This window comes from Pagrus pagrus (genome assembly GCF_965226575.1).
Source record: "Pagrus pagrus genome assembly, chromosome: 8".
Classification (NCBI taxonomy): Eukaryota; Metazoa; Chordata; class Actinopteri; order Spariformes; family Sparidae; genus Pagrus; species Pagrus pagrus.
In genome coordinates, this window is record NC_140192.1 from 8,339,106 (window position 1) to 8,620,896 (window position 281,791).

The following is a 281,791-nucleotide window of genomic DNA, read 5'->3' on the forward strand; positions in this document are numbered from 1 at the left end:
ACACACACACACACACACACACACACACACACACACACACACACACACACACACACACACACACACACACATACACACAGCTTCCATATGACTCCCAGGCCATAAGGAACGAATGGTCGCCCAGCACGGAGAGAAATGTTACCAGCGACAGATCAAAGGCAGAACACCTCTGCACAGATCCATGGAGTGGCATATCAAAATAAAACATCTAGCTTGCAATTTGCCAGGGTTGGAAAAGATCTGGTCCTCATTTTAAGGCACACACACACGCACACACACACAAAAAAAAAACAGCTACTGCACGCACAACAGACAAAAGCAGGACGCACACTCAAAACATACAAATGCACACACAGAGCTGCCTCAAAGAAACCACGTGTTTCAGCTCCCCTCATTGAAAGCGGACACAGCAGAGGAGCACGGAGGGAGGGAAGGAAGGGGGAGACAGAGAGAGAGAGAGAAAGAGTGAGAGTGGTAGTGCAAGCAGGAGTCTGTGAGGGGGGGGGCGGGCGAGAGAGGCGGATTCCAGAGGATCTGGATTGAATTTAACAGCGGGATACGCAACAACTGTATGTCTTCAAGCTGTCACAGGAAGCCCAGGCAGCTCTGCTGGCGGCCCCCACGCCTCACGGCAAATACACTTCCCTCACAGGCACAGGAAGTGACGTCACAGGGCCGCACACCAGGCCTGCCTCTGCTTCCTGCGGGTTAGTGGAAGGGATGGGAAGAGTAGCGTGCCGCTGCAGAGGAGCTCAGTGGGAAGAGAAGCGGTCCAAAAAACAAACAGCTAGGAGTAGATTGAGGGGGAAAAGCGACATGCACGACTTGAACACAGACTAGCACAATATAAATAAGCACAAAAACACAGCGGAGCTACATGTCAACATTAATTATCTTCGAGGAAAATGATCTCAGTGCTGAAAAGCGTGTGGCTTGTTTTGTGTTTGCAGAAATGCTGGCCAAGAATTTTGTTTTTATATTTCTCCAGCGCCTTATCTTCTGTCTTCGCTGCTTCCTGCCAAAGAATGCAGCCATGCATCCATGTATGTTGTTTTCTGGAGGTGATACTACACTAACAAAAGTCTGCAATGCCCTACTGAAGCCGAGCAACTTTCCACAGCTCCACAAACACAATCTTCCCCCTCATTTCCTCCTGCTTATCCTTCACTCTTTCTCATTATCAGCTGATTGGCATCCTTCTGCTGACATAGAGAAGACATGAGCGGAACTTCCAGTAAGTTCTTTTCTGGACCTCCTTCTGAGACCTTATCGGCTCACTTGCTTCACTTGTGTCATTGCTGAATGTCAAACACTCCTCCAGTTCCACAGTGGAGACAGGCCTCACTTTAACAGCTGAACTGGAGTTTGTCAGATGATTAAGATTACAGCGACTGGCTTTTATTTTCCTTCTTTTGACTTCGGCTTAGGCACAATGTCAACAGCTCCAGTGCAGGCAGAACCTTTTGGAAACACAATGTCATGCACTTCTTGTAGCTCTGTTAAAACTTGTGATGAAACCTGGGTGCTTTTCCAAACAAAAAGTCATGCGTGCACAGACTTCCAAGCCACAATGAGCAAATTACAGGAGCAATACCCATTTTTTCTGCATGTAATGTAAACAGTTTGTTGTAATATGTTACATAATACACTACTTTTACATGATGCTGTGGATTCTTTCTTCAGACAACCCACTGCATTTTTACTTCCACTTGAGGTTGTGTTTTTACTTTTGTTTGTCCATTTGTTACCAGGATTACGCAGACATTAATGAATGGATTTAGACGAAACTTGGATGGAGGATGCGTCTCAGCCCAAAATAGACCACATTAACTTTTGGTGTGGATCTGGATAAAGGGTCGGATCCTAGAATTTTTCAACATTTTCATTAATTCCTCAGGGATTAATGTATGTAGTGTATGGCTCTTGATGAAAAACAAAACAAAAAACAGGTAAATTTAGGTGGCTGGTATCTATGAGGGGACTGGTGGGCCTTGGCGGAGGTATGTGATCTACTGCCATTCAAGTTTATGAAAGCAACTGTCACCTTACTTTAAGAGGGCCCTGATGTTTCAGTGCAGTCAATGTGCATTTGACACACTAGCGAACCTTTAACTCATTCAGCTGCATTGTGGGGCCAACTAGCTCAATTCATCATTTGTCAAATTATGCAACAAATATGTTGTAAACTGTTTCATAAATGTACTTCTTAGTGATTCCAGTTCATTTTGAGTATGCTAATCGTTATTTACCGCAGCGCTGCAGAATACAGGCTAATTATTTATAGTCCCACTGGGACGTGCAGGAGTTTTCTTTAAGCCTTCCAAGTATTCATACTACGAACTGTGTCTGGAATCACTGACAAAGTATCAAACTGACAGGCTTGATGCTCAGACATCTCACTGTCGAGGCTCCGCATGCATGCACATCTCACACACAGAACTACCAAGTGGGACAAATGGTTTAAATGAAGAGTTAATAGGTTTTTCAGAGGCAGGCTGCAGCCCCAGCGAGAGCTTTAAATTCCTGGGCTCGGTAAAGTCATCACAGACAGAAGATGAAGACAGGCGCAGAGAGGGGGGAAAGAAGACGGATTGAGAGACGACAGTTTTTAAGCCTTGTGTGGCTCTTCAAGCGATCACACACACACACACACACACAACAAAACATAAATACATGCACACACAATGGGAATAAACAGATTTGGCACTGGGTGTCAGGAGGACACTGAGGTCATGTCCTCTGGGATTCCTTCTGGGAATTTTTTAAATTTTCTAATCTATGGGTATTTTACAGGCAACCATATCAAAAGACATTATATTAATATAAAAAAAAAGGTTTGACTTTTTTCCCATCATAATATCATTCCCCGCCCGAATAATCAATTGAATACCAACTGGATTATCTGAAAATGTATTCTTTTTCATTTGAATCGTGGGAATAATAACTGCCATGGGCTGAAATCCTGGTGGTTACCTGGTTAAAGTTGATGGGCTTGTCCCTGCGTCCTGTCTGCACCAAAAGCTTGTAGGCCAGGACGCCACCGTCAGAGCCGTTCCTGTAGCTGTTAAGGGTGATGCGGCCGGCCTCCCAGTCCTTGTCGAACGCCTGCTGGAGACCTGCAGGGAAGCACAACAACACAGATTGGTTAGATGTGGATGTTAGAAAAGGTTACGTACACCGTTATATTCGTTCTTCCTCTGCATCACCCTTACACAAGAGAACACACAGCGCAGAGCAACCCAGCATAACATAACACTGCAACCTAACCCTAACCCTGTAATAAGCCTGATTGATTTAATATGATAACTCAGTTTTATCCTCAACCACCAAACAAGACTTCAAAAGCCTAAAAATCTGCTGCTTTTGATTCAAAGCGATCATTAGGGAATATATCAGCAACATGTGTCTCCTTCTCTATACCCCTCCACTTCTAATCCATATGTGCATGACTCCCCTCCTCTCGGCTCTCCCCCAAGGCCCACGCTGTGGTCCGTCTGTGGGAGATGTTGTTTTGGGTCTCGTTCCTTGGCCTGTCTGGCTCCAATTTGTCCCACCATTGCAGAGAGCAATATCAGACACAGTTCTCTCTCTCTCTCACCCACACACTCTCTGTGTGGCTCCCAGCCGGCTCACACACAGACTCACACAATGTGTTTTATCGTTAGGGGCAAGTCAGCGTGTGCGCCTCCCTCGCTGAAAACGGACCCATTCTTGGATTGGGTTGACGTGTGGAAGATAATATTCCTCTTCAGTGGCGCTTTAAGATTCTTAGGGGCTGTCAGCAAACATCTCAAAGTGAACCCCGCTATCATACGGAACTCATTTAACGATATTTAACTTTTTCAAATAAAAAGATTTTCATTAAAAAAGGCAGAAACTAGCCGAACTACATCCGCAATTATCTCCACTGCCAAAGCATCTAACGTACTGTACACTGCCAAGCATAAAAAAAACATGGCCTCACACTCCGTCCTCCTCTATCAACCCCCGCTTATGGAAGACACAAGTGATTTTAATCAGGCTACTGTCAGCGTACATTTTGCAATCCCACCTACTTCTGAACTCCTGCCCGACATCTTGTTTCCTGCAGATTCATGTCAAAACACGGACGATAAATATGATCTCCAAACTGTTTCATGACAAAGTAAATTATTCCCATCTTGAGTAGGGATGTTAAATAAGGTATTAATAACACAATCATCTATGACATCAGTATTGGATGAACTGAAGTGATCTTACACTGAATCTCAATTATATTATTATCGTCAATAATCGACACAGGGAGCTTTTCCCTGACGCATCAAACTTATTTCTACCTTGCAGCCAGTCCCTCAAGTAGTGTAGCCACATGCGGGGCAGCTGTCCGTTGTCCTCCTTCAGCACGTAGCGGATGGTGTGAAACCTCTGGTGAAGCTGGTGCAGCAGAGGCTGGTTCTGGGCGTAATCAGCCCGCTGGGTCACCACATACATGTTGTAGAAGGAGAAGAACTTGAACTGGGCGCCGATGAAGTCGTACTCGCTGGTCTCTCTGGGAACGATGTCCGTCAGCTCCAGGCCATCCCTCACCTGGGTGGTCCCGTATAAGCTGACACCCAGCAGGCAGAGGAACAGCCCGATCACAACCATCTGGAAACAGAAGATGAAGCTTCATCAATCAAATCATTGTAACAGAGTGACGGCAGGACGGCTTCAGCTTGCAATAATTACTACTTAAAACGTTGCTGCATATTCTGACTTCAAACGACATGTTCTTATTCAGATTCTGATGCCATAACGGTTATAAGTCTAAGCAGATTGATCACCGATATTTATAACCGATATACATTTGCCAGAGAAAATTAAAAAATCCAAAATACATTTATTCAAACACTGTACTTCTGAGGTATTTCCATTTCTCTCTATTCCACTATAATTTGGAGGCAAATATTGTACTTTTGTAATCAATCAGGTAGTGATGCGGGCAGGACACTGAGTGACAGCACAGAGTGGTGACTACAGACGACTACAGACCACTGCATCGGAGCCAAAGTAACGAAGTAATGAATTTATTTAATCAGAAATCAGATTAAAACAAAATCTGATAATCTGAAAAAAGTAGAATAGTAGATCCAACAATCAGCCACACCAGTAGGTTAATCATTTTTCCGAATGAGTGAAGATCAAAAAAATGGATACATTTTTTCTCAGAAAACTCGGCAGAACAAAGAAAGACACTGCAAGGAGCACAAGCAGTCAGATGTTCATGCCGGTTTTAAACAAACGCCAAGATTAGCCAAATTTAATCAGAAGACATGAACAAGGTAAAACTGTTATCAAAGGTCCTGGTTCTGCTTTAGCCTCCGTGAACACAGTGTTGCTTGCCCCGTTAGACTTTCGCTGACGCAATGTTGCCATCGTGGCCAGAAATAAGAAAATAAAATGTAGATGGTAATAAAGATTTTTCCTTTAAGTCATGAGGCAATAAGGGGAAAAACATCTGACAGTGTAATGATGATGATTTTCTAATAAAGTCAAGTGCAGGCCACCCACAAGACTGAGATCAAACTGTCTGTGTGTGTGCATACTTGTATGTGACTCAGATAGGACATGACCGCAATCCCACCCGAGATTTCCTACTATTCGCTCTGGTGACTAATCCTCCCATTCAAATTATCACCACGGTGAGTCAGCACAAGCGCTCTGACCTCACAGAGAAGCTTTCCCCCTCTATTTCTCTGACTCTCTTTTCCACAGACACCCACACAGAGAAACTTCACTCACCTTGGTGGTGGGCTTCAGGAGGAATGGAGCATAGTGCCTCTCAGCAAAAGAGGCCAGGGTCCAGCGGGAGCAGGGAGGCTCGAGGCAGCGCAGGCCCAGCGAGCCTTCTCCGAACTGGGACAGCAGGTCCCGGGTGGAGCTGTTGTTCTCTGGGCTCTGGACGGTCGACGAGGCCGCATCACCCTGAGGCACTGAGCTGGCACTTGAGGTCGGGGCAGGTGCAGAAGGAGGTGCAGGATGGTGATGGGAGAACGTGGCAGAACCTCGAGATCCCCCATTATTTCTGCCCCCGTTGTTGCTGTTGTTGACATTGCCGTGATTGCTGCTGCTGCTTCTGCTGCCGCCGGCGTTGCTGCTGTAATAGTCGTTGTTGGGGTTGCTCCTCGTCGGAGCCGGGTTGATGGGCTGCACAGAGATTTGGGATCTGGGCTCGGCGGTGGTGTAGAAGGCCTGAGTGCGGGGGTCGTACTCTGTCCTGAGCTGCACCGTGGACTGCATGGTGATTTGGGTCTGCTGGGCAAAGCCGTGGCTGCTGTAGGAGGGAGGGGGGCTGCTGTAGCTCGGGGGAGGCGTGCGATATGAGGGCGGAGGGGTGTGATAGGATGGGGGAGGGCTGTAGCGACTCCCGTCTGCCCCATCAAGGTACGCATGAGGCTCGATTTGGATCACACGATTGGCACATGGGCTGAAGAGATAAACAGTGGGAAAATGTCAGATTGTGGACCATGGAAATCATCAGATTTTCTAAAACATCGGTTGCAGAAATCAAAACTTTCAAGGTTGTAGTATTCTAGAAAAGCCTCTGCAGAAATGCGTCTACATTTTTAAGATTAAACGCATTTAATCTGTTAAAAAACAGCCCTGTTATTGTGAATCTTCTTCATCTTTGCCAGCAGCATAAAAAATATAAAGCCGAGACACGATGAGGGAATTTAATAGTGTGTGTGCACATCTGTACGATCGCCATGCCAGCAAACATGCCCGAACTGGCAGGCAGACAGGCAGAGTTTAATAAAGACTGTGACAGATAAACAGACAGTCAAACAACCGAGCAGCCAGACAAAAACAGAGAGCTTAAACAGTAATTAGGTTTTGACTTAGGGGGATTGAGGTGGAGATATCTCAAGAGATAACCGTGTATTTACAGTTATTCATTGCCAGATCAGAGATCAGAGGAACACATAAAAAGGAAGAATTAATGATCAGCAGAGAAATGAGCTTCATCAAAAATGACAGAACGTGTCTGTAGGTGGGGGCACACCTGTAGAAGCAGCAGAAAATGTCGAAACGTCTGTCTTCTCGTCGGTAGAGGTCCATGCTGAGGATGGCGGGGAAGATGAGCAGCACCATGGCGAAGTTGAACACTACCACCACTGCGGCCTGGAAGGAAACACAGAATACATTATGCTACCTATGGAACAAAGTGGTTGGGCTGTCAAGTATGCAGCTGAAAACCTAAAGCAACCGGGGGGCAACCGGGCGAGTATAAAGAATTAAAATCCAATGAAAACAATGGACATTTTTTCCATTTCTCTGTTAATATTCCTGCACTTCCATTCGTGCACAAGTCCAAAATAGCAAAATGATTGTGAAGATGTTGAACGGCGTCAAAGAATTACTGTCTCTTAACACAAACACAAGGAAGTCTTAAATATACTCTTAAAATAACACGATCTGAATAAGCTGGCGTCGAGGAAAAATTGCCTTTCAACACATTTTAAATTTCTTTCAAGGCAAAAACACTGAGTGTGCAGGGAAAAAGCAAGGCGTGTGTGTGTATGTGCGTGCGTGCGTGCGTGCGTGTGTGTGTGTAATAGAAGCCAGTACAGTGTTGTGGTTAAGTATTTGAAGTTGGTGCACTGGAGCAGAGGGTGGGGGTTCGGGTTAGGTTGGGGCCCTGCCCAGAGTACAATCTGGATCTTGCGTAGTTGCCAGACCACTACACAAATGCAGACACACACACACACACACACACACAAACACACACACACACACACTCACAATCTTGTGTGTTTGCCAGACCACCCAAGGAGCCGGAGGCCCGCGGGGCCTGAGGTGATGAGCAGGCGCTGTGGCTGTACAGACAACACACACCCCTTACACACTCACACATACACACACGTATCTACTGCCAGCTTAAAAAACTGTGCAGCCTCCTACTTAAACCACACCTTAACACCAAACAGACACACACACACACACACACACACACACACACACACACACACACACACACATCCTCGCCCTCCCTCATTCCTCAGCTCACTACTCAGTCAACAAGAGAGAGAAATAATGTGAGAGAAAGAGAGAAGAAAGCTCTGTAAGGAGACGAGAACAATTAATTCTCAATTGGCCCACTAACGTCCAGACAGATACAGTATGACTGCACTCACACACAGACACACACGCATAGCGACCGCTAGCTGACCCCAGAGTGAGAAGATTTATCATCACATCTGTCCTCCGCGCATGAATGTGTGTGTTCCTGTGTGTGTTTTTCGTGTTGTTATCTGGGCACGGTTCCCATTTTTTTTTTTTTTGTCAATACTGATGGAAGGAAGAGAAAAGGGAGACATAAGAGAGAGAGAGAGAGAGAGTGAGAGAGAGAGAGAGAGAGAGAGAGAAGGAGATGAGTCCACGGAGGAGCCGACCGCAGGAAGTTGTTAATAGTGATAAAGAGACACGCACGCACGCACTAACACACATCTCTGCATGCATGAGTACCAGTGATTGTGGTCGGGACGTGTGTGTTCCATCATAAAAGATAGGTATCAGCACGATCGTCTGCCTCGCTGCGAGTCTGCCCTCCACCAGTCACAAAAAACCACAAGTGTAAAGTATGCATGCTATGTGCATGTGTGTGTGTGTGCATGTGTGTGTATTAAGCGGGGCTGCATGGATTAGACCCATGGGGTAAATGGATCATGTTTGACAGACTCGCTGTACTAAAGCCATCTATCCACACATGCTAATATCGTACTCACTGTGGCGACATCTTGCCTCACTATGTGTGTGTAGGTGTGTGAGAAAGAGAGTAAAGAAGAGGGAGGGTGAGCGAGAGAGATCACCATTTTGCTCAACTACAGTAGTGTACAGAGTACTTACTGTACAAACATCACTTATGTAACCACAAAAACTTGCTTAAATGTGTTAATAAACTTCCCTGTTGAAATTTGGTAATGAATGTTCGTGTTGTGTTTATTTCAAAAAGACTACGTTAGCATCCCAGCTGCTGGTAGCTGGTAGCTTTTCCCCCAGAATGTAATTAGAAAATCAGAAGAGAAAGCCTCTGAAATAAGACTACACAATTAACTTCAGGTCATCATATGTCATAAGCAAGATTGTGCTTCATACATCTCTGTAGTTTTGGTCAAGGGCACCTCAGAAGTGGTAATTTGGAAGGGGTAAATAGTCTTTGAACTTCCCCCGAAGTAACAAATGACGAGACTGCGTTACACCACATGATGCACATAGAGAGCTGAAACCAAAACATTTCTAACAAAGATACATTTAGTGAGAAGCTCAAAGCATTTGATGTGATAGTTTCAGCACCACGACTACGGACAGTGCATCCAATATACTGACAGCAGCCTTTTTTATTTATATCAAGCATAAAAAAATCACTACTAGTTTGCTGATGTCTCGGTAGCTGACTAGCTACCGAGCTAACGTTGCTGACTGTGAAGCTGTGAAGGAATTGCAAGCGTTTACATGTATTTACTGTTTTATTTGTTTAATGTTTGTGTTTTCTATGCTTCACTGTAAAGACCATTGAGTTTGTAATGTATGACATGTATTAAACGAATACCACTGACTTGACTGTTTTCAGTTCTTACATTTATGTTCCATTTTCTTGCTTAATGCTTCTAACACAGGAGCCACCGGAGGTTTTTATCTGATACTGTCTTCTCTTTACAGTCTGAATCACTGAGGCTGAGCTCGAGCGTTTCCATGAATTAACAATTCAGTGGTTATTGGAAGCATTTTGTCAGACTGACAGACGTCTCGTTCTGTCCCAGTTTTCACTGTTCTGGTGACGTCTATAATTACTGACAGATGTTAGAGAAGTCAGCGCTCCCCCCCCCCCCCCCCCCCCACCTTTACACACACGCAGATTGAGACACGCACACACGAAAAAACAGCTCGACCATTGCTTTTCAAACCTCCCACACAGATACTACAACTCTCCGCACTCACACACACATACGAGCATGGGGATATGCACACACGCGCGCGCACACACACACACACACACACACACACACACACACACACACACATACACGCAGAGGGATTCAGTTACATGGACCTCAGCCACAATCTGGACAGACACCGGGCCCACCACTAAACAGCCTCAAAGAGGGAGGGAGAGGGCTGGATGGATTTAACAAAACACACACTCCTCTCTCTCTCTCTCTCTCTCTCTCTCTCTCTCCCTCCCTCACACACACACACACACACACAAACACGCAGACTTTCAGTTTGATGAATGAAATCAATAAAACAACGGTCTGGAGAAATCTGGAGCCAATGAGGACTGGAACAGGACTATTAGTGAGAGAGAGCGAGGCCGCACACGACTGAACTCTCTCTCACACACAAACACACACACACACAAACACACGCACACACTACCGGGCATACCTGTAGGGAAAAGGCTCTGAGCGCCGGGATGGGGATGAGGGCGGCCATGAAGAATGCTGTGACGTTGCTGATGGAGGTGAGAGCCACGCTGGCCCCGGTCCTCTTCAGACACTCGCCCGTACGGTCCTGACAGAGACAGAGAGGCAGATAAAAGCAAACGCACTGAAACTCAACTCTTTTGATCCGACTGTAGCCGAGAGGCAAACGTGTAATACTTGAGATGATGTACAATTATCATAACACTGATGTGATTGACAGTGATTGCAGCGTTTTTGAAGCCCTGAAGTGCTCTTATCCACCTGGGCCTGTCTACTTCTGTTTGAAGAAAGAAGAAAGGCAGTGAACAGTGAAGGAACCAAACGACGCGCTGCCGCAAAAAACAAATACACTTTTCACATCGCCACCGACTGATTGATTCAATATTTAAATTTGCGCAAACAGAGCGGCGGTAAGCCTGCAAACACCCCCTGGAAGTTTCGTCGGCAACCGTGTGAAGATTTGAGGACGTGCAGGACCACACAGGGAGTGTGTTTGCAGGCGTGTCCATCTGTGAGTGTGTGTGTGTATCAGACAGGAGAGATCAGGTTCAGCTCTGTTTAGTTTTCATCTCAGCCACACAAAGGAAGCTGGGGGATGAGGGAGGCATAGAGACAAAGGCTTGAAGGGGAGGGAAGCAGGGGAAAACAAACACAAGCAAATACATGCCTGTGTTTTCCCCACTCTGGAGGTGAAAAGTTATCCTGCGCCACAGAAACGCACACACGCACACATATAGCCACATGAGGTTGCAGAAACATACACTTTATTTTTCCTTGTTGCTGTGTTTAATCCTATACGTGCCTCGATCTGTTTGCAGGGACATTTTTCTTGATATTGTGACAATGTACACGTCGGGCGGATGAGAATATACAAATGAATGTACTAAACTACATTATACACATATGACAAGTACTTCAAAACAACTCATAAAGCATATATTTAGTCCAAAGACGTAATATTTATTCAAGCGTGTGAAGCAGAAGGAAAGGTTTCTGAGGTTTGGTTGTTCTGTCAAATGAAACACTATATAATCAACAACTGACTCAAAATCTACAACAAAATCTTTGCGTTTTCAAAGGAGCATATTTAATATGGAGCATTGCTTAGATATGCGGGCCGAGTGTGTGGCACATGGCTTGTTTGATGCTACATCACAGGCAGAGACAGGCTTTCACACATTCCTCCGTGGAGGAGATAAGGCAGTGGAGGGGGTAGGCACAGGGGGAGCAGAGTGAGAACGGGTGAGTGTGGGATGTTGGCCTCACCTCGAACGGGATCCTCTTGTTCTGACCGGTCTCACTGAAGGCATGAGCGAGGAGGAAGACATCGTCCACTCCGACGCCCAGAGCCAAGAAGGGTAGCACCTGTTTCACACAGACAGACTTAATGAGCATCGGCCAGGGAAACTGTTTCAGTGGTGTTTAGTAGGGTATGGTAAATGTTGTATGTACTTCCCTCATAGTTTAGCTTTTGGCTCTGGGAAATTTTGACAATCGTTTTTCACATTTTAAATTTTATAGATGATCAAAAAATCATTAATATAAAGGCAGATTAATCAATATGAAAAATAATTGCGCTGAATGAAATGTGTTTGTAGCATTACAATCAAAATCTTGTAAGACTCATCACCCTTTTGCCAATTTCAGACTCTTTTATTGACATAACCTCTCTTATGATTATAAGTGCAAAACAAGATTTAATTGAAAGAAATGTTATTCTGCCCAACACACTGTCCAAATAAATGGGTCACTGGCTGATGTTTAGTGTCTTATTAGTTTGAATTAGTAGATCGCGACCTTAACTAACTGACAGACAAGGGCAGCTGTCGAGTGTGTGTGTTACCTGTGTGGTTGCCGCATTGAAGGAGATGCCCAGGAGAGAGCAGAGGCCCAGGCCAGCTGCCACAGACAATGTCACCAGCAGGACACCCGCCAGCCCTACAGCCCCCTGAGACTTGGCGCAGTCCCACCGCAGCATGGTCAGACACGCATAGGCCAGCTGGGTACAAAACAGCACACAAGTAATCCGTCTATTAATCAACCTGTCGTGTTCGGAAGTCATTAAACCTCCGCTTTTGACTGATAACTATATCTGATTTAGGCTTAAAGCTGTTCACAAAATGCACTTCATAAATATAAAGTAAAAAGTTTTTTAAAAGTTTCAACTTTGTGTGTTTTTTTTTCTTTTTCTCTGACTCCGTTCTCACCATCAGCAGGTATCCACTGGCCACACGGATGACACTGACGTCAGAGAAAGACTTGAGGATATCTTCCAGAGTGGTGGTAGTGAAAGACAAGACCTTCTGAGATGAATTTGCTGCAACACTCTGCAGCACCGCCTAAAGAGAGACATACAGGGAGAGGAAGAGGGGGGCGATCAGGCAGGTGACGGGCATGGAGGTCACGAACATCGGTTATTTTTTAAAAATCTGTTGACTTCAGTCTCTCTTTCAAACTCAGCACTGACTGAACGATGTTCGAGCGCTGCCTGACGGAGACGGATGGATAATTGTTAACAAGCCAGCAGCCATTACATCAACACACATCCTAACATCGAGCCTGACCAGCGAATATTAGCGTGTAACTCTGGGTGTTGTGTTTACATCACAGCTGCAGGGTTAACTGACGCATGTGTAAATGCTGATTATACACATTCATATTGAAAACAAAAGCCACATGTTAGTGGGTGTTGGTGGGGTTTTGTCTAATGTGAAAGGAGTATTTCTGACCCTTGCAAACCACCTGATTTCTAGCAGAATATGCAATTGAGCCTCCTTGTTATCACGTCTTCTCTTTACATGATCCTTCCTCATTAGTTGTACCTAGTCTGTTTTCTAGCCCATTTGATAAATAACATTTATTTAACATAACAGTGCATCTCGCCCAGCGAAAACCGATCACAGCCCTGAGTAACGAGCTCTGCCTCTGCAGCGGGAGGTATTTGGGAGAATCTGCAGATAGTACCATGACCCATCCTCTCCCTCTCTCACTATCTCGGGGCAGACAGATGGCTTCAACATTGAACTGCAGTTACAGCTCAGTTGGGAGCAATGCTGGCTGACACACATTAGGAAACACGCACTAGATCACACACACACTCGCACCCACGTGTGAACTCGCACATGTGTCCGGCACATACCGACATGCATGCACATACTCTTCTCGCAGACACGCCTAATCGTGCAGAACACACACGCGCACATGCACGCGCACACATGCACAAACACACACGCAGTTAACACTATTTGGCATCTTTTATGTTTTCCATTGATAAAAACACTGCATTTGGATGGAGAAAAAAAACATCACACCTCTTTTCTATCAGTGATCCCCGGGCCTCAAGATGAATGGTGCACACACACGCACTTGTATACACACACACACACACACACACACACACACACACACACACACACACACACACACACAAATACACACATATACACACACACACACACACACAAGGTCACACCATGTCGAACAGAGGTTGGGGCCCCCAAAACAAAGACCAGATGATGTCACACATGAGCCACCAATGGGGCCACAGCTGGGAAAGCGATTGTGTGTGAACTTTTGAGTGTGTGTTTGTGTGAGTGTTTGTACATGAGCTAAAGAAAGAGAGAGAGGGAGAGAGAGAGCAAGAGAGAAAAGGAGAGAGAGAGAGAGATATCCAGCACTCCCTTAATGTATTCCAGACATGCTCACCCCGTTTCTCGATTGCTCCTCTCTGCTGAGCAGTGAGAGGAGAGCTTTAGCCCTTTACCACACACCAACAGTGGTTCTAGTATCTATCAGGGGCCCCGGCTTTTGGATGGGGCCTTTCCATGTTCACCTGTCTCCGGCCGGTGATTTACAATGTGGTTGCAGAGGATTTAGAGTAGATTTCTTTTCGCTTTTCTCTTTCCTCGCCCTCTTTTCTGGATCTCTCTCTCTCTCTCTCTCTCTCTCTCCCTGTGTCTCTCTTTCTCGTTTCTCGAGTGTTTTGGCCCTCACCTCAGCGTATCTCCTCTGCCAGGCTTCCAGTATAGCTGCAGCCTTTTCTTCATTCCAGTTGATCTGAGAAACCTCGTGGTAGGCCCGAAAGTGCTCGAACATCTGCTTGGGAGTCATCAGCTGGAACATGGTCTGTAAGGCCTGGGCACTGGAAAGGAGGGAAGGGGGGAGTGTGGCAGGGTGAGAGGGAGGGAAAAGGGGAGGAAAGGATGAAAGAGGGAGAAGAAGGATGAAAGGAGTGATGTGTCATGTTTACACAAGGAGATCAACAAGGCGATGAGCTAGTTTTCTCTAAAATGAGCAGATGACATCGAGGAATCTTATATTTTAAAATGTGTAAGACAAACTATGAGTGTTTTTCTTTCATTGCCACCACCGACGAGCATTAAACGCTTTGGTTATTAGAACTACATCAGGAGAAGCAGAAAAGTTGGAATAATCTCTTAAACTCATCAGCCCAAAATTCCCCTAATTTCTAAACCAGAACAGAGAGGCTGCTAATTTAACCACTAAACAGAGAGTGAAAAGAAATACATCCAAACCGCAGCGCCTGGAGCGTATTGGATGACAGACATCATAAACAACGGTGTGTTCGGCACACCTGCTGCATCGGAATAATATTGTTCCATCTGATCTGAGTATCGAGCCAAGAACACAGATGCCCACAGCCATGAGACTTGCCTCATTCATCACACGACACAAACATCCACTTGTTCAGCCGCCTACAGTTTTGATACCGGGGTTACAAATAACCATTGTTTTCACTTCAATTCATCTGTTGATTATTTCCTGATTAACTGATGAATCGTTTAGTCTATACAATGAAAGAAAATAATGAAAAATGTCCATAATAATCTCCCAGAGCAACATGTTTTTAAAAATGCTTAGAAAAAACATATTCACAGAGCTATCACACATTAAGAGCAGCGGACTCACACCATTAATCTAGGATCAAAGTAGCCCGTGGTAATGGACAGGGTTGCTACTGGCCAGATTCAGGGGTAACTCCTTTCACTTTTACAGCAGTTGGGAAACAACACAGGGATAGAGTCTTAGCTTTTATTAAAGCTGACGCATTTATTAACTAACACACTGTGACCATTGCTGTACATCACTGGTTACCATTTTTTTCCTCTGCCCTGCCCATGACCACACACCTGCTACAAACAGCACGCCCGTGTGATTGTTTAATGAAACAAGGAAACAACTTTTGCTGGAGAAAAGGCGACAGGCAGAAAGACAGAAGACAGCTGAGAAAAGACTCAGACCAATCAGTGATCTGCATTGTTTTAACTCCAGGTTTTAGTATCAGATCTGTGTGCTTGCAGGGCTCCAGGGTGCGACTATTCTGGTCGCACAAGCCCCAAAAATCGCCAACTTTTCTCATCTCATCCTTCTCTCTGTCCTTCAGGTTGGTACCTCTCAGGTGCCTTACTGCATCACTGCTAATATTCCTTGCAATCACAAAATATGGCAACGGAAGGCATCCAAAGAAATATGCAGAGCTGGAAAACGTTGTTTTTCATTTGTATTTGCTCCTTACGGACGGCTGCGGTGCTTTCTCTTGTTCTTATTCCAAACCAAACAAAAAAGTTAGATGGCGCAAAAAATTATATTTCAGAAAATGTATAGACTGTTTGTCTCTATGGTTTGATAGTGGAAGGAAGGAAGTACCTGATCCCATAAAATAACGGACATCTGCTCCCAATCTATAAAATTCCTGATCATGTTCTGACAGATTTTGTGTGCTGAAGAATGCAAAGACAGTCCTGGTGCAAACATGATGAAGGCGGTAAAGAAATACAACCGATCAGTCATTAAGAAATAACTTTGGAGTAGTTCGCAGCTTAAGAAACACTAGTCGACTCAGCCTGTGTGATTTCGGATCGTCAAATTTTACGAAGCGAAGGACCAGACATTAGCTAGCCGTTCTCTTTATGAATGTGATGCCTGTAATGCGGTGATAATGACGGTAATGGTGGCAGTTAGCAAACAAGATGTAGAAACTGAGTGCCAGCAGTAACAGCCCGATGGATAGAGCAACCAAACCGCATACACACACGTACACACACACAAACAGGCAGGCAGGCACGCACAGACACCCTAATGACCCAACTTTGCCAGGAAAAAACACGACCGCAAAACAAACAACGCACCCCACTGTACTCTGTGACCCGTATGTGTGTGAATGCGTGTGTGTGGGGTTTGCCTTTGTATGTATCACATGCATGCGCGTGCACCATCCAAACTGTAATTTCACATTAAAATAAGTGGCCCGTGAGCAAAGTGTTGGATAATTTGTGCAGCTTCTCATTGCTTAATAAAAATGTTCATGTTTTAAATTCCTGTGTATATTTCATGTTTTATATTTACATAGAGATATATAATATTTTTATGTGTCTCATATAGTAATTGACTGAATGCTGTGTGTTCTATTATGGAAGGGAAACAGCTTATTCACACATAAAACAGTGTATTATATATCCATAGGTATACAACATAATCTATAAGCTTTGTCCTGGTATTTGAGCTGGAATTAAGTCCATGTACCCCAAATCACTGTATATTTTGACAAACTAGCCAAGCAATAGATCACTCTGTGCACGTGTGTGTGTGTGTGTGTGTGTGTGTGTGTATGAGTAGGTAGTGTCCAAGCAGAGCAGCCAGAGCTGAGCAGGAACAGCTGGAGCTCTAAGATTTCACTGGAATCTGCTAATGACTGCAAGATTTACAGCACACAGCGTGCACGCACGCATGCATGCGCCGCTTTGGAGAGCATAAAAGAACAAAAAACACACACTCTTTCCAGAATAAGCCCTGCAGTGATCACAGCAGTGTTTATGAGGGTGTGTATGTGTAAGTGTGGGTATGTTACCTGAGCAGGGGTCCGCTGCCGTTCTTGGTGGTCCCTCCTACGATCAGTTCCTCCTGCCAGTGCATGTACTTCCTGGACAGACCATGGCAGCCGCCACTCAGGGCCCGCGCCACGTCAAATGGCTGGTGCAATAAAAGCAACAGGCGAGAAAATAACTGTCAGCAGCTCGCCTCAAACTAAAGGCTTGATGTTTTACCAAAACGTATTAATGTTGCATGCGTACACAGATTTTCACACCCAAAAACTCGAGCCTCTACCTTAGTTGAGTTCTTGTTGGGCGCAGTGAGGGGACAGTCGGGGTCAGCGGGGTTCAGGCACGGTCTGTCCATGTAGCCGTGTCCGACGTCTGCCTTCTCCAACATGTCCTCAAAGCTTTCCACGGGGAAGTTTGCCTTTCGTAAGTCCTCGAGGAACTCCTTCGGGTCAAAGTTGGTCCACTGGAGAGGGGCTTTACCTCTGTGAAGTTAAAATTAAACAAGGGGTACTGTTAAACTGTGACTTTAATCATGCTTTGAGGTGCTGTGTTTTTGTTTATGGGCACTTTTCAAGTGTATTTTAAGTAAAAGTCTATTTATACTTTTATCACATATAAAAGCCATCCTTCTTATTGGTAATAACAGGATTATTGGTAATAACAGGATTGTAAAAAAGGCGATATCTCTGGCTCTGGCGAATCGATTTGATCATGTGTTTATAAACTGTCCATAATGAGTCCAACAGTGTTACAGGGGTGCAATATTAGACTAGTGGACTGCTTTCCAAACCAGATGCTGTCATTACCCACAATGCAACACTGAATGAAAATTTATCAGATTACATGCAGCTTCCTCTGGAGCCACAAAGGCTTTATACTACTTTTCACTAAAGACTAAAGACACTACATGCAAAAACGTTTACATCAAATCTGATGATGCGTTTCCATTCACAGGCGAGCTCAGTTTCTTGGCTGATAAGATTCCAAAAAACGTTGTTCTGGTTTAACTGCCTCAACGTATTTCAGGTGTTATTTAATTTTTGAAGCCTTGTCCTCAAGACGCCTGTTTTATCAGACACTCCAGTTGTTAACAGAACTGCAAAGTGTTGAAAGATAAGTTACACATGTCAGAAGTTTGGGTGTGATTGCCTCCCAAATCTTTACCTCACCAAACGGTCACATTTTTGAGAGCACAAAATGATCTCTTCTTTCTTGCTAGGTGACAGAACACAATAAATGGAGACCAATTCCCATCATGCAACGGCACAGTTCTGAATTCCTGCTCCGAACCGGTCCTTGTCTCTCTTTGCCTCACACATTCCAGTCTCTCTTTCTCTGAATCTCTCTCTCTCTCTCTGTCATTCAGACTACATTGTATGTGCTTAACCAGGCTTGGGTTATTATTCCCAGCCTCCCAACCAGAACATAGTAAAAACCTTATTTACCATCTGAGACCAACGGGCAACACACACACGCACGCACACGCGCACACACACACATTCACATACTCTGATGACACAGGCTCAAGCTGATGCACTTTCACACGTCGACGAAACACATGTATGCACTGATGGCAATGGCACACACTATGTGCATGCACACACACTTGCAGAGGTAAAGGTCTGCTGAGTATTACTGTAGCAGCAGGCCATTAGCAACAGAAGGGCCAGACAATGGTGTGAGGCCCAGGGCTGGAGAGAAACTATCGCCAGCGATACGCATGCCAGCAACCACTACAATAGAGCCTTCAGAGGGGACGAGTTCAGGACACACACACACACACACACTCACTAACACGCACACACACACACTCTTGTTCCTCTGTGGTGTGTCTTTGGATGGGTTGAGCGTGTTCGGGCAGCCTCTACGAAAGGGGCAAAAACAAGATCCAGAGATCCAGAGATCCAGATCTCCTCCTTTTCCTCAACATCTCTCTCTTGAGAACAATCTGAAAATCCTGTTAACATATACACTAATTCCATAACATCACTTTAATCAAGAAGGAAAGCCCTGTGTGTGCCCAATTAGGATTTTTTTAAACTGCATTTGATCATATGTTCGAGAGAGAACAGTCAAACTGATGATATGGTGTTTTGGCGTGTTGCAATTGTGCTGACACGTCATAAAAAACAGATTGTGTCCAGTAGAAAGGAGTTTCGTATGCTTACGGGAGATAGACCATTCCAGACTGGAGCTTGGCTCCCTCCCAGAAACAGTCCAAAGGGGTGATGATGAGGCAGGGATGTAGCTCTTCTATGATCTAATTGGACAAACAACATGACCACACACAGCAGGGTTGACACACATTGACAACAGCAAGTATATACAGAAAAAAAGGAAACTGATTTGTTTGGTAAGGCTTCAATGTGATCCAGAGAGTGAAAACCATTAGCATCTTACCTGATTCATAACATGAGTTTCTGTGACTAGTTCTCCTGATTTGTAGCATAAGTCTTCTAATTTCCATTGTCTGAAAAGGAGAACAAAAGAGTTTCTGTTCAGTTGACTGACTGATTACATGTGACAATATACCTTTCATCGTTATGAGGTGCTGCTTGCAAAAACAAAGCTGAATACATGATATACAGGTATGCTAGAGTTTCAAGTTACAAGGACTCACGTAGCCTTTATCATCACATCTAAGTTGTTACCACAGATGCGATAAACTGCAAAAAAAATTCCTTTATACCCACAGCAATCAATGTATATTGTCAATTTGTTTACTTTATCAACTATGATTGTATGTTTTGTCAATCTCTGGTCTTCTCTGCCCCACATCTGGTGTGATATGCCAGGAGGCAACAAACAAACAAACGATTGTGTACATGAGTTAGATGAAACACAAGATTATATTGAGGATCATATTCAAATTTATTCCTTACCTTTACACTTTAAACAGTTAAAATGAAGCATTTTCCTAACTTTCAGGACTTAGTACAAACCCTGAATCAGACATATAGGGCAATGCAATACAACAATGCCAGAAACAACTAACTCAAAACTTACAAGAGTTGACTCTGTGGAAAAATTGACACAAGATTCACATATTTACTGCAGGGCTTCTGTTGTTTGTTTGTTTGTAGTTCAACTGCCCTGTGACACAATGTTGTTTTAGAGGAACAAATTGACTCTAATTGTCCAGAAGTGGAAAATATGATGCTTAAATACAGACAGGCAAGGCCGGGACACATTTAGACATGAACTATTTAGTTACCTGTTATAAAGGTAAACATGAACTCTGCTGGCTCGGATAGCTGACTCCAGGTGCTGCAGGAGAGCCTCCACCGTTAGAACATTGGCTCCCTCCTCCCGCGGCGTCTGGATCATCAGCTGAGGGTTAAACATGGCCTCCTCGCCTATCTTCTGTCGCGTGTACTTCAGTTCCTGGTTCACACGCCCACCAACTGCGGAAAGAAGAGCGAACATGTTGCATAACCACACCCTCTGTCCATATATCCAAACACACTGCATTTGTATTAGATCAATTTGATTATTTAGGGCTCATTGTTGTCACTTTTAACATGTTTTCACCCCAAAACATGCAGTTTTTTTCAGGTGTAACCAGATTTTAACTTAAGTTTCATGACCACATACATACAAAAGTTGTGTTTCTGCTGCAAGAAGCCACTAACTGACACATTTTGTAGTGAATAAATTCCTCATTCAACAGTTAGGAAAAACTTTACTGACAGATGAGAGAAAAATGGAGAGAAAATGCCCCAAAGTACATCTAAGGATCAAAGTAGAACCAACTACATGGCTGGCCTTGAATATGTGCTTTAAAAACTAAACTTACTTTAGTAAATACATGTAAAACTTTCAATATAAAGAATATATCACAGGTACAAATATCTTTCCAATACAGAAGGTGAGACAGCCTGAACACAGCTGCACCACTCAAACACACAAGCAGCACCATGCGCTGAAACATCTGTGGCTCAAGAAGTGATCCTCTGTGCAAAGCAAACCCAGAGTCATCCCAGCCTGGCCACCACACTATCAGACTTGTATCTTGAACAAAAGCACTTTGCTAACAGTGAGCTTGTACCACTACAACGCCAAACACCCGACCTCCTTTGAATCCACAGCAGTAACGTCACCTCAACAAATCCACCTCTCGCTAAAACAAGCTCAACGTTTCTACTCAAATTTGCTAACAAGTCAGCAGCGCCAGACCACATTGACTGCATATGTGCGCGACAGTATGTGTGTGTGTGTTTGATAAAGAGAGGGAGGCTCTCTTCCAGGCTTTGCTCCCAGTATCGTGGTGGGACTAAGCCCTGTGCGTGCGCTCTGAGCTTCTCAGCTAGCCCGAGCTACAAAAGCAGCCTTTCAGGCCCTTTAGCTGCCCTGCTCCACCCCAGTACAGCCAAGGCAAGTCTGGCAAAGTCTCTCTCACAAACACACACGAACAAATGCAGGCAATTGCAGTCATGCAAGCATGGACAAAGTCTCAAATTTTCAGTTCAAACACAAGATGAAACGAATGAATAACAACAATTAAAAGCCCAATAAAAGTTGTGTGTGTGTGCGCCTGCAAGTGCATCCCTCAGTTCAGTGTATCTTTGTCTGATTTACAAGCAGAGCCCTTCAATCATCGGTGACTGAAAGCTCAGTGAAAGCCTGTGCAATTTATAGTCATCGTCTTTCCCTTGCTCACACACCATTCACACACACAACATGGAAAATGCCCAGTGAGAGAGCAGACTGTGTGAAAAATCTGTAACATTTTATTATGCCTTAATCCAATTTAACAATTCCGCTCGATTCGTGCAACAGCAGGCATAGATTGAATATTTTCAGCCCATTGTAATGGCATTAAAGTTGAACATAAGCATGCCTGTTCTGCTGAGCTGGACCACCCAGTCAGACCAATGGAACAGGGAGGGAGGGGGCCATGTCTTGGGGCATTAGGAAAACACACTTGATTTCTTTTTTTCTGGACCCAAACAGCATTCCCATCTGATCCTGTCTGAAGGCATGTTTATAATACTCATCATTAATAGCAGGCCCCGGCTAACCGGAGCGACATGCTTTCCACTGCTAGGCCAGCTACACGGCTACGTTACACCAGCCCTGCCTGCAAAAGAGCACGCATGGAACTGATTTAGAGCCTACACACACTGACAGTGCACTAACAAGTCAACTTGTCTGGTACACTCAACGCTCAGAGGCAAAGCTAGCCCCGGGGCTTGGCTAAAGCGCCAAGAGGAAAAATGGGAACATGAGCGTGGGGCAATGGACGCATCGATTCACAGTTTCAACGTGTGCGAGGAGATGAGGGAAGATTGATTGAAAAAAAGACCGGAGGGACGAGCGTAGAAAGGGCTCACTGTCTGTTTTGAACACATTCCACGTTGTGGACTGCCACCCAAAGACCTTGAGTTTACAGCGAGCAGCGAGGAATGGGACAAGTCGAAGGAATGTACTCTCTCTCTACAGGAAACAGCACATCACGGCCTCGGGCTTAGAGAATTCCACACTTCACGAGGTTACAGCGTTTTGGGGTCAACACTCGCGCAGCCTCGGGGTGAAATTAACACCCCAGCTGGACCAAGAAAATGTGTGCGATTGTGTGTGAGCGCACTGGTGTACGTGCGAGCATGTGCGTGTGAGTGTGTGTGTACACACAGCTGTGTTTCTTCAATGACACATATTCCCATATTCCTTCCCCTAAGAAAACTGGTTGACCCCGGCATGTGTTGATATCTTGAAGGTGTCCCGCTCCAGGCTCAGCTGCTGTGACCTAAAAGAAAGTGTCACTGACTTTTAAATGCTTCCCATACCAGCTCCGTTTTGTCACTCACTTTCTCTCTCCTCCTCACTCGACCCCTCACTTTCTTCCATTTCAACAAATTTATAGTGATTTTTAATTATCTTTTAGTTATTTATATACACGATGCCCACCTGATGTCACCACAGCCCAAATAAGGCCTCAAAACGGCTGAATTGCTCTGACCCACAGACAAAAATGCCAAAATATTAAACTTACAGTATGCTGACCCACAGGAAGTATGATGTTGGTATAAGTCTGCCACTAGCCGTCTATTTCAGGCGCTATCTGCGTGTTACCATTCAAAGTGCCTGTCCCTTCATGACACAACAACCTCCGATCTATCAACGTACACGCTGAAAATGCACGGTTATTCAAAAGCACCATCGCTGCATCCTGGGTGTAGCGCCGTGGTTTTCCCCCTATGGCAATAAGAAATGCGTTCCTTTCTCCAGCACTGGCAAAACAAAGTGTGGAGAGTGTGGTCTGGCTATATGAGGGTAAACTTACAGTGACATTAAACTGATAAAAACAAAAAAATTCCCAACATGTGCAACTTGTGATGGGCATTTATCAGTCTGACATTTCACAGAGCGCACGATTGATAAATGAATCAAGAAATTAATCTTCAGGTTAATCAGTGCAGCCATGAATCAATCATGTCAGCACTGCCCTCTACCAGCCATCTCTTCACTCACACACCTGTGAGGAGTGGGGTCGCGTGTACGACCACCTGTGTATGTGTGTTATATCTGTATATATTCGTAAGCATCTACTGGTACACACACTATAAAACTAAGCACTTCTCAAAAACAGACCTACACAGAACTGAAGAAGGAGAAGAGAAGAAGACTATATGTGTCACTGTATTGGAGCGCTCAGTGCGGGTATTCAGTGTGTTGCATAACATTAACCCCTGGTCCCCCCTATTCTCAAAGTAGGGGAACGGGGGGCGGTGGGGACGAAAGGAGAGAAAGTAGGTTTCTAAGGAACTGACATCACCCCCTCCCTCCTTTCAGTCCAGAACTCCCCCTCCTCTTTATACTCTCATTTTCTCTCTCTTTGCTCTATTCAGCTCTACGCTGTGATTGGCCAGATCATGATGGCAATCAGCCCGGCCCCTCTGTCAAAGCCAGCCCACCCCCCCTTTCCCCTCGCCAACTTTCTCCCTTTTCCATGCAACACACACAACAGCATGGCCCCACCCCCTGCACATCTCTCACGCCTGACAACGGAAGCATCCCGCACTTTCAAGGAAAACACACACCGCCGGCGGCAAACGACTCCTACAACTCTCCAGTGTGATGTTGGTATTAAAAACACACACATGCACACTTTGCTCACACTGTACTGTACAGAAACAACATAGTAGTGCATCTCTACTTGAACACATTCACATATATAATTGATCAATCATAAAAAAAATAATGCTTCCGTCCTTCCAGTCAAAAGCCCCCTGTCACTTTCACCACCATTAAAAGAGATCTGATACTGTGCAGGACCTCATGCATGCATATGTGAATATACTGTATGTACGTGCATGTGGCTAAACACATCTTTGTGTGTGTGCTTGTGTGTGTGCAGAGAGAGGATTAGCTGGATTAAGCCCCCTCTCAGCAGGGACCCCCTGTGGTGAGGAGGAAGCCCCCCAAAACCAGGTCATCTCTCTACCACCAAGTCTACAGCAACCTCCCATACCCTGAGGCCTCTATGCTGCCAGAGAGATGAGGAGGATGAGGCACAACAGCGACATGAGGATACAGTCTGGAAGAGCATTCAGAAACTACAAAAAGCCACTTCAAGGAAGCGACTCAAGCCGTTACATAAAAACAGAGATGCACCAATGCACTTTATTTCAGTTCCGATCAAATTTTGATATTCCGATACCTCACTAGAAGACCGAACATGGAGGGTGACACCTGTTGCATGAGATGTCCCGTGTAACAAAAAGGCTAATGTGAAAATAATCAATGCATATTTTCATGTGACTGTTTTCAGATAAGACAAATGTTGAGAGAGAAGAGAGCGATCATTTCAGTGTACAAAACAACCTGAAACTACAGGCTTCTTATGGAAAATCGGACACAGCTGCTCCTGCAAAGGCTGATTTTAAAGTTACTTATGAGCTTTAGCAATGAAAGTCAAGATGCATTTCCTTTGTTATAAATAAGGGCTGACTGATTAGGGGTCTGGCCGATTACCAACCTTTTTCCGATTATCGGAGTCAGTGTTTTTTGTGCCAGATTTAAATAGAAAACAAAAAGAAAATAAGACTTTCATTGTTACTGCAAATGTGTATTTGTATGTAACCAAATATGAGTTATCACCTTAATTACTAATAATCAGTATCAGCCCTGATAAAACCGTTGTTCAATCGGTCAAATCTTGGTCCTCATAAGTGGTCAGTTTTCCTCAACCTCACTTAAGCAAATACAGTATATTCATATAGCAAATCAGATATCCAGGTGACTTTGGAAGTTAAAGAGGAATGCACAGAAGATAAACTAATGATGCATTTGCGTTATTACAAATCCAAGTGGCATCCTTTTCTCAAACGCCTCTCATTCGGCCTTATTTGTTCCCTGCTACTGCTCACTCTGTTCCGGTAAAGTTTCCCACACTAAAGTCCCCTCCTCGTGTCACCACCACCTCCTTCCTGGTCATCTCCTACTCAGCTGCTGTTGCCAATCACCTGACAAGAGCTTTGATCACTTAGAAGAACCCACCTGTTGCCTTCCTGCACCATTCATCTGCTTCTACCTTCTACCATCTGCTGTCACTTTCTGTCTGTCCCTAACTCCATCTTGGATTTTCCTGCCAAATAAACTCTTGTCACTTCATAATACTGCTGCTACATCTTGACTGTCCCACTCGAGATCTGGAAAAATGTCAACAATTGATGAGATGCATCTGTCAGTTCGAATTATGAACAGTTAACAATTGATCAAAAAACAAAATGTAATGTACCACAGCTTTTGAAAGAAACATCAGCTTGAATTGTTTACAGAATTTGTCTTATGACTTGGACGTCTTTCATGTTTTCTGGTATCAGGATAATATCCCTTTTATCGTCTGCTGGATTGCATTAGTTGAAGAGCAAAAGCGTGACTTTAGCATTTTTAAAATTTGATTGCCCAAGTCCAACTTTAGCATTTTCCACTTTCACTAATGAATCAGGGCTCCAGACAAACTTTTCACATAGACATCACTGGTGCGCCTAACTTTTTCATTTGGGTGCACCAGCACATAATTTAGTTGCACCCAATAATACATTTTAATTTCTGGATGCATGTGTGACCAAAATAGTCACATCCCAGAGCTATGTGAATGCAGTTTTGTTGAAATCTATGAAGAAAGGTGACAGATTTGAATGAATCTCAATGCATTTGCTGTCTATAAGCTTCTTACATTAGTTATACTATTGCATTTTCTTGCTTATCCTCTCTACTTACACATTTTATCATCTGGACCATCAATAGGGACATGTTAACAGAGCTCAAGAGTCAATTTAATCTATTGTTTTTGTTGGAAGCTTTTATCTGTTTATGTTTTCTTTATTTGGGATATTCTAATATTTGTTTAACATTCAAATTCCCATGTGGGAATATTCTTAAGAATTAAAAGTCCATTTCTCTTTGAAAGGGTCAATATTATCATTCATCACAATTATTTTTTGATAAAATATCGTCCAACAAAAGCAGTTACTGTGAAGGGCCTAGTACTCCCTCATCAACATGAGTCCACTATTTTTAACTGAGTTTATAGGCAGTCTTGCATTCACGCTCTCTCTGTTGTAGCAGCAGTGGCAAGAGTACTCGAAGTACGCATTTCATTGGTTGTGGTAGCGCCATACACAGCAGTATGCAAAGCAGTAATAGTAGTTTTGAATGTGGGCTCTGCAATGCAGGTGTGCACACAGCCACAAATATGTGATGAAAGGCCTCACTGAGAGCTGAGACCCTGTCTGACCCACGGCGAGCCCCCCTCGCTCTCCCCCTTGCTCTCTCTCTCTTTCCCTCTCCCCTTTTCAGCTTTCAAAGAGGAGGGCTGGGGGCTGCCACACAGAGGAAGGGTACACCAAGCAAGGTAGAGAGTGTGTGACTCCCTGAGAGAATAGGGAAGAAGTGAGAGGGTGACAGAAAGGAGAGGGAAAGATAAGAAACAGAGAGCGGAGGTGCTCTGACGTGCAGCTGGAGCAGAGTGTCTCCTCATGCAGTGAGACGCCCCCGAGATCCCCGACCCCTGACACAAATGTGACACCCCAGCTGCCAACCCCTGCCCCCCCCTCCTCTCCGAACCCCCACCCATACCACCAACCCTCACCCCCCAGCTCCAGCATTACCATATGTATGGCTCCCCTCGCCCCTGATTATGCTAATCACCTGTCCGGCCCCTGCAGCCCCTAAAATGGGTGTATTTAGCAGTCGGCTGGCTCCCAATGCAGCTTCCCCTGGGCCCGAGGTGTACATTCACACACTCCTCAATGGGCAGATTCTTCCACGTTGCTGCCTTCATTCAGGTCCCACTTTCCCCTCCCAACCCCCCACCTCCACCCCCCAAAAAAAAAAAATCCTATTCAATGCCAATGGATTCTCAGAGCAGTGGAAAGAGTAGTAGGGGCAGAAAATGCTGACAGAAAGTCTGTTGGTAGCATGTGCATGCATGTGTGCAGTGGTTGTGGTTCAATTAAAAATACTCAAGGAAAGGACGTATTAATGGTGCATGAGACCGAGAGAGATGTGTGAGATTTGATGCTGCTGCCACTGTGACGTAAAAACATACGAAACATTCAAAAATTCTTAGAAAAAAACAAAAACCCTGCATCAGCTCATCAATTAGCTACAGTTCCGTCGGAAAGAAAAAAATCTCATCCTATCTCTCCTGTCGGTGCCTGTCCAATGTAAGCCAGGTGAGCCATCTCCCCCTGCTGCATTTTACTGCCCTGTGATTGGCCCACAGCCCAGCCATAACAGACCGTGACATGAGCTTGAACAGCCAATCTCAACCAGCCATCTCTCTGTCATTTCCTGGAAAGATGGCCCGTGATTCCAGGTATCCCAAAATCACACATTCCGAAGTGTGGAATAGAAGACAGAGAGAGAGTGAGTGAATGGAGGAAAGATGAAAAAAAAAAAAATGTTTTCCAGTTCATTCTTGCTTTTAATTTCCTATGGCTACCTTTGCACTTATAATTTTATGGTCACTGGGACTAGGTATCATTTGAAATTGATGGTGCCGGCATCAAGACAGTACACTGATACCTTAGTTTGAGGATTATGACAATAGCCTACATTTTTCGGTGCATCAGTTGCTTGTACAATCTGATTAACGCAATTCAAATATTCTCAGCAATTAAAAGTGGAAACAGTCTTGAGCCGTCTCAAGTCCCGGTGGTAAGGGGAAACACATATCAACGAGGGAACAACCTCTGAAACAACACCAGCGCTCTCCATCAAATGAATGCCCGTCCGTTCACTCTTGTTCTACCTCAGTTTCTATCACTCTCCCTCTTTGCCTTCTTTGCCTCCTCCATTAGCAGGGTTCTTCATCTTTTGCAGCGTAAAGTTTCCACGGTTCTTCCAGTTGTTCGACCGTTGCCTGGGGACAGCAACTGGGCAAAACAATGCCTCTTCCTGTTTTGGTTGTGTAAAGGCAGAACTCAAATTTCAGGTAGAAAGTTAGAGTTCTACCAACTCCTTGGGGAATCATCTGGTTGTTTAGACACTAAATGCTCCACTTTGTTAATCAGCTAGTCGCTAACTTTGTCTGCTGGCTGTTGTCGGGGAGGCAGTGAACGGCTGGTTTTATCCAAGCTCGTTCGCCTAAGGAGCAGCATGGCGTGCGTGGCTGAAAACTGCACTGATGAGAGCGGTGACAGCAAACTAAAACAGCAAAATTGCGGGTCAGAAAACCAAAACAATGAGCTGAAAGATGCTGCAGCGGGGTAATTATTCTCTGTGGGTTTGTCACTTTCTAGCTACCACTTTCATAGTACACAATTTGAGCCATTACCAAAATAAAATCATTAATAAAAGCAGCTTTAAATTAAAAATACTGACAAGCAAACAAGCCTTAGAATCTGAGACAGTGCTACTGACAAGCTAGAAAAATGTATCAGGAAACTGGGTTCACCCTCCAAAATCTGGACTGGAAAAGGCGATATTTTAGGCGGTACGCCTGATGACGACCCAGTGGGGTTGAAACAATGCTTTTTTCCATCCAATAAAGTTTGAATCCAGTGTGCAGATGCTCATCTCTTTTTCTACACAGAGTTTGCTGTCCTGCACGTGGCCTAAACTCAAAAATGTTTCGACATCCAACAGAAAAGAACAGCGAGACAATGACAGAAAGGAGCGACACCCGTCGGGGCCCGCTGCACATCACAACACAACAACCTGTTGTGTCAGAAACAAGCGTTCCTGTTACCTCAGTCAGACTCGCAGGGCGGTCTGAGACTAGTCCTCTCTGACGCATACTGACTCAATCTGGGGGCTCCGAACACTCTCAATCATCCGAGAGAGGAAATGTTTTATATCTCTCTATCTTTATGCCTTGCGTGTGCATGTGTGGTACTTGTGTAATTGCCGTTGCTGCCAGATTTCTATGACGTTGCGCTGCAGGAATTGCAATGAACTATACCTCTACGTACATTACCCATGTGTGCCAGAGGGGCTGAAAAATTCCAACGACACACACAATTTGAGATGTTTATAGTATGTTTGCATGAAAAATTCTCGGCGCTGCAGTCTGAAAAGCATCACTCCACACCACAATCTCTCTCCTGGTGTACGGTAGGCACCGCAGCCAAAACACAAACACACTACAGCTACTATGCTCCTGCTTCTTTCCTCGCTCCGTTAACCCCCCCAACACACACACACACACACACACACACACACACACACACACGCACACACTCTCCCCTCTGCTGTTTTGTACTTTCTCCACCCCTCTGGCAGTCAGTGCTGTGAGGGAGGGAAGAGAGGAAAGGGGAAGAGGGGAGGGAGGGATAGGAGGGGAGGGAAGGGAAGGAGGGAGGCCAGACCACCCTGCTCTCATGGCAGGGCTGAGTGTTTACATTGCCGTGGCTCACTCTGTAATACATCTGGCATTCTGAGGCCACTCTCTCCAGCCAGGGACGGGGGAGTGGTGGAGGAGGAGGTAGGGGTGGGGTGGGGGGCTCGGGTAAAGAGAGAGACCTTTCTGGCAGAGAGGAAAAGAGAGGGATAGAAGAGAGGGAGAGAGAGAGAGAGAAGGAGGTAGAAGGGGGAGGGTAATTCTCTCCACAGTCTCCTGTGGTCGGTCATTCGCAGGGCTCTGGTTTTTGAATAAGAGCGCCTGAAAGAATGCAAAATGTAAACAGAGAGCTTGGAGGCATCTCAGGATGTCGTTTGTGAATGGGAGCGCGCGCGCACACACATGCAGACACACACGGCACGGTTAACGAGCAAATTTTTAAAAGTTATTTCGCGTTTGCTTTCGCCAAGTAGGGCTAATATACACAAAACTGCCTTCAAGTGAGGGAGCGCTGCTTGAGAAAACAGCGCTGTAAGTCTGTGTACAGTACCAGAGGCGCAATGTTTCCCCACACTAAATCCCTCACCAGCTAGCCTGCACTTTTCATCAACTCGTAAAGTTTAACACAACACGCTGGAATGTTATTCCTTCTATAGAGGTTTAATCCTGTTTGTAGTGAACTGATAAACACAAACTTAATTGAGTCCAGTTTGGAAGATCTATGAAAAAAAAAAAGGTGTGCACATGTGTGTGTGTGTGTGTGTGTGTATGTGCATGCTCACAATTTGAAATAGATGGAGAGAGAAAGACAGATGACTCTATGCAGCGTATTCTGTGCAAACAAGGAAAAACTATTGGGTGTGGGCGCGTTTGTGTATGTGATTGCTTGCGGCTGCTGAATGAAAGCGGCGGGAGATAGAGCGTGAGTGAGAGAAGGAGAGAGTAAAAGGAGGAAAACAGATGAAAAGGAGAAGATGAAGAAGAGAAAATAGCAAATCAAAATAGCCTGCCATGCCAGCCCTGGTCAACCACCTCCTCATTCATAGAACCAAAAACTCCCAAAAAGCCTCTCTGCATATGTGAATGTGTGTGTGCATGTATCAGTGCTCTCATACACATCAAAAAGCTGGATAATTCAATCATGCAAACCACAATCCTCTCAGTGGAGACGCCACATTCGGGGCACTCCTCCTCCTTCCTCCTCCTCCTCCTCGTCTTAGTCCACAAGAAAGGATGTCAAGGCTTCTTCCGCATGCACTTTATACATTATACCGCTCCCTTCTCCACTGCCATTACCAGCAAAACAACAAAACAACCACCAACTCTGTCAACTCAGCTCTTAATCACACTAGATACAAAACAGACACACAGGGGAGGGAGGGGCTGGATTCTGAAACCTTAAATCAGGCTCGGGATTCTAACAAACATAGATTGGCACCATTTGAACTGTTACAATGTTGATATCAGGAATACGCTGTCAATTTTCAGACAATAAATCTTGAACATGCAGGGATTTCATTAGACATTTATTAACTCATAAAAGCAGGAATAATGTCCTACACTAATGAAGAACTTGGATTTTTTTATTAAGAGTTATTATGACACAGTGATTCAGAGATTAGAGCACAAATGATATCAGATTCACTGCCCTCTGCTGGAGGACAGATGTCAAAAGGTTAAACACAAAATCATACACAGGAGAACAATGTGCACACTCCTACCAACATCTGGCTCATGAGATGCACTCATACAGGCATACACAGATGCACACACGTGAACATATCCAGGACACAAACAATGCCTGGTGACAGCTGCGACTTCTGCTGCATTTCTTCCACTCCTCCATCCTTCAGCCACCCCCACCTCCCTCTGCTGTGAGTCTTCACTCTGCACCCAGGCCACAGGGTGAGTATCAGGTGAGGTTTTAAATAGCGGGGGCCTCTACGAGATGACCTCAGGGTCCCAGGGGTCTACCCCCGTGGCCCCTGGCCTCTACACTTATGTCCCCCAAGAAAGTGCTCCAGGACCTGGGGCCTCCCCTCAGTCTGTGGCCTTGAGACTACAACCCACAGCCCTGTGCTGCGGTCCAGGCCATAAACTTATTCCAACTTGAATCACTCACATGTTTCTCCATGAAAACACATGAACTTCCTCTGAATCCTGAACCCCATCTGCTCTATGCTAAAGCTATAGGCGGCACCAGATTACACTACAGCTCCAGCTCATCTGCTTAACCCCCAGTTTCAACTTCAACCTTCAGCCCGGAGCTTGAGCTTTCCAGAACTTCTCCTGCCTGTACCCTCCCTCGCCCATCAACGCAGCCCCTCAACCGCCGCCACATCTCCAGCCCCTCTCTCAGCACAGAAACAGAGCGAAGGAGTGAGGGGCCGTCCTACAGGAAGGCCAATGTTTACGCGATACTGTTTTAATTAGAGGCAGCCGGCGCTGCTATTTTCTTTACAATTTGGCCTATGTTTGCCTTAACCCAGAATGCCAAGGGATGGCTCCGTTTTCCATTTGTGGCCAAGAGGACCTTTGAAGGGGTCTTATTCTTCTCTTCTATGTCTCCGCTCCCTGAATGTGGCTTATGGATAATCAGCGCAAGATCATCTGGAATCATCTGCTATTTGAAACTGAGGATGTATGTGGAGTTGAACGCGGGTATCGAGGGAAGCACAAAGAGGGCAGCAAGCCACGTTTGTGTGGAGATAGGAGAGCACAATACTACAACTTCCTGTTTGAGCTAATAATTTCCTGTCAGTGTCACAGTGGACATACACACGGCGGTTATCTACAGTGTGGATGAGATCTGCAGTAAGAACGAGGCAGGATAAAGAAAAACTATGGCTATCATTCCTGAAATGTTGAGCAAAACACAAAACCCCCCCGCCAATGCATCCTCAGAGGTTGCCACAATCGCCTCTTTGAGCAGGCACGCTGTCTCGCTCCCAATTGGTCTCTGTCGCTTTGTCTAATAAACAGAACTTCCTGTGTCTGAGTGTTTATAAACAGAGCTGAGTGAGCACTGTGTGAGAGGAGACGATCCCTGCGAAAGCTGCGGCACGTGACGGCACGCAGAATAAACACACGAGCCGGCTCCGGTGCGCGGCTAATGGTGGTCCAGAGAGCCAGAGAGCAGGTGACGACAGACACAACATGAGATCACGGATGCAAAAAAAAAAAAAAAACGCGCTTGAATCGGGAGGGATCTAACGCGAGCTGGGTGTGCGGTGTGTGGATGTGCATGCGAGTGCGTCAACAGGCCACACAGCTTCCAGGCGGGGTCGTCCACGGGTCGCCTGCGGAGGGCAGTTCCAAATGAAACATAAACAGCCGCTCTGTCCTCTCCTCCTCTCTCCTCTTTTTCCTCTCAGACGATGGGCCAGTCCCCCAGCACGGCCCAGCACAGCGTTCCACGGTCCAGGCAGAACTAATCTATCCCTCAGCTGTGCAGTCTAATCTAAACAAACAGATCTCTCCCTATCAACATCTGGAACCCCTCATGTACCGGGACCTAGGAAACCACCGCAGCCCAGGCTCTTTGTCAGTGTAGGTCTGTGTGCATGAGCCCACAGTGTAGACGTCTACTAGAGGTCACTGGTCTTGGTTCAACTGCGTGTCAGGTTCAACATAAAGCTATGCCAAAACACTGATGCTCAAAAAACAAAGGCGATATAACACTTTAAGCATCAGTTGTGTGCAGATGAGTTTGATTCAACTCAAGTAGAGACAGTCTTCTGTTTTAAACTTTAAGTGCACAAGGCATCTAAGAATAATGACAAAAACAATCACAAGGTGCCCAGCCTGAACCGACATGATGCTTTGTCTGCCAAACACACATGGAAAGGCAACTTTCTCTCACAAACTGGAGAAGCATCCGCAGAAACTCAAATAACTGCGACAGCATGATTCTCTGCTGCACGCTCGAAAGCTCCAAATAACAGGTTTGCCAAAATATGACTAAATTCACTGTTTCCAGAGGAGCTCTCCGAAGGGCACTGTGACATGGAAGAGTAAATAAAGAGAAAAGTTAATCACAAGTCACCAGAGCGCAAGGTTACATCCTTCAAATTCTTATTCTGTCTCGCCGTTAACGTTCAGTTTCATAAGGTGCCCCCTCTCTGTAGCACACATGACCGTGGTCTGACATGTGAAAAGGGGTGTAAAAACAGTGTGTTCCTCTGACTCCAATCAGGAGCCCTGTGCTAAAGAGGCTCCCCTTCGCCCTAAACCGTTGCCAACTGCGCCTGCGCCACAGATTAGACCAACACGCTGTCTGTCAGACCCCTGCAGCAGCACGCAAGGAGAGAACAGCCAACCCGGTGAGGAGGTGGGGGTGTTTGATCTGCACAGGACCCCGTTCTGCTTTCAAGTTTGATCTCATGAGCTACGCGTTTTTGTTTTTTCCTTTTCATTCGAGGGAGAGCGGGAGACGGAGAGGTAGCCACACAAATGTGACGACAACAACCAGGCACAAACTCATCAGGTTTCTTTATTCATGGCCAAAAAAAAATACTACTCAATAACTCAGCACCAAAATCTGCTCCTCCATTCATGACTCCTACAGCCAACTCTAGCCCCAAGTGCAGGAATGCGGATCAAAGGGAAGGAAAAAAGCACAGCCCCTTCCCCTAACCCCCCGAAAGCACCACCCATACGCACGGTTCCCCTTTTGCCTTCAAATTTTTCGGACTTCATAAGTCGTTTCTGACAAAAACAACAAGTGAGCAGCCTCCCCGCTCCGCGAAACACCAGTTCCTGTCCTCGCTCCGCTTTTTCCCTGCAGCCGGAGACAAATCTTTTTGGAAAGTTGAGAGCTGTCCAAAACGGGACCACACACAGTCTCCAAGCATTCAACTGCTGGGGGCAGGCAGACACACACTCACACACACTCACTCACACACTCTCTCACAAAATGGCGGCTTTGACAAAAATTTCCTCTCCCCCAAAAGCTGCTTATGAACTTAATTACCACCTTGCTTCTGAGTGCAGTTACAGTCACCTCCTGCACATCTCGTGCGTGCATGCAATATAGTTTGGAGAAGTTGCATGGATGTAATAAACGGAATGAATTTAATTGTTTACAAGGTTCATTTGGCCTCTTGCCAGGGTACAAACAATAAACAATCCCCCTGGCTTGTTTAGCAGCACCCACCAACCCTCTCTTTTTCCAGTGCATGCCCTTCCAAAGCATGCAATATCAAACTTTAAATAAAGAATAACACAAACAAGAAATACAGTCAGTAATAAATGAGCTTGTCTTACCTTCCACCCACAGTTTCTCCACGTCCGTCTCCAAATTAGCTGCCCGTAAGCCCACAGCGAAAGCTCCGAAAATCATGAGGCCCACAACCAAAAACTTTCCGCAGTTCTTTTGTATGTAACAGCCCAGCCTAAATAAAAGTCTCTGGAACTTCGCTCTCAGCCATAGAGGTGCTTTCCTCCCAGTCGCCTTCCCCTATGATGAGACAAGAGTCCTGATGTTACTGTCTGTTGCAACACAAAACATGTAAAGCACTTACCTGGACAGGTAAATCTGTAGGGGTTCAAAGAGAAGAAAGTTACACAGGCAGAGGCATACCACTGGTGGTCCCAGTGTGTTCATGTCAAAGACTCTCAATCTCTGCGGGGAAGCTGCGATCAAAATAACAAAAACACATCCACGGTCTCGCTGCGCCAACCTGCGATGAATGAAACACACACACATCTGCCGAGGACCGCCTAGAAACCACCGAGGACTGCCCGGAGTGAGAGCCACAGGTTCTGTCATATCAGTAACATGTATAAACTGTAACCTTAGCAGGATACATGCAGGAGGAAGATATCTCCATCCCCTGCAGGGCACCCCACACACAGCCTGATGCACGTCTGTCATTTCACTGCCACGGCCAGAAGTTACGGAGACGTTAAAGACCAGGCAGACTGACTGACACTCGGTGCTGAAACGCTCCAAAATGGGTCTGCAGCTGAACCTCCAGAGTAGATGGAAGCAAATGCAAGGGAGGGCAGCTGTCAAGGCAGAATTATATAGTGGGTGGCCCTGTGATAATAAGCCTCCCTTGTGCCTCAAACATAGATGTCCACATGCAAAAATATAGCCTACGGGGTCTAAAGATCCTGCAAGATACCTTAATAAAAGTCCACATATACTTAGGGAGTAGTGTAATCTGTCACTGAAGCTGACTACATTAAGCCCCCCACGCACACCCCATACATCAAACCGTGATGTTAAATCCCCTGAAAAGGTGCATGTGGTAAAACCCACAAATACCACCAGCGGCACCACCACCACACACCACTCCACTCCCCGTCCGGCAGCAGCCCGTGTGTTCCGGCCTCAATGGGGGAGCGGAGGAGCCATCACGGGGGGACTCACAATATTTGTGAGCGGAAAAGGGGCAGCCACATGGGTTATTTTCCTCTTCTCCTCATCCCTTTAGCAGATCGGATCCTGTCACACAAACCTTTTAACTTTTACGCAGAAGCTGGATGTTATGAAACAGTGAGCGGTGGTGTGCTCGCCTGTGACCGAGAGCTGCATGTTCTGCCCTGCCTCGCACCGTTAAGAGTGTCGGGATGTTGGCGTTGGGGAACAATCGAGCGGCTGTGTTTGCAAATACAACCCCGATCCACGTCCTTAAAACAAAACAAAACCCAAAACAGAAGCCGGTCGCGCCGGAGGAGTGTGAATGGTGCACGAAGTGAAACAAAACAACTCTCGGCTCACTACAACCTTGCCTTACCCCTGCGTCCCCCTTGCCCAGCCCGTCCCGTTACCTAGCAGCGACTGGACATAGTTTGGCCACTTTCTGTCGGTGAACACAATGAAACCAAGACTTTAAAAAGCTCTTTTCCAGGCAAAGATGAGAAATAAGCACCTCGGTTATTTGCTCCAAAGCGAAGCCCGCATCGCAGTAGCTCGGCCGCTGCAAATACTCCAAATCCAGCGGTGTGCTGCGGGTATAGTCCCCCCTGTTCCTCCGCGTTATCCTCGGCCGATCGGGGTCTCTGTTTTCCTGCTCGGAGGGCGCATTAGCAGCCGAGGCCATGTTGCGGGGACTGCGAGATGGTTACCGTTTCCCACTTTATAGTATTTCCCCGAAAGCGTGTAGCGATATCCCAAGGCAACAAAGTTTCACTCTCGGAGATCTCACACCCGTGAAGTAGGACTTCATACTCCTGTTGGAGACGGCGAGTCAAAGTCTGCGCCTTCCATCCCAACATTTCGTGATCCGGAGGTCTCCACCGCTTTCACCGCATTCACCGTGTCTCTTAAAAAAAGTGTGTTTCTCTCAAAAAGCGACGTGCGCAAAGCGATTCCCATACACAAGTCGTCGGGTAAGAAACCTCGATGGTCGTAGCATTCTGGTGAGATCTATGTGGTCTTCCCCTGGGCCGCGCGTCACGGCCAACTCTGAGATTCAATAGAAGAGGAGAAAAAGACCTCTCTCCATTTGGAGGCAGAGAAGGAGGAGGGGTGAAAATAGAAAAAAAAAAAAAAAAGACTCGAGATCCCGCCTCTGGGGCTGTCAGATTGCAGGACTTTCTTGCATCTGATTGGTTCCAGAAGGGCAAAAATTACTCAGCAAACACGACTATTATTAGCTGCTTAGCAACAGCTCACTAAAGTAGAGAGACCACCCAGGCAGAGAGACCTCATGTGTGCATCTCCAACTTCAGGGGAGGCTCGCTCAGAGCCAAACCCGCTCGGTGCGTTTGGTGTTTTGGGTTTCCGCACCGAGTCCCGTCGCTGGACAGAAACGTTTGCCCGAGAGGAGCTGAAGTCTGAGGCGAGGTACACGGTCTGTGCGTCGGAAGGGGCCGAGGAATGTCAGAACTGCAGTTTTTAACTTTGATTTTTTTTTTCCTACCACCACCATCATGGTGGTAGTTGAGCCTCAAATTACAGCGGTTCAAGGGGAGGTCCTACAGTGCGGTGGTGTTACAATGTCATACTCACTGTAGTGTATAGGCTGCTCTTCATACCGGGCTATTGACAAATAATGAGTGGTGTTATTTAATTTAGATTTAGAGGCAAACGACAGGCTAAATGATGAATATTAATGGATTTCGATAAATAAAGTTATGGATTTAGAGGAGGAATTAAAACTCAGAATTTGAATATTTACAATATTAATGAGGTAATAACACAAACTCAGAAATATGTATTTTCCCGCAACTGAATAAACAAAATATTCTCAGAGGGAAAAAAGGTCCCCAGAACGCTGTTTGAAGATAGAAAGGTGGCAGGGTCCGCCACATATAAACAAAGAAGAATTGATGAAATTTGAAATTGTGTTTGTTTGTTTATTCAGTCATGAAAACAAAGAGTTTTTTTTATTTACTTTGTTTAGGCATAACAAAAAAGTCCGTCAATGAAGATCTTTGTCTTCTGATTAAATCTTCTTCCCAAAAAAGTACAGAATGCACCTTTAACGGGATCAAGCTTCTTTCATTAATAGCTCAACTTGCAATTGTGTTATTTCACCTCCAACCACAGCTGCATATAACACATATGATGCAAAATAATCACCTTTTAACAAAATACATTTTCACAAACAACTAGTGTATTAAAAATGTGTGATTTACGCGCAATTACGCATGGAAACGCTTACTTTTCCTCTTTATTGGCTTCATAGTTAACTGATAGAGTCTCTTATTATGCGGTGTTACACTATCACAATTGTAGATCTAGTTGAAAATAAAGAACCTCACAGTATATTCCTCAGAGACCAGCTGCAGAGACAGATGCCCAAGATGCAATCTCCGCGCATTTACGCATGTGTCGTTGAAAGCTCTGAATCCTGACACTCAGCTACACAGACCTCTGATATCCAGCAATATCTTTACCATTAATCATCTATATGGGATTATTACATTGTCACAACATGTCTCCTCACTCACCCTTCATCAAGTACGCTAATGCATATAGATACATTTTATGACTGTTTTGCATGACGATTTTGTTGCCTTCGCCAGATTTTGCAACAAAATAAGCGCACAGCCAGGAATTTAAATGTTTGCCAGGTTAAAGAAATAGACATAAACGTATTCATATATGTTCAAAACAACATTTTCTTCCCTAAATGTACTTTTCATCTTTAAAATAAAAATGACAAAGACAAATTGATCTAAAGACAAATCGAACTCGGACCAGAACTTAAAGTTTTCCCCAAAAGAGGCTAATTTCACCTCATTTAACTCCAGTAAACAAAGTCTAGCGAATGTGGAGAATAAAGCAGTTACAACCAAACAAAAGTAGCTGAGTGGTAATTAGCCCGTGCCGCCACTTGATGGACCACAGTCTCTTCATCTCTCAGCAGCCCAGACTTCACACCTGAGCCATCCGAGCCCGGCAGCCAGCGGCTCGTCTGGCTGCCAGCCGCGCACTTACCATCTTCAGTCCAGGTGGGGAGAGCCTTTCCGAACAAATCCGTGATATCCGCCCCCCGCAGAGTCCGCAACGTGTCAGTTATGATGAAGATAAAAAGAACTGTTTTATTGTTGCGAGGAGAAAAAAAGGCGCATCGTAATCCGTCTTGGTCGCGGGCATCCTGCTCTGTGTCGGGAAAAAAAAAGGTTCACTCACAATTACATGGCTGCTCCCTCTTGGGCCACGTGGGTGGTCCCGTTCGCTCCATAGGCAGGACGCTCTGACTCTGTCACGTGATTAGCCTTAAAATTGTAAACAGTACCAACCCATGCACAGCAGCATCCCGTGTCTGGGTCAGAGAGTGACACAGAGAGAGAGGGAGAGAGAGAGAGAGAGAGAGAGAGAGAGAGAGATTTACACACTGTAAAAAAAAAACACGTTTGTTGTAAAACACACACCTGTACATGCACACAGGTGCACAAACGTAGTGCTTGTGTACAGATAAGTGCATGCTGACATTTAGATACACACTGAGACCAGAGGTGGAAGAAGTACTCAGATCTTGTACCTGAGTAAAAGTAGCAATAGACTTCCACAGCGTAGAAATACTTTGTTACGAGTAAAACTCATGCATTTCAAGTTTTACTTAAGTAAAAGTACAAAAGTATTTGCATGAAATATACTTAAGGTGTCAAAAGTACAAGTAAGAGTAACGTATACATATATTTACATGTATGTAGGTACTGTATACCATGGGTCGCCCTTTAAACTGCCTGGAGGATGCAGCATGTAATCTGAAAAGTACGGTAATTAGTAACTAAAGCTATCAAATAGATGTAGTGGAGTAAAAAGTACGATATTTGCCTCCAAAATGTAGTGGAGTGGGAGTAGAAAGTAGCAGAAAATGGAAATACTTAAGTAAAGTACATGTACCTCAAAAGTAAGTGAGTAGACTTACTTAGTTACTTCCGTCACTGAGTGAAATGAGTTCATTTCTAGAGTATATAAGCACATTTGTATGCTTTTCAAGGCGTGCACACATGACTCAGACATACTAAATGTGTATTAATACTATATGGAGGTATGTTCACACAAATGTACGCTACAAATATCATGACATCAGACTCATGCACACTCAATCACATCCACAGATGAAATACTCACTGTAAGTTTTTGAAAACTGACAGTGACATTGACATAAATATAGAGACATATTTTGCTTCTCCCTGAATGCTATTTTTAAGCTTTTGGTTCTCTGTATCTTTATATTGGTCAGCAGCCTAAACAAATTGAACTCGATTGACCCCACCCTGCCTAAAAGATGTTTTTCTTTCAGAAATGCTCAGATGACATGTTATCCAAACAAAGTTATCCATTCAGTCCCATCAACATTTTGATTTTTCTTTGGAATCACTTCTGCGGCACTCACATCATTACACCAGCCATCAGATATCTATGGTTTGGTGTTTGAGTGGGAAAAGGCAGCCAAGGTGGAGCAAGGGTGGGCTGTGATGCCCCATAATGCCCCTGAATAGAAGCAGGCCTGTCTCAGAGGAACATGGGGTTTATAACTGGAGCACCATATCTGTGCGGGACATGTTCATGTTGTAGTCATGATGGTTACGCTGTAGGACTCCATCAAAGTGCCGTAGGTCATTGTGGAAAACTGTCCTCCCCTTTGAGTACTGTAGTGTAGAGGCTGTAAAGATATGCCAGTAAAAATGCTCTGGGAGATTATATTGCAAGCATCTGTGTGAACTAATGAAATACGTATGCACATAAGATGCCAAAACACCCTTGACCAAACATGAGCATATTTCCTTTTTTTTCTCATGTACCATCATGTGCTAATATGGATCAGATGGACTAATTGTTCACTTTAGGAATTATACCAAGTATGGAGGGATTCAATCGAAATCAGCTTCTTTTAATTTATCATCACAGGCAGAAGTTTAGATTTCAGATTTTTGTGAGCACAGAGGGCAAGGAGTTTATTCAGGCCGAGTAAAAGCAGCAAGATTCGGCAACACAATAGCTGATTAAAGGTATTTAAATTCATGGTAGGTCAGCAACAAGTCATAGTCATTTTAGCAGGTTATGTATTGATCCGTTGTGTCATCCTGTTGAAACCTCGTACTGTACAGAGCCGAAATAATTACTTAATAATTCAATCAATAATAATTGATTTTTACACAAATCATTCTCAAGTTCAAACCTCTCAGTTTTGATGATTTGCTGGTTTTCTTTGTCTGATATGATAGTAAACTGAATATCTTTGGGTTTTTGCATTGTCGGTCACACAAAGCAAGCAGTTATATCACCTTGGAAAGTAAGAAAGAAAACAGCGTCTGCTGGTAATGTCTTCACGTTACACCCATTGTAGTGGGAAGTACAACAGAAGCGGTTCTGAGCACTTTAAAATGAAGGCTGAGTTTGATGATGGGCGCGGTCCAAGAAAGGGGAGCAGAAACAGAGGAGTGTCCCCCAGCACACTTTACACTGGGACACATTATGGGAATTACGCCAGGTCTTTATCTGTCTGTGTCAGTGGACAGATTTTTGTCAATGCAATAGCCTTACAACAATGCCAGATGCAGTCAAGAAACTTTACAAGTGAGTAGTTGAGATCCAAGTGAAGGTCGCGTTTAAAGATAGATGTGGTCCGACCCATTAGTACAGACTACTCATGTAATAATGAAGTAATGACTACACGGGTCGGAATGTCGATGGCGGCTGGCGTGTTCCCATTGCATGATGGTCTCTAGTTTGATGTTTTAGTGACCAAATGATTATTGAGAAAAGAATCGACAGATTAATTCATAATGAAACTAGAATGACAGAGAGTAGAGTGCATACCTCCACCAAGGTTAAGCAATCCCTTTTAATTCAGACAAGCCTAATCCAATATCAAACTCGATAGGCCTGTATTACTACATTTTAAACCACCCATAACTGCTTAACCAGGATTTCAGTTCACCAGATCTAGGATCTGCATCAAATTGTCTTCACTCAATGATACTAGCCACCTAAATACCCCGATTCTTTGGGCTGCTACCAAGATTATATATATATATCCTTATTTGCAGACTTTCAGAGGTATAATTTCTCACCTTGCTGCAGTGATGTACTGGTGTATACTGGTAGAGTACTGTATCTCCTGTGACATACTTTTAACCACACAGTGTCAGAGGTAAGTCAGAAAAACATTGTTTTTTAGTGTAGTTTTAAGTCTTTAGTGACTCTCAGGGTAAAGGTTAGGTTAATAGTGGTTGCATATTATGTTATATCAGCTGCTAGACTCAGACTCCTGGTGATTACTGTTTGCCTTTCTTTTATCGTTGAACCATTCTTTTATCTATAGTCAGTTTCCTGATCTGCATGGATTCTCTAATGAGGACAAGAGATGAACTATTCATTCATACACGAAACAACTTTTCAGGCCCCTAGAAGGGCCCTTCACACCCCTCAAGGCTGGTGTCTGGCTAGCAGCCATGGGAAAAACCTTGTTTAGTGCATGTGCTTATTTATGATTTGCAGGTGGATTACAGTTCAAAGCAGAAGTGTGCCAACATATTATCCTTAAGTCAAAGTCTCTTTCTAGGTTCAGGTTCATTGCAGGACTTGGTGTAGAGACATGATTAGATATTTCTAATCAGTTTTATAGCCGTTAACTTAAGATATTTCCAATTTCTCATCTTGATGGAGAAGTGGTGCAGGGTGATCAGCCAGTAACTCACATTTAAAGTGAAGTTTTCAGTGAAGTGCATTGAAAAAAAAGGGGGAAAACAGCAGAAAGAGAGGGCGAGAGAATGCAAACAAAGCACACCTCTTTATTAAAAACAAATGTACTCAAGATCCCAATTAAGTAAGAATGTCCTCTCTCTCGCTCTCTCTCTCCATCTCTCTTAATCTTTCTGTCTCTCCTTCATCCCAAAGACAAAACAAAAAAGAAAAAGTGTATGGATGCCTTGGAGCGAAGGGTTCTTGGTGCATAAAAGATCATGTGATATGTTCCATTCATTGATGTATGCCCATAGAGCACATGTGGCTTTAGCTGCACAGCACTGATGGTAAGACACATGCATTGCACAACCTTTATTTTTTTCCACTTTTGTGACTGTTCTCTAGGTTGACTTGGTTGGTCAAATTATTAACCAAACTGTCCTTTCTAAACATCCATTCACTGACAAAGACCACACCATCACATAGCGTTAATGTTTTATTTAAATGGATAGAGCATTTGAGAGAGACAGGATAAGGATGAGGGTCGAGTTCGGTGGATGATAGGAGTGGAGTACGATGGATGATCGGGGTCGAGTTCGGTGGATGATAGGGGTCGAGTTTGGTGGATGATAGGGGACGAGTTCGGTGGATGATAGGGGTCGAGTTCGGTGGATGATAGGGGTCGAGTTCGGGGGATGATAGGGGTCAAGTTTGGTGGATGATGGGGTGGAGTACGATGGATGATCGGGGTGGAGTTCGGTGGATGATAGGGGTCGAGTTCGGTGGATGATAGGGGACGAGTTTGGTGGATGATCGGGGTCGAGTTTGGTGAACGATAGGGGTCAAGTTCGGTGGATGATAGGGGTGGAGTACGATGGATGATCGGGGTGGAGTTCGGTGGATGATAGGGGTCAAGTTTGGTGGATGATAGGGGTCGAGTTCGGTGGATGATAGGGGACAAGTTCGGTGGATGATAGGGGTTGAGTACGATGGATGATCGGGGTCGAGTTTGGTGGATGATCGGGGTTGAGTTTGGTGGATGATCGGGGTTGAGTTCAGTGGATGATAGGGGTCGCGTCTGGCAGATGATAGGGGTCGAGTTTGGTGGATGATTGGGGTCGAGTTCGGTGGATGAAAAAGGTTTGAAAGTCAGGGTGATGGCACGTCTTTATTAACATGTGTCTTCATCATCATCCCCTTGTGGTACGTATAATAAAGAAGCTTGAATTGTCTCGATGGTGGGAAGAAACCGGGAGCACCAGGCGGGACCCATACGAGCACTGGAATGCTGGATATTTGCAGAAAGGACCTGGCATTGATTCCAACTACTGAACTGGCATGTAACCCTGTGAGAGGACAGATAAGAGGAGAAGAACAGGTCAGGGGTAAGGGTTGTGAGAACTTGAGACAAATGGGGTTAGACTCATCTATATGGGTCTACACAGGTGGTTAAATTAGTGAGAGTGGCATGGTCTTAACTTGCAGCGTTTAAGTTCATCTCTGACCTACCTTACTTCATAAAATCATGTGTTTTTTTTAGACTTTTCACATATTCAGAAATTCTGATTTTTCCACCTCTACGAGACAATCATTGCCGTCAAACTTGAAAACTTTATTTCTCTGCTGCTGTCAGCTGTAATTTCAGAGTCAGATCAATGCAATCACTACACTTCATTACACTTCACCAATTCCCCCAATCATTAGCAAGTTCATCACATCCACATCACATCCATCCAGATCCCCACCTTGGCTGCACTTCCCTCTTTTGCTGTCACCAGTGGACTCCATTGCGGGGATATTCCTGCCTAAAGCGTGTAAGGATAATGTCATGATGAGTTCATACTTCCAAAGACTTCTTACCTCCTCAGTTTCTCCTGTTTAGATTAGTTTCTCCTGACTGAAATCTAGTTGTTCTCACAGATTGCTTTCGTTGCAATCAGGGATAACAACTAAGATTTTTGTGTTTAAATGAAATGAAATGATCTGGAGAATCATGTGAAGCTGCTGACTTGTTTATAACTTGACTATCTAACCGCTTGTGTTTCTTGCCCTAAAGGACTATGACATAGCAATTTTGCTGTGTTCCCAGATGTCAGCAATTACGATTTTATCGTTAGTAAAAAAAAAACGAATTGACAATAGATGAAAATAAGAGCCAAGTTGCATTAAACTGGAATTTTAAGGGAGGTGTGTGTTTCTATCATCAAGGCTTCACATTTATCTACTCGAAACATCTCCCTCTCAGCGCACCTCATCGGTAAGCCACATACAGGTACCATTTCAAATATTTCTGCCAAGTCATAAAACTATCCCCCTCTCCTCCATCTTGACCCAGCTGCTGGCTCCCCCTGGTCCATCATGGCTGCCTGTGAAGCAGTAGGGGCCGAGTGCACGGCGAGAGCCTGCTGGGATGTTTATGTTCCAGCTCAAGGTTGTCTTCAATCATACACAGAGCTGTTTGACAGCTTGCAGCACCGCCTGGCCTCTGTTTACCTCTCCCAATTTCCGACCGGCTTATGCACAATGCGCAATCAGAGCAGCTCCGAGAGAATCCAAGAGGTTCCACCATTCTCCGTTGAGCAGCAACGCAGAGAAAAGAACCAAAGGCAACATAACGTGAGACAGAAAATGCTTATGTTTGACTGTTTTAATCAGAATAGGTAAACTCTCCACGGAAAGAAAGCAGCCCCAGTTCATTTAAAATACATGTTTTAAATGATTCAAGTTGATTTTGTGTTTCTTTTGGCTCTTCAGATAGTGAACATTGCTCACTTGAGTACATAACTCCATGCAATCATCCTGATATGGCAGGAAAAGAACTTATTGAATGCGAGTACACAATATTCCACCCACTATTACAACAGAAGAAGAAAGAGCAAGAAAACAGAAAGAAGTTGATTAGTCAGGCAGGGGCGTAATCAGAGGGTGCTACCCAAGGTGCCACCCCATTATCCTAAACTTTGAATGGCCTATCTGCCTGATCAGAGGCAGGACCTTAGTTCAAACCAACTGACTTTATAAATGAGTCAAATTAAATTCTTCGTAAAGTAGCTACTTTTGAAGGTACAATGTCCTTTGGAGGACGCTTTACATTAAAGGATATGTTCACCCAAAAATGAAAGTTCAGTCATTATCTATACAGCCTAATGCTGTCGGATGAAGTTTTATAGTCTACACAACATTTCTGGAGCTTCACAGCAAAACAACATTGCAGCATTCTCCTAAGCAACCGAAGTGGATGGGTACTTGTTTTAAAATGTAACAAAAACACATAAAAAAGGATCCTAAATTGACAATTGCTTTACAAGCCATAATTGTCACTGTAGCTGCTCAGCTAAAAGCATTTGTGCGCACCCTGTCTGAAGTGGTTGAAACAAATATGGCCTCAGTTCGATGGTATAAATAATGTCTTATTAAATCTATTTTGGGATCGGCTGAATTTCTATTTTTGGATGAGCTTTTCATTTAAGGTGCCACTCTGCTGTGTTGTGATTGGTAGGTTCTGTTAAAATTAGATTTTAAACACAGGTAGAAGTGCTAAGCGGAGACCGAAATGAGTAAGTCAGTGTCCCACTTGGGCCACCCCAGTCGAAAATGTCTGGAAACACCACTGCTTTGAGTCGGTATATGTGTGTTTCATTCTATATTTTGTTTCCCAAAAAAAAAAATACAAAAAAATAAGTGTAAATGAGAAGGAAATTGTGCGACTGTGAAGGTAGACTTCAGATGATTTAATATGATTGCTGATTTTGGTTTGAGGACATTTAAGCACATTTAAGTCTTATTCTGGACTCCGTCCACCTCGCTGTTTGGCCAACATTTACTTTGAGATCTGGGATAGACAATGTTGGAGCTGGCTGATATTTAGACAAGGCAGTGGTCTGTTCTGCAGAACTGGCCTGAGAAGCTGTAATTTTTGGAAGTGAGTTCAGCCTCCAATGTTAACAGGAAACGTGCACTGCTCTGAATGTATACACATGGCCTCAACAAATAAGCAGTTTAATACAATATCAACGCTGTGGCTGCACAGAAAGTTGGGGGGAAAAAGAAAGAAGGAGAGCGAGACAACCTGAAATAGGCAGAGAGCGCAGTCGAACAGATGGAGCTGGCCCCTCAAACAAATTCATTTTTATAAATTGTGTAAAGAAAGAAAGGAAATTTTGACTCACAGACACACACACACTCACAAACAAATATATTTGGTTTAAATTCTAACATCTGCGCACATTCGCTTCGGTTGAAGAGTTGCTTGCCTCCATTTGAACTGAGGTGGGTCTCTGTGGGAGGCCGACTGGAAAAAGTGACACACTTAAAGGTAAGAGCCCCATAAGCTGTCCAGACCTCCTGTTCAGTTCAGTCTTAACAACAGCAGGCACAGTTACCTTCCTCAATGGAATTCAAGCTCATAAACAAGCAGCGTCAGCCTTCATTAAGAGAAATGATTCCAACAGCACAGAGAGTGGAGGCATTTATCTCTAGTGTTCCTTAATGCATCCACTAAATATCTCCCTCATAATATTAATGTTCCAAATAATATTGATTATTTACTGTCAAGTGATGCGTGTAAGTGACTGCTTCTTTGACATGTTTACAGTTTTGGAGTAAGAGTTGTATTAAGCAGAGGTGTGCTTAAAGGTGCATTTTATAAGAATTGGCCACCTGAGTTGAATTCGTACCTCCTACAAATAGGGACAGCATATCAGTAACTGCTGTGCAGCTAGCTGGACTACAAGGGGAGAATTGGTGTTTACACCGCTAGCACAGGAGATTAGCTGGTTAGCATGCTATCTTCTGTAGATATCTCTGCAACACAATATCAAGACGTCTTTGACATAAAGTCAAAATTGTTTTTTCTTTACATTCTGTTAAGTTAATTTCTGATTGTTTTAAGTAAAAATTCTTACAAACTGCACATTTGATAGCATAATAAACCTGTATTGTTGTGTTGGTTTAATAGTTTGAAGAATATGAGGCACACTTTGAAATTGAAATTCCACGCAACAACAATGTGTCGTCAAAACGTAAAACCTACTTTGGCTGTTTATGCGTGGTTACTAAAATGTCTACACATGCACCCATTTACCTGTTATCAGGTAGATTCAACGGAAACACAGGCTTTAACACAATTAACTTATAGTATAACACAATTAGTATGTGTGTTGATATTATGCAGCTGGTCGTGTATTAATTAAAATACTGAGTTGGAATATCTCTGTGTCACGTGGTCATATTTGGATATTGTGAGATAAACACATGATGAACCAACAACTCATACTTTTGATATGCTTATTATAGTATAATTCATATCAGTTAAATGTAAACATCAAAATATCATCTAGTGTTGTATCTATATGCCATATTCCACCGTATACTGTTTGCTTCAATGACAAAGAGTGATGATATGCCCTAGATTTGGTCGTATTCTTCAGTCCACATATTTCAATACATGGTATGAGGCGTATTTATGCAACATTGAATGTGTCTGGATACAATATACTACTATATGAGGCAAATCTTGTCTCAGTGTTTGACCTGGCATGATACTTACAACAATGTAAAAAAAGATATTTCCAGGTTCTTGGGGTTTTGCCTCAGTGGAAATTAGATAAAAATGAGTCATGTCTAAACAATAATAATGGATTTAAAGTGACTATTGTTTTCATTTAACCATTCTCATGTTAGACGAAACAAAGTAGGACCAAACTGTTATGAAATTGGATTTTATAAAAAAAGGCCAATATCTCTTATTTGACAGTGTTTATGTTCGACAGAGACAAAGGCCGAGGAAGGGGTGACAGGAAAAAAAGCAGTTTTTCACTCTGAGAGAAGGCGATGCACAGTGGACTGCATTAGACAGCATGTGATTGAGTGCTCCTCTGACAAAAACACTCTCTCATTACAGAGATTGGGATGTTCGGCAAACTTTTAATTACGATGCTATTTGCATCAGTTGGAATTTAGGCATCCTGACAGAATGATAATATTGCTGCTGGAAAAGCACTTTTGTGCAGCCACAGTGGATTCTGGATTGTTTTGACCATTTTGAGAAAGACTCATGGGGACACATCAGCCTTGAAATGTTGAAACTGGATCATTATTCGTAAGTTGTTTCTCCCTGGTTGACATGCAGATGCAACAGGGAAACGTCAATTTTCTTCTCCGAATCATGTTTGTGCCTAATTATGACAAGTGTGGCGCATGTTCATAATGGCCTAATTATGTTTATGGAGTAGAAAAAAACAAAGGGAAACGATAGAGGATTACGAAAAAACAGGTTTCATTCGTGTCAGTGTCACTTCTTGAGATGTGGTGCAGGCCTGAATGTGTAGACAGCACCTGCAGCCAGACCGCTGCACCTCCATGAACTCTCTTCTGGCTCATCAGTGCACAGTCACAGTCATCATCTGCTTGTTTTCCCCACAGTACCATGAGGTCATAGCTTAAGTGGCCAATTAGCCCAAACACAGTTGGGTTTGGGGCATCTCCAGAGATAGCAAGATCAGGATGAGGAAGGGAATTTATGGTTTCTTCACAGGACATCTGTGAAAGGAGGATTATGAAACCTGCCTATTCCTGTCATCTTACCATCACACCTGGATTTCTGTGTGCGCAACATTCATGTCTGTGGGCGTCGCGTTTTGTTTTGGTTAAATGGCTGGTGGGCTTACTGTGAGGTCTGACACGAGCGGGGGCGTCATAATTACCCACGCCAGCGTCTTTCGGCTAAAATCCCTGTTTCTTAATTACCGCCTGCTAACAATCTTCTTGCAAAATTTATGCGTACTGGTCAAGATGTGGGCACTCCTATCACTCTCACTCTCTCGCAGCCCGGCCAAAGTTGTTAGTGGTGAATACTCGACCATAATCTCTGCTGAGAACTTCACACAACTATGCACGAGGCCACAGGATGATGTGCGATAGCGTTTCTCCATTCTTCTGCAAGATAAAGAAGGTGTGCATGATTGTGTAAATAGTTGATGGGATTAAAGGAGGGCTGGAAGAGAGAAAGTCAGTATAAGGAGAAAGCGAGAGACAGACTTGACTTGACTTCCAAATGGAGTGGTTGGATGTAAACACAGCTGGATGTGATAGAAGAGCGTTTTTTGGCCGCATTTTAATTATTGCTTTGACTTTCCATAGACTGCCAAGGACTGTTGTGTATACACAGAATGGGCCGTTGACAGCTTATCTCGATCCAGAGCAAATGCATCTGCTCGAGTCAAAAACAGCATTGTTTGGGATTTTTGTGGTGAAGTCAAGTGTGATTCCTTTGCTGCTCTGTGGGTGTCTGCCGCAACCATCTGAGAGGAGACCGGGTTGAAGGTTAGAGCTGAAAGTATTAAATAGTTTATTGAATTAAAAAAGTGATCTGTTTTGGAGCTGATGTAACGCAGTCATCCTAACATAATGTTTGCTGGTTCTCATCTGGTGGCATACGATAAACACACATTCATCCGTCCTCTCACCACCATGCTGGTGTGTAGCAAAGAAATGTCAAACAATCTGAAACAAAGTCAACATGTGCTTGTATACAGATCGCCTCCTTTCAATAAAATTTCCTTGCTATGGGGAGAATGGCACAATGAAGGCTCTTCTTGGTTTTATCAGAAGTGACACGATGACAGAAAGCGCAGACACAAAACATTTCAGAAACAAAGTTTAGGAACTTTTGTTGCCTCATCCAAGTTACAGATGTTCCAGCATTCGTCTCTGTCCTCACATCATAACATTTTAATGGGAAACTCAGCACAATGTGGAACCGCCCTGATCCTCACATACACTGTGCAGCTGTACGTGTAAACAGGCGTTAAGGAGACAAGAACCCAGCAATATTCTGTAGGACAGTTGGTTAAATTCACCCGAGACAAATGGTTTCCCTTAAGTGTCTGAACATAAAATATGATCGTTACTGGTGAGCTGAACTCGTCTGCAATCATGAAGTCATTTGGACGAAGCAGAAATCTGCTGATGTGCTGGTTCAGCCAAACAAGAAAAAGATGGGGATGCTGCATGGCCGTTAACAGGGGCTGGACTGAGCCGTAAACTAAACAGAAATATGTGTGTGCATAATAGGTTTCTGCTAGCACCCACATACTGTACATTCACAAAATGGGTCATATCTCGTCACATTACACGTTTATTACCTGACTTTCATGTCGGAAGGTGGAGGGGACAGTGGAGGAGTTACAGGCGTTACAGGCGACAAGGCTGCCATGCCAGTGATGGCGGATCAAGTCTGCGTTTCAGCATTTGTAGGTATTTTTAAGGAGACCTCGGGACAATTTCCAGCCATGTTTGTGGCAAAACTATATTTTTGACAATAAGTCGGGCCATCTGCAGCCTGAAAACAGGTATATCAAAGGAGCTCTGTGGGACTTCTGTGCGGCTGGTCGTTAGTTTATGTAAGCGGGCTTCATTTCTAAAGTAACGTTAGCAATCTGTTTGCAGAGTGGAGAGAGGCACTGAGACGAGGCACTAGATAGATTCACCGCAAGGTCGATTTACCTGCCATGGAACTTTTGATCACTTCACAGAATCGTTATGAACAGATGGAGTTTGGAAATTTCCATTTTTGTCCATTCACTGAAAGAACATCTTGTCCATGTTGGCTTAAAGCTGAAGTTCAAGGTTCATTCTTGACCTTGGAAAAAGCAGTTGTGTGAACAAACTCACCACAGGTCCATTTAGTAACAGTTCTGGAGCTTTCAATCATATGCAATCTTCACGTAATATGGTTGTAATCAATAATCTCAGATTTCTAGATTAAATTAGTTATAATAAATCATAATAAAATCGTTTAATAATGTGGACGATGACCAATTAGTGAAAAGAGTCAATGCTGGGAATCCTTTTCAGGAAGTAAAAAACCCTCCGTAGTCACACTGAAACAATTTATGGTTGACTTGCAAATATTTGTGTGGTTTTATTGTTGAATTAAAGGATAATCAAAGCAAAATCGAACAATGTCTTCTTGAGTCAATGCTCCTTAAACTTCCACAGTTTAAGGGTCAATCGGTGAGATACTATAATTTGCAAGTTGCACCCAGTTGTTACCATTGGCACTGTCACTCTCTGGCTTCACTTCAGACGGAGCGAATACTGGTGATGCCTTCTTTCAACGCTCTTTTTCTATTGTTTTGCATTACCATAATAAAAAACCGTGAAGCTGTTCAATAAACCTGGTAGAAGTAATACAAGATGTTATGTTGATAATAAAGACATGTCCAAAGCTCAACAAGTCTTCACTAGCAGTCCATTGCACAAAGTTACACAACTCTCCGCAGGCACACACACATGCATTCTACAGAGAGGAGGGAAAGGGGCACATCCGCTCTGAAGTGTTCTTCCAGTAACTATCGTGACATCTGAATGAAGCGAGTGGCCCCACTCCATCATTGTTTTGAGTGGTCATTCCACAAGAGGAAACCCAAAAAAGCCTCATCTCACACACACACACACACACACACACACAAAATGCATACACCCACAACAGAGCCGGATGATCAAAAGTGTCTCCACCTGCCCATGAGGACATATACACACACACACACACACACACACACACAACAAACAAAACATATTTTAACACACACACACGGACAGTCGCACATGCCTGACATACCACAGAATCGCTCACACAAATACATGAGTCACTCAAACTGTCCACCGCTGACAACTGATCAGAGACTGCCCTCACACACATTTCAAACACACACACCCTGACTCCCCCATGACTCTGTCGACATTTGACCTTGGGTGAAGGGGGTTGTTGTCTGATGGTGTGGGTTCATTCTCAGTGTGTGAAGTCATTTCCTGCCCAGAGTGACTGTGAGGGGTGCAGGGGGGCTATATTGGTTGACCTCAAATGGGGGCACAGTGGGGGGCCCGATGATATGGGACCAAACCCAGCAGGGTAACACAACCTTGTGTCACAAATACTGCAGAATTTGTCATTTATTCTACTCTTATTCTTACAATGTGAACACATAGGGACAACAATATATAGAAAATAGATTAGTATGACCTGATATTTTAATTATATAATGATATTTATTGGTAGATGACAATATTCTGGATAGTATTCAAGTCTTTCTCTGTCCTCTTGGAAAAAGATGACATTATGGGAAATATCCCCATACTTTTAACTGTCACTCAGATATTTCTGCCATATTTTTTCTCCTGAGTAAACAAGCGATATGAGCAGACTCACATAACCTTCACCACTGCTGCGCCGATGCCATAAACCGTAGCCCCGAGCGACATTTTCTAACAAACACGTCCTTTTATATGACAGAACCGAAATGCTCTTTGTTTGCAGTTTATGTCAGAATGAGAGTCTGTGTATATAGATCCGAGAGAGAGAGGGGGAAGTAAGGCCAGAAAATGAGGAATCTGTTCTGAGCTGCATTTGTAAACAAGACAAACATAATCAGCATCTCAAGAGCCACATCTGGCTCTGGTCGAGCCAAGCCTGGACTCTGATTGAGGGGCCCGGCAGGCTCCATTGTTTCCTCCGAGTTGTTTTGTAGCATGTCACAGGAGAAAAACAAAATGGATGACATGCAAAACATTGGCAGGGTGTAGAACAAATGCTTTAAATACGAAAAACGTGATCGTGCGTCAAAAAGCCATGTTTATACGTATGTTTATTAACATATATCACAGCCCATATGTAATGTGGAATAAAGTGCCTGTGGCCGTTGGCAAAGAGGTGAGTGTAGTTTCAAATATTTGTACCAGGTTTATGCTTCCCCTTGTGATTTAACCTGTAGCAGTTGTACCGATTTTGAAAGCAACAGAGGAGAATAGATTATATTATACATCTTACATTGCATCATATTTGCTCTTATCAATCATATCTGTTGGTTCAATTTGCAGAAAAAGATCAATGTGATGGTTTTTCATTGGCAGTGTAGTTATTTAAAAGAAAGACCAGGATGAGGAAAGGAAGAAGAATTAAGGTAAATATATTTTCATTTTCATTTCAGAGTAAATATTTAAAAAATACCATTTTGTAAAACATTTTTATTATGTTTATTATGCAGCGAGACGAATCACATGGACCTGTAATGCGAGAAATGTTTGTGCCGGTGCAACTTATTATTTTTCTAGGTTTAAACATGTCCAAAATTGACTTAATACACATGAAAAGTCTCTCAAAAGTTATTAATGGCACACACTTTTTGAGCAGATAAGAGAATATTGATCATATTTTGTGAGTTTTTTAATTAATTTCCTGGTTTACATCCTCAGTCAGAAAGACAAGGGTCGCTATCAAGGTGTTGGCAAAACACTGAGCAAATATGAATGACCCCACAATTATCTTTCATGGAGTCTTGCAGCTTGAATTTTTAATGCATGTTAATAAAATGTTTGAATGTGTTTGTAACAGACAAAACATTTTGAGAGGGTGAAAGGAAGTCGGGTGGTATCAGTCACCTGGTGGTGAAAGTTTCATGCATGTGTGGAGAAAAAGCAAACTCTGTAGTGATGTGTTTACTGTTACTCACAAAGAGACCGCAGCAACTTCTGGGGTTTTATTGTCTTCTGTTATTTTCAGAGGTATGGTGGCACAAAAAACCCGCCGCAACGCCTTTTTAAAGAGAAATGAAACAGAACAGAACTGCTGTTTAAACTTCTCACAATAAAAACCCAGCGAATGTCAGATAGGGTTTCTGGCTTGTATTTAGTGGACAGCGTGAAGTCACAGCGTATACACAGAGCTCAGTTATAGCTCTCCAGAACTGTGTGTAAAAACTATTGTGCTGCAGGGAGAGAGCCCCAGATGTGCCCCAGGGGAACCCTCCTTTTCTTCTTTTATAGGAAAGGCCTTAATTCATGGAGACACACCGAGCCATCACTATATTTAACAGAGTATCATAAACATTCCTGCATGATGGATGTAAATGGTGAATGTGTCTGGTTGGATGGATGGTGGGTAAACACAGGTGATGACCTCGCCACACACACACACACACACACACACACACACACACACACACATTCACATACACAGGTCTTTCATGGAGGCACACCTGTATGAATCACAAGCATAGGTGGGAATGCACCTTGGGCTACCCTGTAAAACAGCGCTCTCCTTCTCTGTGTTATGATAATTTGTTCAAAACACAACCATGGCGGTGTTTAGCACAGTTTGAGTCTGATATTCTGTTTTGTCCTTAAGTATGTGATGTATTTATATATATATATATATATTTTTTCACAACCACTTAAGTCAAGTCCAAGATCTTTCGAGGAACAATCAGTCCAAGACGAGGGAGCAAGGAATTAAGAAGAATAACAGCCAGCTTGAACAAGGAGTTAACCACTACCCATTCAATATTATTAAATATGTTGATAAGTGTCTGAAAACATTGTGGAAATGATTCCCATGGAGACAGACCTTTTTGTTAAATAATGAGATCCTTTTTGTTACCAGAAACACAAGTCTGGTTTAATTAAGTGTTGTTCTGAAATCTCATGAGGTGAGCAATTACAGTTGTTGCCTCATCTAGTTTGTCAAAATCAGTTAAATATTCAGCCTTTAGGAATAAGTTCTTGCTGGCAGTTTCTCAAAGTAAATTATAAACTCCTCTTTTCCAACTATGACTCACGTTACCACCGATGTCTTCTTGCAATCTTGGATTTCAGAACGAGACTTTACCTTGAACGAGACTTGTGTTTTTGGCAACAAATCAGATCTTCATATCTAACAAAATAGATTTATCTCTGTAGGAATCATTTCCATAATGTTGTCAGACACTTAGAATAACAGCTTTAACCTGTGAGAGTAAAAAACAAGCACTTTTAACGGATGTCATTTTGATGGTTTGAGTTGCCCCAATGGACGTTGCAGCTATCGCAGCGGTATTGCTTGCCCAAACATGTAAATAAAGGGTTCAGATTTAAAAATGCCAGAATTTCCCTTTAAATTACACCACATCTCTCACATAAGACAGTTGAATTACATCTAAAAATATCTTAGAACATTTAAAAAAATATTAGTATACCACACACTGCTCTGCTTTATAAGACATGTTAGCCTCAGTGGTTCTGAACATATTTCCAAAAGCCATTCCTCTATTTTGTTTTTTCATGAAAGCCACAGGCTATATGAGCTTAGTGGTTGTGGCAATATACAATAAAAAGTCTCCTCCTCCTATAGTACAACACCACCACTAACTACGTCCTGAGAGAAGATGGAATCCAAACCTCTCTGACACTGTTAAAAAGAGAACACTATAGTATTCAACACTGTGTTATTGCACTGGATTGCATTAGTTTTTACAGGTGTAGCTCATAAACTGGTAAATGTTAGCACTGAAGTGTGAACCTAATCTGATTCTGTTTTTTTTTCTAATGTTTTAGAGCTAGAGCACCGGAGCAGATAAGTCAGTGACCCGTCACCGGCCTGAACATCTCCATGGGTTACTGCAGTAAAGATGAGGCCCTGAAGGAAGACCACATGCCTGTGTGTGTGTGTATGACTGTAGGTATGTTTGAAACAAGTGTGTGTGTATGTGAGTGTGTATGTGCGTGTCACAGAATAACATCAGTGGAACTTTTACTAGAGAGACGCCCATTCAGCACTCAGCGTCAATGCAAATCAGATCCTTTAGTCAAGTAAAAGCACTGATACCACACCATGAAAATACTCTGAAAGTATGTAAGTGTTACTGGCAACATTTAGGTCAAGTATCAAAAGTAAAAGTACTTATTATGCAGAAACATGGTCCCTGACAACGTTTGACTATAATGATGTTTTTGGATTCAAATTACTACTACAGTGCATTTCACTTCTGTAGTTATAGTAAAGTTTATTTATCTAAAGAAGTAGATTAATTTTCTCAACACAGAGAGGAACACTTCATCCTTCAGATTACCACCAACATTTCAAATCAACACATTTGGAGATCTCTAGATTTGAATCTGAACAGTAACTAGTACTACATCTCAGAGGCAAATACACTGTAGAAGTACAAAGTTGCATAGAATGGAAAGTATGGAAATATATAAGTGAAGTACATTGACCTCAAATTTGTACTTCAGTAAATGTACTTAAGATTCCACCACTGTTGTCTGTATGTTTGCATGAATAGAAGGAGGACAGGGAGGCTGGACGTCTGCTTCTGGATTGAGAATTAAATGGAGCATGTGTGGTATAAGAGGGCTTTGTCTGAGGGGAAAATGAAAGGGCATTGGCCCAGACCATTGGTACAAAGATATGCATAGTATATATGCTTATGTGTGTGCAGCCTTACTTGGGTCTGGTGTATTTAGCTTGGGTGTATGTATGCGTGTCTCTGTCTTTGCAGATATGTGTGTCACAAAAGCAAAGTGACTAATGAAGCTGATTATTTCTAGCTGTCAGGCAGGACATCCTGCTTGCAGCGAGGGCCATGTGGGGCTGCGGCTGATGACCTCAACACATGCTGTAATTCTGAGAACAAATCCTGACTTGATAAACACTTCCTACATACATCACTGTTTGGCTGCACACGAGGATTCTGCATGGATGTCAGATTAATGTGTTTCAATCCACCCACTGCAAAAAAAGATGTTTAACCGCTCGACTCTATTTCAAGTGTTGCAAGCGCTACGATCTGATCCCGAAGCTAACCCATGAGAAATATAATAATTTGTTCACCGGGTTAACTACACCAGATGAACTCTGTAAAGCTGTAAACCAGATGCCAAATAACAAATCACAGAGCTCTGACGGTTCCCATCCTCGATTCTACAAACCATTTTGGCTCATACTGTATCATTTCAATCGTTTTACAGAGTGACATCAGAAATAATAAAATAAAATCCCAAATCACTTCAACATGGGTACAGACATTATATCAAGTCTACTGAACTCCATAAGAACCCCAACACAACGTTTTGTTGCAAATGAACATCACTGTTACTAGATTATAAAAAGGCATGCCTAATATCTTAAAATATTTCAAATGACATGTAACGTTTATGCATTAAAATGTCTAAAAAGGACCTGAAGCCAATTCAAGGAGATGATGCATTTCATGTTATCGCCTCTCGCAATAACTTCCAGGTAAACGTGAGGTAATACATCAGAAAGTGAGGAAATAAGGTGGCAAACGTAACGTGAGTTAAACTTTAAAACGTGACCTCATCCATAAACATGTATGAGTCATGTCAGATTGATTTTCATAGATGATGGTGGTTGTTTAACAACAAAGACAGCAACTCCCATGACCCCATTGACTGAAGACATGTCAAACTATGTCTTTAGTTTTCATTGTTTTGATTGAGGGACCCCCTAGTGGCAGAAATGACATACTGTGCGTTTAAATCATCCGAAAGCAGAGAAACTTATCGTACACTCAACATATTTGTGCTTGTATATTTTTCCAAAGAAGGTTCAAAAGGAGACTTAATCAAATGTAATCCCATATCTATACCCCTGATGTTTGTGTCTGGTTATGTGTGAGTGTGGGTGTGTATTGTGTATACATGCTGACATCTGTTCCCCTCCAGGTCAAAGGTGGAAAAACCTCTGGTTCAACCCTAACAAGATGACGGATGGAGTCCAATCAGAGTCTTTATTTGAAGAAGGGTATGTGGGTCTGGGGGCACAGAGCAGTGGGCTCATATGTAACTCTGCCTGGTCAGCACCAGACCTTCAAGTCTTCGCAGTCCCCTAGACTCAAGATGCAGGCTACATTTTCAGGGGCACATAATGTCTCTGGAAATGGTTTCAGGGTTTGAGGCCTCACTTGATTTTAATTGAGCACAAGTATGTGCGTGTGTTTGATGTATGTGCATGTGGGCACTTGGCCTGCGTTTGAGCCAGTTCATTCACATGTGCTAAGTGTACGTATTTCTTTAAAGCTCAAACAACTTTGTTTTGATATTTTGTGTATGCATGTGCAATGTTTCTCAACACCTACGCCAAGCACACACAGCAGCATATACGCAGTTGCACAAGTATTTTGAGGATCCGGCGACAATATGTGTCAGACAGAAAAAGGCTTCATTCTCGCTGGGTGATGGCCCGATGAAAAGCACTCTGTTGGGCGGGCTTGGTTGGTATATTTGCAAATAACACAGTAATCTCCCCAAGGCGAGCCAAACATGCCAGTGTTTGCTTGCTTATTCCACATAAAAGAACTGCTCAGTCACTCAGTCTCATACACAAGCGAAGGCAAACATTCCCTTTATTGTGCAGACTTCTCTCTTTCTCCTCATTTTATTTTCCCCCTTCCTCTCTGAGCCCAGGAAGGGCGCACTCATACACTCACCCCGGAACAAGCCTGGAGGTCTATAGACCACACACAGAGCAGTGCGAGGATCTCTCCCTGACACTTTTTTCTCCTGCCTCTCCTCTCTCATTTTCACTTTTTTTTTTTTTTAATATGGTGACTTCTTCTCTATCATTCCCTCTTCTTCATTGTTTTCTCTTTTTCCACATCTCACCTCCTCTCAGCCTGACCGAGGCCGAGGAGACGGGTTGTGTGCCCACTGTTGCATGTCTCTATCTCGACTCTAGCATCGTGTCCTGACTCTCTGTTTGTTTGAATGTGCTGATGTGAACTAAAGAGAGGACGGTCACTTAGTATGATATTTATGCCTGTTAGACCACCCAGCCAGCCAGGCCAAGACATGGAGAGTTTAAGCTTTATTTTTCAACGCCTCCACTGTTCCCAGGGCCTCAGGGCTGAATGAGATTAATCCCTCTCTGTCACCAGTAGGCTATGTGGGATTATGACACAGTTTGGATTGTAGTCAGTTGTGTAACATCCAGGAGAAAGACAGGATGTGCAAACAGAGTGTGTCTTTTGGATTAATTAAGCAGGGACAAAGAAAGACAAGTGTGAGCCACGAGAGATTGGATTTGTTAAAGCGGTTCCCTACAATGGCTTTGGATGAAAAGTCAAGGTAACGACAACAAATAACAAGGTGGCCTTGCCCTGGTTCTGCAATTGCCAGCTAGGGGGAACGTGAACTAGTTCAGAAACATAGAAATTGTAATTTGAATGTATCCACATTTTTATGTCAAGAAGGAAAAACAAAATAGGCTAAAAAATGTGTGCAATGTTGAACTTTAGTATTTTGACAATGACCAGTAGAGAACAACTCACAGCAGGCCTACAAATATTGATGAATATTGACACATTTTGAAATATCAAAAAAGTTTTATAAAAGTGCACGGAGCTAAAATAGCCAAATGGTGACCGTTAGCTATAGCTAGTTAGTTGTAATGAATAACCAGTTGAAATAGTTTGTTACGTAGCCTTATCAGTAATGAAAACAGTTAGAGTTTCCTGTAATGAATCGGCTAACCAATTGAAAAAGGCTAGTTCGCAAAATCAGTAATGATAACAGTTAGCCTGAGTTAGCTGCCGGTAATGAACAGGCTTACCAGCTGAAATAGTTAGCTAAGTAAGAAATGATAACAGTTAGCTAGAGTTAGCCAGCTTTAATGAATAAGCAGTTTAAATAGTAAGCTATTTTATCAGTCAAAACAGTTAAACATTTGTAAACAGTTGAAATAATTAGCTTGCTAAAAGAAAGTAGCAATTTCCACTTTTATAATGGATTTCAGATAAATACCAGAGACCAACTCACGATGGTTCACACCAGCCACAAAGCCTGTTAACATGTTGACGTAACTAATGATTAAGCTTCTCATTATTCGCAACCTCATTATTAGGCTACATGTGCACTCAGTACTCATGCATCTGACTTATACACACCTGGCAAAGTAGCCGGGTGTCTCCAGGAGCACATTTTGCCATTCACAGACTCACAAGGAGAAACAATACCAGCCCACCTTGTTGCAATGGGTGAAAATCTGAAATCAATCACATTTGCAATATGATGAGCCTACTTGATCTCATCTGAAAGAACTGAGGTTATGTCAAACAATAAAAGTTGGGATCTACTGGTATAGGAGATTCCCTTATTTCAATGTATCTCCGAGGCTACTGTAATCCACAGTCAGTTCTCACACAACAAGGACACCCGCAAACCACTTGAGACAGTGAACCACTTTCACAATGGGTGGGAATACATAAGGTAACAGTTATCACATATCAAAGTGGTTATATATTGTCTTTTTATCTGAGTGGAAAGAGTTCATTTAGGCTTCCATGAGCATGTCGAGGCATAAATGGCCTTGACCCATGTGGTCTGACATGGTATACTGTGGATAAGGAGGCCTGAGTGTCGCGTTGGGTGGCATCATGTGTGAGCTTGGGATTTATAGTGTCTCCAGACCACACACAGACAGACAGAGAGAGGGAGGGATGAAAGAAAGGAGGGAGGATATGGAAAAGTGAAGCAAAAAGGAGGCAGAAGAGGGAGATAGATGGACGGATAGACATGAGTGGAAGTCCTGGGTAACTCCTGATATTAAGTCACTGGGCATTGTGACTGTAGGTGAGCTGTAACTGATGATTAAGTGTGTGCGTAAATGGTATGTGTAGACGTTCATAACCAAGGTGCCTGTGACAGCCAAATTATATAAATTTTCTCTTTAAGCCTTGGTCTGAACTAAATTCCTTGCTGCCTGAGCAAAAATCACTACCTTATGGGGCTGTCTTTACAAAAAAATCAACAAAATCAGAACATGTCAATGTCAATGAGATATTTCAAACATGGCCCAGATATTTAAAGCCTGAACGAGGCTATGTTGAAGAAGAAATAATGTTAATTTATGTGGCCCCTGCTAAATCGGCTATGGTTTTTCCATCTAGAATCCAAATCATCCTCACATTACTTCTTAGATGGTTTAGTGTCAGCATTACCTGTTCACCACAGCTCGCTAGGGCAACACAACGTCTTTTGAAATGCGATGCTGTGCTACCAGCATGCACTGCACGGCTGCTTGCATAGAGAACACATAGCGGACACGTACAATCACACTTCAGAAATCATCATAAAACCCAAATGCACAACTCAGGAGGGAGAAAAACGAGTATTGACTGGGAAAATGGTTTAAGGCGACAATAATCCAGGGAGGCGAACAAAATCCAACAGAGCAAGGCTAAGGCAAAATCCAATATATATAGGCTGGGTCGAAACACAACACCGAGATCAAACTCTCAGGTTAACGGGACTCTAGCACAAAGACAATCTGGCAGAGACTAAGATAGTTTGTTATATATATAGTAGAGAGCTGATGAGGTAATGGGAAGCAGGTGAGTGGAGATGGTAAGCATGTGAGGTGATTCAACGGGCTTAAGGGCGGACAGGTGTGAGCGACGGGGTCTGAACTGACAGCAGAGTTCGATTATGGAAGAACAAAATCAACCAAAATGACTGAACAGATTAAGATACATAAATCATGATACTACTAGCTTTTTGCAAATTACTCCACTCAACTTGTTGGTCAAAATCAGTCAAAACAACCTGTGAGTGATTCAGAGACTGCAGGTCAAAAAGTTAAAGCTCTATCGAGATATTTGTGTATAAAAGGAGAAGATGGAGGTTTTTTAAAGCTAGAGTTGGTGGTGCCACTGATGATATTACCCACCCACCATTATCAGTGGCAAAGTGTAGGAGGAACTGACACGAAGCAGGTTACATTCCTGCATACTGCTATATAGCAGCCGTTATTCCCTAAACTGGCTGTATGATTGTATTTCACAAGAGTCTACTTTGACAGGCCACGCTACACACCGCAGCGCCGCTGACAGATTTAAACAGGTGATACTCGCACTATTAAAGAAATAACATAAAGGAAAATGGAAAAATGGACAAATATGCCAATAAATACAGATCTGTATATCCTGCGAGTTAGATCCTCTGAGCCTTGCGGGGCCTTTCTCTGTGATTCACTGTGAAGTTTTCCAGCCCTGACTCGTGTGTTAAGGGGAGTGCAGTGCAGAAGGAGAAAGCAATGTGTGCTAAATGGTCCATAAGCACGGCTTGGCCTGGCCCCGCAAACCCCTCTGGACCCCATATGGTGGATGTGTGTGCGCTACATGCATGGACGCATGGCCTAACCCTCAGCAGGACTGCTCCCCACTGGATAACATCTCATAAAACACTGACACACATATGCAAACTCACATGAGGGCATTATGCATACCTGTAGTAAAAAAAAAAAAAAATACTATATACATTTTGGTAAGGCTTATGCAAATACAAAGACACCCAGGCGTGTAATTGTCGGGTCACATAGAAATGTACCCATACCTTCACCCACGCACACAAGAACTCCATTCAACTTTTATCTCTCTTCACGCACAGCAACTACAGCAAACAAAATCCTTCTAATCAAGACGGCAATGTGCCCTTGTCTCCACATCTCCCCTGTAGGAACTGAACTACTACAGACACCACGTTGTGCTCCCCCCTGATCCTGATTGTGAAGTGGGGAGTGGAGGGGAACATAATTGCATGCTTAAACGCCTGAGAAACGGACGTCCAGTTCTGCTGAGTTGGTGGTTTTTGTGTGGCCTCATTGTTGGGACGTGCAGTCATGCAGCTCTTTGAGTCCCTGTCGGTGTTCATGTTGGGTTAGGGGTGGTTCAGAGGAGTGGAAGAGGGGGAAATATTGTCTAGCAGCCAGATATTTCATTCCAAGACCAAGCACTGTGTGCCTGTCCAGCATGCCTGGCAGGAGGATGGCGGCTGTGATCAGAATGGAGTAAAACAGAGACAGGAATCAGAGGCTTTCCCCTCTCTCTGTTGCATTTCTGTCCCGTGGTGTCCGCCATTTAATCAGCTGTTTCAAGGGGCCAGTTGAGCCTTTGACAGCAAGACATGAACTACACAAACACAAGGATGCACACATTGTATACACATGCACAGACGCCACAGTCGGTTATACTTTCTGGTTGATGTAGTTAGTGTGGCCAAAGTAGACGAACAAAAGGCTCCTCTACGGGGTTGCAGTGTAATGAGGGGCTGTTTGATCGTAAATATGTTGCTCTACAGATTTTTCCATCTCACTGCAGGACAAAAGGGACGAGCCATCAAATTCGGGTCATCAGAGGCTTGTACGTTGTAAATCAACTCACTGAACAGAATCAGTTGTGTCATCACGGACGTCTGTGGCCCCAAAGCGGTCAACAGAGGTAGCGGGATTCCCCGAGCACAGGTGACGGAAACGATGAAGAACAAAAGCCCTTTCAAATTTCAGATATTTCATTTGTACATGTCAGAAGCCTGTGACGTGGCTCCAGTAGGTCAGAAGTAGAGAAAAAGAAAGAGACAGTGCATGATAGCTCGAGGTGTAGGGGAGACAAACTGGAAAATGTTCAAAGCTGCTTGGAAGAGATTCAAGGTTTGTACAACCTCATTAAAAAGGATTGCGTTACTTTTATTGTCTCCAGCCTTGACACTAAATAGTGACGCGCCCTTACTTTTAAAATCCATGGATGATAAATAAGACAAAGACAAGATGATAGCTGCATTAGAACAAATTAAAGGGACCTTATGAAATATATGCTTATTTGTCTTTTAGACACTTTGGTCTCCGACCTGGATTGATCCATTCTCTAGAGATGTCACCTTGTCAACAAGTAAAAGGACACAAACTATTCTATTACCCCAAATGTTTATTGAATTGTTACAAAAAAAAAGGGTTAGGGCTAGAGGGTTAGTATTTTTAATCCAGGGCCTGAGATCTACATGATTTGTGTGTGTGTAAATCATTCATTCTTCCCAAAAGTTTTGGAATCGGTCCAGTAGATCTCCTCAGCGGGCAGCTGCGTTTCCCCTAATCCTTAGGGGAAACTCTGACCATCAAAGTCACATCCACTAAAAGTGCTTGTTTCCACAACTCACAGGCTGAGGGTGTTATTGTGAGTCTCTAACAAGACCCATTGTGTTACAAGAAACACAAGTCTCGTTCAAGGAAAAGTCTTGCTCTGAAATCACATGACGGTTACAGTTGCAGTTGTTGCCTCTTCTAGATTGTCAAAATCATTAGAAAATTCATCCATAACTTTGGAAAATTAATTAATTTGGAAATTAGGTGGGAGTTCTACATGAGGGTTTAAAAATACAGAAATTTCCCTTTAAAATTTGTGCCATGTTAGCATGAATTTTCAAAATAGAGTAAGAATTTTAAAAACTGAAAGGATTTGGGTCTGGAAAAAAAAAAAAAAAACAACCTTCCCACGAGACAAATAAACAAAATAAGTAAATACAGAAATAATTAAGTAAAAAATGTAAGCCATTCTGTGCAGTGGGGCAGATATTATATGGTCACTGCGATATGACACATTGTTTTAGATTTGATTATATCCTGATATGGCATGGGTGTTGTCTTTTCCATTATTTCAAGGCTGCATTACGGTAAAGTGATGTTATTTTCTGAGCAAAGCAGACTGTTCTACTTGTTCTCATACTTCCCTTTTTTTTTATCAATCAGTAAAATGATTTCCAAACTACTGTAGTCAAGTTAAGTGGCAAGAGATAAGAGGAGGGCAACATAAATCCATATGATTTAACCCTTCTTATTAAAAACCATGTGTGATATGTTGATTTTAGAAATGCTACATCATATTTATCCATTAGTCTCTTTAAGTGAAGACACACTCACACCATCATTGAATTATTAAGACACTAATGAAGTTAATAGGAAAGGAAAGCAAGAAAAGAGAGAGAGAAAAAGCATGAATTATCAACCTAATTTTCCATCTCTGCAATCAATGCGTATGAAGTTGAAACTGTCATTTTTGGCGTAGCAGTAATTGCTTTTGGCCCGTGGAGGACCCTCTGACTCATGAGGCGGTGGAACACAGACGGAGTCTTTCCGAAGCTCCTGGTAGCAGGACAAGACCTTCATTCAGGTCTTCCTCTCCAACTACTGATTATGACCAACAACAGAAGTTCAGCAACGACTGGTCCAACACTATGTTTTATTGGACTCAAACCTTGATTCAGCCTAATTAATCTGGCTGAGATGAAAGCGATGGCTGCAGGAAACACCTTGTCCTGAGAAATGCGTTTTAAATTTGCTTAAATCAATCCAGGTGGGTCACAGGAGAGCCAGTGGGGAAATTTCATGGCGGATGCAAGAGAATGCACCTTCCTGACCTGATTAGAAGAAATTATGAAACAGTTCCCTTTCTGTCTTCAGAGATTATATATAAATGAGGTGAAATTGACCTCACTTAAAGAGGCACTTTAAAAAACCACACAGCTGACTTAGCTGTGTTATATACACAACCATTACTAAATAGCAGTGGTAGAAAGTTACTAAGTGCATCCTCTCTAGTCCTATGCTTAATTAGAACTTTTAAATATTTGTAATTTACTTGGATTTTTCTTTTTTGTTCTTTCTTATTTTTTTGTCCTTTACTATAATCCACCACATTTAAGAGCACACAGCAAAACTTTTGCACACCTGTGGATCGACATGTGTGCACAAAGGGTTGACAAAATCAGAACAAAAAAAGTGCACGCTGTCCACTTCACTTGCAATCAGAAAGAAATGGACAACATTTCAGAACGCAGACCTTTGTCAGGCTAAAAAGTAATAATGATAATAATAACCTGATGAAGTTCTGTATCCCAAAATGGTGTTTTTTTGTTTTTGTTTTCTGACAGCAAGTGAATGGGACAGTGCACAAATTTCCATTCATCGGAAAACAAATCTACAAATAAAATATGATGCATTTTTAGAGATTATATTTCACAACAGAAAACAAATGAGAATGAGAATGAGAACATTAAATTGATTTGTACACATCTATGCATCAATTTCGTTACCTTAGATGGAGACTTACAGAGATCTACAGAGTGAGCGGTCCTCTTCGACAGAGTTGCAATGTTTCTAGAGTAACTCAGAATGGACACAACAAACATTGAGAGCCTTTTACTTTTTTTCATGTTTTTAGCCACCTTTGTAGGGGAGGGTAGGAGAGGGGGTATTTTGTTTGTTGCAATCTGTAACCACACTGCAAGATACCACTATTTCCTACAGACTAGACTTTTAATTACATTAAGCTTATAATACATCTGTGCTTTGATTTGATGTTACTTCTTTTACTTGAGTAAAGGATTTGGTTACTTCTTCGTCTTTCAGAAGATGCATGTTTGCATCATTTTATCAAATTTCATTCGTGTGTGAAAAGTTGTTCTTTTTCTCAAAGGATTGAAGATGCAAGACTCAAAACGTGAAACCTTTGTGTCTTCTATGTACTGATTTTTACATTTTGACCACGACAGGGAAAAAAATGTAGACAGTTTTGGTTAAATTTTGGTTTGTAGCAGTTTTTTTAACAGTCATCAACAGGAGAGAAGTCAGTATTGTGTCACTTCAAAGTCAAAAATGTTTAAAGTTTTCATAAAATGGAACGTACCACGTTTTCGCCGAACTTAGGAAGATGCAAAGCTACATTTAAGTTTAAAAGCAATTTCAGAAAATAAAACCAAAGCCCAACATGGTCCGTGTGACACAGTCACTCGACAAACAGCTACTCATCTGTGAAAATGACTGTTGAGGAGAACTTCTTAACTGCGGCCAATGATCTATTTATCCCAACTGTATCTGCTTGAGTGGTAATGTATTATTATAAATGAAGCCAGAGAAAGCTCTCGCGGTTCAGTGAGAGAACAAGTGTGTGTGAGATCTAGTGCAGTATGTAAACCGTTTGACATCAGTGTTTGGGCCTTCTTTATGAGAACATCTGTGGCAGCTGCCCTATAAATTCCCAGTGTTGAGAAAACAGGAACAAAAAGTTCCATTTTTGTATGGCAGTGTACCATGTCGAGAAGCGGACCTAGTCGTGCCTCATCTGGAGCACCACGGCCAACGTTTAGGGAAAGTCTAATCGGGGATGGAGAACTGAGACAGTGTGCCTGTGTGTTTACAAGCCTGTTCTGCATAGCAACAGACAAAAGTGAGCTTATTGATGGCCATCATCTTAAACCCAGAAGACAAGCAAACAGGTCTCTTCACACTCCATTTACTGTAATTCGACAAATCGCCAAGTCTCAGGTCTTTTGTGTGCGTTCAATAAATATTTCTTTATTTTCACCTACTGTCAAGACTTGTGTGTGACGTGGCTGTTGATCAGCAGTGGTTGATGTGATGATGCTGTTGTGTGTTTTTTTTTTTTCGTTTTTTTTTTTTAAAGTTATCCAAGGTTTATGGTCAAATAGAAAACCAAGTATTTAAAAGAGTAAGATTGATAAAATCATCTTAGCAGATGTTTTATTACTTTGTAGTCAAATAACTCTTCGCTTCTCTTCAAAGTGTGGCCTGGGACTGGAAAACCCAGTAGCTACTAGGACATAAAACAACAGTGTATAAGAATTCATAAGATACATATAAAAAAAAAAATGTAAATGTAAAGGCATAAAAATAAAAACATGCAAACATATTTAGGATTACCAGTATCATTCTAAACAGTAACTGCACATGACATTACAATAGTGCAGTTAGGCTTTATCAATGTAAATTACACATGGGAGGATGACATTTTAAAATTGTCTTGTGAGGCAAACATGCTCTTTAAATATAGGATCCGTAATTATTAATAAGGGGATTAAAGGAACTTGGGATCTTAGTAACATTCTCTATCTTACCATTACAACACAATACAATATAATTGAATACAGTAGCAGTTTGGCCCATGGCCCATCTATCTATCTATCTATCTATCTATCTATCTATCTATCTATCTATCATTTATGGATATCTTATATACTCCCTGGAAGAGCATTTTGAAGGCCATTACTGTTATCATCTCACTCTGACTGCTCCTCACATTTCTGTCATTTAACTTTCTAGAAATGTAACTTTTAGATACTACACAGCACTTTCGACACAATGTAGGACAGGGACATTTGCCATGTAAAAAAACGACCGAAACATGAAAACTGTTATTGTTTAAAAAATATTTTGAAGTGGCTAATTTTTAGAGCAGACTTATACATTTTTAATTTTATTTTTAAGTCGGTGAAATCGTACGAAAGTGCGGCGCTCGTTGTAAAACTACATAAACACTCAGCCAGCAGCAGCAGAGGAGCTGCAGCTGCTCCTGCTCAGTGTCTGTGAGACTTTTCGCCTGATAAATGAACTCAAACGGAGGATTAAGTGACTCGCTGGGAATTAAATGACTTACAGAAACTTAGTTTTCCGTTTTTATATCAGTCGCTCCTTCTTTCTTCTGCTGTAAAGCTAAGCTAAGCTAATCAAGCTAGCTAGCATGCTACAGTGATTTCTTTTTCTCCACATGAAGAAGAGGAAGCTTTCAAGACACCCTGATGGCTTCAACTTCTTCAGCTGGGAAAGGTTTGAAAGGTTGTCACACAACCTTAAGTCTCTGCAGATAGTAAATGATAAGCCTAATTTGCTGTAAGTAAGTATTGACTAACTAATAAAATGTGTATATTTTGTCATAGAAACATGGCGCACAGGTGACACCTGTCTGGCTCCTGACCCGAGAGATGGCACCCTGCGAGAAGCCACCATTCAGAGACCGACCACCTCTCATAATAACGACCCCATAGCATGGGTGCTGTTCACCGATGAAGAAGAGGAGGAAGCTGTACCTGTCTCAAAACTAATGAGACCAGGCTTGAATCACTTCAACCAGGAGAAACCTGTGTTTCCCAGCAGCATCACAGACCCCAGGCTGTGTGTCCCCTTAAAGCTGAGTGGTGTTGATGGAGACAGAGTCCCCTACACCATCAACAGATACCTGAGGGATTACCAGAGAGAAGGGATCAGGTTCATTCACAACAACTACATGCGGTCCAGAGGTTGTATCCTGGGTGACGACATGGGCCTGGGAAAAACTGTACAGGTACAAAGCACACTAGCTGCAAAACTGTTTTCACAATTATTCCAAAGGTCTCATACTTTGCACATTTTCAGGTTCATGCTTTGATTTTGGGTGTCCACTGCAGAATGTTTGCATGCTTTAATGGTGAAATAACACATTCCCATATTTTGCATTGCAGCAACACCTTTATTTACGCTTTGAATGATTTGTTTTAGTCCCTGTTTCTTTAAGGCGCCTGCTCTAGAAGGCCCAATATGCTCTGATTGGTCAGTTCTCACAGGCCTGAGCAGGCACTACCACTGGTTCTGCATCAGCTTTGCCTCATGCTGGGAGCATGGCTGAGGGTGGTGACTGTAGAGCTTTGTCATCACAACCTGGCGGCTCGTTTAAAGGCCCAGTTTCTGAATACAGGCCCCATGGATTTAGCGTTTTGATTAACATAGCACCTAGACATTCTTTATAATCAGAAAAGCTAGGAAATCTCAATTTCTACTGTATGGAACCTTTAATATTTTTATATTTAAGCATTTTTCTCCACATAGCTGTTTCTCTCGCTATTCTCTTTACCATATTGACTTTTTATTTATTTTATCTTAGGTCATAGGTTTCCTGGCTGCTGTGCTGCACAAAACAGGCACATGGGAGGACATCCAGAAAAACAGGCCTGAATTTCTGCAGAGTCAGCTGCCCTCCAAGCAAAGTAAACCCAAGAAAGTGAGTATTAAAGTATGCATAAAGAAACATTAATTTAAGGATAAATAATTGATTTTCATATACCAGTCACATTCAGTCAAGTACAGCAGTAGTGTAAAGCTTCAGACGTCAGTGAGTGTTGACTTTTCATCTGCATGTTTTAATGTTTCCGTGATCTGGTTTAGGTGTTCCTGATTGTGGCCCCGCTGTCGGTGCTTTATAACTGGAAAGATGAACTGGACACATGGGGTCACTTCCAGTGTGTGGTGGTCCACGGGTTGAGGAAAGAGGAGGAGCTGGCTCGCATCAAGAAGGGACGCGTTGAGATTGCTCTCACTACCTACGAGACTCTGCGCCTTTGTCTGGATCAGTTTAATAAGTAAGAACAATGCTCAACACACACAAACAACAAAAAGGTGACAAATTCGTTTTTGTAACTATTTATTTTGGTACTTAAGCATTTTACTAAAATACACCTTTGCTCTCCCTGCAGCATTGACTGGTCTGCTGTAGTTGTGGATGAAGCCCACAAGATAAAAAATCCAAACTCTCAGATCACTCAGGCCATGAAGGATCTGAAAAGTAAGGTCAGATAGCTTTTTTTTTTTGTGATGGTCTACTGCTGGTGTCATTATGAAGTGATAATCCTATGTTCTGCTGTATAGAAAATATGTTGAATGGTGCCACCATTATAACATGCTGCTAATAAAATGGTAAGTTTAACTTTGCATTTTGGACCATGCTTTTAATGGAAGCTTTGCACTTGTGTTTTCATCAGATCAGAATTGGCCTCACTGGCACCATCTTACAAAACAACCTTGAGGAGCTGTGGTGTGTCATGGACTGGTAGGTTAAGAGACTTTTATATTACATGTGTCTTTTGCATATTTACAGTCACTTTTCAATCATTTTGTTCTCTGTTGTGGAAGTGATGTGGTTGCAATTTGCAATTTTTTTTTTCTATTTAGGGCCATACCTGGTTGTCTTGGCAGCTTAGGACATTTCAAGTGCAAGTTTTCTGATCCGATTGAACAAGGGCAGAGGCACAGTGCAACCAAACGTTCCTTAGCTACAGGGAGGAAGACCGTCAGAGCTCTGGTGAGGAAAATTTCCCACTGGTTCCTCAGAAGGACTAAAGCTCTCATCAAGGGACAGCTGCCTAAGAAGGATGACAGGGTAAGATTGGTGAAGTCAAACCAGACTTTATCATTTCCTTATTGTAATATAGTAATTAAGGTGTATGACGTATTTAAGCCTCAAAGAAATTCTGTGATGTGTTTTCTTCTAGGTAGTATATTGCTCTCTGACAGATTTTCAGCAGACTGTGTATCAGACGGTGCTGGACACTGAAGATGTGACGTTACTGCTGAGGTCTTCAGAGAAATGTGACTGTCAAAGCAGACGCACCCGTAGAGGCTGCTGCTATAAAGTAAGTTCACCCCTTTTTACCATTGTTTGCTGTTGTATGCTGAGTTTTGTCTTCTTTTTTTACTTTCAGGGGTCAGATTGAGCTCTTAAGTGATGTAATATTATTTCATTGCAGACAAACTCAGAAGGGGTAGAAATGAAAAATCTGTACTTCAGCTACTTGGCCATATTGAGGAAGGTTGCCAACCATGTAGCACTGCTTCAATCCACTGCAGCCACCAGCAAGAAGCAGGTAGAGACATGTTGCCCTACAACTGGTTTAATATACCTCAGAGTTAGTTCCTGGACAGCTTTTCCAGAAGTTCATCCTCATGTGATTGCGACTCATTTGTGTCTTCCAGGAAAAGTATGTTGCTGCCATTTGTGCGAAGGTATTCCAAAAGTTTCCAGACTTTGTGCAGAGATGCAAAAATGAAGCGTTTGAGGCCTTGTCGGACCCGATGTACAGTGGAAAGATGAAGGTACAATTTGGGAACAAAGGCTCAGTCACCTGCTCATTATTGGCTGTTTCATTGTGGTTGAATGTATCTGTATTCCCTTTCAGGTTTTGCAGAAGCTGCTCAAATTCTATCTGCAAAGGAGAGATAAAGTGCTTCTTTTTTCTCTCTCAACCAAGGTGAGAGCCGTGTTTGTTTTTATTGAAATCATATTTTTTGGGCATCACAGAGTTTGCCCTTGCGATTGCAGAGATATTTATTGTGTGAGAGTTGGATGAGCAGCAGGGCAGTGATGTTATCTGTAAGGGATTTTCAGATGGTGTCAGAGATCGAGTATGATTGTTGGTTTTAGAGCTTTATATCCAGTCACATCCATTCAACATTTCATCACAGCAACAGCCTTAAACACACACTCTTAATTGCCACCGCTGTCAGAGCAGATGATTTGTTTACAGAGAAAATAGTAGCAGGAGTCACAATTTTCTCATGACATAGATTAAAATATAAGCCTTGGGTTTTATAAGTGAGGGCGATTAGAGTTTTTAAGATAATTATACTCTGTAGAGTCTAATGGCTGCCGTCACCTGAGACAGTATGATAACATTTCTGGCTGCTATGAGGTCATATTTTCACGGCCTATGTTTTGCTTTTATGGGAATCCATACAGTTTTGATTTCTGCTCAGTATGACCCCTATGGAATATCTATAAATATACAAGCCAGGGGATATTCTGTTTATTTTTCATTACATTTGTTTGTCAAGCGTTCACATTTTCAGAATCTGAATCAGAAATAATTTATTGATACCCTCGGGGGAAACTGGGTACATTACAGTTGCTCCTTTTAGAACAGAAATATCACACTATGGAAAGATTGTAAAAAGATATAATTAGAGAAAAATAATAAGAAATAAAAGTAAGAAAGTTCTAAAATATTAAAATAACTGTAAAAGATATGTGCATTCAAACTATACGTGACAACTATAAATATACATATAGAAACAGAAATACCACTAGAAATATACACAATGTAGATAATATTGAGTAATATCAGAACAGGTAAAAAATTAAAATGGTTAACAGTATAAACAAATGCTACAAACAACAGTTGAATATTGCACAGAAAATGTCTTATACAAACTCTGAGTGATTACACCTAAAAGATGTAGAGATGCCATTTCTACACTCTTGATTCCTGTGCTCTAAACCCCTCACAGTTGTTTGTCGTGTGTTTTGAACCTGTCAGCTATTAGATGTGCTGCAGAGCTACTGCATGGCAGAGGGGCTGGACTACAGCAGGTTGGACGGAAACACTAAAGCCAAAGAAAGAGTTCAGATCGTCAAAGAGTTCAACAGCTCCTCTCACATCAACCTCTGCCTGGTTTCCACCATGTAAGTCAAACAATAACAATCGAGAAGAAGAGTTTCCTTATATTTCATATTTCACAAATTAAGCTCGACTAACATGCCAGATATGGGGACATTTAATAATGTGTATGCTGCTGTTGATTTTATTTCAACATGTTTTTATTTTTTATTTTAAACTGATAACTGACCTTTTGTTCTATCAGGGCGGGTGGTCTTGGTCTTAACTTTGTAGGGGCCAATGTTGTAGTGCTATTTGACCCCACATGGAACCCAGCCAGTGACCTTCAGGCTATTGACAGGTAGGTTGTGTGCCATATCTTGACAGACTTTTGCAAAAGTAGTCTGTTGTTGCTTGTCCTGACTAGCCTCAAAAAGTACTAGCGCTGCCAGCATAGCATCACATCTGATATCTAAACATAAACAAACACAGGTTTTTTCCTATTTATATGCTTGGTGCCTGTGTGTTGATGTGTTTGTGTCTCTTTTCAGGGCGTATCGTATCGGCCAGTGCAGGGATGTGACTGTTCTTAGGCTGATCTCACTGGGGACTGTAGAGGAGGTCATCTACCTCAGACAGGTTTACAAACAGGTAATTATATTCATATAATCATAATGCACAAATGATACATGTCTTGATATTGTGTGGTCACCTCCTTTACTTCGTGTGAGATAGTTGGTGCAGCACAAAAGAAGAGAAAGGTTTACCAACTGTATAAATCAAAAATTTTGACAGAAAATACTGAAGCGCCACAAAACTTCTCGCCACTTTCTCTTCTTTCAGCAATTACAGAGTTCAGTTGTGGGCAAGGAGAGTGCACGACGGTACTTCGAGGCAGTGCAGGGGCAAGGTGTCCATAAGGGGGAGCTGTTCGGGATCAAAAACCTCTTCAGGCTGCAGACCCAAGGGACATGCCTCACCCGCAAGATACTAGAGGTTAGATAGCCCACTGAACATGCCCCCTCGCTGTTTGATTGATGATATTGACTGGTATCCTCAGTCAGAATACAAGGTCTCACAAAACAGTCAACAACTTTTTTTTTTCTTTCTCTAAATTACTGTACTGAAGACAACAAACTCTTTTGTTGATGAATGTTGATGTAACATAATGAAATGTTTGAGTTTTTCTAAATGCATGTCTCACTTTTGTTCTTCCTGTCAGCGAGAAGGACAAGTAGAGGCCGGTGTAATCACAACCAGCACACACACAGGCGAAGGAAAAGAGGAGGAGGAGACCAAGGGAGTTAGCGTGAGTAACTCTGCCGTTCTCAGAGACCCGGAACATAGGGCACCCATCTTTCCCATCCCTCACTCCGTCTTCTTTCCCAGGCGGCCCACTTATTCTCTCATTCCCACGTGAAAGAGGGGATACCTCAAACAGGGACCTTCCTGTCTGTCAGTCAACCAACCCACATAATCTCATTCAACTTTTTCTGCCTTTTTGCTCCAATTTTTTTTTCTGTATTGCTTCCTCTTCAATCATTCTTTGTTTTATAATCTTCCTATTCTCTTTAAGGGGTTTATTCAAAATGACACATGCCTCATTTATGAGAGAAACAGCTTCTACTAAAAGAAGAGAGAATCTTTCAACCACACCAAGTTTCCTTGAAGTGGTGTTTTTGCTTTAAGTATGAATGTTTTCATTAGATTAGTGTTTCAGGATATTGTTTGAAAGTTTTTATGCTTCTTTTGCCATGCATTCATTCATGCTGTCAAAATTGGTGTCCATTGTAACTGACTGAATTGAAGCAGACCACGGCCTCCGCTCTCTGTCGGTATGAAGACTACAAACTTGTTACAGAAACCATCCAAGCACACACAGCAAAATATTTTGGGTTTAGTTTCACTAGCTTACAAAAACATTTTCACGTTCAATTCTTTTTGTTTTATCCAAACTGAAGGACAAGGCTTTGTCTGCCTCTCACTGTGTTTCCCTCTGATGCTGTGTGAAACAGCTGGATGCAATTACTTACGTGTCCTAATGGAAGCAGCAGACCACACTGAAGTCTATCTTCTGCTTTTTCAGCTATTTATTTACACAGTGATACCCCTTATCATCCTGTTCCCAGCCAGGTCCTTTTTACAGGGCTGCTGCTGCTCCGCTGAGGCCATTCAGATTCTTTCAAAAACACAGAATACACTGGGGTGCCTTAACACGCACAGAAAGAGGCTCCAGGCATGTAAGCACCAACATGCACACGAGTACAGCAGCAGAACTGGGCGCAAGACATGAAGTTGGCAAATTTTGTGAAATTACAATCAGTGTTGGTGGTCGCTCTCACAAAGGGCCATTTATATATCGACAGGAAATGTTATGACCCCTTTTTGGTTTTCTTCATTACATCATGATGGAGGGCAGATGTCACATCGATGTTGATTATGATTTATTGTTACAAACATCTGCTTTGTGTTACACAATGAAATCTCACATGGGCTCGTCCACTGAAAGATGGCATGAAGAAGGGAAGTGAGGAATTTGTAGCCTTTTGGTGCACACAGTTTATAAACAGCTTATTTAACGTTCTCGCACTACTTTCCCTACCTTTCTTTAGCTGTTTCTTTCTACTGCTTTATTTAAGGAACCTGGATGTTCTCCACCTAGAGATGGCCCTGTACGGGATGATGAACCAGCAAAGGAGAACAGAGTTGCTGCAAAGGTCCCCGAAAGAGTGCTGGACTTCAGCAGTGGGAGTGAAGAGGATGAGGTGGTGCAGGGGTTTAAGAGCAGGACGTCAAATCCAAGTGCAGTGGATGGCAACAGGGGTGGGAATGCTGCCACTGGTCCTAGTCGATTGAGTCTCTTCCAGCACGGTTTCTCCAGACTACTTGAAGGAGTTAAAGGAAAACCAGAGTTAGGAGAAGGGGACAGCAGTGTTGAAGAAAGCCCCTTTGAGGAAGATGTTGAGGATCAAAAGAGGGAGGGTACCTCCTCTGGCATCTGCAAGAGCTCCAATACAGGAAACGGTGCAGTCTGTCTTTCTAAAATGGGAACAAAAACCAGGGACCTCTCCAGTGGTTCAGACAAGGAAGAAAGGGAGAAAAGGCATGGAGGAAGACGAGAAAGGGTTTCTCTGGTGAAACAGAGTGAGAGACAGGGCCAGAAAGGATGGACAAATAAGAAAATTACTGTGTTTGAGGAGAGCGATGAAATTTCTTCACCATACAAAAAGAAACCTAACAAGCTCAACACTACAATTCCAAGAGTGCATCACTTTGAGGGTTACTCCGATGAATCTGAGGATTTGGACTTAGAGGCGTTGTCGGGGCCCAAGAGGGACGCTTTTGATTCAAACACTAAAGGAGGAGACAAAGGGAGAGGAAGACTGGACTGTAACAGAAAGCGGCTAAGTTCTAGTGTCAGGGACAAGGCTAGATCCAAATACTCAGAAGAAATAGAGACATTCACATCTTCAGAAGATGAACACACTCCTGTTAAGAAAGCGAGACCCGCAGGATGTCACTTCACATCTCCACAGACAGAAAGATCCAGAGTTGAGTTGCCAAAAGACGGGCGAAGAGCTGCAACAAACGACGGGGCTGAGAGACGAGCAGGATCATCCAAAGCTGTTTCATTCACCAGTCTGCAAAGTCCATCATCCAAAGGAAAGGATGTCACTATCGACAGTGTGCTAGGTCAGATACAACACCGACTTATATATATATTAATAATTTTAATGAACTTAATATAAACATTAACAAAGTATATTTCTGTTTTAAAGGGGGCGTACAGGAAGTGCTGTATACGCACTCTAACCAGCGAGTGGTGGGCGGGAGCAAAGCAGAGGAGCTGATCAGTAGAGCTGCCGTACGAGACGTGTTCAAACTCAAGATGTACTCTCAGCTCCCGGCCAATCACCTTCTGGGCGACATAGAGGTACAGTACTGCCTTCTGCTTCAGTGATCTACTCTGACCCAGCACTGCACCCATGTGCTTATGGCTAGTTAAAGGATCAGTTCACCCAAAATACTTTTCATGAATACATTTTTCCTGTCACATGTTATGTTTTGAAGTTGAATTGGGATGACTTTTTGACATCACAAATTACATTAGATAAATTAAATTACAACTGGAAAAACTTAACAGGAATATATTTTTCCAGAAACTGTGACAGGATTACTTGGTAATCCACAGACCTCGCTGTAAACAGTGTCATTTAGACCTGTTTACTACCAAAGTGTGCTTGGCAATTGCATATTGGCATGCAGGATGGCTTGCCAGAACTGTATCAGACAAACATGCTCACTTTGACATGAGAGTGGATGTAAACAGATACTGTTCTTCGTAGCTTTACTAAAGTTCAGTGATGCTCAACAGTGTAGGTCAGGTAAATTCAAATCTGTGGTCCCGGTTCTGCATGTTTATATCCACTATCATGTCAACTTAAGCCTGCACATCTTAGCCAGCAGTACTGATCAGTGGAAAGAGACAGCTGGTGAGCAAACGGGGAAAATATTTTCAAACAAATGGTTCATTAAAAGGATTTGTGTAGTTTATTTTGTCTTGATTTTTGGATTTTTTATTTAATTTGCAGAGTGTGATCAAATATCATCGAGCTCTGTTTTATTGGGTTGATAGCTGTCATCTCTACATAAGTCCAAATCAGACTAATAATAAAACTTTCTAAAGTTGTAGTCTGATAAATAGATGGTACCACATAAGTAAAACATGTATGATTTGGTGTGATTTGAGCTGAAAGGAGCCCTTAATCCTTAATTTTCCTTTTCTTGCTTGCTAAATAATGTCAGTAAATCATATTTATTACCTCCGCCAAGGAAGCTATGCTTTCATCCGTGTCCGTTTGTTAGTTGGTTGGTTTTTCAACAAAGTTAAACAAAAACTACGGAACGGATCTCCAGGAAACTTGGATGGAGTTCTTGGCCCAGAATAGACCCCATTAACTTTTGGTGCGGATCTGGATAAATCATCGTGAGATAGGGTTGTTTATTGACATTTTCGAACATTTCTCAGGGAATTATATAAGGATCTTGATTAAATCCTCAGGCGTATTTGGCTGGTATCTATAAGTGAGTCCAATTTCATGCTGATCCTAGATCTGGTCAAAAACTCAAAGCCATTATGTCTGAATAAGGGCTAAAAGCAAAAAAAAACCTAAAAACTGAAAAACAAAAACAGATTGAGTCTGAGGCAAAAATACTGCTTCAATAAACCTTCACTCTTGTTTGATTTTACCAGAGCCTGTCAGAGAGCCCACCAGACAGTCCACCTTGCCCTTCTACCGTCAGACTGGAGAAGCCCAATGTGGACCATCCAGTCACCTTCGCCAACAAGAGTGTGCACCACACCAGACACACCACCTTCATCGTCGGAGAGACTCCCCTGGCCATAAGCAGGTAATGAAAAGGTATTCAGGGGAGTTGAATTGAAGAGGAAAGAACAAGCAGTAGCAGTTAAGATAACGCAAAACGAAAAGGGCACTTTGTATAAGATGAGATGATGGATTTACCAGAAGGATACAGGAGCGTAGGGTAGGACAAATGATTTAAGATAAGGGGGCCTGCAACAGAATGAATTGGATTAAAGCACGCCAGTGGATGAAAGGAGGGAAAGGGGGTGTGAAGAGTTTAGTCGGAAGAGTTGTATTCCTGGCAGTGTAGGGAAGTAGGCCAAAACTCACCACAGATATGGTGTTGAGCACCCCCACCTGGGCCTCAGGAATTGTGTGTATGTGTGTGTGTGTGTGTGTGTGTTTAGCGAGAGACCACCTCTGAGCTTTCCCTTCCACCTATTTCCCAGCATCATGCCAAAGATTACCCAGTTATGTTCAGGCCCAACAGTGCAGGAGTTTTCCTCTTCCACAACCACAGTCCTCCTGAGACGGACCAGAAATGATTGCCCGAGGACTTCCAAACCCACACGGATACACACACAGACATCCTAACAAGCATTTGCAAACACAGCACTCACACACACACGGCTGTCCCGCTACATCACCTCCGCCTCTACCTTCCCGAACACTCGTATACACACGCACACAGACACCTTTGTGGCTCCATTCTCACTCCCCGAGGGGAAGACTGCATCTCTGCCCAGAGACTCACCAGGGAGTAAAAACACACACTAGTTATATTGATATCCCCTCAATTAACCTCGCTGTTTAATGATTTAAATCCACATGCACGTCATCTTTTACTGCCGTTACTTTTATTTATTGTTTTTCCAGTAGAAGCCACAAATGGTTATAACACCACCATAATGCAGCTGCACCACCAGTGACTTTGAAGTATTTCTGTCCCAGAGTTTGGTTAGACCAAAGTTTTAATGACTGCCTAGAAGCTCAGGAAAAACACCTCATACTGCATGGCTGATGGATGTGAGCCTGAATATGTGGACAACTATTAATCCTAATGTAGGCCTGATGGACCCACAGAATATTTGATTAATAGCATAGGCCTTGTGGCTTTTTAAAGGGACAGTTCACCCCAAAATTATTATTTGTAGTGCTTTTTCCATCTAGATTGTTTTGGTGGGAGTTGCTGTGTTTTGGAGGTATGGACTGTAGAAATGTCTGCCTTATCTCTAAGACAATACAATAGAACTAGATGGCATTCAGCTTGTGGTGCTCAAAGCGCCAAAATACCTTTGGAAAAACTCAACAGCAATCTCTCTAGACAGAAATCATGACCCGGTTACTCAAGATAAGCCACAGACCTTTTTGTGAACAGTTTCCTTTAGGAATCCGCCAACCATATCACTGCATAGAAGGAAGCGTGCATCTACTTGTGGATGAGAGGCTAGATAAATAAGCCAATGCAGCATTAATGTGCTCCTCGGATGGTCCCGTTTCCCGACTTGGGAAGTTGTTCTTCGGACTTCTGTGCGTCACGTCGGAGTGTGGGAGCAACATGGGTGCTAAAAAGAAGTTTTTTTGCATTTTATTGCACAGAGCATTTACACATGCTGACAGCTGCGTCCGGTGCTTTCCGAGGAGGACGCCATTCATGGTTACATCCTGTGCTGTCACGTGCACAAGCCAAGTGGCATCTATCTATCTCCAAAACCAACTCAAGTCACACCAAAACAACCTAGTTGTATAAATAGTACTATAGGTAAGAGGAAAAATATGTTTTGTCAGATGTTACAGTATGCTCTCATGTCCCAAATTCTGCTGATCTCAAGTCAGCTGCTTTGAATTTGGTGTAAATGTGGTGACAAGTAACAAGTTTTTTCCTTCATTGTCGAGCACATTTTTTTATGCATGGATGTTTTTTGCTTACTCATTTCTGTCTTTGTGTCATTTGCGTGCTTGTGTGCAGGCGGCAGCTGGAGGAGATGGCGGAAAAATTCAACTTTCCCTCAGTCCATCAATTTGCTGTGGAGATTCTGAGAAGAGACTCAGCCCAGAGACTGGCCTGGCTACGACAGTATTACTCTTCACTGAACCACCCTAACCTGGCTAATACAGTAACAAACAACTTCCCACAACCTGATTCAGCACAGACCTCCTCCTCAACATCCACCAAAACAGCTGCAACAAAATCTGAAGCAGATACCAGAACCCCACAAAAGGATGTTCTGAAAGCCAAGAGAAGGCCTAAATATTCTCAGAAGAAGCCTGAAAACCCCCAAAACAATGTTTCTGTGCCACAGAAAAAGCCTAGAAACCCACAAAATGATGTTCAAGAACCCCAGAAAAAGCAAAAGATCCCACGAAAGAATGTTCACGAGCCTCTAAGTGATGTTCCAAGCCTGGATTCAGAGGAGCAGGAGGAGAGGGTCTGCAGTGCCAGAGGACACAAGAGGACAAAGAAGGGTAGTGTTTCTAGTTCTGGAGCCTTCAGAGCTGGTGGTGGTCTTGGCTCGGATCAGGCCAGCAGCCGTGGTCTGGGGTCTGGGGAGGCTGCTGCTTTCCTGAACCGCACAGACAGAGATACCCCTTCTTCTGCGGACCTCAGCCATGGCAGGTCCACCACGTTATCCAAACCCACAGCACAGGAAAGGGAGCAAGAGCAAAAATTGTCTTCCAAGACCAGTGAACCCTTTCAAGGTCAGAGAGAAAAGCCTCACACCCCTTCCCCTCCCGAGCAGGCTCCGTCTACCTCCAGTCGCCATTCCTTCCTCACAGATCTGATAGGGGACACCTCAATCCTCGACGATTTGTTAAAACCCAAATCAAGGGGTGCACAGCATCGAGGAACACCAAAAACACCCCCTGCAGCCTCCTCAGTGTCAGTAAGCACATCCAGAATCATTCTCAACAACACCGATTCTGGTTCAGCAGATCTCTTAGACACTCTGTCCTCTCCAAAGTCACACAACACACCACCGACACACCAGGCAGCATCAAAGCGAAGTCGCAAAGACTTCTGGGACATCCTGAATGAGGGTAATGAGGAGAGCATCAACAGGTTAACAGACCCGGCAGAAGTGAAGAGGGTTTGCATCAGCACTAAGTTTGCAGCTAGAAGTCGTTCTGGAGAAGAGGAGAGCAAGAGTCTGTGGAAGACTAATGAGAAATTCCTGTGGAAGAAATAATACAGGAGAGACCGTGAGACTGTTCAAATTTTATTTCATGCTTTTGTACTTTTACAGCTAGTGAAGATGTCTTAAAAAAATGAATGTATATTTAAAGCAGGAAGACCTGCCTCTGATATTCTCAACTGATTGTATTTTTTATTTTAAAAATGTCACATTCCTTGTAGCTTTTAAAATGTATTTTTTTATTCACTGTAATGCTTTGAAAATGTTACATGTCCATTGATTTAGTGAGTGACATGAATAAATGGGGTGTTAATCACTCTGGAAATGTAAACCTTTGTATATTTTATAGAATTTATGGCCCAGTTTATTGCTTTATTTTTTGTTTTGTTTACCTTAAACACACAGCCCCTGGAGGAGCACTTTAATGTGTCATCACAGAGGTATCACCTATTAAACAGTGAAAAAAGTGAGCCAAAACATATTCTGCCATTAATTGAAAAATATGAAATATATGGCTGCGATTAACAAGTACTTTCTTGATGAATTGTTGGACTGTAAAAAGTGACTGAATAAAAGAGTGCATACCTCTGCCAAGGCCCAGCAGTCCCCTTTTAATTAAATCAAGCCTAATCCAATATCAAATAAATCACATCTTATTCTGCTAGATGGGGATTTTAGTTTGGATCGGCATCAAATTGTACTCATTCATAGATACGAGCCACTTAAATACGCCAGATATTTATTTTCATTGAGATCCATGCATAATGGAATGAATGAATGAATAATGAATGTAAATGTTGAAATACAGCCAATCTCGCAATGTTAAAGAAAGTGAAAAAAAAGATTCCTGGATCCGTCCTTTTATCTGATCCCCACCAAACATTTATGGGCACTATTCTGGGCAGAGACCCATCCTCCACTCAAGTTTTATGGAAATCTGTTGACTAGTGTTTGTGTAATCCTGCTGACAACCAACAAACAAACATGGATGAAAAACATGAGCTCCTTGGCAGAGGTAATAATGTAAGACGAGGAAAAACGTCTTAATGTTTGGCATATTCGCTTAAAAAATGGTGAAAACTATCAAAATTGTGCAAATTAATCTAATGTGGACAACTAAATGTTTAAGCACCATTATTCTATAGAATACTCTGAAATTACAGTGGATTAAATGAAGGATATGTAACTGCCTCTTGTGCGCATATGTAGTTAAAGTTCAGTGTCAATGCTCAAACTGTCGCTGCAGCTGATATGATATCAGAGAAAACCCAACCTGCTGCAGGCTTTAGCCATTACTGTTATCGGATACCACGGCTGCTGGACTGTTGGTGGCCGTGCAGAGATATCCCTTAAAACTCCGTAACGGCTGGCTGTTACGTTTCTGTCACTCTGAACACCTCGCTGCCTCGCACACCACATGAGAGTGTGTATATTGTGTAGATGGGGTGGTTTCACCTCACGGCGTTCTGCACAGTAATCTGATAGTCTGTGACTCGGCTCAGTTGTGCCTCAAACGCCCCTCGGAGTGGAAGCTGCTGCGCTATTAGTGAAATAACAATAAGCAATTGAAGACTTAGTGGTGCTGGGAGAGGAGCGATGGGGAGTAGTTTTCACACCCGTTCATCCACCCGTCCTCTCACACTCTTACTTAAAGTCTCTTACGGTGACAGAATTATTTGCACCACTCCTAAAAAGGCCAAAAATGTTATTGTCATATCAAAACTCTTAGCTTAGCAGCGACGTGAAAGCAAAGTCAGCCCTTACTGTGTGCGTATGTGCACGAGTGTGTGTGCATGTGCTGAACCTCGCAGCTGTGTCTGACCTCTTTCAGCTGTTGCACTGAACCCCGAAGAGAGCGGCTCTGTGCAAGTGTTGTGTTTTGTTTAGCAGAAATGAGAAAGTGCTGATAGCCATCAATAAACAAGAGAAAGGACAACGTGCCTCAACAGAACATGAAGCTTGGCAAATAGTATGTGTGTGTGCATGCAGACCTTCTGGGTGGTAGATCTCGACTATCTTCACACAGTGAGGCCACACATCTGTCACACCTGTTCAAATCACAAACAGGAGAATAAAAAGCCTTTTTTTTTTCTAAACCCAACCCCAAACCCTTCACTTGCTGCTTTTCTTTTTCTGTTTCTCCCACAACTGAGATTTGCAGATCCCTATCTGTCTTTTTGTAGTCATAGTCTGGTTCAAGTGAGAAAGCAGAGAGGCTTAGCAATTCACCGACAATAGAAAGGCTCACCCAGTGACTGACAGTGGTTGGAGGCTAATGGAGGTCAGCTAACATGGCTCAGTGGCAAACAAAGCTCTCTTATCCTAAATGCTAACTGCAGGTTCCTGTCAAGGATGTGGAGTGAGACGCACAACAACCATGAGTGATCAGTGACAATGTCTCAAGTCAGTCGGATGATTGTATTTTATTTTATTACATGCTGTGTGGTGCAATTTCCCAAATATCACAGAAGGGTTCTTCAAGTTCTCCCATTAGTCTCTTGTCTCTTTGTGTCAAGGGCAGGGTGAGAAGTCTGTTTATATTTGCTGCCACTATAACCTGGGTGTCTGCGACTCTGTTATAAAATGGACAGAGACTCCGAGCGGCAGAGGTACAGCCCTGGCGATGTAGGTTTATTTGCAGAAGTCAGACTGTGACACCTGGTTTGATTTGATTTGTAAAAAGCTGTGAATGAGTGTTGACCCGTGCTGACCCAGGCCTCCAGTCTTCTCTGGCTCAGGTTTCCATGCATTCACTCTGCAGCGTGTAAAGAAGGTCTGCAAAGCATCGCTTATTAAGAGCAAGCTCTTGTACAAATACGTAAGAAATGAAAAGGAAAGCCTCCAAAAATGTTGCTTCAAATGTTAAGCGTAAATCAGTAACATTGAATATCTGTGAATAAGCAATGAGAAGAGTTAAACACACAAAGAAACAAAACAAAACACATCTTTAGGTTTTATTTCTTAACCCAGTGAATCCAAATAAATCCTAATCCCTTATCCTGTCTGTGTTATCTCTTAGTATATTGAAAATATATGTTAAAAACATTTTATTTTATAATTGTATAGCAAAATTAGTCTTTTACTATAAAAAGATAATTATTCTTTTGTTTAACTCAAATGTAAATCTTTTTTAGAGGATACCAACCATCACCTGCACCCTGTCACCACCTATCTACGGAAGTAGTCTCAACCCTTTCAACTTGGTGTAACTCGACTATTCAATTTCACAATGGTAGATAAACACTTTGGTGCCAATCACACAACCAACCAACGAAAAAAACTGGATCATGCTTAGGGACTGAGTGCAGGACCTAAGGACAGACAGATGAATGCATTACATTTGGTAGGTTGGTAAAATGAGTCATTTTCTAATCATTTAGGTTGTAACATGTGCCACACAGTGAGAGGCTATGCAGTGATGAGTGATGGTCAGAATCTTAGCATAACTGTAATGTTATACAAGGATAGGAGTGCCATACGCTGGCTGTTTAATGTAGATGTTAAAGGAACCACTGCTGGACAAACACAAAACACTACATATGTAATAAGACTGAGAACGTAATTTCGCAGTTTACAGTCATACACAAACGTAGGCTAACGTTACATGTTTCATTCTGCTAGATACCAGTATGAATATGCACAATCAGCTAGCGTTTTGTTAGCATTCAGTTAGCATAACATTAGCTAACCCTAATTGCTGACTGGTCCACAGAAATATGTGTTGCCACCTTGTGAGACAACCAAAACTGTTGAAATGTAAGCAAAAAACGTGTGTAATCACAAGGGATGCTATGATAGTAAGAATCTGATTAAAAAAAAAAAAAAAAGTTTTACGGGCCTTTAAAGGATAAGTTCTGGAGCTTCACAGCAAACTGAAGCACTGAAGACGACTCTGGAAGCCCTGACCTCCCGTATTGATTTGAAAAGACATTATTTACACCTTCAACACACGGTCAAGCTCGTGCACCCACTTCAGACGCATCGTGCAGCTACAGTGAAGCTCTAGGCTTTTTTAAGGGGTTAGACAACATCTTTGCAAATCATTTTGGGAACGCAGGGTTTCTAGAAACTGTTTGCAAGAAAGCTCCAGCACCGTTTTGCTGTAACGCTCCAGAAATGTTTTGTGGACTACGAAACTTTCCATCGGCATGGGGGCCAGAAGATAATGACTGGGTTTTAATTTTAGGTGAACTTATCCTTTAAGGCTCAAGCACTACCTATCATAGGATTGTTATTCTCCCCAGGGCAGCCGTAATACTGTAGCTATCATTAAAAACGTGTATTTAACGGACCGTTGTAGGTGTTTATGAGGGAACAGGAGAAATTGTTTGTATCCAAGGCCTATGAAAAAAACATTAAGGTGACTCAGCAAGCAAACAACTACATTGGGGTGGGGGGGTACTCCTGTTGTTACGGTAACAGGCCGAGGAGGTCTCTAAATGTGAAAAAGAAGAACTTCCCCCTCTTCATTAGGAAATTACACACCATTTGCCCCTCATTCCTATCCAGTTACCCAGGCAACTGTTAGCTGTAATTTGGGTTAATTCACTGGCTCCTGGGCCCTTCCGTTCCCCATTGTGCCCCATCATAAAAGAGATATAACACAGATGCACACACGCAGACACACACACACACACTCGTGCAAACCGAGTTTCTAGTGCGGTATTGCACGCAGTAAGAGAGGCTAATCCTCATTTTGTTTGCTTCTCTTCAACACGGCTTGGAAATTGACCGTGCGTGTGAATATCAATGAAGGAGAGGCCGAGCTCAGATCTATTCATGCCCAACACCTGTACAGAGCCGCAGGAGTGAGTGAGTGATGGAATCCTAGACACAGTGTTGAAAGCGGAGCGTCTTACATCTAGATTTTTGCACATAAAACGACACTTGTCCTCCCTGACCCTGTCCTGTCTCGTAGCCGGGATGGAGGGATGGAGGGATGGAGGGAGGTCGCACTGTTTTCTCTCCTTTCAGAACAAAAGCAACGGAAAATTGTGTGTTTTCCCATGGGGTAAATATTGAGAGAGCAGAGATATAAACGTACGGAAGAAAGGCTTTTCTGAGCTGCCTGGGTCTCTGTTGCACTGCCAAAGGCCTGTGCGTCACTTGATCCATTGTTTAGTGTAGAGAGGTCTCGGTAAGCAAGCGGCTGCCTCCCTGCTCCAGCTGCAGCCTCTCTACTGTTTATGTTTGCAGGGCCCTTCGCCTTGAAGTGAGGCTACACAAGCAAAGCCTAGCCATATGTGAGCACTGGGCCGTCAGAGAAGTCACTGGCCTTTTCTTTTCCCCCTTTTCGATCCATCTTCCTTTTTTTTTTTTCTTTCTCTTCCCTACCTTCCATTCTCTTTTATCCCTTCTGCCTCTGTCCCACTCTCTTCTTGCTCGTCTTGTTTGCTTTTCCCCTCGCTGACAGTGCAGCCCGTCCCTGACAGCCTCCACTTTTCGAGAAGATGAAGGGTTGGAATTATCTTCTTGAGTTTCAAAGACCTCCGTCCTAAATAGGAGAGAAGTGGTAGGTATTATTACTCCCGTGAGAAATAATTACCCCTAAATGCTCCTCTGTGAGAATGAATCTCTGTGTGCTCAGCAACAAAACCTGAGAGACAAGGTGGTAATTATGTCGCAGAAATATTTCAACTACTGTAAATATTCTAATATTTATACTGGTGTGAGGCACTGACGGAAAACATTCAGGGAGAAAGCCACTGAAGGAAATATTGAGTCAAAAATCCATAGTGTGTTAAAGCTTTCCAATAATTCACTCAAATATTTTTATTGGGAATACAGGATCATCCAGTGTCGGGGGAAAAAGGCGATCTTGATTCAATAATTACCACATTAGATGGGATTTTTGTCAAGCATGAAGGTGAATGAGTTCCAGTCTTCAACCTGGACAACTTTAGGTGAGGCATTTTTAGTGTATTATGTGTGTCAAAAGGTTAGTGGTCCTGACCTTGGCTCCTGGGTGGGCTGCGGTGGCGGTGTGCTTGTCTTGGATCATCTCTGGACCCTTCTGTTTACTGAAACAACAAGCGAGCGATGTCCAGAGAGGAGAGAGGAGTCGCACGGGGAGCATCCTCAGAGGCATCACCTCTCTCCTTTTCTTTCACACACACACACACACGCACACGCACACACGCTATCTGCATGTAGAGACTGTCTTCTGACCACCCACATAAGCTCTGGTCACCCAGTGAAATAAAAAACGATGACTCTCCTCTGACCCCTTTCTTAATGAATCTCTCATCTGCTAGAGGCGTTAGACATGTCGAAGCCAGCCTCTACTTAATATTTGTGCTAAAATACGATCCCATTGATGGTTAAACCATCACTCTGTGAGTGCAGGAAAGAAGCTCTCCCACGCTGATGCTCTGTAAAGGAATCTTTCTTCTTCGGCAGCCCATAACCTGCTATTACGGCAGTGGTAATATTGGCTTATCAGCTCTGAGAAGCTCATTTGATGTTAGAGAGGCTTTGAAAAGGGGTAAATTAAAAGGTGTCGTTAATGTGTGCACCACTAAATTGCAGATCACCTCAGGTGAGGAAAGTCCCTGCTCTTGAGCAACCAGAGTAAACAACTTTTGATTTCAGCTGCAGGTGACACACACACACACACACACACACACACACTGCTCAGACCGCAGAATTACAGATCCTCCTGGAAATTCCCACTTGTGGAGAGTAGTGTCATTACAATGTATTAAACTGCAGTGGCAGAAATACTTTTTTGCTGGTTTGTGACCAAATTTTGAATTAAGTAAGTAGAAGAATAAGAATAAAAAAGATATACAAATTTTTTTCACTCTGTTATTTCTATTTTTCACACACAGACAAGCCATAAAGACACACATGTTCAAACAGGACCCATATACTGTACATGTATTAATGTATGGAGAGGTGTCAGAGTGAGGGGGGCTGCCCAATATCAGGCGCCCAGAGCAGTTAGGGGTTCAAGGCCTTGCTCAAGGCTGTGCCAAGGAGGTGAACTGGCACCTCTCCAGCTACTAGTCCACATCCAAGTAGGTCTTAAACCAGTCGCCAAGCCAAGTCCATAAGTTTTCAATTACAAATGAATGTTTCTTCTTTGAAGCAACTTATGAAACTTAAAATATAGTCTGTGTTATTTCTCCTGAGAGTAACTTTGCTGTAGTTCTGCTATGCTCAAAGTGACATAATTAATAACGAGAGATATCCCATCTGCTCTGCAGGCATGTTTTCAATGTGTGAGGCTTCATCATTTAGTCTCCTCACTCACAGAAGTGCAGACTGCTTTTGATCAGTCTGAAATATCGTGAACATTCATCAGTTTAAATAATCTCTCTCTCTCTCTCTCTGTGTGTCTCTCTGTCTCTCTCTTTCTCTCTCTGTGTGTGTGTGTGTGTGTCTTCTGCCTGCTACAGACCCACATCAAGAAGGCACTACAAAACCTTTGCATGTTGTGCCCTCTAGTGGCTGTATTGAATATTACCATGATCACAGTACAGGAGTAGTTCTCATTGGAGACTTCAGAGACACAGTGTATGTGCTTTAGATGAAGGGTGTCATGTGTTACACAGACTGTGAACCCCTCCCAGACAATTTTGTGATATAAGGTGATATAAATATATGAATTTATTACAGACAGAACTTGTTACACAATAACAACAAATCAATAAAATGACAACTGTGGATTTTATACACAACATTTAAATGGACTCTGGACACATTTTAGTGATACACAAATAGTTAATCCAGGACTGCCTTCAGAAAATAATGGAAGAGAGTCAGATAAAGCAAGTTCTGAATAATGGATGCACTACATTTGTTATAACTGCTGATAGCAATATTAAAAAGAGTTCTATCACTTCACTGACCTTTGTGAAGACTGACTTTGCTTGTTCTGCATCCATTTTGAAAAACACATAATATCACACGGTTTCAACTCAAATTTTGAATAGAGTATGTGATATAAAGGATTGCGTATATTCTCATACAGTGTCCCAAAGAACACAAGATGAACCGACACTCTGCTTTGTTCGCACTGTGTTTAAGGCAGTATCTTGATGTAAATCTACAAGAATGACTCAGTGAAAAGACTTGGTAATATAAATATTAGGAAAGTGAAGAACACATTAATCTTCACTGGCAGGACAGACAGTACAAAGTCATGCTGCGCAGTCAAACGTTGTTCAAACGCACTGAATTTTATTTTTAAATTGATGTGGATGTACCAGTGTGTCCTAATACAAAAGGCTGGGGTTTGAATGGTCCTTTCATTGTAAATGATTAATGATGTGACAAGATAATATCCAATAAAGAGAACTTTGTGAATCTCTCACATGGATTATGTTTCAAACATTAAAACATTTAAAGATCAAATCGAATCAAACTGGTACTTAAGAAATTGAACAGAAAAGCATTTATCGATTTAAAGGTAAATACGAAAGCACATTCAAGGATTTTCCTTTCATATATATTTCAATACCAAGGGACAAAATCTGAAACTAACACATCAGAGTATCTCAAAGTAAAAAAAACTAAAATGCCTCAGAATGGTCAAATATAATATATGACATTACCATTAAAAAAAACATCAGTTATAAGCCTTTTTTAATTACTATTGGCCCTTGAAGCTCAAAAAAATCTGTTAAACCTGTTAAACAATGCAATATTACTATATAGTTGCCTTTATATAACAATCTTTTAACTGCCTTTATCCAATTTTAGATAGTTTCATATTTCATTTGTTGTCTTTAGTTCTGTTTTGGAGTGTTTTAATTCTCGTGCATGTATTGTACCTGTCTCAAGAAGAAAAACAAAGACTATTCTCATGTGAAGATGAGTTATTCTTTGCCTTTTTTTAAACAGTCAGGCCAGACATGGATCATCTAGGTCACTCTGACCTCCCCAGTCTCTTTCTAACTCTTCTTCGAAAGCTCCTTTTCCTATTCCCTGCACTATCTCTCATGGGGAGGACCATTAATCACGTCTGCCTAAACAGCCCGGTCCCCCCATGATTAGTGACTCTTTTAGGTAAGACGTCTTGGTAGCACGTACTAATTCAAACGGCTGTGCGAGTCTGCTTGTGCGTACGTACATGCACAGACGAGGGGGATGTTTGTGTATGCTTTAAACACTGTACATCATCCTGTAAGCAGCAGGCTATCAAACCCTCGTCTCGAGTGTATTCTCATTTCTCAGGAACCACGTAGATGCTCATCAGTTCTCTTCCGCCCCCGACTGGTTTTGTGGATATCAGAATGGTGACTGACACCTGAAGTCGTCTGGTGGTGTACTCATCTGATCAAATGTTTCCTCCATCTCAGAGGGGAAAGGTAATGACAGTTACAGGTGTGTGTGCGTGTGTGTGTGTGTGTATGTGTGTGTGTGCCTGTGTGTGTGCCTGTGTGTGTGCGTCTTTCAACATGATGAGTGTGGGTGAATAACAGGACAGGACTGTTCCTTCAATTCAGCAGATAAGGCGCCAGACTCATTATCACTCATACTCCTTTACGAAATTTATGACTATGGGGAACTGGACACACACACACACACACACACACGCACGCACGCACACACACACACACAACCCTGACTATCAGTGCTTTGTTGAGTCCAAGGATGTAATTTTCATTTCGGTTTAAAGGACATCAGAATTAATGAGGATATTATTGTAAATGTAGTTTGAAAACATTTACTACTTTACTGCATTAATACACCGCACTGTTTCTTAACCTGGGGGCCTCAAAATACACATTTACATTTGCGTAGGTGTGACTGTAGCCTTAACCTTGGCTTTCCTCTCAGTCATCGTCAGAATTGTCAGACTGTTGAGTCACCTTCAGTGGTAGTTACGTTCATGACCGAGCATTCATTTGTTCTATTTCTTGTTTTCTTCCTGTGCTCTTCCAGCCTGTTTACTCTGCTAAATCACCTGCCTACCTGCCCACTCCCTGGTGCCATTCACATAGTCACCAACCTGCCTTCAACCTGCCAACCTCTGGATCTTCTCCATTAACACATCTGGTTTAAGATTGCTCTCCGTGCCACCATTCCTTTGCTATATCTGAAGTTGAAGTTTTCCAATCAACTTTTTAAAATGTTTCCACTGAGTCTGTGTGCTGCATGTTGGGTCCGTTCATGGGTAAAAATGATAGTTTAAAAGCAAGATGGATTTTCTGGTTTTTAATCTGATGTGCGTGTGGTTAGTGCATGACTTTTATCAAGACATGCTACAGCCTCTTCGTATCTCCAAAAAAACCCAAAAACAAACGAAAAACAGAACAAAACTCAGCATTTACCATCAGTGAAAAAAATATGGTTTACCAGCATCAAAAATATTTCATGAGTAACAGCAGTTGCATTATAACTTATATTTCCTATTAACTTACATTTACATTGGAATATACAGATGAAATATACACAAATACACAAAGGAGCATAAACAACATTATATCAAAAAAGAGTAGGCTATTAATGTGAGCTCTTACAATTGAAGGTGCACTATGTTGTCTCGGGAAAAAATTAAATCTCAGAGTTCACAGTTACAATATCAGGGAGGTAATAATACAAACTCAGAAAAATTGTTATTTGATATATTTCCATGTGAACAAGCCGATGAATCAACTCCTCAGAACACTGTTTGACCCTAGAAAGGCAGCTGGTTAGAAGGATCCAGCTAATATAAACAGTGTGCAACAGTATGAAATGGTGTTGCGCGTTGATGACAGTTTTCTTATTCAGTGTATTTAGTCATGAAAATCATTAAGTGAAAATTGTCCTCTCCTCTTTAAATTTCTTCCTCAAAACTACATAGCGCACCTCTAAATGGATTTCAAAAATGACATGAATTTTTTTTTTTGAGGGAAACTTGCACCTTACTACAACAGAGTTGAAACTGTGCTCCCTTGGGATCTTGATGCCCCTAACTGCAAATAAATAAGACTCAGTGCCTACTTATTTAAGCACCAGTATGTAGAAATTGGAATTTTGTGTGATTTGGCGCCCCCCACAGTTTCTGAGTGCAACACCACTTTGGTAAATACAAATCCCAGGTCTATAACAGTTTGTTAGACGTAATGTAGGGATCAAACTCATTACGTCATAACAACGTCATGTGTTGAAAGCTTGTATGTTGAAGTAAACATGTATGTAAATTTTGTGATCCTACCCTCTCACTGAAGTTACATAGTGAAAAAATACAAATGATCAGCCATTGCAGCACCATTCACCTTATTACAAGTCGCTGAAACTGTCGCTGTTATTTTAAGTTAATAACGTCACATAATGTTGCTTTAAGTACGCTTGCACAATCTATTGCTATTCAATACAACGGCTTTGTGATAAATTGTACCACTCATTCAGTTATGTTCAGTTTTGGCGACACTGAAACAGGAAATGTGTGAATTTAATCATATGTTTATCGCTGAGGTTGTAGTTAGCTTGTGTTTTGTTGTTGTATTGAGAGGTATTTCTAAATTGTAGGTCCTCCGTATTTACATACATATGATTCACAGTAATTAACACCTCTATGACAATGTAAAAAATTACCATTAACAACAAAAAACTGATGTATCAGTCCCTCTATGCATTGACAATGGCCATGACTAATAGTGCTTTCCTGAGGGTGGCTTACCCACAATGTAACACAATATATAAACAAAAGTACTACTACACAGTCACTAATAATGATACTAGTTTTTATGTACAGTTTGAAATATTCAATGCAAATATCTACACTTTGCCGTTCCTGCTAATTAATTCCTACCATTTTCAAAAGCTGCACTTCCTCTGTGCTGCGTTGTGCTTGACATAGTCTTGCAGGCTGCGTAGCATCGACTCTGCATACAGAACCTTGAGAGGGATAGTCTGCAGTAACAAACCCTGTATGCACACACACACACACACACACACACACACATAATCACAAGGGAAGGGTTAGTCAGTCTGCTGCCATGTTGCTTGGCATTATTCAGCACTATCAGATGTGTTGTGCCACTGAGTCTTACCAGAAGTGTGTGGCAGACACTGCCATGTGTTTTGTCTCCAGCTCTGAGGTACTGCAGGGAGTATTTGACAAAGTCTTCCGGGGACGGAGTCACCATGTTGGTTTGTTGGTAAGCTGTCATTCGAGTGGAGACGCCAAAGGGAGAAACTGCCTGAGAAAACAAGACAAATAGAGACAAAGTTGTGACATATAAAGAAATAACTCATCTCTAAGTTATGAGTAACTAATTTCATTTACTATGTCAGAGTACCTGTATAACAATCCCTCTGTCTTTGTATTCAGCTTGAAGACCTTGAGAAAATCTTTCCACAAACACCTATAGGAACACAAATAAGAGCATGCGTGATCATATGATGTGATTTCAGAGGTGTGCTGATGATGCTGGACTTACTTTAGATGCAGCATACAGGGTGTACAGAGGGAATGGAATAGAAGCAACTCCAGATGAAATATTCACAATCACCCCTTTTCTCCTGTAGAGGCAGAAAACAATTATTGTCTCAGATTTGGGGCCAGAAACTGAAAGTAAATCAGCATGTTTCATATTTTCTTATTACACATTACATCTAATGAATAAAACATGGGTATGAAACCTGTTGTCCATGCCTGGAAGGACTATTTTGCACATCTGGAGAAAAAAGGAAAAAAGTTCAAATGTGAGACAAATGTAAGGTTGGACAGAGTTCATAGACAGAGTTCAAAACAAATAATGCCTCACACTGTCCAAAACAGTCCTCAGACCTTCATCAGACAAAGTTCACGTAGATAAAAGACTGTATGAACTTGTCCTGAGGACTAAAATGTTGTTTGTAAAGTGAGTAAGTGATGGATTCTCTGTTTTTATTTGTACACACATATCACTCAGAACTGATACGACGGCATATATACATTCTTACCTTCGCCATGGTTTTCACATTACAGTTTATTACCTTTGTAATTGTCTGAAAACATAAATACATAATAAGGTTTAAAATACATTTTAAAACTTCCTGAAAAAATTAAGAAAGTGAACATTTTGATTGTCTGTGAGACCCTCTACAGAAAGCAAAAGGATACAGACTGTACAGTGGGTTAATGGTTAAAGGTTGAGGAGTTATTGACCTCTAGAAGCACTCTGGAGCTGCTTTTCAGTGGCTGATTCATCGTTTTGTTTGTCTCATGCACACTGATCTACGGGTGTCGGCAACATGCAAAGAAATTTGCAAAACTCGTCTTTGCAAATGTTTTATGAGGAAGGGAATGCATTTTGGTGAGTAACAGTGAAAGTAAAACAACTTGTGTTTCTCTTCAAGGAAACTCTACGGGGCACAGACCTGGTCCAGCTCTGCAGACTCGAGGAATTTGCAGGGGATGAGGCTGGGCAGCATGCCTACATTATTGACTGGGGCAGAAAAGAAAGAAGATCCAATTTCAAACAGGAGAATTTAATCAGCATATTGTATATTAGAGGAACAATGACCGTTTGCTTGAGTTCGGTGTCTTCAAACATCACATTGAAGGATTAAAAAAACAAAAAAATAATCCAACCTAAAACCCCAATGTTGAGGTCCTTAAGTTCATCCTCGATTTCGCTGAAGACATTTTCCTTTATGAAGTCGGTTACTATCACTTTCACCCTCCGCCCTGTGGTATCACCTATGATGAATGAAAATGTGGGGTCAGCAATACATTGCACATTTGTAGATGTAATCCAAAAGCATACACAATAAAATATGTAAATATAGAAAGCAAGTTTTTACCTATTTCCTTGGCCACCTGGTCCAGTGTTACTTTGGTTCTGCTCATGATCACCACGTTCATTCCTTGCTCCGCCAGCTGAGGATCACAACAATGCAGTAAAGGAGGGTAGGAGAAATGAAAAATGTGCAAAATGCAGAGACAGAATTTGTCTTATCTTTGAAAATGTATTCACTTTTATCCAGTTTAAGTACAGAAATGTTTTTCATACAAGCAAATGAGCATTGCTAATCAAACAATCACTTACCACAAATGCATACGCTCTTCCTATGCCTTCTGAAGCACCGGTCACCACTAAAATAGGGATGCAAGTGTTATTAATGACTTCAATCACTCGTCAAACTCTCATGCAGTTTTCATTCAAAACACTGGGGGCTCTTTGAGTCGAAGATGCACTACGTCATCTCCCTTCCTCTGCTGTCAGAGAAATCCCAGGACTGTGTTTGTGTTTGTTTTTGTTTACACTGAACCCAACCCATCCTGTTCTAACGGACTGTACTGATACAGCATGTTCCCCAGTTCTGATAAAGAATTTGCTGAGAAAAAAACAAGAACTGCTTGTTTCCAATGGTTCCCAACTCTCCCATTGCCCCCTGACCCAGATTACAAAGATCACAGGCTTTTCTCCTCACTTTTTGCGGGCACAAAGGGATGGGAATTGATATTTGATGAGGCCAGCTTTTCTAGGACAGCTCTTTAAGATGAAGTAAAGCAAAGAAGGTTTCGGATGCATCAGCATGGATTGGTTTTGGCTCTTGTCAGCATGTTAGTAGGCCGAATGAGTGATGCAAGACTAGCAACTGCAGAAATACAAGCAGCCATTCAGATCCATTCCATGTTTCCAGTTGCTTAAACAAACTGAATGCTCCTTACAAAGATTGTGTACTCGCTGTCGTATTATGCCAAATGACAAAAGTGTCACATTACTCGAGGCTACAAAACCTTTCAGAAATTGTATTCATGCTGTGTTCTGCATTCACATCAACAACCCAACAGAATGTCATTAAGCTCTCAGTCATCCAGGTCACGGTAAGTGCTATATCGTGAGATAACACACAGATCAAAACTTGCTGTTCGACTCTCACCACCCACTGGAGCACAAGCTCGAGGTCATTAGAACCCTAAACCATCAGGCTGAGACCGTGCCCACAAAGACGGAGGGGAAGGAGAAGGAACAGAGGCACATCAGGGAGCACTTAAAACCTGTGGCTACCCAAACTGAACCTTTGTCAAAACTTCTAAAAGATCCAGAGCAGACGGAGAGGAAGAGATGGAAAAACTTAACAATTTTGTCATTCCTTATGTTGTGGGAACATCAGAGAAACTCAGGAGGATCTTCAATAAACATCATATCCCGATTCACTTCAAACCCAGCAACACACTGAGGCAGAAACTTGTCCACCCTAAGGACATAACACCCAGGCATAAGCAGCGTAATGTAGTTCAATGCAGCCACGACTGCACAGATTTGTACATTGGGGAAACAAAACAACCTCTCCAGAAGTGAATGGTACAACACAGGAGGGCCAACTCGTCAGGTGAAGACTTTGCTGTCCACTTACATCTGAAGGAGAAACATCATTCCTTTGAGGACAACAATGTTAACATCTTGGCCAGAGAAGACAGATGGTTTGAAAGAGGAGTAAAAGAATCCAAGTCAAACTGGAATGACAGAGGAGGTGGCCTACAACACTACTTATCACCCACCTACAATGCAGTACTGAATTCTCTCCCCAGACAGCTTAACAACCATTCACACCTGGGCTCACCTAGTCCTAGCGTCCCACATGAAGGCCGGTTGGGTCAACGACTCACAAGTTGCCTTAACAACTCTGTAAGGGCACTCGCACACAGAGTTTAAAAGCCTGCAACTCCCCTCCAGTTGTTTCGAACTGAAGAAGCCTCTTGGATGAGAGGTGAAACGTCCCTAAGAAACTGAAACAAGTCCAGCTGCCTACGATATAGCACCTAGAACCCTGCAGAATCTTTCTGCATTCACTGCTCTCTACCTATCAGATAGATAGACCAAGATAGACTTGACAAAATTGCAAAGAAAAACTTTTGCCAACTCTCTTACTGTTGAAGGCTAGTGAGCTGTTATTTGGGTGAACCACTGCTTAATATCTCCGTTACTTGACCATAACAACAAGTATGTGTGTATTTGTTGCAGAAACACTCGCCTTGATCCAAAATTCCTTCATAATGACAGTGTCCCACGTTACTTGTTTATTCCAAAAAATATTTGAGGGTTAGCTGCCAAACAGCTGCAAATAAGCACTGGAGTACTGGGAGTAGTTAGCTAACAATTGTTCTGTTTTGTGTTTTATTTCACTCGCCCACACCCTTCGCCTGTTCACTGTTCGCACAGTAGTAAAAAGTATTTTTGCGAGGGTTACATCAGTGTAGTCATTGTGCTGACTGTGACACCACACAGATTATTTCATTGGAGTGGAATTGTATTGATATACACGTTCAACAGAATGGTTTGATTTTCTCTTGGCGAGTGTAATCTGGGGTCTCGCATGGCTCAGTACTTGGTCCCATTTTATTCAGTTTTATGATAATATCGTTTCCTGTCTACATTTTCTGATTAATTTATTCTGACTTAACTGTCAAAATATGAAACATTTGTTTTGTATGTCAAATCAAATCATAAATTTTATTCATGTAGCCCAAAATCACAATCACTTTCTCAGTGGGCTTCACAATCTGCATAGTGAATGTAAATCCTCTCTCCTTAGACCCGAGTAAAGAAAAACTTCCCTCTATAAAAAAACACCCGTTCAAAAGGGGGGGGGAAAATTAAAGAAACCTCAGGAAGAGCCACAGAGGAGGGATCCCTCTCCCCGGATGGACAGTCAAGCAATAGATGTTGCATTTAAGGACAGAACAACAAAATTGCAGTTTACAATTTTCATTGACCGAATATCAGATACAATTACCTAATTTAAAGTTGAATTGCATAATATTCATTAGACATTTACTAACATTTTATGAAATGAGGTACTAAGTAATAATTACTCTGATGCAAAATGTTATAGCCAATACTGTTACATGTGAAGGAGCTCAAGTATCTCTAGGTAATGTTTGTAGATGACTCACTATTATCGTCAGGGTGAGGACATCAGACTTTCAAAAAGAGGACAGATTTGAGTAAGGAGAGTAATGCTTCTTCTTAACCTGGATCAAATCCCCAAATCTGACCAGGATCCATCCCAGAAGCATGTCCAACTGGAGGAAATCCAATAGCAACACATGCTGCTATCAATCCATACTTACATAAGCGTTTAAAATGGGTGTATGTATCTTTAAAGTCGGATATCCAAGAAATTCTTTTGACATGTCGTTAGCTTAGATGCTAAAATATCTCAATTTACCCGCCATTAAATGTTATTGAAGTCAGACTATCAGAGCTGCTCAACAACCAGACAATTTCTTCTTGTCTTAATGCGATCTAGAGGTGTCGGTCCAAGCAATGGGCATCCCAATTTTACCTGTTTAATGGATTCCATTTGTAGAGAACATCAGGCTTGCTGTGTTTAACAATAACCAAAACAAACGGCAAATAATTGCATTATTAGTCTCATCAAAAACAAAGATAAGACCAATAAAAGTTAGAAAAACACTCACAGTCAAATGCTCCTGTAGATATTGTTTCACAGAAAATAATAAATGATCAATTTTCAAATAGTTATATAGTATTGGGTTATATAATATAGGGATTATTCGGTGTCAAACTGGGTAAATGAAATAAACACATAGAAAACAATAATCTGCATTCAGACCAAGACTCTTGTGCATCGTTCTTTATGCAGATTAGTTCTGAGAAATGGAATAACTTGCCCTGACGTCAGTTAAACAAAAAACCCCATCGTTCTCTTTTCTAGTTTCAAATAGTGTAGGTTTCAATGGATTGTGATATCTCTATTTTGTTCATGTCACAGAGGTTATTTTTATTTTGATGCCAATTTAAGACATTGATATGTCAACAGCATTTGTTGTTTTTGCTTCACTACACCATGATTGCCATTGAAGCGCTGAGATTCTATCTTTAATGAGGACAACACAAAGGGAAGGGTTTCTTGGCTGTTTTATTTGTGCCTTCGGCTAAAGTGGCATGTTGTGTCCTGATTCGCAGTGAGATGATAGAGCTAGATTGACAGAATCTTTCAGTTTCAGTGCACATTTTGATTTCCTGAAATTGAGAGAAGACAGCAGAGGAAAACTTCAACATTTAGCCAAACAAAGCTAGGCAAAAAATACATTGTCCTCTATTGCAATGTGTTTTTGATATACTATTTCTGGGAGGCAGTATAGACAGAAAATGTAAAATGATTCAAATATTGGCCTTTATAACTTAAACTTAAAAAAGGGAAAAGCATTACTGTAGAGAGAAGTATAGATACACATTGTTACTGATGGGCGTATATACACAGTATACACGTATATATAATCCTAATGACACCTCTTTCGTTAATTGATATTTCAGTGTGACTATGGTAAATTTAGGAATATTGATTACAAATCATTATAAAGACCTCTAAATAAGTATTCCTGACACAAGCACCTATGCACTGTCCTCAAATACACATACTATTCAATCAAAGGCAAAGACACACACATATGCATACATACTGTGAACTTTCATTTCACATATGCGTTGTCTTTAATTGACCATAGTAGTAGTACAATGGCCACTTTGACCTGAGGCCACTTGAGATTGAAAAGACTCTGGAGGAGACACAAACTCTGCAAATGCAAATGAACACAGAGGGACAGGGTTTCTGCAGCCTGGAACATGCTGTTCTGATGGCTGTGTGTGATGTCCTGTGCTGGAATGGAATGAAAGTGGACTTGGAAAGAAAAGACTGATCGACCCACTTCTGCGCTTTTTTATTAGGTTTCTTTTAGTGCTGTGGGAGAATGAATAACCTCTTCAGAAGATGCCAAAGGGTTGCTTGTAAGTTGATGAGACTGCTCTGGGACCTGCTGAGGAATGTTTGTGCGTAATTACTGGGAGACAGTCTGAGGGGCAAGCCAGAGCTGACTGTGTGCCCCCAGTTGTATTTAGGCTAAAACGCCCTGACACTGTCCTCTAGTTCATATGATTGCCTGCAGCAGCTCTAGAGAAGGCAGTGTTGCCTTTCTTATCATCTGTCAACCTACCCGAAAGGCACTTGATGGCAAAATGTTCTCAGAGAGCAGGCGAGATCATACCGACCAGTGACAACAGTTTGCCTCCCGGGTCATTCAAATATTATTCTTAAACTATAACCACATTGGCAGCGAGCATTTTGCAGACTGAATGTTCTGTGATATTCGAGTAAAAGAAATCATTTGAGCTCCATTATGTTTTGTTAATTCATACATAACATTGATGATGAAACATTAGAAGCTGCCCTAACAGCTTCAAAGGGAGAGTCCCAACAAAAACATTACACAAGTGCAATCTTATCTTGTCTAACAGTGACAAGTCTAAACAAGCTGTTATTGTTCTTTCACAGTTTTACTACCTGTTTTTCTACATGCATCTATCAGCTCTGTCAAGTGAACTGCTGTATTGCACAGGCACATTCTGACACGTGCACTGACAAGCATATCAATTGTGTCTTATCACAAAACGTATTAAATCGCTTGTTATGACTGTGGCTCATATCTTAATTGACCCATCCATCAAAGTCCTTGCATTTATTAGCCACAATATGACCTACTGTGGGTCTGACATAGATTACAATAAATGCACACACACACACACACACACACACACACACACACACACACACACACACACACACACACACACACACATGCAAATGCCTGCTCACCTGCCCACTCTCCCATAGAGGTGAAAAAGGACTCTGAAAGTGGAAACCACAGTTTTGGAAAAAGCATCCTACTGAAAAGCAGCAGTTTCACTCCATAGTAGAGAGCAACCACAGTGCCAAGAGAGATGAAAAACAAATCCATGAAATCCATGCTTGTCCGGGACAACAACAAACTCCAGCTATCAGCTCTTTGTGTATCTGTGTCTTCTCTGAGAGACAAATCCTAATTCAGCAAGTCAAATAAAGAATGACAGAAAGAGAGAATAGCCACTCCCATTGCAGAAACACACAAACACATGCACACAGGAGCAGGAGCAGGAGCAGCCATAGGCCTCTGCAGGATATCTCATAAAAAGGAGCCTGAAATTAAACAAAAGGCACACTAATTAAACACAGAGGCCAAGTAATTTACAGCAACAGTGGGCTCTCTCATACACTCACACACTGTTTTGTTAATTAATTGATAACATTGATGATGAAATATAAGAAGCTGCTCCAACAGTACGAACATATGGCTTCTAAGGGGGAGTCACAACAGAACATTACACAAGTGCAATCTTATCTCGTCCAACAGTGAAAAGTCTAAACAAGCAGTTATTGTTCTTTTGCAGTTTTACATGCATCTACCAGCTCATTAAAATGAACTACTGTAGCGTTTTGCATGCGCAGGAACATTCAAGTCAAAAAAAGAATCACAGAAAGAGAAAATAGACACACCCATTGCAGAAACACACAAACACATAACATTACACAAGTGTAATCTTATCTGGTCTAACTGTGAAAAGTCATCAAACACCCTCCTCTGCCTCTGACTGGCTAGTACTCTTAGCCTTGGGTTTGTTATGTTTAGGCATGAGGAGTGGGACTGGTGGGGCACGTCATGCCTCCGCAATGCTGGGGAAATAAAATATTCACCTTGCGCTGCTTCTGATTGGCTTACCCTAATATTCCTACACCAACCAACAAAGGCAACCAATCAGAGTCAGAGTCAGGCGAGTCTCTGCCAAGAAAAGCAGTGGGGTCCATAATAACACCACCTTTGAGCTGAAGAACAAGTGAGAGCTACAGCTCAGTGGCAGACTCTTGTTCAGGAAGCAGACCCAGTAGCACAAAGACACACACCACAGAACGAGTCATTCACAAATACAAACCGAGACCGAGACTTGAGTATCGGGCTGTTGGACCTCTCTAAATTGTGAGTGAACAGCGCTGGGTTGGGAAGCTGATTTAGACGGGAAGGTACATTTGTGACAGCCATTTTGCTTTTGTTTATATGATTTGGCATTTTACCTGGAATTGTCTTTTTTTTTTCTTTTTCTTTTACAAACAAAAACTTATGCCATCAACCACTCGCTTGCATTGAGCAGACAGGTTTTTTTATTTTATTATTTTATGTGTTCATAAATGCACAAACAACAAAACAGCAATTTCTTTGTTTCTGTCCTGTTAAAAGCCACTTTGGTGGGGGCATGATAAGTAAGAATATCTTGCATCCTACGAACCATATTTCATTGTATTTAATGTAACCAGTATAATAGTGAGATCAAAGTGTAAGAAGGTGTTTGTATAGAAGAGTATGTGTGCACAAGTGGTAGGGAATGTATACTTTCTGGAAAAAAGCCACAGTAATTAAGTGGGTGTTGAAGAAAACTGAGTATCTTGCAGAACCTGTTTAACTGTGGAATCTGAGCTCAAAAGAGTGAAAATTGTACTTGTTAAGTTGCCAAAGACACATCTCTATTTAGTTTTTCATGTTGCGGTGTGTCTTCTGGATTCAGAACAGAACGGACATTAGCCGTTAGCACTTGATAAGCTGGTAAGAGTGTGTGTCTGTAAGTCTCCTTTGGAATCTCTCTGCTCCTTAGTGGTCAAACATTACTTAATCATATACTGTAGCTTAAGGGTGGCCAATATGATGCTGTTGTCTACTGCGAGATGTTATTAATTTGCTTACCATTTCCTCTTCGTATCTTTTTCTTGTTCAGTAACTTTCACTTTAATATGTCTGTTTGGATAGCTATTTTGCAAGTGAATGAACAGGATGTATTTATGGCCATACTTGAGTTTCACATGATTTTTGCATTAATGTGATTGAGTGCTCAGATTTTTCAGGTATTGACTTTGCTGAATTAACCAAAACTTGAGCACATTTTTTTTTAGCAAAACACAATTATATCTATATACAGGAATGATGTGTATGATGTGAGAGTTATGGTTTATTACTTGTTAAGATTTTCAGATTGGCAGCCTCACTTCATCTATAACACCCATCCCTGATGTAGCTTTAAGAATTTCTTCTCTCTATTATTTGCACATAAAAAAGCAGGGAATTACAGTACTATAAAGAAGCAATAGGTGTCAAATATTTCACATTAAGTTTATATGTGTTGACAGTGTATACAGCTTTGGAGTTAGTGGGGAAAAAACTGCCAACAGTTTTTGGCTAGGATACTGAGTTTACGTTTATGAATCCAAATGTTTTGACGGGAAAAAGTAAGGCTAGTGTAATGTATTCCAAAAGACATCAATCAATCAATCAATCAATCAATCAATCAATCAATCAAACAAACTTAACCGATAAAATAATACAAGATAAAGAATAAAAGATAAAACATGCAATAAAAGTCATGAGAAAAAGAAAATATAACATTGCACGTACAACTTGACTAAAACAGTTGACAACAACAACAACAACAACAACAACAACAACAACAACAACAACAACAACAACAACAACAGTAAAATGTAAATAAAAATCTTTATAGAATTTAGTAAAAAGAAAATAGGGCTATGATAAAAAGAAAACGGATTAAAATAAGTCCAAACAATGCTGATGAGATGAAGGAGTGATGGCACCTGCACATCTGCAGCAGCAGCAGCAGCTGGCTGCGTTCATTCATGACGATGATGAATTCTGCCAAACCTCATACGTCATCAGCGCGCGCCTGCTGTGTGGCTCGCGCCATTCCTACAAGCGTGTGTTTCCATCTCTCATTACATTACCAGTGGTGGAGCTTCAGCAGCCACTGTTACAAGCACAGACTCTGCTTTTCTACCGTCAGTCTTTAAGGTGAGTCCGGTTTGAGGTTTCTCTTCTGAGACATTTGCCTGAACGAAGAGGTTATTTGGCGTGACGGACGTTGTCGGCCCTTGGTTCCATGTTGGATAAGTTTAGCTCGCTGGCTAGCCCAAAGTTAGCTTTGGTGTTTGGGGTGTGCACGCTTGGGAAAGTCAGTGTCGCCCGTTTCACGAGTGAATGGGCTGTTGTCTTAATTTCATAGTGGATGACAGGGGCAGAGAGCGCTACTAAAGCAACCTGGGCTACGAAACTCATGTTAATGTCATGGTAAAGCTGCTGCTCCCTTCCGACCCTTTACCATTGAGCATGTTTTGGTCCTCCTTTGCGTTTCCAAAACAAGCTAACCCACTTCGACGCACGTCTCTGATCAGATCTGATAACCAAGATGTTAAAATCTTTACCTTAACAACGGTCCTATGCTGCGACAGAGGCCCGTGAATGCACAAAACTGTATTTTCTAATAGGGCCAGGCAGATGATAACTTGGCTTCAGTCAAATCAATCTCTAGCCGCATTGTGAGTTAAGTTTTTGTTGGCAGAGCTAAAGCTTTAAACGTTTAGCGTTTATGAACGTCAGAGGATGTTTATGTTGCAGCTGCCTTTCTTGTTCACTCAGCCAACATTTGACAACTAAGCTAGCTAGCGGCAGAGGACATCGCATATGCAAAACGCCAGACACTTAGCTGGCTAACGCTGGATAAGCCCCTCAGTGAGCCGTGTTGACTTCAGAGGTTCGTCCGCACAGGTGTAATGGCTAACGTTAGCTACGACACAACCTTACTAAACGGTTAGCGTCATGTTGACAAGCTACCTGTTACACAGTTTACATAACTGCTCTGCAAATAGCCTATAGTAGTATGACAACAAGCAAGTTTCTTGATATGATTCTTAGCATACATGATGAGAGTGCATGCATTTCTCACCTGTTTAATACAGTGTGTAAGGTGAATGACGTGCACAGGTGTGACATGATGGGCTTTAATTAAACAGCAGTCTATATAGAATCTGGCGTTATGAAATCTTTTTTACAGAGGACATTTTATGTCACAGTAGGAAGATATGTGTAAACCAGACAAAGCAGTTTCTGAGGAAATGTCAGTGCAAATCCTGGATGTTGGAAAGGCCGACGCTAAATTGCATTGCAGGGTTTAAAAGTTGAATAATGATCATTATGCACAAGGATGTGGAACATTAGGTTTGAATGCAGCTTTTGCTGAAAGTATAAATGAGTAGATAAAAGGAAGAGAATTCATGAAAAAGTGTAGGAAGGAATATGAACAGTTGGAGAAGTGGCAGTGCTGCTGAAGGATGCAAAATATAGTGCAACAACAAGCCACCTGCATTTCTTCACTAAAAGCTGGGAGCTAAACTGCATTGCTGGCATAACTGTATGAAGAGGCAGCTGGAGAAGCTAGAAAAGTAGCTGTTACTGTTTCGAGCAGTTACCATCACCATGGCATCCTTTGATGACAGCTGGAAACAGAGATGCCCTAATAGTAGTAGTAGTTTGACAGACACACATACACAGGCAGGACTTAGGCCTTGTTCAGACTGCCAGCCCAAATTTTTCTTTTTGCCATATTTAGATTTAGTCCAGGTTGATTATAGAAAGCAGTTTTTCCCACAAGTTGAGAATTTACCTGTGATGGTCGGTGGTGCAGCTTGTGACAGGCGAGTTCACTAATAAACTAGTCAAACAAAGGTTCATAAATAACTCTGGTCGGCCAATAGGTGCTTGAAGGTTTATGATGTTTACCATACCACTGTGACAGGAGAGTGGTAAGGTTGACACTCCTTGGCAACCCTTCAATCCAGGTACTGGAGTGGTCCGCCATCAATTTCAAATCAGCATCATGCGACGCATATGTAAATTATTATACAATCAAATTAGTATACATAGTATGACCCAAATAATGGTTAGCTTACTGTTTAATTTACGAGAAAAGTAAAGCTCAAGTCAAAATGACACGTAATATAAGAGGTGGACCTTTTGGTCTGGATTTCTATTGATTCACTGAGCTTGTCAGCGAGGTTGTCACTTGTATGCACGGCAGAGAGGTTCTGAGTGAGGCGCACACTGGACTTTATCACCTAGTCAACATTGATAAAGTGACAGTTAATCTAGTTGTGGTATAGCTTTTGTTTGTGTTTGTTTCCAGTATTTTATGGTCAGAGCTAGTCTGCCCTGTTTAGCTGGACTTTTAGCCCATCCCTCTTCTCCTCACAGTGTTTTTCACTTTAAGTCACAATAACTCTTGATGGCAAAATGCTCTCGGGCTTGAGGTACCAAACCAGCTTTTGAAATACCTCGACCTTTACCATACTTATTGGCAGGGTATCTATCTTAATTATTGAGCAAAGCACTGGGGTGATGGCCTGAGACAAATGCGCCTCACACTTTCTTCCCCTGGCTAGCAGAGACATAATCTTTGGTTGTGAGCCCTTCTTAGAAATGACAGCCCAGTGCTCTTTCTTAATATGATACAACATAGTGTTAGTGTTACTATTCAACTGAAGTTTAGCATCACACAATTTATATTTTACTTTGTTGCCTTTCTGGAGAGAATGTTCTGAGATTAATTTAGTGCTGAAATGTCTCATGTTTTTGCATCGGAAAGTCATCAGAGTATGTAGTTACTGACTCCTACGTCATTACCTCAGCAACCAAAGGTTGGTGAAGTCTTGAAACACAAATCTGATCTGAACCCATTTGTATTAATAAGCTAATTTCCCACTTTCCACTTCATACGCTTTCAGCTGCTTCCTCATACAAAGTTAAGCCAGCAATAAAGTTTAGCTCCCAGCCTTTATTCAAGAAATGCTGTTTAGCTCCCAGCTATTATTCAAGAAATGCAGCTTAGCGACTAGCCATTAGTGAAGCAATGCCGAAGGAACTTCTTTAAGCAACTTCTTTAATTGATAGTTGGCTGCCATAACAATCGATTATCATTTAATCATTTATAATATATGAAACATGTTGGATGTTTTTCATTTGACTGAAGTGTAGACTTGATCTATGCAAAATCAGAGTAGGCGATATTAGCTGCTAAAAGAACCAATAAAGTAACACAACGTTACTTTAATAACACAAAATTATGACTAATTTCATGTTGCTATTCAACAACTGGCCTGACAGACATGACTAAATGGCTAAAATGTAATAATATCAGTTTATTTTTTAACACATTTTCTCATACTCAGTACTTTGGATTTTATTTTAGTATAATTGATAAGCAAATTATTCCTTATTTGTAACAAGCTTTCTGATGCATCTGTGCCCATCTCTGATTATCGGTTCATAACTTTTGATCAAATTCTTAACGCTGATTTATCATTTAATCATTAATCATTAACATCCCTAAAATGCAGTTTAGCTCCAGGATTGTACTGAATAATTTGTGGCTTCGAAGGTTCATTCATAACTCTGGCAATGGAATTCTAATCAACCAGTGTCTGAAATGGTCTTTTTGACTCACAGACCAAAGGGGACTAGTAGATGAAAAATTCCACAGACCAAGCTTCATTTTTCTCCTGGTCAAAAATAATAAACTGCTTTGTGTGTTTCTTTTCAGTACCTTTAATTGAGATCTTAAGGTATTTTCATGTTGAATACAAACTTAAAGGAGTTGCAAGAGCATAATTTGAAGCAAACTTATTTTAAAATATTGATCAATGTTTAATAAGGTTAAGCCTGAAGACAAATCAAGAAGACTTGATCTCACACACAAGTATTTGCTATTAAATGTACTTAAAAATCAATCATAAAAGTAATGGTTTTGGATGCTTTAGCATTTTAATCAGCTTAAACTTCCACATCAGACTCGCTAACACTGTAGGCTACTGCCCCGCAGACAGGCTCCTTGTGATCTATTTCTATGATGACACGCATGCTCTGTTTCCCAGTTACAACACTAAAAATGCACAAAGTCAAAGCCTATGGGATTTTACTCAAAGTGAGGCAAAGCAACAGTTTTTGTTTCAGTCCCAACCTCAATCATTGTCATCAGTAACACTGTTACGATACTGGAATTTCTAACTTTGAGACGATACCTTGCAAAGTATCAATTCCACAGGGAGAATTGAATTTGCCAGCTCTACATCAAGCCTCTCATTTCTGTGCCAGCGGAGTTTGAAGAATGAGCACAGTTTGGTTTCAGGCTCTCTTGACCGGTGCAGTTATACCTATCTCTACCGCACATAACCATTTGATCACCAGTAATGGAAGATGAGAATGACATGCAGATGACGATTGCATCATATGCTATTTTTGTTTTACTGACAGACTAATGAATACGTAACTTGAGTTGATGATGCATCTGCCCACATGGCAGAGACTTCAAAAACCTGGAGGAGGTGTTTACATACCACAGTATCTCGGCTTCTATCCAGGTTCTCAAAGCATATTTTGGCATCTCAAAACTTGGATAAGTGCTTATCCAATCTCTGAAAGCAGGATATTTTGTTTACATGTGCAGAAACATAACAGGGACACCCGTTCCTTCCTAAATAGTGTGCATGTGTAATAACTGCAATCACTGCTGTGTTGTGGTTTGCAGTTGCAACAGTCTAACCCCTTCACCCCTTCCTTATAGATTTGTTAACTGAATTAACAATTCATGGACTCTTTATGAAAAGAATCAGTCTCTGTTATGTGACACTAGTGTGGCCAAAGCACTCCCACTGTATTGTTGTGTGGCAATGACCATAATTCACATGCCATTTACAGAAGCACACAATGGAGCGTGGTGCTGGGTATTTGTTTCTGGGCTGTAGATGGCAGCCTTGCTCAGTATTTTTCCCCATGTGTTTTGACAACTCCACCACACTACCTCTGCTGGTTCCACGTATGACAGTTTCTTCAGACAGTCACGTTTTCAGGATAATTGCATGTTTACTGAGATAATCTGACTGTTTTGTTTAAAGAAAAGTGTTTTTTAAGAATTTTATATCTGGAAAGAACTGCTTCTTATAGCTTCTGACTGTACTATCACAACATGCTCAGTTGACTGACTGACATGTATTTGTAGTTTTCTAAATGTATCATTTCATGCTTGTCAGAGATATTCTCTGAAACAATTGGGAATGTTCTCAAAGCTGAAGAAGAAGAGACGTGGGGTATGTTTTGTGGTAGACGGAAATGATCAACCATGTAATATTTTCTCATAAACTATTTTTGACAAACTCCTTTGGAAATGTGGACCTCATGAGGAAGGATTCATAATCCCTAGTTAGGCAAAGGTTTATTATTCTATGTGACAATCCTTTCTGTAAGGCACAGAGGCTGACTGACTTAGGTACTCCCTTTTGAAACTGAAAAACACCTTTGGACCTTTGAAGCTGGGGTGCTTGAATAGTATCTGGGACATAGAGCACCTCTTCTCATAGTAGAGAAGACTGCCGGTGTGCTTTTCTTTATTCAGAGGGATTTGTTTCTTTCTCACTGTGTTTGACAGTGATTTTGGCACTGCTTGATCTATAATAAAATTGGGGGGGATGGATAAAGCCAGACAAAGCAAAAAAGACTATTCCTTGTTCTGACATTTTTTTGTAGATGTAATTTGACTGCCGCTGCTTTCAGTTGAGGTTTTATTATGCCGTTTTCCCCTAAGGTGAAACTAGTTTAAATTTTGTTCCTCAGCCAGAACTTTTCACAAGAAGTGCAGTGAAACTCTTCTCTTGTCTTCTTCTCTCATATTCCCCCTGCAGATATATCCAACTATGGATATGGACGGTGCCAGTTCAGTGGTGCTGCAAGCCTTAACCCAGGCTACCAGTCAGGACACATCTGTGCTGAAGCCTGCGGAGGAGCAGCTCCGACAGTGGGAGACCCAGCCAGGCTTCTACTCTGTCCTTCTGGTGAGGGATGATACCAAATAATTTGAATAAATCTGCCGGATTGGAAACTATTCAAACTGCAATGAAAAGAGATCATAAAATCAGTGTATTTTACAAAAAATCAGGGCGTTGTCGGGTTTGTGTGCTAATCTGAATTTTTACATGTCTTAAAATCAGGGATGTAAACAACCTGCTTGTTGGCTAATGTTACCTTTTCACCTCAGATTGGGTTACTTGACAACTGAAGTACAAAAGCTAGAAGCGATATTTCCATCTGCTTTGTCTGTAGTTATTTTACACAACCACAGCGCGCTTGTCAAGCCAATCGCAAAGTTTTATGAACAATCTAAAATGGAATCTGTCTGTATGTAGTCTATTTATCTTAGGTTGCTAGAAATCTTAAAATTTGCCAATTCTTGTAAACCTAACTACTGGCTGACGGCAGTCCCCCTCCTCCAAACCAGCCCCTCTTTTCTGGACAAGCTGTAACTTATCTGCAGGCAGTGAATTACATCAGCAGTGGGAGACGGACTGAGGACAGGGTGAAAGACTGATACTGACTGATGTCTGTGTTCTTCATTCTTTCTAAAGTTCACATTGCATTTTGATGACAGCAGTAGAATTTACTTTACTGACATTTTAGATTAGTTTCCAGTGAGGCCTTATTGAGTGTATACAGGGACTTTGCTGTTGTAAACTTTACTGTTGCCCCTCTTGAAACGATATCTAGTTTTATTTAAAATCAAAATCCTGTTAAAACCTTTTCTGAATGTATTCTTTAAAAAAAAAGATTATTAAAAAAACATAATTTCTTTTGGAATGAAAAAGAAACTGTTAGAGTATTGATAAATAACCAGGTCCATTAGAGTATGGATAAGATGGGGACAAACTAACAATTCGTGTTTGTATATTATGATCCGAGTCTATTCAAGTATATCTGAGTGTATCTTGGCTGAATGATATTACGCTGTCACATTCACCATCCATGTGTTTGCATCCCTGTAAATTAAACAACTATTGTGGGGTATTTCTTTGTTGATCAGTTCTTAACAGAAGGAGAATATCTTTAAATCTGCACAGTCACAGATTGAGAGCAACAACAAATCACAAGATTGTGAAAGGTATGGAAACAGACAGAGGTATTGGTGTTAAAGGAATACAAAAACCTCCATTTAATAGTTAAATTAACATTTTTTCACTTTTGTTCATGTTTTAATTACGCTTGATCTTGTTCAATATTGAAGAATTCAACAAAGCTTAGTCTGTGGTCATCCTTTATGCCCTGACCAGCACTTAACTTTTGGTGGTACATATTATCACAAAGCCTATGTTGATCCAAAAAAAAAAAACACTTTCAGAAAATAGGCTTGCTTCTCCATCTCAGCCAGGGTTAAATTGGAAGATGAATTTCAGTTTCATGTGCATTCAGTAGAAAAATTGGCCTAGGGTGTGTTCTGTCTAGCCAAGCACAAAGGCTTATTCTGTTCTCCAAAAATATATTATTTTCTTTAAAAAAAAAAAAAAGATTTTAGAGGTTACAGGCCATATAATGTTCTGTTTAAGTCAACGTATGTCCTAGATGACACATTTTTCAATAAAACTGATGTGGCTTGTGTAGCATTTAATTTGTCTGTCTTGTCTTGTGCACCATCTAATCTTCACACAGTATCTGCATTTTAAAATAAACAATATAAGTAACCTTGTGTAAGTTTTTGTGCCTGCCTTGAGGTCAGATTAGGATAAAAATGTAGCTGAATCCCAAGATAAGTATGACAGCAAGTGATTCCAGATGAACTGTTAACACAGAGAAGCAGATTTTTATTATATGTGAAATCCAGTTAGGAAGAGATTCTCTCTTTCAACAAGAATGAGAGAAAGTCAAATCTTGAAACAAAGATAGTATAAAATTAATAGTAACATTTCAGGATTTGGAGGCATTTAAATCTTCTGTTTATACTCTACCATCTTTTCTCTCTCTTTAAAATCAGATTTACTATGTAGACACGATCAGCAGTTGGAGCTACTGCTGTGACAAAATAAACCCTTACCACCCAGTTGCTGCAATGTGTGCCACAATATCTTACTCGGAAGCATAACTCTGTCAAATCTGAACACAAAGACATAATTCATGCGACTTACACTCTTGGAGGATGTTATTATCGCGAATAAATGTCCATTAAGTCTGAATGATACTCCTTAAAACTCCAGCACTTTCCTAAGAATCACCATGTCCGCAAGTTTTCTTCGGTGTCGAAGTGAGTCAGTTTTCTGTTCACTAATGAGTACATTACAAACAGGAAATGTGAATAGCTAATTTGCCAAAAATGTGATCAAACAGGCTAAATAAATGGGGTTTAAATCTTAGCCCACAGCTTACTCACTGACACCTTGTAAACTTTGGGGGTTAATCATGCTCCATTAATGGAAAATCCATTTATGTGAACTATTTTATGTTTCGCTATTAACACTTTTGTCATTACTATGTCCCATAGCCATTTATAAAACATTTATGGTGGGGCTTGGTGTTATTGGAGACACAAAAAGTTATTGCTTTAATTTAGCCTGTGCTGCCATGGTCCATATCAATTAAGCCAAAGGCGTGCAGTGTACCCTGTCTCCTTTAATTCAGGAGAGTTATGTCTCTGTACATCACTACAAAGACAGTACAGCAGGGACAGCATCGATAAATCAAATGTCAGCCAGGCCAGCAAAAATCAAGTTGCACTGATGCATCTTATAAAAGTTTAAAAAGTGGAGTGGGCAGAATTAAACTTTCAGATTCAATGCAGTAGTTGCGCTGTGCAGCCCTGCTAATAGTCTTCTATTCCCTTGATACAACAGAAGGATGTTATGAACCATTTGTTAACTCATGTTTCCCTACATCTCCTAATCCTGAAAAGTAAGAGGCAAGAAGAGCTTCAGCACTTAATCAATTTCAAAAAATTAATTACCAGCTATTTTAATAATCGATAAGTTTCAAGAAGAAACTTTTTCTGACTGATGATTGAATACAACAAGCAAGTTAAAGACGTCACTTTCGACTCTGAGGAGGGGCACTGTGATGAGCACTTTTCAGAATTTCTGACATTTGTAGATTAATAGTGAAAATGATCGTCAGATTACTCGAAAGTTAAAATTATTGTTAGTTGCAGCCCTACAGCCAAAATTCTGATCCCTGATAATACTGTACTGCTCTCTTTAGAGCTCCTGTCTTTATGGTGAATAGGAGAATGCCATGACAGCACGCAGACAGATCTTCTAGAGTTATGGCTACCTTTACACACTCAGACTTTTTAGCACTTTGAAGAAATAAAAGTGCATTAGTGTGTACAACTCAGACACTTATACACTTGCATATATCACAATGCCAGCGCATACCATTATGGCTCTGCACCACTATCTTCAGTTTGGTTGGACTTGTCCTTTTTCTTTCATCTAGTCTGAGCTGTCACACATCATCAAACTGAGTCGGTCTTTAAATTGCCTGGTATTACTAAGTCGAATTTAAAAAAAACAATGTTAGCTAAGCATGTATGTGTTCTTTCCCCCCATAGAATATCTTCAATAACCACATGCTGGATGTGAACGTCAGGTGGCTGGCTGTGCTGTACTTCAAAAATGGCATTGACAGATACTGGAGGAGAGTAGCGCCTCAGTAAGTGCCTGCTCCTCTTTCTTGTTCCCTATTGCTGTCAGCGTCTCATTTTTTTCTTTATTTTCCTTCTTCTCCCTTCCACTGCTTGTCTTCATTCTCTCCTCCTTACGGTCTCTATTCATCAGTCTTAATCTCTCTGCCAGTTTTTTTAGCCTTTTCTGTCACAGATATTTGCCTTCATTTTCCCCCATTGTGTTTTCTTTTACCAGTAATAGCTTACGTCTGTAGTTCTGTCTCCACGACTTTTCACAGCTTTCCTCTTTCTACCTTTCATCCTGATTATTCATATTCATTGTGCTCTGATTTTATACTCAGTTTATCCTTTTGTGTCTCTCTGTGTCTGGTGGATCAGCTTTGAGTATTCAAAGCCTACAGTCGGTCTTTGGGTACTTGACTAGCTGGCTTTTGTTAGATTTGAATTGAACACTTGCTCTTAAATCTGCAGGTTGGCCGGAGGTAATCAGTCCTGCCTCAGCACTCTGCGGCCACTCTTCGACCACTTCAAATTATTGCTATTCTGTACTTTCTTTCTAAAGTTTTCTCCTTTGTTTAAAGTTGTTCCACTCCTGTCAGTAGTACAGTAAACTGAATTTAATTTGCCAGAGTGCTGTGCAGGAGGTTTTGGCCCTTGGATTATTTATCTGATTAGCTTCGGTCCTTTGTCATTGATCCAGGATTTGAACATTGCGTGGGAAGCACAATGCATGTGGTGTCACTATACAAAGCATAGGTCAGAATACATAGCATTTTCACTCTGTTATTTATTATCACTGTGATTTACAGTATGTACTCCAGCTGAAGTCAGTTTTGTTATTAAATAAAAAAACAGTTCTTCAATCTTGGTCTCTTCAATCTAGTTCTTCAAGTTTTTGATGTTTCCCTGCCCCAACACACCTGATTCAAATGAATGGGTCGTTATCAGGCTTCAGAAGAGTGGCATTATGAGCTGATCATTTGAATTAGGTGTGTTGGGGCAGGGGCCCCCGATGACCAGGATTGAAGAACGCTGATTTAAACCATAAGATAATGTTGGTCTTACATGCTGAAATATTCTTTACATTATTATAAGTGCATTTGTTTTGTTTTTTCTTTAATTTCTGTGAGAAACTAGCCAAATGTAGATGATGTCTCAAGAGAATTATGTTGCAGTATTGTGCTTGCTGCTTCACTGGCATGGCTGACTGAGTCACTTAAGAGTAATCGAGCTATAATTAATGTTATAGTAGTAGTTCCACCTTTGCTTTTTATGCTGTGACAAGTCAAAAGGTCTTCTGTCAGAAATGTAATTTTTTGATAAATTGAAAAAACTCCCTCTCATAGCTTTGTATTAATGCTATCCAGACCAGGACTGTACTCGGGTGTGCCAGTTGTCCACAATGCTGGAATTATGAGACTGGAATTTAATTTAGACCAAATCACTGTGATGTTGTGCTAACAACAGTCACTTCTGGGTGTACTACTGGCGATTGATTTGCATGGTATGCATGGTGAAAGTGTTTTTATTAATGAGATACGAGACCATCACACATGCATTTTAGATGAATTAGCTGTATACACTTGGAAATAACATCAGGAAAATAGAAAATTACATTGCATGTTTAGGGGCTCTTTTACCCAGAAGTTATTGTAAACACTGTGATTCAGTCTAAATAATCTAATAAAGCCAATACAGAAAGAGAAAGGAAGCCAAAACTTACATGGCTTGATTTGCTTATTACTGCTATGTGAGTTGTATGCCATAGAGACAAACAGAAAGGCGAGACAAGTGGATGTGTGTGCATTAAGGTGGACAATTAGAGCAACATTATGTAGGCAAACTTTTAAAGAGAGTGTTGGTTTTTAAATGTCATTCTCAGGTCAGCAAGTATCTGATTTTCACAGTTCGGATCTAACGCAACCAGAACAAATATCCTGTAACCGAGGATTTATGAGACCTATGTGCAATAGGGCAATGTGTAGTTGTTTAAGACATGTTGACTTAGGAAGTGTGTATTGTGGTGTTGTTGCACTTGATTGCAGTTAATCTTAAGGGGCATACGCCTTGGATTTGACTAATGTGGCACATCTCCGCAACTCGACAACAGTGTGTTTTCCAACTCAGTGCCATAGTTTGACATTTGAGTGTTTTTGTCAATGTGTCATGCGTACAAACATGCCCAGCCCACACAGGCTTACCAGACACCACAAGTTTATATAAGCCACGTCCAGAATGCATGCATTTGCATAATTCTGTCAAAAAGCTGACAAGCATGCTCATTCCTGTTTGCTGAGATGCCTTTTCCTTGAAAGGGGTTTTAGATACTTTCCTTTGCATTGCTTAGAATGACCTGAAAAAAGCTGTGAATATACAACAGAAAATACACACTTTAATGTGAGCACCACAGGTTGTTATATTTTAAACTGTTTTGCTAAAAATAAACCTGGCTCTGATGATCAAAAACATTTAGACACCCTGCCTTGGATTAAGATGAAATATAATGCTGTGCATTTGTATTTAGTAAAAATGGGATTTTGCTCTTTTCCATCTCATATGTCAGGATAGCTTTTCTCTCTTTGATTCGTCTCTGTGCCTGTCTTGATTTTCTTTATTTTCCCCCAGTCATGAGATTTTCTGGTTCCTTTTGCTTATAAACACAAAACAAGGCTCAGACACCCGCTGGCATGTGTTAATATATCTTTTAATCTCCCATCCATATTTCTTTTAAGCTTGCCTCACTCCCAGATTCTCAAAATATGTCTGTTGTAAATCTTGTTTCACTAATTCACACTCTCCCCCCTAATAATTTGTCTACCACCCATATCTCTTCTCTCTGCCCAAGGTTACAGCGTGATTCATTCCTCACATCAAACACTCTCCCACTCCATCTAGCTTCGGCTGCAGTTGAATTAGACAGAACAGGGTAAATTAGGGTAAAAAAAAAAAAAATCACAGATTTACTCTGCTACTCCTTCAACACAGCCCTTACACTGGTTGCAAAAACTTACAGTCATGTTGCAGGCGACAAGATGAGAGTTGGAGGAGAGCAGGGAGTTTATCCAAAGCTTACTGATTAAATCAGGCAGCTGGCAGGTCCTGCTCTATAGAGTGTTATGCAGGGATTTAATTGATCCCATAACAACTTGGCAGAGTGATGTCATATTCACATCTTCACCATATTAAAGCTGGAAGTTTGCATGTGCAGAATTTGAAATGAAATTATAAGGCTTGATGGGCACCCTCTCACAATAATGCGACATGATGGCTCAGTGGCACTCTTGCTCTGCAGAAAGAGGGCCCCGGTTTAAAACCTCTGCCCTGTGTTTTTTTTTTTCTTTTTTCTCTGTCATGAATTTGCAAGTGTCTTCCTGCATCCTTATACAGTTGTCTGTGTTTCCTTATATCTTGTTTTTCTCTGTCCCTTTGTGGGGAAAAAAAATCTGAAAACCCATTAAATAAAGCTGCCCCAAGTGGTGCACAGTTGAATAATCAAACAAACTAATCAGACAGGCAGTGCTTGAAAAGTGTGTTTTACTCTTATTTGGTGCCCATCATTCCAGACCAGTTAATGTGAACATAATTATTTAGAGATGTGTGTGATGGCATGTGAACTGTTTTCTGTTGATTTTTTTCTTTAGTAAGTACATATTTTGTGTTACTACTGCTCTTCTTCACTCTCTCTTGACCCCCCTCTCTGAACTTCTTTCTGGTTGCTTTGTTCACAGTGCTTTATCAGAAGAGGAGAAGACGTCATTGCGTGCTGGTCTTATCACAAACTTCAATGAGCCCGTTAATCAGGTTAGTGGGAAAAATGGGGAGTGCCATTTCCAGATTTTGATTAAGATTACATACTGTATAATGTACAAAAAATTGATTTAAATCATTATACCACTTTTGAATCTTTTTATAGTCCATTTCACATTTAATTAACTTTTGTATTACTGTATTGCACTGTAATGAATGCATAATAATATGAAAATCTACTTGCAGAGTCTTTTTAAATTTGCTTGAAATGGGTTATCAATCGTAATGAACACTAGATCTGCAATTGTTGCCATTAAAGTTTCAGTCTTGTCAAGTTAATTTTATTTATATTGCCCCAAATCAATTTACAATTTGAACAGCATATGGCATCTGACCTCTGTCTTTAGAGATGAAAAGCTGCATTGCATTGCACCATAACAATAGACGACATGACGTTTACACGATGAAGTACCTTCTTTCAGAAAGTTTCAAATTGCTGCTGAGTCATTCATGTACTTCATTGGGCGCCTGGAAAGTAGAAAGAACATACAAAAAAGTTTGTTATCAGACAAAATATTGAAAATATTTGAGAGAATTTCACTCCACTTATTCTGACATCACTTATTTTGACATGTCAAACTTCTTTGAATGTTTGTCATTGTTTGTATAATTTGGTCAAACAGACTCAGAAAAAAGACTTTCACCAGATTTTGTTTCCTATATTGCCTTTTTTGAATTCAAGGAATGAGGGATGAGAGAGAAAACACCTTTAGAAGCCCGGTTGTTCTCATTAAGGAAGTGGTGTAAAGGCAGCTGATGTGAAATATATTGGCAGCGTTTTCAAAACTGCCAATGTATTTCCGCCACCTGTTGAGACCAAAACTGTTATGATTTTCCTAATAGCATCTCGACTAAGTTAGATTGGACCAGCTGTTCCATCTAAACAAATAGTTCTCATCACAACAGTGACAAATCACAGCTTTTGTTCATGTCTTCAGGAGATAAAGTGCAAGAATTTAGGAAAAATAACAATAAACTGTACATTCAAAGTTCCAGAGGAAGACAATAGTGATTATGGTAATAAACATACTGTAAAACGTCTTTTAATTACATGAATGAACAGCTCTAGTGATAACTTTTATTTCAACATGTAGTGAGAGGATATTATTTCAACAGGTAATATCCATGTCTGTGTGCCCAAGATGCTCTAAATAGGCGTAAGCAATTAACATCTATAAAAAGGAAGGTTAGAAAGGATGATTAAAGACAATGATTTTGCATATGTGGACTTTATGCCAGGGTCAGAAAGTCTGTTGATAAGCCATCCTTTTTACAGTTCTTCAGGGAATGCTGCAACAAACAAATAATCCAGGGATCAAGCGGTGTGTTTTACATCTGTCAGAGGGGTAATGGAAGGTGGCCTTGAAAGGTGGCCATCCATCCTGTTTTCTACAGCTTGTATTTCCCTAAGGGAGAGCCCTCCAACATCAGGACTGACGGTGTCCATATGGCAAGCAATGAATGCCATTTAAACACCATATGTCTCACCAGTCACAGCCTGTCCTTCCCAAACCAAAGCACCAGAAGGGGTTGTGCTTGCAGTTGTGAGTGTGCCACTGTTGTTGGGAAAGTTTGCATTTATACATTCTGTAATCCAAGCAAATTGAATGACCTCATGTGGCTTTCTTAGAAAACATAATGGCTTATTGATACTTGAAAATTAAATTTGCATTAGATTGCTTAAGGCACACTGTGTGTTATTAAAGCACACATTCTTTCGACAGTGCAATCAGTTCTCATTCTCTTGTTTCTAACTGATTGTGTATTGTACTGTATAATTATAAGGGGGCTTAAAAAGCTAAAAGCTAACGTGTGCCCATAGCCACTTTAATCTTTGTAATATGAATACTAATAATACAAGTAAAACTTGAATAGACTAAAAAGTTTTTAGAATTAAAGATTAAACTGCAATCACAGAAAATGTCTATGTCATAGACTTTTTACTACAACCCCTATAAACAGGGCCATCAACATTTTGCCTGTTATTACGTTAAATTATGTTTTCACCCATGTCTGTTTGTTTTTGGATGGTCGGTTTGTTAGCAGGATTACACAAAAACTACTGAATGCATTTCCACACAACTTGGATTGAGGATGGGTCTCGGCCCAGAATAGACCCCATTAACTAATGGATAAAAGGACGGATCCAGGACATATTGTCTGCTTGTCAGAAAGGCCTTTTTTCAACATTTTCGTAATTTCTCATGAATAATGAATGGATCTTGTTGAAAAGAATTAGTTGTATTTAGGTGGCTGGTTTGTATGTGCAAGTAAAATTTGATGTGGATCCTAGATCTGGTGAGCTTAAAAAATATTTGGGCAGTTATAGGTGGTCCAAACAACTCTAAATTATACATTGCACTGTTTTCTTAAGTGATGTAGTTTAATTCATTTGGCATAACCACCTTCTGCTGTGCCTCTGGTCATTTTTCTTTTCTCTCTGTGTTTTTCCAACAGATAGCAACCCAGATTGCAGTACTGATAGCCAAGGTGGCCCGTCTGGACTGCCCCAGGCAATGGCCAGAGCTCATTCCCATTCTGCTCGAGTCCGTGAAGGGTCAGGATGGCCTGCAGCAGCACAGAGCGCTGCTAACCTTCTATCATGTCACCAAAACCCTAGCGTCCAAACGACTGGCGCAGGACAGACGGCTTTTCCAGGATGTAAGTCCATAGTTTAAGCCACTTGTCAGTTGTTTGTCACTATTCTCACAAACATTGTTTTCTTAATCTTACTGCTTGTTAATTCTTGGTCATTCACTATCCTTCCCTGGGTTTTTGTCCGCTGCACTTGAGGCAGTAGCTGTAAACACCTGAATATAGGTCACTTTAGGTCAGCAAGTAAAGAAAAACAAAACTCGAACTCTGTCCACTGCTGCTTTTGTAGTTTGTCACCCTCTTCTTTTTCTTGAGTTCTGCCCTCTGACATTGTCATGTTACTTTTTTCTTTTACTTCTTTTTCTTTTTCTCTTCTTTTTCACTCTCAATGTGAATAAATGAATACTAAGATCACCTTAAACATTGCAGATTTTTCAGTTACATATTTAGCCTGAAGGAGATGCTGTTTAGCTACTATATGAGACAAGCTGAGATTTATGACAGCCAGAGTCTCTGTGCATGCATGTGTGTCTGTTTTCATGCATGATGCGAACATGATTGATGTGTTTGGGAATAGATTTGTCTGTGTTGGTAGTTGTGTTTAAGCGTTTGAGGGAGGGTTGTTTGTGTGAGTTAATGTTTCTTTCAAAGAAGCAGTGAATCAGAGGAAATTGCTCTTTTTTTGCCATTTTAAAGAACACACAACTTAAGCAGAAAGTGAAGAGAAGCGGTTTAAAGGAGTAAGATGATCAAACAGACCAACAGAGGGAGAAAGAGAGTGACAGAGACATACCAGTGGACATCAGAGGCAGTGACTGAGACCAAATAGTTGGACGTAGTGCAGAGGCAGCCTCGGTGCCAAAATGTGTGCCCTTAGGCAATACGAGGAACAAAAGCAGTCTGAGCCCCATTTAACAGTGCGGTTTTTAAATGATGCACTGATGACTTTGACGCTAAATGGCCCGTGCGATGCTTTCTCTCCCCTGGCACGACATGACAAGTGGCTCTGTGGCCACACACACATATACACACACACACACCATGCATTGTGAAGAGGTGACTAGACAAAAGGACAATGTAACACCGTTAATTTTAGTTCCTGTGGCATGCTTCACCCTCTAAGTGTTTTTTAATGTGGAGTCTGACTGTAGAACATCTTCACTGCTGCTGAACCTTGAATGACCTCAGATTCTGTAGCTGTATGTATTTTACATATTGGTTATTCGTGCACACCGCAACACCCATCTCTGTCCCATCTCTGTCCCATCTCTGTCTTGTTGTGAGGCTCTGTTCACCATCTCTAATACCACACCTGATTGTCAAATCAAAGGCTTAACAGCAGGGACAAAAACTTACGATGACCCCACATAAGCTCCATTCTTTTCATTACCTAAGAGAACTCTGAACCAGCTGAAGTTTTGTCGTGAGTTGTACATTTTGAACAATGATTATTCACTGGTTTCCTGAAAGTTACCTTTGGTATTTATTCACAGCCGAGTATCTCTTTTACCCACTATGTTTACTCTATTCTTTTTCTCACTCTATTTAGTACGGACATAATGTGAACATGAGTACTGTTGTCGTGTGTGTGGGGGTGTTGGAGCGTGTCTTCTTGTACTCGATGAGTGTGTGCACTTCTCTCCAGTCCTTCGCCCCGCTAAAATAGTTTGTAGACCATGTTGACTGCATCATGGGAGATGATGCATCGACAACAGTACATCAAAAAGCTCTTTTTGGCCCACTTGTTGGGATTCAGACTAGACCCCGGTCAGTGCTTGATATTTAGGGCTGGTGCCAAATCTCATACTAGGGAGTTAAAAGTCTGATCTCGATATATCAGCTGATATATATACACACATTGGTTGCAATGATTCCTCATATGTGGTTATCAAACACTTGTGACACAGAGATGTAACGGAGGCAGGATATTTTACAGATTAGCAAAAAAAGTTCTTGTTTACAATGACATGCGGTCGTCTGAAACAGTAAATGTCACTGCTAATTTAGCATATTTTTCTGCACTATAATCTCTAAAAAGTTCCCGTATTGGCGCATATAGGTCAACATAAACCCTGATATTGATATATCAGTGATCGGCCAATGTCGGCCAATAATGTCAGCCAGCCCATATATTGAATCGGAATCCAGACACAGAGCTAAATCGATAGCGGGAGACACAGGAAAGTGAGGGTGACACAGAGGCAGGGTGTGCGGGAGATAGGGTTGTTGGCGAAGTTCAGGAGTCAGGAGAGATGTCCCAAAGCAGAAAAGCTGAGGGAAAATCTTCAGCAGCTACACACTGTAGATGCTGCCCCTTCCCACTGTCGTTCTGACAACAACCTCCAACTTCTCTTACTCAACAAAAAAAACCTGGCTCCCGGTACAATACCATCATCTGTCAGCCCAGCCCTAGTAGGCAAAGTGTTTGAAGTAATTAGAGGCTGCTGATCACAGAAGGGATAATCTTAGAAGAAGTTACGGAGTAGTGAAGAAAAAGCTGATAAAGTTAAAAGCTGTATTCAAGGAGAAGGAGGACAGAATCTGGGACACTTTGAGAAGTGATTTCCGCCTCCCAATGTTTCGAAATGTGCGTCAGAAAAAGCATGTACGTTTTAGAAAGAAGTGGAGACAGTCAGGAGGGAACTGCTGCCTTTTATCTTTTATAAAAAAAAAAAATTAAATCCTGGCTAGAAAAATAAACATGACATAGCAAAATTCGCAGAGATTTAGAACCGTTTTCCTCCCCGCATGATATGAAGAACAAGTGGAGAATAAGCGAGGGACCAAAACAATAATATAAAAACCATTCATCTTGAAAATTGATCCATGAACAGGCACCACGCGTAGTCAGTACTTGAGAAAAACGGCACAGTGCTAAATAGGCCATGCGTGAATGGCAATGTTTCACAATGCAGTCATTCAATTGAAATTATTGTTATTGAGTAATAGACCCACAGCGTCACCAAACAGGACCGTTCAGTCTCAGTGGTAGAGTTGAGCTGTGGACAATATTGCCCCAGACAGTAGCATGAAAGACGACATGACATATCAAAGTGAATATAACTCAAAGGCATGCATGTCAAAGTGGATCTCAACACAGGTATGTCAAGCATGATCCCAACAGGCTGGTTGATGTCAGTAGCTGTCATTCATCAACTGTACATAGGTACTGAATTACCTGGGGTTTCCCAGAGGCTGGGGCATCATATGTGCAGGCAGGCACATTGTAAGACCCATGTTTTTTTGTTACTTTACTAAATTTGAAACTACACTGAGAGGGATGCAGCAACAGGGTATATTTTTGCCCGAACTGGATTAATAGAAATACTTCCACCTACACAAACACGCACACACAGAATCTACCAAAAATGTATTTGTGCTTTTGCTTTTGGAACACAGCAGTTGTATTTTTTAATCATCGACCGAGAGCTCTGAGGAGACTGCATTCTTTAAAAAAAAGTTTTTTTCCGGTAATAATACACTGCAGAATGTTTTCTCTAATAAGGTGATACTCAATTTCATACAAATTGCTTTTTCTTAAAGGTTGTCCAGAGGTTGTCTGGGGTAACCACTTTTTTCATGCTTTTTACAGGAACATTTCAGCTCACATATTTAAAACATTGCAGGGCACCTGTAAAGACACTGCATTGTTGTACAGCTACTGCAGTGTAGAGCTTGTTTGCGACTCTCAAATGTGCAATGAGTTTGGAGATGAACGGGGTGGGTGATAACCAGCATCTGGCTTTGTGCTTTTGAATAGCAATCGAGGAGCAATATCCCAAAGGATGGGTACTCATAAACAGATTTTCAAGTGAAATGAACTGCACTTTTCTTGGATGGCTTTGGTTTGTAACTCTTCCTGCTGGAATAGAGAATCTGCCCACAAATGGAGGAAATTGTTTGCTTTTATTGAAATTGGCCTTTCTATTGTCCTCTGTCTGCACTCGTAGAAAGGAGCAGACAATCCATACACACACACACACACACACACACACACACACACACACACACACACACACACACACACACACACACACACACACACACACACACACACACACACTCTCTCTCTCTCACCACATGGGTGGGAAAAATAATTGATTTTTGGATGCATCTGAATTCTCTCGAATGATTTAGCAACAATTCACCAAAGTCATTAACTGAAATTCTGATGTTTCCCAGATTCAGTCAGCCAGCTAGATAACCAAATGCTTCCTCTATCTGGCTGAATTGTTAAAAAATATAACAATGTCTTCATTATCAAAGGGGTGGTTTAAGGCGGTCAGTTCACTTGTAGGAAGTAGCTATGGAGATGTTGTGAGAGAACTCCAATAGTTTGCGTTTGGTTTGCTTTTTCAGGTACGTTTCAGCTCTTGTGGTGCTGTTTCACAATGTTTTCAAGTGCAGTGTGCCACTGAAAATTGCACCAAGTGCAGAAAAACCTCACCTTCAGCTATGCCGATCAAGTCTTGTATTTGATCATGTGAAAAACACACCTATTGTGTTATGGTCTGTTTTGTGCTGGCTAGCAAACATCAGGTGCGGTTGGTTGGTTCAGCATTGGCTGCTGACTTGTAATAAGTACTTGTGTCTTTCCATGTTCAGGTTTAGATTTGAGAAGTCTGATTGTGGCAGTTGTTTTAATAATGGCACCTATAAATGTTATCTTTTCACTTCAGTTATCAAGTGTTTAAACCAATAATCCAAATATTGTTTGATTATTTGCTGGATGGGAAAGGGTTACAGGTTATATTAGACTAAATTACTGAGATGAAATCTTTTCTTTTACTGTTAAATGACCGTGGCACTCGACCATAATGTAATATATTTACTTCATTCCTCTCTCTCTAGTGTGTGAAAGTCTGGCAATTTCTGAATGGTGTGAAAGAAGCATAATGGAAGTGATGGCTAATTCAGAAATTGCACTTATGTCAGACTTCAGGTTTATACAGACTCATTATTTAATGCACCTTGGGATATTGTTCTGTTCTTTTTGCATTTGTTTAGAATAGGAATGTACATAACATGCAGATACTGTTTTGTGCACAAGAATGTCGATACAATGGAGCTGAACCTGGACTCTGTGGACTGATTAAATCTCCTTCCACATCAATAGGTGGTGTACTGACCATCAGTTTATCATTTTTAGGCATATCCATGTGGAATACACTAAAAATGACCTTAGATCCAACAGAAAAGTGTTAAAACACATACGTCACATATATCAGTTGATTGTCTGAAAACAGAACGCCAAGGGTGAAGAAGTCGTTAGAAGAATTTGAGATTATTTCCTAAATCATTTTCAGGTTCATTGCGTTGGATTAGTGTGGGATCTGTGGAACAGCTCTCGAGAAACCTCTCCAAAGTGGAAACGTGCCAGTCTTGCAGTTTTCTGTAAAGAATCTATCAAAGCCTCTGCTGTGCTGTCAAAGTAGGGATTTCACTTTCAGCAGGCATACATCACCACCAACTGAAGCACTGGTTCTCAGATTACTCCCACTTGACACTTCAGTGTTACAGACCACACATAGTTCATGAGCCGATGAGTTGTTCAGTTCCTGTCTTTGAGATTTTGTGTTCTCCATGAAACTCTCCACAGACTAATTTCAGCAAGAGAAATGTCTTTTCAACATTTAACAGTGTAAGAATATCTGAGTGTGTTGTTTTCCTGAATCATAGTCACAGTGAATTGCGTATTGAGCCGCTATGTTTGAATAGTTCCAGGGATGTGATGTTTTCCTCTTTTCTGTTCTGTTTATTCTTTTTATGAAAACACCAACCAAAGAATAATCCAAAGCTCATTATTGTGCCGCGGCAGATTTGTTATATTGTCTGGGCTACTGGGCCAGACGATACACTACACAGCTGATGGAACTGAGAGTACTTTTGTCTACCTTTTGATGGTCTTGTTTTGCCTCGACAGGAGAATGCTTTCATTGAAAAAATTTAAATTGGTTTGAGCTCAAATAATGTTATGGTGGTGACTGTAATAGGAAGTTCTATTAGAGCTAAATTAGACCTGTGACTCAGAGGTCCCTCTTTGCTCACTGTGTATTCGTTCTGTGTTGTGTATATTTTTCGTATTTGTAACATCATCAGTGTAGCAGGCACACATGCAAGTCTGGTGTGAAGACACATTTGTGATAAATTCCATGTGTTCATAAGAATCCCCTTAAATAACTGTTGCTGAATATGATCACTGATCCAGAATAATTGTATCTGTGTGTGATTGACTGTACTGTTTGTGTATGTCGGCAGCTGGCGTCAGGCATCTACAGCTTTGCATGCTCCCTGTGGAGCCATCACACCGACTGCTTCCTCCAGCAGATCTACGCCAGAGATGAGGCTGCAGCGCTCAGCTCACTGGAGAGGACGCTGCTCTCCCTTAAAGGTATCAACACTTGCACACACGCTTGATTACACATGCCCATACAAAGACGACACAACTGCGCTGTCATGCAAAGCAGAACAGTGATCTATTAATGCAAAATGGTAAGTAAATCATGGCATTATATTACATAATGTGATGTGAATTATCAAGATTCCACCTATTGACAAAAACTTTATGAAGCAGACAAGTTGTGACCTTCTGGAAATATTGTACTGAAATACCACTTCAGAGGAGTAGGGTTTAAAGGGGCACTGTAGTTTTGGAGAAAAAATTAAAACTCAGAATTTTAATCATGCAATATGAATGAGGTAATAATACAAACTCAGAAATATTAGTTTTTCCCATAACTTCCTCTGTTCTCAGAGGAAAAATAACGTCCCCAGAACACTGCTTGAAGCTAGAAAGGTGGCAGGGTCTACCAAACGAACAAACAAAAAAAAAAACTGCATGACATTGCGTTGTCCTTTTAAGTTCAGTTTGTTTATTCAGTCATGAAAACAAAGTTTGTTTGTTTATTTAGTTTGTTTAGGCAAAAAAAAAATCAGTAAATGCAGATCATTCTTTTTTCGGTTTCTTCTCCAAAACAACATAGTGCTCCTTTAAGTTACCGGGTGTATGCCAACTATTTTGCCGGAATTGCATGTAGTTGTCTGGAAGATAAAAATATCAACGACCAAAATGTCCACTGGGAGACATGTCAAATAAATAAATTCACGGTAACACTTTATATTGGGGAACATTTATTAACCATGAACTAGTTTCTTATTAGCTTATTCTTATTAAGTGGTTTACAGCAACTCCCTAACTCACTATCTCTCACAGTAGTTAATGGTCTAGTAGTTGCAGAATATGATCATGCAGAATAAGGCATTAGTAAGTGATTCATAATGGCTTAAAAACAGCCAATATGCTACTAATATGCATGCTAATAAGAAACTAGTTCGTTAATATGTGTTCCCTAATATAAAGTGTTACCGTTGCCAAGACGCCTTGAATATGACATACTTTTATAATATACTTTTATTATACAAAGGTTTGGTTTTGCCCCCACTGTTAACACATTGACTGATTCACATAGTGTTTAAGTTCTCACCACAGTTGTGTTTCATCCCAATGCTCCCCAGTGCACTGTCAGTGATTTCTGCTTGGGGAAAAAAGAAAAAAAAAAACTTCAGGTGGGCCTGAAGAGTAGCACGAGATTCAAAAATCACATACTCCAGACAGCAGTTCACACCACTCTGAAATGGTGGGGGCAAAGTAGACATCTCTCGGACAGTTTTTTAAAAAGCAAAACAACTTAAATAAGTGCTGGTGCAACAAGTACTGCAGCCAAGGCCGACTAAAGCACAGAAGATAAAAAAGATAAAGATAAAAAAGATATAAACTGCTGCTCTTCAAGAAATGGAAGATGCGACAACTGACAGCAGATGCGACAACAACAACTAAAGATGTTTCAAAGCAGAAAAGCAAATGGCAGGAGAAGTCAAACCAGCAATGTTACTGAAAATGCATCCTATTGTATGTTTAATTGATCTTCTTAACTTTTGTTATTTAATCTTCCTTGCCTCACTTTGCAACTTTGTTAAGTAAGGTGCTATATAAATAAAGTGTATTTTTATTATTATTTTTATTATTATTGTTATTTTATATATAGGGTGTCAAAAATGTCCTGTGTACAGATTTTCTTTTTTTTCTTCTCTCTGCCTCTCTCAGTTCTTCGCAAGTTAACAGTCCATGGATTTCAAGAGCCACAACATAACATGGAAGTGATGGTGAGTCTTACGTTATCTCAGCTGTGGCTGCTATAGAACCTCTCATATTTTGGAAAAGCTGGTATTTTTTCCCGCTGGTGTTTTTGAGTTGAAAATGACTCCAATCACAGTGTGCAAAATGTGGATGGCCGTGAAGATTGAAAGTGCCTTAAGCCTTGTCTCGGTTCAAAGAGTCAGGAGTTCTGTATTAGCTCTTCTTCCACACTCAGTGTGAAGAAAGTCCAACTCCATGAAACTGGTGATTTAATGTAGTCTAAATCTCTGTGGTTTAAAACGAAATCTTAAGTGCCTGTCTCGAAAAGGTTTTTGGCGCCTCCATGGCTCAGAGTTAATGGAATCATTTGCATAAAATATCCAAGTCCTTTGAACTCCAGCTGCAGATTCTGAGTACTTCCTGTTTTGCCAATCATGGTCTGTTGAAAAAATGGCAGTAAATGTTTTGGCGAATAATGGTAAAGCAAGTTGTTACTGTTAAGAAAGAGATTTTAAAAGGACAGTTCAAAGCGGAGGGACACATCAAAACTCTGAGCAATGGAGCACCTGTGCCATTTTTCCATTACATCTACTCTGTTTGACTTGGTGCGGACGCCCAGCGTGGCGGGGATTTTGCATTTCCACAACAACTGGGCTACCTGCTTGAAGGTATGTCTTAAACCAATGAGGCGCGTGTCCCAATCCCGGCAGTACTATCGAAGAATCACCACTAACAAAATGGCTCCGCTAATTCAGTTACAAACACATTTCATTAACTATAACTTAAAATCCCTCTGTTATTTAGTCATTTAAAAGCTTTTGTTGTGAAGCAGCATTACAGGAAACGTTGCATTTTCAACAGCAGAGACTAAACATGACTCCCAAAACAGCTGAAAGTGAACACCTTGAAACAGTAAAACACAGCAGATGACTGAAAGAACAAACAGGACAAGAGAAGCTAAAGAGATTCAGTTAGAGGCTACAAAAGTACTGATGGCTGAACACGACTTAAAAACATCTTTCTCTCAGGTTTCCTGCACAGACGAGTTCAGTATCGATTTTAGGGCGGCATGGCGCAGTAAAACTTGTGATGGAAAAGCAAATTAGCGAAGCCTTGTTTGAGTCTGCATGGCCAAAAGTGCTAGTGGAAAAATGGCACTGGTTGCGAAACTACACTGCTGTGGATTCAAAGGGGGTACATGGCACCCTGGTTGGAGTGGGTCCAAGGGATCTTGAAAGTGACATCATGACATCAAGACAAAGATTGGACAGGCGTAGGAGAATGTCTGTGGGTGGCTTTTGCACTTGTGTCTGAAATTTCATTAGTTCTTAGATAAGCCCTTTAGTAATGGTTGGTGTGAATAAAAATAATTGGTTCCAGTTTGGATAATCAATCCTTAACTCATGTAAGTCAAAAACATGGTTATGGCATGAAAAAATGGCTTCATTTTCTAAGTTCCATATTATAATATAGAAGTTTTTATTTACTTAGTTGGACACAAATATTCGATTTCTGAAGACATTGTGGCAGCATTCCTTGATATAGTTTATAAGCTGAATTGATCATTTTACGAGAGAAATTATTCTGTTTACTTTGCTCTATTAATCCACTAATGGGACCACTTTTAGCTTGCAGGCTGAAGGGTGTGTAATGGTTGAAATAGTCACATTAAAATATCATTTGCCTCAAGCTCTCCCTGTTTATTCCAGCTCAATGAGCAGACATAATGGTTTGGAGTTAATATTTCATGTATAGATGTATACGCTGTTATTATCTCAGACTTCAATACCACTTTTCATTTATTTTATTATTCAGCTATTGAAAATATGCTCAATGTGAGTTAAGCTCATTTCCCAAGTGTCAGATCATGGCTGTACATCATACTATTTTAAAATCAAATAATGTTTCTTTTTTTCCTTCTTAATGGCGCTATGTTTGACGCCTGGAGTGTGTGTTTTCACATTCATTTGCTGAAAGGGCAACGTTTCTCTGTGTTCACCTTATATCTGAATACAGCTTTTGAGAATTTTGTGACAACATGACGAGTTCTGCTGCACATACGCTGAGAAGAGACTTTCCAGTGGCGAAGGAAACATCATCTATCTATTAATTATAATAAAAAAAACCTTCTGAACTTATTTGCATTTTCATAGATTCTGGATTTTCTAGTTAGGGAGAAATAGATAATAGTAATTTTTACAATATTTAACTCTGAACTTTTTCTGTGTGGGAAAAAAAAGGTGTATGTTGAGTATTTTTATGTCTTTAAAACATATCTGGAAGGCATCAATAAGATCTATTTTATGGCTAAAGAGACAGCGAGTGTGGAAATTTTGTGAACTATCTTATTTTGGCTTTCTCTTGTCTCTTTGGCAGAAACAAATGAGCAACATCATGCCATCACTCATCCAGTAACTCGCCTATCTCAGTCTGATATCACAGCGTATTGTGCTTCAGTTGTTTCTCTTATTTTCCTCCTAACACTCATTCTTGCTCCTGTTGTCTCTGTGTAAAGTGGTGTCCTGTAGCCTCAGGATTTTTTTTTTTTGCTGAAGTGGAAAGATTTCATAACAAGCTATGTTGTTGCCTCTGTTGACAATTCCTCGAGTGAATCTACTCTCATCCTTCCAATGACTTAACACAGTTTTAAAAGTAATCATCAACAGTGTTCAGATTTCAACCTGGATGTGTTTGGCATCAGCGCTCATGACCTGGAACAAATTAAACTGAAAGAAAGATAATGTTGTTAATAGGAACAGGTGAGGTGAGTCAGACAGTGATGATGTAATTTAAATTAATTAGATGCAGTTATTGATCTCGCTCACATTAACCCCTTTTCCTGAATAGAAAATGTCTAATTATGCAGCTATAGAGACCCTCATTACCATCATTTTGACTGTTATTGACTATTTCCTGAGATTTAGTTTCAGTTTAAATGGTTTTGGAAAGATAAAATGCCTGCAACCATTTATCAGATATTTCCTGTGATGGTTTGAAGATGTGTCACGCTTTTTTAATCTGATTTATTGATTAAGTCATCAAGGTGTCACGTCTGATTTTGCTCTTCCTTTGGTGATGGGCGTGATGCTGAAAAAACTGTTAAATCATATCACAGTATTTAATTTCTAGAAGTTATTAAGCAGCCTACAGAGAACTGAATAAAGCCATCTTAAATAGTAACTATGTTTAACTGAGTCATGCTGTGTATGTAAATGGCCTGCAGCACAGCAGGCCTGAACTTTAATATTGAATCTTGATAATAAGCCCCTCTTATATCTCCTAAATAGGCACAATTTGCAATAGCAGTCTTTCTCTGAAGAGGCTTGTGCTTTTGCTATCCACGCCAGTTGCTGTTTTTGTGTACTTCAAAGGTACAGTTTTTAAGATTGTTGGTTGTTGAGTCTCATTCCCAACTCATTAAATACTGACACTTTGGGTTGGTAGGTTGGGTTGGCCACAAACCCAAAGCGTCAGTTTAAGGCGAGTTCACAATGAGACTTGACAATGAAGTGTAAGTATTTTACAAATTGGACCTTTTAACCCTCAACAGCACATCTTGTCCCAATGGCTCTAGTTTACCCATGTCAGTGCCAGTTTTAATTAAAAGTTTTAATTAGACATATTCTCAACTTGTCTTCCAAGCATTTCTTTTCACAATGTTGTACATAATCAGTTTTACAGTGTTTCACAGAAGACGTGAGGCTGACGCAGCTGTCGGTTTTTGTTGGCGCTAGTTCTCTGAACTCTGCTTAGTTGACAGGGCCTTGAAGTGATGGTTTACTTCATTCATAATTTGGTCTCTGATTATAAACCAGCCATTGTCTTCACACTCATGAGTATTCTGAATAGATTGGGTTTATTTTCTAATCACCACAGTGGCAGAACTGCTGGAGAACAGTACGAGCTTGACAGTAAGAATGAAGAGCATTGTCAGTTTTCACACAGGCTGCTACAGTGATGCGTTTTCAAACTTATTTCACAATTGAATGACTGTTTATATTCCCTGGCTTGATTGTTAAACAGGCACTACAAGAGGGCGGCTAGTGTAGACATCTCAATAGATCCTTTTTTATAATTAGAAGTATATAGACATTTTAAAAAAAATGTATATTCCTGTTCTGCAGTATGTGGGTAACTTTGCAACATCCATGAGTAAACAAGCACCTTTGTGTCACTCCGTAAGTACAGGTTTAAAAAGCCACATTCAGTTGAGCCATTGCGATCTACTACAACCTCCTAAAACTGGAGCATGTCTGTGCACATATACTTGACCACAAACAGCTTGAACATTCACCTAATTTTATCCTTAAATTGCCACCTCTGTTTATCCCTGAGATCCTCTTCTTCCTCTTAGATTAACTCCGTTGTTCTGTTGACACTCAAACTACTTCTCACACTACTGCTGGTGTACCCATTTGATGCCCATCACTCATGTCCATTTTTCCACCTTTTTCTGTTTTACCTTCTCAATCTGCTACTGCTGACACTAATTTACGTCTCACCTCAACCTTGTGTATTCTTCCCTGGCAGTGCCATGAGCCTCCCTTCTCTCCCTCTTTAGTTGTCAAACCATTTTCATCATGACTGATTCAGCTGAAAATTTCTATTTTGCACTCCCATTTGCATTAGTCCTTTCTAATTTCCCGCATGCTTTCTCCTGCTTTTATTTCATCTACCTCGCCTCTCCCTCTTTTTCTATATCCCACCATTAGCTTCAAAAATGCCTGTGTGAACTTTGTTCCCTGTCATCTCCCAACTTCTCTTCTGTGCTCCCCTTGTGACCCCCCCCACCCCTCTTTCTTCACTAATTCTGTTGGGAGCTGTAGTCGCTGGCTGGGCTGTGTCTTGTGATTAATGAGACTGCTGTTGACCTCATGGCTGAACATTAATGCAGAACTAAACAGATTGCATCTCCATCTATCATCTAATTTCCCATGCTAAACTGCGTCTACACCAGGCTACAGAAAATTGATTCTCTTTCAAACTGTGTAGCTGGCACTTTTATTTATACTCCTGAGTACAGAGGCAAGTGTGCCTACTGTACACGCACATACTAAAGTTATTTCCTTGTTAATATATCTGCTTCTGGGCACTGATGAAGCAATCATGAATGATTCAACTGCAGAAATGTCAAACAGATTAAACTTTATCTCACCCTCTCGTCATCTCCTCCTTTTCAGGGTTTCCTGAATGCAGTGTTCGAAAGGCTAAAACAGTTTTTGGAATGCTGTGAGTACTCGTCTCTTTCTCTATCCTGAATCTCTGATCCTAAGCTTCTCCTTTCAGTAAACAAACAGTTACCGATGCTTGATCCAGTGCATGCTGAAGACACCTATTTAAAAGTCTAAGATACTTTTTGATAGCCAAAGACTAACGATGGGATAGCATAATGTATGTGTCAAATTAAAAGTTCAGGCTGAGTCATCCTAAGCGGCTTAGTCTTGAATTAAGTTTGACTGAAAAAGCAAAGAAAACAACCTATGAGTACATCTTCATTATTCTCACTGTACTATTATTTCAAAATATGACCCAAGGAATGAGAATCTTTTGTCGTTGTTAAATCTTTAAAGAGCAGTTTAAAGACGCCTTGAAATATGTCTTGTGGGAAAATCTTTGATGGTGATCTCATCCTCCACCAGAAGGTGTGAACATAAAATCCAAGAAATAAAACAGTCAAATCATTATTAAATCTTCTCGCCCTTCTGTTCCTCCCATCATATCAAATGTTTGTCTACTCCACCAATACGCAATGGTGTGAAAATGCTCCCCTCCTATGTTGAGTCTCAGATCAGAAACCTGCTTTAACAGGAGTTACTCAATGCTAACGTACACTTAAGAGATTTTTATGTTTCTTGAACCAGTTTCATTCTCTGATCCTGAAGGAACAACATTTAATTGTTTAATTTGTAAATAAGCAACCGTGTTCAATCTGCAAATTAAGTTTTACTTCTTGTTTACTGGCTTTGTTCTCAAATGTTGATGCAGCCAGTGTGTTAGTGTTAAAACATTCAGCATAGCAAACTCTGTTGGGCATGGAGTTTTTTTGCACAGGGAAATACAGCAACTTGATTTAGTCCTTAGTTCCTCTGGTTGAGTTCCTAAGTTCTTAGTACCCTTGATAAGTTCTTGAAGTGCTACCTTAGCTCACTTTCACTGTCTAATCTTGGTATACAGTGGTCCTTTGTTCTTTCCATAGAGCTTCCTCATACCAACACCCAATAAGTGAGGGATAAATGTCAGACACAACTCCACGAGCTGCCATACTAGCATCACAAAAAAATATCATTTGAGATATCAGCCCCAACTATCTCTTCCAATATTTACTCTGCTGATGGCAGTGGAGACAGGGTCAGGGTCCTGTTGGTGTTTTGGCCTGGCAGATAGCAGAAACGGCATGGCAGCTCAGGCGGGCTGGGGAGAAATATCAGCTCTGCACAGCCTGATAAGGTCAGCTTTATAAACTGTTTTTTCTGGGCTGTCTTTGTGGTCCATACAGATGTCTGGCTCTTCCTGTTAGATGTTTCTCCTCCAACTGAGGTCACCTCTGGTTCTGCCAGTCACTACAGTGTTAAACTTTTTTTTTTGCCAGGCTACATACCTGCCCTTTAGTTTCACCATTTTTCTTTGCTTTCTGTCGTCATTGTCTATAAAGAGAGTCTATGGATTTAATTACCAGGTTTTGTTGACCTCAGTCACTTTGATGACTCTACACAACGTCTGCTTACATTACCAGCTGCTGCACACATACAAACAGGAAAACAAAGGCATTGACAAAAAGCCACTCAAATGCAACAGTGCTTTGATCTACATAATCCTTAATTATTCCAAAATCTGAAAGAAGCTCGACAACGCAATACTGAACTAGTTTACCTTTTCTAATCAATCTAGTGTCACTTTCAATTAGTAGCTGCCGATAGACATGAATGGGTGTATACAAGGGGAGAGGAAATGAGGACCCTGGCTGTTCACAAATGATTGGAGGAACGCCAGAAATTGTTATGGTGTCTGCAGATTTCATCGATTTCATTATTGAGGTTGACAAGGAACTAAACTACATGGGACATCTTTATTAGCTCTAGCATCATGGGTGGTTTTATTGAGCCAAAATTTACATCAGAGAGTGAGTCATTCATGGTCACTTTGAGTTCTTTTATTACTGTACTTTATTATAAACACCACAGCTTTTAATGTGCCCCTGGGACTCTCACAAGGCAGCGAGGTGAAGTGGGCATTTGACCTTAAATAAAGTTCCCTGTAATAAATCAGGCCAAGATAAAATTAATTCTCTGCGCATTTTCTTTCTCTTACTGTTTTTCTTCTTATCTTGCTCCTACGCATTAATACCGCTTTTACATAAGGTCCACCATGATTGTATTTAATAGACAAGGCTAGACACCAGTTAAGATAATTTCTCATCTAATGCTTCATGTCATACTGAAAAGGTTTCCTTTGAATTAATTATGACTCACTTAAATCTCATTATCAACAATTGACACAGTCGTTTCTTATGTGGGCTTCATGCAGTGTACTTTTTTACGAAGACGTAGGCTCAATACTTGAATGTTCAGAATTTCTTTTTTTAACTTGGAAAATCAAGTGCTTCCACCAAATAATTATTATGTAGGCGAACAACAGCAGTCATTTCTAGGTGGATAACTTGTGGTTTATTTGCATTGCAGAGCTGTAATGTAATATGTTTAAAGATATATAGTTAAACAGTGTTCCAACCTATCTGATGTGCTTTGCTAGTGTGTTTGATAAACCAAATTGACCCAGCAATGACATCTCATCATCAAGCCTATTTTTGGCAAGGATTGGGTAAACTTCAGCCGTCATTTTTTGAAGACTGTGGCCATCCAGGTTAATAAAGTGTCCGACCTAAAATTAGTGAACGTGTTGTTATTGATAAGAAACTCAAGCCTTCAAACCTAAATTTTAGACGACAAAGACGTACAGTCAGTAACACTGCATGGTTGTTTTGTGTTTCAGGTCGGCAGGTTGGTCCAGATTGCACATGCAGAGAAAAGCTGGAGAAGACGATCATACTGTACACTAAAGTTGTGAGTTGGCTTGTATATAATAATAAATAAGAGGTGTTAGATTTGTTTCATTATTAAGAAATAGGTTGTACATTTTACATCAAGGACTTTGCAGACAAATTATAGTGTTGAACTAATTTGAATCTCTCCCCCATTTTTCCTCCTCTTTCATTGTTGTCCTCTTTTTTCTTTCCTCCCTGTAGTTGTTAGATTTCTTGGAGTCCCACCCCTGTGCATTTATACCCCTAATCCAGCGCTCCCTGGAATTTGCCGTCAGCTACGTGTTCACTCCTGCAGGAGAGGGAGTCACCTTTGAACGCTTCATTGTTCAGTGCATGAACCTCATCAAGATGATTGTAAAGAATGATGCCTACAAACCTGCCAAGAACATTGATGGTAGGCTATGAGGGCTCTGGGAAATAAGAGCAGGAACAGGGGAGAATTAAGGATGAACAAAATGATGACAAGAATAGAGAATGGGAAAAGGGAATAGAAAGGCCGGGCAGACGGGTCATAAGAATTGCAGACATGGAAAAGGAGAAAGGAGATTCAAAAGCAAGCTTAACAATCAAATTTAGACTTTTTGGTCAATGAGGCCAGCAGAAAACGGCACTAGCTCTTCAAAGCTAATCATCAACAGTGTTTTGAGAAGCACGATGCTGAAATACCATCAGCGTCACTGTACCTGACCATGGCTCATGTTTATTTCAAGCTGTCAGAAGGCCTCCAGTGCTTCATTAGCTGTGAAGCACAGCACACGGTCTTTGTTCTGCCAGCTAGCATGGTCTTTGGTGTGCCTTATTGAGTATCCTTCTCTGAAGCCATCGCTGCTTGTCAGAGAGCGGAGCCACATTTTTTTGGTTCTTGTGTCAACGCCTTGGTTTTATTTGAATGTTTGATTGTGCTGCGGTGCCAGTACAACACTAGGTTTGCTCTATTTTTCTTAACATTAAAATATATTTTCAGTTGTAAGGTTACATAGCTAAAGGGAAAGTTGAGCCTTGACTGACACAGCTCAGCTCAGAGCAGCCATCTGACTTATTTATTAGGCCCATGCTGTCAGTCAGCTAGACAGACGGGCAGCAAGACCCCTCTGAGTACTAGAAAAGGGCCCTTAGTACTGCACCAGTAGTTGCATATTGGTCAGGGGTCACAGTTAAAGGGGAGGTTTAAAAGTAAAATGACAAATGATGTCGTGTTGAATATTGGTTTAATCCTTGAAGTAGAGTTGGGTTTTCTTGTGATCTTCATGTCAAGGTTTTTTGTTCAAATTAATCTTAAAGTCTTAAATCATCTACATTTTACCTGAGAATCAAAATGAGCTGCAGTATATGTCCTCACTACAAGCTATTAATAGATGCACTATGAATTTACAGTATGGTGGGCACTATAAATTTGCTATAAAGCTGTGAACTACAGTGCAAACAAAAGATGGCGTATATCACTGTAATGTAAGGATCATTTTAGGTGGTACATTAGACTTTTTATTTGACAGATTAATGGATCAAATATCTTTCTTTTTTCCATCTTCTACTCTCCCTCCCTATTCCCTCCCTCAGACAGTAAACCAGAGAGTCTGGAGGCTCACAAGATAAAGACAGCATTCTTCACACACCCCACGCTGACAGAGATTGGACGCAGGCTCGTCTCACACTACTTCCTTCTCACAGAGGAAGAGCTGGCAATGTGGGAAGAGGACCCTGAGAGCTTTGGTAATAACACACCCAGAGATGCAGGGGCTAAATCCAAATGTCGAGACTTATCTGGACCTGTAGACTGGCACTTAACAAAGGCATGTTCTTGGGAAGAGAGTTGGCCAGTTCTACAATGCATGGAGTTTGCAGGGTCACCCTGGTTGCCAGTCTCACCAGAATTGATTGTATATTGTATATAGTGAATTCATGCAGTAAGGTTAGGTGTTACACGTAAATAATAGCACCAATAGTGTTTTCTTAGATTGTGATTTGTCTCCTCTCCTCCCCCAGCTGTTGAAGAAACAGGTGGTGACTCCTGGAAATACAGTCTACGGGTAAGTAAAGACACACAAATGCACACACTAAAAATGAGGAGGAGCAGTAGGATGTCAAGTTCTTCTGTGTTTGTAAGTGCTCAGTAACAATGGTTGTACACACAGTCCTCGACCCTTCCCACAAAACAGTTAAGGCAGCATCTCCACTCTGATAACCCCCAACTTGACAGCATCTGGGAGACGTGAGGAGAGGAATGTTGGTAAAATCTCTCTCTTGTGTTTCAACAAGGGTAAAATCATAATTCTTAACATTTCTAGATTGGAAACAGTAAAGTTACATAAAGGTAAAAGTTTTGTCACAAAAAAGCGCCACGATGCTAAATTCCATTCTTGAAACCATAAAAATGTAGATTAAGCAGCAGAAGATTTAGGTTTAGTGGAATTGCTATAGTGTTTCTTGTCACCACTATTCTTAATGTGTGCTGTATTTTTCAAAAAATCAAACCACTGTTTTATGTGGTGGCATAACTGGCAGGTTGTGTGCATTGCAGCATCATAAAACAGTTAGTGGTCCTAAGGGATCGTGTCTCTGTGGCTGCATCTAGTTAACTGGCGATGGCTTGTCCTCAGCTGATTTTATGAGTCATGACATAATCTCTCATCCAGTGTCTTTATTTTCGTCTGTGTACCCCTCATTTTCCATCCCGTCCCTCGTTGCATTGAGCCCCATTTGTTTACTTAAATCACTTAAGATGACAACACACTTCTGCTCTGCTGTTTCTTTGAGGTAGAGTCAAGCATTTTCTTCATCTAACCTTAGTCTCTTATTGTATTTAAAGCATTGTAGCAAAAAACAACAACAATTATTACAGTGTATTAGAGGTTAAAGTGAGCTAATTCACAATGTAGAATTCTCAGTAAACACTGAACTTAAGAGCTTTTCTAAATTGCAATAATGTACCTATTTGACAGGACAGTGTTAATTTTTTTTCTTTTTCTGTTAAAATAACTAAAGTTACATACTTCGGTCTAACATCCAGCTGTCCAATTTAAATGGGATTTAATTAGAAATTGAAGAATGTCCTAAGAGTTTCAAACAACACTGTATTTTTGTGTAAGTTCATGTTGCTTTCTCACATACTTCCTAAAAACTTGAGTTCATGTTATTGAACAGAGTTTATAATTCAGGAATGAGCACAGTCCCTAAGGCTGGAGGTTTGCGTAGATACACGTCAGCATCTATACAGAGAGTGGTAATTATGTAGGTTGCGGGGGCTAATTGTAGATTACATCAGGTACTAACATTGCATCTAAATACACACACATGCCTGTCGTGTATGTATAGATCAACTCAAGAACTTTTCCACACAATGTACGTCCTCTTTTGACCTTCAACGCAGCACTTTGTAGAGCTCAGCATGGTTCACAGATCTAATGTCGCTGTCAATCTATTCCATACATGGTCACCAATTCTAATTGCTGATTATTAATGACCTTCGGCTATCCATTTTACCACCTGTCTATATTTCCCCAACAGTAAAAGGGCTTTCTGCTGGATCCGCTATTTAGAAGTGTCATCTGACCTCTGACCTATTGCCACCAGAGCAGAAAGGTTAAAGCTACATAATGCCAGATGTCACAGACACATGAATATATGCTGTAGCTCACAGCGTGTGTTTATGAACTGGCTTAGCCTTTGCTGTCGGATTTCTTACACCTTTATTAAATATAGATTTTTGTGACAGCTTAAACCAATAAACAACTGAATGTGGGCGGACTAGTATTTCTCTGTTTGAACACACAAACGCAGAAATCCCATGACAATGTCACATTGACTTTTTATTGAACCGGGAGCTCAAAGCATTGTTTGCCGTTGTTTTTGTGTACGTTTGTGCACACACCTCTTTGTATACATTCTCTGTTTTGTTTATCGAGGGTACCACTGATGTCACTTTTTCATGTGATTTTCCTCCACTCCACTGAGTGCACAACAAAAAAAGGCAGGCTGCTAAGAATGGGTAGAAAAACGGATGAATGTGATGACGTGCACACAGAGTGTACCAGCTTTTCCACCAATTAACTGTCTTTCTGCATATCTCCTTTGCTCTTTTCCACTGTTTAGCCCTGTACAGAAGTATTGTTCCTGGATATCTTCCACAACTACAGCCAGACACTGACACCGGTGCTACTGGAAATGGTTCAGAATCTGCAGGGTCAGTGAAATGTCGATTAAAAATGTTATTACATGTCAAAAGCACAGTCGGCTCCCTTTTCAGCATACCTTTTAACACCCTTTCAATGCAAGGAAAACATGCATTCCAGTTTATTATGCACACCTAGCTATAAAAGTATTGCTTTCTAATACTGCTCTGCAAAATAATTCAGTTTTTGTTGAAGCTGTTTAGATTCAATTTTATGGTCATTTTGGAGGCTGTTTGTGGTGGTGGAATTATTGTCTGTCTAACATCAGTCCATTCCATGTGAATTTTTCATTGTTTTCTAAATTAGATTATAAACCTTATGCAAAGTACTTTGAATTGCCTTTGTGTGTGAAAGATTTAACACAGACTGCACATACAGTTTGCCTCAGTTACCTGTTAAACAATTGTCCTCCGATGTCTTCATCATCTATATTTCTACTTCTTGAAATGAGGCTTTGCCCGAAAGTATGTGATACATATTTCAAAAAACAAGCATGTAGCATTTGTTCATATTGCAGAATGTGCAACATGCAATCTATACACTTGACTGCACCTTCAAGTTCCCCAGTGAAGGACTTCACCATTACAACCACTCTCAACTCCCTAGTCGGTCAAGTATACACACACGATGTGTCTATAGGTGGCCATTGTACGTCATTAAAGTTTTACTCTACACTAGCGCTGGTCCTCTGATGGCACTAGAGTTTAGTTTTTGTTCTGTGAGTGAATAAGCAGCGCCGTTGCTCAAACGGGCAGATTACACTTTCTGCTTTGAGCCTGTCTCCCAAACTGCTTTCGTTTTCAAGTGACAGGGTGGAAATGGGTTCTGCTGGAGCAAAGAAGACGCCAGATTGGGTAATACTATGGTTGAAGGGAGGCAGTTATTGATTTTTGAGTTCACAGCGCTGACTAATAGAGGGGAAGACAGACCAGTGAGTTAACTGAGACAAAACTGATACAGTGAAGACCTCTTTTAGTTGCAACTGTGCAATTATGCGGTCACTGGGTCCATTAAATTTGGAAGTCTTCTGTTATCTTTGAAAATCATTGAACTGCATGCATATTGCAATAACATTTATCTTTATAAATGTAGTTTGTTATATCAAGATTATGTATCTGTTGTAGGTCCAACCAGTGTGGAAGACCCCGTTCAGTTGCTAATGAAGGATGCAGGTAAGTCAAACAAGCTGTTAGCATTTGGTATTACCAGCCCTCCTGAGTGATCTGATCACAAGTAGACAGCTTTAAGCCTGTCAATTCACACCTTACCATCATGAAAATGAAAATTGCACCTATAGATTCCCTTTTTGTTGAATTTTGTTAAGTTTTTTAAATGTGATCCATTCTTGCTATACTACTCCCTCATCTTATTTTTCCTCTCTTTTATCTTTCCTATGTCCTCCTTTTTCCTCTCTGTACCTCCTTTTAGTATTTATAACTCTCTGGCAGGTCAGGGCTGCCACACGGGTGGTTTTATGGCCTACACAAGTAAATCAAAGACAGTTTGGATTGCCTGCTAAGAGGGCTTCTGTTAAAGCTGGATGCCAGTAGAGATCTCAGCAGTCTGTTGACAGTGTTGATAAAACAGCAGACATCACTGGATGATGAAGCTGTGCTGTGGTAGCGGGAGTGGCTGATAATTCTGGCAGTGAGAGCTGGTTGAAGAGCCAAAGGGGCTTGATAACAGCAGGTGCTGATTTTTCTCCCCCGAAGAAAAAAAATAAGTCAATAATTATGATAGTTCTAATACAACTATAGACCAAGACCTTCATTATAATGCAGTAAGAAGAGGGTCCAGTGTTTTTCTGAGCCCCCAACCTGATATTTTATGTGTGAGTTTGCTTAAGTGCTCACTAGTCGATCCTACAGTATGTGCTATAAACACATTTTTCATATGTAATATGGAAAAATTCTATCTGCTGCAAAATCAAGACCACATACTTTGATTCTTTTTATAGCTGACAAATACTGCTAACTGGCATTCAACCAAATTTTAGCAGTGTTTTCCTATATTTCTTGCAGCCCCTGTATCAGTCCCACATTTGTCATTTTAATGCAGCCCTGGCAGCAGCATTAACTTCCTCTCCATGACATATTGTACATTAGAACTGAGTAAGTATATATTAGCGCACTCTTGCCCTTTTTAGATGCCCTTTGTGACCACTAAAATTGCATTTGAAAGTTCATGAACATCTCTTTTTGGGGAGCCATAATAATATAGCAGAGCTGTAGAGCAGGAAATAATTATGCCTTACTTCAAAGTGAAGCTAAACTGTGTCAGTAATAATGGACATAAAACAACAACACAAATTGTGCTGATTAAATTACTTATGAACAATCAATCCACACATTACGGAGTGCTTATTGGCCTCTTAACAGCAAAAGGAAATGTATGTTTCTCTCAGAGTTTCCAGTTTCCCGTCAGTTCTATATAGAAATCGTGACTCCTCAAAGCTTTGGTTTTTGTGGCTTTGTACTATCCATCTGTTCTGCAGATCCTTCCATCCACTCATCTCTCTCTAATGATAAATGAGAGATGATATGTCTGAGAGGCGTTTAGCCGCTGCATACGTTTAAAGATAATTCTGCTGAGAGACTTGTGCAGTGTTTTACATCTCCCCGTTGCTTTCTCTACTTTGACTTTTCGCTCTCTCTTTCCCTCTCTCACAAAGTCATACACAGACATACTGTACTGTCATTACTTATTGTCAATATACTCATGCCTAGTGCCAGCCTTGCATAACACTAGAGAAATACAGTAATGGCAAAATGTTTCTCTCCTTTAAGTCTCCTCCCTTTCCTGTCTTCGTTCTTTTCCTCTCTCTCACTCCCTTCATTTTACCACCTCACAATTCATTACTTTTAAAATATATAGATAATAACTGGAAACATCTCCTCCACTTGTATGGCTTCTGTCCCTTCATCTTTAATATTGTTCTCATACAATCATCTTTTTTCTTTTCTCATATTTATATTTGTTTTCAGCCCGTCTACTTTTTGCCACTTTCTACCCTAAGACCACCTTTTCCTTTATTGCATTGTCAACGACATGCTGTTGCTTAAAAAGCATTAATTTTGTGTTTTATGTTGGTCATGATCAGATTGCAAATGTGAAGGACAGTACTATAGCAGTTCAGCTCAGTTTGTTGGATTTTCAGGCTTTCTGAAATATTGAACCCTTTTTGGGAATTTGTTCCCCTAAATTCAAAAGAATAGAGGGAATGTTCTGTGTTAGAGAGGGTGACATCAAACAGTCTGGTCATGCTGTTAAACTTGCTCTTACTCCCACAATTTCCGCTCTTCATAAATCACGTTTTCATTAAAGCATAGAGAAATCCACCCTCTTTCAAAGAATGTATCATTATAACCAAACACACTGACACATTTTGCGGTATGAGGCTCAAAGTAAAAGGAGTGCCACCCAATTACCCTTTTGACTCCAGTGTTAACGGAGACCTGAAATGTCAGGAGCACAACATAAAAAAGTGACTTTTGTTATTTAGTTGTTTATTTTTATTTTTATCTTGCTGTGTGTCCTATATTTTTGACACCACAAAAGCATATTTTACAGCATCACATTCAACATAGCCCACTCTCTGTCATAGTGTAGAAATCAAGATGACGCAAATCCCACTCTTTGAGAAATATGCACTCTGTAGTTCTGAGTCTGTCACTGTTTTGTTGCACCGGAGAGACCAGTTTTGAAGAAGTTAAAACTGCATGAAACATCAAATATTAAATATTGAAATAAAAACTGAGAAGTGATGCATTTTATAGTGTGATTAAATCTTTTAGACCCTGAAACAAGAACATCCTGTAGTAATAAAATGTAGAAGTCTCCTTTCAGAGGTAGACATGGATGACTCAGGTTTTAGTGTTTTGTGTCTCATTTCAGGATGATAAGAAATAGTTTCTCCTTGATAAAGCTGTTGTATGTTAAAATGTCTTTCTTAACTTAGACTGCTCATATAGTTGCAGTCCTATTCTGAATACTATACTAAATTGTACTTTTGTAATATACGATGATGATTTTCTGACTCGTGTTGTGATTGTTTCGTCTGCAGTATACAATGCAGTGGGACTGGCAGCCTATGAGCTGTTTGACAACGTGGACTTTGACCAGTGGTTCAAGAATCAGCTTCTTGGAGAGCTGCAAGTCAGCCATCACAGGTATTGCTAGAAATGTTGCACTTCTTTTGAAACGTTCACACATTTTTCAGTATGTGTATTTAATTAGGGCCTGAGCAGGGAACCTGCAAGGACCCTATTGTTTTTGTAGTGTAATCTTTTTTTTCCCCAAATGATCGCATTTTTCACTGCCTGAACATACCCCAAAACTCACCAAACTTGGAATATATGTCCCACCTGGCGAAAAATTTTATAATCTGTTGTCGTTGTGAATTTCCATCACTAGGTGGTGCTATAATCAAGGAAAGTGCGTTTTGGCTAATAACTCCCACATACTTTGTCGCACATTCAAAAACCTTATATCCACACGTTCAGTGAATTGTGCTGAATCTCTTGGTGTAGGCCACGCCCATATCCGCCTACCGTTTAGATACACTTTAGATACATTTAGATACACCTCTTGTTTTTACATGTTACATCTTTTCATATTTTTTCATATTTTTTATTAATTTTTGTATGTAAATATTAGCATTTTAGCTCAATAGCTCCCAGGTCATGTGATCAATTGACTCAAATCAGTGTGGGATCATGTAACTACACTGGCTGCATGAGTCATGGGTCACCAGATTTGGCCCGTAGCTCGTTACACATGAGTACGTTAATTCGATACTACAACTGCCCTCATGTGCAGCACGATAGCTCAGTAGCGCCCCCTAACGCCCCCTTATGGCTTTTCCCATTAATTTTTTTTTCATTTCTACGCCTCGTACTTTATTTCACTAGTCCTACAGATTTAACGCCACAGACTTCACACTCACTAAATATCATCTTCAGACCTTGATGATGACACCTTGTCAAAAGCTTTTGCCTCCGATATACATATGTATCATGACCAGACGCACAAAATACCCCTCGGCACCGAAACCCTCAGTCCAACAGGAAGTCGGCCACTTTGGTTCACAGAGGCCATTTTGTCAAACTTGAAGCCCCGCCTCCTACATGCACATACACTAACGAATTTCGGCACGCATAAGTATCGTGACCAAACGCACAAAAAAGCCTCTTGGACCCACAACCTCAGTCCAACGGGAAGTTTGCCATCAAAGTTGAGATGTTGCCGCCATTTCCACCCATTTCCATGGCTCGTACTTTAATTAACTTGCCCTACAGATTTAACGCCACAGACTTCACAGTCACTAAGACTCATCCTCATACCTTGATGATGAAAAGTTGTAAAAAGCTTTCGCCTACGTTATTCCTGGTGGGCATGACAGTCTGAACTTTCAATGCTTGGCCACTGTAAGAGCCATGTCAATGTGTGGTGTGTGTTGGACACAAACTGTCCACTAGGTGGCTATGTTGTGTTGTGGGTCAGCCTGATATCTATCAATCAATCAGACGTCATTTATATCGCACATTTAATACAAATACAATGTAGCACAAAGAGCTTCACACAATAAAACCAAGCTCAACAAAACAGAAGTGAAACCAAAAGACACACACACACACTTTCTCTCACACATAACACATACATGCATTTCTGACAGAAGCTTACTGAGGCGCTATCTTTCGCTCAGCTATGTGCTGTGACGACAAACATCATCCAATTTACATGACATTCACAGGCTGTTTTCTCCAAATCATACATTACAACATGACATATAATTGATGGGTGAGCTCTAGGGCCACATAGTGGACAAACTTGCCCTCTGCGTCTGCCCTTCGACAGCGCCACGGCCCGACATACGTGGGGGGGCGAGGGCCCGTTCATCACTGCTTGCAGCTTTAATTTCTAATGGAATTTCACATTTTGAAGTATTGGTATTTACCAGTCGAGAAAAATTAACCAGCTCTGGGTGGACAAACATGAATGATTAAAAACAAGTTAGCAAAAACTCAAGATTACAAAGCTTTACTAAGACTATCATAAAAGAGTTGGACTGCATCAGATTGCCTTCTGAAAGTGTTTTTACGGCAAAGCACATTTTGCTTAATGATGTCATACAGGCTTGAAACGATAGTAGTTAAACTGAGACTGTGGTTTGTTTTACTGTGTGTGAGCTCGCTTGTAGGCATAAGTGGTGTCTGATCCATTCCATAGTTAACATTCCTGACTGTGTAACTCAAGCTAATTGACTATTAACCTCTGTCCAGCTATTGATCACAGTCAACAGCGCAGTCAATACATGCCAAAAGGCTAATAAGTAGCCAACTGATGCTTTAAGTCAATGTCTGTCATGGTCACATTAACAACTACTGCTTTCATTCACGACATCACTCTACAAGCGGCAATTAAATGTGTAGTTTAAAGTAGAACACCAGTTACGCAAACTCTACTAGGGTTGCCACAGTGACAAAAATGTCCCACCAACTATAAGCTAGAGACTACACTGGTGTTACTTTTCACAAAAAAAGACACTCAACATAGATGGTGTAGCTTATTAATTTACTACTAATGCAAACAGAACTTTTCCTACTGCTGCACCGTCACATTAAAACAAGAATTTAACTGTAGAAAATCTTTGACTTTTATTATGAAGTAGGATATTCACAGGAAATGCAATGTGATAAGTGCGTTTAGCAGTTACTGCTAACGATCAAAAATAAATCTACAGAGCAAAATGGCGTTCTTTTTTCGCATCTTTTAACAGTGAATCAGGTAAAAATATGTCAGGGAGTAGTTATATACAGTCTGTGTAAGTAATGGAATAAGAAGGAGTTGTTGGATGAAGTGCTGCAGGCAAGAGGCTGCCCACCTCCTACTTCTCAGTGAAGTAACCATCTCCTTTTCCCTCATTAGTGATAATTATATTAACTATTTGCTTAGTTTAAATCCTGATATTGCCAAATAATTTGCTTTAAAAACAAATCGTCAGTAAGTGAAATGACACTCCTGCAATAATTATAGTGTCCTTTTGTCTAACTAAGTATTGATTGATAGAAAACAAAATGCAACAGCATGAGCAGTGGGGAGGTAATATATTCGGTGTATCCCTAAACACTGTAATACCAACTACCACGGCAAGCATAAACCTCAAACTCTACACACAGTCAGATGAAGTAACAATAAACAGAGAGCTGATGGATGAATGTATTTGAAAATTGATGGGAGAGTGGCCAGAGGCGAGGTGGTGAGAGTGATATGAAGAACAAAGGAAGTGCCCTGCGCACTCAGACCCCAAGACAATCAAAACAAAAAGCCTGCAGCACTCAAAAGGTTGGCCTCTCAGGTTGGCGCTGACGTCAGAGTGCAGGCGTTCTGATGTCACTGTGCCTCCTCTTCCACACAGTGCAGGTGTGAATAACCCCTCCACCTTGTACCTGAGTCCTTTTATTACTTTTTTTCAAAGGTTCAGTTCACCTCCACTGTACGTGACTCCTATTTTCCTTTTTGACATTCAAAGTTTTACTTCATTTCTTTGTATTTAAACAAACTCAGTTCATCAAGACAATGATTAAGGATGCCAGTCATGCCTCATCCTAGGATAGGAGTGCATGAATAGAACATCCTGAGAAATAAAAATGAGCATACTATACAGGGATGTAGTGAAATGGGGCTTTCTTGTTTTTTTGTGCGTGTGTGCAGATGCACATACACACACACACACATGCACAACACACACACACACACACACACACACACACACACACACACACACACACACACACACACACACACACACACACACACACACACACAGACACTATAATGCTTGCACACACACATTTATTAACTCCCCCAGCAACAAATGGAAATGAATACAATGAAAATAAAAAGTTGAATAAAAACAAACCAATAAGACCTCTACTCAAGACTCAAGACCATTTCAGGCCATCCTCTTTTTCTTTTGTATCTGCTTTTTCGTCATGTTCTTCAGTCGCATTTTTTTTTTTTTAACCCAATAGGTTTTTAACTTGCAAATCCTAAACTCATCCCAAAAATAAAAAACATCTAGTTGTGGATTTGTTTCAAATTAAAATACATTTGCTGTGTTAAGGGCAAAAGAAAAATGTCACCCAATGCAACGGTCTGGCTCCAGACATAAGTGTTGTCAGCCTGTGGCCAAACGGCTAATAGATATTAGCAGGATAAACACATGGTTGGTTTAGTCTCCTTAGTGGTGTTGTTAATCATGAATAGATAAGTCCAGCCTTATCCTTAAACTGCCAAAGAATGTCTTTTAAAAGACAACAAAGAGGTGCTTAGTTGATAACCTGTTGCCTTGTGCTAAGAGGATTGTGTTTTACTTTAGTAAAGCCACGGTCAGTTATATAAATGACAGCAGATAAACTTTTCAACTCTCATTGATTTCTCACTGCTGCGGTGCTGAATTACGCTGTGTTTCTTCAGTTCTCAGATGTTCCCCACAGTCTTTTGAAGAAGCTTCTGTAACGAGAATATTGATATTAAAGCATGGGTGCTTTTTGATGAAGTCCACCACTGAGTCGAGTTTCTTTTTTAGGAGTAATCAAAGGGCTTGTGCTTTTTTTTTTTTTTCCTCCTTGTGTATGTGTTTCTGCATGCATATGTTCCCAGGCTGGATTCAAATGTGTACTTGTCTTCAAGTTGTCAGTATGTCATCATGTTTTACATCCAGTCACAATTCTATATATCATTCTGTACTCCCTGGGCATTAATCACAAGAATATACTTCCTCTGATACAAATACTTTTATGTCAAGTTTAGGAATAGAGGGAGTTTTTACACTGTCCCGAATGGAAACAAAATCATACAAAGAAGAACATTTTGGAGATCATAGGGATTTTAGTTTTACTCTTATACTATATAGTACTATAGTACTACTACTATTTATAAAATGCACCATCGCATGACTAAATTGACCAGTGACCACCCACCGATCCCACAATTTCTTCCACCCTTGCCCCTCTCAAAGTCCATATATACAGTATATATTTGATCTAAAGCAACTTATTTTAAAGCGCCATCTTTTTCCACACAGTCAGAGCACTGTAACACCCCATTTCCCCTCCATATGCTGCAGTCTGAACACTTTAAAATGATCTGTATGCACTGCAGCTCTATTTCATTTGCTGGGGAAATGTCTAAATCCCTTTTCTATACTGTGCTGGCCCTGGTTTTAAAGAGCTTTCTTTGTCAAAACGACTGAACAGGAAACCTGTATTGTGATTTGGTATCAAAGCTGACCATGCAGACATCAGTGCTTTGCACAACTGCTTAAGGTTTATCAGTGGATGTTATTTTTACTGATGCCACTTTCAAGTTCATTCTAAAAGGTGTTCAGGTGGATTGATATCAGGGAATTGTGGGACCGTTAACTGTTATATTGTAGACTTGTGCCCGCTGACTTATCTCTGCTTTGGTCCAGTGCTTTGTGCTCTGGTACAGTCATAGAAATGCCAGTCTTCATATCAGCCTTCCTGGCATGCAACAATAATATTTGTCAACAATGCTTTCTGCTTGATAACACTTACACAGTGTCAACTTGTTTTTAAATCTATTGTTAATGTTTTTATTATTGAAAGGAGGAAAAAAATATCAGGGGGAATATCAGCAGTGCTGGCTAGTGGGGCATGTCGGTGTCTGTGTTTGATTGACAGAAGCTGGCAGGTTGCCAGTGCCGTAATTACACCAAAGGGAAAGGGAGACAAAACAAACGAGACTTGCACCGTACTCTATGGCATGGCCATACAGTGTGCTGTTAGTGATATTGAAAAGTAAGGACCACACTGGCATCTAACCATATAGGCAAGCAATCAACAACTAATATGTGTATGTATTTATTCTTTGTGTCTTTTGTATTTTTGGCGTGGGCTGGGGTGAAGCCCTTGTCCGAAGAATTTATCTAAATTCTGCCTTTTGGTTGTTTGTCCATTATCTCTTTGTTATTGGAGTGATTTTTGCATTGCGTCTTAGCTAATGCAGGCACTTTGCTGGAGCCATTCTTTTGCTCATTGCTGTTAGCACATACAAAAGGTTAGCAGATACTGTGAGATCACACGCTGTAATAGTTTGCTTTTCTATGTAAAAACATAGAAGACCAGTTATAATAGGAAACTTCGACTTCACAGTATAGTTTCTGTGTAACATTTCATCTAACAGTGGGGGCAAAGGGTGCCAGTGTGTTGATTTATGAGCGCAAAACCAGACAGATTAGCTAAAACAAAAGTGACATGCCTGAAATATTTTCCCAACTTCGAAGTATCTCATGAGTATCTCAAAACCTATTTTGACATCTGCCAGAAGCCATACTAAGAGCAGATTTTCTGGCCGACACACTCTCCTAGTGCACATTTGTCGCTGTTACCAGAGCATTCCCAGATCAAGCTGCACTGCCTGCCTTGTGGTTTGTGGGGTGTTTAATACAGCTGTATTACCTGGAACTTGATCCACATCACAAAGAACAATGAAATACTAAACATCAACAATATGCTTAGCAGGATTTGTACATTTAAAACAAGTTTAAAGTAAGGACTTTTCTTCTTGAGAAACCTGTTTCATTAAAGAAGCTAAATTGATTTTGTCCTCGACGGTCTCTGTGGTGTGGACTAGAGATTTGCCACCCACCTGCTCCCACACCTGCAGGATTTTCTGTTAGATGTCACCATGCTGTTTCCCTGTGGTGGGGTGTCATTTTACTTTAATTGATCCTGATGAACATAAATCCTGCTTCTGAATCAATTCCTGGGGAATCTTTGTGATATTCTTCAGTGTTGCAAGAGCTCACCAACAATCAGGCAATGTTACAATGGGTGGAAATGTTTATATAAGAAATTCTGTTTCACCTAAGCTTGGTGGTTTGAGATTTGCAAACATACTGTTTTCAGTGTTATATTTTTGGCTGAGTGTGACATGTTATGACATGCAAACATTTGGCTATGCTACATGCACTGCAAATGTGCATCACAGTACAGTGACTGTTCACATCTCCTTTCAGCCTTAGGGAGAAAAACAAAGATGAAAGGAAGCAATCATCTGCTGTGGGTCTTGTTGAAGGCCCACAGCAGGCTGTCCTGCCACACACCTCAGACCTCTGTTTTAGAAGAGACAATGAGACATTGAAATGGACTAATGCAGGTCCAGATGGGGAGCCAGGTGCTCTACATGGCATCAACTGTCTGTGGACCTTCAATGTTGACAGGCTGGCTGATGTCCTGTCCTCAAGGGTAGGGACTTGCTTGCAGCTTGACTGATTCAAATTGTCTCCGATCAGTATGATGAAGTTTAGAGTCGTGCTTGTTTGTTTATTTCAAGTAACCTGCAGTTTATACCATTGCCACTAAAAATTCTGCGTTGTTGTTGGATGGAAGCTGTCGATTGATGATCGAAAGTGTTTGCTTACAGTTCTAAATTCATGCTTCATTAGTAAACTGTTGATTAGAAAAGCAACACTGAGGCAGCTATTTGTACAACCGCCACCACTACAAAATAAACAAAAACTTAATTTAAACTTAATTAAAAAGTTTAATTTCAAGTGAGAATGATGAAACTTAATTGGACGACAAATGGCTGTGATATGAGCAGGAGTGGCATATCATCCTTCACTTCCCATCTGGGGATTCTTAGCATCTGCGTCATCCGTTAGCGTCATGGAATAGAAAATTTGTTGAGTATTGTACCTTACTGTACATGCAGAAGCCGTGTACGTGTTAACTTACTTGCTTGCAGGTTTGGTAATCTTTTCATATTGTGCTTCGATAGTGTCATCAAGGTTGACAGGTTTCACTGATTTAAGACGGGCCCAGCGTAAATCTGTCTTTATAACGCAATATGAAGCAGCAGTAGTCTAAATATTAATAACCATATCTGTCAGCAGAACTATTGTGGCTGACTTACACCTCTGGCTTATCCTCAGGCTATCAGTAAGTCCCTTTTAAAAAAATAAATAAAAAATAAATAAATAAATTCCTTGTCACTTAGTCATACTTCTGTACTTACAGGAATGCACACTTGGATTCTGACTTGCTGTCAGGCTTCTCTGTCTCAAATGAAACAGTTGTCATACCTGTGATGACAACAAGTCAACAAAGGCTGCGAATAGTGATTATTATCCTCTCCTCCACTGTTTGTCATGTTCAAAGTCTGGACAACATTGGTGTGAACATCATGACGTCAATGTGAACGTCAACGCCGATAGGCTTTCTCGACACAGTGTCACGTGAAAATTTTGCTTGAATTTAATATTTTCAACTCAGGCGACTGTTGCTTGACACGATTTTACATCATTCGCGATGCCCTTATCATTGACTTTGTATGTAATCTAGTCGCACGAATAATTTGAGATGTGTTTGGTCCGAACACAGCACAAGATTGTGCACAGAGTATGTTCCATTATTCTAATGTCAGACCCTGCCAGCATACAGCAAACACTGGCATTTTGACATTGCCTTTCGTGGCTTGACCTTTTATGAGGAGTTTTGACAGAAAAGCTGGTTCCTCCCCTGGGTGACCAATGGATACTGTACAATGTGCTTTGTGGATCTAATTTTCCCTTAAGATCTGTCCCCCAGTCAATTTGTCAATAGTTTTTTTCTGGCTTTCCCTCTTACAGTTATGCCAGTGTAATTGTTTACTGCTATTTCTCTTGTATCTGCTCCCCTTGTGACTCCCAAGGTCTTTCACCTGTTGTTGACTCCATTAACACATAAGAGTTGTGGAAACAGCATGAATACCTACGTTACAGCAGGTCTCCACCACCTTTTGATCTAAAGCAAAAATCCTATTTTAAACTGACTTTCAATGCTTTTATATTTAAGTGTTATGACTTATGCACTGGTAATAAAATCTACTCTTGAATATCTTGAATACTGAGAACTAATAACCTCAGATCACCTAAAAGAAGCTGACTTTTTCAGTGTACATGACATTTAAAAAAATCTAATTACTACTACAGAAACACAGCTATAAACACTACTATGACACAAAGGAAGCACCACACTAATGCCTTGGCATTCCCAGCTAGATTTTTTACACCACGTTGGCCTGAAATGGAACAATTTCCAGGTGTCTGTGGACTTGTTTGTAGATAATTGGGATTCTGCTTTTCATTTAGTTCATATTTTGCCCACATGGATTTCCCATGTGTTTGCGAGGGATGAAAAGGGGATGCTGACAGCTGCATGGAGGAAGCAGGTTTAGTGTGGATGAGTCATGTCTAACCTTTGACTGACAGACAAATACCCCTGTCTACCTGCCTGTCCATCTGCCTTTTCATCCTTTTCTTCCACTTTGCCAGCACACTTGTAATAAACACTGTCAGCTGTAGCCTGTAGCCCGCATTTGTCAGTCACAGACATGCACAAATGCATCATTCTTATATAGCATGCAGGGTTGGCAACACTAATCTTTGAGTCACTTCAGCAGCTGCCATGAGTGAGGAATAATTAGCAATTTTTCTACCATCATAATCCATAGGCTGACATCTGCCATCATATATTTTTTTGTGCACTCAAGTTTGAACATGCATTAAACCTTAAACACACAGATGGGTAGCAAAGTAAAGGAAAACCAACATAAAGTGTACATTTAATAAGGTGTTGGGCAACCGCGTGCAGCCAGAACAGCTTCTATGTACCTTGGCCAGGACTCCAGATTAATGCTGCCAATCACTCAGGGCAACTTTGTACTGGATTGCAGTGATCCTTCCCTCCTAAGAGGACAAGTGGACCCATACCATGCCAGCAGAAATGGGTGTATTCTTTTATTCTTAAAGAACAGAAGTGTGCTGTCGATTGACCCTGTAAGAACATTGGTGTGACAACAGATAATCATCTGTAATTTGATCATTTATCTTCACCATCTTGTTATCTGAGTGCCAATATTCTAGTGCCAAGCTGTTGTATGGAACCCGAATGCAGAGAGAGCTATGGGAATGTGCCCACAGCCATTGTCCACTAGGACTGCTGTTCCTGCTTTATCATGTTTGAACCATCCCATATGTTGCTGCCGCCGTAAAAGCTTTCCGAAAATCAGATTGCTCTGGATGCCTTTGTTTGCCTTTAAAAGTAATTGGATCCTAGTTTGTTCTCCTTGCATGCTTCACTGCTTCTGAGTACCTCAGTTCAAGAATGTCTAAGTGCCATCTTGTGCTTTTAAGATGATTAGAATTCAGGCCCAAATGGTGTTCAGCTTAACGTTGATAGTGATGGTAATCTACAGGGTCAGTTTTAGTTTTCAAAATTCCTCTGGCTAATATTTATTTGAAATCTATTGGGAAATCAATTGAATCAACTGTCATACCAAAACGCAGGAACAAGCTTTTGAGCTTATTTATACAAGCAAACTCTTTTTCTCTTTTCTTGCACACCAGTACCCAAACACAGACGAAGAGCACACAGTTTTGTTTCTCCCAGTCCTGAGTCATGATGTTGTTTAGTATCTTCTGGCTAGTGCCCCAGACTGGTCTCTGGGTCCCTGCGGATATTTGACAAGAAGCCAACAAGAGTGTCATTCCCCTATCCTGTATCCTCTTGTTTCTCTGTTCCTCCATCCCCTCATTTCTGTCAAGGCAGTCCTTAGACACACTTTCTGCCTCGATCCAAACAAGGGCAGATGCTTGGGGACACTTGTCGCCCGCCCGATACAAGTGTTGAAAAATCATCACGTCCCAACATGCAGTGCCTCACTTTTGGAACATGCAGCTCAGGATATTTTAATTTACATTACATACTATTTAGCCCCAATGGGGGCGTTTACACATCCAGTCTTAAGCCTCCTGAACTGCTCACAGACTCAGATAATATCAAACATGTTTGATATTTGTAATTTAAAATCTGGATGATTTGCTGATGGTGCTGCCAAACAACGGTAAAAATTCTAGTTCTTGCAAAGCAGATCGGATGAACGGTTCTTGAGATATGCAAATAACAGACATGCGGACAGAGATTTCTTGCTATATAGTTTCTTTCAAAAGACTTTCTTCACCTTCTTTTCCTTTTTCTCAGCTTGTCCCTTGGGTTGTGTTTTGAGACCGTTTTATGTGTAAAACTGACTCGACTGTGGCTACAGCCATGGTCTTCAATATCCTGTGTAACTATCTCTCTGGGGACTCTAATCTGGTGGCGTGCAGATGCACACGGAAATGTGTCCAACCACAGTGTGGGTTAAATTAGACGTGGTCTTTGAGTTGGATATGCGCAATAGACGGACAGTGATATGGGCTCCCTCCCTCAGAGCACACATTATGCTGCAGTCTCTACCATACGTAAACTACTGATAAAAGCAATTTCAAGATGAGCCATAAGCAATGACAGATTTCACCATTTGAATAGCTGGCCCAGTTGTTTTTAATGGATATGAGCACTGTAGCTACATTTTGGAGATAAGATGGTAAATTTCTCTAAATTCTGAAAGTATTTCTCTGCAAGTATAACTCTCTCCTCTCCTCTCCTCTCCTCTCCTCTCCTCTCCTCTCCTCTCCTCTCCTCTCCTCTCCTCTCCAGGTACAAGTTGATTCGCCGACGAGTCATCTGGCTAATAGGACAGTGGATCTCTGTCAAGTTCAAATCTGACCTTCGACCTTTGCTCTACGAAGTCATCCTGAGCCTCATGCAGGATCCCGACTTGGTGGTAAGACAGCGAAAAACACAAAGACTGCTTATTATAACTTGAGTGCCAGCTTTCCCAGAAAACATTGAATTTCTAATGACTGAGTTGGGACGCTTGTGAAAGTGCACAGTCAGCTACACAAACACAGTTCTCGGCTTAACAGCATGGAACCATGGCTATTATGCAGCCAACTTTCTACACACAAAGCCAAACGTAGTTAGTCAGGGTTTGTGGGAAAGTCTGCCATCTGATTTTTCAAAATACTGTTTGTATGTTTTACAGAAGTCATCTTTTAGAATAGCTTTGATTAAAAAGCCAGATCTTTTATTTACTCATTGACATTTTTATTCAGCCATGACCTTAATAAACCCCTGTGTGATCCTGTTTGTGGGAAAGTAGGGGTTATTAAGCCATAGTCAACCTCAATTCCAAATTACATTTCGCCGTCCTTGGTTTTCTCGCCTTGTGAGCCATGCACTTGATTGATGTGTTTTCTTTCAACAGAATTTATATAAAGGAACGTGAAAAATCCAATGCATTATTTACAATGCAATACAACATAATCTAACCATTAGATTGAACCTTAGTGAGTCAGTGGGTTCAGTTTCTCTGCGTATAATTGCTTTTCTTATTTCATAATCCATCTTTGTGTGCAGCAACTTTTAGATGTTTGTTTATTTGCAGGCCTCTTAACGGCAATGCATACGTAATGTGATTATGATATAATTAGGATTATAATATAATTAAGATAATAATACTTGTAGAGGTAGAGCCCACGCAAACACCATGCTCTAATATTAATGTGATGGAAGGAAGAATACAGTAAATTCAGAAGCACACATTATACACGATGTGAAATAGTATAGATGGGCTTGTAACTTCCTAATCTTCAGATACGCACTGCAATTGGACCTAATGCCACCTGTTGCTATGGATGCCAGTTAAATGAGGAAGATCATATCTCTCACATTTAATTATTTGGGTTTATAATAACATGATTAACAGGCAGCTCAAAATGTGTCTATTGCACATTATGCTTTTACCCGGTTGTCTCCCTTTGCATTCCACATTCAGTAGCTCAGTCTTAAAATTATTTTATTTTTATATCTGTAATTATTGGGCACATTGTCACAATTATATTCACCATTGGGCTTTTCCCTCCACCTTTATTTAATCCCCTACTATCCAAATGGATAAAGTCATTATTTAAAGATATACATTTTTCATTGGTTTCATATAACCATGTGTGCTACCAAGCCAATTATATTCATAGATATTTTAATAAAATCAAATAAAGAAGAAATCATGAAAGAATTATCAATGTGATAATACTGGTAAACCACATACATAAAGTTAAGGGAGATAAAAGTTCGAAAACAAGTATTTCCTTTAATGTTATACTTTTAATCTAGTCTCGTGTATTGGAACTCAAGTTTTATGAGGGGAATAATGGCTCTTACAGTTTCAGTTGTCTTTCTTCAATCAAGCTTGTTTTTACATCAACGAGCAGATCACCAATCATAGGTTCCTGATCGATATTGCCTGGGCCAATTAGAGCCTCCTTGGCCAAATTAATTATTGATCATAAACTTTTAATGTCCTAATGGAGAAAACTGCCCCTATCAATCAGTCCAAATGGTTATCGATATTTCTATTGCTATTCTGTGGTCCTTGTTGTTCAGATGGATAAGAAACACAGTCTATCTCTGACATTTCAGTTTCTGTACTTTATAGAAATGAGTAATTGACAAGGGTGAATTATTGATTTGTTCCTATGATTATGTGTCAGCTCAGCCACTTAGGCTTGTTTTATTGTCTTATTTTAAATGGGAGAGGGGTTTCTTCATAAATGTAGTCTAATTAGAAAACTGTAGAATTGTAGTTTTATCAAAATTGTAATTTAACTGCATGTGGGCTAAATTGGTTACAGTTAATGGGGCTCTGTATGACAGAGTGTATAGCAAAGTTATTTTAACTAAAACTGCCGCTCTAATTTGTCTTAATTTGTAAGGATATCCATTTTTTGTGTAAGAGAGCACCTATTCGTTATACGATGGCAGCTGGATTGATTTTGATTAACTGTTTTTAATTTTCTGCTGTATTATCCACTTTTGTAACTGTCCCAACCCCATGTCTTGTACATTTCTTTCAAAGATCAGTCTTTTAAGTACATTTCACTTAAACATCAGTGATTTTAGAAAAATTTCCTATCCCTAATCTAAAACATGGTCTTGAAGGTAATAAAATGTGAAGATCATAGCAGAGCGTGGCACCTTAATAACAAAGGTGCAGTCATCTTGCCTCATTAGATTAGATTTAGGTGTTTTGTGTGACTGCCCTAAGCAACAAATAGGCTTGTAGGGAGTTATGAGCTTGTTAATATAACTGATGGACAAGCCTGTGCCTTAAATGTGATTAATGAAATCTTATAAGTAACCCTTAAGTGGCTGAAATAAGTGTTTTATACTCCTTCTTCCTGAGGAGCCTGACTGCAGCATTTTGTGTTAATTAAAGTCTGATGAGGGTTTTGCTGGGCAGATAATGAATGGCAGGTACAATCCAGACTCATTTTACATACATTTTTGTTATCAAATATCTTAATATATCTATATTTGTTGTGCCTTTTGAGAAATGTGCATGACGACAATACATACAGATTTTTATGGTTATTGTTCACCCTATGGAAGCTTTGCATGTGAGACAAAGACATGCGTGCACACACATCGACAGTTCTTTGGCATCTATAAATGACACTCATGATCTGAATCCACATTACCTCCAGTACGTTCTCCTCTACAGCTGCATTCTTCTCTGATGATTACTCACAGACTCTGAGTGAGTGCTAAAAATAATCTCGGTGGCAAGTTTAACTCCTTCTCTCTTTTGGCCATTTGCATTCCCAGTGGGAGGTAATAATATTTTCTCAAATATGCTGTTAAGCCAGCTTTAACGACATCAAGCTGTGGTGTTTTAGTCAACAGTTTGTCCCATTTCCTCTCACTTTTCCTCGACTGCTGGAAGCCTTTATACCTTTTTAAATATGGATTTGTGCCTTATGATTATAATCCCACTGAATCATGTTTTTGGTGGCTGTGCAGTTCATACATTATTATGACTGACATCATTTTTTAACTATTAATTATTACTGGAATTAAAAGATCACAGCCTGAGACAAAGTTTGATCACATTTGCTTGTGCCAAGCATAACAATTTGCCATTGTTGTGACTCCTACAATCTATGAAAAATGATTAATTTTGTATTTAGCTTAAATTTAACACACAGGTAAATCCCAACTAATTATTTCTTTGTTTTCCAAAAAGCCTATTATAAGATAGCTCTCTGTTTCCAGTGATTCTGGCGATAAGCTAGCTGTAGCTATAATTTGTGCAAATTATTGGTGATTATCTGCTTCTTATTCTAATTCTTAGATAATGCTTGTTTATTGCCTTTGTGGTTGGTGTCTATGAGGCCATAATAAAACTTTGACCCACTCCTGGGTTGTCATAGCTGATGCCATCTGTATTAAATTTATCTAAGGTAATAACCACTGGAGCACCGGTTGAATTATTTTCCTGAAGGAAGAGCGTGTGCATCTGTAATGCTGGACATAGTTGCATTAATTAGTTTGTAATCCACTGGCGTATCAATTTATTGGGATCTGATTTTGCTTTTTAACAGAGTTGTTGCCAAATGGAAGCTTTTCTTTTCAGTTTTCATTCAGTGAGATGGTCCAATGTAATTTTCACTGATTAAACTTTTAATCACTCAAATTAGTTTGAACCTGCTGTTTTTCAGTATTCCTCAAAGACGGTGTGAGACTGAATAATGGGAAGCAAATGTATTTGACTGAATCTTTGTCAGGCCATGCGTGCGTGCTATGAGACCCATCTGAGTATTTCATCAAGCAGTCTATTGTCTTCTATATTTTGCTGTGGAATTGAAATGCAGTTTCTCTCATTAGTGTCTGGATTGCCAACAAGGCCAGTGCTGATGGCAACTGATGGGCCTCGTTCATCAACAGACTCCTTTTGTTGCTGGTTAATGTATGCAGCATTACTAAAACATTATTCTGCATTTTATGATCTTGGAGACTCAGGGGGAACATTTGCACATCTCTAAATCCAACCGTGTCTCAATTTGAACTTAAAGCAATTTCACATATTAAATGTACATTTTACAGTAGTCTTGCTCCACTTCATGTTTGGACAGAGTGTTTGAAATTCTTATGAATGGAGGAAGATTAAGACAATTTGTCAGTTTGGATCTATTTGATAGATTCATAGAGATGGTAAAATATTGTTTTTTCTCCTTTCTGAATGAAGTGGCAATTTTCTGCCATGCTGTTTTCCTTAGAAGGAAGATAAAGTTGGTTGAGAGGATGTTACCAAACCCATAGCCTGTTTAAGTTTTTAGATTTAAGAGTCTTACACAGATTGAAACATCATTCTATATGGATTATGTTAGTAAATGTAATCCTTGAGAATGCGTCAAATCTGTTTTTAATGACTCTATTTCCTGCTGTATTCCATTGAAAATTGGCTGTATTTTTTGTTCTGGTCTCCAGAACTAATAATTGAGTCACTACAAGCAAAATCAGTTCTGCTGTTACATGTGTTGAATATTGATTGTTACTCTCCTTCACCAAAATCATATTAATCGGTGTTTAGCTCTTAGTCCTTGATCAACACACACTTTTTATAATTTGTCATAAAAAGTATGAATGTCTTCATGCAGTTTAAAGCTGAAATCACTTTGCTGTTATCATCCTGTGCACCAGTGAAAGGTCTGCGCTAAATATGCAATAGGAGGTTTTTGAAAGCTTGCTGCGTATTTAAATTAGTCACATGATAGTGAAGTTTGATGCTACTGATCTTATGCTTTGGATTGAAATACAAAAATATAAGCACAGTGCTAAGTATTGATTGGCATCAAAAGTCCAAAAAGTGATACTCCATCCACTTCAATGGAGACAACTTGTGTATTCTAAGAGACTCATCTACAAATATGAGTGTATTAATGATTTATAAACTGAAAATAAAATATTTAACAAACCCATTTTCTTTCTTCGAATGTATGCCATCCTCCAAAACAACATAAATAAAAGCTTGGGTTTACCATATTAAAGTAAATAATAGAGTCGACGTGAGACCAGGATGTGGGTCATAGCACCTAAAGAAATAATGTGAAATAGTCAAATACATGGAAGCTATTTGGATTAAAATTACATGACAAAGCTTGCTTTCATAGACTAGATGGTGTTGGTAAAATTTGTCTGCCACAAAACTCACCTTCACTTATCAGCCTCTATAGAGACTCATGCCTTTTGTACTTTAAATGTGTTGTGAAACTATTGAGAGCAAAGGCCAGCTGTAATTGAGTTCTCAGTCCCTCACCTTTCTCTTCAGTCGTTTACCTTCTTTAATCTCCTCCATCTGATCACTTTCTCCCTCGCGGGCTTTTCCACCTCCATCACTCTGACACTGCAAGATTACACTGCTAGAGTGTATAAGAGTTGAGAGGCTGCTTCGGTTTATGCCAATAGACAGCCTGTATCTAGCGAACTTACTGCAGGTGCACACTCCTACAGAGTGTTACAAAGCTTGTTGTCGTGTCTCTCTGAGGCTGCAATTTAAGCAAAATGTAATGGTAGTTTTTTGTTTTTTGTTGTTACGCTGCATGTGCAGCTGTGGCAATCTTATGTTCTTGTTCATCTTTTCACATATTCATTATTTTATTTTAGCTATTCACAAACTAAATATTTCTCCTCTCTGTGGCTTTGATTAGCTAACAATCCAGATGCATTGATAGAGAGGTTAAAGTGATGCCAGTTATTTCTAAACTTCTTTTCAAAATAAACTGTATTTTCATCTTTTTTTTTTTTCTTATAGGTGCGGATCGAGACAGCTACAACCCTGAAGCTCAATATCCTTCCCCTACTTTGATTTCATATTTTTCATATTGGGCATCATTTTTGAAACAAATACATTGTTTATGCTATCTGTATTAAACCTCCCTGTATCTATCAGTAATGCCAAGTCATAGTAATGCCTATTCATACTTATCCTAAACAGTTTGATTTCATCCTTAACTCATAACCACCTGTTGATGACTTCGAGTTCCGGACAGAGCAGTTCCTCCCAGTAAGTCAATATGCCACCAATTCTTAAATATGCTTTGGTTTAAGTGATGAAAATAATGAAAATTTCACAATAATCCCTGATTTTAAGCATTTCATTTCTCCTTTTCTAACTCTTAAATTCTCCTCCCTCTGTTTAGTACCTCGAGTCTATATTCGGGCTGCTCTTTCAGTTGTTGCAGCAGGTGACGGAGTGCGACACCAAAATGCAGGTTCTCCATGTCATCTCCTGTGTCATCGAGAGAGTAAACATCCAGGTAAGATTTGAGCTACAGTATCAAGCTAAAAGATATGTAAAGTAAAGTTGAATCAAACTCGATGCACAAATTGTAGCTCGTGCATCAGACTCTTTGGGGAACATGTTAAAAAGTTGTTAAAAAAACATAACACAGACATAAAACATCTGTCACCCTGTACAAGCCCCAGACCAACAATGTAAAACAACCATCTGCCCTCAAAGCTAGAAGATGGGCGTTAATGATTTTTCACTTTGATCCTGAGACACTGGTGCTGGCAAAAGCGGCAGTGAGTCCGATCCTTGACTCTTTGTAAATCTCAAGGCCTAAGGCAGCCCTTGTTCTGATGTCTGCTCTCATTTACCATGATGATACACTCTCCCCTCTGCCACTACAGTGCTTTTGTGACCATATGGATTTTATTTTTTTCTGAGCATCCAATAAAGTCCTTCTAATCCACTTAACTGTCAACCCTCAAAAAATTGACCTTCCTCAAGACCCCCTCAGGCTTTTTTCAGATCCGTTTTAAGCACTTTTCCCTTAAACGATCCCTTGACTTAAATCTGTCACAGAAATAGCTTTCATCCTTGTGAACTGTCAGTCTGGTTAAATCTTCCTCAGTCACTGGCCCTGGCTCAACTTCTACAGTCAGTGGAAGTCCCATTAATATTCTAACACTTCTCAACAGGGATTTCAAACCCACAAAGAGTGGCAGCAGCTGAGAAAGCTTGTCAATGAAATCACGAATGCAACTTGAGTTGAAATGTACATAATGAAAGATGTGATGAGATTCAAGGCCTTTTTTCTGCTATCAGTCCCACAAATGTCATCCTAGGCTGGTTTGTGGTTTGCTTTTCCCACTTTTTATCGTCATCCTCAAGGCTGTATGTCGTGCTTCTCTTTTGACTGTTCCCTCCGCTCCTAGCCAGCTCCTTTTTATAAAGGTGTAAGCGAGCAAAAAATCCCTGTGTGGCGTCGGCAGCCCGGCCACGTAGTCGCTTTAGGGAATCTGAAGGGTGAGCGCAAGTCAGCACAAGAAAATGGCAGAAAACTTTTGGAGGTCTGTTATTCAGTGGATGTCTTAGAGTTGGCTGGCTGCACAGCAACTGCACCAAAAACCAAATTTTCCAATTTCACACAGGATTGAGACTGATGGCATCCATTTGGTGTTTGACCACCCAAGTTTTACACCAATATAACATGATTTAAAAGAAAAATGAAGACATTTAGATAAAATGTAACATAGGCTAGAGAGAGCAGCCCCATTTTGCTATAATTTTGTACTTGCTGTATCTTGAGCACGGGTTCAAATAAAGTAATTTCGAGTAAGATCAACTGTAGACTTTGGTGTCAGATTTTACCTCTGAAAATACAAATATTCACTGTGGTTTGGTCAAACCAGAAGAGATGCGTCACCTGCTAACTTTGTTTACAACGGGTTAAACGTAAGATGTTAACTCGGCCTCCTGTCACCCCTTCAACAAGCCATATTCAGTGTACATATTAGCCCATTGTGTGATCCAGACGACACATCAAGAGTATTAGGACAGGCTTATGTGCAAAGCTGGGATGTTTTCCAAATCCATATAGATCAATTTGGGATATCATAATTTGACTTTACACATGAGTTCAGCTCTGGTTGTTGCTGCTTCCATCAGACTTCTGATTTTCGCTGAAGAAAATCTATTCTGATTTTGTCAACCACCTGTCTAGCATTTTCCTTCCACAGTAATTCCCCTGAAGCATGTTTTGAACCAGCTGATTTTGGTTGATAGAGGCAAAGTGGGATAAGGAAATTGGCTCTGAAGTTTGCTGCTGGAAAAAAACCCAAAGATTTTAGGGGTGTTTTTCAAGGCACCCTTTGAAGGCAAAATAAACAGATTCTTGAGTTGTCTTTAAGTTTGTTGGGATATCCAATGAACATACATCATTGCTGAGATGGGATCAATTTAAAGAAAACCCTTTTTCCTTGTCACCATTCCCAAGAGGGACTTGTATTTTCTGCATCCCCCACAGTAGTCACTTAAAATGAATGAATATCTGAGTATTATGTGCTTTGCTTATTTGTCAATTAACTTTTCTTCTGCTTCAGATCCGGCCATACGTAGGCTGTCTGGTTCAGTACCTGCCTCTCCTCTGGAAGCAATCCGAAGAACACAACATGCTTCGATGTGCCATACTCACCACGCTCATCCACCTGGTCCAGGTAAGATGCATCACCAACCTTCCACTGTTTGTGCTTCATGTTAAAGAAGGCACATACATACTCATTCACACCTGAACCACCTGTTGGCTAAGATTAAATAATGGAAAGAATTAAATATCATTGTGTAACAAATAAAGATGTCATTCAGCATGTGGCTGTAAAACACTAAAAGTGTTGATAATTTTGTAAATGTATTGTTTATTTCCCTTCTAATCAAATGTGAAACAAGGCCCAGTGTTAGGCTTTTATTGATCAGACTACAAAACACTGCTGTCAGCTTACTTCCCCAATCACTACTTCACAGAACATATCTGGCTCTCTTCCCCTGGATTTGCAGTGGTCCAGCTCTCCTCTCTTTCCCAGGATCACAAGAAAAGAACCCATTAACAAAACTATTGGACTAAAAACAAGCAAAACATTAACACAGCTAAGCTATTGCAAAGAATGATACTCCTTTCATGTGAAGTTTATAAAGTTTATTGCCGGGCTCTTTAGTGTGACAGGTGGTGCTTTTCAGTGGATCTGGCAGCAAGTGTGTGTTTGTTTGCTCGGCCACATGTTGCTGAGGCTGAGTTCCAAAATGTCTGCTATGAAGACCTGGGTCAGATCTGTGTTTGTGTTTTTCTTTTGTTTTTTTTATCTCGCCCTCACCTGCCAAAACTTATGATTTCACTGGATAAATCAACCCGGAGAGAGGTTCTGTCAATCTTTCCTGGTCATTCTCATTTGAAATTAACTTACTCACATAATTACACCCGGATTAAATCACAGATTAAAATATAAATCAACAGCTTTTTAGCAGTGGAAGTATCTGTCTCGTTTGTGTAGCAAGTTGTATGATATTTTATTTTCACTCATTTGCGTGAATATCAATCATGATTATCACTAACTGAAGTTAAGAAGAAAATAGCCTGAGAAAAAGCTCCATTCCCCCACAGCAATGAAGCAGCCTGTAGAAAGATTTGGACCCCTATGTGGCTGCCACTGCATTACCTCACAGTGGGAGATGAAACGCTTGGTGATAGAGACACACTCCCTTTGAGAAAGTAACACAAGTTCACATCTGGCAAACAGTGGGAGGCACTGAAGGCGTATAGCTGAAAGGGCTCGGATTAGCAAACCGTGTAACCACATACTAATTTAGACTTTAATATATACAATATAATGCTGACATTAAAGGAACAAAAAAAGTGTGGCTGGAGTTCTAGAGTTACTTATCTTGAGATTAATTAGAAAACAACGGTATAGAGTTTTTCCTAAGTAGCCGAATGAAACTCATGCAAAGACTGGACTCCTCAAAAATTTAAAGCGCTGTTTGCAATAAAACTTTTGGGTAAATATGGCATTACATTGTTAATGTTAACTGTTGTGACGTTAACCTGTACTACAAATGACCTCTTTGTTAATTCATATTGGGTGTATGCTCTAATTCTACGCAAGCATTGTAGGCCAGAGCATCTCTGCAGCACTACAAAATTTCATTAAAACACTGCTTTGTGACACATTTTGCTTAACCCATTGCAGTTCTTACGATCTGGATATCGCATGTAGTCATATTCTGATTTCGATTAATTGTGCAGCCCTAGTATAGACACATGCAGAGCATGTTCATACAGTGCATGTCCATGTGTAACAAATTGGTTTGTGCTTTACCCCTCCTAAAAGAAAATTCCATCATGCCCCACATGTCATCTGATAAAAATCTGTATGACCATTAAATTGACATTTAGTTGGATCCTGCACTTGTACCCAAGATTTCTCTCAACCCATGCTGTGCAAAAAGAGCCATAAAATGAACATAAAAAAATCCCTGAACAACTATCACACCTTGAGGCATGCATTTTTACAGTCACACTTAAGTCCTTTGAGTACCAAAAGCCACTATTCATGACATCTTGCTGTTGTTGAAAGCTGCCCTGCAGCGTGCTCACCCTGCTATATGCGTTCCATCTATTATAAGTGTATTAGTGGAGTATGGGGACAGCGTGTTCTGACAAAGGTATGAGTTGCTGGGAATGGGTGAGTCAGAGAAGTGGTATACTAAACTTTTCTACAAGTCGGTGATCTCCGCTCTACTCAGATATTCTGCAAGGAACACCCATTAAGCTAAAGAACATAAAGTACAGCCCTTAGAGTCCCCTGTCTGCATTCTTTGTCAGGTTTTGCTAATTTGCCATTTACTTTCTGTATCTTCTGTGTTCTCGCAGGGCCTCGGGGCAGAGAGTAAGAATCTGTACCCTTTCCTTCTTCCTGTCATCCAGCTGAGCACTGATGTTTCACAGCCTCCACATGTGTATTTGCTGGAGGATGGACTGGAGCTTTGGTATGGACACACACGTTGCACGTCGTGCATACACGTACATTACGCTTTTATAAGTTATAAAGAAAATCCCCTGAGGCAAACATTTATGAAGCACTTGGTGATCTCATTTCCTTCCTCGAACTTCAGCTCACACTCATGCAAACATCTACTCATCCATACTATGACTGTAGCAGTGTTTATCTTTCTTGTTTCCCCTCTTCTCTGTTGCTCAATTCACTCATGAATCCTTTTGTAATATTAGTCATCAGTTTTATTTACTGACTCACCGTCTAAAAAGAACCTCATGGAAACAGTTTCCAGATAAATAGTGGTAAATGGGCCCACCATGACATCTTGTATTATTTGCTTCTTCACCAACAACCGCTAGGTGGGCGATAATGCTGCTGATTATTTATGTCGCTCACAATCTTGGCTTTATTTTGTTTTTTTCGACACAGTACAATTTCAAGCCATCTCAAGAATCTGCTGTAAAAAAGTATGCTCGCATTTGCAAATTCATTACATTCGCAAACGCTTTGGTTTAGTCATAGAGAATATGCCGGGTTACCTTTTGTTCCTCTCCCATTATCTCTTTGCTTTTCAACTCCCGCCTTAATCTTTTTATTTCTGGATGTGGAGAGCTGCAATGTTCAGGATCCTGTGTTTGCTTGTAGTGCAAAGCCACAGTTTGCTTTGTTTACAATGTCGGTGTCATTGTCTCTTGTTTGTTATCTTTTATCAGCTGGGGTTTCCTCCCTCTATGTCCCCTCAGTTTCTGTCTATCTTGCTTTTTTGTTTGTGGAGCACGTAACCAGTCATTCATTCAGTCTCATCTTCTTAACTAGTTCTAGGCGATATCCACCTATTTTTTTCAGCAAAACCAAATCAGCATTTGTATATTTTCTTTAAGATACAATGTGTAGGACTTCTGCCTTAAAAATGTCTAACAACAACTACCGTAGACCTTTTGTTATAGATTTTGATGAGTTGTGCAGTTACATTATCCCAAATGTTGGAGGTCACTAATGTTGGAGGTTGCTGCTGCAGTCAGGGTGATAAACAGGATTGAAGATTAATTCACATTTGAATCCCAAAAGAAAAAGAGTTATCCCCGAGCTCTCCTCCCGTCAGTAAATGGCTCTATATCAGAGCAGAATGCTTGAATGCATATTGTAATTGCAAAAAAAATCTTATTGTGATTATGTGGACAGACACTGAGTAGCATTCAGCTCTACTATATAATTTTTAAATGTAACGCCTCAGAAAGCGTTCCAGTTTACAGACCCACTTAAAGTATTTTAAAGTATTTCAGCATATCTTGCTGAATATGTTACTTTGACGATCCACTGCCATATGAGTAGAGGTGGGGAGAGAAAGGCCTACCCATGTCATCATATTTTAATGTTCAGATTCATGCAATGTGTCTCGTTATCAGATTTTTCTTCACTTTCCTCTGCCTCCTCCTTTTTCTTTTTTCTTTTACACCCACTTCACCATTTTTGTGATGCCCATGTTCTCTTCTCCCTGTCTCTATAATTTGTCCTGCTATCTCCTCCCATTCTCTTTACCACCTTTAATCTATGTCTTCTGTACTCCCACCTCACAACTTCCCCCATTTTGTGTTTTAATCTCTCTTCATCTTTTGTTTTACTTTTCTTTCTTCCTGTTCTCATCCTTCACTCCCTCTCATCGTGCAGGTTGGTGACTTTGGAGAACAGCCCAGCCATCACCCCAGAGCTGCTGCGAATTTTCCAGAACATGTCGGCTTTGATGGGTGAGCATACACGAGATTTCATTGTGTGCTTGTCTCTCTGGAATTTTGTGTGTCCATGTTTGTACTTCTGTGTATGTTTTCCCTCTTGTGTAATATCATGGTGTTTTGGCTTATCATATAAATTGAATTAGTGATAGGACAGGAGGGTTTCAGGAATAATGCTTCTTTGATGCATTTTGCATAGTTTGGTTAGAATGAGGTCAAATGGATGGCCTCCGGTGTAACAGGGATATGAGTTTGAATGTGCGTGCAGTTCAGAAGAGAGACACAGAAAACATTTCACATCAAAAACAGTCTGTGAGATGGGGAAAAAGATGCACAATCTGAAAGAACAAACCAGCATCATATGATCAAATACTTTCAAATCACAGAGAAACTGAGAGAATGAGGATAGAAAGTTGATGCAATCCATGGACACCGACTTAATTTTCATAGTTGTATCACTTCAGGCTCTTGTAGCTTGTAAAGATCACAGTTGTGGCTTTGCAGTCGCCTCGAGGCATCATGGCCACTACTCCGCGTCTGCAGGCAGCTGTGAGTGGTGGCAGATTGAATGGAACTGGCTGGATGATTTATCACCGGCCTGGAGCATTAGGGACACCTGTGTGTGTATGTGAGTGTGTGTGGGTTTTTTGTGTGCGTGTGTGGCGCCTTCAGTGTGATGATGAACAGTATTGATTTGGTGCCTCTGCACCTAATGAGTGAGTCAGACTAATATGAACACTTGTGTAACCTGATTGCCGTACTGGAGCATTTGATCACATGTGGTGCAGTTTGGGAATCCATGAGACTCAGAGGAGCAAAGGACTCAGGAAGACAGTCACAGATGGCTGAAATAAAGGGGGAAGGATTTGAGGTGGATTAAGGTAAGGGGGAAAGATGCCGAAACTTAACAAGAAGGTGGTGGATGAAAGGGAATGAGTTTAGTAAGTGATGGCAGGAAAATTAATGAGAAGTGACATGAAAAGAAATGTTATATGTTGGAGGTTTGCTCTGAGGAGCTTGGACATCGAAAGATCAGTGAAGTCTTCTTACTGTTATCTATTGTTGAACAGAAAAGGTAAATCGGTACAACCAGTCATGTTGAATTTCAGAGCAGTCACAAACATCACATAGAGATGACAAAACACAACTACTACAGCTACAAAACCCTTGCACAAAGGCATATAAAAAAAAAAGCTTTCTGATTCAATTTAAGGTATGTGTAGTATTCCTCTGTTTCTATAAGCAAGGTGAAAGATGGTCAGATAAAAGTGAAACAAAAGTTGACTAATAGCATTATGTATCCAGTCACAGTCTGACAGCAGGACTGGGAGAACCTCTGTCCTCATTTGCTCAACATGATTGATGAAGATCTGTCAAGTAATTAGTGCAGCGTGATCAGCTGGTGTACCTCGCTGGTTTGATAATAGATCAAAGGAAGAAATTTAAAATTGGAAAGATTGTGAGATTAAGGAACAGAGAAAAATGTACGGTTGTATGGAGGGAATAAAAGATGGACAAACACATAGACGGTTAGAATGATTTGGGGTTAGAGGGTGACAAAGCACAGAATCCAGGATGGAAGGCCTTATAGAAAAGATGAGTTCAGCTGAAGATTTATCTCAGATGTTTGATATGCTATACAGATACCAGCTGAAATTAGAGCTGCATGTAGTTAAAGTAATTTTGCAAGCAAAAATGCCACATTTAATGGTTCTGGCTCCTCAAATGGGAGAGTTGGCTGCTTTTCTATGCACCTGTGCTGGGGATAACCCCTACCTAGAGACATAATCTTTTCCAGTTGTCCGTCTGTTCATCTGATTCTTGTGAACACGATATCTCGGAAACGCAGTGAGGGAAATTCTTCAAATTTGGCACCATTATCCACCTGGACTCAATGATGAACTGATTAGATTTTGGTGTCAACGCTCAAGGTCACTGTGACCTCATGGCAGCCCAGTCTCAGCAACACCATGTCTTAGAAATGCTTTGAGGGAATTTCTTCAAATCTGGGACAACATAATGATTAATTTGTTTGAGTTGTTGATTGCTGTCTGGACAAAACAAGACATTTGCTGATGTCACCTGTGGCTTCAAAGTTTTCTGAGGTTTTAAAGACCAAACAATTTATTTTAAGAAAATAACATGTAGATTAATTCACAATGAAACCAATCATAACTTGAAGCGCTAGCCCAAATTCACAATATATTTGTGAGTTCTGTTTTTTTGTACTTGTACCTGTATTTTCTCTCAGTGATCCAATAAAGCCTAACATGGTACAACTAACTGAATAACATTTCCCTCTCATCAGACCTGGCAACAGAGACATAATATTGCTCTCCCTCTGCCCACGTCCATATTGGTCTACATAGCATCATAGAAATAGCCTCACTTTGCGACCGGATTTTGTTTACTGTTATTATCACGTTATGTGTTTACTATAGAGACATGTCGCATTTCTCTCTTTTCTCCGTATTTCATTCAGTGGAGGTGAGTGTTGCTATTCTTTGGCTGTGACAGACACATTAAAGCAAAGAAAAGGAAAAAGCTTTCACACCTCTCCAAGTCCAAGCTAACAGTATTCCATTAGTAAAGCAAAAAAAGGAAACAGGAAATAATAGGCAAATGCATGGCGGGGATATTTTGTCCCTTTCCTCATTGTTTTGCTTTTTTTGTGCAAGTCTGTTTGGGCATTTTGAAAAATGTCAACTCCATTTACTCACTTTCACTGCAGCATCGTCCAGTGCTTGAACATGTTGAGCGTGTTCTGTTGCTGAACTTACATCATACTCACTGTAATACTGTTTGCCAGTGTCATGTCAACCTTACAAACTTGTCATCTTCTCATATTTAAATGATATCATGTGTCTAAAATCATTTTAAGCTCCTTAATGTCTTTTTAATCTGAGGTGGTAGTCAGCACATCATTAACTACGTCAATGATACAAGTTATATCAGAACGGAGGGAACATTTTCACAACAAGCCCCATTTAGTAGCTTTCAATCATGATCTTCCTTATCAACAATTGTCATGAAATTGTAGATGATCCTTTCATTTTTATCCTTTCTACTATGACTTCTCGACCTTCCCCGCTTAAAAGACGATTTTCAAAGTTTATTCTTTGTCTTCTGAAAAGCAGATGAAAAGATAATTCAAACACAGGATCCATAGCTGTTTTGGAGCTTTAGATCATATCAAGAATGACCTTTGAACCTCAGTGAATCAGAGCTCACCTTTTATCCACCTCTGTCACATCTCCACATTTGTTTTTCTGTCATTAATAGCTTCTTTATCCTCCTCTTGTTATCCCTCATTTTAACATAATTCTGTCATCTTTTGACATCAATACATGTTTTCACCTTTAGCATTGCATCCACTTGTCAGCGCTTGGTACTCTCTCCCTCTCTTTCTTGTTTTTGTGAAAAACACCTTTTCCTTTAGGCTACAATTGCACTTTTTAAGCACATTACTCGCATGGAATATAATTAGGTTGTCAGTGCAAGCGTTTGAGGGAAAATCCAAAGCTGCAGTGATGAAAGATGATAGCTTAGAGGTATGGTTGCAGGTCAGAACAAATTAGCCCACACTTTTAACAACATTTGTCCTTTGAACATGAAAATAAGTAGAGGAACGGTTCGCATACAGCACTCATGCATTTATTTGCATAAATTGATGAAACATTTCAGAGTAAATTAACTTGGCTTTTGTCTTTCCTCAAACTTTGGTCAGTCATCATCTTTGGCTGGTTTTCACCAGAACATCCGGTGGTTCATTTATTTAGACCGCGGAGAGCAGTTGAGGGATGTGGGCCATTGAGAGAGTCTGGCTCAGTATGGTGTCGCAGCTTGCCAGGTGTATGGCCTGGCCTGCCTGATAAAGAGCCCCGCTCCATCACTGCTAAACTGGAGCAGCAAATTCCCTAATTAGAATGTCAAGAGCCTCGCCTTGGCTAAATTGTTAGACTAGCTCTACGCTCTGTATCACTGCCACCACGCTCTGAACTAGGACACAATTCAGCTGCGTGCGGTGTACTGACTAGTGATGATGAAGAGGAAGCAGGGAAGTTTCTCTCCGTGTTGCCATTACGCTGATTAGTGTGTGAAAGTGATCGAGCTAAAGTATCCATTAATTTCTATGCCATTTTGTGTTACTTTGCTGTTTTTTCTCAACATAATGTGTATGATGGTTTCTGTACTGCCAGTGGGGCTCAATCAGAGCAAAGAGCAGCAACATCAAATCAATGCCTCATTCCGACTACACAACTTTTAAAGTCGGCAGATCACTGTGGTGTTCATACTACACAACTTTCTGTCTTGTAATCAGTCTTACAGTCATCGTGGTTTTCACATTACATGACTCATCAGCGACATAAGCTCAGACATTACAAGATCACACACCCGTGACATGACACATGATTGATGCAGTGCAAGCAGTCCAAGTTGTTTGTGCACTGATTTGCAGCAATAAAACAAGGTAGAAAAATAGATTAATAGGGGTGAGAGGATAGATTAAGATCCAATAAAGATTATTTTTACACTGAAAAGGTTAAACCGCCTACTCATATTGTGGTTAGGGTTAGATACAAGAACATGTTGTACAAATACTGAAAAGCTTGTGTGTATTTTGATAGAAACTAGAAAATAGCTTATTGTTTTGCCCACTCAATCAAAATAGATGCATGATAAGACTGGGTTCAGAGAGCTACTGCGGATGACAGCAGAGGAGAGAAGGAGAAAGGAGGAGAGTGTCTGCTCCCATTGGCTGTAGCCCTTTCCTGGTTCCCAGACCTGTCAAGAATTTAACCGGATATTTAGTCTGCTTGAAATCCAGTGGGTGTTGAGGACACGTCACAAGCTGTCAGCTTGCTCCTTTATTGCTTCTTTGAACAGTTCACACATATGGATCATTATTCGATGCCTCTGATCTGGGGCCATTTGGCGGCGATCTCCAAAAACCATCAGCGAGTGGGACATCAGGGCTAGAATCTTGTAGTGTTGGCTTGAAATGGGAAGATGTAAGAAAACACGGGCCTGTTCTTACTGAACTTTGCTAAAGGATCATGTTTAGATGGTAACTCCAGCATCCAAAAGATCTCTTAAAAGTGATCATTTTAACCCAAACCATGATCTTTCCCTTACCCTTACCAACCAACCAACCTAACTAGATCCTAACCACAGCCTTGTCACACTATAAAACATGATTAGTTTGTACAATGTGCACAATACAGAAACCAATCCCACAAGAATAATGCAAGACTATGGTTTCTGTCCAGCATTGACCATGAATATTACCCTAAAACATGGGAGTTAAGAAATGAAGGTCTGTCGCCTTCAATAGCCTTTAGTCTTTATTATTATCTGCTGATTATTTTTTGATTAATAGTATTGTCCATAAAATCCACCAAAAATTGTGCCCTTAACAACTTCCAGACATCTACAATGGTGCCACAATAGCTTGTTTTGTCTGAACAGCAGTTCCAATTTCAAAGATAACCAGTTAACAACGATAAACCCTGGAACGAGTAAAAGTTTGAGACTTTTGTTTGTCCTGAATGACAAATCGAGTGTTTAAACAATTGGTTATTAATTTTCGACCCTCATTTCTGTTCTAATTGTCTGACTTTCTCCATTTTAAGATAGATAAATGAGAAAAGACAGTTTTTACATGACCTTGCTTTAAAGTAATAACAGAACAAAATTGGACAATACAATGCTTTGTTTCATGAACATCCCATCAGTAAGCAATTATTGGTGAAACCAGACATGTCAGACCATCCCACAAAGATCAATGATACTGTATTGAGAGAGCTTTTACCCTCAGCGTTAGCCTGTGAACGCTTTCTGAAGAAATCACTTACATTCTTCAGAATGTGGTCTCGCAGTGGACTGCCCTGCTAATGTGCCCCATGGATCAATCCGGACATCCCCATCAGAAGGCAACCGTTTTATTAAACGCTTACTAACTGGAAGTGAGGCCTGATTACAGCTATCACTGATGTTAGACATATTTGGCCATATTAAAGGCAGGGTTGGAAGAACACTGAATAACACATCCTGAGATTATATAATATTTATAGCACTTGATTTATGGGGATTCTGTGCATTATCCCTTTTGCTTTGTGGTCTAAATCTTAAGAAATATTTGATCTGTTCAATCTTGAGCTGATATTGTATCAACTCAAGTGAGATTTAAGATTTTTCCTACGGTGCTGTGAGGTTTCTGCTGTCTTTTCATTGCTGTAATCTTATACAGGTCTCCCACTAAAGTTGATTGCCACTTCATCGAATCCCTTGCTGAGCTTGTCTCGCTTCTATTAAGCATGATCACTTATCCACGACTTTCCAAAGCCTTGGTCACTTGAGCACCAAAGGGACTTCTCATCTTGCACAGTAGCCATGGCTCTTGTTGGCCGTTTGTTTTGTATGTTTTACAGCGAGTCCTTTGTGTACAGTAAAAAAGTAAGCTGGCTCCTTTGAGCTGCAGGGATACTTTGTTACTCTTAAAGAAGTCTTTAAGGAGTTTTCGATTTAATAAGGTGGCTATGCAGCTATCATCAGCACTCCGCAATAAAACATGGTTTGACTTCACTCCAGAGGTTGTCCTCTGAATAACAATAAAAATGGGAATAGTCCATTTGCCATTTTGTTAAATGCATTTTATGGCTATAAAACCTCCAACCTTAGAGCTTTGCTGAGCTCAAGCTGTTTGTAGCTGGCTGGCGTGAATGTTCTCAACAAGCACTGGCTGTCCTTGTAGCACCAGTGCAGATTTTGGCACAACTTTCTTTTTTGGTGTCTGTTAACTTTCCTCTCCTAACATTGTCAACCCCGTCACATACTGTGAAGCAAAAATTGGGCTGGGAGATGGCCGACATTTTAGCAGTGTCCCCAACAACCATTAGAGGCACGTCAGAGGCCGTTATCGCAGTCGGATGCGAGGCTCGCTTTCCTGTTAATGTTGATAACCGAAGCGGATTGTGCAGCATATGCCCAGGGCTATGAAGGATGTACTGACTAAAGCTTAATCAGGGCTTTAGCAGCTGTTTTTGTGACTATTTGATTATAGCAAATGGTGTGGGTGTGTGTATGTGTGTGTTAGTGTGGGTGGGGGGGTTCTTTGGCAAAACACTCTATTCTGTTTTACTTTAATATTCACAAGAGTTTTCTAACATTTTAGAAAATATTAATACTTTTCAGTGTAAGTTACCTCTATCCAAATCCAACTAAAGATTTAAAAATTACCACATTACACATAACACCCCTTTACCCGTGTCAACAAGAATTAGTGTAATTTAGTTCATAATAAAAGAAGTATTGCAGTGTATTGCAGTACATTGCACAAACTTTTTTTTTTTTTTTACATCTTTGGACGCTGGGTGTGTATTTTGGGATGTGCATGATTTTGCTCAATTTAATTGGTGATAATGAGAAGGGAATTTAAAAATCAAGTTAAATTTGACAACGTTAGGATCTGAAAATGTGATTATTTGTAATAATACAATTTGTTTAAAAAAGTTTAATTGTGAAAATGAAAAAACCAATCCCAGCACATAGCCTAGTGAGCTGATACTTTGGAATAACAATGGTCATTTATCAGGCTTTCACATTGCAGCTGAAAAGAATCAGAAATGCTGAAGTTGGGTCGAGTCACAGTAAATCCACCCGCCTATTGTCTGTGTCGTGTTTGTGTCACATTGAAAAAGTGTGGGGATACTGTATGGGAATGGGAGTTAATTTACTTCCAATTTCCATACGCGGTCTTATTTTGTCAGGGTGTTTGTATTCATCATACATGGACACTTGGGGAGCCTCGGGTTCATTTGCAATAGCGAGGGGAAGAGATGATGAAAGTCTTATCAAGTCCTGGCCTCTGAGCTGGCTGACCTCAAGCCCAGAATGAGATTTCAATTCATTTTTTCCTTTTTATACGAATACTTGGACCTCTCCCTCCCTGTGTTGCTATTATAGGAAACTCTCCTTCTGAGGATATTACTACAGTATGTGCACAGCTTATCAGCAAGGCAAGTAATGACAGTGGTTGTGCTTGTAGTGTTATTGAAGGCCAGAGATTGGAAAGCTGTCATACACATGTATTTGCCTCCCTCTTGCCTTTGGAATAAAAGCAAGTATAGCAAGTGTAACTTTACTGTGAGATAGAAGATGAAGTAGTGTAATCATGTTGCCTCACTCAGATGTGATAAAAAGTATGATAATATTTCCACAGAGCAGTGTGCAGTATGCTCACAGATCCATGTTTGCTTCCTGTAGTCCTTCCTACTTGATTAACAGTTGTCAGTGTGTGCTTTTTGAGATGCCACTTGAAAACAGCAAGATGTTTGTGGTCTGCAGCCCTCTTACTCACTTGAAGATGCTGTATCATTTGTACAAAGAAAAAAATAAAGGTGAATGCATCTAATAGAATGTACAATAAATCCTGAAAACATACAGGCGAGGAATCAAGTAAGATAATGCACAAAAGACTCTGCAAACTAGGACAACACTAACCTGTAGCACTCATTTTGCCAACTGAAATAGACCAACCGAAAAACAAAAACGACCTCAAGTCTGAGGTGTTCTCCTGGGGCTCTTCATCCCAAGGTCGCACTTTCAGGTTCTTACAGTTTCTAATGTGCTTGGGATTTTGGCTTGTAGCTCACATAAACATTCCCTTCCAAGTTGGTGTCACTCTGGGCTTGTGAAATCCTACTGGTGGAATCTCAGCTCAAAGCAATGGTATTCAATGCTGATAAGCTGTCACTTGAGGCTTACTGTGAGAGCTGTTTAGGTGTATGCCACCAGCTGGAGGCCAGCAGTGGCTGAAGGCCTCGTCTTCGTGCAGTCTCTGTCTTTGTTTCAGTTACTCAGTCTGGATCAGGGCAGATTCTCATCACATGAATAAGATTTTTAGATTACTCATACTCTTATCTACCATCTGCTTTAAGCTCTCATGCTTTGTGAAAAATGAAGATGTTAGACTTGACTCAAAGCTTATTACTTTTAAATCAAACCTGAAAGCTTGTTTTGAATCTGCACTATACAGTTTTTTTTCTCTTCTTTTTTGCTGCAAAAAATATTTTGAAATCACAGCACAGGATGAAAAGCTATGAGAGCTGTGTCAGAGTGTTAGCCACATGTCCAGATTATGGTAATTGTATGTAAATAATGTTAATTTACCGGCATGTTTATAATGGAGAAGTTTACGTCATCAGTCAACTTTATTGTCAGCTGGAGAGATATTTGGAGTCTAACACACTAAAATTAATTGGTTATCTATTTACACAGAAAAAAGCATTACATTGTCAGTAAACCCCTCAAAGTATCTCCGCTACGAGGGGGAGGTTGTGGTTGTCTGGCCGGTGAGTCTCAGCAGCCTCTTTGTGAACACAGCTGGACTGAGACTGAAGACACTGAAGACAGTGAATACAGTACCAAAGTGATTTACAGTGTCTTGGACAAGGGTTCTGACTCCGGGAATGACAGGAGAGGACAGGAGTATACTGACAGGCCTGAGCGGGGGTTTTGCTGGATCAGTCCAGCACTGCCAGAAGCCAAACTAGGCAAAAAAAAAGACACTGTGGTGTTGTTGAACTGACAGGACGCTACAGTGACTCACTGTCACTTCTTCAGGTTCGAAGTGAGTACAAGACGAGACGGACCGGAGCTGGCTGGTTAGCATGCCAACTTCAGTAGCTATATCTGCAGCATAATACATAGGCTTTGGTGGCATAACATCAAAACTGCTTTCACATTCACAACTGCTTTTCACATTCATCTAAACTAAAATTCTATCATATTGTGCCTTTTTAAGTGAGAAAAAATGTAAATGCAGCACAGGTGCTGATTATGCAGCCTCTAAGTAAGTTTTAAGAACGATGAGGCACTCACTCTTTCTTCACAGCTCCCATATCTACCCCATTAAAAGTCATTTCTGTGTCTGCAGACACTACAAAGAACCACTATCATTCATTCACCCTCTCTGCTGCTCTGCAGACTTGTCAAGTTTCCCTTGTCTGATGGCACTTTGTGTCCTTGTTCACCCACTGTTAAGCAATCTGTTGCCTTTATAAAAAACGGACAGCCTGGCCTGACCACAGGAGAACATTTTTTGGTAGTGGAGCTTTCATTTGTTTCCTCATGACACTCTACGTTGTAGTACCCCTGCCACATTATTGTGCTCAAAATGAGAATGCAAACAGCGGAACGTTTGCTTTACTGCATATTTGGTGTCACTTTTACTTATGTGACCATTACTCTTTATTTTCTTTGCTTATTCCTGTTTTGCACATATCTTTGTGCCTTTGAAAACAATCATTGTCTTCTGTTATGTTGAATATTCATGTTGGCTGATATGCTGACTAAATAGGCCCCTGGAATACATTAAGTACCTGCACAGATAACAGATGGCAGCATACATTATCTTCATTACCTTACTGTAGTTGGCAGATGGCTGGAGAAAGCATATTGCATGCATCAGCATTAATATCACCTGTATGAACCAGTGTGGTCATACTGGACGCTCCTTTATTGCCACTCGCCACTGACTTCTAATTGTACAGTGCAAACTTTGATGAGTAAACGCTGCATTTAAAATAGGTTTGTGAGGTGTGATGCAGATACAGAAGGTTTTGTCAAAACTTTTGCTTTGGATTTAGGTATTATGTTTGAAATGAACATGTAGCTGTATGTAACAAGACAGTGCCACAGAGGAACAGTGCTATACACTGACAAGATACATGCATTGGAGGTTGCTGAATTGTGAATGAGGGAGAAGTAAGAAGGAGAAAGTGACTCACTCTTTTTTTTTTTTTTTTTTTCAGCATTTTCAACCCAAGTTACCAGTTTTTGTTAATAACTAAGTGCTATTCAAATGACTTTGAATAGCACTTTTGTTTGAACAAATATTTGGTGAACTTGAAAACAACCTTTTTTCTTGTGATCATTTAAAATGAAGCAATGCTTTTAACCTCTCTTCACATCGAGCAATCAACCAAACAATGATTTTTTTTCTCTTCCCAGAGTATTTCATTTGAACAATATTTACAGGCACTATTAAAATAGAAAATTAGCGCACCAGTAGCGCACAAGAAAAAAGCTATTTTTGATATAATAAAATAAATCATGATATAATTCATACTTCTTGAATCATCCGATGGCGCTCACATTCATCTTGGAACTCCGTTGGGCCCTGACCCCTTTGAAGAAAGTTGTTGTAAGAGGAGTTACTGAATTTGAACGTCTTTCTTTACTAAACATCAAAATAATGTTTAAGTTATGTTCGTATTCATAAATCCCCTTTACATCCATAATATCTGGCCCCTGTATGCATGCACTGCTATCCTGGGTTTTGGAAATAGTTAACCTGTCAACTTGTATGAAGTAAACAACTATTCTAGGTGTTAGAGTCAGCTACACTGTCGGCCCATATTACTCTCAACCTATTCATGCAGATGTTGGTCTCGGTGTATGTATAGATGCTGTTTGTGCAGATGTGTGTGTGTGTGTGTTGGGGGTTTAGTTCCCATCTGTCCTTCTTCCTGAGGAACTGTGTCTAAGTCCCCTCTTATTTTCTTCCTCACCTCTCACCTCTGTGTGTCTAATGTGTAAGTGTTTGGGTCTGTATATATACTTCCAGGTCTGTTACTGTGTCAGCTTATGTTACTGTCACACCGAATTCCTACCGTGTAAATGTTAGTTATGGTGTAAAACTCTTCTCCTTTTATATTTTTCTTCTATGTTGAACCCTACGTTTGCTCCCCAGCCTGGCAAGATACTCTCAATGCTTTAGAATTTGGCTAAATTTGCAAGCTTTGTCTTTTGTCCTTCTCAACACATTTGCTCGTAAACACGATGCACAACATCACATTGTATTTCTGAAGTGCCTTTTTTTTCATTCAACCTCCACTTTCGACTTGAACACCAAACCTATTACACAACTGATCATGTCAGTGACGGTTGTTTCCTCTCTGCTCCATGGATCAAGAGGCCATTTACAATTAGAGCCACGGTAGAGCAGTGGTGTCAGGTGTGCATTTACGCACACTTGACGGCCTAAGTCAATTCTTCGCACTCCAGCCTCAAGTGTATGATTGTCTGCAAATGGTCCAAAATGTGTTTGTTAATGTTACCTTCGGGACATTTTTCATCTTCATGCATTTCTATACAGTATCTTTACAAAATGTCTCAACTTTTTCAGAGTGAACTGTTTTTGAGGTTACACTTGCTGAGGTTGTTGGAGCGTATCTGCTCTTTTATGATAAAATGTCCCAGCGTCTTCTCTTTTACAGCATTGTTGTCCTCTTGAGTCTTCATCGCTACTGTTGCTTTTATCTCTAGGCTATGGTTCTATTTGAATCTTGTTTGAGTGCAGCCTCATACATCATAACCTCTGTCCCCTGCTTGTTAAGCATAAAGTCCAAAAAATGCACCTAAATGTGAAAAAATACATGTATATACACCAAATCCATGGGTCTCATCCAACACTGATATATGAGGCTGTGCTAGGTCTGCGTTAACATGAACTAAGACGGCAAAGGTCAGAAAAACATCTGAGACAAAGTAGGAAATATTTAAAGCTAGGATAATGATGTCGCAGAGGCAGTAGCATGCTTAATAATTTAGCTTGTGGTTCTTTTTAATAGATCTTCACAACATCACACTATTGCTGTCTGATAAGCAGCCACTTGCCACAAAGCTTTTTCTGCAGTGTACACTTGTTGCATCATAGATGTGTTGAAAAAGATGGTGGAGAAAAAAAAAAAAAAACTCTTCCAGCTCTAATCACCATGATAAGTCAGTTTTGTTTCATTTTTTGTGTCGGGTCAAACTTTCTTCGGCATGTAAGAGCAACACTCGATGCCGTCTAAAGGATGCTTTAATAAAACATCAGAAGGTTCCCTCTGCAGAGTGAATAAATGATTATCCTTGAAGGTATTTCACTGATGTAACAATACTTACTCTAGCTAAAGTTGTACACCATACTGTACCAGTTTGGAGTGAGTTTATCATCTTAGGTGGAAAAACAAAAGTTTGTAGTGAGCTTATCGTCTTAGTTGGAAAAACAAAACGGATACCAAACCTTTTTTCCTAGACATTTAATTGAATTATTTTGTTAGTGCATGGTGCCAAGGTTTAATTTCTTCTGCACTGATATCAAAGATTATACAGACTATACAGTTCTACAGTTTTCAGTCACAGTTAATGATTTTCTTTCTTTAACCGCAACCTATGAACACTGAACCTTTCCCAAAGCAAAGTGTTTGATGATTACTCTCAGCAAACAAAGCCAGTAAGACCATCCATCCAGTATGCAATTCAGTCTAAATGTGTTCAGCAGGATCATTTATCAAGTGTCTTTGTCCTCCCTCACTGCCCGCCTCTGTATTCCTCTTCCTGCATGCATCCATTAACTCAACCCTTTTCTCTAACTTGGTGAAGTCTAACATACATCTGATGTTCTGTTCCAGAGTTGAGCTCCGAGAACCTGCGCACATGCTTTCAGATCGTTAATGCCTACATATACTTGTCTGCCACTGAGTTCCTGCAGGTGAGACACGAACACACACTGACACAAACTCACATGTGTTGTATACAATTATAGATATATATATTTATATATATATTATTTTATTTTTTTCTCACAGAACTATGCAGAATCATTGTGCCGCTCCTTCTGTGATCTGCTGAAAGACATCACGAATGAGGGACAGGTCCAAGTACTCAAGGTACTGTCACTCCATCCCTCTCACACACAGAGTTAAATTCTTTTTGTTTATTCTCTCTCTTTCTTTCTTCATGGTTCACTTTTCTTCCTCCCTCCTTAAGTTCAACCACGGTGTTTGTTTGGTCTGTCTGTGTGGCCTGGATCATAGCAGGTGCAGCAGAAGAGGCATAAAGTGCTGTATACTCAGACACATGCACATAAGCAGACACAGACAGTGCTGCCTGTGACTTGACACCGGATTATAATGCAAGAGGAGCTTTGGTATTCTCAGTTCTAATAAATTATTTGAGACCGTGCTACAGAGGGCACCTCAAACAGGCTTCTCTTCATCTTTGTCTGGCCAGCTTTCTTTTATATCTGAACATCAAAACAATTTGGAAGAAAAGATAATTGGGCTGCTAAATAAACAATACAGTTAACTTCATCAGAGTTTTTTTTTCAGAAAGTTGTATCTTCACAACAAATGTTTTTTATGACAGATTTCAGTTTGGCATCTGATCACATAATAGCACCAAAACTGCTCAGATAAATCTACTTAAACTCTATCAACCGAGCGCCGATATCAGCTTTGGTCTCGATGGATCTAAGTGTCTGTTGACCATAAAATACTCCTAGATTAGTTCTTAGTTAGAGATATTGTCTTATTACGGTTTGAGTCCCTCAGACTTTAGTTTAAGGGCTGTTCTGTGATCAGCCATGCGCAATTTAATAATAATGCAAAATGAAATCCAGCCTCAGGATTTTGGCATATTTCTCCCTCAAAGATAATTAGCTGTGATTGTGATTGTTTTCATTAATGGCAAATGTATTTAATTTTCAATTAGATGCTATCAGCATTGAGCTCACACACTGACTATGCTCTGTGTGTGCAGTGTTTGTGTCAGTAGGTATGATGACTGATGGGTGAAGATGCACAGGTCCATCATTTGAGTTATCATTTCTCTTGGTACACTCTCAGACTTACAATAGGTGTGTTATGTGTGCACATGTGGCAAAAGCACTTATTGAGTACTACATGTACACAGAATTGCCATAAGACTGTAGAGCTTGAGCTTTAGAAAACTCGGCATAATTGCACATCTGGCTCCTGCTAATCCTTTGTTCTCAGGAAAGGAGAGCAGGCAGACAATAAACCTGCCAATTTCCACAGCATGAGCACAATGCCGCTCACCACACATAGTCATCCTGAGGACAGATGGATCAAAGTAATCAGTAGGCTTTTCTTCGAAAAGTTCATATGCATGATATAGACAGATATAGCATCTCAGCGCCTGTCTCGGTGCTTTTGAGTTTGGTTGCTGACCTTTGAGTTAAAAATGCTCGTTTGAAGCTGTAATTTGCAAAAATGCCATTTTTGATGTTGGTGTTACATCATCATGTTAGTGTGGTCTGAAATTATGTTGTAGTCCAATCATGAGAAGCCTGATAAGGATGGAATGATCCTTTATTGGCTTTTCTGTCCTGTCAGATTAGTTTTCTTAGCTGAATTTATGTATATAGTATTGCAGTTCCCGTTCAAAAGGCGCCTTTATGAAAATCTAATATTACAATTATCCTGGCCAAAATAATAGCGATTCACAATATTATCTCGATAATCATCAAAATATGTTTCAAAGTACTAAAGCCGCCAAAGCAGATGGTGGTCACAGAGAAAAGAGTGCAAATTTGAGGTGTTGGTCACGCACCATTCTCCGGCAAGCTCTGCAGGTGGGTGTCTGATCTCCCTGTCGTTATTTATTTTCAAATCCATAGTATTTCCTCACTTCCGATTAACACTTTTTTTTGGTCAGGATGAGCAAGCCATCCTCTCAACCATGGCTTAAAATTTTCAAATGACAAGAAAAATGCAAGCTTCCCTTTGTAACGAATTAGCTGCAGCCTCATCAGGTATAACCAGCGCTGGTTAGGGTTGAGAGAGAGGGTAAACCTGTATTATTCTATCTAATTTGTCTTAGTATGGCTCTTTTTCCTTTTTTTTAGTTGCCGCACTTAAGCGGTAGGTATTTTTAGGTCAAGTTTTCTTTTAATTTCAGCTTTAATGTCTAACAGAGAGCTCATTCAAATTTCTTGGGAAACTAAACTTAAGGGACTAACCTTGTCTGCCACATACTGTAGGTCAGACTCTTAATTAAAAGGAGGATTTTCTTCACTTCTTCATTATCTTTTAAAAAAGAAGCTCCAACTAACTCCCTTTTCCCCCTGTATGTCCTCTCTGCTGATGTCTTTACATCATCCTGTGTCTGACCCTTACTGTCTCTCTTTGTGCACACTCCTTCTTTGATCCATCTCTGGTTCTCTCCCGAGAATCTCCTTGTCTGTTTCTCCTTGCTTCTGTTCTTTACTCCTCTCTCCGAATAACGTCCCTTATCCTCCCTCTTCCTGTGTCTCGGCAGGTGGTAGAGATAGCTTTAAAGGTTAGCCCTATACTGGGAGCCCACATGTTCCAGCCCCTGCTGCCAGCTGTCTTCAGAGGTATCGTGGACGGCGAGGTGAGTTTTACCATTACGTTTTGCACAGATCTGGACTGGGATTAGATTCATTCTTTTCATTCTTTTGCTGGATGTTTAAAGATGTAATGATGATGATGTATAGTGGCATTTATTGATCATCCGCTCAGTTAAAGGTCATGAGCTGCCGTTACAGGATTCTGCTGTGTCAGATGACCTATCTTCTTTCAACTTATCATGCTTAATGACCTTTGCTTAATGTAAAAGCTATGCTGCAGCTGCATGTGTGATTGTGCATTAATGTTGTGTTTGTTGTACAGAGATATCCCGTGGTGATGTCCACCTACCTGGGAATCATGGGCCGTGTCCTGCTCCAGAACTCCAGCTTCTTCTATTCTCTGCTCACTCAAATGGCCTCTGAGTGCAGCCAGAAGGTGAGATGCGCCCTGTCCGCCCTTCGTTTTCTGTCTTCTCAGCACAGGCTCTTTGAATGTCTGTGAGCGACATTACTGCAAAGTGCCTGTTAAATGGGAATCACTCTGAACGAGGCTAAACGTAATGAGCCAAGGAATTGCAAACGGTAACATTCTCAAGCCCTTAAGTTTAGAGCCGTCCCCTCTTCATTTTCAGACTCTGACATTGCTGTTTTTGTCTGACCCAGAGTAAAATTGATTTTGCCTTGTTTTGGCATTGCTTCTAAATTAATGTAAGACACAGGGATGTCTCTCTTATTTGTCTCTCGGTCATCTTCTTTTTTGATGACAGAGGACAAGGCAGTAAGGTAAATGAGACGGAACAAGCAGGGAAGGTCAGTTTAGCTGACTTTTATGACAGCACTAGGCTAACATTTTTAAGCATTAAAATAAAATCAGTGTACTGCATCTTCAACTGCAACTCTATTTTCCTTGTCCTCTTTCTACATTTTAATGCTCTCCCCTCCCTCTTGTCAATCTGTCTTCCTCCCTCATCTATCTTGTATCATCAGATGGACCAGTTGTTGGGCAATGTGATAGAGATGTGGGTTGACCGCATGGACAACATCACTCAGCCTGAAAGGAGGAAGCTGTCATCGCTGGCCCTGCTTTCCCTCCTACCATCTGACAACAGGTGAGAAACATTTATCATTCATTTATGTGCAGATGGGTCTTTGAGCTGGTGAAAAGTGGGTAGCATCTACTCTGTCAGCTGTCGGCTGACATAAGGGCAAATAAGGGGATGGGGAAGACAGATGATTTATTCAGTGTTTGTTTATCTTTATAGACTATAGCTGGGGGAATTATTTTTCTCTGGGAGGTCTTTGTTGTTGAATGTTTTTCACTAACAACAGAGAATATGAGCCGTCGTAAAAAAAAGATACCAGATATTTACCCCACGGCCATATCCTGCTGTGCAAAATCAACAGCTTAGCCAGTGTCGCCTTAACACCATATGGGTGCCAGTGATATGCATATATGCAAAATACGGTCAAAGGTAGGCAGTTTTCACACATGCTTTCTGTGGTGCAAACAGGAAGTAGAGACCACTTGACGCCTAAGACTGTATATTAAGATGAACAATCTCCACATGGGTGTTATAAGGACATGGGCTGGGGATATCATTTGGAGCCAGTCTGCTCAGTACTAAAGTGGCCATAACTCCAAATAATGTAGGTTACGTTATGCTTCAAATGTAAATAGTAGTTTTATAGATTTATAATGCTTGGTTCCTATCTTGTTGATTAATGTTAAATTGATTGATTAGTTTGTTTTAGTTGCTAAAGTTGTCGTTCTTGCTAGCTTTAATAATTAATAGTTGGCTAGACAGATGCTCTTTGTGTTTTACTATGAAGCACTACACTGTGAGGCATGTGTAGAGTCTTACAAAAGAAGAAAAAAAAGCAGAGCGACTGATTAAAAGAAAAATCCTGTAGGTTATGACTTTGGCCATTTTCAGTGGCTTAACTGGAAAACTTTTCATCACAGAAAGAGATCATGAGATTGCGATGTTTATTGTCCGAGGGTGCCACTGACCGGAGCAGCCTGCCTATCTGTGACACAGCCTTAAGTGTTGATTGTCTTTTACTCGTGAAGTGTAACCAATCGGATAACTCTGTGCACTGATATTCTTAAAAGTTAAGTTTAAGTTAAGTGTTTATCTGCAGGTTAATTTACATTATTCTGTGATCAATTTGTCCTCATTTCTAAGCATCTCAGATTTCATAGTTTTAGCCATAGACTGCACATCTTTTAAATCAGACTTCAACAGAGAGGAACATGTTAGTGTATGGCCGCAATCCCTGTCTGTCATACCAGCTAGATCGTCACTGAAAATGTCCTGGACAATGACCTCTAGATAAGAGTGGGAGCCCTATTTTTATCGCTAGACTAAACTTTTAAACTTATCAGAAAAAATGGTCACTTTTATGTGCATTAGTGTGATAAGAATGACTAAAAAATGTCAGACAGCATCCTCGGGCAAGGTTTTAGTTCGGCTCATGCAGGATGCAGTACATGACGTCATGGGCTCAATGCTTGATGCATAACAGAATGGAGCCCTTCTACAAAAATGTTGACACATTCAACCACACAAACATGTGACAATCATTTATTTTGTCTTATTTACCACTTCTCTTTCTGAACTTAAAGCCAAAGTCTATCATTAGAGACATATTGAGGGCATGAGATGATTCTCTGTGCTTGTGTGTGTGCGCCTGCTCCTGTGAGGTAAGTGAATGCATCCACTTATGCCTCTGCTTTTGTGTGTGGGACCACAGGTGTTTACCACAACTAGTTTAATTGTAGTGGATTGCTGTGCCGGGAAGGCAACGCCATCAGGACCAAAATCTCTCAGCCATGACGCCAAAGAGGCAAACATGCACCCACACACAGAAGACAGTCCCTCTTAGATCAAAACTCCTGATGTTGTTCAGTGTGAAAGACTTGAAGGCTAATTCCCGCTGAAAAGGTGACTTTCCTTGAAAAGATTAATTCAGCCCTGTAGATTGAATCCGAGGTGGAAAGTAACCGGAAGTACAGTGTGCAAGTGGGATCCATATACGGTGATCAGTCCTACAGTGTCAAAACATTATACAGTGCTCACACCTTTGTAAACTAATACTAGAGTAGATCAAATACCAAAGTTAAACTAACATTTTATAAGATGGAGAGAGTGTGTTCTTCTCTTACCTCAGTCATGAGGCTGCTATCTTCTCCTAAGTGTGACAGGTGCACAGAGGGGCGGTGTAGCAAACTTTTACCAATGGATGTTCTTCACATGCCATCAAAAGAGCTCTTTCTCATTTCATTTGCTGAGTAAAACTTCTCTTGAAGTTGTTCAAAGGAGTCACTGTGGAGTTTAGTGATAAACTTGTCTTGTGATGTCCCATTTGACTTTATGGTGATGCATGATTTTTTTTTATCAAGATTTTGGGAAGCTCAGTTTTAAGCAATCCAGATATGGTAATCATAGATGTAGACAGGCATGAAATCCTTTGTTACGCCCCCATCCTTGGTCTCCAACAGCAATTGATTATGACAGCCTCAGCTGTTTAAGTGCTGCATGACAAATCAACTTTCCCACATAGTCATAACTTATATAAGAAGAGGTCCATGTTTTCCCTTAACATTATCTAACAGTCTTTGTTTTTCTAATAGATGTATGAACATATCCCACTTGAAGTTTAAATTAGGGGGTAGCCTAAATCTTTTGTTTTTTTCTGGTGCTAAACAATGAACCTCAATCATAATGATTGAACTATTAGGGTGAAAAATCATTTATCAGTTCAAATGACTTCAAAATAGCATGCATTACTGAAAATCGGCAAACACAAGTTACAAATTTTGATTAAGCTTTTCAAATGATTAGTTAGCAACACAAATTAGGTGTTATATTTAGCAGAAAGGAGATAAGAGCTTGTTAGAGAACAATTTTACCTAAATATGTGAATAATCGGTAGTGTCTGGAAGAAAGAACAGATCTTGACAGGGTCATGGCTCAGTAAGCATATCATGCAAACACAGACTTCAAACACAGAGTTCTCTGCTGTGTCCTCTAGTGGTATCCTCCAGTTATGCACAAAGTATTTTGGCTAGCATGTAAGCAACTATGTTCATGTGGTTATAAAGCAACTATATCTCTGGCCTTATAATTAAATATATATTTACATGAGTGAGTGCTGTCACTTGTGAAACCTCCGCTTAGTCTGTGCTTCAGTGTTGATTAATTCGTATTTTAGAAACATTATCCGTTATTTTGAATGCAATTTAATCTGAGCATCCTTATGAACAGCAGCACGTATTAGTGGAGTTTGTCCAGAACATGGAGGTATTCTTGGTTGTTCCTGGTTGATTATGAAGTCTGTCATGACACAATATTTGGAAATGGAACAATATTTGAAAACTACTACTACTAAGTAGTAGTAGTAGTAGTAGTAGTAATGTTGATGGTATGTGGTGTTAATTTTGTTGACTTGCAGTATCAAATATTCTAAAAGAAAATATAAAGCAGTATTATACACTCAAAAAGATCTACAATAGAACGCACTACTGGAAATGTGCTTCAAGGCATAAAGCAAAAGGGTGCTGCTAGAGGGCTGTGAAACAGCTGCAGGCATGTGATACATGGAGAAGTATTTATTTTCTTATTAATCATTGTTGGACAGGGTGCTTCATTCTGGTGTACAAATAAAGAATATCACATTGGATAAATCAATTTTCTTTTATAAGCTGTTTGTGTCTGCTTCATTTGAGGAAATGATGGTTAATTTGTCCAAGAAGTGTTGTTGCTGTCACAGTATCATGTGACACAGTTTACAGTGCTGTCAGGTGCTGTCATTGAAAATAGCATTGTTTCAGCTCTCAGATGATTGTGTTGTTGTTCATTGGTGTCAGACAGCCTTGTTGTAGCCCCTTGATGGATGTTACCTTTTCACTTTTTTGACATCACTTAGATTTATTTTTATTGAATCTGTCACCTTTGTGACAGATAGATAGATACCCTTTTTTAAATGCATTAATGTCCTGTTTGTCCTTAGATAATATGTACTCTGAGCCTTGTGAAACTTTTGTGCAAAGTAATGCCACTTATGTTTCATTTTGTATTTAACATGCACAGCCAGGAGGTCATTTTCACAGAAGACTGCTTTAGTCATCAGAACCTCTTATTCAGCCCTTTCTTTTCTCAGTACCGGTTCATCATCACTGACAGTTTGCTGTTCCAAGGTAAAGCTTCTGTTCCGTAATGTCAATACTCAACAATACCAAGGACCTTATAAATCAATATATGCACATCTTCCTTCCCTGCATCTGCATCTCCTATGCTTCTTATGGCCTTTGTAATCATGATAATAACAGTGTCTTCAAAGTATGTGGTACCTCAGGTTCAGAGGAATTAAATATTCTGTTTTGTACTCTTTTCCTCATCAAAACTTTTAAATAGTTGTCATATTTAATTTAGACTTTTGTATCTGCTCTGTTGCCTTGCTTTTTATCCACTCTCTGGCACCACAAGGTTGTAATTAAACTGTCACTCAGCATATAAAGATTAAAATGTAAACCTGGCTGTAGCATGCATACATGCATGCAAACACGTGTGCATTACTCTTTTTTGCAAGTAATTTATTCTTAGTAAAACATTTCTCCATTTTGTATGCAATTCATTGCCTTTAATTGTTGTTTTTACATTTTACATACACATATTTTTGGAAAAGTATATATTAAGGTTAGTCTTAATTTTCTGTCCGTGTGGGTCAATTCTCAGTACTGCCATTAGGATATTCCCTAATATAATTGGTAACTGTGATGTGAACTGCAAACCCCATGGTTTCAATTTGCTAATGCAACTGTTGTAGCAAAACTGAAGTTTTACACCACCTTTAGTCCTTGCATGAGTGATACACAACTTCCACAACCAAAGCACTTGGGCTATTTAGAGTCTACTCTAATGATCCCAATCAATGATGCTCAACAGCATCAAATGTAATCAGTGATGCTTATTTGAAATCCATTTGCACCAAGCTCAGCTGGAACATTCAGTATATGTGCGTTTTATAAGAGTCAAGATGTAGTATTACAGCAGTGTGGCACTGGCTCTCCAAGTAGAGAAGATTTTTATCATAGGCCATTAATCTGTAATTGCCTCTAAACAGTCTGTAACTAAAATGATGAAAAATGTAATTGCTGTGCAAATAAAGCAGTAAGTTTTGGATTAATGTGCTGTGGAGAAGAAATTCCACCTTATCCAGGCCCGGTATTCACGTACCTTCTGAGTGATCCTATCACAAGTGAACAGCTTTAAGTACGTCAGTTCACACCTGGCATTGAAATGTGTCCTAAGACCACTCACTTGTCATCGATCTTACTTCCCCGCTCTATATTTAAATAAATACATCACTGGGACAAACAAATAAAATGTTTTTTTACTCAAAGAAAAATAATGTATTGCATAGCATTTTCCAAATTTACCAGGAGGCCCAAATAATTAGGAATTTGTCATTGCCAGCATTCCACAAAGTTTATGGAGTTTCTCCTAAACACAAAACCACAAACAAACTTTTTCTTTTTAAGGAAATGGGAAATGCTTTTTTCCCCATAAATTTGATGTCAGTGGTGAAATCGGTTGAAACAGTGTGTCCAAAAAGCTGCTAAATTTTGGGAGAAGAGGCAGTTAAGACACACAGTAGCAGACAGGCAAGAAACAGACAAGGAAAGAAGGACGTGAAGACGGGATGTGTTTTGTGAAGGACATCAGTTGACTAGGCAGTCCTACTGCATGAAGAATGTGGTCACATGCGACCCAGACCACCTCTGAATGTGGTCTGTGAGTGATAGGATATCTATTGCATCCTCAATGCATCACGGGGGGCATTCACATTTGTACTTAGAGCTGGACTCAGAGCTCAGACTGCTCAGGACAGATGTTAATACCAGGTCTGAACAAGCCCTTGTGTGCAGCCTTCACTGGTCACTGCTTCACTGCAGCCTCCTTTTGTTTATGGAGTCTGGACGATATAAAGAGACTTCATTCTGATGAGGATTTTGTTGCTGCGACGAGTTTATCTTTGCACACAGCCCGTCAGCTTTCAGATCAGGTTTCCACTTTGAATTGCAGGCACGAAGCAGCAGCACTAGTCAGCCATTAGAAAGTAATCACTGGAGAGGTGGATAGAATTAGAATTGACAGACATGTTTAAATGTGACAAGGGATCTTAAATACAATGCCTGCATCCAGTTGTTGATGTGGCTGCCAATTTGAGACTATTATTAAGAAAATCCAGGGCAAAGATGTTCAGTGATGTATTTTACTCTCCTAGAATATTAGTAGTGAAATGTTACGGAGTGAAAATCAAATCAAAAACTGACTTCAGTATTTATTAGCCTTAAATATACAATTTCCTTTCTTATTTCTCTTTTATCCTGGGACCTAATCATACATGTGTGTTTGTCTGTTGGTATCTGCATGTACATTTTTCAAGTAGGTTGGAGACATTTTCTTACATGACAGTGTAGAAAATAGGATTGTAGTGCACGGTCACATGTTGACTGGATTGGATCCTCTATCGCTGTAGGTCAGCTTCCACATTATTTAAGTCTTGATGGCAATATTTAAAGCATGAGTATATATTTAAGTAGCAGTTCCCATTCATAAAAAAAATAAGAGACAGGTCTATGTAACTGTCTGGGTATCTGTCTGTCATGCACCGATTTTTGCATTTTTTGCCAGACTTCATGCTCAGTGAGCTTTATGCTGCATTGCCTGGGGTCTACCTAGCCAAGTAGTTGAAGTGACAGACCCCTTTGATGCATCAGTGCCCACACCCACACACACTCACTCTTTGTGTCTTTGTATTCTTTTCTCTCCCTGCTTTTTATTCTGATTGACATGGGAAAACCTACTTCCTTTCCAGTGCCTTCAAAGAATGAATCAAATAATTCATCAATGCATGTCTCCAAGCTTTCGGTGGCAGATATTGTGAGCTGGCATATTTTAAAGATCTCAGGTAAAGGAAGCCCGCAAGCCTAGACTCTATAATGCTTCTTTCCTGTGGAACAATCACCAGACTCAGCTCATAAGGCTGTGTGTTAAGACAAAACTGATTGTTGATTTTTACTTTTCACACTTGAATGTGTGCTTGGAGACAATAAAAGTGCCCTAACAGCTGGAAAGACATCTTTATGATTGATCAGAGGACTGGGAACATGTTTTTTGTAGGATCATAAAAACAGTGAATGTTTTCAATGCATTATTACCCACATGATGATTCTGGCTTTTTAATTTTTTTTTATTTCCCTCTGTCTTTTTCTCTTTTTGAACCATTTCGTAGTAACATGTTTCTATCAGGTGCATGAACCCAAAAGCTAAAGGTGAAATGATGAGGGTGAGATGCATAAAGACAGAACAATCTGGACATGTGTTCTATGACATGAGTTGATGGATGGCATACCCTTTTCTCTGGATGGCCATATGTTTCTTTGACAGACAATTTATCACTTTCAGTGTTGCCAGGATTTAACCTCGACTGTTGCATTCTGTTGATGATGATGCTCTCGATGACCATTTGGTCCTTTGGACGAATACCCATCTCTGTGTATCTCACAAACGCACAGCTGTTGAACTAATGAATAAATGAGTTATGAGTCTGCCCTGTCTTTGTGTTATCAGTGTGATCCAGGACAAGTTCTGTGGCATCGTCAACATCTGCGTGGAGGCGCTGCACGATGTAATGACAGAAGATACCGAAACAGGCACTTTCAAAGAGTAAGTAGTATGCATGTGTCTTTCTACAAGCCCGAGTCCAAAACAGTTGGGATGGTGTGTAAATCATAAGACAGTTTGTGATCATTTGTTAGTTGTTTTTTTACATAAACGCAATTTAAAAACAGTACAAAGTAAATATACATAAAAATTTTTACCTCATGAACTTCCAAAGATGTTGTGAATATATGCTTTTTTTCCCTAAATTTGTTACAGCAACACTTTTCAAATAAGTGAGGTCTGGGGCAACAAGAAATGCTCAGGAATACTTTGTATTTGTTTTCTGTAAACAGTATATTTGCAGATGATTGCATACCGTTTTATTTACATTTTACACAACCTCCCAGATTCGCTGGAATTGAGGTTCTGATTGAAAACAAAGAAAAACAAATGCATGAATACTTCTAAATCATGCAGTCGAAACTTTTCAGTCAGTGCTTTCACGAGTGAATGAAGTTCATAATTGAACAAACGTTGCATGATGAAACAGTGGTTGAAATATGTGTTTTGAAAGTACTTGAAGCCGTTGCAAATCCAGATTTGCAGCTGAAGCTTGAATTTATCAAAAACAAACCTCTCAAGAAAGTTTTAAAATTAATGATGTAAAAGTAATCCCTCAGTCATGGATCATGACAGTGTGCTGAAGGAGGCTGAGCGGGAGTGTTGGACAGGACACATTTCTCTTAGAAAATTATGGCCTGTGAAATGGGCCAGAAAATACTCTCTCACTGTGGAAGGAGACGTTAACCACAGCCTCCCCTTAGGCTCCATCACTTTCCCCTCTGGCTCTCTGTCCCAGTAGCATGGTGCTCACTTCTTAGTAAATGTTAACCTACATGCAGAAACCTTTTCTCTGCTGTCGAAAACACTTGGCACCCTCCTAAGATGTGCCAGTGTGAAATGAACTGAAAAGTTGGGTACAAGGGTTAGTGTAAATGTTTCTTTATTTGCCAGTGATGTGTTGAATTGTTTTGGTTCCCTGTTGTGCTTCAGAATGGACAAACACATATTTGTCAGTGCACATTTCCTCCAAGTTTTATTTGTTATTTTGTAAATGCGATCCACTGAGACACACCGCAGTGGGTATTGTAATTTTCCTGCCTGTATTTAGGAATTAAGTCAAGTTTCAAATAAACAGACTTTCCTTTTATTCATCTGTTGTCATAAGTGGTTCAGAATTGTTCTTGCGTGATGTGGAATAAGAATGAAACACATTGCTGCCATGGATAAATCCAGTAAAACAACATGCCAGTTGGCAAGCAAATTCAGCATGGCACTCCACTGTTATTGTAAAAACTCAATCACCATCCATTGATGACTACAGAAGAAAGCTTTAATGTGTTTTTGTGCTGTACAGATCCAATATGCAACATTTTATTCCTAAAACCACAGGGATTAAATGAAGAATGAGGAAAGTTATAGTTCAACAAAGTTGAAGCTGTAGAAGTTTAAAAAGGAAGTAAATATTTGGCTATCAGCAATGTTTTCATTCATTTGGAGTTGTGTTTTAGGCCACTTGATGAATCCAAGTCTACCATTCACCTTCTCTTCTGTTTTGGCTTACAAACTCCAGAGGGAATTACCTGGCTCTTTAGCTGCTAAAAGCTTCAGTTTTATCACCAGCTGGTCTCTAACTGTCTGCTGTTTGGCTACTGGAAACTGCAGCCTGCTACAGAAACATCCAAAAACATTGATATTAGATCAGTGAGAGTGATTAAATTTGCTATAAGATCTCTAAAGCCAGGGCTGCAGATGCAGGTTATAATTCTCTGATGGTTCATTATATTTACAAGCCTTGACAGCAAGGGCTGGTAATGTTTTCACCTTTATGGCAAAATGTGAACCTGTAGACACATATTTTAGCGGGAACTATCGCAGAAGCAGTTTTGAGTGCTTTGCCAGGTATTAATATGTCTGTGTCTGTCTTTCTGTGGACATATTTTTGTCAGCATTGCAACTGTCTAAGAAGAAGCCATTAAACTTTACAGTTATGTAGTTGAGATCACAATAAAGATCTGAGTTTGAAGATGGATACAGTGTGACCCGTGACTACTGAGCAGTACTCATGTCATAATGTAGTAATGACTACTTAGCAGTTATGGATTGAAATGTGAGCATGTTGATGGATGTCACAGCTGGTGTGATCCCATCACAAGATGGTCTCTTGTTTCGTGTTATTATAGAAAAATATTGACTGGATTGCAGTTACTAAGCTTCATTTTTTATCTATTCTGTTCTGTCAATTTATTTAATAAGTTGTGTTTTGTTAGTTTAAATGTCATATGTTGGGTATAATTTAGTTAAAATGACCCCCACTATCCTATCTTTACACACAATAAGGGTTAAGTAACAAGGACAAAAGAAAAAAAGACCACACACAGACTTTGGACTGAGCACAAAGGGTTTGCTCTTAATTCTCTATGCATGCAGATGAACCAATATGAATAGCAGGCAGAGCTGTGAACTAGAGTGCCAGAGGGTTCAGCCTTTTCTGTGTGCCTCTGTGTGTGCATGCTGCCATTTCTGAAATTGTCTCCTACTGTGCAGGTTTATGTGTGGTTATTAATATTGAGTTGAATATTACTGTGTTTGCAGCTGCATGCTGATGAGCCATTTTGAGGAGCCCAAGCTTAGTGATGATGAGGAGCCACCAACTGAGCAGGACAAGAGGAAAAAACTGGTCAGTCAAACACACACGCACACACGCGCACACACACACACACACACACACACACACACACACACACACACAGAGTAAATATCTAATTTTGCAATCATGAAAGCCTTTTTTTGTTGTTCCATTCTCATTTTAGATTTTGCACAAATTGCTTCAATAACGTAATGATTTCTGATCATTTTACTGAAATGTCTCAGTACTGTGATCACAAAAATAGTCCCTTTCCTTTGTGGTATCCTTTATGCTACACTGCCACTACTACAAAATTAAAACACTCAACAAAAATAAACCACATGATTTAGAGCCTAGAAAAACACACATTTCTCCAGTAACCACAGAAAAAGGTGGTCACTTCATACACTTGTCAGTCAAGTACCTATTCAGAGCCACCTCTCAGCTTCAATAGTTGCTACAGCTTTTCATGCTGAGCACCACATAATCACTTTTAAGTACAGCCTGTGGACACATGCTTGTGTCATTGTGACATGCTTCGAGTCACTTTAGGTAAGCACGGATGTTGCTGAGGACCTATAAATGGCTCCAGGTGTAGGATGTATACCAATTAAACAGTACAGTGATGCATGAGCATTTATTCTATATAAGGATGCATTCCTCTGCTTCCTTGTGACACTGTGGAAGCTCAGAAATTGCAACACTACTAAAATATTGTTTGATTATGTTGTTGTCGTGTGTGTGTGTGTGTGTGTGTGTGTGTGTGTGTGTGTGGTCTTCTACAAATGAGTTCCTGAGCAAAATTAGATTTATACACAATTTCATTGGATGAATGAGTGAAGAAGCTGTTTTGACTTTCTAGTGTGACTTTGTGTGACTTTTCCTTTCTATGTGTGAGTATGTGTGTGTATTTGCTGGGCGGTATCCCAGTGCACTTATCACCTCAGCCCAGACCCAGACTTTTTGCTCAAGGGAATTGAAAAGAGGAGACTTAAAGTCGCACCTCTCTCTGCTTCTTAATGCATGTGGGTGTGTGTGCTTGAATGCATGTGTGCGTGTGACGGGTGTACCCACGTGAAGCAGTTCTCAGTTTTGAGGAGAAAGTTAATGAGGGAGGAATCTAGTGGCGTTTCTGAACATTTCCTGTCTCCCGTTTGGCTTTCACATGGCCTCTGTCCTTGGTAGGTGCGAGCTTGTCTGTGTAAAGCATTGGTGTGAATAAAAATGTGTATGTTTGTGCCAGTCTGCCAGAGCAGGTGAGAGACTATGTGCGCTTTCTCGTAGTAAATAGTCTTTATGCAACATTTCTTCATTCTGATTATTATATATTTAGACAAACATTGCTCAGTGTTAAATCAATCAATATAACATGAAACTTTGTTCTAGAATTTTAAGCAATCACATCCACATCTCTTATTAATATTTAAGTGTACTTGCACTCAATAGCATCCAAGTTTCATCAGAAGCTGTCTTGTATGCCCACCATCTGCAAGGTTAGTTGTTAGGGTCTGCCGCATTGCCAGTCAAGGCAGCAGGTCTGACAACTGTCACTTGAGACATAAAATGTCACCTCTCTGGGAATGAAGAAGCTTGAGTTACTCGGGGAGCTGAAGCAATACCAAATAGATAAAGTTGGATTCACCTTTTTGCACAGCACTGGTCTTAGAATCAGAGTCCCTGTCAGGGCGGGTGTGTTGGATAGTCACTATTCCCTGACTGAGCATGTGAATAATAAAAGTGGAGTACATGTTGTCTGTGTTGCTTTGAATGTTAAAGTTACTTTGAGAGAGAAATAACAAAAATGTTGATTAGAGCCGGACTGATGGGTCGCATTCATGTCAGATTCCACTTATCACGACTATGGAGAATTCTCTTACAAGACAATGGTGAAGGATTTGGCAACATTACAGACTTAAACCTAATGCTGAAAGGGAACTTGATGACTTGGGAAAGGAGTTGGTTACCTCACTGATAAGTTGGAGGTGTGTCATCTGCAGCTCTTCATCTAAGAGCTCACTGTGGCTGTTTCTTGTTCCGTTACTTACCGTCGCCTGTATAAAACTTCTTCCTGCAATATGTCCAACTGATCCACTGTCAAAAAAGGCCAAAAAGAAGATTGCTTTGATTTGCAGATGCTTTGCCGACGAACGATAGCAGTACGTGACAAACTCACTGTCAAAAACGATTTACTTCCTGTGACCACTTCATGATAAAACTCATTTCAATAATTTATTTCTGTTGTCGAAATTGAAGGCTTATTTCGATCAATTTTTGAAAATCGAAATCGTGACACCCCTACAATAACTTGATACAGCGCTCTGCAGATATTAAGTATAAAAAAATTGCCAGTGTGTTTGGGGATACTAGTGTTGTCACCATTTTAATAACCGGTCAATAATATTAGTTACCATGGCATCCCTAATGCAGATGGAGTTTGCCCAGTTGTTGGACATGACACTCTCATCTGCTAAAGAAGATCATGTGATGAGATTGAAAGCTCGGGAAATGTGTGACTGAAACTAAGAAACTAATCAGTCACCTATGTCCACACACAGCACACATTGTCACCACCTTCCCTTTATTTTCTGGTGTTTCTGTCCTCATCTTACCTCCTCACAGTCTACTTGTGTTGCCTCCTTTCATCAAGCAGTCTCATCACAGTCTGTCTCCCTGCAGGTAATATTTGTATGATTATGCAAGATTGCAGGTGCCTGCAAGGAAGCTGCAAAATCTAATTCAACCAGACAAAACGGTACAATGGTAAAACGGATGAATAGAGTGGATACCAGGAAAAAGGATAAATTACCATGATTACTGGTCCTCATATTACATATCATTTTTTCCTCACCACTCTGTCAGTATTTTATTTCCCAGCTCTTAGCTCTTTATTTTATTTTATTTTTTTTTACAGTTTCTTTCTCATAGCTCTTTTAATTTAGTGTCTCTTTCCCTGTATGTCCTGTTTGACCTCTGAGACCTTTTCCCCACTGGCAGTTATTACCTTGTCTGGCTTCTCTTAGTAAATACTGTGCGGGATAATTTGCTTATTAGACGACAGCGACTGCACTGCAGCTTACAACTCTTTCAGCAAACATCTCTAACATCAATGTTTCCAGGGTAAAGCTTTTTAAACACTGTGACCTCCAACTTTTAAAGTTGCAAATGTATCTAATTGCATATGCATGTACTTTGTATTAAAATGGACTCTAGAAAACAAGAAACTCTTTTGCTGACTTTGTTAGAAATTAAGTGGTTTTAAAGCTGTTTTGTGCTGTAAGGGCAGAAATAAAAATTAGCAATTTGCATTTGTTAATTAATGTCTTAATTCACCTTGCTGGCTTAAAGGTGTCGTATGTGTCAGTGAGCATTTTCTTACAGCAGTATAGGCAGTCATATGATAGTTTTTTTATCCTGAATTACTATTTGAATTACTAATTTTAATAATACCACATAAATACTGTAGGAATGGTACATGGATTTCACCGGCTTGTGCACCAAATGACACAAAGAGCACTAAGTATTGTTACTGCAGGCTAATGTTTCTCCAGTATTAGTCCATTAATAGGAAAAAGTATTTATTTGAATTTTTATATATATTTTGGGGGGCTTTTTTATGAGATAGTGATAGTAGAATGATCTTAATTAAGCTATTTGCAACAGACATTACTTAATTAAAAAATAAAATCCCCCTGACAGTCAAAATTGACATCATCTGTATTTTTTAATGACAGATGGCCCTTCTGGTTAATTCCAGTCAGTCATGTATGACAATGTTAAAGCTAATGATGAATGACAACCACTAATGAAACTGTTGGCAGCATTGTACTGACAGGGTATGTATTAGATGGTATGTGGCGAAAGAGTTGTAGAGACATTGACCAACGCTTACTGTAGCATGGACAGTGATGTAGAACTGTCAGTCAGAGCTAATCAACCATGAGAAACTTCTGTCTCTCAGAAAGACAGGGAGTATGGTGGAGCCTCTAGAAGGACTATTATGGCCTGCTGAGAAAGACACTGTGTAGGTTCTTGTGTTGTAGCTTGGCTAGCGGTTCTACTATGAGAGGCTGTCCGTGTCTATCTGTCCGTCTGTAAGGGAGTATCAGCACAGAGACATAGCCACGCTGTTTCTCAAGGTCGGCATTACTGTTCATCAGCCCTAAATATCTTGTTAAGCTCTAAATGTAGCACAGTTGTCAGCTGGCTGATGGGTTGTTTACTACCAATGAAGAGCAATTAATCTTGTTTATGTACTACACCTTCTCTCCATTGATGATACATATATTGCTGCCCAAAAAATATGTATAATGTAGAGCCAACACTAGCTCCACAGACTAGAACCTACCCATGCAGTGTACATAAGTATATGTGTACAGTATTTGATAATTTGGGTGTCTAATATTCCATAAATAGGAACGAAAAAAGTTTGTAGGACTCTGTCCTATCATACCCTATAAGCTCCTCATATCTTGTAGTGAGTCTTTGATTCTGAAAGTGCTTCAGTATCCAAGTGAAACCTCTGAGTTCAAACAAAAGATGTTATCAAAGGTCTTTATGGTCGAAATATTAAGCAGAGGGCAAACTATCCTTTTGGTTTCATGCCCAGAAGTGACGTTGTCATTCAACCATCTGTCTCCGGTTCAGAAAATGGCTGCTAACGGCTAACTTTGAAAGCCTGTTGAATGGTGTCAGTGTGTCCCTCTAGCACTTAACAGTCTGATGTGTGTTTGTATGTGTGCATTTGTAAGTAAGCACCATAGTTGACCTTGTCTATGAAAGTTATGACTACATTTTCTTTTAACCATGATTACAATTCAAACGCAAAAACTCTAAATGGTCGGCCTTTATTTATTTGTGGTAGCTTTGCCTTACGATATCTGGTCAGTGTTTTCCTTTTGATCTATCATTTCGTTCAGAGGATGTACTTGGCTCCAAGATCCATAGTCTCTCTGGGAGGAGAAGCTGCCTCACCCCTGCTGCCGTCTTCTGATTTGTTCCTAAATTTGACCTGTCATGTTTCTCTGCACATGAAGGGGGAGTTTGTTTTGTGTTTTGGAAGCTGTTGACTGTTCCACTCTATCTTGTCTGAGATTTGTAAGGGTCCCTCACTTTGATCTGAGTGTTCCAGGCTAACTGATGCTGTGTTTGGGCTGCGGTACACAATGCATCATTTGATTCTTGTGCTTCATCTACAAGGCCAGCACCATCAAACAAGAAGAAGGATAGGCGACATCAAAGACTCTCTCCACTGGGTACTAATGACAAGGGCTCCGTCTGTTGTGCTGTGGTGGATGGCACACATCCATGCGCGCCTATTTTCTCTCCTTTATTTCACACTAAAGGACATGCACAACAAATACAGGTTATTGTGCTGCCTTTGTGTGAGTAGTTGCCAATGACTGATTAGTCTCCAACATAAAAATAGAAGACAAAGGTGCCCCATTACACACAATTGCACAGGAGAAATGGGATATAATGAGGGGGTGGGTTGCTAAATGTGTACTTGAATAGTGATAGAGGCTGTATAATGGTATCGTGTATAAAATCATGACCAAAAATGGGCCAAATTTACGCTTCTGTACTGCATCATGGTTTACACTACCTGCATGTAAGCTAGAAGGGGGGTCTCTACTGATGGAATAGGGGGATTTGAATCGATAATAAATAATAAACAAAAAGCCATGCAAACAGTTCTAGGTTTTTATTTTTTTTATCTTGCTAAAGCAGCATGTCATTTCAAAAACAATGTTCCCCTTTCCTGAGATAACTCCACAGACCTTGCTCTGAATTCTTTCCATTGGGGAAAAACAAAAACAAATTAAAGGCGTAGACAGCCAGGTTTCTAAATTATGCATGTTGGTATTTGTAGGAAGACACCTTACTGTTGAGCTTTTCTCGTAATTTTTCAAAACTTGGTGCACCACTTATGAAATTCCGTTCACCTCTAATTTGTCAAATGTTGCAGATATATCCAAAACTATTTGCACAGCTAGAAACCACCCGGCTCAATCTCCATCCCAACACACTACTCACATAAACAACCCTAGCACTCTCAGTAGTAGTTGTTAAGGAAGGGCTGTGTTGATGTTAATGTGCACAGAATTATCCTTTCAGTCTAAAGTTGTTTAGTGATGACAAGGTTTACCCTATCTCTTTGACGCTGCACCCGGCCCAGCATGAACCATTACACTAGCATCATACACAGCATTTTGCTGCATAGTTCCTAGGCCTTGCAGTCCCAGCGACCCCTTTGTAACTGTAATTTCTTTCTGTTTTCCCCATTTCCTCTCTCCTCGCCCAAGAAGCCACACTCACTCTTTAGTTCCAAGTCTTGGCACACAACTCCCTTATGGCTTATTATATCACAGCTGTATAGATGGTTCTCTGCTCCATACCCTCATTTTATAGGTTGCATAGGGTGTCTGTTTATTGTTTAAGTAGTTTCGATTTATTTGAACAGAATGCTTGGTTTAGTCATTTATAGCATTTGCTCAGGATGTGTAACTGATGAGTTTTTTGTTCCAGGCTATTAACCTAATGAATTGGTTTTCAGAAGTGCGTCATGCAGCCATTGGTATTGGTAATAGTGATAGCATCAGAAACATTAGGCTCACAGAACAGTTGTTTTCAGATTTAAATGATTGTGCTAATTTTGAAATTAAGAAAAAAGTCTGTATACTGAACATATGGTGATTCTGAGAGCAGAAGAAGTTGGCTGCAGCTCAGACTAAAAACTTCTTAGACTAACAGTTGCTGGAATGTTTGTTTATTGAGAGATTAAATAGATGTTTAATGATATTTATGGCTATGCTATGCTCTGTCCACGTGTTGACCTAGACCAGAATGAAAGCTGGAGATAATAAAGACCCTTTGCCATACTGTAGCAATATGCCTGATATCAGTGAATGTTAAGGCATTATGTGTTGGAAAGCAAATATTCAACTTACATTCTTTTTTGTAGTGGATACTTGCTTTTCAACAACTTTATTTTCTTACAAAATACAATTAGCTGCAGGTTTTGATAAATATCAGAATAACTATAATCTATTCAGTAGCCAAGTCGAGGATGGCAAATTTCAAATGAGGCTCATGTAAATATTCCAATCAGAGGATCTACTCCAGTAAAACTTTTGGTGATTGAAGGAGGCTTTAAAAGGCCGCCCCATTAAATGTGCATGCCTTGAAAATTGAGAAGAGGAAGATAAAACATTCCACTATTACATTGTTGCCCCGTAGCTGTTCTTGCTCAGAGTGAATGGGAAACATTTCTCTAGCACTTATTATTAGTCATGAAATTATCCCTTCATTTTCATTATTTTGTGATGATTAGGAATGAAATAAGATTTAGTTCCCTTAAACGACAATTATATTAAACGCAAATGCTTTGATGTTTAAGAAAGGAAATTATAGAAAATGATATCTATTACATTATTACCCAGTGGCTGTCATCGCTCAGAGTGAACTGAAAATAATTTTCGATGCTTTGATGAACTGTCGATTAATCATGAAATTGTTTCAACAGTTTTTCATTATTTCATTTTAATAAACATACTGAGTCCAGAGATCCTCTGGAGGTATATGTTTATAGGAAATGAGTTTCACTGTGTTATCAATTCACTCTGGGCAACACAAAGCATTAGCAATGAAGACTTGCCATTCTTGCTTTATTATTGCTCCTAGTCTCAAGCAGACCATCAGTGTCAGCATAATTTGGTTTTCTTGAATAACAGACCTCTCTGACAGTGTTATTTTGCAGCACAAGATATAAAGATTTGCCTTTGTGCTGCCTAAGGCGTACTGAGCTATCAAAATTAGTTTCCATCTCTGTCGCTTCTCAGCTTTCCAGCCGTTTGTCCATGAGAGCACCGGGAGTTGCAGGTTCTTAGAATGTGGCAGGGTTTACCTCTTCGTAAATTAACCAAAAGTTAACTATAGTGGGTAAATCATGCGCATTGTACAGTTGCTGTATATTACATGAGTGGACTTTGAAGCTTGTATCCTGTAGTTAAACAGGTTTGAGCTGGCATTGCTACCAACGTCATCGTCATTTAAAGAATATATATTTTAATGTCAAGATTGAAGCAAATCTTCAGATTGGTTTGGTTTTAGATCAAATGAAGTGCAACTTGCCATATTGTAATTTCACAGACATGACAGCTTGTTTTTCCTTCATGGTGATATAGACTTTAGACAGCAGAAGTTTATACTCGTCATAGCACTAAATCAGCTGTTATAATTAATAGCATTAGCAATTTCTCTGTTCCCTCAAATAAAAAATATGTAACATTTCTGTACTAAAATGTCTTAAAAACTACAAACCCGGAGAAACCAGTCGTTTTATTCAAAGTAACAGGGCCTTTTTTCATTTAGTCACTGGTCGCTTTGACTTCCAGGAAAACATCAGACGATACATCAGAGGATGAGTCAGAGTACATTACCTTGTCCATGAACATTTGTGCCTGAGGCACATCAAAGACATTTTCATGTGGTTAGTTAACAACAAAGACAACAACTCCAATGACCGCTTGCTACTTCATGACATCATCAAATTATGTGTTTTGTTATTGTTTTAATTGAGAGACCTGTAGTGGCTGAAATTACATAATGTGTATAATGTCCCAGTAAGCTGTTCGGGTAAGCGAGCTTACACCAAGACATACAAGGAACTCCTCTAAGTTTAATACAGCCATCATTATTGCTATGCACAATACACCTGTGCTTTTACTGCTCTGACATGTTAATATCTGGCATGAGCCATACACACCAGCAGTAAACCCACAAAAGTGATAGAACTTATTCTAGTTGACTACATCTCTCGGTACTTGTGGTGTGTGCAGACTGTGCATGATTAACATCTGCCTGACACACCCGTTCATTTTGTTTTAACTGTTGGGGCAGGACAATTACGTTTTTGTCACTCTTAAGTAGTACATTGAGTCTATTGAGCTCATGTAATTCCATCACTGCTCCACCCATCAGCGTCTTACCAAGACTGTAACCTGCTGTTATAAAGAGCAGCCAGATATTAAAATGTAAAGCATGCACCACAGGGAATGCTAAAATCACTTTGCCTTATTACATGTCTGCCTGTCTTTGTGTTAATGTTGCAGCTGTGCAGATCAGATGATAATGCAGCCAAAAGTGTGTTTAGGTTTTTCACCTGTCAGCTCTTTGGATTTACTGCGAGTTAATTAGTCTTATTCAAGTAATGAGAATAATTGATCTTTGGTCTGACAACTCAGTTGTTAAATTGATCTTAATGCATCTTAATTACCAGTGTGAAGCGTATTCATTCAGCGTGTGGCTCATTACAGTTGAAACTAATCTCTGTGATTTTGATTGGTTGCTGGAAGAGCTGAGAAATGACTCTAGCTACTTTTTCTCACCCACAGCCCCATTCAGTCAAATTGAAAGCTTGTCAGACAAGTGATAAAATGATTAACTTATTTGTCTCTGCTCAGGACAGGTGGATTAATTAATCAAGAAGAGCAAATGTTTTTCTACAGTACATCAGCCCTTGGCACATTCCTGGCAGCTCAACAGTGTTATCTGAAGAGGAAATCCAAGCATGCAGTGTTCTCTTGATGTTGTTTACAAAACCATCAGTATGCCATTGTGAGTGAACCGGCTCAGTGTTGCAGGCAACCAAAAACTTTTATCTCAACTTTGAAGATTACTTTTCGCACTTTAGACAACATTGGATTATTTAGTTGAGAGCCTGGTTTTTTCCAACTTTGAAAATGTGTGCACTGTAAATAATTCTGTCCAAAAGACAGATAGATCCAATAGATCAAAACTACCAAGCATAACATTTGTTGAGATACTAAATAATGAGTTGAGGTCAGACTTGCACAGTTTCTACTTGAGTTTGTGCATGCATTTGATATGCCTTTCATTTTCTTTTTTTATTAGCTTTTGTTTGTCAAGAGAGACTAGAGGTGTACTTTACAGCTAGCAACCCTCACTGAACACAGTGTGCTACCCACTGGACATGTCTCTTCACGGTATGTTGCACTGAAGTAAATGAAGACAAGACAACAAAATCCTCAGTCATATCTTTTTTTTTTTTCCTCTTCAGATTTTGATCCATAAAAGCCGTCAACATTATACGTATGGGGTTTTCACAGACTGTGTCATGACTTCAGATTTGGCAATATGTGAGCACGCCTATGACACTTGCACACGTTCTCTATCTGACATGAAGTGTTTTGGTCACCAGCATTGTTGAATCCTTAATACAGTCTTTGACCTGAGATGGACCACTGAAAGCCTACAGCTGCTTATGAACTAGTTCTTCAGGTCTGACTGACTCATGGAATTTAATACCTCCTAGATAACTGTTGCACCAGAAAAAAGTCATTTGTGGAGGGAGTTTTTGTATTTTATTTTATTTTATCTCATTTATATAACAGCTGATTTTTATTTTAAATCCTGTGTTATTTATTTCCATGTTTGCTAGTGTGCAGTCTTCTTCCTTGCCTTTGTTGGCACTTTGCAACAACAAGTTGTTCCTTGGCTTTGGCTTCGGCTGCCACCAAATGTTAATCAGCAGAACAGTGTTAAAACATGAAATAGATTAATTCTACAGTGCCTGAAACATAAATGAACACTCATCACCATCTTGAAATCATAAACAGTCAAAATAACCCTGTAAGTGGTCTATATGCTTTCCCAGAGAGCAGCAAGCCTACATGCAAGAGACCTTTTCTAGAGAGACCTGTATTGGGTTATATATCAATTTTTGATATTTTCCAAAGGCACAAAATATTGATTACATGAAAGAACGAAGCAACCTTTTGATTGTGCTCAATTTGGCTAACCTTTATACGTATTGCCTGCATTGCAAAGTCAATTCAATAATTGGTGAGTTATTCATGCCCTTAGTGGTGGTAAATAAAAAAGACTTCTTTGTTGGTCTAAAAGAAAAACAAATCTGAATTGTGAGGTATCATCGTAAAAGAAAAATGGAACATTTCTTATTACGCCCATATACTCGTTTAAAGTTTACCTCTACTTCATTTCACCAAGGATTTAAAATGTTCCCAAGGATACTTTTTCTCGGTTTGAGTACTTTCTTTTTTCTGTGCATTCCCTCATCCTAACTAAACCACTTTCAAAAGGTCCATGCTGCAAAAGCCGCTGACAGCTTCATTCCAATTCTGAGTCCCATCTTACAAATGCATAAAGTGGTCTTTCGGTGCCTGCCAGATGGCACAGCAGATTTCAAGCAGAACGTCGCGTATCACTTTTTGGACCCAGCTTGTTCGCTCATAGCCCCAGTCGCCACCAATGTCTCAATCCACTAGAGCACTGCAGGGGATTTCATGTAAAAAAAAAATAATTTGCTTTACATTTCCAGAATTATTTATATTCCTTTATTTGTTACAGCCAATCAAGACCATCCTGTAAACCTCTTGGAAGCCTCCCAACATACTGTCCTTCTTAACACTGATGCTCAGTTTTTGAGGGTGGTCTTTGCTTAAGGCATGTGTACTGCTCCTCAATGTTTTCCGTGTGTGTGTGTTTGAAAGTACATGCATCCGCACACTCCTACACTGAAGGGTGTATGTTTAGTAATATGCACTCTTATGATAGACTGCTAAAGGGCTCTTACATTTACGCCCTCTACTACAATACTAATTAGGGTATTACAATTGGTGCCGCCTCATTTAGTGAGGAAAATTACTGCAATCAAGTTTTAATCCTCCCTCTAAGTCAAGGGACCATGAACTAATGAAACCTCAGAAAAGGAGAGAGGGCTGTGTTTGGGGGCGACATATTATGTAATCTGTCTCTCTGCTCTTGCCCTTATTTCTCTTGTTGCTCTGACCTCTCTTGTCTTATACTTTTTAAATTCCACTTGTGTCCGTCTTGATGGTTATTTAATGATACTGTCTATTTTCTGTATGGCTGATCAATCTTCATCCCTAGGTATGATAACGCTGATGAATGTACATGACCTTATCTCTCTGCTCACTGTTCTGTTTGGTTTATCTTCTGTTTGGTCAGTGCAGATTAGGAGCCACTTGTTATTTCACCCATGTCCACACTTATGTGAATACATTTGAAAATCTTTGTTCATAAACTTGAAACACTTAACATCCACACCAGCATACTTAAGTGTTTGTGAAGGACCTTCCAACACTGGAATACCACAACAAAGGAAAATGTGTTGAAACTTGCTGCTTCATATTACGTTTCTGCCAAAAAACATTGGTTGGAAGATTGGGTGCTTTAACAAACATGGGTGGTCTCTCTGCTGGGTCTTACCAGCTTTTTCTTTGTTCTGCCGAATCCAACTGTGTGATTGCCTGTCATTGTTGTCATTCAAATAGCCTTCCGTATTTTAAGGGGTGTTTCTTTCTGTCTTCCTTTTTTTTTAAACACTCAAATGCACAAACAATAAAAATGTGATTTGATAAGTTAAAAGTTGTACTGCCAAAAAAGTGGTGAACCCGGGGCAGTGTACTCCAGAGTGTTAGTCCACTGTGACATCATCGTTGGATGTGGGTACAGGTGCAACAGAGCACTCCTGACCACACTAACAATACTGTGTTTAGATCAGAGGTGAAACACAATTGAAATGTACCACCAGGGAGGCTAGTAAAAGCCTGCTTATTTATTCTTGTGTTAAGTTGCTGCTCTAGGCTCTCCCAGACTGGGAAACATATCCGCATCTTAATTTTCTCAGCCAAGGGTGGTATGTTTTCCCTTTTGATTTGTTTGTTTATCACAGAATTACAGAAGAACTACTGGCTCAATTTTCATGAAACTTGGTGGGAGGGTAAATTATTAGCAAAGGAAGAACCAATTACATTTTATCAGACGATACATGAAATATTTTCTCACTTTCATTGCTTTACATTTGGCCTTGGTGGAATAAATGGCATACATTTTAAAATCCAGAAGATGGTAGTAGTAAAACATAGTGCAATGTCATAGCCAATTGTAGAGATAAAATGACTCCATATCACAATCCACATTCAGGGTAGCTACCACATGGAGTTGCTCAAACTGCAGAGGTCTGCGATCTCGGAGTGTCCTTCGAGTTTTTAGTGAAGTCTTGAACTTAGATTAGGGTAAAGTGCTACTTTACCACAGGAGGGGGATGCCCAGCAGCCAACTTGTACAAGCTTAGACTCAACCATTGTCTGACCACTGTGCAAGGTGCATTGTGATTCTTGCTGAGATCTACACAGGAGCAGTGGCAGTCCGGCAATTGTTGTCTCCCGTCCGGAGGAGCCACTTAAGTGTGTACTTACGTTTTTCCATTATATCTGCCGGCCTTGGCACGACTTGGCATGGCAGCTCGGCGCAGCTGGGATTTTGCATTTCCACCACAACTGGGCTACCTGCTTGAAGGTGTCTTAAGCCAGTGACGCACACGCTTGTCCCAATCCCCGCAGTACTATCAAAGAATCACTGCTAAAAAGTGGCTCCACTAATTCAGTTACAAACACGTTTCATTTACTATAACTTCTTCACAATAAAAACCCTCAGTTCTTTAGTCATTTAAAAGCTTTTATTATGGAGCAGCATTACAGGTTACGTTGCTTTTCAACTTTCTGTGATAGAAAACAACATTCTTGTCTGACTGTCTGAATTATCAATAGAGAATGAGTAACTTAGACAAACATATCCATGAAGCTGTATTTGTTTGAACTGCAATCATTTAAGTGATTGTGATCTTAGAAATGTTAATCTAAGTTATAATCAAGACAACTTAATAAGCCCTGTAATGCAGTCTTATGGGGGTAATGGTGCTTACTGTAGTTAGACTAATTATAACGGGGGACTCCATCAATATCACCAATTAAGATCAGTTAGGGAGAACTGCTTTGCCTTTGAAAATAGTTGTATAATGTCTTTTGCAGCTCAGAAGTTCTAAGTGTAAAGAAATGACCCCAGTGTTGTCATCAGGGTTATCTCATATCAAAACAAAAAGGACTGAGTTAATAAAATCGGCCACAGGGTTTGAAAGACAGGGAGCATTAAGAGTATTTCTTAAGTCACTTTAACAATATTTTCTTGTAATGATGTATAATATTTTATTTTAAAATGTTCATAGAACAATACATTCATTGTGTGCTGCTTTAAACATCAGGCTGATGCTTTTTTGTTGTGTTTTTTGTTTGTTTTTTAAAGTACAGTCCATCCATCCATCCATTTTCTTCCGCTTATCCTGGACACGGTGACGACAAGCTAAGCAAGGTAGTCCAGACGTGCCTCTCTCCAGCAACGTTTTCAAGCTCCTTTTTGGGATCACAAGTCATTCCCAGGCTGGATAACATATATAGTCCCTTCAGCACTGTATGGTCCTGGATACCCAACCGTGCAGTCATGGATTGTTAACACTGATTACTAACCTTGGCGAGGGACACGGGTTGTGCAATAACGGGAATTTTTTAATGGCACTGTGCAATACTTTCCGTGGTGACTATGTAATATACTCATGACTTAATGGTACTAATCACAACTTGCACTTCTTATAAGTAACTTTAATTTTATATTTTTATGTCTTATGTATTACTGTGTCAGTAATCCAACTAGGACATGTCAAAGCCTCTATTGTAAAAGCGGTTGCTAGGTGTTGTGATCCAAGGTTCCTGTCCTGGCAGCAACCTAAGAACCCACTGGTGCACACCATTGATGAGGGTGACCATCGAGCTGAAGAAGAAAGCCATTTAGGCCTGGTCGGCCAAGGGATCCCTTGATGCAGCAGATGTTACCAGAAGGCCGGAATGGTTGTGGCCTCAGTAGTCACCAAAACAAAAACTCAAGTATGAGAGGCCATCAAGATGTACTTTTGTTTAGCCCAGAGGAAGTTCTGGTGATGAATTAGTTGTCTCAGGAAGAGAAGGCATGGCATGACTCTGGTTGTGTTGAGTGCAGGAGGAGAACTGTGGAACCAGGGGATGTTGTCCAGCGGTGGAGTGGGGAGTTGGGAATGGAGTTCGGGACCAGTGCCTCTAGAGTGGCAGACAGGGGTGGTCGTGGAAAGAGTTTGATCTGTCTTCATGTGTTTCATGGACTTGGAGAAGGTCTATGACTGTGTCCCTCCTGGCTTCACTAGACTGTGACCTTCAGGACGCACTGGGGCAGTTTGCAGCTGAGTGTGAAGCAGTTGGGATGTGAATCAGCACCTCCAAATCCGACGCCATAGTTCTTTGCATTGGCGATTGGAGTTCAACCTTCACCTATGGACATGAGCTGTCGACAGTGACTGAAAGAATAAGATCACAGATACAGGCAGCCAAAATGAGTTTCCTCCACATGGTGGCTGAGCTCACCCTTAGAGATGTGGTCAGAAGCTCAGAAGTCCAGACAGCCTGGAGTAGAGTTACTGCTTATTCTCGTGGAAAGAAGCCAGTTAAGGTAGTTTGGACATCTGATCAAGATGCATCATGGGTGCCTCTCCCTACAGGAGACTAATGTACAGTGCTCTCCTTATATTGAATTCCTAGATATGTCTTGCTGTTTTTTCTTTCTTGTTGAGAGTGCTTACCCGTGACATCATCCAGTATCTCATCTGAATGTATTGGTTTGGTGCAGTTGTCCACCACTTGAAAGTTTGTGTGAAATGTTGATTTCAATATGCATCCTGGACATGACATGCATCCATTGCATGTAGTCTATCCGTATAAGTGTGACAAAGCATATTTGTGTGCTGAAGAGACTATGCTGCATTTTATGAGAGAGTGCAAGAATGAGTGGTCCCAAGTTGAGAGGTTCCTTGGCCAAGATACAGTACAGTACGTTTCAGTTTTATGAGCATAAAGAGTGTGGTGGGCAGTGCAAGGTTGGACCTGAATTGCTCTCCAACTGAACATAAATAACGAATCATATGAGAGTTTTTATTAGCTACTGTAAAAAATAAGTTATGCTTTAATAGATGTCTCAGGGTGGAATAGCAGGTTAGAGATGTTTGTGTAATCTCTTACTTTTAAAATAAGGAATATGAACATAAGCAAGCACTCACACAGGGCTGTCTGTATGTGCTTATACAGCATGCAAATAGATGAAAATTTAGAAAATTTAGACATATTTCTGTTTTAACTGGGGCCAACAGTAGATGATTGACATTTGAATGAGTTGTAGTAGGAGAACCCTGAGGAAATAGGATTAGTATGAAACTCTGATATTCAGCAGACCCATTCCCACCAGGCCAGTGCAGCTCTGCCAACACATACACACATATACAGACTTTTACTGTCAGGCATAATGTCTTCACGTATGCCTCCATAAGTATAAGCATACGCGATTATGAACAATACTTTGCATCAGTGATTCTTCAATGTTTATAATCGCAGAGAGCCTCACCTCTGAAGACACAAAATAAACTGCTCGTAACAACGGTGATGATGTAATATCTCAACAACAGGACAACAATGAAGGTCTGTTGCACCGATGAGTCTAACTAATGAAGATACTGTAACCCCCTATCTGGGAAAGCTACTTCCAACCAAAGAACAGGTCAGGGGACACTGTGATTACTATGATAATTTCACAACCTACTTTCTTGGAAAAAAAACTCTTCTTAGTATGTTCTCAAGCTTCTATAGCCATTTGGCACCAATAGGCTTAATTCACAGAACACACTTACAGTAGCCCTGCATGTAAATTGAGATCCATGGCTTAATTGCATATTACCGACATACATTTGTAAAACTGTGCTGCCTCAGAGCAGTTGTTTGTGCGAGAACCCTGGTCAGAAGAAATACAAGCACACAATAATGTTGGCAACCTCAGGACAGTCTTAATATTATCAGTACAGATGGAACAACTTTAACCTGTGCTTATTTTAATGGCCGTTTTGCGTGAGATAAAACCCGCCAGACGTTTACTGCAGTCGGCACACACATCATCGTCATTATCATCATTGTCATAATTACATTTTTTTTCTTAGCATATCTTGCCTACTTCTGTATTCCGTCTTCTCTGCTTTTCTCTCTCCTCATCTGCTCACTAGGCAACGTCCAAACCCCATCCACTTTCTTCACATGTCATCTGCCTCTCTTTTCATCCTGCCTCTCATTTATCTTCTACTCTCTCCGAGGCATGAAGACCAGTGCCTCTTTATCTCTGAGCCACAGCAGGGGTTGTGTCACTCTCCCTCTATCCTTTCCTCTCATCATCACATCTTTCCTCTCGTCATCACTCCATTTCTCTTCCTCCTCAAGCCAAAACAGGCCTGATCTTTGCTTCCCCTGCATTTTTTTGCCTTGACAGGAATATTTGGTTTGTGCACCATCAGGCAGGCTCTGCTACTTAAGTCCATGCAGATCGCTCTTATCCTTCAATCCATCACTTGGTCATCTTTTCACTCTCTTGGTTTCGCTCCACTCGGTATGTAGCTACACACTCGCTACAGGGAAAACCACTCTTCACTTCTCTTTGTTCATTGTACCTCCACTCCTCCCTTTGTCTTACTGTTGCCTTTATCTTTTCCTCACACATCCACATGCCCTGATTACTCCCCTGTTTTATCTTCCTGACAATCTAAACTTCAAACTGCAAAGATGTTTCTTCTCTTCTAGCCTCCAGTGACCTAAAACAAAAATGTTTCAACAGTTAACTTGCATTAACATAAGTACCTTCGGTTTATAAAATCACCTTGATCCTGAAACATTTGTATTTTAATGGAATGTGTAAAGACGCAGTATTAGTTTTGTCTTTCTCTTGTTCCCTCACCTCCTGAGCATCAGCCATCAGCATCAACTGCCAAGATCATTAATTCTGGAAGCATACTGTTGCTGAAAAAGACATTTATAGGTTACAGAAAAGGTAACTGACAGGAGCTGCTTTCTGATGAGCAAAGGTGAGGAGTTCTTTGTTAGTGTTGCTTTGATTTTAAATTTGATATTGTTTTGATTTATGGTCAAAACCTTTACTGTCAGAAATGTCAGTTTCTCATGTGGGAGAAGCTAAACATGCCCGGTAATAAAGACTTTAGAAATGTAGAACATTTATCAACAACGACCACCATGGGAGCAGGCTCAGATTACCTGGAAATCCAACTAATGCATTAAATTGGTGACCTAAAAAACTTTTCTTTACCTTTGTATGACACTTTTTACTTTATCTTTATAAGTCTTGTGCCCGTTGTAAATGCCTGTACACAAATTTCATTTTAATTTATGCGCTTACCTTTTTTTTCAACATAAGAAAATACCCATCTAGAGCAGAGATGTATTCAGTATATATAGATGTTGCAATTGTCTGCATGACCACTATGGTGTCCACCGCATTAACCTTAAATTACATCTCAGAGAGAGTTAATTGATTTTATCTCAAGTAACACTGGAGAAATTACTATGTAGGCACCATCGTAACCATGGCATCCATACGTGACAGCAGCAGGTTTTATAGGTCAGTGTCATTCAATTAGGCTATTGATTAATTGATTTATGCGTGAGAGAGACTAGTACATTTACAAGACAGAATAAGAAATCGTAGACAGCATGGCTCTGTCTTTATGAAACATTAATCATTACATTGGATTGGTGCTTTGTATGTGTTTAGAGATTTATACATTTTTTTAACAAGTAACATCAGATCCGTATGTACTGTCTGAATCAAGTGATGAAGACTGCTTGAGGTACTGCTATGTGTTGACACGAGTTGACCTTGTATCAAAGCTTGGATAGACCTGAAGGCTTTTTCCACCAACTAGCACAGATTTTGATTTGACACTCAAAAAGGTGCACATGCACAACGACTGAGTAAATCTAAAGAAACCCCACCGAGTCAGAGAGAGGCTATAACTATGGTTGCACCTCCATGCAACTGCTGAAAAAGAGCAAGATGACCAAACCAAAACTGAAGTCCTCAGAAATTCATGGTCATTCATTAAAGATTTTGCTTGCTAGTTTCCACAATATTGATGGAAAGCTACATGAAGCTACAGGAGGAATACTGGATGAGAAAGTGGATGGAGAGATGAGGGCAACATTTCAGGTGAACTGTGGCTCTTCACTTTAGTGGATCCTAAAATTACAGCTACTCTCACTCATGGCACATCACAGTAGTTTGCCATTCGTGCACTGTCTTCAGCCAGTCAATAAGCAATTAGTTAGGAAAATGAATTGCGTACTATTTTGATAATCGATTAAGCGTTTAACTAATTTTCAAGCAAAAGTGTACTGTTGCCACGTCCAGTTTCCTAAATATAAGGATTTGCTGTGTATGAGAGTAGATTAAGAGAAGAGAGAGAATAAATGATTAATCGTTAATAAAAAAATATATATTAGTCGCAACCCTTAATAATTGTAATCAGAATGACAGGTAGCAGCAAGTCTTTCAACATCACAAACTGTACAATTTTTTTTATCTCCTGACTGACCAGGGCCAGGACAGCCAGAATCTTAGCACAAACATTTTAAAAAGCCTCTTTACATGTTCAAGCAGCACTTTGATTTATCTTCTTACATAACCGTGAAGCCATTACAGCATGTGTTGAAAATCACTCTTCCCAAACAACACTGTGCTTTGAGTCAAATTTGACCATATGAGAGCAGCTTGCGAGTCTAGTCAGCATTGCCGAAGGCGACTGGCTGGCGAGGCCTGTAGATGTGTCATAAATTAGTTGATGAAATTAACATCTGCCTGCAGTGTATTCCTCTGAACCCCACACTGTCAGCATCCTTACACAATACAGTTCTTAGTTTACACTTGAGTACATCATACGGCCCCACAGCTCATTACATCACACTGAGTGAGTGTACTGTACGTGTGCGCACACACACACACGCACACACGCACACTCTCATGCACCGTAATTGTGTGTTTGCAGTTAGACACGAGGCACCACGGGATATGAGATAAAGGCTGAAAAAGTGCAGGTTGTTTCATCATTAACTACAGCCTGCCTGACTTGGCTTCCCTTTTATGTCCCCTGCTACAAACCTGCTTCTTCACTGAAAAGAGCAGCCGAGTGTGGATAGAGAGTGACTGTGAGGGAAATGGAGCAGTGAGAAAACAGGACTTAACAATAAAAGAACAAGTTGGAGGGGTTAGAAAGTTAAAAAGATAGATTCCCAATAGGCAGGCATGCTTGTGTTAATTCTGTAAATTGATAATCAGTGAGTTCAAGGCTGCTGTTCAATCTCAGATTTAATGATGTAAAGGAAGCAATATGTAGCTGGGTTTTCATACAAAAGTGCATTTGTGTGAGCTTGTCATTCAGCAAGCGGATGTCGACACGTGTGTGTGTGTGTGTGTGTGTGTGTGTGTGTGTGTGTGTGTGTGTGTGTGTGTGTGTGTGTGTGTGTGTGTGTGTGTGTGTGTGTGTGTGTGTGTGTGTGTGTGTGTGTGTGTGTGTGTGTGTGTGTGTGTGATTTTTCAAGTCCCTGGTGCAGGCCAATTTAAACAACACGGGATACTTTGTCTGCTGCAGGGATTGCATTAGAGATGAGGGTCCTGTCATTTCATCTATTCCTCTTCATCTTTCTGCTCTCATGTTGCCCACTCCTCTCTTTCCTCCTCCTCCTCCTCTTCCTCTCTATCCTGAACAATGAGGTACAGCTGTGACTGCCCACTCTCTAGGCGTCCTACCCATGTCACCTCGCTCTCGTCACCCTTTCTTTCTCTGCCAGGACGTCATCACGCCAGCTCCCGCTGACATCCTTCCCAGCATCGTCAACCTCCTTTCTCTCGTTGCATGTGTGTCTCCTTGTTGCCATTTTGTTTACGTTCCTTTTCGCGTTTCTGCTCTGCTGAACAATCAAACATCCCCAGCTCTTCTTGCCTCATGCCTCTTTTGTTCTTTCCCTTCTTCTCATCTGCCTCTTTATTTCCCTGAGGATGATAGTGGATCAGGCTTCCACTCTGCACATTGATTTATGTCATTGCTGTGTTTCTGAGTCTCAGCACAGCAGGTGTCTTGTCCTCAGCTATCTAAGACAATCTGCCTTTAAGGTCATGTCCCCTAACATCCTGTGTACATTTTGCTGTACCTCTTAATGTAACTGTCTCGTCATCTGTTGAATTTGTTTCTCGTATTATCTTTTTCAATTTACACATCTTCTGTAAACAGTTAAAAATGCTCATTCGTGTGGACACTTTTGTCTCTTTGTCTTAATGTTGTTTTTTTTAGCATTGTGTAGAATTTTGTCTATATGATGTCCCTTTAATTGGACACAGTTTTGTTGAGACATTACACACTGTAGCTACAGGCTTGTAATTGCCAGTTTCTCCATTAAACTGGTAAGATATTCATATTCATGCAGACAGGTATCATTGTTTTATACTAGTTAGATTAGATATTTAAGAGGATCACAGTGATATATTGGGCTCCAGCCATGCTTTCACAGACACACACACACACGAACTCACACACACCTCTAGCAGGTCCTTGTGCTGAAGGTAATGATGCAGGTTAGACGACAGCTTTTCGATTAAGCCACTCTCCAACAGACACTCTTTACCAGTTTGATTGCACTGCAATGACAAAGAGCTAATTAGCATTACAAGTATTCTTTTCCATGATTGGCTAGAGACCAGGAGTTGTCATTACAATATTCTCCTTCTCAAAGGACCCAAAGTTTGTTATTTTTTTTCTGTGGGGTTTGTGGGACTCTTCTGGGACTGCACAAGCTTGCCCAAATGTCAAATTTGTTTTTGATCAGAAAAGGAGGCTCCCTCACTGAGGAAGTTTGTGTTGGTTCAGGACCCTGACCTGCTCGGTTGAAGGAGGGAGGGTCAAGCAGCATCACATGATAACGATAATTAATCTGTGGGGAAATCAAAGTAAATATATGAAGCAGCCAGAATCAAGCTGCAAACAGCAAACACACACAACACAAACATCACTCCAGAAACTTCAGTTTTCATTTATCTTCAACACAAAATAGCTTTACCAGTTTGCTGCGCTGTCGATAGGAAATTTTGCTTGTACACGTATTTCCTCTAATTTGTTTGCAAACGGTGCGGGCTTTCAAACTTTTCCATCCTATTGTGTTTGACCTGGCCCCTGCTTCACTCCGCAGAAAATAAATGACAGTGTTCTTGCCTGCAGAAATGTGTCAGCTCTACTCAGCCATCCAACTTTTCCTCGCTTTTTTACTCTATTGTTACGGATTATTTTTTCCTGTGCTGTCTTGTGTGTAAGATGAATGGCAGCAGTTGCGTATACTGAATCATTTTCTCTAGAGCAAGTTTTATGTTGGGGTGTGCTCGTCAAAGTTAGAAATGGTAACTTGTTTCAGTTGTTTTTCCTTCCCTTTTTGTCAAAAGTGACTCTAAAACAGTGTGACGGCATTACTGAATGTCCTTTTCAACATCTTTTGCAGGTGCATTATTTTGACAACCTGAGCAGAAAATGACAGTTTGGGGGGATTTTGTTAAACAGTCCAATTATATTAATCATATTATCAGAATTTTCATATGACCTGAATGTCAATTGTATTTTATAAAAATGGTTTTATTGCTGAGATAAAGCTCCTCTATATTATCTTTCTGTGTTTGTTCCTGTCATATACTGTGATTAGGGCTTGCAGTATCTCTTTATCCCCGGTCCACCATGCGTAGTTGTGCCACATACAGTGCAGTTGAAGTCAAACAAGCATAGACTGTAAACCTTAAGACACAGACCATGAAGTAAGCAGATGAACTGCAATAAATGATTCTATACCAGCACAGCAACCAAAGAAGTTATTGTTTTTAAATTGGTGTAGTTTTAGTCATCCATGCACCTTCATCACTGGATCTTACTTAATTGTCCAGGAATTTCAAGGAGTAGTTGATTGAATTTGTCCGTGTTTACTCACCCTCATAACATTTGACCCACCTGTATTAAATCCAAGCATTTACCAGAATGGTTAGATTGGCCAGACGAAAGAAAAACTGCACTTGACAGCAGACTGGAGTTTGTAAAAAAAGGCATGAAAGACAGAGTGCATGTGGCAAAAGATTCTGTCATCCGCTGAGATAAGAACTCTTTAGCTGAAGTGCAAGGTTTTACATTGGGAAAAACCTTGGCATAGCAACCAGACTGTAGAGCCTGCCCAATCTGACCCAGCCAATACTAAACCCCTCAGAAAATGTCCCAATGTGAATGAGCTTTGAGCAAAATCTGCAAGGAAGAATAAGCGAAAAGGAAATTCCAAAAAACAGATTGACAAATGGAAGAATCCAGAATGTAACCTTTGATTGCTGCCACAATACTCAACCTACCTGCATTTGCTCGGTAGAGGAGGGGGAGACTCGGGTAGCTCACCTGGTAGAGTCCTCGGCAAAGGCCCCAGTTCAGTTCCAACCGAGGCCCTTTGCTGCGTGTCTCCCACCCTCTCTTTCTATAAAGAAAATAAAATACATACACGAGATAAAGAATATGAGCAGCTCGTTTGCCGTCAGTAAATTTAATATCTTTGGTAATCTATGATCTTTCTCTCAGCTAAGCTGAATTGGAGACCCTTCCTGACACCATCCTAACTGTAATTTCTTTTGATTTTCTTTGTCCCTCTTCAGTTGGCCCTGGAGGACCCGGTGCACAGTGTTTCTCTCCAGCAGTATGTCTATGAGAAGCTGAAGGCTCAGCAGGCCCTGATGGGGGACCAAGGCTTTGGGGTCCTGATGGAGACCGTGGATACAGAGCTCGTCAGGCAGCTCCAGGAGTTCCTCCAAGGACTCTGAATCACATCTACAGTCCTTCCCTACCTTACACAAACATCTTTGCCCAGTACAACACCCTCCCCCCCTTTTTGAACACGTACTGAAAAAGCTAAAAATCTGCCCGACGTGTGGACTCCTAATCCAATCTTTCCCAACCTCTACCCATGCTATGCCTTATCTATATTCAAACCTAGCCTTGTCTACTGTCCTCAGCTAACCCCCCTCGTCCCTTTCTCTATTATCCTAATTCCTTTACATCCTTTTTTTTTAAATCAAGATGGGGTCTATGTGGGTACTTAAAAATGTCCGATTACCATCACATTTTTAAAAAACCCACAAAAAAAACATCACCTAGAGCTTCCACTCAATTCTTCTAGTTTCTTCTCTTTCAGTGGTTTAAACGTGGAATGGGTATAAAATGTGACTGCTGGTATGAAAGTTGAGGGGGTTTGATGAGTATAAAGGAAAAATTGCCTGCAGGTGCCACAGCTGGAGCCTCGGACTATTTTATATACGGAAAACATACAGATTGTAGCAGAAATGTGGATAAAACGCACCTGAAGGACCTAAAACAGTGTTTACAGAATCTATTCTTAAAAACAAAAAAAGAAATGTAATTTTGTATGTATGTAAAGTACAGTATGGATGATATTCTGCATGACAATATTTTACTTTTTAGTTTGTTTTTATTTTGTCTTAATTTCTCTTCCATTTTTAAAAAATAATTAATTTTGTCATAATCAGAGGTCAAGTTGAAGTAACTACTGAGAGAACTAGAGAGTGTTTTGGGTTGTTTTTTTTTTCCATTTGAGTTGGTTTAGAGGGAATTTTTCATGACTGTAAAATGGGTGATTTTTAAATGGTTGATTTGTAAGATTGCTGAACCACATTTATATGTACATATATATACAAACTGCTGCTAATTGAAGGTGTATGTCGAAGCACTTTAATAACCAAAAAATTGTTTCACATGTTTTTTCTCACATCGTTGGACTTTAACACAGTGGTAGAAGGGCTTGGAGTAGGTCAGCAGGATTGTGGCGAATTAGACTTTGGTTGCATTAAGACCCTCATCTTGATTTTTGTGCGGTATTTTATGTCTCAGTGCTAACTCGTATAAAAATGCTGACTGATTGCAAACTTAACATGCCATTAGCTTGCGTCTCTACTATTTCTTTTGAGTTGGTAAAAAGATTTGATCAATTCTGACCCAAAGTGGCTGTTTAAAGAGTTGATATGTGGAGCCACTGTTACTTTGAGTCAAAATACATCATGTTTCGTGTAGCTGTCCCGCTGCCCTGACAGTTTTGCTGATTTGACAAGTCATTGATGACTTTATAGTGGTAGAGATGATTGGCAAACCTATATTCTAAATTAAATAAATGATTTAATTTTGGCTTTAAAGGTCCAATGTGCAGGATTTATGGGCAGAAAAGGAACATAATATTCACAATCATGATTCAGTAGTGTAAAATCACCTGAAACTGAGAATCATTGTGTTTTCGTTACCTTAGAATGAGCCTTTTGTTTCTAAAGACGGAGCAGAACCTGTTCTACGGAGTCCATCATGAGTCCAAACTGGAGGGCCTTCATGATTTTTGTGTTTTAAGCAGCCACTGTAGGGGGAGGATGAGACGACACCTCTAGATGCCACTAAATCCTACAGACTGGAGCTCTAATAGTTGATTGAATACATTTATACTATTGGCATGTGGACCTGTGTCATGCAGAAGTGGTCAAGAAAAATATATTTTGTTTTGTTGTAATTAGAGAAAAAACCTGATTTACTCTGGGTCTATTATTCTGGAAGTCGTGTTTTTTTTTTGCTCTCATTCGGTTGGTCAACCTCCCTCAGAGGGAGATAATCCTGACACTAGCTCCTTTGACACTGTGATAGAGTTGAGTAGCAGTCAGAATTACGGCCTTATGCTTTCAGCCTTACCTATCCTTGAAACTCGAGACCTTTCTTACTATTATGTTCATTTCTTACCTAGTTTAACAGTAGAAGATTTCTGTACTTGTATTCTGTTTATGATGGTCATTATAAAGTTTAGAACACAACATGCAGTAGAGAAATGTTTTTGGGTTATAAGTTTGGGTACGTTTTGATGACAATTCTGTTGCTTTTTTCCAAAGCCTTCAATAAAGTGCAGTAATCAGCCAAAACACAAGTCTGTGCATTTACTGAGTTCAGGATGTGTATAAGTGGAAAACGCCAATCCTACTGATAATGTCTCAGAAAGCATATTTTCTGCCGTCCTTTTCTTTGGAGTGTGTATTTATTTCAAGCCGAGCAGGACTACATGGCACTGGCACTATTATTAAGGTTAATAACTGACTGATAGGCTTGAAGTCTGTCTGTTACCCCAGATACTGCTCTATTTAGGAGTTAAGTGTCGATAGCAGGAGGGAGAGGAGGAGTATCTCAGTGCACTGAGAGCAACATCACATCGTCACAAACATATCCTGCTGGTTGTGCATGCATTATCCTTGACAAGCAAGCTAAAGGAGTGACCTCAGGGAAAGATGATTGATTATATACTGTAATTGGGAGGTGTGACAGTGTTTTGAGCAAAATGCTAACGTTCGCATTGCTAACATGCTAACAGTATAATGACACTATTAATATGATGTTTCATAGGTATGATGTACAGCTGAGGCCAATGGGAATCATTTTTTTTGCACATAGTTGATTTATAAACCAATGTACAAGACCAAACAAAAAAAAAAGCAAAAAAATGTTGTGATGATACTAGGCTGCCCAAAGTGGGGCCTGCGGGCCAAAGTTGGCCTGCCGTAAGGTTGAAATCGGCCCACCAAATGTTTCTAGAGAAAAAAATATGTATTTCAAGGTGCAATATGTCTGAATATTAGTTGGAAACATTCAAAATTTAACTAAAATCATCAACAGAATTAAGTATAAGAGAGAGAGATATCTTAAATTGGCATTCTCTGGTGCCCAAGGCGCACAGTCCATAACACTATCTCCGTTGCTACCTGAGCTAATTAGCTAATTCCAAGTGCTACGTTCTACAGGTGCAAATCTGACATGATTTTTCATTCTCACAATCTGAGAATGGCGAGCAGAGTGACACTTCGAAGTCAGTTGGGATCCTAGTACCATTTTGCAGCTGAAGAGTTCTGCACAATAGGTGTTTGCTTTTGGCTCGGACCCTGCCCCTGCAGCAGTGCTGCTCAGTAGCTACAGCCTGTACAAAGATAATAAATCCAGTGCACTTTCTACAAACTGACAACTTCTCCCATAAGTTCAGCCACAGAGTGCTTCTTCTTGCCACAGCATGAGAAAACAAAGGCAAAAAACAGTGGCCAGCATCGACCTATTTATCTTAAGTGCTGGAGAATAAATGTACTTCTAGGAACTGGTCACTCTAGTGGCTTATAGTGTTAAGAGGCGATTAAGGATTCTGCAACCATCTCTGCCTTTTCCAGCTCCACAGCACCATCAATCCAAGGGGCTCATCCATTCATCTTTCTTCTCCCGCTCTCTTTCATCCACACTCTTATTACATTCGCTACCAGAGTTCTCCTTTAGAGGCAGATAAGAGCCACAGGTAGACCATCAGCGAGGTTGAGGTAGTAATTAGAGAGTAGGAGAATTAACTCTTAATTGTTAACATGCCTTCTTCATTGAATCAATTTCCCAGTTTGTTGATTTACTTATTTATGCTCCAGCATTTGTAGACATTTGTCGACGTACTTCATCATTTCATCACCACTCAAGTGTGTTGATACATGGCTCAAGGTAGCTTGCTGCAATTTTTTCTGTACATACAGTATTTTACAAACCCTGTTAAGTCAATGCAGTTTTCTTGCACCCAAATACTGCTGATACCTCTACAGACTGAACTTCAGTCCACAGTGTGTGCCATTTGTTTTGAAACCTTTAAATCCTGTTTGTCCTTTTCTGTTGAACAACCTCCTTAACCACTATTCATCAACAATATGATGCCTGTCAGTGAAATATTTTCATTGACAGGCCATGTGCGCCAAACATGTAAAATACCTGTTCAAAAGCTCCCGTTTGGAAAAAAAAGAAAAAGAAAGAAAAAGTGAATGTGTCCTCCCTTTCCTGTGCTTTGACAGTTACCTGTCATTCTGATTGTGTGAGGGCTTTTGTAGCAGTAAAGTATTGGTGGCAGTGCGTGGGTAAGTGCCTATTTGTCTCTGTGTATCGATTTTGATTAGTAGTGGCAGCTCTTGTCTGTCTGTTGAAGCCTGTAATTAAAACCTGAGGTTTTGAGCGATCATGTGCGATCATTACATGGCTATACAGCATCCCTTTCAAGTAGATGTATGTGTACCAAGTGAAGTCGAGCTTAAATGTCCCTGTGTAAACCCGTTTTCTTGTGTGCAACTTCTTTCTTGTGCTGTGAAAAGTTCGATAATTAAAGTGTCACACTTTGGGCCACTGATTAATGAGTTTCATAACCTAAGTGAGACAGTTGCATTGAGGCAACTTATGGTACAATCTATTCTGACTCTAGTCAAATAGTACTGACATGAGACAAGTTCTGCACAAGTGAAACACAGTGTGCAGTGTGTGTCTTAAAAGTTAACAGACAAAGCCAGGTGTTACTTAAAGTTAAAAAAGTGCGAGTGCCCCCGTGTTTGATAAAAGGCGAACAAAATTGCTGTCTTGGATTCCTTTATGGTAGATGAACCATGATAACATGATGCCCTCTAGGTGCCCTTCCAGTGGAGAAAACATGATTAAGTGCCATGTAAGGTGCCCTTCCAGTGCCGTAAACGTGAAAAAGTGCCCTCTAAGGTGTCCTTCCAGTGGACAAAACTTGATAAAATGCCCTCTGAGGTGCCCTTCCAGTGGACAAAACATAAAGTGCCCGTCTTATGTGATAATTAACTGAATATTTTGACATGTTAATTAGAGAGCCCCTTGAGCTTCAGGAAACTGTGATGGAAATTTTCACTATTTTCTGACATTTCACAGACTACAAGTTTAATCTATTGATTAGGAAAATGTTTGGGATATTTATCTGCTCTAAAAAGAATCATTAGTGCAGCCGTACTTTGCTGCTCTCGGGGATCTAAAATTTAATTGCTTGAGGGCTCCCTGGCAAGTATTTGACATGAAACCCCAATTCCTAACAGAGCCAATAAATGCTTTCATACATCACCATCATTACAAGCGGGGGGAAAAAAAGCTGTCACACAACTTGTTCTTTGCACTTGCCATCAGCAGTATGTCGGCGTAGCCGAATGCAAATAAACATGAGATGAAAAGTAAAACCACTGGGAGATGAGAGAGTAACAGAACTAAAATATTCTGGTCATATTCTGTCGAGGAGGAGAGACAGGAATACAGAAGATGGAGGCGCTATCTGAATTTACTTCTCATCTCAGAGCATTACAGTATTTATTGTGTTGCAGGGTGTGTGGAGTGCAGCCAATACTAATCAGACAGGTAGGCACTCGGTGTTCCTCTGCTTATAATGAAGTCTGTTTCTGTCTGTCTCCTGCTCATGTAATGTAAACTAGGCTGCTACTACCCATCAGATTACTGCCACATTTTTTTACTTGTTCTTATCAACCCAGAGTCAGTTTGAGATGTGACTCAACACTTCCTGAGGTGGTGCCTGCCTCTGGATATCAACCATGTACAACTTTTGAGAATTAGCTAAACTTTGACATGCTCCGTCAGACTTTTAGTCATTTCTTATTCTTCTTTCTTCAAAAGTTTCTGATTTAAATTTACGTGATTTGTTGTTGATACTTGGTCCTGGTGATGCCTAAAGGTGTGTTTTCTTATAATTCACTTCACAACCATGCCAGTTAAAATGTGCTTTTGTGAAGAATGGTATCCTTTGGGCCCATATGTAAGGGTGATGTGTGGAATAGACCACTGTATTGATTTTTTATAAGAGCAGAGGGTCCTGTTGACCCATGGGTTCCCTTATTTCCATCGACTGCCGATGACTGTTGATGTGTTACTGGGCAGAAACCAATTATCTGTCACTTTTGCTCTGCAGCACGGAACGCTGGGTCTTTTTTTCTCTGAAATTGAGCTGCTTATTGTCTGTATCACTTCGGAGCACCACAAGAGATCTGTGCTTTCAACACAACAATCCCGCTCTTTTATCCTAATGTCAAACAACTGTCACTGGACTGAATTGGATATTGACGAAGCAGTCGGTCTTAATCAGTCTCGACAAGTCTTTATATCAGCTGACTCGGAAGGTATCAAAAATGTGCCTTTGACATTACTAAATGTTATTTGATGTGATGTGAAAATATCTGTGATAAGTATTAAGTATGCTTTTGTTCAGGTGGTGTGTGTCTCCCTCAACCCTGTGGTGTCAAGTATCTTACCAAGCTCCTGCTTTTTCTTTGCTTCTCATCCTCTTTCTTCCTGACGTTGCCATCTCTCTGGATTGCTACGTCGATTATTACTGCCTTGCTCGCCAGCAGCTGCTGGTCAGTCTGGAACCCTGTACACTATCCCAGCCACCTGGCTACGCCTTTCAGTGTACATTTTCCCAGCTAGCATCTTACATCCCGTTGCCACTAAGCGCTAGACTGTCTCAGGCTTGTCTTTGCACAGCCTGCATGTTGGGTCTGGGTTTGGGGTCTGTAGACATTTAGACTGTCAAGGCTTAACATCAGACGCTATTCTAGGAATCCTCACATACCGTGTGTTAAGGAATATTGACATTATGGACTATGGATCTATCCGGTCTGTCTGACTGAGAAAAGTCACCATCGACCACACATTTGTTCTGTTTACAGAAACAATTCTTCATAGTGCAGCGTCTGACTGATAAAACCAAAGTTTCTCCAATTAAACAAAAAACGACAAGTCATGATATATTGGCTGTCATCTAATCCAATCAGCTCTTAAAGCAAGGGAGGGCCAGACATTTCAAATCATGCCCTGAAGTTGTGCAATCGGTGGACTGACTTAGGTAATTGCTGCTTGTGTTTGCACGACATGAGAACACGTCAGGTTCAAGTCAGAGAGAATCTAACCGTCATGCATCGTGGGCTGATTGTCGGTTGTTGAGTCTGTGCAGACCCGGCTAATCTCAAATGAGCAAATTGTCTTGCTTTTAATTAAACAGGCTCATGCAGTGCCTCGTAATTGTAAGTTGATACTAATTTGATTATAAAGCTACTTATGAGTGAAGTCTTTACGACATTAATTCCCTTAATTTTCATTCTAATTTAGCAGCTGTTATACGGAGATTCAGTACCTGGGCTTTCTTGTTCTGTTGTAATGAGGAGCAAAGAAGCCAAGAAGGTGTTCATCATCAGATATTTGGCAAAACAACTCAAAGGGAACAAGAGGGTAAATGTCATTCACAATTTGAAGTGCATCTCTCTCATGCAAACAACTATAAGCCTGTTTAAGAGTGCTTCAGTTTGAGATGCTCTCTGTGATCTCTAAAGATGGACAAACTAACCGTTATCATCTCTGCAGTGAAGGGTTAAGTCGGTTTCTCTGTACACGGGGAAATAGAATGGATATGTGTTTGCCTTGAGCAGAAATTTATCCAAGTTCCTTCTCCCACAAATAGATGTTTCAGGCTGCCAGCGTTATCATATTGTCCCTGACATGATAGTGTAAATGGATGGAATTCCCGAAGAGAAATAATCCTAAAGTAAATCTGGCCTAATCCTCTGAAATGTCTGGAAAGGAATCATTGATAAGCGGTAGCCATAAAGGAAAGTAGATAAGGCCTCTATCTAAAAGGACTGCAACAGCCTCTTATCAGCGGTATTATAAAACTAAAATGTCCTCTTATCGGTTATTCGCTGTTTAATGGCACTCTGTGCAAGGTGAATAAAGCAAAAAAAGGAATGCACAGAGAAGGAGAAGGTAGAGCGGGAACAATGAAAGACTGATTCTCAGGATTGTGTGCGTGCGTGCGTGTTTGTGTGTGTGTTTGGGCAAGTTATTCATGTAAATGCAAGACTGAGTGGCTATTAGTAAAGAGATGAATTAAGAGAAAAGGCACTTGAATTAAGTGAGCATAAGCACAGGAAAATTGGAAGAGAATTACAGTCCTGCATGTAAATGTGAGGAAGTTGTTGCCACAGGATTAATGACCTCCCTTCTCAGCAATCTAGTCTGCTCATCTCCGGCTGTACACAACCGGGAGTCAAACACAGCAGCAAACGCACAGTACGTGGAAGAGAAGGTCTTCCTGATAAGGTCTGGCCTAAAAAAATCAAAAATCGTTGCATTAAAATATTATTTTGGCAAAAGTGAAAGTCTTCCATATCAATAGCTCTTGAGAAAAAGTCTAATAGTATCCAATATTTCATGTACCTAAGTGTTGAAAGTATTTGTGCAGTATTTGCCTCCAAAATGTAGTGGAGTGGTGGTAAAAAATGGAAATACTTGTAATGTACAAGTACCACAGAATTGGACTTATGTACAGTGCCTGTGTAACAGTGCTGCTCTTGTGTAACACAGGGTTCTAGATTAATATAACAACGCTGTCAAATTCAGGAAAACATATTTTCAGTGCGACACACGACTCAAACATGTGTCCGAATTATTATAAGTGCAGGAACAGAAATTGAAATAATAGTTTGAACCTGTCAGTGAATAATTTTCCTACCACACACTCACACAGCAAGTCTTATCTTACATACAGTGGCAGAAAAGATATGTGTTGCAATTTTCTGTTTGGATACGGACATTGGCAGCAGAGTGACACCTCAGTGGCAAAACTCCCCACCCATGTTTACACCAACAGAGACATTACCCTGGAGCATGTGCTTATCTACAGGTCTTAGAGACACACACATTTACTGGAACATCTTACGCGACGTGATAAAATCAATCCGCTGCAATTCAAAATAAATCCCCATAAAGCTTGAATCAATACCTCGCCACCAAAAACTGGATATTAGGTGCATAGTATTTTCTGCAGCGCTCTGGATACAATGGATTGAATTATACTACAGAGGTGTCCCTGTTATTGTGTCCACCCTGTGTAGAAAACAGCAGGTCAGCCGAGGGTTTATCTGCTTTCTAGTTTCACTCAGCTGCTGCTGCTGCTGCTGCTGGAACACTTTGCTGGCACAGCTCCACATCACAGCTGAAAGAGCGTCCGCAGCCGAAATGTGGCTCTACTCTCCACTTCATTATCCATGTGTGTGTTGATGGTAATTAGCTGAGCGACATCCACTAAAGCCTGAGATAAAATTGTCATTGGTTAATTTCACAACACTTAATAGGACGGTGTTAATACTTGGCACGGCTGAGCTGATGGCTGTGAGTTTTTTGTTTGATATGGCTCGTTATAATCACGCTGTCAGCCTCTTGACAGATGTTTGACAGTGTGGTTCCAGGTTCACTGAAGTACCTGTAACTGGAGTGCGTGATCAGAGAGTAGAGTAAGTGGAGTGTAAAATCATCACCATCACCCACCCACACACACACACACACACACACACACACACACACACACACACCACACCCTCGCGTTTCCCAACTCTCCCTTCGACCCCTCTATCTTGCTCAATCTCTGTCTCTCTCTGCTGGTGACTGATTAATATTGGATGGCAGTGCTGTCATGATTTCTAAGTAATTGGGAAAGAGATTACATGGTTGCATACATGAACGTTAGGCATGCATTTTTCTGGAATAGGTGCACAACGGTGCTCATAATTTGGTACAGCTCATGCATCATAATCCCTGTCTAATCGCAGAAAAGAAATATGGTGCACGGCGGTGAAACGGCTCACATTTTCACCCTCTTTTTAAGATCAGAAAACAGCACGGTAACCTTCCAATTTTCAACTCGCTAAAGTGAATAGCACTCCAAAAAACTGTTGGCTGCCTCCAGCTCCCACACGTCAGCTGTCAGACTCACACAACGGGGAGGAATCCTCAACAAGAGATTTATGAGTGCCCTGGAGGTCCAAACACCTTGTTGGATTACCTGATTGCCTGCGGTTTCAATTTTGCATTATGGGGGATTTACAAGTAAGGAGAGGATTTGATGGGTGGCAGCATTTGCTTATGATATTATGCATCGTATGCTGCCTGTTTCACACAGTAGGTATGCCTATTAAGCTTAAATTGCATTTAATCTGTAATTATGTCAATGCAGATCATCACGTCAGTATGAACTCTTTATCACTTGATGGTGGATTATGTTTAAGATACTGATGTGCAGGTTTTTGTGGAGCTCTGAGTTACATTAAGTCGGTCTCACAGTCTTGGAGCTTTGAGCTTTACTCGAGGCTTTTCCATCAGGAATCTAAGGCGAGGGATACCCTGTAGTGGACCTGTTCAACTGGCAAACCTTTAACAATTTAATTCGGCCCTTTGATAATTTTGTAAGTAGGCTAATTGGCCTGTTCATGTCTGTTGTTGCCAGGCACAGAATTCCTCGTATTTCATTAAGCAGGGGGAATTTAAGAGAATTGAACTGACGGCTTCTTCTAAGAATTAAAAGTTGTGTGTTTTTTTTCCTGCACTTTTTATACATAATGTCTCCTTCTAGATTGTGTAAACTAATAAAACAAGAGGAGAAAAAGTAGTTGAATGTCCTGTCCAAAAGGATCCCAAGACAAGTCTGATGGGTACCAAGATTGTTAGAGGCTTAAGAGAGAAAAAATATACATATTTCTGCTTCATTTAATATTTTTGTTATTGTTTCTTATTGTGTGGGAGGTACAGGATATTCTCACCTTGGAGGAATTTGTTCCTCTCCCATCTGGTCGGAGATATGAAAAGAGCAATAGGTTTGAATGTTCCTATAATAAATGCGCTTGACTGCACTTTATTATTACTGCTACCACTCCAATGGACTGTTTCCCTTTAAACAACAGATACATTTTCTTTGTCTTTGGGTTGTATGCTGTTATGATGTTCCCAGTCCTCTTTTATTTTGTGTTTTTATCCACATCTGTTAAGCTCTCGAGGGAAGTCTGAACTGTACTAAACTCAAAATCATCCAGATGAAACTATCAGTGGTGCAATCAGTCTTTGGTGATGCGGGGTCACAAGTAGATATCGCTTCACAAGTCAAAATGCTGCTGTCGGTCTTTAGAGATTGCTGTGTATGGATAATCTAAGAATTCCTCACTTTTAGCTCAGATCCTTTTATCCTGAAGTATGTACTCTATGTAGGTTTCGTTTTGCAGGCAGCTTGCTATCTGTTATTCAAACGGGTTAAGGAGGTACTGGGAACTCTACAATCCTTGATCAGTACCAAAAAGTGCTTCAGCAGTCTGTGATGCTGCATTGGAGTGGTTATAAAAAGGATGCTCCTGTCATTTGTGATGCTATGATGAACTAGAATGTATAGCTGACAAAGTGCAACAGGTGATGAAGGGGAGACACAGTCCACTATGATAATCAAATGATTTGATTTACTGAAATAATCACCTGAATTCTTTACAGCAGCCTGCTTTAGGATTATTTTCACTGAGCTGTGAGTCACAGTTTTTTTTTTGTTGGATCGTGGCTTCATCCCCCATTAAGTGAGTTAAAATCCTGATGGCAGGCTGGGCTGCGTGTCCAGTATGAACAGAGTGATAAATGACTGTGAAAATGAAACCACACCTGTAAGTACTGGTTTGAGCAGCAAGGAGAAAATAGGGAGTGTCCAGAAAATACCCAACAAAGGGAGGTCAAGCTGACTTTTGGCATTTGTTATATGGTAACAGATCGTGGAGGAGAGGTTTCTTCACCGGCCTGTCACTGTTAATAAATAAACTGCATGTACTTGGCTCTACTTTATCATCTTTCACATGTGTGTGAGCGTGCGATTCCAAGTGTTGAATACTGATCTGATTTTCTGCTTTTCTTCCCACCCTCCTCCTGCATTCACTCGCCCTCCTTTTCATTGTCTTCCTTCCTGTCTCTCTGTGTAACTGTCTTTTGTTTTGATGCCTTTTGATTGTCTGAATGTTAATTCTGCATTCAGCTCCTGGCCACCCACCTGCTAGAAATGTGCGTGACATGTTTGGAGGATTGCTGCAGTGGAGGTTCCTACAGATCTGTGGTGGAAAACCAGTCGATGATTTGTTCACATTTAACCGGAGGGATGGCCCAAAGAGTTTGGCTTAAGGGTTAGAGATTGTGGTTAAAAAATAAGTTCGTGAGCATTCAGGGCACTGTTTCCTCCAAGCTCTGTTCATTTCTGACCTGGCCTCAGTCACGTTGCTGCTGCACTGTCTCTTTGCTTGTTCCCAGGTCCTGCGTTGCTCTTTGTGTGTCCTCCCCTACCCTGCTCTTGTTCCCTCTGGCTTTCTGGTTTATTCTTAGTTTTGTATGTTTCTTTATTTTTTTCCCTTTGCCTGCCTTGTGTTGCCTGCATTTTGGATTTATTAGATTTCAGCATTGTTAATAAAGTTTGTTTAATAACCTGCTTGCCTCGGTGTCTTGATTTCGGGTCCTTTTGCAAAAACATAACAATATAGTCCAGGCCTAATAGAGGGATAAATGACTGTGTATGTGTGTACTCGTTTGAGCAGTGAGGCGAAAATAGGGGGTATCCAGAAAATTGTTCCCAGGTCATGCGTTGCTCTTTGTGTGTCCCATGTATCCCTGCTGTGGCTTTCTGGTTCGTTCTCAGTTTTGTATTTTTATTTATTTATTTTTTTGGATTCCACTTTGCCTGCCTTGCGTTGCCTGCATTTTGATTTATTAGAAAAAACACAACAATATAGTCCAGGACTAATTCTGGATATTACAATTGAGATTATAGGTTTGATTTTGACCTGCTGATGGGTTGAATATATATTTTTTAACTTGATGTGGACATTAAACATTTTAATTACACTTATTGTTGGAAACTTTATCTCAAATATTGTATCTGTAGCAGCTGAGTGCATTGCGCTCAAAGCAGGAAGTTTCCCCAGTCACATTACCTGCTCCACTCCCAGATTACACCAAACACAGTAAAATTTATAGCTTTAATCACGTCAGCCTTGAAATATTTTGTTACAGTGGTGGCTTCCTCTGTGGGTGTATTTTCAGCAGCAGAGATGCTACTAAATGATCAAAATGTTAGGAATACCTCCAGGCAACAGTGTGCCTCTATGATCCTCTCTGTCCTCTGTGACAGTATGTTGCTACTTGCAACTTTGATCACGAAGGCGACAACCCTCTATTGATGATACAGTATAGGCTGCAATATAGCATAGAATTAAGTATTTATAGTAGTAGTAGTTTAGAGAGTATTACATCCAAAATGAAACTGACAGGAGAGCAGGGCTAAGAGAAAAAGGTGCAATTACAAATCTTCAGCACCATGGACAGCGGCATTTATCACAGCACAGTAAGGCCTAGTCCACATGTACATGGGTATTTTTAAAACAGGGGTTTTAAATCAAAAATGATCTCTGTCTCTCTGGTGAGCATTTCAGCACTGTTTCAGAAATAATCTTGGTCCATGCAAACACTCCTAAAAGTGCATATCACATAACCATTCACATGCACTGGGCATGTTTTTGCTGGTGTAACAGGAAGCAGTTTGTATACTCTTGCTGACTCTTTAGCGTTACCTACTTATTTACTTTTACTTTAAGTCTATATTGTGTACATCAAAGGTACCAGAGCTGGTTCTGAGGCAGTTTTATCAAGGTGGGTGGCACATCCTTTCACCCCACCTCAAATCACCTGCAAGTGAAAACGAAAACGAAACCCCAAGTGACCTTTTGATCTCTTTATCCCACTCAATTAACAGCCGTCCTCTGATTACATTGTCCGTGCGAGAATTCATCATCACACCTTTACCCCTCTTCCTCCCGCTCCTCCCGCTCCTCCCCGACCGCCGACAGGTGGAACAAATGAAAATGATTTGACAGTGTTCGGCAGAGTGAGGGCAGGAGGCAAAGAAAAGTTGTTGGTGGGGAGTTCATTGACAGTCATCTGTGATTCTGTGGTGAGATGCGGGCGGAGGAAGAAGAAAGAGGACTGAGATAAGAGGAGAGGCAATCTCAGAAGTGAATACATTAAAAGCTGAAGCACTTTGATGAAAGTTGTCAGAAGCTATGAAATACATAACAATGAACAGCCCTGCAGTTGCAGCTCTTTGTTCCGCTTAATACAATGGGTTCATAAACAAAAGCAAGGTGACTGTTAATGGTGTTATTTATGGAGCCTCTTTTGTGATAAAAACATACATTCCTGCTGAGTGAGCTCTGTATTTGTGTAGTGGTGCAGCTGACCCTTTGCTGCAGTTTTGAGTGAAATGACCAGGATGTTTTGCTGCTTCTACAGTAGACCCACTAAAAACTCAATTTCTGTGAACCTCAGGCGTATAGATGCAGGCTCAAAAAAAGCTCTACATCCATGCCACTGCTGGCATTAGTCTCAGTGATGCAGGAAACTATATGAAAACCGCACAAGGGATCTAAACTCCCAAACACACACGCACACTGCAGCCTGTTTGCTCAGGCACACATAATCCCTTGCATCAACGTTTTCCTTTGATACTTACGTAAACACTCATGCACAGTGGAAGGTTAACAGCAGTTGGTCTTTCTTGGGCAGCATGGGGTCAAATCAGCTTTAGAGGATTTAAGGAACAATCACAAACTAAGCCTTTGAGGAAAACAACACTTTGGTCCACAGACATGCATGAACTGCTTCCCATCCATTTCGTGTCTCTCTTTTTTTGTGTTTGCCTCGGCTTGTACCTCAAATTCACGAGTGTATGTGCTATGAGTAAGAGGGTGGAGGGGAAGTCTCATTTTAGTCTTCATCTCATTTTTAGTTAAAGATAACTCAGCGTACGGCAGCTGAACTTGCTCTGTGCACTACATAAATGTCCAAACTCAATATGTGTGTGTGTGTAGGCAGTCTAAACCTGGTGTGAAATATGATATTAATATTGAACCTGGGCTGTTTTGAGGTTGTGGGCGTCAAGGGGAAGTGGATTTTTCCATCAACACGCTTCACAGGGGTGGAAATAACCGTTTGTCATGCTTAATATTAGATACAGTATACCTATACAGAATCTCACGCGCACACACTCACGTGTGCCATAAATGCACTCAAATCCAAGGCCTAGCATTTCAAACATGGTTTGCAGTGGTCAAATTTGCACAGCATGTAGGTCACAGCAGGAAGCAGCGGTGTGATTTGTTAGCTACTCTCAGGGAAATCCATTTGGCATTGAGAGCTGTGAGACTACTATAAACAACAAAGCTACTAAAGTTCAATAACAAAGTATTGAATCTCTCTCAGTGCTAGTGTTAAGTCCCGAATGCAAGACACTAAAACAGACGGGTTAAAAAGCAAAAGGCAAGCTTTAGTAAAGCCCAGAAATCCAAGAATCAAAGGCAGGCAACAAAACAGACAAAAGGCAGGCTGGGAAGATCCAAAAAACTAAAGAGAAATACAAAATCTAAACTCAGAACAAACCGTAAGGTATGGGGAACAAAACCAGGACCACTGAAGACACATAACGCTTAAATGCAGGACTGGGGGAACAGACGCTGAAGTGGCAAGAAGACCAGACAAGACAAGAGAGCACAAAGGAAACAATACATGACTTTGGTAAAGGTTTCTTACCATCGCCGGTGTTTACTCTGCTGTCCACTCATATTTAAACAAGAAAAACTATTCCTTTGAGGACAACAATGTACAAATCTTGGCTAGAAATGGTTTAAAACAGGAGTAAAAGAATCCATCTACATCAAACTGGAACGACCATCATTTGAACAGAGGAAGTGGCCTACGACATTACTTATCACCCACCTGAAGTGAGTTCTCTCCCCAGGCAGCTTACCAAACATTGACACCTGGGCTCACCTAGCCCTAACATCCCACATGAACGACTCACAAGTGGCCTACAACTCTGAAACTCAAAGCTCACACATGTCCTTAACGACTCTGTAAGGACACTCCCACACAGAGTTTAAAAGCCTGCAACTCCCCTCCAGGGTAGTTAGAACGGAGGAAGCGTCTTGGATGAGAGGTGAAACGTCTTCAAGAAACTGTAACAAGTCCAGTGGCCTACGATTTAGCACTTAGAAACAGTGTTTACTTTCATCCGCCATGTATCAGCATCGTGTGATGTCAACTTGGCAACTCGTGTGCCAAAGTTTTCTCCAACTTTACGGGTTGCTGTTCCGACTTGAGAGGGCATTCACCTGAATTTTCCTACTTGGAAAGATGTTTTTCCTATAATCCGTAAAGCACATGAACACACAGTAAATGCGCAGGGACTAATAAAACACAGGGAAAAAAGGTGGGGAAAAGATGAAAATAGGAGGTGTAAACAGAACAAGATATATGAGGATACAATAAAAAACCTACAAAATAGAAACAGGAAACAACTAAACTAAAATGCAAAACCATGACAGATAGCGGTGCACTGACGAGGCCTGCAGCTCTTAAATTTAACATAACCCACATTTCCACTGCACACACCATATGTGGCTCATAACCATTTGGCCAGAGGGACAAACAAATGCCTCTGTCAGCAAAGAATATTACTGCAAAGCTATTCATTCACACTTGTAATTACTTCCAGTTGTTACATTACATGTGATTGTGCTGTTGCTGCGACTGTGAACTGGCAGCTCAATGCATATCTCAGTTCTGCATGTTTGGCGCACTGGCTTGGATTCTGCTGCGGGCTGCAGTTATTTGCATTAATATTGTACTTTTTAAAATTCATCCTTTATCTGCTATGCAAGAAGTATGTTCACTTCCACATGCATGTGAGTGTGAATGTATTCGATGTATCCGTGCACGTGTCATTGTTTTGCTCGTAGTGCTTTAATGCTGTGTATATAGTGTATAAAAATGGCAATAATCAGTTTACAAAAGCACAGGGTTTATATACTCATCCTCGAGGGATTTGAGATGAATCATTGGCTAATATTAGTTGGCTTGGTGTTTGCTGTTGGCCTCATCCATTATTCCTCCCTTTGGATTTCCCTGTGACAATAATCCCTTGTTCTTCGGGAGGATACAGATAATATTACTAGAATGACAATTGCGAGTATCCACACACACAGACTGTATTAAAGCCGAGATAAACAGGCGCTGCTCTGAGGTAATGATTACGGGATGTTTGACAGAAGCGTTCTGTCTTATGATACGTTCATTTCACAAGGCCTTCTAGGTTTGTTCCTGTGGTAGTTTGACAGAATTCCAGTCACTAGTCGCTTTCTACAATGAAAATGATACTGCTCATATGTAGTTTCTGTATTTCTATGAGTTATGACTAATAAACATGTATATCTATATTTAATGTTCTAGCGACTGTAGCCTGACTCTTTTATGGTCGAGCTAGCAACATGTTACCAGAATACTAGGGAGGTTAATAATGAGTAATCATCAATTGATTATTATAAAAATTCAAAATACATTTTAGTCATTTAGTGGCCTCATCATGGGTTGAATTTTGTTGGGCCAGTTGTTGAATAGCAACAGACGGGAGCATCATTTTGTGCTCTATCTGATTCATCGATCAAGTACCTTGGTGATTTTGCATCAAACATAGACCACGTGAATGAAACATTTTTCTAATGAAAATGTTTGAATAAAAGATAGTTTCACAGTAAATGTAGCCCATTAAATACACTTGCACAGAGAAACACAATTTGACAACAAACAGTTGTGAATATTAAAGGAGTGCTGTGGCAGGAACACTGCTGGTCATCATGTTATCTTTATTCATTTGAATAACATTTGCAAGACAGACAAATACTTCACATCACATGCACACAAACCTTATTGCAAAAGCACAGTATTAAATTAGCATTTTAGGCTTTTCTAAATGTTAACACCACAGGTGAATGTTTCCTCTGACTTATACTGCTCCTGTGTTTATCATTTAGTTTAGCAACCTCAGGCAGTAGATGTTCGATCAGAACAATAAAACTCCACTCAGTGGTCTTCATTTACAGATTCCACCGGCGAGAACGGGTTGTTGAATTGTTTTCTTCTCAAAACTCACATTACCTGCCATTACAAGTGTTGTTCCTTTACTGCTGTTAATGGAGAAACCAAGCGTTTCTTAAGACATTTAGTATTGAATCACATTTATTATATCCCGGTACAACAGTGTACTACACCTTATAATAACCGTTTTTGATGAATGGAAAAACATTTTGATTTTTATTGAATTCTAATTAATACTTATTCTACTGTTAACAAACAATGTATAGAATGATTGCAGGGGTGGTGTAAATGACCAAGGAAAAAATAAGGAGTGAAACTAAGCTGAATAAATATGATTTATGTAAGGAAAATAAATAAACGAAAGTCTGCCTTTGCAGCCTTGAGTGGCAATAGATACAAACTGCATCATGATAGCAGGGTGTGAATAAGTGAGAGAAGAGGCCTTGAAAGGCTGGTCGGTCTGTGTTTACTCCTCCAGTCTGAGACCACCACAGGAACACATGGACATCTAATCATCATCACAGTCGCTGTGACTGATGGTAATGGAAAAGCTGGCCTGCGTCATTATCATTATCAAAATTCAACATGTGAGTCCGTCTGGTGTCCCCACGCACCGTTCTCCATCTGCGCCTCCTCTAGGTTGAGGAGGGTGTCACTATCAAACAAGAGACGCACCATATTTAAGAAGGAAAAGCGTCGCGCCTATAGTTGACCGTCATCGAAGGCCGTGACATAAAACATCGTTGAGTTTGTCCACAATCAGTCTGGCTGGATGCAATTCCAGTCCACTGTGTTACTGCCTGATAGATGGTGGCAAACAGCTGTACATCACGAGTAATGTTCAATCACCTGCACTACAGGTGACAGTTAATGGTTTCTTTATGTTTCATGGTGATACTCTCATGGCTGTGTGCTGCTCCTGGAGTGATGAAGTGTTGTGTTACATCCTTCTGTCAAATACAGAGCTATTTTGGTGAGAAAAAAGAAAAAATACAGCATACCAACGATGTTTGTGAGTGTATGCAGCACCGATGGCGAATGTGATGGTGATGAGAGCACTTTGCCCGGTCTCGAGGCTCAGGCATTTGCTGAACTTCATAGAGCTGCATAGTAATGGACATTTTTAGGAACTTTCCAGATAAACATGCTGACAGTGCTAATCTATCTCTCCTGGTCTCGGGAACCTGGAGTCATTTGTTATCGGTGATGCATGGTGCCTCTCTGATGTGCTGTTCATTCTAAATGTGTTCGTATGTGTGAGTGTGTGAAACTGATGATTTCAGACTCGTGCACCGGGACCTGATCCATCTGAGTAACGCACAAAAACACACACACCAACACACACTTTATACAATAGAAAAATCCCATTCAAGTGTGTGAGACTGAATTCAATCAGCTGCGATGAATCAGGTGCCGGCATTTCTATATGCTGTGTGCGTGTGCCTGTGTGTGTGTGCAGTATATATGCCTTTTGTGCTCACAAGGGCATAGTAACCTCAACTGCAGCCTAAGCAGGAGAGCTGCTTTTTAAATAAATGAACAGTCTGTTAGTCCCGGTAGGAGAAAGAGGAACCTCGGTTCACACTCACACACACAGCATTAAACTGTTTCCTCAAGCAGCACTGTGGCGTCTGAGTGTTTTTGTTTGTATGAGTGACAAGGATGGCCTTTAATTTCGAGACATGGGACAGCATTAATGTTAGTGCCACTTACACGTACTTGCGACTGTTTGGTAATTTCCTGGCTCAAACCACACCTGCTTGTGCCGAGCTGAGTGAAGTGGCGCAGCTGAGGATGTGTTTATGGAGACTAGACTGCACAGTGTGGTGGCTGAAAACTGCAGAGTTTGGTTCTGCCTGGTCAGACCATCCCTTGTGCAGACATAGACGCTGCCACACTGAGTTTAAAAGCCTGCAATTCTCCTTACCATGACCTGGATGACTGAGAACCTTCATCAACATGTTGCAGCACCAATGTTACCATCCATGCCAAATAAATAAACTAAACTAAACTATCTAATTTTTATCACTTTCATTCCCGTGTGATTTTTAAAAAAATTGGCTGTTCCAGCGGATCAATGCCTGAAGCCATCAGTAGCAGCTGACCCCTGCTGTCCCTCCTGGGGACCACCCGATGCTCTCTCTCAGCATGACCTCTTATGTGTACCTCAAATGATCTCAAATACGGGAAAGGGTTGAAGCAAGAACAAAGTGAGAGAGCAATGGAGTTACAAACTCGTACATATTTATACCTACAGGTATGTGTTCTATACGTATGTCTTGTTTTTATCTACATTGAGGATAAAACCCTAGTTCTCAGAATATATCAGCATGTTTTTTTCCTGTATGTTTTTGTTTTAGCCATAACTGTGTGCTATTTTGTTTCTATTTCAAAGCAAGAAACATTTATGTATGTATTTCTGTGGAGCCTATCATTTTGACCTCATTTTTGAGCTTGTGAGATTAGAGGGTGTTGAACCGCTGCAGCCTGCAGTATTCTACCCACTTCAATATATGTAGCCTGGTGAGCAATATAATGACACCTGCTACAGCCTACAATAAAGTGGATTGATGCTTTTAGGGAATGGGCATAATTCATTTCAGTTATTAATTTGAGCAAATGATTAAAGCAAAAAGACCTCATGCAGTGACTGGACCACTGCTGACCTTGGTGCGGTATATTGAAAAGCTTTAACATAAGTTTTGAACTGTACTTTTTTTATTGCCTTAAAATTCAAATTGAATTTGAAGTGGAGATGAGGGAGTCAGCTCCATCAGCTGGTGAAAATGTCAGTGCAATCACTTTTGCTCTTTCTCTTCTCTTTCTCTTTCTCTTTAAAAATGCCAGAAATCCACTCATAAGTATGGGACTTCCCTCCTAAAAATGTGAATATACTTTCATATTTATCCATTTGTTTGCTTTTAATTGCTGTCTATGGAAAATATAACTAGCTAGATTCAAGTGGCTTCCAAGCTTTTAACAGCACTGAAAGCTCCCTTCTCAATGACACATCTACTAGATGTTTATTGATGTGATCTCAGCGTGTTACTGTAAACAGTAGATAACATTAGTTTAATTAATTAGCTGCAAAAATGGGTTTGCATTTTGGATTAATCTCTAGATTGTTTAAAATGTACCCCTTTCCAAAAGTATGTTGTAACTAATGTTCTGTTTTATGCTGATGATACTCAGGTATTTTCTGTAAAGCCCATAAATGATGGTAACAGTAATGTGTACCTGTCTGTCATAACTCTGAGAGCTTAATGTCAAAGAACGACCTACAAGTAATCAAAAACCATCTTCACCTTAAATCAAGTCTTGGAGCTTCCCTGGGAAGATGGCCTCCACAAGTAGGTCCCCTTTGACATTTGCCCTTTCCTAACCATGAAGAGGTATTCACATGTTCATATAATCCCATCTATATTTTTGCAACCACCTGTATTCAATGATAATGCTAGAAAAAAACCCAACAACTCAATTTGAGACATTTTACAAATCAAGGAGCCATATAACCATATAACATATTCTTGTGTTTCTTCATTGGTTATCTGTGCAGTTTGACATGCATTCACACCTAACTTGTTGGTTCTGTTAAAAGGGATCCTTGTGAATTTCCCCTGTTTGTTTGAGCTGGCGTGAAAGCTTGTCAATCAGACCAAACAACCCCTCGGAGACTACTTGAAAAGGAGGGTCTCACACAGCTTCTGAGTGGTCCGTGCTGCAGTTTGTTTGTGGTGTGAAGGCAAACAAACACAAGAATTGCAGGATTTTGTGATTGGCGCATTTGTGATTTTAGCGTGAATTAAAAAGATCAACTCAGATTAAATCCATCTGCTGACTGTGAACTGCACCGAACATATAACAACCATGGCGACACATACGTATGCCAGCGCATAAGTGCTGGGATTTTTTCTGATGAATAAGACAAAAGCAGTTAAAAGCGTGGTGTGCTTTTATCCTGTGAGTGCTTTGGAAGTACATTAAGTCCATTTAATGAAAGTGTGAGACAAAGCAATCCCACCACAGAACCCACCAGAATATTGCTTTACAAGATGTCTCTTTTTTGTCCATTCTCTATCTGATTTGCAGTCTAAAAATACTTATTGTATAATGCTCACAGTAAGCTTTTTCTTTATGAGTTCTTTGAGACACCAGAAATTAGAGAAGCATTAAAGTGCTGCAAAAGGGTCCAGATGATGTTCTGATGAAGCAGCATCAGCAAAACTGCGGGTGTTAGTATATCTTCATCTTTATTCTTGTTTTTTGAAAAGTCAGTATGAACAAAAACCTGACCCGAGAGTGCAACAGTGTCAGTTTTGTCTCTCTTGGTCCGGACCAAATGAAACAAACTACAGCCACATCTCTGAGCCCAAATTTAGCCTTCATCATCAGGTGGGGCTTTCTTTGCTGGGAAAACATCAGGTGAACTTTCTTTTTTATTAATTAATGCTCCATACGGCCCTCATCTTGTTGACTATTTTCCATTCAGTAAAACCTAAAATTAACTTATTTTGAACTTTTTCAGAGATTCACCTTTGCTCCCTCGAACTATAATGGAGGCTTTGAGCCAGAACGACTGAGTTATCTAATTGTGGCAGCTCCTGTGTCAGGCAGACAGCCAAGGGGACATTATTATTAAATCTTGTATTAGGTATTTCATTTGTATTCAGGAAGTGGGACACGTTGTTCCAAAAGTTTGCCTCAGGTACCGTGGAAACACAGCGCGTCCACACTTGGCTGCAATTGATCCACATTGATTTTTACCAAGGCTCCTTGTACTGTAAGTTCCTCTTTTCCAGACAGATTTAACGTCCAGGTTGTTATTATGTGTCTGCGGTAGAGCGGATGAGATTTAGATAAGAGCCGCTGCAGAGTGTTGTGAGTTATGCGTTAAATGATTTCCTGTGTGGGTCAGTAAGAAAACCAAAACCTGTCAGTCACTGCCTACCGCCTGTTTCTCTTACAGGATGATTGTCTTTGCTTTCACACGCTGAGCTCTGCACGTCTGTCGAGTGCTCGTGTGTGTGTGTGACCTCTGTGTGTGTACATGCATGTGTTTCTGTGTGCAGTGTACTTGTTCGTTTTTATGTGCAATGCTGCTGGTTGTGAGCGGTGTCGTTGCAGTTGCAGTGGTGAACCCGGAGACCTCGCCAGACAGACAGAAATGATGTGATGAAAATTGCCCATGACCACCTTTGTTTCTCGCCCACCTCCATCACCAAATGACAGAACATGATAGACACTCAGCTGTCAGTAGCTGCTGGATGCTGCCGACTTTTGATGGTTCACTCTGTTGTGAGCATGCAGCACCTTCTGTACACAGTCGACTTTTATCACTCAGATGATTAAATTTTTTAAAGCAAAATAAGAGAAACATGAAGGTTCGTCTCTATTATTTGAGTAGTTTCTTCTTCACGTATCATGTGCAGAAAAATTGTATCTATGCACTCTTTTCAGATGACATTTAATCAAATTCATAATCAATCTCAACCCTCTAGATTCTGACATGTCTCCCAGCCAGGGGCATTAAATCCTCATTTGAGACAACTTTTCGAGCACATATGTTTGACCGTGACACGGTGCCATTACTAATGCGTTCTGGGGCTCGGCTGCCTCTAAATCACAGACCACCGGCGATTGGCAAATGTAATGCTACCAGGGCATGTCGTGATTTCTACCCCTCTGTTCTCCTCTCGGATTTACAACCTGTCTCTTGAGTGTCATTCAGAATGATTAAGGCTGTTTATTAGTCCCGGGCCCTCCGACTGCCGTCCAGCAATCAATCAGATTCTTTACAAGTCCAGAACACTCTGACAAGTTAAATTACACCTCTGATTTCTCATCATGCTCTCGTTAATCACACATTGAGTGGAAGAGCCTGTTATGTCTTGTAGAATAACACACATGCACAAACACACATACAGACATCTATCTTTTGTACTGCACGTGTACATGTAATTTGAATGCACTGAAGTTACATAGTGCAGAAACAAGTGGTAGGGGGGCGGAGTGGCTGAGGCAGAGACACCACTCACCCTATTACAAGACACTTTACCATCAAGATGATTTTGAGGCTGAAAATATACTCAAAGTACCAAAGGCAAAATTACTCATGATGCAGAATGGCATCTTTCATAATAATGTATATTTTATCATCATCTCTTTAATGTTGAAGCGGTTCAAGGTGGTTTAACTACTTTATAGAGTTTATTTGCTTGGGGGAAATATAAACCCCCCCCTCAGGGATCAATAAAGTTCTATCTTAATCTACACTTATATGACATAATTTATTTGTTGGTTACATTTTGTGTTATTAAGCTAAGTCTGCAAAGTAACTACTGACTAAAGTTGTCAGATAAATACAAGATTTGCCTCTTGATTTAAGTGAAGTAAAAGTATAAAGTGGCAGAAAATGGAAACACTCAACCTCAACAGCATCACTGACCAGAACTCATTCTTTCTAGCTCAACCAAATATTTTGAAAATGCATGTTTTTCAGAGATTATGCTGACAGACAAAATGAAACAAACTTTTATAAGTGTATAAAGATCCCAGTGGATTGGATGGTAAATTTATTACTGTTGAGAATAGAAGAAGAAAAATGGCAGCGTGCAACTTTTTTATTTTATTACATCAAATAAAACATTTTATTGCACTAGAGAGGAATAAAAGGAAGAGATAAAAGCTGTGTCTGTTACTCAGCTGTAGAGTTATTGATATGTGGACTGTGGTCTGAGGTGCGGCTGCTTGAACCATCCGGACAAACATTTTCAAAAGAAAAAGGAATATGATATAAGAGAAACAGGATTGCGTTCCTCAAAGCTGATTCTCCTCTTAGATCTCTCAACATGTTTGAAACAGTGTTGTTTGGATTGTGCTGGATGGCAGTTTATTACTGTTCACTGGGACTCATTTACGTATCTTGCCACCTACCTCTCTCACAGTTAGTGTGATATGCAGATGAGCCCCGGTCTGCTCATTAGCTACAGTGTGGGTGAGCTCGGTGGGGGGTGCGACAGTGTTTTTTCTTTGCATTGTTCAACAAAGGCCAATCACGAGCAATTTTACAAACGGTAAAGAAAATCTGTGGTGCTCCCCAGTCCCCAGCTGTTCTGAGACTATATAGCAGTGAGTTTTATTCCAACATCATCCATCCTTTTGTGTTTGTCCTTATCACTTGCATCCCCTGATTTGCAAATGACTCATCCAGTTCCCTGAGCCTTTTGGGTTCAACACATTCAGGTGCTCTTAATTTTTTGTGCCTCAGGCGAATATGCAGATGAGCACATTTCTAATTGCACAGCATAAAATGTAATTGTGTGCTTTAAAACCCCGAATCTGACGCTTTATGTTTTTCTTCTCGTCTACTCATATAAATTATGTTATTAAAAGGCAGAAGGCGGATTGGAAACTCTTAAGGCCCAGATAGATAAGTATTTTCATGAAAAGATATGGATCAAAGAGCAGGTCCTGCCGTTTGAAGCTTGATGCAGTCACTCTTCCTGTTTTAGAAAATTATAGCACACTCACTAAAAGCATTGGCTGAGGGAAGCAGCAGCGGTGCCCCCCCTCCTCATCTCCGTCCGTCTCTGCATCTCTGTCTAAATGTCTGTGTTTGTATCTCTCAGCAACAAAGACGCAGCTTTCATATCTCACACTTCCACCCGGAGGTGAGCGGGAAAGTAGAGTGGCATTTGTGCGATGACGTAGTTTGAAGTTAATACTCCAAAAACAGCTGAATTTTTAATTTCTTTGATTTGTTCCGTTTCCGTTTGACTCCCTTGATCGAGTGGAGTGGCGTCAGTCTACACTGAAAATAAATCCAAATGGATGGGGGCTCAGAGCAGAGTGGGAGCTCTTGAGTCACAGAGACTTTTCACAAAAAGCTTCCATTGCAAACACTATGGCACAGAACAAAGGACAGACCCTGTCGTTTGAAGCTTGGCACAGACTCTCTTCCATGTTTTTTGGGAAATTACAGACACGCACACACCTCACATGCATCTCTCTCTTGCTACCGTTGCCCCTTCTTCTAGGTTATAAAAAGAGCTTTGCTTGGGAAAAAAAGAAAATCCTGATGTTTTACAGTTTGCCACAAGTCTCTTTTACTAAATAAAAGGAGTACAAGATGAGATAACAGCCTTGTCCCTTCTGTGTGCCATTGTGTTGAAACACAAAAGTAACTTTCTTCTATCTCTGGATGCAAGACGAGGAAAACTTTCTCAGCAGCTTTAATAACCTTTATGATTGTGTCACCAGTCAGTGATGTTAATTTTTCACTCCAATTACCCCACCCGGCATGACCTGCCCTTGATGTTTACCCTAACTCTAACCAATCATCACTCCTCATGCCTGAACCTAACCAACCAAGCAACAAAGGGAATGAGTGCTACTCAGGCAGAGGCAGACTAAGGCGAGTCAGCCCTCAGAATAGTGGGATTCATAATTTAGCTCCCCACTTGCTTTTCTTTCTGATGATGAAACACAGGAAGATGTAAAGTTCTCTGAATCTTTGGCCCCAGTTCCACTCCCAGAATTACTTTTATGGTAGAGATTAAAATTACCTTAAAAAATTACAGCTGCCGGAAAACATACGTCTTGAGAGCTGCATCGGCTACTGTACAGGGCAGAAACTCTGGGGGGGCTAGGTTTTTCAGATTATTTTCAATAAATCACACACTGTTCCATTTAAGATCTTAAAATGTGCTGTAATGAGTGAAGTGTTTTAGTATTTTAGACCCAATCAGCAACATATTTTTGCAGCAATCAAGGCAGAGAACCTGAGCTGCATAACCTCAGCCTTAAGGCCTAAATTAAATCTGTATGTATGTTTATAACTCATAATATTTTAAAACATATTTAATCACTTAAAATGTATGACTGAGCAATCATTTTGATTTGCATTTTGCACTGATCTTAGTGCAATTATAATGATCTACAAACATGAAAAAGATGTAATTTCCCTCTTTTTAAAATAAAATGAAAATAAATAGAAACATTGCTTGAAAATTAGATTAATGTTTGCCCCATACACATTTTTAAAGAAGTCAGCTAGTTGCAAGCTCTTTAAAATTTAATTTTACAGTAAATAATAGATTAAAGATGAAGATTTCAATACCCCGCTCAATATTGAAAACCTTTGCATGTGAAACATGGTGTGATGTGCCAAAGTGTTTCTACATGAGTGATGGTGATGTGGTTAAAATACTGTGCTGCTGTCTACTGAGACATGTGTGCCGTAAATATGGATGAAGAAAGGTCGTTATAGAAGTGCACAAACAGCATTCCTTTAGATCTTGATGCTGATTACGTGTAAAGTTGACCAATAGCCAGTAACAGCTGACTTGTTGCTCATCACCACTGCCAACTGTAGCATTTAAAAAAAAAGATATATGTACTTAGCAGAATAAAGATGAGGTCCACTGCAGCCAACAGATGTTATTTTGTTATGCATGCAAAATCATTTATGGAAAATAAAACAGTCACCAGAGACTGAAAACAATTATAAATGACCTGGTATGTTCTACAGTAATTACCTTCTTTAGTTTATCATATTTCCTGAATATGATGAATGTGTCATTCGATACCTAAAGTTTGAGTTCAGCAACTCTTTGTTGAACACGCTGAGACTGCAGTTTACTTATCAATACAGTCCAGTCTGCCAAGCTAATGAGGAAAAGTTTTGTCTCTGTAGTTGAAGTATTCGGTGAGATGTTTAATTAAGGCCCCGGAGATGGTGCACAATTTTGATTTTGTGTTTGTGAGTTAAAGGAAATTCTTCTTCCGTAGAAATTGATCTTCACATGCAGAAGCAAACATAAGTTTTTATCCAATCCAGAGGTTCATTCCACTTCAGCTGCAGTGGAAATGCCCTTAATCAAGATATATTAACCCTAAATATCTCAAATTGCCAACAAGATGAGACTGTGTTTGTAGTGGGCAGCTAGCAGGACTGTGATGGAAGCTGTGGTGAAAGAGGATACACAGATCAGAAAGGCAACAATACCATGAATCGAAAGTGCTCAACTTCAAGTCAATGTCTCTAAATATTCATTTTAGCAGCAAAAAGTATGATATCAAAATTAAAACTGACAAAAATTTAAAACTGACTGTGAAGCTTGGGGTATTGCTAAATGTGGCATTATTAAGAAGTTAAAGTGCGAGGCAAAACATTATTTAAAACAACTGTTGAACCATGGAGTGCTGAGACGGATTACTTTATCAGTTTATAGATAATGTCATGAATATATTGTTTTTTATATCTACATTAACAGCGTTGTCTGCAAAAGAACTTTAAGTAGCAGCTTTCAATGGGATTAAAATGTAGAGGAAAGAGGAAGGTGAAGGTTTTTATACAGTATATTTTCTCTAAATTTCTCTTTGTGCTTTGCAATAACAAGGAAATCCCTTTCAGCTTGAAAGAGTTATTCAGCACCTACCTGAGATGATGTGTTTCATTGCCCTCACTGGTTCAAGTGTCTTGCACCTCTGATAACACCCCACATTGGGTGTGAACAGAAGTGTGTTCTGTTGCACGCAGCCAGTATTGATTTCTGAGCTGCTGTAAAGTTGCCCTTAAAGCTGGAGTTAGGATTTCTGGCTAAAACTGCATAAAATTCAGCCGTTATTATTACCATTAAAGTGCTGTGTTAATCGTCCGTAGGATGATGAAATGACTTTAAAGAGTTAGTTAACACCAGGCAAAAAGGCAGAGTTTTGCTTCTCTCTTTTGTTGATTGTTTCCGACGTGTTGCATCAGTCATCACATCCAACATCTGGCGTGTTTGGGTGAGATCAGAAATGTGGGTAGCTGCACCTGTAACCACACCTGTTAACGATGTCAGGATTAAGGTTGGCCCTAGTTAATATCTGATCACAGGGAAATGAGGGATTCAGGCTGGCTAAGCAACATGAAAATCATCGGAGACTGTTGTGCCTACATCTTTACAGAGACCTGCCTCCACCACAACATCCCTGATCAAGCTGCTGCACTTAACGGGTGGACCGTGTCCTGAGCCGACAGAGGGCGGGACTACAGCGGGATGAGAAGGGGTGGACCCTGTGTTTGCATTATTGATGCTTTGTGCTAACATTCAGTAGAAGTGGATGGACGGTGTTTACCTGATGTCGAACTTTTAACATGAAGACCATATTGTCATCACTGTTTTGTTTCCGTGTAGCATGAGGGAGTTTACATATTTCATTTCGTTATGTAAGCCTGTGTTGTACAATAATAAATAAGTCACCCTGAACCTTACTGAATCATGAATTACTCCTTTTGTGCCCCCTCAAGTAAAGTCATAAATAATACTGAGTAGTTACTTATACTGGTAGTTCTTCTTATCTTAATCATATTCTGTAGCATTAGTCATGCTTAGTGATCTCTCAGTCTGTTCTCTAGTCACTACATATCACTATACATATAGTCCTTTAATCACAGTTATTCAGAGATTACTTATTAACGATTCATTACTTTTTTAAGTCATTTCTGATTCATTCCTTACACGCCTCTCAGTAACTACTTTACTTTTTTGTGAATAATAAGTGTTGCCATTATTATTAGTAGTTACAGTAGTCTTATTATTTATTTGTCTGTTATTTGTTGCGCACACATACATACAAAAAGGAAAAGGAAAGGTATGTGAAGGTGTGGTAGAAACCTGTAATGGCTTATAAGAAAATCACACCGAAAGTACAAACGTACAGGATTACCGATGCATTTTGAATATTTGTGTTCAAAAATTGCACATTTAAAATAAGTGTAGAATTAAGATTGAAATGCAGAGAGACAGGAGATATTTACGTATATACAGTACGAACAACAGAGGGCTCATTATTGTCCTCCATCAAATGATTTTGACAGCAGGGCATTTCTATGTCTCTTTGTGTATATACACAATGACACAGAAGAAGCCATTACTTGTCAACACCCAAACAATGTCAGTATCATTTAATGTGATCAACAGCCATCTTCTCAAAAATATTTATTCACACCAGAATATTTCTTCTTTGTCATTTCTTCCAGGATATGCTAAGTAATATGATTAGCACCCCTTTCACTCACCACATTGACGTATACAGAATTATAAAAATAAAAGCACATCTCAAGAAATAATGATGTTATGATGCTTTCATACAAATATTTTGTCTGTTTTGGTCATTTCTTCATTTGCCTCTCTTCAGCCCCCAACAGCTTTTTCTCATTTACCCGCCTGTGACCCCTCTTGACCCTCCCTTCTCCACCCCATCGCATCCTTCTCCCTCACTGTCCCAAAGTATCTTTTCTCCACCTCTTCCTCGCTCCTCCCTTCTCTTTCCCCCCCCCCCCCCCCCCTTTTCCAGTTGCCCTCAAGTGTGAAATGAGAGTGCAATGAGTTGACTTTGAGAGCGGAGGGGATGAGAGCAAGTGGTCTGTCACAGGAGAATGATCCTAACAGGCCTGTCCACCCCCAAATCCCCAACCCCCGTACACCCACCACAACCCATCGACCACCAACATGCACGTGCACTCACACGCGCACAACTCGGTTCATCTGTCACAGAAAATTCTGCAGTGACACAACGGCTACGGGTTGGTTGGTTATTGATCACAATCAAACCAACCATCCAGGCCGCTGGAGGAGTCAGCGGTACAGTAGGCCACACATCGCGCTGAGAATCCCTGATAAAGACCGCAGTGAACAATGCATAAGCACGCACACACACACACAATCTCAGCCTGAAATTATCCGTGCATGCACGCACACATCAACAATTCCATCAAGGCTTCTCTCCATTTTCAAATTGGTTTACCCTCCTGACTAAAACTCCAATACGCTCACACGAAATGATAACTAGGAGAAGTAATTGGATTTTAAGGAGAAACACTTTCCTCCAAGGCTGTCTCTCGCAAAGCAATTTCTGAATCTAAACCAGTAATAAATATTGATATAAAGTGCTGACATAATATGTAAAGTCATGAGACGCGAGTAATGAGGGTTGGCAGCACAATCCAAGGAGAGGCAAATGTAAACAAGCGCGGCTTCAGTTTCAAGCTCTCCACCTGTTGTGTCTGCGAAGCTAATCAATACACCTGCTCGAGGTCTCAAACCGAATTAATCAATTGCGCATGAGCAGGTCACAATATTAGGCGGTTTCCATGCTTGGCTGGTAACAGCATATGGGCGTCTGTCTCGGCCTCACGCACACACATGCACACAAAAAGTGACGTATCGCAGAGGACAGATGCATTCCTCAACCCTGACAGATACATGGCGCTAGTGTCAAAAGGCTAATTTGCTTTTAGACGACAGGAACAGAGAAAGAAATGACGGAAAGGGGAAGAAAAGAGCAGGAAAGAGAGCAAGAGATAAAACTCTGTGGGTTATTTTTGCCCTTTCATATTCATTTTCACACTGATCTTACAGGAGCAAAACCACTACTGTATAAAATGTAATGCTTCTTATGCTTTGAAAGTGTAAAATGCCAGTCTTTCTTCCATGCACTTTAAAATGTAAGGTTTTAATTTGGCGTGTTGGGTTCCTTACATTAGAGTCGACATTAAACGACAGATGGAGAACGTTGGTTGTGATAAATGATTTCTACAGAGCCTTCGTTTTGTTAATATATCGCTTGTTTGCAGCTCAGTGACATAAATTGGACATCTAACATTACCGAGTAAGATGTGGTTATTAAAATGTTATGGAGCCATTTGTCTTGTTTCAGTCTGCAAACTGTGTTATAGTGGCATAGATGAGGGCTGCGGATGACACAACTTGTCATCACTGTGCCAACTCACAGCCTCATGCCAAAGCATGTAAAAGACCAGCTGATCCTCTGGTGGATAGGGTGCCAGTGTCATGGTTTTGTACATAAGTGCAGGACCAGCAAGGGGCACTAATGACGAAATGAAATATTCATTTCAGGTTTATACAGCTGTACCTGTGAGGGATTGAACAGTTCAAAAATACATAGCCAGCCAGTCTTCATTAGACATGGCTACTGATATGACCCTGACCTTAAATCTGACTGCAAACTGTGGCCATGAAATATTCTCCTGAAAATGAGAAACAATCAATGAGACCAACATTATTCAGCCCTCACAGGAGTTCCTCTCTTCACCTCCTGACCCCCAGTGGAGTCGAGGGTTGAAATGTTTTGTTGAGGGATATTTTGACATCTACACTGTACAGTACATTATAGATATTTACAGCTGTGCGAATCATTTCCTGCCAGTGCAGCTAAGGAACCACCTCACAAACAATACTGTTAGTGCTGGAGGTGACGACCCCAAACTGACCCTATACTTTTATCCGTCTCGCTGGAGTTTTGTTTGATCATTTCTCCTGCCTTTGCTTTGCAGTGTGATGTTAAAAGGACAGACCGTGGTGTAATTAGTTTCAGAACAACAGTGCAGCACCAATGAAAGCAGTCAAAGAAAAAGTAGTATTCAGAACTAATTGTTGACATCATTATTCCATAAGACATCAGTTTAAAATTAAACCTACATTTTTAGAACAAAGAATCTATTTTTGCTTGGACTTTAATTTTTCCTCAAACCTGTCAACCTCTGGACTCCGTCTAGAGAGCTGGTTTAAAAATACTTGAAGTCTCTTCTGCTTCTTTCCAGCCTGTCTCCGCTCACTTCCCTCCACTCAGTCCCATCTGATTCTAGCAGGACTTTGATAATCTGAATAATCAGAGGAGCTGGGACTTTGAGCCAGCCTTGAAATAAGGCGATGCCAATTCAACCAGGAAATCATTTTAGCACAGCCGTCATCAGTGAAGTCTGCTCATATCACAGACCAGAGCATCGTGTGATATGAAGAACAAAGAGAACAATAATGAAAAATGAGACAGAATTGAATTAGGGGTTTAAAAATAACATTACAAAAGAAGTGAAACTTGATTTTTACTTCATAGGATAGATACATGAAGACAGTTTGAGTCCCTCTGGTCTACCACAGCGCTTTCAGTCAACAGACATATTGTGTCGTCCAGCTTAATGAACCGTAGAGACCCCATAGATCTCTTCCTGCAAGGAGAAGATTCTCAAACTTCTTGCAGTGGCTGTAAACTTTTAATGATGATTTGCGCATTGAAGTTCATTCTTAACCTTGGAAACATTATTTGTGATAAAAAATCTCTACTCAAAGGTCTCTGACTAGTTTTTTGGATCTTCATCCAACCTAATAAAAATGGTGCCATTTTACGTTTCTGTACGAATCTATACGTTTTCTGTATAGATTCAACTCTGTTGTTATGGTCTGGTTAAGTTTAGGCACAAAATCCACTTGGCTAGTGTTAGGGAGAAGTTAAAATACCTGCTAATGCAGCTGCAAAATGACATCATGCTAAAAAAACATTATTTGTTTCCCCGTCACATTTTCACAACGTTTGAGCACTGCTTGAATGGAGATGGATGAATTTACATGCCAATGTCCTTAACTTCAATGCTCTAGGATGCTCTTCCAGTGCACAAAACGTGAAAATATTTCTGTAATGGCTAATTTAAGATAATAAGCCTAATGGATTAAAGTTGCTGGGTATTCAGTGGCCTTACAAAAACGACATAAACTCCCACTGCAATAATACGTGTCCTGCAACTAATTGGTTCAGATTCTACTGTATAGTATGAATTTGGCTGATGCATTTAGATACATGTGTTTTTTTCTTTAACGTCCATTGCCTATTTATGAGAGAAATGCAATGTGTGCATGCGATTTCTGGCTACCTTTTTCCTCTTTCTCTTCCTGAGCTGGTGAAGAAGAGAAGAGAAGATGCAATGTGACAAGCAACGGAGCCAAGAATATGAAGTAATCCAAGATTACAGATGAGAGAAAGAGGAGAAGATGACTGAGTCATGGATAAGATGAAAGAATTGTTAAAGAAGCATTCCCATGGGGGGATATGCAGGGAGAGGAACGGGGAGAGTGATGGGGGTAGAAGGAGAAACAATGGGGCAATGAATGAATGTTCCCCAGCATGTGTGTTGTGTAACGGCGTACAGATTATCGGCTCTACATGACATCTTATATGTTGTGGGGGTGTGAGCCTTTACACTGTACATGCAATGCATGTAGTGCACAGTATGTGCACACATCCCACATATATACACACTATATGCATACGTGTGTGTGTGTGTGTGTGTGTGTGTGTGTGTGTCTGAGCACACGTACTTCCATATCCAATAACCCAGGTGAAGAACACCACCGTTATTATCCCTCTGATTTATTTTCTTATTGCGCTCCCCTTATATCCGCCTTATGAATACAGATCACAGCTGATTGCACTTTGAAGTCAGAGTTCTTATGCAAACTTAGGCATGCATGTAAAGAGAGTTGCTCATAAGGAAGATATATTCATAGACTTAAAGACCAAGATGGAGAATATTTACCGGATAATATTTATGAGGGATTACAGCGTGAAGAAGTCAGGGAAAAAGGGAGCTGTTTTTTATTAACCTACACTTTTTCTTTTCTTTTTTTTAAATCACATCTACAGTACATGAATTATGAATGCACTGCTGTGCATGAAAGTGGAAATCTGCTATCTGCAGAACAACTGTATGTACTTGAAATGTATAGAACGCTCAGTGAAAAATCCCTCAGGGCTCTCTGAAGGTCTGAGCTTCCTGTTTTCTGCTGTATCAAAGGGAGGCTGAGGTTTATATACGCCTTAAACACGGATCATTTCCCCTCACAGCTGTATTTAAAAACTGGTTTCTAAATATACAGTGATCTGCAGGTGTACTCCTCGGTGAATATGAAGTTTGCAGAATTCCCACAGTAACTATTTTTAAATGTGTGTGTGAGTGTGTTGAGACTTTCTTCTCACCAGAGTATATCTAAGGATGCAGAACACTGCTCAAAGTATTTTTCATTCATGCTGTATGCCTTTCTGAATTTCTAAACTTTACTTTAGCCCCGAAGTTTAGTGTTAAGCGCAGAAATACTTATATACTAATACATTTAGTATTCAGAGTGCATACATATACCATGTTATCACGCAGAGGGCAAGAAATTACTCACAGATTTACAGAAAGGAGCGTAAACATGAGGGTGGTGGGATGATATTTTCGGAGGTTAATGCACAGCAGGGGTCCAGATGAAGTTGTGGCAGATGGTTAGTTGCATGTGTGAGTGTGTGGGCAATTTAAAAAGTGCGTATCACGAGTACAAGAACAAGCAGCCTCGGATTAAACATCAAAGAGTGGCAGGATTAGCGCACAGCATTGGTCCACTCGCAGCACAATCAGCAGTTAATGCCAAATGGAGTAATTTTACAGTAACATGTAATACTGTTACTGTAGAGGGTAGTGGAGGAGATCATATGCATTAACCATTAAGCGCATGTGGCATATAAGTGGGAGGAAGCTGGGGTGAAGCATGCAGGGTGAAATAAAAAAGTATCTATGTTATGTTCCTCTAATCACAATAACATCTTAATACCATGATATACTTGAGCCTAAATTTAAAGTGTTTTTTTTTTAACTAGTATGGCTTAACATCGGTTGTTTCTTTCCATTCCCATGTCCCAGTATATATATATATATATATATATATATATATATATATATATATAAATACAATTTTTATATATAAAAAACATTTACATTTAAACAGGATCATGCTATCGGGCAGTTTAGGGCAACCAGTGGGAGGCCTGTTTCATAGGGTTAATTAAGCAGCAGAAGGAAAGTAGAAACAGAATTATGGAAGAAGGGAGAAGATGGAAAGTTTGCATCAGAAGAAGTAGAGAGGAAAGGAAGGTGAAGAAAGAGAGAAAGAAGAAGACGCAAAAGAAGAGGAAGAAGAGAAAGCAAGAACAGAAGGAGAGGTAGCAAAAAGTCATCCGACCAGCAGACTGCCTCTCTCCCTCAAAGGAATTTGAATTGAGTTTGAATACAGCAGGCTGGAGATTTATTGAAAATATGAAGCACTTGAACCTTTTTCTAGAAATCTCATCCAAAGCAAGAAGAGAAAGAACAAAGTTAAAGGGTGATGTTGGTGGTGGTGAGGATGGATACGAGATAAAAGAAGACCTAGGATGCCTCGAAGCAAATCGCCTGTCAGATCAGATATAATCATCCAGCTGTAAACACTTTTAATCTGTCAGACCTGAACTTACAAAGAAACCCCAAACAACCTTTTAAAACACACTCTTGACTTATACTGATCTGTAGCATCATCTACAGGCTGTGATTCTCGGGTTATTTATGTCCATCTTCAGTCTCTTAACAGTCCACACAGCAGGAGCTCTTGTCAGTCTGTGAACCACCACAGGCAGCTTAAGCTTGTAGTGTCAGATCTCAAGCTCAAAAACACACTGGACCTCTGAGTACATCTCAAGCCCGTGAGTCCTGAACTCGAGACCAGCTGAAGTGAAAGTAAATCCTCAGATGTAATATGTTTCAACTTTGTGCACACGCTGTGACTGTTAAGTTGTTCTCCAGGTGCCTCGATGGATATTATTTGGAAGTGTCCTCTATTTCAGTGGAGTTGAACAAATCATTTTTGTAACGATTTGAAATGTGTCTGCCACCAAGCCAACAGCAAAATGTGACCATCGGAGATGCATAACAAACAATTTCTCCGCAGCCCTAGATAGGCTGTTTTGCTTGAATATCAAACACAGCAACCCTTCGAGAACAGAAGTAAATCACTGCTGTGCACTCAAGCAAAATGCTTCATTTTGAAATCAATCGATAAAGATCTAAAGTCTAAAGATAACTAGTTCCTGAACTTTGTTTTAATAGTTTTAAATAAAATGACCATTACTGCCCTCCTCTCTCCTCAATTATTTAGTAGTCCCATGACTTTTAATTATACTCATTGAATTATGAAAATAAGAGTTGTTTTTGTGTTATATGAGAGAAGTAATGTATTCAACACACCGTATTTTCTAATTGATAAATGCAAAACATTTTTTAAAGGAGACCTACTATGCTTTTTTCTTTTTTTTCTTTCCTTAAGTGTTTTATATAGGTTCTATTTGTCTGCAGGACATGTAGACAAGTCAGCGCCTACAGAAGCTCCCTTCTCCCACAAAAAACACTGCTCCTGAAACGCCTCGTCAGTAGTCCTGCCAATAATTCTGTGACTTTATGACATCACACTTATGTCACAAAGTCAGACATTTGCATAATTTCTGCCTAGCGGCTCATTTGTCATGTATAAATGAATTTAGCCTAGCTGCTCTGTTGATGTTAGCGCTGCTGGCTCAGGCATGTGCGAGCCAACCAATCAGAGCAGACTGGGTATTCAGGAGGGGGGCCTTAAAGAGACGTGTTTTTTGAGTATTAAAGCATGTAAACCTATTGTAGTAGTAACCCAAAATAAAATCATGAATATGAAAATGACCAGTGTGTCGCCTTACAAATTGTTTTTTACACATTCTCAAACTGAGACTTCTTCTCTTTTTTCACGCATTTGTGAATTATATCCGTTTGAACAAATCTTTTTCACCACACTCACAAACTTTTCACACTTCATTTCTTTCACACTTCAGGTGAGTGGACATCATTTCGTCAGCTCAGAATCCATTAGACCTGTTTTGATCTTGTTGCAGCTCTCATCTGTTTCACACCCGGCAAACCCTCACAGTCTCTGGACTTCTCCTCGTTATTCAGTAATAAACCTTACCACTGTCACTGTTTATTACCATGCTATTTGTCATGATCCGAGCCGTAATCGCCCATGCTTGAAAATCTACAGTGTCTGCTCGACCCTGTGAACTTCAGACCTTGCACTATATGACCACAAAATATGAGACACCCAACCTTCTAATTTATTCCACAGGTCTCATTCCACTCACTGTGTGCTGGGCCAAAGCACATTATATTATGCCCCTCACATCTGTTTGCAGCTTGATATATTATACATGCCCTAGACAGCGATTAAATTTTGAATGTACTGCAAATATTCAACATCTGCCAAAATATTCTGTTAACTGTTCCACAAGGCTCATTTTGCAGCTACTGCTCATCCCACTGCCTCTGCACTCTTCAGCATCTGTTGGATCATACATCCTGATTTATGTTTTATCGATTTCTACCAGCTCCAAGTTATTATCAGCTACCGGTTGGCCAACTGTAACCGCTTCATAGCTGGTGTCCTTGAAGAGACTCCACATATGAACATTTACTGTGCACAAGCAGTCACTGGATGGAAGACCATGTCGCCTCTAAACTGTTGGGCCGAAAAAGTGCTGTACACAACATGTTGATTGGGCTTTAAATTTTCACATGATTCTCCCTGACTCCCAGCAAATGTTTTCTCTCTGTTAGCCTATAAAATACTGACATCTCGCCATGAAACAAAGAAATAGGTTTGTCTTTCTTCCAATCATACCAACCATTGTTGGCTATTAAGGTCTCAGTATGCTTCAAACAAACATGTTAGTATAATGTGTGACACGTTAAGTGTTTCGTACCTACAGTATTCCAAGTGGTCGCATTTAAATGGGGCAAAAAGTCAGCGTCATAGAAAGGGGAGGAAAGGTAGAAATTGTCAAAATGGACATAATGTTGCAGACATCCAGACAGTCTCTCCTTGAAGGCATTTTTGGTGTTGCGCTAAGATGTACAAGCAAAAAGTGAGCAAAGCAATGTGGAGAATAGAAAATGAGAGCTTGAGAGAGAAGCTTGCCTTCCTCCACACCTCCGCACACTTGGGATGATTATCTGATTCAGAAAGTTTCAAAACTTGTGGGAAAGGGTTCAGGATGCAGAACATGCACTTATTTTTTTAGCAATCTGAGGCCTTCAGTAGGAGACGGGATTTAAACCTCGGTCGCAGAATACAATTTGTGATGCCAACCATCTGGCCTGATCTTCTCCCGAAAGGTATTACAGTGCCTTTGTTTCAGAAAACAATGATCCTCACATCTAAAATAGATTGCTTGTAATGTCAGCATGTGAACAAATTGCAGATGTTGTTGGTTTTCTGGTGAGGACAGTGTTCATTTAACCCAACTGTCTTCCCCATAGCAAGTGAACTTGAACTCCTCTCTCCTCTCACGTTCCGGTGGGCGAATCTTTTGCACTTTACTCAGTTGTAGGATCTCACTCTGTTATCTGACTGTCCACCTCAGCACTGAGCTTCTCCCCATGAACTACTTTTCTATTGTGTACCATGCACTGTCCCTTCTCCTGTGTCCTGAAACTGCAAAATCGATTGTGTTATCAATAATCCTTTTCCAGCAGCCACAGAGTCACTTTCCGATGCATTTGTCACATGTGTGAAATGATCCTGAGTCTGGAAAACTCTTCAGGGAACCAGTGTGTAATTCATTTTTCATGCTGAACTTTGCAGAAGATCAACACCTCTTGGTTATAATGAGATTGCATCTCCACAGACTATGAATTATTTCTGAGAGTTTTCGGCTCCCGTGATATGAAAATGCCAGGCTAGCTCTTAAGGGAGCAACATTGCAATCAATTTCCTAATGCTTAAGAGAAAATGTCAAGAACATTCAACGTTGATTTGCCCAAAAGGTCTTCGTGGTTCAGCTGAAGCTCATTTATGATGTGTGTATACAGTATATCATAAAACTACGCTCTGTGTAACACTGGTGTCTTTCTTTTCATCCAAAGATAAAAGCACTGGTCCTCCACAAACTCCTGCTTTACATGACAGCATAATAGAGAGGCGATGACCCAGCAAGCTTCCTGCTGATTTATGTGTCAGTTTTTATTCCCAAAGGACCAATTCAACACGAGGCATAACAGGGTTGCCATTTAAGTCTATAGCAGCTCAGACAAGGTTGTGACCACATTGCAAATTGACTGCAATGTTGCTCTTTTGTTTTGTGTAAGTCCATGTGGGATGGGCACTTGTGTGTGCATGACAAAATGATTAAATAGACCAACATACTACTTGAAGATGCTGTATCTTGATCAATTGTGGCCAAACTGCAATATGCAAAGTGTTTATAAATCAAGAAAGATGCATTACATATTGTTTACACATGAAGGGCTATGTTTAGCGCAGCCTACGGGTGCAACTACTATTGTAAATAATAAGTGATTTTCCCAAGATCACTAAATTCATTTTGATCTTGCAATCTCCACTGACTTGGATTTAAATAATTTAAATCCAAGGCTGACTGTGCCTTTATATCGATTATTTATGATTAGCTTGGTCTTAAACACAATGTGAAAATACATACAATGCATTTTTAATAATATTACAATTGCAAATACATTAAAGACACACAAGAAATCTACTGAGAACATTTTCATGAACTTACATAAAAAATACATCCATCATTAAGTCTGATTATTGGCATTGAAGGACTGAAAGTGATCTAAATTAAGGACAATTCTTTTCAATTTTAAGTTGAAAAAAAAGTTACTATGCTTTACATATTTATTAGTCACACCACTGTTAATGAAATGTTTGATTGATTTTGTAGGTCTTGGTCTTTGATATGAACTTTCAGCCTTACACATTCTTAGAAAATGATTACACAGAATTACATGATGGCCCATTATAAGGCATAATTTCCCATGTGTGTACAGTTCCCCAGGTCTTCTGATTATGCATCACATGTTGGATCGAACTCGAGGCTGACAACCCATTTAACAGCATATTATCTGGGAGAATGTTTCATGTGAGAACAGGACTCCTCTACATGACAGGGTCAGATAATAAGCTAACACTGCAGGGTTTGTCTCAGTTGAAATGTAATTAACTGTGCCACATGGAAAATGATATGCGTCTTGGCATGTTTGTAGAGTTGATATTGCTACTCAGCTTGGTGAAGGCTACAGGATAGAGATCCGAAGACAGCGAGGAGGATGACAAAAACAGGCACATTTTGTCAAAAATGATAGACTGTGTAAAGTTCTGTGCTGTGTTTGAGCTAGCCCTGCGAGGCCATGATGAAAGTGAACGCTCAGTAGATGTGTTTTCAGGTGACTGGTGGATTTTGTAGCATCACTAGATGCAGCAGTACAAGAACATCTGCAGAGTCCTACTGTGTTTAGAGGACCATCTAAGACAGTTCAGAATGATCTCTCAGTTTTGAGAGAGCACACCATTGAAGAAATCAGGAGTGCTGACTTTGTTTTAAGTAATTTTTCATGCTCAAATGTCAAACATTTGCTGTTTCCAGCTTCTTGAATGTAATGTTTTGCTGCTTCTCTTCTTGTCATTTATGATAAATGAACAGTCTTCAGGTTTTGGACTGATGGTTCTACAATCAGGGCTCTGGGAATTTGTAAAATTTTGAGTTTGTAAAACTTCTGGGGGTTTGTAATGAGGGTCATTTAAATGTGGGAATAATACTTTTTTGTGGGAAAAAACAGACAAATCAGACAAATACTACCATTCCAGGAAGAGTATTTTTATTATAACATATTCAAATAGACTGGTGTAATGGACCAGTAGGGTGCTTTGGCGTGACCTATGGGTTATAGCGCATCTGACAAATTACTTTTCACCAGCTGCCTTTGCTATGATCTGGGATTATTTGGGCCCTCGTGGATTTGGGGCCCCTGGGCAGTGGCCTGCTTTGTCTGTTTTTTTTGAACATTTAAATCCAAAATAAAAGTGCACATTCCATCAGTGTCCTGAAGGCTACACGTTTACACTCACCACAGTGGAAACACTACAGAGACCCTATCTGCACTGAGGAGCATATTTCCAGTGAACTGAGAAAACCTGGAGACTGAAAGCTCAGAAGAAGAGAAAATGCGCTTTACATGAAGCTTAAGTATTCAATTTGTTTTTGGGTCATAGATTATTTTACACATTTTAAACACATGAAAACAAAATGATTAAGATGTTATTTAATAAAGTAAATACTCAGTAGCAGCAGCAGTGAGTGGGTTTCAGTGTGAGCTGGTGGACAGGTACTGTAGCATCTGTTCACCTGTCAGAGACGAGATAAAAACTTTACCGCCAAAATATTTCAACAAACAATAACCAGATAACTTGTGTTGATGTCAAGGCATTTTGAATATAATAGAACAAGTGTAAATGTATCACATTGTAATTTATTTTCAGTTCTTTTTTAATACATTTTCCACTGAAAGGGCATCCAAGAGGGCACTTAATAATTATTAGGTCTAAGGTAAACATAATAAAAGAAAATAGAAAGATACATTTGAAGTGATTCATGTCCTTTGAAATAACATGAATGTATATAAATTGTGCCAGTGTATCTGTTTAACATAAGAGGTTCTACCATCCTGTCAAGTCACCATTTATTGTAATTGTGTCATTATGTGCATTGTAATAGTATAAAGGTTGTAGATACAGCAGTTATTCTTCCTCTGCTGGCCCTTCATGTATAAAATACACAGCTTTATTATTGTCTTTCATAAAATTCATGTCAGTTCAAGCAGAATGACTGTGTCTATATAATTGCCTCACAGCCCCTTGAGGTGTTGGCTGAAGCCAGTCATCCTGGCTGAATAAGGCAAACTGGACCCCGTCTCCACCTGTCTGATAAATAGATCGGGCCCAATTCCCTCGCTTTGCCTTTTTATGCCGTCGCCTGTCTTTGATGTCATCAGATAATTGCTCCTTTTAGAACTCGGAAAAGGGCCACTCAACGCTCGCGGGATAGAAGAGTATCCATGGTGACAATCTTTGTTATTCCACACTGCAAACAACTGTTTATTGTAGCCTGGAAGAGGAAAACGCTTTCGAGTGGAGATGGTGCACATCTGGAGGCTGAGGAGAGAGGGAGGCACAAAGGGAGAGACAGACGGCGATAGAAAGGGAGAAATGATGAGCGGCAAACTAGAGAAGATCATATTTGTGTGCGAGTGACAAAGAGAGGGGAAAAGACAGATACTTAAGGGATTGTAATAGTTCAGGGAGAGAAAGGGAGGCCAGATGAGGGCTGAATGAGGCTGAAAAAAACAAATCCACTGGCTTTTGTTTCCTGCGTTCACAAAGGATCTTTATGTAACTTATAAAGATACTGATGCCCACACCTGATAGATGGATAGATCCACCGACGATGGGAGCTGATGGGGGATGAACAAGTACGTGTGTGTCCACCACCGCACTCCTGCTTCAGCTCCCCTTTTCCCTCACGCATTATTATTAATGAATGCACACACCCACCACGCGAATGATTTCAGCTCAGTCATTTGTAAGGCTGTCATTACGCTGTATCCCTCTGCCCCATCAGTCCCCTCTCTTCTCCTGTATGAGACTTGATGACTGAGCTGAACTCCACTATACGTCGAAGCACTTTGAATTACAATCCTCTTCACACTCCAGTGCAACAATGAAATTGGCCATCTCACATTTTTGCAGTTATTACCATTGGATAGTGCCAAATGCAATTATGCTCAGAACAGGCATGGGTTCCAGCTGCGGTTTGACTTTGACTAGCTGCTGTATCAACTTTATTGTATCTGTACAAGGTGACGAGAGTCAGGCATATTAATGTGCTTGATTTATTCAGGAAGCACAGCTCCCAGTGGAAGCAAGGACTGTGAGACTGCTTTATGTATCATGTATTTTGTCCACCCTGATATTTGCCTACAGTTATTTCGAAAGACAGACGGTGAATTACTGATCAACTGAGAATGTCAACTACAGTTCACAGTAAATTTAAGGGAGAGTTATGATGGATTTGTTGGAAAAAAGTTTCATAAATAAGAACACACTGTGAAGAAGTGGATTGATTACATGTGTTTGGTAAACAAGTTGGAAGCCACATCGTGTGAAATTGCTCCCTGTCTTAAGCCGTCTGCGAACGATCTGCCCACATCATGTTTCCTGTTGTGTATGCTGAACCATTACCAGCGCCAGCACTTATTTCAGTGGATCCTCAAAGATATCCCTCGGGTGTGGAGCAGCAATCACTTCCCTGCACTGCATCTTAATGACAGAGGAGAGGAGAGGGGAGATTGTGGCTCTCTGAGGAGTTGGTAAGGAGAGGGAGGATTTGGGTAAAATAGAGTGCAGCGGAGAGGAGACGAAGTTAGAAGAAGGGTGGAGGAGAGAGGACAGGAGAGGAAATTGCGAAGAGGAGGAGGAAAGTAAAGAAGGAAGACTTATAATAACATAATTACGTGATCATATCACGTCTGTCAGTGTCTCATTCTTGACATGTTGATTTTGTATCTCGGTCCTCCAGGAGACTCTCTCTCTCTCTCCCTCTGTATGAATGCTAAGATTGACTTTCACCTCTTGTATGTGGAGTCTGTCCAGGTGTTTGTATGCTTGTTTGGCCCATGATCTTCCTGTATGGGCACCTGCAAGTTGCTTAAAGATGTATCTTTCCCCTGTTGCTTTTTATTGAGACTGCCATCCCTCAAAAAAATGACAGCAGGTGAGTGACATTGTTATAGAGCCTGAGATGGATGAGGTCGGGGTGGATCGGCTGGTCACAACACAATGATACTTAAGCATGAGAGACTGCAGCTGTTTTTTTTTGTTTTTGTTTTTTTTATTTAAAGCATTCCCACGATCTTTCCTATCCAGGGACCCAGACAATCTCATGCTCATATGTCATTCATCCGATGCGCCTGGTGTCCCTCTCATTCAGACAGATTTCCCTCCGACCCGGGGCCAGATGCAACTCCTTGTAGGTTCACAACTAAAACTGACACAGAAATATGCATTTGTATTCTTTTCATCAGACTTACGAAGCGCCTGATTATGTTTTATAAATCTCAAACATTGTGGAAATGTGCACGAGCGATAATTACTCCAAAATTGATGCTGAGGCCCTGACACATCCGCTCACATACTGATACTTGTGCCTGCGCCGTCACTCATTCGATCTAGAGGAAAATAAGAAGCACAATGCAATTTAACAGATTGTGTTTCATCAGCGAGGTTCTCCAACGGCATCACGACAGCTGTCATTACGCATGACCTTTACGCATGGCTGTGGCTATTTATAGCGCCCCTACTTGAACCTGTAAACCATCATCGCAATAACGCCCCACTCATCATTATTAAACATCAGACGGATGATCAGTGATTAATCTAAAGAGCTCATATTAAAACCGACTGTGCAAAGTGATTCACAATTCAGGATCAAATGAAAAGATCATTAACGGGGAGTTGTTGGCTTCAGTGTGAGTAAAAAGACTAATAAAATGTATCACTTATAAATAATTTTAAATGAAGTTTAAAAATTCTTCTGAGTGATATCTAACTGAACACCACGTATAATGACAAAATAATACAACAATCTATGAAATAGGCAAACAATGGTTTACTGTAAGATTAGGTAACTCACCTTTAATTTCATGGTCACCTCATCATTTCTCCTGCAGCTGTCTCTAGGACAAACAGGTGAGTTGCTCCAACAGACAAAGCTCTTCACTTCCTGTTATGGTCCGCAATTCTCGCTTTCTCTCACGTGATTTCCTCTGGAACACCTCACAGTCTGGGACACAGTGCTATCCAGTGGCTTTATTGTGAACTTCGTATTTTCCACTTGGTTACGTAACCTTAGGGCGCAATCCGTACCGTGCCCAAGCACGTTTGACCCAGAAAGTCCAGTTTGTTTGACTGTGAGCTCAAGCCTGTTACACTTTCTTGGCCCTGTCACAGTTGGAAGAGGTTTGCTTCAGCATGGTATGGTTGCTCATGCACTAGCTCAAGCATGGGTGGACTCAGAGGTAAGCATTTGAGAATTGGTTAGGCTAGATCTTTCCATAACTTCAGCCACATGTTAATTGTTAGAACCATGATTATTACAAAGTGATACTTGAATCCGAGCCAGGACATTTTTCTAACACTACTTTGTGTGATTTTTAACAGATTAGGAAGGTACAGACAATTGATATCACCCCGCTGATTGTTCTGGAGGGCAATTACAAACTACGTATCTTGTTTTTTGTTTGTTTTCTTTATTCTGAATTGAGAGTCTGAGACCACATTTGCACATAACCGGGTATTTACAGAAACGAATATTTCTCCCCCTCCGTTTTCAAAAATAACGTCGTACACACAAGATCGTTTTCAAAAAAGTTTCCGTTAACATGAACCCGCATTAATACGCCGTTGAGCGCCATCATAACTATGCCAAACCTGTAGGCGGCAGTGTAACGAGAAGGATAAGGATAATTAGCCATGCAAGCCAATCAGAATCCTCAAAATCAACAACAACAACAACGAATAACATGAGCAGCTTCCTGTTCCTTTCAAAATAGTATAATATAATCATTTGTTTGGACTGACAGTGAAGTGGAGCTACTCCTTCGAGTCGCCTTAGATTATAAGGCAAGTAAGTAAGTAAGTAGTAGAGCAGTTGTGTTTGCAAATGCAAACAGGCCAAAAGCATTTGCACAAATGTAAAAATTAGCACTACCTTAACAGCATCCATGATCAGTAAGCAAACAAACTGTAAACATAGGACGCTCACATGACGTGATGCATTTTTAGTTGCATACTGTGACGTTTGAGTACCTAAAATTCTGACCCTCCGTTTTCGTGTAATGAAAGGCCAAACCGCATGAAAATACATGCGTTTTCCCTCCGTCTGAGATAGAGGGCATCATTTATTGTCTTGGAAATCTCCACGAGGGAAATTTATGATATTGGGCTATACAGTAATATACAAATAACACCTACTTTACTTTAAAAGCAAAGAGTAGAAAGGAGAGGGGAGGGAAATAGGATAGACTTAGTGACGTGGTGACTATTGCCCAATGAAATTAAGCACCACAAGCTATGGCCATGGCCTAAAAGAGAATACAAGTGAGAGAAAGAGAGTGAGAAAAGATAATGATGGGAGGGTGAGGAAGAGAATTTCAGGGAAACCACATGTGCACGTGTGTCAGCATATGAATGCTTGCATAATGTACGAGAGCCTGCAGCGTTTTGGAGCAAAACCTCTCTGGTTTCCAATTTACTGAAGTCTCACTCTCCCACCGGAGTTTCGCACAGTGAACTCTTGTCATTTTGCGAGGTTGATTTGGGCAATCACTGCTGTGTATTGTTCACACAACTCTGATAATCCCGGTCTAGTCCTGGTGGCTTACTGCATGAGGTTCCTCTGGGGTCCTGAGGCTCAACTTTATTGATACTCAGTGCTGTTTTAGAGGGGAGAAAATCTTCTGGCATGACAGGAGTAGAAAGAATCTGATGCCCATTTATTTTTTCACTCTCTGCTGCCTTTATCCATTTCTCCTATAACTTGTCACTGCGTCACATCTGACGTACTCCATTTTTTCTTAAACATGCCATCAATCAGGCTGCGTGATGACATGAGAAAATGTCAGATCAGGCTCTTTTTCAAACCGGATGATAATTAAAGGCGGATGACTGCAGCCTTAAATCAAAGAAAACCAATCAAAGAAGATTTGTGGTATGCATAATCACTCACTATAGATTGTAAGTCAGGGAGCTTGTCTGCATAATTCATATTTTGTCAAACAGCATATTTTATCTGCAGTTTTCCTTCTTGTGTAATGACGCAAGGAGACCTTTGCATGGAGCTCTTGATTACACTCTGTGTCAGGAATGAAAATGCATCCATCTGCTGAGGCAACGCACGACCTCGAAATATTGTCAAGTGCCACTGCGCGGATTTTCCAACATGTAGCATCCAAGTGATTTTGAGTTGAAGATATTCATTCATCTGATCCACTCGTCTGCGGGTGTGATGAAGAATGATAAATCTCTTTTTGTGATGTCAACCATTTTGATTCACATGAATAAATAAAGATAGTGAATATGTTACCCATAGCAACATAGTCAAACATGTGACATTATATCAAGTGTGTGGCTTAGATGCACTTTCTGTGTCGTTTTGGCCCTGCCAGCTTAGTGTCGCAGGATAAACAGTTGAGCCACTGAACTATTAATGACCCTTTAATGCAAGGCCTTCAACACAAAGAGTTCAAGCACATGTCATATGCATTAAAAAAAATTTTGTTGCATTACATAGAATCCCCGGTAATCTCAGTGGTCGGCTACTATATAGAGTACTGAACCATCAAAAGTGCACACAGATGAAAACGGCTCATATTACACGTCAGTTTGAAGCGCTTCACAAATGAAGTAGAGCAAAGCATTAAGCAATCGTTAAAAGTACCAAAAAAAAAAATGTCGCGCTCTTACAGTCAGCATATGAAAAACACTGAGCTCTGCATCGTCACTGCTGTCTGCTTTCAGGAATTCAACTCTCTCCACATCTGCAGCCTCCACCACTTTGATTCAAGCTGAAATATTTCAACAAATACAGGACATACTGAGATGAAATGATATATTTTATACATTTATGGTTCCCAGAGGATGACGCCTGCTGACATTGGTGATCACATGAGTTTTCATCTAGTGCAGGGGTGCCCTTGGATGGCCAAAACAGAAACTGACCACAGGGCCAAAAGCAAAGCATATATTGGGTTGTATTGTTAAAATGAAAAATGTTATATACAAAACCCCAAAAGGCAAATGAGAAAAGGTGTAATAACAGGTGAATAGTAATTAGTTCCCTTAGTTTATCGGCTTCCTGCACAAAGTGTCCCTCTACCTGCTGTGCTCAGATTGTGACAATTTATTATTAGGGATCCTACATAAACAGCGATTCCTATCATTTTTATTAATTTCTTTTTACTCTCCCCACAGCCCTGATAGCGTGCGATCATCCGCTCAAATTTCTAATTTGACAATTATCCATCCATAGTTTGTTTATTGCGAAGTAGCAAGTATTAGAAAGCCAATACTCTGAACCACACTTGCCAACCCTCCCGGGAGGCTGCATGGTCACAATTCTCTTGTATTTCTCCAGACAAATTTTCACACCCTCTCCCCTTTTAATTTTCACTTGTTGCTGGCACTGTACACAGAGAGACTGACAGAAATTAAGAGAAAGTAATTGCCCACTCAAGTATGTCAGACATCCTGGAAAGAAGAATTCCTACTTCTTTTAAAACCTTTTAAAAAGGACAGGGGCATCCTCACCCACCTGATATCGATCCTGGGGATTGCAGCGACTTCAATCACCATCGAGTGGGTGACGAGCACAGACTCTTGGAGGCATAGTTAATGAAAACTGATAAATATAATAGAAATGTACACGAGTAATCAGATTCTGCATTCTTTTCTGAGAATTTAAAGTAAATGTAAAAGTACTACATAGAAATGCAGTTGCAGTATACCATTTTGAGGAATGCTCTAACCTAAGATGTGTTGGCATTTATCTCAAAGCAATATTGTGCCTAAGTGCAGCTTCACAGAGGCAAGACTGTACTGTAGACTTTTATTTGCATCTAATACGTTTTCGTATTCATTGAATGTTTTGAACCACAGGCTCCGGGTTGTGTGCTCATGTGGCGAGGGGCACTAAGGGGAGAATTAAGGGAGAAGCCGAACAACGCCTGGGGAATTGCACCCCAGGAAATACTACTTCATCTTTGAATATTGTTTGGAAAATGGATAGTAAGACTCACATGATAGTTACTGAGGAGTCAGCTGTGATTTCACAAAATAATAAATGTTTATTGTAATAATAATCAAAAAATAATAAAGGCAAACCAGCAGGGACTGGAGCCGCTGAAGAAGAAAAAAAGAATGTTAATGAACAAATGAAATCGTGAAAACTAATAAAGTGAATGAAATAATTATTTTATCACAACTCATAAAGAAAGGCCTCAATATCAATATTAAAAAGTCAGCGCATTAGAAGAGATGTAAAATTTAGTCCAACTTAACTAAAGAAAACTAAGCTGAGGCCACTTGTGGAGAGGCAGACCACACTGAGGAGTGTCCAGAGGTGCTACCACTGTTTTTTTCCCCACATGCCTGGAAAACCTTTACATGAATATGGTCATTAGCATAGTTACAACCTCATTAAGTGATTGCCTATATCAATTAAGTAAAATTAAAAATTAAAATTAATGTACAAACAAGTCAAAGTGTCACCCAACTTTAAGTTAATTTTTAACCAATACCGACTGATCTACACACTCTAAATATGACCTGTCAGTCAACAGAGGCTGAGTTTTAATAGCTGTGTACACTGCTACTGCTGACACTCGATATATATTTGATAAACCATCTTCTGAGGACTTAAATAAACTTTTGCTGTGAATGTTAAAATCATTTGATTAAACATTTTTGTTTTAAATGCAAACATTATTTCAAGAATAACTCAAGGAAAAACAGCTTTGGCAGAATGTGTGAGACCAAACCCTGCAGTGTAAAATACCCCCCCAGTGTGGCTCCCTTGTCTCGACAGCAGCAGAAAAATAATGTTTTTGACTCTTCTACAGTTTAAATTTAGTGGTCTTGCCAGAAGCATTTTGTTGTTTTCTTCTTCAAACGTTAACCAGCTGTGACGCTTTTGCCATTTCTCATTAAATGTGGTCGTGACCCTTTTCTCCACGCTTCCCTCACCCCCTCCTCATGGTAATTGACAGCTTCAGTTGTGTTTGTCGGCTTCTTCTTCTTCTTATCCACTGTTGTTGTTTTTTTATCCTGAGGCCTTTTGCATCAAGAATACAGCGCCGTGTTCTACAGTGTTGTGTAGTTTTTCCCCTTTTTTGTAACTCAATGTCACAACATGCCGTTTGGAGGGAACAGTACTGTATGTGTAGGTGGGAGGCACCTCTACAGCACCGCATGTTAAAGTGCTTTTCATAGTGGAGCCAGATCAGACACAGTACATACGTGTGGGTGAGTGGCAGATTTGACAGAGTTCATCTACCTCCTGTTCATTTCAACGCAACACCCTGCAGATAAAAGAAGCAACACGAGCATTAGCATGCCAGCTGTCAGCATCGAATGTAAATCATAAGTGTGTGCGCATGCATCGGTTATGCGTGCGTTCAAACACACATGCTCAAACTGCTGTCTCAGCAACATCTCTGGAAGATTGGAAAATATTTTGGGGCAGATTAAGAGTAGGCGTCACGATAATCGTATACAGAATTTGCACTGACTCTGCAAACTTTAGCAGTATATTTCTCCTGAGACGGCATAATTAATGAAGCTAAGGCAGGCATACAGTACTGTATACTGATGTACTGTATATACAGTATCCACTCCCGTTTTATATTCCATTTACTCCGCTTTTCCCATTTTCATATCTTTTGATGTGAAGGGGGCTCTGTGGAGCTTCTGTGTTGTGCTGGACGCAGCCGACTCATTTCTAAACTGACCATAGCAGAGAGAGGCGCTGAAATGAAGCACCCAGGAAAAACAACAAAGAAATCCACGTCAGCAACTTAAACAAATCATCCACAGGCTTGTATCAGTAACCCAGAGACAGGGCGTTACTGCTCACATATGGCCAATAATGAGTGATTAATACATGTAAATTGCTATAAATTGTTACAAAGAGCCCCTTTAATGTTGGCTCAATTTTCACAGAAGGACTTATGGCAAACTGACTTCTCACTTCTGACTTCTCTCAACATATACATTGTTGTCTCTCTTAAATAAAGTGCAGAACACTAAATCACAGTCCTCAGAAAAGAAGCTACCTTGCTGTTTTGTGCTCTCCAATATTTGATATCTTGCATAAAAACACAAAATGTCTGATAGATACAGAACAGAAACTGTAACTGCTGCAGTGAAATACCTTCGCATTTAAATTACTTATGTGCAAGTTACACATATTTTATCGTTGCAGTTTGTGACATCTTTGACGGACCATAGAAGGCTCCGTTTTAATGAGAAACAGTTGGGGGCGCCCCTGTAGCTCACCTGGGGAGGCACGCACCCCATGCACAAAAAGTCCTTGTTAGCGACCCAGCTTCGACTCTGACCCGCAGCCGTTTGTAGCACGTCCTTTATCCTGTCAACTCTTCAGCTGTCCTGTCAAACAATAGAAAATAATGATTAAAAAAAAGGAAACAAGGTCATTATTTAGGCCATTTTATTTCTAAAAGCCAATTAATGATTAAAACTCAGTGATAAAAACATACAGCATTGTGGTGCTCTACTAAAAATGATGCACTGCCTTGCATTTTCAGCCCAAAATTAGGATTATAGCATTTTATGCACATTGAAACGGCTACAATGAACCCATAAAATCCTAAAATGCTTTAATAGTGCGTGATAGTGATGTTAAAACGATCAAATTCTATCAAATGGTTTGAAGCCAGTGGAAAATCCTCTACCAAATACCGCTGCCTCTCTTAATGACTTCTCACTCCCTCTCTCTGTCTATCTCAATCTCTATCTCCCTCCACGAAAATTTAAAGGGTCTCTCAACATTCAAGGCGAGAGGTCATCTGACAGGCTCCGATGCTCAGAAAAATGGAACGAGAGCGAAAGGTCAAGGATTTCTGCCAGACAGACAGCAAGAGGGTGCTGCTCTTCTCTGACCTGTTTTTCTCTGTTGATGTTAAGTGGGAAGTCTATGAGACCAGACAGTTGAGAGAGAGGAGAGGAGAGCTGCTCGGGGGAATAGCAAGAGGGGGGTAAAAAGGTGAAAATTGAAGAGCATGGGAGGTGCACAAAAAAATAGAAGGACAAAAGGGAGGGAGACGAGGTGCAAAAGACGAGACAGGGGGTTAGAGGTTGTGAGGATAATTCATGTGTATCCTCTCCATGGCTCACTTCGCAGCCCAGCCTGTCAGTTTATTCTTAAATTGGACGAAATCCATTTTGAATCCTTCATTATTTCTAAAGGCACGAAACAGAGACTCAGTAGAGAGAGAGCCCGGCGCGTTTTGGGACGGTTTGTTAATAATACTGAAAAGTAGATATTGATCAGGACGCCCCGAAGGCTAACCCCCTGTGAAGGTTCCCTCGGACTTCCTCCTCCTCGGAAGAGACGTCGGGGCAGACCCAGAACACACCGGCGGGATTACACATCCAACCTGGGAGCCCATCAGGACCACATGTCAGATTTAATCACATCACAATATTTTCATGAATAGCACAGACCATTACCGTTTATTGCTCCTCATATATGAATCCCCCATATGTCCTCAATATGAGCGTGCATGCATTTCTCTTTGCACACACCATGCATGACTACCCACAGAGCTCTGTGCATGCACTCTCACATACCATTCCTCTCTGTTAAATGGCATGGTCAGAGGATCATAAGATAAGCCCCCTGGCTGCTGTTAGCGCTGCATGTATCTAATTGGCCTCCTTTAGAGGCTCAGTTTGCGAATGATGAAGTGTCAGCGAGCTCTTATCCGTTAGATACGTGGAGCTGCAGCTGGGCTGTGACAGAAACTAATGGATAGACTTTGCCATGGGGACCACTGCTGCTGTCCACCTACACATGCACCGAGACACACCATATACACACAGAAATACAAATTAGATCATGCTATACTGAACTGAACACACCCAGTTTGTTTACCCTGGTCTGGCAGTCCCATATAGGCATGTAAACACCCTCAGGCTGCCCGATCAAGTCCGCACATTCAGTAGACCAAGATACAGTTTGTACATACACATGAGCAAGAACGTGTATCACACGATGCTGTAAATAGGAACATGCGTATGCTGGATGTATTCCATGCTTGAAAGCATTTACACGTGTGCAAACAGCAGCCGCTTCCTCTTCTCAAGCCCCGAGGCCCTGAGTTTAGCCTTTAGCCTGGACTCTGGTTATCCTTACACAAGCTCCATATACTTGTCAGGAACAAATATGCTGTCTGAGGGGAGTAATGCCACAAGCCCAAGACCGAAGACAGTATTTTCTTTTCCCCTTTATTACTCTTTTCCATACCCGCCAGTTTCCCTATTTAGATACAAATAAAAAAGGGAGCGCCTCAGTTTCTTGTCTGATGTGTGTTGTGGTAACTGGAAACCCAACCCAGAGGCAGAGCTGAGTAAGCCTAAGAGCCTGCCTGATGTGCGTTTCGTCACTGCGCTCGCCCAAGGCTTGCCTAGTTCAGTTTGCCGCCGAAAATTGATGAAATAGGTTCCAAGAACTAGAAATACGCTTCCAAATTTCTCTCGGTGCAAGACCTTTACCTTTATCAGAGGTGGGAAGCAACGAAGTACAAATACTTTGTTACTGTACTTATGTAGATGTTCGAGGTATCTGTACTTTACTTGAGCATTTATCTTTCTGAAAACTTTTGCTCCCTACATTTAATACAAATATCTGTACTTTTTACTCCTTACATTTTCAAAACAGGCTCATTACTTTAGTAATAAGATGTAACGGACAGAGAGGGAGACTCGAATGTCATTTTTTCGCTTTTCGGCAGGTATGCTTTTCATCCCTGTTTGCCTCTCCGTCCCTCTCTTTTTTATTTTTTGCACTCTTGATGGTGGCGCCCTGTTCACCCACTTTAATTTATGGGCCTGTCCATTACAATGCATTAAGTAAGTGAAGCAATTGTATTAGCTAAGACAAACATTGCTAATGGTAAATGTAGCTCTCACCAAACATTAGTCAGCCGACCATCTCACCCACACAAATCTTTAAACGTCTTGTCACTGATAAAGTACACCTTTAAACAACCCTAACAATGAACCAGTGAGCCGTTGCATCGTAACTCAAGACTAGAGGGGGGATATATTTTAGAAATTACCCATCTTCTTATTCTGAGAAGGCACTCTGAGTTTAATCTAATCTTTTAATACTCTAAATTGTTCACTTTTTCATTGCTCTGCTTGTATTTGATAGCGAAAAATGCATATTATCAAAAGTTGCCAGTATCGGCCTCTTTGCCTGCTTCATCTACTTCATCTATTTAATTAGATTAGATTAGAATAAGGACACTAATTAACATCAATATGATGCACTGTAAATGGTTGATTTTACACAATGAAAGAAAAAAACAAGAAATAGACATATTGTAAGTATCTCACTGTCTACTACATAACATTTTATTTTTGCAGTTGTGGGCAAGAAAGTTGTAAAACGACACAAACAGGTAAAGGCTTTTGTGAACAAGCCCCAATTAGGTGGGAACAGGACTTATCAATGAGGCTTGGGGGGATAACTATGTTTGTTTCTGTGTGTGCATGAGTGTGATTGTGTTTGTAACTGCCCAATTATTGTGCACAAATTCTGCCAGTGTCAGTATCTTGTCGGCAATTAAGACAAGAAGACTGAAAGCAAAGACGTCGTCTCAGAGGAGACAAAACAGAGAGCACAGAGATGATGTTGTTATTAAAGATCTATGAAGCAGCAATAAAGACATTGTTACTGAAAGCGCAGGCACTTTGCTGCCAAAAAGCCTAAATCACTTTAGTTTGCAGAGACACTTAGAGGAAATGTAAAATGAAAAAAAAGAAAAAGAAAAAAAAAATCAAATGAGACGTTGTCCCTGAAGCATAAAAGCTGACATGTTATTTATACTTAGGCCGTGAACATATTTACAGGACACATGCTGAGAAGCCGAGAAAATGTTTTGCAAGAGTTGGCAGGAGATGAAACGAAGACAGTGGGTGCTTTTTCCTTTTTTTTTTTTACTTGAGAGTTCATTTTAAGGCGATAGATCTCATTCTTGGCAATGTGTTTTGCTCACTGACAGGCCCTTGAAATGATGCAATAAGCCAAGTAATGTTTCCTCTCCAAGATCTTTCTCTCTCTCTCTCACTCTAACGCTCTGTCACTCGCTCTCTGTGTCTGACTCTGTCTCCCAGCGCCATCGACAACGTGCCAGTGGCAGTAAGGTCCAAATTAAAACCCATGTAGTTTTTTTTTTTTAATCTTGTTTTAGAAACATCGCTGCAGCCTTTTGGCCGTTGAGGAGGCACTCACACACAATCGCTCACACACACACACACACACCCATACAAGGTCCATTTCATTACACATGAAAAAAATAACTTAAATCTGCAAGATAATGAAGTAAATATTCGACGTGTAGGCTCAAACTTTTACTTATATTACTAGATTATTATTACAGATGCATGTGTAAGCAGCATCTTGATGTTGTATCTGGTGGACCTAGTGGACTATCTTATACACTACTGGGCAGTTTAATTTACAGTATAACAATACATTATGTTTATGAGTTAAAAGTACAATATATGCCTCTGAAATGTAGTGGAGTAGAAGTATAAAGTAGCCAAAAATAGAAATAAGCAAAGTATATAAACATTTTACAAAGTAGGGTATTTAAGGAAACAAACCACCACTGCTGAAAAAATTCATTTTTCTAACTTAGCTTTTCAATTTGTACTTCTGTTTACCTTACAAATATATTTTGCATTGCATTTGAGTAGTCCTTTAAGACCAGTGCCTCAACATAAGAGGTAGTTTCACATAAAGGTCAAAATGCATTTAATCAGCACTTAATTCATACTAGAGCATCACATTAGAATGATGCCATCACCAAATATGCTCTTGGAATGAAGGCAAAATGCTGCTTGCGACCGGTGATACACTATGTTCAAGGACAAGCTGCTGATTCCTTTGAAAACTTTGCTTCCTCAGCTGCTGAGTGTCGGACTGTGATGATTTGTCATTCTGCTTGTCCGTTGGACCCTTTGATTATTCTGGGCCGTTGTTCCGTTCTGTTTCATTTTGTGAAGTCATATTATCTGAGTGAATATGTTACGGAGCAAGCAGTATTTTTTTTTCCATTTGTCAAAATGACAGTTTTTGGGATTATATTTGCTATTTTAAAAGTCAGTAAATGATAAAAACACAATTTGCTGCTGCAACAACAGCAGCGTGGTGACAGCAGATGACAAGTGCCTTGAGATGCTGCTCATCTACTGTCTAATGGTTCCCAAAAAAGAAAAACCACTGGTGTTATGGAAGTGAATAAAGGACCCTTCAACTGTCTCTCAATATACAAAGACTGTGTCACTTTGTCTAATGTGTGTTGGTGGAGAGGACATTGTTGCTTAATCAAGATACTTTAGGCTACATTTTAGTTCAGCTGTTTAATCGAATGGTTCCCCAGCGAGGGGTTGGTCCTCCTCCAGAGGGTCACAAGATAAATCTGAGATCAAGAAAATAAGTATAAATGAACTGTAGTTATGATTTCTTTTTCTTTTCCCCCCTGATCCCCCTTTGTTGTTTTATAATATATTGGACATGTTGGACAATTTTTACCTTTTTTGGAGGCCTGAACAGTTATCTAAACAAAAACATCTGAGAAGTTTAGAAGGGAAAGACTGGGGGACCAGAACCAGATGCTGCTTAATCTGAAGAGTAGCTATAACTGTCATATAAATAGACGTTAAACGTACATTATTTCCCTCTTAAATGTAGTGTCAGCTGTTCTAACACACATTTAAATCTCTGATGCATCTCAAAGTGTCCTCTCCCTCCTCTAAAAGGAGATTTTGAGCCTCTACCCACCTGGATAGAGATCCAGAGTGCCAAAGTTTAGGTCGAAAAAAGTGATTATGAGTCTTGGATACAAGATTTCTGAGCGATGACGATGTTTAACCCCTGTTGATTGGGGTCGGACGATGATGGATGGACTACTCCAGAGTTTATGTTATACTGTTACTTGATGTACATTGTTTTATGTGATCTTGCACAGTGGCGTTCAGCTTCTGTCTGACATGTTTATATGTATTTTAAAGTCCAGAGAAAAGTTGTCATTTGTTGGCACTGGAGTGTTGTACGTCTGGCCGTGTTTTGCTAATTCCTTATAAATTACGTCAGTGAATTTACATACTGATTTGAACCCTAACCTTGATTTTTTGCCCTAAACCTGCCTTAACCTAACCAACCTGTTAACGTTTCAAAAGTCACTTGGCCCTGCACGGTAAATAAAGAAATCTAGTTTGAAGCTTAAGCCCACTGACCAAAGTTGCTGTTTTTGACGGGCAAGGTCTGAGAACAGGATAGTGGTAACAGCTACAAGGCCTGGGGTATTGATTGAAAGTGAGGTGAATAAAATGAGCTTCGAGCTCAGACTTTAAGGCCTCATCAGAGTCACAGGGGGGTTAATTAAGTCCGTGTGAGTTGTGGTTTTTAACCTGGCTGCAGGACAAGTTCCCCCTCGAAGACAATAAAGTTAAATTTCATCTTCAACCGACATTTGACCTGAATGAACGCAGTGACAAGTTTTTAATTCAGGTGGATGATTCTATTAAGTGGCTGGACTCAGGAAGGCTCCCCAGCTTTGTCTGTATGCTGGCCGTGTTGTTTCCACCTTCTGCTGCCCTTCTTAACACACACACACACACACACACACACACACACACACACACACGGACAAGTATTCGCTACCTCCAGGCAAACTGCGAGGGGCTTGTTTTGTTTGGAGTGGCCTTTGTTTAGACACCGTGTCACGCAGTCAGTGTTTGTGTCACCGGTTGATCCTTGGTACTCCACCTCATCCAGTCTGTGTTTACTCACATATTTCATCCCATTGAAGTTTGACTCTCTGGGAGAAGAGAGGGGGTGGCTTGAATAAACTAAGCAGCGGCAAATGTTTGTCCCTTGTTGAAGGAGATTCAGAAGAGTTCTTTCAAAAATTCAAAATCTGAGGTGGCTGTTGTCGTAATAGCACCGGGCACTGGAGCACGACTCTCCATCTCTTTTGTGCTTTTAGATTGTTCGTGAAGGCAGCAAGTGGCAGAAGGCACTAGACATTATTTACTCTTACCTTTCTGTTTGCTGCCGTCCTTGAACACGTGACGCCTGCCCTCCATCAAAGTGATGAGTTTGTGTGTGTGTGTGTGTGTTTTTGTGCGATAGGAAGATCTGTGCACACGCTCCGTTTTATCCATCAATGTTTGAACCGTACTGGGAAACAGAAGTGACTCATCTGTTTCTAAAAAAGGCAAACTAACCTTTGTAGTACAAAAAAAAAATGACCGTATCTGAAAAGCACTCAAAGCCTCATTTCTCCACGTCAGAAGGAGTTTTCTGGTGCTCTTCCCTTCCCTGCTTCTCTCTCAGGCTTGGTCGGAGAGAGCGAGAGCCTCCGGCGTGTGACGGGCTGTGGGCTGTGAGATTCTCGAGAAACTCTGACGGATCAAAAAGACCCTGAAGAAGGAGGGGGCGAAGCAGAAACATGTGTTGTGCTAAGTGTTCAGTCATATCTATTCCTCTCTTTCTTTCTCCTCGTCTTTGCCTTTCTCCTCCTCCCCATTGTCTCCTTTGTTCCCATCTCCACCTGCTCTGAGCCGAAAGAGAAACACACAATAATAAGGATATTATTGTGTTTTTCTCCTTCTCTTCCGGCTCATCCCCTCGCTAACTTCCTTATGCTTTTGTGTGTCACACACACACACCGCTGTCACGCTCAACAGACATAGAAGCAGACGCATCATCACTACCAACCAGAACAGATTCACATTTTTTTTATTATTTCTGTATTTTATAGGATAGAAAAGGATTATTTTCAAACGTACAGTACCTACCTTCAGAGAAATGGATCCATATATAGTGATGGTCATACATTAAACAGATGACAATGATGTAACATAGAGCAATGACATATAACCTGTTAATATCTTTACTAATGGGTTTATTGATTTTTGCTAACACTTTATGGTAAGGGGTACATTTATTATAATGAATTCATTTATGACTACATGTATGAAAAAGCATGAATTCATTGATGTCATGAACTATCAGTAATGTGCATGTATCACCAGTATCTCATGCCTGACGTAATGAAGGAAAAATACATTCATTGATGCAACAGCAAAGGTGTTTCAGTCGTCATGAGTTCATGCTATTCATGATGCTCAAGTCTGCAGTTGAAGGGACGAGCCAAAAAACTTTTACGTGACACGTTTACGTGTAACCTGCTGAATTACAAGTCCTGTATCGTGATGACTTAAGCAATACTTTTCCATGACTTTACCATGTTTGTGGCCCTTCAGATAAATAAGTGCCCTGGTCTGTTTTTAGCACTGTTTTCACATCACAATCACGATCTTTTTGGGCTTCATTGTAACTAACAATTATTTAGGTTGTAGTGGAAAACAGACTTTTGTGTACCAGTATTTTCTTAAAGCTCACATATCCTAACTTGGTCATAGTATTTATTTCCTGACATAATCACTGTTTGACAAGTTACTCAGGAAGTCTAATGAGTTACTTTATACTTATTACTCTAATAAAAAGTAATAATATTACTTTACTTTTTTCATATCAAAAGTAAATAGGATTGTTACTCATTACAGTTTATTACAATATTAGTTTTAAATAGGTGAAATCCTTCATTAAGCTTTTGGACCTGCCCTGACGTGCCATGCGCACACGTTCTGGCAACTGTAATATAATCATTTATTTGGTAATTGTTATCCCTTACATGACTAAATTACTGGGAAAAGTAATAATGTTAGTGGAACAAGTTACTGAGTAACGCGTTACTATCCAGGACTGATTTCAATTGTTGATAATTGCAATTAAGTCTAATATTATAATCCAGTTTGCAGCTGTAATTTATCCTAATATTGATTGAGAAGTTAGACTTTAACTCCAATACACTTTAGAGGCAAATATCATAGCCTTTTTTTTTATTCCACTACATTTATTTTATAACTTTAGTTACTAGTTACTCTGCAGATTACATGCTGCATCAGAGCCAAAGTGGTACATATTTAAATGAATGTATTATAATTTTTTGCCAAGTTGGTTGAAAAAACATTGAGGACAGTAATTACTGTACAGTACAGTAATTGCCAGAAAATAATTTTTGATGCTTAAGTACATTAAACCTCAGATACTTTAACTCAAGGAAAAGTAATCAAGTACAGTTCATATGGGTGTCTCTTGGGGTACTTTTTCCAACATTGCCTTTCTGTGTTTTTATTGGAATAAAACATCTGTTAAAACCAGATATAGTCTCAAACATTCAGCGGACACCCTCAGAGTTTATTCTACTGTTGTGACTTAAAATACTTCAACTTGTTTACCTTCCCAGGATGTTCACTTTTAAACCGTGAATTGTTATTGAAAAGCGCTGCAGCGCTGATGTTCCGTGTCACAACAAATATTTTTAGACCACGCGCGTTGTTCATGAAAACATCACCAAAGCAGTCCTTCATCCTTTGAAAGCAGCCTAAATTTGTCGGTTTATTTTTATATTTCCCTTAAAAACTCTTCACTGTGACAGGCTCCAGTTAGTCATCTAGCCTCAATAGAGGACATTATATTTCATCTGATGTTCATTTTAAAGTCCACATTTGAAGTTCAGACACTTCAATTATCCATATTAACTCTGCGTTAACTCCTCGACAGCCTAAAGTTCATGCTAAGACTCTTTGTTTTCAGATTTCCTGAATTTCCAAAGTGATCGATTCAGTACAGATCATTTAATTAGGTCAAAAACTTGTGAATAGTCCTGTCTAAAAACTTAATACATCCAAGTTTAATAACAAAAAATCAATAGGTAATTAATATTAATAAGTAGATTTACTTCATTGATGCTTTATGCAGCTTGTGTGGCCTTTTTAAAGGAATAACCTATGAAAGCCATAATGCCAGTACATTCTCAAGTGGCAGCTGTTGTTTGATATTGATCATTTGCATTGATTTCAAAGTGCCACAAAGAAACAAACATAATCATGTAAACAAATCAAACGTCACTATTCAATTGTTGGGATTGACTTTGGAATAACGTTTTATAGACCGACTCTATGAATT

The 281,791-nt window shown here is 40.6% G+C and overlaps 4 protein-coding genes across 6 annotated transcripts in view; 2 read left to right on the plus strand and 2 right to left on the minus strand.

The window, feature by feature from the left end:
• ptch1 (patched 1) overlaps nt 1-37,476 on the minus strand; it is a 51,801-nt gene extending 14,325 nt beyond the window's left edge. The window contains exons 1-16 of the mRNA XM_084360617.1: nt 36,953-37,476; nt 35,340-35,532; nt 20,499-20,688; nt 19,685-19,754; nt 19,453-19,544; nt 17,568-17,766; nt 17,311-17,432; nt 14,436-14,583; nt 12,650-12,781; nt 12,286-12,441; nt 11,709-11,807; nt 10,405-10,530; nt 7,022-7,140; nt 5,761-6,445; nt 4,317-4,626; nt 2,974-3,116 (exon numbers count right to left, since the gene is read on the minus strand). Coding sequence (XP_084216743.1) covers nt 2,974-3,116; nt 4,317-4,626; nt 5,761-6,445; nt 7,022-7,140; nt 10,405-10,530; nt 11,709-11,807; nt 12,286-12,441; nt 12,650-12,781; nt 14,436-14,583; nt 17,311-17,432; nt 17,568-17,766; nt 19,453-19,544; nt 19,685-19,754; nt 20,499-20,688; nt 35,340-35,532; nt 36,953-37,123 — 2,955 coding nt within the window. The 5' untranslated portion in view covers nt 37,124-37,476. The remainder of the gene's footprint in view (nt 1-2,973; nt 3,117-4,316; nt 4,627-5,760; nt 6,446-7,021; nt 7,141-10,404; nt 10,531-11,708; nt 11,808-12,285; nt 12,442-12,649; nt 12,782-14,435; nt 14,584-17,310; nt 17,433-17,567; nt 17,767-19,452; nt 19,545-19,684; nt 19,755-20,498; nt 20,689-35,339; nt 35,533-36,952) is intronic.
• Nucleotides 37,477-69,105: 31,629 nt separating this feature from the next.
• On the plus strand, nt 69,106-82,843 carry ercc6l2 (excision repair cross-complementation group 6-like 2). Of its 3 annotated transcripts, none has more exons than XM_084359406.1 (20): nt 69,106-69,403; nt 69,505-69,908; nt 70,485-70,601; nt 70,766-70,959; nt 71,074-71,167; nt 71,359-71,426; nt 71,549-71,756; nt 71,869-72,009; nt 72,124-72,240; nt 72,350-72,469; nt 72,553-72,624; nt 73,690-73,835; nt 74,015-74,110; nt 74,301-74,400; nt 74,593-74,745; nt 74,972-75,058; nt 76,389-77,442; nt 77,529-77,683; nt 79,004-79,161; nt 81,085-82,843. In XM_084359406.1, the coding sequence occupies exons 1-20, from the start codon at nt 69,367-69,369 to the stop codon at nt 82,301-82,303; spliced, it is 4,740 nt and encodes a 1,579-aa protein (XP_084215532.1). In that variant the 5' UTR covers nt 69,106-69,366; the 3' UTR covers nt 82,304-82,843. The 3 variants fall into 3 exon arrangements, with proteins under 3 accessions (XP_084215532.1, XP_084215533.1, XP_084215534.1); XM_084359407.1 differs by having other exon boundaries at nt 69,106-69,394; XM_084359408.1 differs by lacking the exons at nt 69,106-69,403; nt 69,505-69,908; nt 70,485-70,601; nt 70,766-70,959 and having other exon boundaries at nt 71,144-71,162.
• Nucleotides 82,844-92,398: 9,555 nt separating this feature from the next.
• On the minus strand, nt 92,399-101,992 carry hsd17b3 (hydroxysteroid (17-beta) dehydrogenase 3). The gene is made up of 11 exons (XM_084359889.1): nt 101,798-101,992; nt 96,220-96,266; nt 95,975-96,050; nt 95,763-95,870; nt 95,549-95,616; nt 95,132-95,176; nt 94,829-94,863; nt 94,627-94,708; nt 94,486-94,551; nt 94,237-94,386; nt 92,399-94,111 (listed from the first exon to the last, which is right to left on the minus strand). Exons 1-11 carry the CDS (start codon nt 101,946-101,948, stop codon nt 94,001-94,003), a joined length of 939 nt encoding a protein of 312 aa, XP_084216015.1. The 5' UTR covers nt 101,949-101,992; the 3' UTR covers nt 92,399-94,000.
• A 2,769-nt stretch (nt 101,993-104,761) lies between these two features.
• ipo11 (importin 11) lies at nt 104,762-222,686 on the plus strand. Its single transcript, XM_084359230.1, has 30 exons — nt 104,762-104,867; nt 110,582-110,731; nt 114,265-114,365; nt 118,068-118,140; nt 120,604-120,807; nt 127,000-127,132; nt 128,846-128,904; nt 134,059-134,107; nt 136,868-136,938; nt 137,121-137,313; nt 138,477-138,629; nt 138,903-138,946; nt 141,009-141,099; nt 142,213-142,260; nt 145,152-145,257; nt 156,637-156,763; nt 162,632-162,665; nt 162,843-162,883; nt 163,020-163,136; nt 165,208-165,321; nt 167,529-167,644; nt 169,321-169,397; nt 182,843-182,922; nt 183,020-183,100; nt 185,493-185,588; nt 185,867-185,980; nt 186,532-186,653; nt 194,184-194,279; nt 196,872-196,956; nt 220,372-222,686. Exons 2-30 carry the CDS (start codon nt 110,594-110,596, stop codon nt 220,534-220,536), a joined length of 2,928 nt encoding a protein of 975 aa, XP_084215356.1. The 5' UTR covers nt 104,762-104,867; nt 110,582-110,593; the 3' UTR covers nt 220,537-222,686.
• The last annotated feature ends 59,105 nt before the right edge of the window (nt 222,687-281,791 follow it).

Coding starts and splice junctions, on each gene's coding strand:
- ercc6l2 (XM_084359406.1), top strand. CDS start 69,367: ATGGCTTCAACTTCTTCAGCTGGGAAAGGTTTGAAAG. Junction 69,909..70,484: donor GCCTGGGAAAAACTGTACAG/GTACAAAGCACA, acceptor ATTTTATCTTAG/GTCATAGGTTTCCTGGCTGC. Junction 72,625..73,689: donor TTTTTTCTCTCTCAACCAAG/GTGAGAGCCGTG, acceptor TGAACCTGTCAG/CTATTAGATGTGCTGCAGAG.
- ipo11 (XM_084359230.1), top strand. CDS start 110,594: ATGGATATGGACGGTGCCAGTTCAGTGGTGCTGCAAGCCTTAACCCAG. Junction 134,108..136,867: donor AAAACAGTTTTTGGAATGCT/GTGAGTACTCGT, acceptor TTTGTGTTTCAG/GTCGGCAGGTTGGTCCAGAT. Junction 185,589..185,866: donor GAGGTATCGTGGACGGCGAG/GTGAGTTTTACC, acceptor TTTGTTGTACAG/AGATATCCCGTGGTGATGTC.
- hsd17b3 (XM_084359889.1), bottom strand. CDS start 101,948: ATGGATTTCATGGATTTGTTTTTCATCTCTCTTGGCACTGTGGTTGCT. Junction 96,051..96,219: donor GAAGAGCGTATGCATTTGTG/GTAAGTGATTGT, acceptor TGTGATCCTCAG/CTGGCGGAGCAAGGAATGAA. Junction 94,112..94,236: donor GTGTCTGCCACACACTTCTG/GTAAGACTCAGT, acceptor GTGTGCATACAG/GGTTTGTTACTGCAGACTAT.